Raw genomic sequence first — 268043 nt, forward strand, 5'->3', positions numbered from 1 at the left:
GCTCGAACAGCCAGTCTTGAGAAGTCTCCTGAAGGTAAGGAGGTCTTTGGTCTGACGCAGGTGGGTGGGAAAAGTGTTCCACGTCTTGGCGGGTAGGTGCGAGAATGTGAGATGTATTTCGTATTTTACTAACTCTCAACAATGATTAACTAATGATTTTATGAAATGAAAATGTTTTAGTTTAGAGCTTATGAAATGTTCACACTGCACATTTTAAATGCGTATTTTCTTTCAGTTGAAAGCCACGTAGGGTTCAGTTAGTTGTACAGCGAGCTTTAAAATTTATGACGTGAAAAGAAGTTATCTCAATATTTCCCAGAGCTTCATACAGCACATGAGAAATATTCCTCAATCTGCAACACATTTGTAACTTTCGTAGGTGACAGTGTTCCGGGGAAGAACGATGGCGTACAGTCTGCATTTTGCGAACACCGTGAGAGGCAGTTGGTGAAAATCTCTGCGTGTGAACAGGAGCCTGAAAGATGCCACACAAGAAAGCTGTTACATTATGAAACTTATTTGACTTTTAATTGGTCCTTTTCTAATCACCTTAGCAATTGTCCAATGGCAGACAATTTAGATATTTTCTGAGACTTTAATAAAAAACCTTCAGTGATGAGACAATTCAGTCAGCAGATCAGTCTCTCTCAGCCTCACTAGCTCATGCTCAGCTTTCTATTCAGTTGCTCTTTAGATTCCTTTCTGTTCTTTTATATTTCAGTTGCTTTGCAATTCTCTTGCAGACTTTTCTGTTCTTGATGCGTAACCTTCGCTTACTGCCATTGATGGTTCAGGTACCTTAAGCCCACTTTTTACTGAACCTTTTTCCTTATGTCACTGCCCATCCGAAGCTGACCATAAAGATGTTCTGCTGAAGAAAATCCTCACTGCCTGCTGAAGCCGAATAAGGACAAGTACATTAACAATGGTGCATCTGTTTTTCTTGCAGGTTTTAATGTTTTCCCATCTAGAAGCAAACCGCTGATTTTTGTAAGTGCCACATGTAGATGTTTTCCAAATTTTATTTTGGCCTGACTTTATCTTTTGCATGAAGCCCAAACATGCGCAATCTGATTAGGGTAATAGATTAGGGTGCCACATGCCCCAAATTTGTCTGTTAAAGGAATTGATTGCCATATAATCACCTGCCATAACTCAATGTATTCTGTTTCAATTATTCTTTTAATATTGTTGCTATTCTGTATGATTATTCTTGTGTGCTTAATAATTTTAGCTTTGCAGAAGCTTAATTTCTTTAGGAGATTTGGACAGCCAGTGTTATTTGTGTATTTTTAACATATTGTTCTGCGCTTGATTTACATGATCTTAGCATTGTTAATCTAGAGAAATAAATGTTTAAACTTTACTAAACTGGTGTGGTGATTCGTGGCCACATAGGTCATGGTGCGTTCAAGTTACTGACTCCCTATCTGAATTTGTGATATTATTGATTTGAAATGTTTATTGATGAGTTGTTTTGAGACAATACCCTTTCTCACTGTCAAAGTCCAAAGGTCCATGTGACCTCCCCCAACGTGTCCCCTTCTAAATTAAATATAAAAAAATAAATAAAGTCTAAAGCGACGTTACTCAAAGTACGGCCCGCGGGCCGCCAGCGGCCCCACGGACCTACCTTGGCGGCCCGCGGAGATGCACAACAAACACCATATGATAATGGCCGCAGTATGTAAACATAGAAGAGGGCCGCGGGAGCATGCGCAACAGTGGCTTCTTTGCGCATGCTCCCGCGGCCCTCCTCTATGTTTACGTACTGCGGCCATTGTTTATGGCGTTTCCGTGACGATTCTGGAAGCCAAAGCCCCATAAAAGTCAGCGCTTGCAGCTAACTTTTACGGGGCTTTGTCGTCTGCTTCCTGTCACCAGCTCCACGTCTGCTGCCCGCCTGCCGTTCTACATTTGTGGCATCTTTACAGTGCTTTGAGTCAGGTAAGGCTCTTTGGTTATTTATTTATTTGTTTTTAATGTAGTGTGTGTTACTGGGTTAGGGGTGAGAGCAGATGGCGCTGTGTGTGTACTGGGGAAAGGGTGAGAGCAGATGGCGCAGTGTGTGTTACTGGGGTAGGGGTGAGAGCAGATGGCGCTGTGTGTGTTACTGGGGTGGGGTGAGAGCAGATGACGCTGTGTGTGTGCGCTGTGTGTGTGTTACTGGGGTAGGGGTGAGAGCAGATGGCGCTGTGTGCAGATGGCGCTGTGTGTGTTACTGGGGTAGGGGTGAGAGCAGATGGCGCTGTGTGTGTTACTGGGGTAGGGGTGAGAGCAGATGGCGCTGTGTGTGTTACTGGGGTAGGGGTGGGAGCAGATGGCGCTGTGTGTGTTACTGGGGTAGGGGTCAGAGCAGATGGCGCTGTGTGTGTTACTGGGGTAGGGGTCAGAGCAGATGGCGCTGTGTGTGTTACTGGGGTAGGGGTCAGAGCAGATGGCGCTGTGTGCAGATGGCGCTGTGTGTGTTACTGGGGTAGGGGTGAGAGCAGATGGCGCTGTGTGCAGATGTCGCAGTGTGTGTTACTGGGGTAGGGGTGAGAGCAGATGGCACTGTGTGTGTTACTGGGGTAGGGGTGGGAGCAGATGGCGCTGTGTGTGTTACTGGGGTAGGGGTGAGAGCAGATGGCGCTGTGTGTGTTACTGGGATAGGGGTGAGAGCAGATGGCACTGTGTGTGTTACTGGGGTAGGGCTGAGAGCAGATGGCGCTGTGTGTGTTACTGGGGTAGGGGTGAGAGCAGATGGCGCTGTGTGCAGATGGCGCTGTGTGTGTTACTTGGGTAGGGGTGAGAGCAGATGGCGCTGTGTGCAGATGGCGCTGTGTGTGTTAATGGGGTAGGGGTGAGCAGATGGCTCTGTGTGCAGATGGCGCAGTGTGTGTTACTGGGGTAGGGGTGAGAGCAGATGGCGCTGTGTGTGTTACTGGGGTAGGGGTGAGAGCAGATGGCGCTGTGTGTGTTACTGGGGTAGGGGTGAGTGCAGATGGCGCTGTGTGTTACTGGGGTAGGGGTGGGAGCAGATGGCGCTGTGTGTGTTACTGGGGTAGGGGTGAGAGCAGATGGCGCTGTGTGTGTAAATGGGGTAGGGGTGAGAGCTGATGGCGCTGTGTGTGTTACTGGGGTAGGGGTGAGAGCTGATGGCGCTGTGTGTGTTACTGGGGTAGGGGTGAGAGCAGATGGTGCTGTGTGCAGATGGCGCTGTGTGTGTTACTGGGGTAGGGGTGAGAGCAGATGGCGCTGTGTGTGTTACTGGGGTAGGGGTGAGAGCAGATGGCGCTGTGTGCAGATGGCGCTGTGTGTGTTACTGGGGTAGGGGTGAGAGCAGATGGCGCTGTGTGTGTTAATGGGGTAGGGGTGAGCAGATGGCGCTGTGTGCAGATGGCGCAGTGTGTGTTACTGGGGTAGGGGTGAGAGCAGATGGCGCTGTGTGTGTTACTGGGGTAGGGGTGGGAGCAGATGGCGCTGTGTGTGTTACTGGGGTAGGGGTGGGAGCAGATGGCGCTGTGTGTGTTACTGGGGTAGGGGTGAGAGCAGATGGCGCTGTGTGCAGATGGCGCTGTGTGTGTTACTGGGGTAGGGGTGAGAGCAGATGGCGCTGTGTGTGTTACTGGGGTAGGGGTGAGAGCAGATGGCGCTGTGTGTGTTACTGGGGTAGGGGTGGGCGCAGATGGCGCTGTGTGTTACTGGGGTAGGGGTGAGAGCAGATGGCGCTGTGTGTAGATGGCGCTGTGTGTGATAGACCGGACCCTGCAAGGGTAAGAACTGTGCTGCTGTATCCTTGTCTTGTAATGCTTAGGCACCAAGTTTGTGCAACCTCCAAACAATAATGCTTACTTTTATAACCCATACCCACCAACCCAGTACAGCCAGAGAGAAACCACCCACCCATGAAAACTACCAAAAATCAGATGACAATCCCAATATAAATCAAACCATTTGTGAAGTGTCCAGTGGGGTACACTTTGTGTGATGGGCAAACACCTTCAGCTTACTCCTCCTCCCAGGGGTGCGGTTGATAAATGGCTGCTGCATCTAATTAAATGTCGCTTGTGATTAGGATAGGGATATACTCTGGAACATTCCCATTTGGCTCTTGTGATTAGTGTAGGAATATACTACTAGAGCCAGGGCTGTTGAAAATGTCTTACAATAATACACTTTTTTTTATCTGGCCCCTGGCATTTCATGCACAGTTGATTTCTATTGCTGTGTGACCCAGCATGCTGAAAAACAACAGTCTCTAAAAAGGGGCCCGTATACCATTCATTGGCTCATTATCACCCTAGTATGCCTAGCAGGTTGCAAGCATAATTGCAAAAAATACTTTTTATAACATGGTTCTCTGGGAATCGGCAAAGGCCAGCATGTGTGTTACCAATTGTTAGATCACGGTATGCTTTGTTCCCTTTTACACATCACTTTATATTACTTTGGTGTTGTGCACAGAGGTCTGTAACGAGACGCAGTGTTGGTCCATTGGACGTGAGGCGGTGTCGGTCCATCGGTCGCTCGTGAAGTGTTGTCGGTCGTGAAGTGGTGTCGGTCCTTTGGCTGTGAGGGGAAAATCTGATTCCTGACCCTTGAAAATCATTGCACAAACTCGCTGAGACCAATGGCCTGCAGTCCAGTTACAAAGCCTTGCAAACGACCCAGATCCATACAGAGTGAACACAGATATCCAGGCAGCATGGGAAGAAGAGTACTTGTTTGTTGAATGGCCAAAGGAGAAAGCTACCTGTTTGCTTTGCAAAGAGAAAGTAAATGTTCTTAAGAGATATAACCTGGAACGGCACTACAAAACTCGACACGCAAGTTATAGTGAGAACTTCCCATTGCACTCACAACTGCGTTCAGCAAAAGTGGCATCGTTAAAGCAAACACTTCTTTCCCAGCAGAAGCTCTTCCTTTGCCAAATGAAGGAATCTGAAGCTGTTACAGAAGCATCATTCAAAATATGCTACCTGCTTGCCAAACATAAGAAGCCATTCACGGAGGCAGAGCTGGTGAAGAAATGTTTCCTTTCAGCAGCTGAAATTTTGTTTGAAAACTATAGCAACAAATCCAGCATTTTAAAAGAAATTGGTGCATTACAGCTATCGGATTCCACTTGTGCACGCAGAATAGAGGCAATGGGTGAAAATATCCAGGAGCAGGTGATCAAAGCTGTCAGAGAGTCACCGTTCTTCAGCATTGCCATGGATGAGTCCACAGATATAGGCGATGTGGCCCAGTTATTAGTTTTGGTGAGGTATTTGGACCAATCGCTTCATCCCAAAGAAGAGCTCCTGTGCCTTCTACCACTGCACGGGCACACAAGAGGAGAAGATATTCTGGACAGTATCTGCAACTACTTCGAAACACATCACATACCACTGGACAGTCTTGTTAGCATCACAACAGATGGCGCGCCTGCTATGGTAGGCCATGACAGAGGCTTTGTATCTTTGCTTAAAAAGAAGCTCACTGGACAGCCTGTAATAGACTACCACTGCATTATTCATCAGGAAGTTCTGTGTGCAAAATTAAAGCATGGAAAACTGAATAACGTCCTAAAACCTGCAGTGAAAATTGTTAATTTTATTCGTGCCAGAGCCCTTAACCATAGACTTTTTAAGGCTATGCTGCAGGGTTCTGAAGCTGAATATACAGACCTCTTGATGCACACTGAAGTGCGATGGCTAAGCAAAGGGAAAGTTCTGGAGCGGTTCATTGCTTTGCTTCCTGAAATTGAACACTTTACAAACAGCAGAGGTCAAACATTCCCAGAACTAAAGGATGTGAAATGGCTTTTAATGCTCCATTTTCTTTCAGATCTATTTGCACACTTCAATGCTCTTAATTTGATGCTGCAAGGCAAACAACAGCTTGTGTGGTCCATGATGAATGGTATTTACTCATTTGAAAGTAAGCTTGTGCTATTCAAAGAACAACTGGATGTTGCTGACTTCATCCACTTTCCAAAACTGTTGGCTGTGACTCAGAGGTTTCCAAATGCACAAGAAATGCTGCCAACGCTAAATCTTGGTGCATGTCTTGAGGACATTTCTGGGGAGATCAAAAGGTGATTTTCTCAATTTAGAACCCTCACCCCCCTGTTCAGGCTGGTTGAAAACCCCTGGATGGTGAGTGCACGAAATCTTGATGCTGTTGAACTTATTGGCGTGAAAAGACCGCAAGCACAAATGGAGCTGATAGACATGCAGCACAACTCAGCTCTCGAAGCATCTTTTTTGGGGCAGGCACAAGAAGAATTCTGGAACACTGTGCCTTCTGACAAATTTCTTGTTCTTTTTACAGTGGCCCAGAAAATAATTTGTATGTTTGGGTCAACATATGTTTGCGAAAGTTCGTTTTCCACAATGGGACTTTTGAAGAGTAAATTCAGAAATAAGCTAACAGACTTGCATCTCGATCAGCTCTTAAGGCTTGCCGTTTCAGACATAATACCAGATTACAGAACACTAATAAGAGACATGAAGTGCAAAATAAGTTCTTAGTATGTCTTCCTTTGACATACCTATTTTCCAGACTCAGAGAAAACTGTGCTGCATTGGGCCTGTGCTGAATATCCTGTTCACAAGGATTACCATGCCATGCCTTTTAAGATTACTATTGTCTGATAATAAAAATGTTTTTCAAAATGTCCTCTTTGTAGGTTTGTAGTTATACCTGGATTCAAAATGCAGCATTGTTTAGCAATGTTTTGAAAAAGGGGGCGGGGTGGTTGTTCCCCCTCTAAGCCCCGCCCCCCCCTCTGTCACTTCAGTGCAGCCCTCAGCCGCAAACCATACTGCAATTTTGGCCCCCAAGAAAAAGTTTGTGAGTACCCATGGTCTAAAGGATACACCAGCAGGTTCCATGCCAGATCTGTCCATCTGTCCTTTCTGTGCCCTCTGCCAACTCTGACACCCTCCACCACTCGCTCAGAGTTTGGGTGCCAGGGCATCTCTGTCCTTTCTACCACTGGCAGTGGGTGTTGGCAGCTGGCGATTGAGCCCCAGTGCCCCTTGTGTGGAGGACAAACAAGGTCACCATGTCTGTTCCTGCCTGGCTGCGCATGATACCCACATAATCCTTCCTACTTTACACATCCATTATTGACTCTCCTCGCCCAGTTGTACTTTCTCACCACAGGCCTTGACATCTTCCTGTGTGCTCCCAGACTATCTACCCTTCCTTTGCCTCTCCACCTAGAGGCAGACTTCAGAAGCTACTGCAGACTCTTGACAACCCACCTCTCCCCTCAAGCATGCCGACTTGAACTCACCAGAAGTCTGTTGTCAGTTCTTCCTGTGTTCCTTAAAGCAGTATGTAGTGATGCACCATATGGATACATAAATCTAAAAGAGAAGTAACTTTCTCGCATAGATGAGGTTGGGTCCCATTCCATGGTGGTTCATGAACAAAGAGGTCCCATCAGCATGACCACTGATTCGCACCGCTGGTGGGCAGATGTGCCTGAGTTGTAGCGTCATTTCCCGCTAAGAATGACGACGCGGAGACAGCAATAAGACTCAACAGCTTTTTAATATCTAGTACTCCCTTAACTCCACAAATTGCCATATTCGTCTACTAGCCCCGCTCCCGAGTTTTTCCCCTTTTATATCTCTTTCCTTATGTCACCCCGCCTCCACCATTAGTCCTTCATGGGGAGGGGTGTGACTCTAGTTTCCCCTGTCCAGGAGCCGCAAAAGTAGGTTCGCCCGATCATCAGCGAACACTACCTTCCTCCCTAAAACAGGATGAGGATAAAAGGAGGAAAAAAACCACATATGATAACACGGAAGCAGTGTAACTTCGGTACACATGGAAAACTGCAGTTTAAACGGGGTCTGGCTCAGTCTGTCATGAAGTCAGCATACCTCCTGGATGGGTCCAGGTTGGACCTTGGATGGTATTGCCCAGCTCCTGACCTCCCGGACAGCATCGGGTTATACCACTCTCGACCAACTCATCCCATGTGGGATGCACGCCATCCCAGTCTGTTGAGGATGTGGGCCCTGACGGCATCGCCATCCCAGTGCCAAGCTGTCCCTCAGCATGCACCTGCCCAGGATTGAGAACTCCCATGAGAAAACAGCATCTTCAGGGTCGCTTTGGAAACCCTCGCTCAGAGGGCCATCTCCCCCACAGCTGGACGAGGAAAAAGGAGAGAATCTCTTAAACTGGGACACATTCCTTGTAACTTGATCTTCCCCTCTCCTCGCTGTTATCATGGTCCCGTTAATAGCGGTCACTGTCCATGGCTCAGCTTCGAAGAGTAGTCGGAATGTTCCTCCTGGGTGGTGGTCTCTGACAAGTACCATGTCTTCCACACGGATTGAGCTATTCCGGGCCCTTCACCTCCGAGATGCATAGTTGTTGTTACGTGATCTCCGTTCCATTGACTGGTTCGGGGGAGTCAACTGGGCAGTCCACAAAGGGTGGTGTGGGATGGCATCCGTTACTGCTCTCCTAAAACACAGCTGGCTTGGGGCAACTCTGGTGGAGGCTTGGGGCGTAACTCTGTACTTGCGAAGAAAAAATGTATAAGGCGCTCTCAATATTCTGTGACTCTGCAGTGGCAATGCTGATTGTCTTTGACAGTGTCTTTACAAACCTCTCTACTTCCCCATTCACTTGAGGCCACCTGGGCGTGATCAGGCGGTGCTTGGTGTTTCTGGACACTAAGAAATCGGACCACTCACGGATGTTGAAAAGGGGCCTGTTGTTTGTGAGGATCTCCCCACAGAGGTCGTGGGTGGCCATCATCTTCTCAATCTTTGGGATGACCACGGTCGCTGACGTAGTTGGCACGAGCTCCACCTCGGGGTACCGGGAGTAGTCATCCACCACAATTAGCATGTGCGACCCGTCAGGCAGGCTCCAAAAGTAGGCGCTGACACTCTGCCAGGGGGCAGTGGGACCTTTTTCAGGGATAACTGGTGCGCCACTAGCCTGACAGGTGATACACCCCTTCTCTACATCTTCCACTTGTTGGTCCAGCCCAGGGAACCAGGCCTTGCTCCGGAGTCGGTTCTTGGACTTCACAATGCCCTGGTGGGCGCCATGCTCTAGCAGGACAGCCCTTCACCTCAGGCAGGCATCACCATGCGGGTGCCTTGCAACAGGCACTATTCCTTGCTCACTGAAAGCTCATGCTGGACGTCAAAAAGGGCTTGTAGGGTGGCTTTGGCTTCTGTGGTACGGAATATTGCAGGATTTTGCAAAGGGTGCCAGTTGCCGGATCGACCGGCTTCCACAGCCATCTGTTAGCAGCCATCTTGGCTTGTGGCCTCCAATACTTCAGCAAGAGTTATGGGTAGCGGTCTAGCCTGGTCCACTACCAGCCTGTCGTATTCTTATGTCTTGCGAGCCTCTTAAGCTTCCTTGGAGGTGGTGGGCCGTACATGGTGAGAGAGGGAGTCTGCCAGATTCCGGGTTCCCGCCTGATATTCCACGTTGAAATCAAATTCTTGTAGCTTCAGTATCCACTTTTCGATCTGTGGTGGTGGCTTGGATGACGACCCTTTGAAGAGAGGAAGGAGTGGTTTGTGGTCTGTCACTACTGTGAATGCCTTACCATACAAATATATGTGAAAGGGCAGACACCCCGATTGGATAGCAATGGCCTCCCGTTCAATCTGGGAATATCGCTGCTCGGTGGGCATCAGCGTCCTGCTGGTGAACGCGATGGGAGCACATTCTCCGCAGTCCTGTTTCTGGGCTAGGACTGCACCCAGGCCAGTGGGACTGGCATCGACGGCTAGCTGGGATTCACGCTAGTGGTCGAAGGACGCCAGGGTGGTGTCAGCTGAGAGCGCGTTCTTGGTGTCTTTGAAAGAGGATTCTTGCTTACTGCCCCACACCCAGGGGTGGTCGGTTCTGATCAGGTTTCTCAGTGGGCCGGTCACATCTTATAAGTTCCTCATGAAACGCCCACAGTAGGTGACCATACCTAGAATGCTTCTGACCCCCAAGATGGAGGTTGGTGCTGGAGCCTAGTGGATGTCTCATTTTAGCACGGTCGTAGCCGATGCCTTGTTCTGAGAACTTGTACACAAAGAAACAAATGTCACTTTTCAAGAACTCACACTTCTCGCTGTGCAAGGTCAGCCCGTGTTCACGCAGCCTCACAAACATGGCCAATAGTCATGCTATGTGGTTCTCTAACGTGGGGACATGCACTAAAATGTCGTTGCTCAGGATCAGGACCCCTGGGAGCCCCTGCAATACCTCCTTGATGGAACACCTTGGTGCATTGGACATGCCGAAGTTCAAGTGTACCTTCAGAGGCCCTTGTGTGTGGAGAAGGTGGTTATGAGCCAGGAGTAGGGGTGCAACACCAGATGGTGATAGCCAGACAGAAGGTCCATCTTCGACCCCAAGAGCTCCCCAGTGATGTTGTCTATTGTTGGGGTTAGGTGTCTATCCCGCTTGATGGCCTGATTGAGCAGATGCATGTCCACACAGATGCAGACTGTGCCTGGCTGCTTGAGCTTCTTCGCAATGACTATTGAGAATAACCAGGAGGTAGGCCCCAACACTTTCTCGATGAGCCCCCGCTTGTTCTAGGAGCTGTAGTTCCTGCTCTACCTGCGGCCGAAGGTAAATGCTACCCACCTGTGCCTGAGGGCGACTGGGCTCACGGATTCGTCAATGTGGTGCTTGAGGAAGGGGCTTTTAGGTGTCCTATGCCACTGAAGAGCGCTTGAAAGTCTCGAGTGAGATCTCCCAGACCACTGGCATGGACACTGAAAGCAAATTGCACCATCCCTAGGTTTTGTGCGGCTTGGCAATTGAGCAGGAATCATGACCCTTCCTGCGACACGTAGATCTTGGCTGTAAGCTTTGTGTCTTTGTGTGCAATGTCTGCCATGAAGACACCCTCGTAGTGCATAGTGGTTGGGTGATTCCGAAGGAATACACTTGCATTTTTGTGGGTTTGAGTAGCGGAGGGTCGGGTAGGCTATGGTACACTTCGGTGGCCATGAGATTGATTGAGGTTCCGGTGTCAATCAATGCAGAAATGGGATTTCCTGTGACTACTACTTGGCATGTGGGCAGCCGTCGGTTGTTGACTGCGCCGTTGTCCACTGCTCTCACCTTGTGGACTGTTTCTGGGTCGTCATTCATGTTGGTGTCCGAGGTGGTGGGTGGGGCTGCCACAGCTTTTATTTGTATTCTTGGGCGTGGTTGGGGTAACTCTGGGTGAGGAGTGGCAGACTTTTGAGAAGTGGTTTAGTTTGCCACATGCACTGCAGATCTTCCCCTTGGCCATGCAGCTGCTGGGGTGTGGCAGGGTGCCCCCACACCACCTGCAGGTTTTGTCTCTTGGTTTTGACCGGATGCGTTCGGTATTGGTTCTGGTGGTTTCCGTAAGCACCACGTAGACAGGTTCTGACTTTATCTGGGAGGTTGGTGTCTGTTCCATGTGCGCAGCCCTCGCTTTAGAGAGTTCCTTAGATGGCATGCGGTAAAGGATGTCCCTCATGCACATATTGGGTTCCTGTAGAATGTGTTCACATAGTTTTGATGACATGCACCCTTGGATAAACTGAGCCCTGACCTAGTCCTCTTCGTCTGGCAGGCTGCAGGTGCTTGCCAAATCTCTTAGGCATGCATAAAAAACATCCACCAATTCGACCGGTCCCCTGGTTGCAGCAGAAAGCACTTGTAATCTGGGTTCGCTAAGGGCTCATATGTGCAGTGATGGTGCCTTTCCGAGTGTCGTAGGTGTACGGCGTTGCTTATGCCACTGACTTGGAGATTCTGTGGATGTCAGCCCCACCCAGATGTAGCAGTAGTGGTTGTTTCCACTCATCTTTCACCTGCAAGGCCTCGAAGTAGGTTTCGAGGCCTCCACCCATGTCTTCCAGCGTGCGGCCTGTGTGGGGGGGGGGGGGGTTTCCAGTTCCCGTGAATGGTTCCAGTGTTGGGATGCTGGCCATGTCGGGCGGAGGCCTGTGGGCCGTTGGTCACCAGGAGGTGACGCGCCACGTTGGGTGGCAGGGGCTTCCCTTACTGGGTGCTGGCAGGCTATGTGGCAACCTGTCCCTTTAATCTTCGTATGTGCAAGGAATCCTGGACCTCGGACTCACTCTCTGGGCTCTGTGTGCTGCAGTGGCTTGTTGGTACAGGAAGGCTAGAGGATGGGGTTTCCCAAGGCTGAGGGAGAAAATCCACGAGAAAACAAGAGATCCTAGTAACTTTGGAAGATGCCAGGGTTGGGCAGCAGGCATGGCGGTGGGCACGTCATGGGCTGTTGTTTAGAGCAGGTTGGAGCAGTGGGCTTGTGGCTGTGTAGCGGTGAGGTCCCGGCGTGTGGTGGAGTTGCATGCGTGTTCTGCAGCAGTCCGAGCACACAGGTCGCAACCGGGGTGGGTGCCGGGCCGGGCGCACCTTTCCCAGCGTCTGCACGTGATTGGGATGACAGCCGCAGGAAGTGAGTAGACTTGGGCCTGACGGCAGCCTTACGCGGGTCCGAGGCCGTGCGCTTAGCCGATGTTGATGCTGGTTTGCTCAAGGGTGACGGAGTTGAAAGGGCCCCCTCCTTGCCAGTATAGCGTAGTCTGCCAGTAACAATGATGATGCGGAGACACCAATAAGGCTCAACAGCTTTTTATTATCTTGTACTCCGTTAATTCCACAAATTGCTATATTCGTCTACTAACGCCGCTCCCGCGTTTTTCCCCTCTTATATCTCTTTTCTTACGTCACCCCGCCTCCACCATTAGTCCTTCATGGGGAGGAGTGTGACTCTAGTTTCCCCTGTCCAAGAGGTGCAAAGTAGGTTCGCTCGATCATCGGCGAACACTACATGCGTGACGAACACCGCCCAGGAAGGCTAACGTTAGAGGAAGTAACTTGTCTATTTCCTAATGCAAAGACTCCTGCCATCTAGATTTGATCCCGAAGTAGTAACCAAGGCGGTGTGTAGACTGAGCTGCTCAATTAACCGAGCACCATGCTTAGTGTCAGAATATATTTAAGAACTGTAGCTGTGCAGTAGGTCATTCCAAAGAATATCGACTACAAAATATCATGGGGCCAAAATAAGGAGAAGATAAGAATATGTGGATAAGTAAAGGTTTACTATTTCTACATTCTCATCTATGTACCTTGACAATATACATCCATCTACAAGGTACATAGATGTGGAGTTATGAATTGAAAATTTGTACTTACATATATACCTTCGCAATAGCTTGATCTCAGTATTTTGGCCCTGCAAAGTTTTTGTCCTCGCATACAACTGTGTAGTAGTATTTAAAAACAAGGTAAGGAAAAGAACAAGCAGGAAGCTTGAAGCGGTCCTACCTAACCTAAGATGCCCCCTATAAAGTTCTCTTTAATTTCCTATCTATAATACTGTGTCAGCCTGTTTGCTGGTAAATCTTTCATCAATTTCAGACCAGTACCTCCCTCGCTGATTCTCCCCTTACTATCCAAGATGAGCACCTACTGAGTTGCTGCTCTCATTAATGGCTTTGTAGTCCTTGCCTTGAATTATTAGACGTTATGTCACTAATATAGCCTTATAGCCCTTTTTTCTCAGGCTATACGGTTGCTAAAGGTTCTGAAACAGAGTTATAGGCCTGAGCCGCAGTCAAGGGCGTGTAATAAGGGAGAGGCCCCATGACAAGCAGTATATCCTGAGGCAAAAGGGGTATAAGACTATAGAGTGTTCTAAATTAAAAAGGGAGAAACATGAAGATCTATATTGCAATGTTGGAGCTCTGAGCTTCTACCAGCCATTATAGGCCCGGAGCCACTCCATTGTCTTTAATGGAGCTCTCACCATTCCAGTGTTCTAATAACTATTATGGCGGTGATATGATGTGTTTCTGAAGTACATTTCAACGTTGCAGCACACTAGCTCTCTCCTGCTTTGAAGCCCCAGCTAAATTCTCACCCCTTGTGCTGCTGCCAGACTCCTTCACAGGACAATTGTTTTATTTCTAGTAAAGGTTCCCATGGTTTCTAGTATTACACTGCAGAAAGTGTCTGCTACAATCAGGCCCCCTCTGTGTACGTTATATTCCCCTCCTGCTTCCTTCTTCCCCCTGGTCTTGCTCACCTTGAAACACTACGGTTATGAATGTTATTTAAATCTGTGAGTGCATGTTTTTCTCTTGGAGGAGCATGTAAGGCCTATGTTATGGCACCTGAAGGCAATCCTGGGTATGATATGAGGAAGAGAGGGTTAGGTTGGATAAATCTTGCAAACCTACTATAAATAGAACATTAGAGAGAAACCATTTCTACACCAGTAACAACTTGTAACTTTGGAGCCACTGCAAACGAGATGTTGAGTGACCAGTTTGTGGTGAATAGCAAAAGGACCCAAGAGCGACCATGAGTAATAAGTGGCCCCTCTCTTCAAGAAGTAGTCACGTCTGCTAAAACCATCAAGCAGTCTGTGACATGGGTGACGCGAGTTAATCAGAGCAAGCATGAAAGAAGAGGAAACATCATTTGCTATGTGAGCTGCAAGCAGTGTAGAAATGGGCACCCCACAAGGAATAGCAGTGACTCTAAGACTATGTGCTAAAGATGTAGGAGTCCATTTCTCATGACAGTTGTTGAAAATCGGGTTACTGGTTGAGACGGGTTACTAGTTGAGACGGGTTACACTCTACTCAAGCAGCAACCACAATCTCTTGTCAGGGTGAAACAAGCAATCCCTAAATTATCCTGTGCTTAATCCTCTGTTAGCTTGTCAGAAAGCAGTCAGGCTTAACTTAGAGGTAATGTGTACATTATTTGTGCAGCACTTCAAACAGTGATAAAGTGAACACACAACACAGGGAAAATTCCACACTAATTGAGAAAAATGGAGTAACATCTGATAAATTATTTGCGACCAAAACAACAACAATTCAATCAGTATAACCAGAGAAATGCAATTTTAACTTTTTAGGTGAAAATAATCTCTAGAAGCACAAAGCGCCACCTGTGGGTATTTGTTTAAGTCGGACTGGGATAAAGTCACAAGTTGAGGTTGACCGCGATGGAGCGTGGGCCGGATACAGAGACATAGTTAGGCCTGCTGAACAAAGTACCTTGAATCTTGGTTGCAGAGCGATGCGAGATTCCGCATTGAGGATGCGTGCACAGCAGTGGTTCCAAAAAAGCTGCGGTGCGGAGTCCTGCATTGTCATCAAGGATGCTGTTGGTGAGGGGCTTGTGATGCCTAGACCTCTGTCGAGTATGTGTCCCACAGTTGCGGAGACTGTGGCTGCAATGCGATGCTCAGCGTCGGAGATGCATCGCTCAGCGGTAGTTTGAAGCAACAGCTAAGAGAGGCACCTTGCTGCATCGGTTCTGCTCAAAGGACCACAGCTGGGCTGGCAGACCACTTTCAGGTCCACTTCCTAGGACTGGGGTGGCACCAGTTTGTGGGGGGTCAGGACGCACAGCAGACAGAGTCCAGTTACTAGGTTGAAAGTGGTTGAGGGCAGGCAGGATGACTGGAGACTTCAAAGGGAAACTTCTAAAAACTTCTCCTACACTTCAAAGGCACAACTGGATATAAATACTGGACCTCAGACACCAACTCTTCCGTACACTTCTGGACCTGTGGATACCCAGCCAGGAAGAAGGACTGCTGTGCTGCTGAAAGACTGTGTCAGAGCTCACCTTGGATTTTCTGCAGGATCAACAGGAAGTTGATGAAGTATGTCTGAAGTCCCCTCCTCACCGAGACAGCCCAACAAGGTCAAAGCCGATCTGGGCACATGGGGGGGAGGGGATGGAAGAGAAAGAGACACAGGCCCAGCAAAGTCAGTGTAGGTATGTACGTGCTACCCAATCGAGTTCTGTATGGCTTCCTGGGCAAGAAAGAATCAGTGGATCTGCCATATATAGAAAAGAAACGTGTATCTATTAATTTGCTATTAGAATACCTGAGTAAATCCTCCTTCCATTTAGCAAATATGTATTTGATTGATAGATGATGATTGGGATCTATAGAAATACAACAGAACATAGTTATAGGAGAGATAATGTATGTATCCTAAGCATGACTTATATACTTCTGTAATTATTAAATATACCTTATTTAGTTTGGCTCAAAGCACACAAATGAGCTCTAAGTGTATTATCAAGTAACAAGTCTATAAGAGTTCTTTGTACTTATGTCCTTACCGTTTAAGAATAAGTACTAATTTATCCTGCTAAATAATCACAGGATTTCCTCTTTGGTGGCAGAAGTAAAGAATCCCAACAGAGTGACAATAGCAGGTAAGTACATGTATTCAATAACCTCAAATGCGTAGTGCACTTATCTCACGATGTATTGAAAATATAAGGGCTCAAAAATATTCTCACAGTTCCTTTCCTTTAGGTGCAGGATAAAAGGTAGAACAGAGAAGCATGAAGAACTAATTACAAAATCCCAGGGGAGAGACACCGCATTAGATAAGTATATGCATGTGTAAATCACACAAGCAGCGCAGCATGCGTTACCGCTATGTAGATTGTAGTATGATACTTTAAAGTTCTTGTTTTGTGTCCAAACACTTTTCTCAGGTACAAAGTCAGGAGATTAGCAGAAGCGGCCTCAAAGGATTTCCAATATCCCTGGATGAAAAAGGAAAGCCAATGAAGAGATGATGGAGACACCGAAGGCAGCGTGTGACCCGGAAGCAGGAATGTGAGAGAAGCCGACAGCAGGAAACTGCAGGCGCGAAACTCTAGAACCCCAAGCAGTTCCCTGTTAGCCGGCTACTGCTTTATGGCTGCTGTGCTCTGTCCCTGCTGCATCTGGCAGCCAGATCGCGGCAGGCACAACAGTATACCCCTCAATAGTACCCCCTACAGTGTTCGGCTTGCGGGGGAATCTCTTTTGGAACTGCCCCAGTAAACGAGGAATATGAAGGTGTCCAGCAGGCTTCCATGCACGGTTCTTCTGGACCATAATTTTTCCAATCAACCAGGTATTGGAGTCTCTGACACACCCTTCTTGGGTCCAAAATTGCTTCTACTTCAAACTCTGGTTTGTCATCCACCATATTAGGAAAAGGTTAAGTGGGATATTGAGTATCGGATGCTACATGATTCAATAAAGATACATGAAAGAAAGGGTGTATTCATAAAGTGGCAGGCTACTCCAACTTCATAACGACGGGATTGATCTTCTTTATGACTTTATATGGGCCAATGAAACAAGGTTTGAATTTCTGTGAGCCGTTCAAAGCAAACTTGCGAGTGGATAACCATATCATGTCTCAGATAGAGTAGTCAGGACTGGGGCAGCAATGGAGATCCGCATTATGTTTGTAATCGGCTTTAGCTTTGTCAAGGTTGGTTTGAGTGGTTTGCTGTATGTGATCAACTAACTCTTGAGCAGCAAGAATAGCAGTGTAATAGCAAGAATCAAGGGTGAAAGCCATAATTACTATAAAAAGGGGAGACTTCATTAGACTAATGCATGCCACTGTTAAAAGAAAATTCAGCAGCCTATAGATCTGTATCCCAAGCAGAAGAAGAATGCAATAACTGGCACCTCAGATATTGCTCAAGGCAGTGGTTCACGCTCTTGGTTTGACCATCCGTTTGTGGATGATGGCTCAGGGACAACCTGCAAGATATTACCCAACTCCTTCCAGAACTTTGAAACAAATTAGGACTCTCGATCTGAAACAATGACGGATGGTAGACCATGTAAATGTACTACGTACTATAAAAGGACATTGGTCAGGTCTTTAAAGGCAGGTACGCCTTTCATGGGTATAAAATGGGACATTTTGGTCAACTCGTCAACCACCACAAAAATGGTAGTAAACCCCTGTTCTGTCTTTGGCAGTTCTATGATAAAATCCATAGAAATTGTGTGCCATTGGGCAGGAGGAGAGGGGAGAGGAATTAGTAGCCCTGCAGGTGCTTGATGTGAACTGTTGGTTTGTGCACATATGTGACATTTTTGTATGTATTGATTTGTATCTGTAGACAGTGTGAACCATCAGAAATATCTTTTTTTTAAAATATATTTTTATTAACATTTCACTGTTTCACATATACAGTACAGTTTGTAACATCAACAGGTTCCCGTTAAATTCACATTATTCATCGTTAATAGTACAGCGGATTCCAGCCTCCTCTAGGCCTCCCAACACATTGCCTTTTTTCTGAGAGTAACTTGGGGAGTTAAAGTTCCGGGGTGCCTAGTTCGTTTCAGTTTCTTAGGTACTCATTCTTTCTGTGTGTGTGCCGTGAACCCAGTTTGCCCGTGTGTCTACATAACAGTCTTAACTAATATTGCCTATTATTTTAACGTGATGGCGCTATTGCGAAAAGGTGACCTCCATTGCTGGGATGGGTCCTTTTCCTTCTCCACTGAGGTCGGGCCATTACCTCCCCGGATTCCTCGTCTCTGCCCACTCAGTCGTGAGTAGGTGGGCCTCTGGAGCAAGTCTATTTACGCCCTATCGCGCACAGTTTGGTCCCACTGCCTCCTCTCTTTCATCCCGTGTGGTCCCTGGCCTCCTTCCCTGACCTCTCCACCACTGATGTTACTTCTAACCCGCCCTGCTGCCCCGTTCCCCATACCACTGGTCACTCTGGCCCTTCCCCCATTGCCCCCTCTTCCCTTGTCATGCTGTCCCATCCCGTCAGTATTTCTTCCCACACCGGGGCAATAGGGGTTTGGGGTAGGCCCCTCGCCTCCTCACTCCTCAGCACTTGTAGTTCGGCTCTAGCCCACTTCATCACATCACGCCTCCACTCACCCGTTGAAGGGCATTTGGGGGACTTGCAGCCCATCGTGATCCATCTCCTATAGAGAACCAGTGCTAGGTCCAGAAAGCGCCCCCTCACCCTCCCGAGTGGGATACCCGTTTTTAGACCCAATAAGCATGTAGCTGGGGACAGGGACAGCTCTACCTCCAACACTCGTGCCAAATCAGCTAGCGCCGCGACCCAGCCTTGCTGGAGTTCTGGGCAGCTCCACACCATGTTGTCAAAGTCTGCGCTCACGTCCTCGCACCTGGGGCATGTCTTAGGAGCTCCTCTGTAAATTAGTGTCAATCGGTGTGGGGTGAGGTACGTTTTATGAATATAATTGTACTGTATATACCTCAGCCGGAGTGTTTCGGGAAACCGTCCGGGGATATGCTAGTGCCCTGCCCCACTCCGCGTCCGTTAATTCCCTGCTCACTGTCCTTTGCCATCTCTCTCTCTGGGGCTGCAGTGCATCCAATGCTTCCTCATTTTGGGCCCTACAGATTTTAGGAATCAAGTGGGAGTCCCCTCCAGATGTCAATAGGAGATGTAACACCCTGTGGGTGGCAGGTTCTGCATTAATCGTTCCCCAGTGTTCTGTAAGGGTGTGAATTAGCTTCCGATGTAAGAGAAACTGTCCCCTTGGGACTCCCCCGTCTGTTAGTTCAGAGAAGGACTTCAGCACACCTTCCCGGAACAGCTCCCCAACTGTCTCCACACCTGCTTTCTTCCAGGGTCCCAGCCCCATGCCCACCAAGCTCATACCATCTGCGTCCTCCCTCAGCGCCGAAAGCGGTAACGCTGGGGAGTATGGCGGTCCTACCCCCATTCTTCTCGTACTTCTCTTCCAGCATGCTGCGGCTACTCGCGTCATCAGACTGTCTGCCTGCATGGTCATCTTCATACTTATCATGCGTGCAATAATCTGCTCCATTCCAACCTCTCCGTGGGCGGTGCACCTATCCAGTTGTCCCTTTCCACCTAGCCACCCGGAAACCAACTGCAATTGGAATGCTAAGTAATAGAACTCAAAGTCTGGGACTCCCAGGCCCCCCGAGTGTGTCGGCCTACAGAGGGTCAAGAGTGCTGTGCGTCTGTGGCCGTCGTCCCATTTAAGTTTCCTGAGCAGTGTGTTTAGTTCGCGGAACCACGCCGATGGGACCAGCAGCGGTAAATTCGCGAAGTAACAAAGTAGACGGGCAATATTATCATTTTAGACAATGATACTCTGGCCATTATGGTTAGCCTCAAAGAGCGCCAGAACCTCACAGAGGCGCGCATGGAGCAAAGTGCCCTGCCAAGATTGCCGTCACGTAGGTCCCCCACCTCATGAAACACTTGTATTCCCAGGTACTTAAAGGTCCTCGGAGCCCAGCCTACGTCCCTCGGGCACGAAATGGGGCGGTCGCTGCTCGGCAGTATGGGAAAGACGTATGTTTTGTCTCTGTTTAGGTGCAGTCCCGACAGGGTCCCGAAGTGCTCCAAAGCGCCCAGAGCCCAAGGGAGTCCGTCCTTAAGGTAGATAAGTATATCGTTTGGGTATAGGGAGATGATATGCTCTTTTTGTCCCCACTGTATCCCTTTACCCATGCCGTCCCCTCGCAACTGGGCCGCCAGCGGGTCAATGACCAGGGCGAATAGTAGTGGCGACAGGGGGCATCCCTGTCTGGTGCCCCTATGTATTGGGTTTGGTGTCAGATACCGTCCTGCCCGTCCTTACCCTAGCCAGCGGGGCGCATATAACAAGTCCACCCATTTTACCCAACCCCAGTCGCCTCATCACTGCTCTCAGATAGTCCCACCTGACCGAGTCGAAGGCTTTTTCGAAGTCTACAGCAAGTAACACTCCCGCGGCGGGTTTCACTTCCCTGGGCAGATGCAGGGCAGCGAAGAATCGCCTTAGATTAAGGGATGTACTTCGATTCGGGACAAACCCGTTCTGGTCCTCATGCACCATCATGGGTATGTGGATAAGCAACCGGTTGGCCATGATTTTACTGAGTATTTTAAAATCATTGTTCAGCATTGACAGGGGGCGAAAGTCGGCAACCGACGCCTCCTTAGATTTTGATTTGGGTAGGGGGACCACCAATGCCTCCCTCAGTGTGACCGGAAGCTCACCTCAACGCCTCTGAGTACATTTCCACCAGTCGGGGGGCCAATAAAGTTCCGTACTTCTTGTAAAAGACCATGGGTAGGCCGTCCGTCCCTGGGGTCTTCCCGGGCGCTAGTTGTGATATAGCGTCACGCACCTCCTCCACTGTCACCGAGGCTCCTAGCCCCTCTCGCTCCTCATTCGTCAGCGTTGACAAAAGGAGTCGTTGCAAAAAAATATCAAGGGCGGGAGCGTTAAGTTCACTGGGTTTCCTATATAAGTGAGTATAGTATTCTTTGAAGGCGTCATTTATAGAGCCCGGGCTGTGTATTCTCTCCCCGTCCTTGTCTATCACCCTCATGATAGGCTCTCCTTCCCCTCCTGGCCTCGCCAGCCACGCCAGCATTCTGCCTGATCTACCCTCCTCTGAATGTAGTGAAGCCAGGTATTTTTGCATATTGTGGCACCTGAGTTGTTCTTCAGCCTGGGAGTGGGCTCTCCATGCCTGGGCATATCTATCCCTCTCCTGTTCGTCTGTTCCCTGTCTCCGCTCCCCTTCATGTATTTCCTTCTCTAGCCTAGTCAGTTCCCGTTCAAGTGTACGTCTCACCCCAGCGTCGGACCCATACAGTACCCCCTGGTCGCTACTTTAAGAGTCTCCCACTCTATGGATCTAGAATCATCGGTGGATCCCTTATTGATTTTAATATGGTCAGCCAAGTAGAGGTGGAGGTCGTCCCTGTATGCCTGGTCTTCTAGGGCTGCAGGAGCCAATCTCTACATCGGGATGGGGGGGCCTATCCTCCGTCACTCTCCAGGTCAATAGTAAGGGGTTGTGATCGGACAGCGTACGTCCCAAATATTCAGAGAGGACCATTCCTTGCATTAGCGATGCTGTGCAGACCACTCTATCTATTCTGGTGTGCACTCGGTGGAGGCCTGAATAGTATGAATAATCTTTGTCAACAGGGTGCTGTTCACGCCATATGTCTATCAGTCCCCATGTGTCTAACCACTCTCTTAGTTTTTGGGTTACTTTACATGTCATTGCCCCTGGTAGTGGTGGGGTGGATCGATCCAGGTCTATATCCAGCATGCTGTTGAAATCCCCCCCAATCAATAGGCCTCCCACCTGCTGACGCGTGAGTTGACCTGATAGCCGTGTCATGAAAGGGACCTGATCCTGATTGGGGGCGTAAATGCAGCTCAGGACAATCAGTGTACCGTGTAATCTTCCTTCTACAACCACAAACCTGCCTTCGTGATCAATGTTTGTGGATTCTACTTCAAAGGGGACCCCGGCACGTACCCAGATCAGCACCCCTCTGGCAAACGCTGAGTATTCCATGGCGTACACCTGTCCTGTCCATCTGCGCCTTAGCTTTTCCACTTCCCCTTTTGCCAAATGGGTCTCTTGCAGCATCGCCACCTGAATGCCCCTTCTCTTTAAGTAGGACAGTATTCTATGTCTTTTGTTTGGCGTTCCCATCCCCCGCACATTCCATGTTAGCAGGTTATAATCTGCCATATCGGAGAGACAGTCGCATTACAGCCTTCCCGGCCCGCCCCAGTGGTCGGCATCCCCCTGGATCTAACTGGATGTCTAACCCTGTCGAGCCACATCCCGCAAAGCACCATCAAAACTAACAATTGTATAACCCAACTCCCCTTCCCCAGGGTGCCTTTCAAACACAAGGCTGTCCAAAAGATTGTGCAACCGTGCAACTTATTCAAACATTCAATTCTAGTTCTCGCCAGTCTGTCGGAATGGACGAGATTCCGGTTGGGGGGGCCGTGCCCGGAGGGGCCTCATAATCGCGTTCCTCCTACACCTCTGGGCCAAGTTATGTACTCAGCTATCCAAGTTCATCCGCCATCTGCGGGGTCACCCTCGGGCCCGTACCGAGCAGCCCGATCCCTCAGCCGAGGACACCACTGTGTCGTCCGACTCCGCCCGAGTCCTCCGGGAGTGATTCCTCTCTGCTGATGGAGGCAGCTGCCTCTAGTGCTGCCTTTTTCCCCATTTCCTTCTGCAACTGAGTTGGCACCAAGTGGGGACGGTTCCTGCTTCGCCGTCTTCCCGAGCCACAGCGGACCCCAACCCCACTCAGGCCCTCACTCACGTGCCGTCCCACCTGGGTCCCACGAGCCTCCAGCCATTCCCACGCTTCTTCGGGGGTCTGGAAGAATGTAGTCCTACCGTCCAGGACCACTTTCAGTTTGGCCGTGAAGAGAAGCGAGTTTTGGATTCCCTCATCCCTTAAGGCCCTCTTAACTGCCAGGAATGAGGCTCGCTTGGTCTGGACGTCCAATGTGAAGTCCGGGAACAGTGTCACCTCCCCGTTCGCCACTTTAAAGGGGCCCGCCTCTCTAGCTGTCTGTAGGAGAATGTCTTTGTCTCTGTAGTGCAGCAGCCTTGCGATCACCACGCGGGGAGGCCGGCCCGGAACAAGAGGTCTCGAGGGTACCCGGTGCGCTCGTTCCAGAGTGTAGAAGGGGGTTAGGCAGCCCGGCGCAACAGCTGTGCGCAACCACTCCTCCAGAAATTTCATCATATTCGCACCCTCAGCCCCCTCCGGCAGTCCAACCACTTGCACATTGTTCCTACGGCTTCTCCGTTCCGCATCCTCTGCTCTCTGCTCCAGGCGCGCGACCCTGTCCGTGAGATACGTCACCTCGGCCCTTAGATCTTTTTGTTTCGGTGCAATTTCGGCCAGAGTGTTCTCTGTTTCCTTTACTCTGTCCACCAGCTTGTGGTGGTCCGCCCTTAGTAGGCCAACTTCAACTGTGACCTGGTTGATGTTGCGTTGCAGCGTTGTCTTTGTATCTTCAATTGCACCCAAGATCCTATCTAAGGTGTCCTGTACCTTGGGTTGTGGAGGGTCCTGTGATTTCCCCCCCTTTGCGTTCGGCGAGTGTTATACTGTCCATGGCTTTACTTTTGTGTCGGTTCTTGGGGGACATCGGGATTCAGGGGGGTGCGCCGCCGGGGCGATAGGTCGACTATTATTTCGGTCTCTCCTCCGCTCGGGTCCTTCCCTCTTAGTCCAACCCAGATTGGGTTGTGGTCTCTGGCCTACGTCTTCACGGGCAGCAGAAAGGTCGCTCGCTCCGTCACTTGCATCCAGGAGGCCCCCTGCGTGCTCGGAAAGGGCCGTTCCTGTTTACCAGGGTTTGATGAAGATTCAGTGCCCCTGTGTTCCCCCTCGCTCTGTGCCGGTGGGCGCTCCTGCCCGGGGTCCTCTGTGACTCACCGGGGTTCTTCTCCTGCCTTCTCTTGGGGGTCCCACCAGGGTCGCTGCTCAACTTTAACTGCGGCGAAAGGGGTGGCTACGTGTTTCGCCGACTGTTCTGTGTTGGTGCTGTCTCGCTGAGTTCCCACTCAGATCGGGTGAGCCCCACCTGGGTCCTGCCCAGGGTCTTCTTTTCTTTTGGGACGCTGGTGCGACCCAATGGGCCCCGCCGACCCCCTTTCTTGTGGCTTACTTCAGCGCTCCCGACTGTTGCGCTATTTGGGCACCCCGGGCCCCTCTCCCTATGTCAGATGTCTGGCCCACCGCTCGGCTGATGGTCGAGGGTCCTCTCCCGCTATTCCAAGTCAGGGGAGCAGTGCGCTGCACTTACCCTGCTTAGGGGTACCGAATCCGGGTGTCTGCCGTCGCTCCCAGTCCTTCAGCGTTGCCTCCGGCATTTCCGGTATGCCCAGGGGCTTATTTCCGCACTCCTCAGGCACCAGTCCGCGGTGTGGACACCAGCCTCCCCTTCGAGCAGGGCCCGCCGGGGTCCTCTCAGCAGAGTCCAAGCCGGGCTCCGCAGCTCCCGGTTTCAACGCAGTCGCTCTGCAGGGGAGTAACTAACTTCCCCAGCCTGCCTTCGTCGTTTGTGCCAGGCTAGTGCCACCTCCGGAATCTCCGGCGCCTCCGGCAGTGCAGGCCCATTCCCCGCAGGCCGCGTGCCTGCACGCTGATCCCCGGCTTCTCGGGGAGGGTCAGGTCGCTGGTTCCCGGGGTCTCCAGCTCTCTCGGGACCCACCCGTCAGCGCCCAGAGCGGGCTCCGCGGCTCTCCCCTTCGCTCTCTCAGGCTCCCCGTGCTGTAATTGGGGGATGCCCCAGGGCTAGGCTCTGTGTTCGTGGAGAAATTGAAGGCCCCTCCGGAGCGACAGAATCAAGTGTGCGCCATCTTCAGTCACGCGGCCACGCCCCCAACCACCAGAAATATCTTCTGAGGAAATCTGTGGTCTTTTTTCCCCCGGATGACCCGTGAGCAAATGGGAGTGGCACCACTCTATAGCCTGTTGTTTCAATGATACACTGGGAATAAACCACCCTGTATGGTAAACAAATCTTGTATCTTGTGGGCATTATGTTTTTGTGCCATGTGTTTTGCCTCTTGGACTTGTTGAGCCCACAACACCTCCTTAGTGAATTGTTCTTCAGTATACAAGACCCCCAAAATAAGCTGTTTGGAAATTATGTGTGGATGTTCAGTATGTGTTTCGGGCATGTTATACCCCTGACCTCACGTCAGAGCATCCGCCATACCATGTTGCCTACCCGCTTGGAACTGGATGACAAAATCAAAGTCACTAAAAATGGGGGTCCAGTGCACTTGTCTCATGGGCAAAGCCTGAGCGGACTTCAAGAACTACAAATTCCTGTGATCTGTGAGGACTGTAACAGTATGCAAGGCTCCCAATAGATAATGCAGCCCCTCCTCAAAAGTGTTTTTTATGGACAGAAGCTCCTTATCCCCAACTGAATAATTTGGTTCTGCAGGGCTCAGTTTGTGGGAAAAGAATGTGACAGAGTGTAATAATCCAGACTCCTTTTCCCTTTGTGGCAACACTTCCCCCACCGCTACCTGGGATGCATCTGCCTCTACAATGAAAGGTTGGGAAGGGTCTTGGTGTTTGAGTATGGGGGCACTGGTAAAAACAGACTTAAGTTGTTGAAAAGCTTGTTCTGCTTCTGTGGTCCACCTAAACTTCACTCCCTTACACAGAAGCTTGGTAATGGGAGAGGCCATAGTAGAAAAGTTGTCAATAAACTTCCTATAAAAATTAGCAAAACCAAGGAAGCTTTGCACCTCTTTGATTGAGTTAGAGCCTTTCACTGGGTGATAACAGATGCTTTATGTGGATCCATGCTTACCTCCTCTGTGGTCAACACAAACCCTAGGAAAGAGACAGAAGATACATGGAATTCGCATTTCTCTAACTTTACATGGAGTTTGTTATCCTTAAATTTCTCTAAAACAGCCCTGGCGTGTCTTGTATGTTCTGCTACAGAAGAGGAGTAGATAAGTATGTCATTCCATATAAGCAATGACACAGACATACAGGCATTCCCTTAGAACTTAATGAAGTACTAGAAGGTGACTGGCACATTGCAAAGACTGAAGAGCATAACCAATTACTCATACAATCCAAACTTGGTACTAAATGCTGTCTTCCATTCGTCCCCTTCTTGTACTCATACCAAATGGTATGTGACTCGTAAATCAAGTTTGGTAAAGATTCTGGCATTTTTCACTTGATCAAGTAATGTATGTATTATGGGCATAGGGTACCAATTGTCACCTCATTGAGAGCCCTATAATCTATACAGTTACGAAGGCCTCCTTCTTTTTTGGGTACGAAGAACAGCGGTGAAGAGGTTGACAAAAGAGAAGGCCTAATAATCCCAATACTAAGCATTTCATCAAGATATTCCCTCGGATAGATGTTTTCTTTTTCCATCAAAACATATACCCTACTACACCGAATGTGGGCCCCAGATACTAAGTCAATTCGACAATCGTAGGGTCGATGAGGGGGGAGGTCTTTACCTTATTGAATACCTCCGCTAAGTTATGGTAACAGGATGGCAACACAGGCATCGGATCTTCAGTAGCAACCATTATTTCTTTTTGGCTTACATTCAACTGCCTACAACATGTATCACAAAAGGCAGATTGAAAAGTGACAGTATGTTTTGTCCAATCAATATCTGGGTTGTGTTGTGTGAGACAAGGGATACCTAGCATTGCTTGGAACAGAGGAGCATGAATGAGATCAAACTTAACAAATTCCACATGATATTTCTGCATAATACATAAGTTTGTAGTAGAAGCTGACTCAATGGTACTACCATCAATGGTTTTAACTTCATCTGTGCCTTCTTTTTTACAGAGAGGAATACCCAAACGCTTAGCTAGCTGCTCATCCATAAAATTCCTAGTAGCACTAGAGTCTATCATGAAATGTATGTCTGTATAATTATCTTCCCATAGGAGGTGAGTATACACAAAGAGATGACGGGGAGGTGGCAGAGAAGAAATCAAAGCTAGGTTTTGTGAGACTATGAGATCTGAACTACCCAAAGTGCTTGTCTCAGCAGACTTCAAGTGCACTCGTTTCCCAGATCCACTCTTTTCTTTGGTTTCAAAGGACAATCTCACAAGAAATTACCAGCTTTTTCGCAATATAAACAGAGTTTTTTTATCACAGCGCCTTTGTCACTCCTTGTCACTTAAAGGTCCTCGAACACTACCTATTTGCATCTCTTCTGGTTCCCTTTGTTGGTTTTTCATGTTTAGGCTTTCTTTCTTTATACTATAATACTTAGCTGTTTGAACAACCTTTCTCTCTGTTTTTTCAATTAATCTGTGGTGTAATTTTACCACTAAGTCAATAAGATTGCTACAAGATTCAGGAGGATCCATAATTTGGGCCAGTAAGTCTTTTATGTCATCTCTCAGTCCTCTATGAAATAAGGCACTATGTTTAACTTCTGACCATCCTGCTTCTGCCACTAGTCTATTAAAGTGAAAGATGTACGTCATGAGATCCTTATCACCTTGCTTTAGATTTAACAACTCAATATCCACTGACTGCATGAATGTCTGCCAAATAGTCTCCTTAATTCAGTTTTAAAGGCAGTATAATTATACAGCAAAGGATTGTTATGTTCCACTAATGGGATAGACCACTTGGCTGCAGTACCCCCTAGATATGACAATACAAAAACTAGTTTTGATTGTTCAGTAATGAAACAAGAAGGCTTTCACAAAAAGTGTAGATGGCACTGATTAAGGAATGTAGCAAATTTTGTTGGATGCCCTGTGAACTGTTTGGGTGGTGCCAAAGGAATGGGGGTAGGCGTAGTTACATGAACTACAGGAGTCTTGGACCCAGAAGGAGTGACTGAAGGAAAATAATTTCCAGAGGCTCCCTGACTAGTCCCAGGAATAGGGTTAGGGGTTCCTCCATGTTGTAACTCCTCTACCCTAAGAGTAAGTGCTTGTGTTTACTTTTGCAAGTTGCCAATCATGTGTGCCAGGTCAGCTAAAGTGATTTTGTGTTCTTCCATATTGCTTGGGCAGAAATTTGAGGTGGGATTGGCGTTCTGTCAGATCTCACTTTGGATTTTCTGCAGGAGCGATAGGAAGTTCATGAAGTATGTTCCCAACTTCTCTCCTCACCAAAACAGCCCAACAATCTCAAAGCCAATCTGGGTAAATGGGGGAAGAGAGGATGGAAGAGAGAGAGAGACAAAGGTCCTGCGAAGTCAGTGCAGGTATATACGTGCTACCTAATCTAGTTCTGCATGGCTACATAGTGAGAAAGAAAGGAAAGAATCAGTGAATCTGCCATATTTACAAAAGAAAATATGTATCTATTCATTTGCTATTAGAATACCTGAGTAAATCCCCCCCTTCCTTTTAGCAAATATGTATTTGATTGATAGATGATGAGTGGGATCTATGGGAGTACAACAGTACATAGAATTATAGGAGAGTTAATGTTTGCATCCTAAGCGTGCCTTATATACTTCTGTAGCAATTAAACATACATTATTTAGTTTGGTTCAAAGCACACAAATGAGCTCTAAGTGTACTATCAGATAACACGCCTATAGGAGACCTTTGTACTTATGTCTTCACAGTTTCAGAATAAGTACTAATTTATCCTGTTAAATACTCACAGAATGTTCTCTTTAGTGGCAAAAGTAAAAGGTCCCAATAACAGGGTGACAATAGCAGGTAAGTACATGTATTCAATAACCACAAATGCGCAGCGCGCTTATTTCACTAAGTATTGACAATATCAGGGCTCAATAGGATTCTCAAGGTTCCTTTACTTTAAGTGCAGGATAAAAGGTCGAACAGAGAAGCAGGAAGAACTGATTAGGAAGTTCCAGTGGAGAGACACCGCATTAGATAAGTATATGCATATGTAAATCACACAAGCGGCGCAGGTGCGTTACTGCTATGTAGATTGTAGCATGATACTTTAAAGTTCTTGTTTTGTGTCCAAACACTTTTCTCAGGTACAAAGTTAGGAGATTAGCAGGAGCGTCCTCAAAGGAATTCTAATAGTTGGTCTCAGACCGCTGTTGTTTTGGAGGAGAATCATGGCAACTCCTGAACTTTCCTCCTATGCCACCACGTTTAGGGACGTTTGTTCCTTGGATACCTCCAATAAGATACAGTGGATCCATTCAGTTAAGGAAGCATTGATTGCCATTGAGATGGGAAACTCATGGAACTCTTCATACACAGGGCCACCAACCAAAGAAAGAGTGAAGTCCTGCTACTGGGAGTGGGTAACCCAGTCCATATCTCACTCGCTCTCATTAGGGCGACTATCGAGTTTCTGGACTTCAAGTCTACCTGGTTGCTAGAACCTTACCTGGACAGCATTCTTGAGCCAACTGATAGAAAGCTCTATATGCAATTCAGATTCGGTTCCCTCCCTCTCAAAACCTTTACCAGCTGGTGGCAGAATAAGGCCCCTACTAACAAGTTATGCCCCTGCTGCAATCTGTACCAGGAGTCAACGGCCCATGTCCTCTTTGCATGCCCATTCTATGCTCCCCTATGAAGGAAATGGCTCACGCCAACCTGCAAACAGCTTGGGACCAGAGATCATGCTGCAGCCATGAGAAATTTAAAATCAGACTCCAGTCTGCCCATTGCAGTTGCCAAATTTCTGGGGGGGAATGTGGCGCATCAGAAGGAAATTGACTAAGACTGCCTAACCCCAGGTCCCTACTGTCTTACATGTTAATTTCTACACCATTACTGTATCCCAGAACTGTGTTTTGCCACACTCCGCTTTTATTGTACTGCATTTTGTGCATTATCATGTTTTATTTATTTTTAGCCAAGTTTAATTTCATGTTATTATTTATTGTGGTGCGATGTGACTTTTATGGCACTGGATGCCGAAATAAAGTTTATGATGATGAATTCTAATATCCCTGGATGAAAAAGAAAAGCTGATGAAACGACAGAGATGCTGAAGGTGGTGTTGAACCAGAAGCAGAAATGTGAAAGAAACCAATGGCAGGAAACTGCAGGTGCAAAACACTAGCACACCAAGCAGCTTCCCGTTAGCTGGCTGCTGCTTTATGGCTGCCACGCTCCGCCCCCACTGCAGCCGGCAGCCAGATCGCAGCAGGTGCGACAGACTGCCACTCTGCTGGACTCCTCCTTTGCTGTACTGACCTGATGTCCTTCTGCCAGGTTGAGAAAGTCTGGACCTGCATTTCTTGAACCCAGAATGACTCCAAGGGCTAATTAGATGTCCTCCTGACCAGAGCCTCAGGGACAGAAGGTTCCAACAACCTTGCACCTGGACTTTGCCATCTGTGAATCTGTGCAGCCAAATGGTGCCACCCCACAGGAAGGGGGCTTAAGATGCTTTACCAGTCCCTTTGGATCCAGCGGAACAAACGCACCTGCTCTGCTGGGTGGCACAACCCTGTGCAGAACAAACTCATCATAGCTGCTGCGTGCATAAGACCTGCATCGTTACCGCAGTCCACATCGCCTTCCGAACCGCTGCTGTGCATTACATCCTCGGGGCAAGCCCTCACATCAGCAGCCTCGACAACAACGTCAGACTTCACGTTGTAGCTCCTTGGAACCAATGCATCGCCCCGACTGTGCAACACATCCCCGACTTCACATCGCAAGCTCTTGTCAACAGCATCTTCAATGATGACGCAACAGGACTCCACATCACAGCCCCGATGCATCTCAGAACAGACCCATAGCTTCGGCTGTGCGACACATCTTAGATGTGGAACCTCGCAATGTTCTCCAAACTAGGATTGAAGGTACTTTATTCAGCGGGCCTAACTGGGTCCCTGTACCCAGCCCGCACTCCATCGCTAGGCCTGAACTTGTGTCTTTGCCCTGTTCAGTACAACCAGACATCCACAGTTGACGCTTTACACCTTTTGGTGCTATGTTTACTACAACTTTTTTAATTAATTATCTCCAGTTCTATTGAATGGATGTTTGTTGTTTTGGTCTTGTTTTATTTATAACCATCTACTCTACTGTTCAAACTTTATTTTGGGCTACTTTTGTGGTGTGTTTTTTACTGTTTTACTGTTTAAAGTGTTGCACAAATACTTTACACATTGTCTCCGAGTTTAGCCTGAAAGTACTGTGCCAAGCTACCCTAGGGCTGAGCACAGGTTAACTTAGGATCTGCTTGTGACTTCACCCTGAGAAGAATTATGGTTGCTGCTTCACCCCATTAACCAGTAACCCCATTTCTTGCACGCCTTAAAGGCTCTGACAGACCCATGATCATGTCTTTGAGGGTCTTGTTGAATCTCTCAACAAGCCCATTGGTTTCGGGATGATAGGGTGTGGAGAACTTGCATGTTACCCCATACTTCTCCCACATGGACTTCATGTACACCGACATGAAGTTGGTACCACGGTCTGATGCTACCTCCTTGGGGAACCCCACACTGTTAAATATCCCCATCAATGCCCTGGCCACTGCTGCCGCAGTCACTGTCCTCAGAGGAATAGCCTCCGGGTACCAGGTGGCATAGTCCACCAATACCAGGATGAAGCTGTTCCCCAGGGCTGTCTTGGGGTCCAGAGGCCAAACAATGTTGATGTCCACCCTTTCAAAGTGGGTGCCAATGACTGGAAGGGGAAGCAGGGGAACCTTGTGCTCCCCTCCTAGCTTCCTACTGGCCCGGTAAGTGGGATATGATCTGCAGAACACATCTGAGGCCACCTTCATCCAGGGTTAGTAAAAGTAGGCAACAAGCCTGCCAAATGTTTTGTCTTGTCCCAGATGACCTGCCAGGGGAACATCATGAGCCAGCTCCAGTGGAAAGGCCCTGTAGCATACTGGGAGACCACAACACATAGGTTGCACCAGGGTCAGGACCCTTAGGCTCACTGTATAGGAGACCATTCTCCCAGTAAATCAGGTGATCATAGGAGGTGTCACCAGCTGTCGGTGCCTTGGTCTGCCACTGTACACCCACTAGGGCACTCCTTCTGCTCTTTACAGAACTCCTTCCTGGTAGGACCTCCTTCTTTCTGCCAATTGCTCAGTTCAGTAGATCTCCCAAGGCAGCATTGTCCTCCCCTGTAGGTTCTAGGGTGTCACAGTCAGGATCAGTCTCCTCCCGGACCATGGGAGTTTCCTGTGCCCCTTGCGCTTTCTCTTTTTGGCAGGTATCTAAGCCATTCTTCCAGGCTTTTCTGACTACCCTGTCAGACGGCCATGGACCGTGTAGTCAGGCACACCCACTCAGGGAACCTCAACATCTCCAGGGGGGACTGGAGTTCCATCTCTTTCCAGATGATATGCTCCATGTCACTGAGCAGACAATCCTCAGGCATGTATGAAGTCACAGCTATCCTCAAGGCACCCGAGACACCCTCATTCAAAGGGAACCAGAGCCACTGCATAGTGGCTCTCATGATTTTCAGCTAGTACAACCTGGTGGAATTCATTAGGCACTTAAGTTGTCATGCTGGCTCCTGTGTCTCTCAGAGCCTCCACTCTGTGCCCATTGATGATGACCCACTGTCTGTACTGCTTAGTATTACTTGGCGCCAGATGTCCTTCACCCAGAGACACTAGGGTAATGTCTGCAGTACCCTTCATACTAACTGGAGCAATCTCCTCCCCAAGGGTTGCACTAGCAAGCCCTGGTGTCTTCTCACCGGTGAGGGCTATGCCTACTAGGGACACTTGAGATCACCCTTGAAGTGCCCAACCTGGTGGCACTTATAGCATCTAGGGATGAACTTTCCTGAGGACCTATGGTCAGGGAACCCATTCTTTTTTCTCAGGTGGGGTTGGGAATACTGCACTGTGGAACTACTTTGGGGACCTTTAGAAAACCTTGCTTTTATTTTCATCCTCCTGTCTTTCTTCTAGTGGAGACCCTGCATACCCATGTGGCAATCCCCCACTCAGATACATTATTCTGGACCCTAGTGAGCCAGCGGTCCCTCCCCTTAGCAAACTCTGTGGGGTCAGTGAGATCGCTCTCAATCAGGTGTTAGCATAGCTCTGCTACACATTGACTGAACATGTGCTCTCTTGCCATTAAATTCTACAGCCCCTGGTAATCCTTTCTTCCTTCACTGCCTTTCACCCAACCTTCCAGTGCCTTGCAAAAGGAATCTACATATTTCACCCAGGACTGATGGGGCAACGTCTGGCTGTCCTTAACCTTTTGCCTGTACTTCTCTTGGGTGAGGCCATACTTTCTGACAAGCGTGTCCCTCATGGGGGGGATACCTCAGCCTGTCCCCCCTTCTGTAGGGCGAGTAGGGTGCCCGTCCCTTCACTAGATATATGCCTCCAGAGAGTGGCTCCCCAATCCTCCTCAGTGACACTTTACATCTCCAGAGCAACTTCATAGGCTTCAGACCACTTGTCAATATCATCTCCCACTGAAACGTTATGCACCAGATCCTTCGGCATGTGGACCATCTTGTCTCCAGAGGGCACTGCAGGTATGCTGCCACCATTAGTGGTTGGCTCCACCTGTTAAGCTCTGATGTCTAGCTCTCTTATGCCACGGCCAGTCTCTTATCCTCCAAGGCTCATTCAGCCTCAGCCTTCCTCTCCTCTGCTTCCAACTTGAGCTTGTCCATTTGCAACTTAAAGTCCCTCTCCTCCTTCCTGTCACCAGCTCCTCTGGGGGCAGGCCTTGTGAAGATACACTGCTCACTGCTCTGGCAGAGAGTTCCAGTGCAGGAGATAAGTGATCCCCCTCCCCTGAATACTGCATCTCATGACTGGTATTCAGGTCCTGCTCCTCCACATCATCCTCCTCATCCTGGTCATCTGTTGTTGTTAGCCACTAGAGAACTCTGCCCAAGCCCTGGGAGCTTTCTGAAGTTCTAGCTTTTTGGTACCTTTCCTGGTTGGAAGCCCCCTTTCTTTACAGAACTACTTAAGCTCAACCACAGTGTAGCTCTCCAGGTTCTATTCCTGCAGATGTAGTCTCAGACAGTCCGGTAGCAAGAGAGTAAATTAGGAAAAAGCAAAACAGCCGATCAAGGGGAATTTTAAAAAATAACCTCAAATTGGTATCAAATTATTTATCCGGGATTTTAGTGTAGCAGAAAATCACTGTATGCCACTGTACAAACACAAGTCCTAATTTCACCCCTGAAAATCAGTGTTGGAAATGGGTTACTTGTCGAGTGAGTGAAACCCTACTCAGGCAGCAACCACAGTCCCTGTCGGGGAGAAACACAAACAAACCCCAGATTAACCTGCCTTAACCCTCTGGTAACTTGGCATCAAGCAGTCAGGCTTCATTTAGAGGCAATGTGTAGGGTACTTATGCAGCACTTCAAACAGTAACAAAGTGAAAACTCAACACAAGAAAAAATCCCACACCAATTTAGAAAAATAGAATAAAATGAATAAATGACATGAGACCAAAATGACAAAAATCCAATCAGTAAAACCAGAGAGATGCAAATTAAAGTTTTAAGTGAAAATAGTATCTAGAAGCACAAATCGCCAATTGTGGTTATCTGGTTGTGCTGGACCAGAACAAAGTCATGAGTTCTGGCTGACTGCGATGGAGCTCGGGCTGGATACAGGGCCTAAGGTTGGCTGTCTGAACTAAGGCCCATATTTATACTTTTTGACGCAAACCAGCACCGGCTTGCATCAAACAATTTACCGCCGGCTAACGCCATTCCAATGCACCAGGCAGGCGCCTTATTTATGGATTGACATTAGCCGGCGCTGCGGCCTGGTTAGAGTAAAAAAAAAATTACTCTTACCGGGCAACGCAGGCGTAGGGAAGAATGGGGGTTGTGCATCAAAAAATGGTGCGTCATGTTAGAGTAAAAAATCATGGCTCTAACCGGACTTGCGCCATTTTTTGACGCACAACCCCCATTGAAATTACTCCTGTCTTAGGAAAGACAGGAGTCATACCCCCCTGCCCAATGGCCATGCCCTGGGGACTTCTGTTCCCTGGGCATGGTCATTGGGCACAGTGGCATGTAGGGGGGCACAAGTTAGCCCCCCCCCCATGCCACTTAAAAAAACAAAAAAATACTTACCTCTAATTATCTGTATTTACCTGGGATGGGTTCCCCCATCCATGGGTGTCCTCCAGGGGTGGGCGAGGGTGGCAGGGGGTGTCCCTGGGGACAGGGAAGGGCACCTGTAGACTGCTTCCATGGTCAGCGACCATGGATATGATCCCACAGGTCCCTCAACGCCTGCCCTCACCCAGGCGTTAAAAAACGGCACAAATCAGGCTGTGCGCCATTTTTTGAGGTCCGCCCCCTCCTGTGCGTCAAAATGACGCGGGAGCATAAATAAGGTGCACAGTCCTTAAAGTCATTTTTTGGACAGGAATGCCTACCTTGCATGTCATTAACGCAAGGTGGTTTCATGGATCCAGAAAATTACGCACACTGCTGAATTTTGACGTTCGCGGGGTCGGGCGTCAAAGTATAAATATTGGTTAGGTTTGCACGGAATTTGCGTCCAAAAATTTTGACGCAAATTCGGCGCAAACAGAGTATAAATATGAGCCTAAGTACCTAAATCAGGGGGGGCTATTTCGCATTGGAGAAGGAGCGTTGCCCCCCCCGGCTAAGCCAGGAGCTGAAAGATAAAATTATTTTTAATTATAATTTTATCTTTCAGCTGCTGGCTCAGCCAGCAGCATGTTCAGGGAGGGGAAGGGCTGGGCCACAGGAGGTGGGAGGGGGAGGAAGAGAGAGTGCACCTAACTGCACATGTGAGTTTGGTCAGCTTGAGAAAGCTGGCCAAACACATATGCGCACTTAGGTTTCTCCAACCTGGCTGGACAAACTGCACAGACCCCAGGGTTGTGCCTGAGCAGCAGTCCAAGCCACTCAGACCAATCCTGACTCTGCTTTCATGCTAGTTTTAGCATGAAAGCAGAGCCAGGATTACTGGCGAGCCTGTGCTGGTGTCACACTGAATGCTGGGATAAAACATCGAAGGAAGAGGAGCAAGACAGCAGGAGGCGGCAGCAACGGCAAAAGGTACGTTTTTTGTTTGTTTGTTTTTAATGTGATTTCCACCTCCCATCCATCCCACGCCCCTCCCCTTGAGATTTGCAGCAGCCGCCGCTGAACTAAATCCTGGTTGCGGAGAATTCATCACAGAGACTATGGGGCAGCGATGCGGAGTCCTGTGTCGTCAACAATTGGCTTGCGATATGTAAGCCTGCATAGAGAATGCATCACACAGCAGCGGTTCAGAGGAGACTGCGGGCTGCGTTGCAATGATGGGTTGCACAGCGGCGCTTCAATGCGTCTTGCTGCATCGGTTCTGTTCACAGGGCAGCAGAGCGTCTTGCGGTCCACTTCCAGGGGTCGAGGACTTGGATGGCACCACTTCTGGGGGTAGGACTCATGGTAGACCCTAAGGCTCCAATATGGAGACCAGCCAACTAGCCTTGGAGCCACTTTGGTGGTCCTGGGTTCAAGATGCAGGTCCAATCCTTTCACTCAGGCAGCAGGGTAACTGTGTAGCAGTCTTTCTTGCACAGGAGCACAGCAGTCTTTCTGAGTCTTACACGGGTCCAGAGGTGTACTGAAGAGTTGGTTTAGAGGGTCAAGTATTTATGCCTGGTGCCTACTTTGAAGTATAAGAAGGTTCTGGAGGTTTCCACCCTCCAGAAGTGTCTGGAATTCCCTGCCTTGGCCCAAGCATGTCTGGAGTCACACAAGACTAGTATTAAACTCTTTGTGAGTGTGATCAGACAGAGCCTTTGTGATGTGCAAGTGTGGTAGATGGCAGCTCCTTCCCCTCATCGAGTCAGACATGTTCCTTCCTGCCAACACCTACTGCCCTTTGTCTCACTGTCTGGGAGCAATACACAAAAGACCAACTGCCAGCTACACCTGGTTATATGACCCAGGGCACAGGCTGCAGGCACCATAAGGTTAAGACAAGAAAATTCCAGCTTTCTAAAAGTGCCATTTTAAGAATTGGGGCTTGAAATGCTACTTTACCATTAAAGAGAATTTTAAATTACTTTTTTTAGACACCAAACTCAAAATTTCAATCTGCTCCCAATTTAAAATTATCACTTATTAAATGTGTAAGGTAACACAATGAGAGAGTTAGGCCTAGCAGTACTGAAAAACCAAGTTAAGACTTTTTCACTACCAGAATATGTATAACTTAAATGCACATAGCCATCTTTTTAAATACACTGCGCCCTGCCCTATGGGTTGTTGAGGGCCTACCCTAGGGGTGGCTTATGTGTATTAAAAAAGTAGATTTGGGCCTGGCAAAAGGTTTATTTTGCCAGGTTGAAATAGCAGTTTTAAACTTCACATACAGGCTGCAATGGCAGGCCTGAGACATGTTTAAAGGGCTACTTATGTGGGTGGCACGTGAGTGCTACAGGCCCACTAGTAGCATTTAATTTACCGGCCCTGGATACAAGTGATACAACCTTACTAGGACTTACAACTACATTAAATAGGGCAAATGGATGTGAACCAAGGTTACCATGTTTAAAGGAGAGAGCACAATCACTTTAGCACTGGCTAGCAGTGGTAAAATGTGCAGAGTCCTATGGAACAACACACATGTAGTCAGCAGAAATAAGAGGCGCAAAGGCAAAAGGTTGGGGGAAAATCTTGCCAAAAATGTCAGATCTAACAACAATGTACAAGGGGGTGGGCTGTCTGCTCCCAGAGTCAGGCCATACAAGGGCTGGGCTTGTGCCTTGGAGAAGGGATATTGCAATATTGCATGTTTTACGCCTTAAGTTCAGTTTGTGGTAGGGTGGCCCTTTCCACCCAGTTGTATGAAAATCAATAAAGAGATTTGAAAAACAATGCACAAGAAGTGTTCCGCAATTAACAAAGCCCAGACCCTTTGTTAAGGTCTACCAAGATGGGAAACAAACAGTCAACACCAGGGGGGCACAAGTGACAAAGGAGCATCCTCTAAACAAAGAGCTAGAGAAGAACGATGTAGAACCGAGGAACATTGCCCTTTTGGTTTGGAGTGTAAAAGTGTTGACAATGAGGATATCAGTCAACCCACATATGCACGTCTGGTGTTTGAAACAGCTCTAGTGGTCATGGCAGATTCCGGTTCACCCTACTCAGTTATCACCAAGACTGCTTTCAATTCTATACTCGCTCAAAGTCGAGCATCTCATTGAACCAGATGGGAAGGCCGTGATGTTTAGAGGATGCTGGTTAGTCTTTATAGGGTGTTTTGCCACTGCTGTTGAGTTCAATGGAAGAACACTGTGGATTGAAATATATGTGGCACTCAAGCGATGTATGTCCTGGGATGAAGAGACTAAAGACTGTTGAAATCAACTTTCCACACTTGCTTATGAAGGCTTAGTAAAATAACAAGGATTTGTGCATCGTATAGGGTTGAGAAATGGCTTCATCCTGTGCGGCAGCTGAGTGGTGTGCTCATCTGTGTGCATAAGGAGTTACAGATGTATTGGACAGATTGCAAAAAGTTGGAACTATCAAGGAGACAGATTCTTCTGCTTGGCTCTCACCTGAGATCCTGGTGAGAAAAAGCTATCAAGACCTGCAAGTATGTGAAATGTTCTCAAGATCACATTTTGGTATTTGCAAAAGGCATTAAAAAGCATCACAGTGTCCTATAGAAAGTTTGTTGCAGGCCATCAATCAAGGGCATTGTTCTTGTTCTGTGTGCAGAATAATGTAGATTGTTCAAAAACTAAACAGAGTATTTCCGCCACAGAATCTTCCTGAATATAGAGTGGTTCCCAACGAGTCCTTAGTAAGCGCTATCAAGGATCCCCTCAATGCAAGAAAATAAGGAGAAGTTGATGTCCTTTGCTGGGTTGTTTGTGTACTATGGACAATTTGTGAAGAATTGTGCCACTGTATTGAAACATTGCAGAAATTCCTACGTAAGGAAGAAGACTTCAAGTGAAGACAAGAACAGGAGGCATTTGACAGTATAATTGAAGCCCCTAGCCTACCACCTTTCTGAATAAGGAAGCAATGAGTGATCACAGTCGAGGTCAGTGCCTATGGGTTTAGGGATGTTTTGTGGCAGAGATCAGGAAAGGAGGAGAGGGTGGTGGCATGCACATCAAGAACTTGAATGTGAGTTACTAGACTGTGTGTGGGCCACTTACAAAGGCTGTAAGCCGTTAGTGCGGATTCTGTCTCTTGGGGAGGTTTAACCTTCTCTGCATGCATTGCTAGGCTCTGCAAAAGCTCCAAGAGTTCTGTTTTCAAGTATCATATGTGCCAGGGAGAAGGAGCCAACCTGCGGATTTCTTGTCCCATTTACAATGTCCAAGCAATGATGTGAGTACGCTGGACGAAGGAACGACGGAGGTCGTTGCATGCATCAGTGATGTTTCTTCCGTACAAGGGCAGGAGTTTACTGAAGGACAGTGGTTGTTGAACGTGCAAGGGATGGGGTGCTCAACCTTGTAAAACAAGATACACTTGCAACGGCTGACTCCCTAAAAAAACATGAAGTGGCCAATTCATTATTTTGCCCAAGTTTCTTCGACACTAAAGCAGGAGACTGCTTTCTACAATGACAAGTGTTCCTCCATAAGGAATGCATAATGTCTAATGGTTTGCTAAAAGGAGCAATTAGGGATGTACACCCTAACATCTTACTGAGAAGTACATTTTGATGGCAGGCGCGGATGCCGACGCGGATCATTTAGTCAGGTAGTGTGAGGAGTGTGCAGCACCCAACAAAACTGCAAAAGCTGCATCCTACCTACGCAACAAGTACAATGGCAAGATTTTGCTTGGGTATACATTGGGCTTTGATATATCTGGATCATTTAAGTGATCACCCGCTCACATGCAGAATGCCCTTGTCCTTAGAGATACATTTGCAAATTGCACAAGTTTGTTGAGAGGGTGTCCACATTTTCTGGAACTTTACTTAATCCTTTTAAGCGTAGTGAGGGCTACATCAAAACCATTGTCACCGGCAACGGTTCGCTATTGACTTTAAAGGAAATGTCAAAGTTACTTCTACCCCATAACATTAGGCACATCAAGACTGCACGTAAGGACTTACAATGCAGTGACCAGATGGATTGTTTCAACCAGCACCTTAAAGAAAGTGTGCTCCTTGCCTTTAAGGACATATCTCAGTGTCGCTGGCCATCAGCGGTTGGGATCAAATGTAAAGCACGATGCAAGTGGTAGCAAAGTAAGAGAGAGAGAAAGATTGCAATACAACAGGATCCTGGATCCAGCTCATGAAACCACTAAGCACTGGAAGAGAATAGCATTCGGGCCACTCTTGCTCCGGTTACTTGATACAGTGCTAGTGTTCGAATACAGACCAAAGGCCTCGACTGCAAGGCCGGACTGGCCGTACCAGGCATTGGGCGTTTTCCTGGGAGGCTGGAGAGAAATTTAGTTTTTTTTTTAGAGGCAGTTTTGATTCATCTAACATAGCAAAGATGGTTAATGTGCCTGCTGCAAAAGACGTTTACTATGCAGATCACAGAACAGTATTTTATGTGCAGTGCTCAGTGGGATACTGGTTTAGTCACAGAGATCCTTTGGTTACTGGCAGTTCATAACTTACAATCATAATCGGGTACATTAAGCTATGAACTGCCATCAGAGAGCTGCATGCAAACTGCACAGTACAGGTTAGAAAGTTATGTGTTTTCCTAGTCTTCGATTATCTTAATTTTGGTAAAAAGGGTTTGCTTGAATAGTAATAAATTGTTATTAGCCAGGTCAACCCTAACCACTGTGTTAAGTTCCGAATCCTAAGGTTATGATTCCCCAGGACCAGGCGTTCGCAAGAAATGGCCACCGGTATAAATGACACGAATCCCACACCTTGTAGCCCCCTTTGTCTTATGTAACATTTTCTTTGCGCGGATTTACACACGTATGATTCATTGTCTTTGTGTGTGTGATGTAAAGTGCTCCAGCTCCCTACGCTGGTAAGAGAGGCGCTATAAAACTAATAGAATACATGTGAGAGAGGCGCTATGGAGAGATGAGAGGCACTGTCAGAGCGTGATGGTGAGGGAATCATTAAAGAGCCCAAACAAAGATTGCTGTATCCTCGGGCACTATAAGATCATCATTTACTATGCTTTAAAAACTAACACAATTGAACATAAAAATGAACAAGCATCTAGAATGCAATAGGTCTCACATTTGCGAGAGTTTGAGCTATTGGCGTTGTAAATGATAATGTATCTCACCAATGTGTTTTTGTTTGGAGTGTTGTGGATGCATGTGGTGTGGAGTGGAATTATGTGGGTTCGATTGGAATTGTTAGGCATTATGATAAACACTGGGAAGGCTTGATTGACGCCTGATGTATTCCTCAGACAATCTGAAACCCACGTGAAAGCTTGTTCTAAAATTGTCCAGAGCCCATTTGACCTTAAGGATGTTAATAGATCTATACCACTAGCGTGACCAAATAACATGATAATACACAGCTCTGCTCGATTGTCAAAGCTTCAAGAGTAATGTTTACTGGGATCATCCCTACAAACTGGGGAGAGCAAATAAAGTTGAAGAAAACAATGGCTTTCTGTCAAACTGCTGTGATGAGTGACTAGTTTCTAATTTTGAAACAATAGGATATTTGAAACAAATGCACACATGCATAATGCACAATCAGTAACTTCTCAGATTTGTTGCAGTCAGCTGATCACGTGAAACTTCCAGCCAACACCACTTTGCATTTTGGGACTAGTAGTTAGAGGTGAAAACGCACTCCCTCCTCTGCAAGAGTCAGGCTCTTAAGACTGCCTACTTCTAATAGGTTATACACTTCTATGGCGCATGCACACGATATAAATGGTCACACACAAATATTTTATATAACAGAGAATCCCCTTTTAGAGTAAACATACAGATAAAAAAAATAAAAGTCCAATCATTTACATGTTGACTTATTAAATACTGAGAGAAACTGTGTGTTTTTCAACTAAAAATGTTGTGTCTGGGTGCACCACAGAGATCTGCACAAACTTGTTCAGTATCCGATGGGAGGCAGCAGTCATTAGGTCACTGCACGGTGTCAATGTCACCAGCAGAAAGAGAGAGAGACCAGAATTACAGCCGTTTTGAAGTCGGAGCGACTAAAAATGGAACGTCCAAGGTATTCGCGCAGACACAAAGGGCCAGATCTACGAGAAAGTAGTGCATCGGTCCCGATTGACCACTTTTCTTGCGACGCCCCTGCCTCAGCTAACGACATCATGGTTGTCCCGTATTTACAATATGGCACATCATGATGTGCGTTTCCACAATAACGTCATAATTTATGATGCTATTGTGGCGCTTTGCTAGATTAGCGCCAGAAATTATGGCAGTAGTGCAGCAAAGCACTAGGGAGGTCCGTAGGTTACTATGTGCCTGTCACTTTAATGCCCTGAGCAGGCATTAAAAATGACTTAAAAAATGTTGCGTTGAAATCTTGAAGCTTTCACTGCGCCATTTTTTGCAGTCTCCCTGTGTTGGAACGCCCCCTTGCATACTTTATACCTGGCGCAGGTATAATGTGGCGCAAGAGGTTACAAAGTGGCGCAATGCATGCATCGCACCACTTTGTAAATATGACGCGGGAAAATAGCCTCCTTAACACCACATTAGCGTAAAGAAAAGACGCTAGTGTGGCGCGAGGGACTTGCAAATCTGGCCCAAAGTGCTTGAAGCACTTGTTATTTCACCTCTTAGAAAGGGACCCCTTGAGCTGGTGAGGTAGGGAGCTAACATCCGCTGCAAAGCTGGGTGAAATCTCAAAACCCATGCTTTAGGAGTGGAGAAATAGTACATTTTACCTGCAATGTACCTTGCAGTTTGTGCAGGCTGGGAAAAACCCAAAGTGTAATAGTGCGAACATTAGAGAGTTGATGCTAAAATCGATGAGGCCAGCCCGTGACTCCATGTGTTCATAACTTGTTTAGAGATAACAGTGCCGGAACAAACCCGGTGGAGGCCTCTAGGCAATCGAAATTTCAGGGGCCCCCTCGCAAATTATCTCCTAACACTTTTTTAATTTTACCAACCAGCAATTTTAATGAACCAATTTTATTACACAAAATTAAACATTACACATATGTTGTTTGCAATGCATTTTTTTTCTTCACAAACTGACAGAAGATAAGCTTTTAAGAGGTAAACTGTTATGTGAATCTGATGTCTGTGGTTTATGTACTTTAAGTTGTTAATGGGTACATTACGTTAATACATTTTCGTTACTTTGAGTTGATTCATTTTTTTCTATCTTTTGAAAACAATTTAAGAAAGCTTGATTGTAATTATCTTTCAAGATCAAATCAATATTATTTCGATCCATTGCTGCGGGGCCCCTAAATGGAGTGGGACCCTTAGGCCAGGCCTATTTGGTAATTCGGCTCCGAGAGCTAAGTGCTGAAGTAAAGTTTACACAGCTTCAATGCAGTGTACTGAACTGATACCTCTGTTACTCATGTTGGTGCGTGCAGATCGCTCAGTATGGACATGACATTACCTTGTTAAATGCACAGCATGTGGATGTTGTGAGAGTTGGCAGGTAGGGGGCCTAGATGAGCCTCAGAATCTGAAGCTCTGTAAATTGAAAATGAAAGCGCTTGTTCTGTTGCTGGCGCTGATGCCTTTGCAACGCGACTGGATTTACTAGACTCAGGGATTATATTAAACGAAGCAGTAGTTATGAATTTAGTACCTTACTGATACGCTCTGTATTTAAGGCAGCGCTCTCCTCTATGGGACCTTGACATGGACTAAAACACTATCCACATCGCCAGGGCCCACCTTCTAACAGCACACTTCTGTGTAATCAAGGGAACGCCCTTCCCATGCGCTCACAGGGGTGCTCAGGGAAACAAAATGGCTAAAGGGGTTAAGGATGGGTGCATGGCGGGAGGGTGTCTCAGTGAAACAAGCACAACCCCCTCTGAAAAGAAGCCAAATCATCATCTGAAGGGAATACTAAGTGAAGCCCAAAAGAAGACCAATCCCGACAATCTCAAAAAGGGTTTAAAAGGATATGCGATGTATAGCATAAAAAACATATAACAAAATACACATTAAGTTATAGGCAGCACATCCTCCTCCACTCTGGCAGACTCAGGCAGGTTCAGACAGGTGTGGCGGAGGGGGCGTGATGCCCATAAGAAGCCTCGCACACATAAAGAGGTGCTGTGTGTGAATAAATCAAAAATGAAAAAAGAGGAAGCTGCTTGCAAGCTGAGACTTTGTCACTGCACATCACTCGTGCACAAAGTAAGCATCGAGGGAGGGGATGGGGCGGGTCAAGCTGCAAATCGAGAGGGGGTTGGGCAACAGCACGCAACACCAGAAAGCACAGAAATTTTATTAGCCAGCAATACTCGCTGACTTCTGCAGAGCGGTGCGGGGGCTCAGATGGAGCACTGCGCTCACTGGGGAAAAATGAAAGGCTCACTTCGGCAGAGCTGCAGGGCCGGGATAAAGCACTGGGCTCGGTCCTCAGACGTGCCAGTGGAAACCCATGTCCCAAGAGGAAACAAAGGAAAAAATAGTCCCAGACACAGAGCCATAAGCACCAAAGAGGAAGGATAGCAGTAACTCAGTGCTGATCTCTGGATGTTAACATACAATGAAAAGGCGGGGCAAAGAAGAAGAATTACCCACTAGAAACCAAGCCTTTGTGAAGGACAGTCGAAGTTACCAATAATAAGCAAATGGGTGGGCTGTAAGTCCACAGACTGAATACAGCATGTCTTAAGAGACAGTGCACACACTGCCTAGGCTCGACCTAAAAATGTGTTATAGAATGCACCGTTTTTGCCATTTTCCCCCAATCCTCCCCGTCCCAAAAGCCTCATCGTAGGGGTCAGTGTCGCTCGCTATGCAACCTATTGGAGCTGGTCTGACGAAATTTGTCAGGTTTGCGTTGGGTTACCAGTTCTACCCTGCTGAAATAGACTCATCCTGGAGTTTCAAAATGACCTACCACGTCTAGCTGCCTTGCTCCCGGCTGTCCAAGGAAGGCCCTCCATTCGTAAAGCCCCTGCACGAATGACCACCACGCCGAAGATTGTTTGTGAAGAACTGAGTTAATATATATGCAGTTCATAACTTTGAGTCAGGTAATCGAAATATCCACAGGTGTGCTCTGAACTCTGTTGAGGGCTATTGACAACCCCACACCACTCTCGCATTACAGTTATTTTTAATTTAAATGTTGCACACTTACTGTGCTCAAAACAGGATTTTGTTACACGTTTTTCTCAAACGTCCATCATGTCCAATCCTCCAGTAAATGTCTTTTATTTCCATAATATTGTACATACAGTTAACGACGAATGTTCTAAAATCCATCAAAATCCATTGTATGCTTTAAAACTTTTATATATTGTACCATTTTTCCCACAAATTTCAGGGAAGAAAGCCACTCTGTGCCTTTCTAATTATACGTGGGCGTGAACGCGGGACATTGCCCCAAGTCTTGAAACTATTCCCGATCGATCCACTAGATGGCAGGCACAGGCAAACAATGTGAATTCTATAAATCTAACTTTGTCAAAGATTGGGGCGCGGCCTAATACCTGCGCACTGCAATCGAGTACCTGCTGAATTCATAAATGGAGCCTTCCGCTGCAGGATAACTGGAATAAACAAACAATGATATTTATAATGTGTCCTGTATAGCGCTGGCTTGTGACCGGTCCACTTTGTAGCGCTATTATAAGGCGGTTGTGTGTCATGGTAACTGTCTTCCCGGTTTTCGTGACACAAAGCAGGTAATTGACGTGCCGCCCTGCCAAATTTCCCAGTTCCATGCGTGATGTGCTGCTCCAGCCCAAGTTTTACTTTTAATTCTGTGACTTATAGTTTTGTTTGTACCATTGTAAAGCAGGACCACAAGTCCCAGAATTCAAAGGAAAAAAAACCTGAACTGGAGCAGCACATCAGGCCTGGATCTGGGAAACTTGGCAGACATGGCAGGTCGTTTTGTTCTTTTTAAGAGTAAGCACAGGCGAGACTTGTTACAGGAAATTCCAAAAATGGTTCTATTACTCCATATCGTGTGAGTAGGAATCCTTTGCTGCAAATGTTTAGCTCATGCGCCGCGTTTGAGAGGGGCAGGTGGAGCTGTTCCTTGGCCTAGGAGTTACCTCCAGCTCACTCACAAAGAACTTAACACCAGTCTTTTGTCATCCTAGACTTCTTGGAGCCTGGGCAGAGAATGGGGGAACCCTTTCAACACCAGATGTAGTTGGGCCTAGACGTTTCTTCCACTTCAAATGCTGGTGCAAGGTATAAATATTGGACCCTCAGACCAACTTTTCACTTTGCTCCTGGCCCTGTGGAGGACTCCCAGAAGGACTGCTCTGCTACTTGAGGCCCACTTTATACCTCAGAGACGTGGTTCCCAACCTTTTGACTTCTGTGGACCCCCACTTTATTATTACTGGAGCCCTGGGGCCCCCACTGAATCATTATTGGAATCCAGGGTCCCCCCACTGAGTCATTACTCAAAGCTGGGGACCTTATCTGCAAATTTCTTTGATTTTCTAAGCTGTCGCGGACCCCCGGAGACAGCTTTGAGGACCCCTAGGGGTCACGGACCACAGGTTGGGAACCACTGCCTCAGAGGATTAGCCTGCTACCAGTGGACAGTCCTGATGCTTGAGCCCTGACTTGGTGCTTGATGCCAGGACTACCAGTGACTCCAAGGGCTAGTTGGCTGGTGTAGGAATCTGGGATTCTTTGCAGACACCCCCCAATTTGCCCCATTTTAGAACCACTAGATGCTGATTTTTGGCTCCGACAGTGCAATGAGGCCTGCTAATCAGACCTCAGTGCCAGTGCTCTTTCCTTAAAACCAAGTGTGTCTGAATGTTTACAATTGGCACAGGACTTTAGCACCCATATAAGTCCCTAGTAAATGGTCCCCTTAAGACCTAGGGCATAGGTACTAAAGAGGGTCCCTAAGGGCTGCAGCATATTTTATGCCACCCTACGTGACCCTCAGACAAATTGCACACAGCTTGGCATCGCAGACGGCGTGTCAGGGTGCAGGCCCTGAGTGAAAAAACAACATGGTCCCAGTGGCGGCAGCCACAAATTCTGAATGGGAACAATAAAATAAAATATAACTAATATTTTTTTTAAAACCAAAAACGTACCTGTCCGCTGACGGCGTCCACCTCGCTCCTCTATCGATGGTGTGGGTGCCTCAGCAGTCCCTGTGACACTAGCACAGGCTCCCCCCCATGCAATCCTAGTACTGTTCTCATGCTATACATAGCATGAGAGCAACGTCAGGATTGGTCTGCGCCTCAGACAGTGCACTGGAGTTTGTGCTGTTTCTCCAAACCGACTGCGCAACACAGCAGGGTTGCAGAAACCTAAGTGTGCATATCAGTTTGGCCGGCCTAAGACGGCTAGCCAACCTGAAATGCGCTCCTAGATGCACTCACTCCACTCCTCCTCCCATGGCCCAGCCCAGCCTGTCCCTCTCTGCACATGCTGTTCCAGAGCGCTGACGCCCTTCGCCATTGCAGGGGAGCCGCCCTTGCATGGCACACTCATTGTGTGCCATGCGAAAGTCACTGCATGCATTATATGTTAGTCACCCCTACAGCAGGCCTTAAGAGCCCTAAGGCGAGGTGCATTGTAATGCAGCTGAGGATATATCTGCATGAGCAGATATGCCCCTGTGATGTCTGGTTCTATTCCTAGACATTGCAAGTGAACGGGCAGCCATCTTAAAGCATGTACTGAACACTGGTCAGCACGAGTGACCCAGCTACATGATGGCTGCACGGAAAATAGTGGTGTTTGGTATCAAACACCTCATCTTAATAAATCCATACTGATGGCAGTATTGTATTTATTAGGACATGCACCCAGAGGACACCTTAGAGGTACTCCCTGAAACCTACTAGTACTCTGGTGTGCTGGTGGACTGGTATCGACCAGCCTGACACCACAGATGAGTTTCTGACTCCACGGGAGGTGACAGCCTCTGCTCTCCGAAGTTAGAAACAATGCCTCCTCTGGCAGGAGTTGTCATCACCTACACCAACAGAACAACTAGTAAAAATCTATACAAGGCCAGGGACTTCAAAGCCGCTGCTGCCTTTGGTATGCAACACCCCTTACCCCAGGCCCATTTGGCACAAGGACAGGCAAGAAAATTTGCTATGCAGAAGGCATGCTGCACTGCCAGGCTGGACACAGCTCTAGGGTGACCACCCTGAAGTGAGCACAGCATTAGGAATTCCACCATCTTGTCGGTGGTGGAATTAGGAATTCTGGGACAGGGTGATGTCCACTCCCCCAAAGGAAGTGGTCATCTAGAGGGTGTAAGGACCTCAGGGTTAAGTAGTCCATTGACCACTACCCTTCACTCCCCTTAACAACCCCAAATTAAGTATTTCTGGGACCCCCTAATACCAGGACTTCAGATTTGTTGGACTAAAGCAAGAGGACCTGAAGAGCGGCAAAAAGCAAGAACTGAGGAGTAGCAACTGATTTGTCCCCAACCCCTCCAGGCTGCCTGCTGTCCTCGACAATTGCACCAAAGACGACTCATCCTGCAGCTGTTCAGCCAATACCTGACATCGGACATCACCACTCCGCCCGAGCCCCCTAGCCTGAGTTGAAACGGGTCAACGGTCCCAGTGCGGTCCCCAGACCCCCCAGAGCCAAAGGCCACCTTAGGTTTGACAACTTTGGACTTACTGCCGCGGCCTGAAGCCCCTTAGTGCAGGCCCTCTCTACCGCAAGTGCCCTGGTGATAGAAACTCAACGCCTCAGAAAACCCCTACATCCGGCCCAAGAAGAGGACCAACCCTGCGGATTCCCCTTTCCAATGAAGTGAACAGGAATGGGACACCCCACGCTGGAATACACCTCTGCAGCCGGACGCCTCAGAACCCCAAGGTGACCTGTCGGTGTGGCCTCAGACCCTGCCCCATACTCACCTGAAGTCCAGAAGAACAGCCCTTTAAGTCATTGCCAAGTACCTGTATTCAGTGCCTGTTTCTTTCCCATAGGATAACATTAGGGGACCTAAGTCTGAAAAGCACTTCTGCACCGAGACGCCTCTGTGCCTACTAAAGTGACTTGTTGGTGCTGCTTTGGACCTTGCCCCATTCTTACCTTAACTCCAGAAGAACAGTCCTGTAAGTCGTTAAGTGCCTGAATGCAGTATATGTCTTTTCCCCATAGGGTAACATTACCGTCAACTAGCAGTGTCCACTTTTGATATATATAAAAATTAATATCTAAAAAAAATACTTACCTGATTTTAATGATCTTGGTATCTAAATTCATATAAAATAAGTGTTATTTTTATAAATTGGTGTCAGATTTCTTTATTGAGTGTACCTCGCTTACTTGCTCTGTGTGTGCAATAAATGCTCAACACTGTCCTCTAATAAGCCTAACTGTTCACCCATATTACCACAAAAGAGTTTCCAGGGTTATTATTTTAACCTGTCAGCCAATAAGGGTCCCCAGGCCTATCTGCATAGTACACCCTCACATTGGTACACTACAAAGATAGCCAGCTTCCTACAGCTCATCTGTGGTGTCAGGCTGGTCGATGAGCTACAGGGACAAAAAAAAGCTGCAACAACCTTGAACCTGCACCTGGACCACACCTGAAGCAAGTCCTGCCCTCCAAGTTGTGCCCCACCAGTCCTGGACCCTTGGATGTGGTGCTCAAAGTGCCTAGACAGCCAAAAACTGAAACTTGGGACTTGGAAAAATTTTCACCAAAAAGAGGCCTGAGAACCAACAGGAGACTGGGACCTACCTGCTGGCCAATCTGCTCATGGTGAATCGCTGGTCGGCCTGATTTTGCAGTAGCTCCCGCTAAGTTCTTATCCATAGCAGTAAATCCTGTTCAGCAGCTCCTCTCTGTAGGACTATATGGCCTTGTAGAGCCCTCATCAGCAACAACAAGCAGCTTGGTACCACTGGAGATGTTTGACTTCCAAAAAAGTGACAGTCTGAACACAGAAATCTTCACTGCGACTTCACCCAGCGGCTCCCTGACAACAATACATCCCCTCAGAGCCTCCTGGCTGCCTTGCCATGCTGAACCTTACTTTCTGAGCAACTTTTTCTTCAGATTTTTTCTATGTTCTAAGCAATGTCAAGATCGGGCCTAATCCAACCTTATGTATCCGAACAGCAGTCCATCGCGGTCGGCCCTAATTGTTGACTTCGCCCGGGTCTCACGCAACTAGATGCCTATGGTTAGTGCTTTCATCTTTATTATTTTCCTCTAAAACTTTCGATTTAGTTTGCTTTGGTGTCATTTTATTAAATTTGACTCTATATTTCTTTATTGGTGAGGGATTTTTCTTGTGTTTTCCTGAATGTTTGTGTGCTGCATAAATACCTTGGACATTGCCTCTAAGGTAAACCGGACTTCTTATGTGCCAAGCTTCCAGAATTTTAAGCACAAGTTAATTTAGTGACTTTTCTGATTAACCCGGACAAAGGTTGTGGTTGTTGCTTGAGGAGTGATAAAACACCCCCTCAACCAAAACTCCAATTTCTTACAGATGCCCATGTGACCTGTTAGTGCTTTGGAGTCACTGGGTGTGGAAGTGAAGCTGCTACTGGCACTGTAGGGAGCTGCGAAAACACAGGTGGTACCAATAGGAGGTCCTGAGGCATGAAGGGGAAGAACGGTGCAGAAGGAAACCTTTCCGATTGAAGTCAATACATTGCTCCCAATAGTCCCATAAAGCACCCCAGTGGAGACCAACAATCTCCCGAAAACCTCAGCCACAGAGTACGAGAACATCAGATCCATCCCTGCTGCCAGGTTATAATGATAGGAAACCTCCATCAGTTCTGGCTCCAACGAAGACACCGTTGGTTTCAGAGATAGTTATGTTACAGAGACTTCTAAAGTGCCTAGCTTCCCCGGAACAGGGCTTCCCAGTGCTAGACTTCTAACACAGCGGTACAACACAGAATCCACATAGAAAGGGCTTATGCTGCAAACAGCCAGGTCTTCAGCTACTTTCTAAAACACAGATGGCTTTGAGTCTTCCATAGCTGTAAAGGCAGGTTATTCCATAAAGCCGGAGTCCTCGCTCCGAAGGAGCAAGCTCCCAGTCTAACTCTAGGTATGAGGTATAAGAGCCAAGTTCAGAGGGCCCTTGTCTGTATGTACTGCAGTACCAGTGAAGCCAAACGAGGTGCGCCCTGCTTGTTCATAGCCCGATGAGCAGCTTAGAGGCAGAGCAGAATTTAGGCAGATGGCAAAGTAATTAGAACATTGGAACGTTGGCAGCTCCATTGAAAACAATGGAGTGCTGCGGGCTTTTACTGGCCGGTAAAAGCCCGCAGCGCCAACATTCTAATGCTCGCTTTGTTCACAGCAACAGCTGTGAACAAAGCCTCACGGAGCCCGAGGGGATTTTAATCCCCTCAGGCTCTGTTTTATTTAATAGAACATTCTTGCCTTCGGCTCGGGCATTTAACGCGGGAGCGGGCCTTTAATAGCCGGTAGAGCCCGCTACGGTGGGTTCTAAGGCTATATTAGCAGCCGCATTCTGAACAATCTGCAGCCTGTTTGTTACGGACCTGGTGGTGCCCAGATAAAGAATGTTGCAATAGCCAAGTTGCGAGATGATTAAAACCTGTGCAATCATTTGCTGAACCTGGGGATGGAAACAGCCAATTATCAATTTAAGGCTTCTAAGAATACCAAAACAAGTTCCTGATAATGCCTTCACTGGTAGCTCAAACAAAAGTGTTTAGCCAGACAACCAAGTTCTTTGAAGCAGATTTCACCTTGGGAGGAGACTAACACCCTCGGCCATCAGTGATCTCCCCAGACCTGAGAGTGCCTCCCCAGCAGGAGAATCTCTATTTTATTAGGATTCAACCTTCAGTTAGAATGCATTCCATTCAGCACCGACAGTGATACACTTCTGAAAGTTGAGAACCCTCCGTAGACCTTGCCGACAGAGACAAGCTGAGTGTCATCAGCATAAGATACCAAAGACAACCCAAAAGATTTCAACACATCCACCAGCGGCCTAACATAGATGTTAAAGAGGGTGGGACATGGGGCCAAGCCTTGTGGGATGCTCATGCTCTAAAGCTCTTTGGGGAGATGAGAAGGGGGGGATATCACTTGAAAAGATCTATCACTTAAAAATGAGTCGAACCAGGCCCAAGCCTAGCACCCCCAATCTCTGGAAGTCACTGTAGAAGCACTTCGTGAGACACCATATGAAAGGTTGCACTTATGTCTAGCCAACTTTATCTGCTGCTAGATGCAAAGTACATAAGGAGAGCAGACTCTGTACTGTGGAAGGACCTAAACCTATTCTGCGTAGAGTCTAATGATTGATTCTTCTCGAAGAAGGATGTCAGAAGATTGTTCAGATGTTTTTCCACTACCCTTTTTCAGAAACGGTAGGAGAGATATTGGTTGAAAGTTTTCTGGCTGGAATACGTCAAGCAAGGTTTTTTTTTCAATGGCTTTGGTGTGTTTCTACACTGTAGGCGCCAGCGCAGAGGACAGAGAAAGATTGGCTAGCCTTAGGAAAGTGGGCATAACAAACTCCTGCAATTTAACTATAAGCTCTGGTTGAATTTGGTCATCAAGAGGACACAAATTAACTTTGCTCATCAGGGAGACGAATGAGGTATTGTCCAGCTAGTCTAACTCCTTCAGCTTATCCCCCATGTAGGAAGCTGGCTATTTATGTAGTGCACCGGGCTCACAGGTACACTATGCAGACAGTACAGGCAACCCTTATTGGTTTACACTGGTAAAAATAATAATCCAAAGAGCTCTCTTTTGTAGTAGTGTGGACGAGCAGTTAGGCTTATCAGAGGGTAGTGCTAAGCAAGGGGGGTCCTTACAGACAGAACTCGGGGGTTTCCTGAAGATAGTAGACTGCTAGGGGAGCATGGTCACCAAAATCACCAACAGTACAATTTTACCAGCAGTGGGGCGTCCTGGGTACAACGGGTCTGGTCAAGTCGGTGACATGCGCACTGCACAGTTGGCAACGAGGGGGGCTATCTAAAAAAAAAAAAAAAGTCCGGTAGCTCCTAATGGGGGATGGGGTAGGTCGGTGCGGGTCCTGGGAGCAGAGGAACACCGTTGGATATCATGGACTCAGGCCGGGGGATTGGGTGCAGTGGGTCTCTGTCATAGTTGCTTCTACATCATGGTGTCCACAGTTCTTAGGTGGATCTGCAAAAGAGGGGCAGAGTGGACCAACTGGGTCACTCTAGATGTTATCCTCTGTGTTGCTGACGTCCCGCGATGGCTGGTCCTTGGTTATGGCGTTGGAGTCTGGAATGGACTTCAAACAAGCTTTGGTTCCTGCAAAGGGTTCAGTACCTCAGGTATTAGTACAGAATAACTCCGATGGGTCCTGGTGTCTTCACACTTGGTGGGCAGCGGGGTGACTTCTTGGAGCATGTCAACCTCTTCCTGGACTGCTGCTGCGTCAGTGGGCACGGTGGTCAGCAGAACAGTGAAGCGGCGCATTACAGTTGGGATCTTCAGAATGCAGAGAAGTGGTTCTTATGCCCCAAGAGAGATGCTGACGGGTTGGAAAAGTGCTTTATAATCTTTGAGGCTTTTGGCATCCCCACAGCTGCACAAGTCGGGTTGTTGTGATTGCCGGGACAAGAGCAGGCAGGCAGGTAGGGTTTTGCGCTAAAAGTCCACCAGCAGCTCACAGTACTCGCTTCTTCAGCTCTTCTTTGTCCTCGTCTTCTTGGGTCAGGCGAATCTGAGTTCCTGGTGTCAGGGTGCCACCTAAATGCCCTATTTAGGGGTGTTTAGGGGAGGACAGTAGCAAATGGGCTACCTACCCCCAGGGTGATCACATCCCCTATATGACCACTTCCTGTAGGAAGTGGGCATAAACCTGCCCCAGAATTCCTAATTCCACCAAAAACAAGATGGTTGAAGCCTTCCTCGAGTGTCCACTTAGGATAGCCCACCTTACGGGTGTGACTAGCGTAGAGGGGGCATGCCTACTGGATGATTCATTTTCCACCTGTCCTGGTGCCAAATGGGCCTAAGGGCAGGGGGTGGAAACTCTCAGCTCTGGGGGAAGCCAGGGTTGCATACCAAAGGCAGCAGGGTCTTTGAAGTCTTTGGCCTAGGTATGCACATTCACTAGCCATCCTGCTGGGGGAGGCAATAACACCTTCCTCATGAGCCGGTCTTGTTTCTGGCCTTTGAGAGCACCGGCTCTCACCTCCAGGAGGTTTGTGGTGGAAGGCTGGTCGATACCAGCCACCCTGCACATTAGAGGAATAGAGGGTTTCAGGGGTCAACTCTAAGGTGCCCTCTGGGTGCATTTCATAATAAATCCAAGACTGGCATAAGTATGGATTTATTAAGATGAGGTATTTGATTCCAAACACCATTATTTTCCGTGTAGCCATCATGTAGCTGGGTTCAGTGAAGCCATTATGTAGCTGGAGAACTCGTGATGACGAGTGTCCAGTACATACCTTAAGATGGCTTCCTTCTTCACTTGCAACATCTAGTAATCAGAATAGATATTACAGGGACATACCTGCTCATGCAGATATGTCCTGACATCACATATAATATACCCTGCCTTAGAGCTCTAAGGCCTATTGTAGGGGTTTGACTTACATATTTCTAGATGCAGTGAGTGGGGCATGTCACACAATGTGTGTGCTGTCATTTTTCTGGCTTGCACCATGGCACGCAGTCTGCGATGGCAGGCTGTGTGATTTTCTAGGGGGGGGTCCCGGAGGGTGGCACAATACATGCTGCAGCCCTTAGGGACCCTTTCTAGTACACAGGCCCTAGGTAACAGGGGTACCATTTACTAGGGACTTACAGAGGTACAAGAGTTGTGTCAACTGTACATAATTTACCTTGTTTTAACCCGTTCTGTGCCCAGGACGCAATGGTTACGTCCTGAGGCACAGTGCTGCTGTGCCCAGGACGTAACCATTACGTCCTGGGCACACAGCCCAGAGGGATGGAAGCCCTTCCCCTTCCACCCCTGCATCCCCCGTGACGTCAGCGCGCGAGCTGATTGTCACAGAGCCTCCCCCATCAAGCTCAGCTTCCAGCACGATTGGAAGAGAAATGCTTTGCATTTCTCTTCCGATCACGTGGGGGAGGTCGAGAGAGGCTTCAAAGGGAAGGAAAGTTATTTCCTTCCCTTTGAAGTCTCTCTCTGCGTTTTGGCAGCCGGATTGAAAGCAATCCGGCTGTCAGAACGCCCATTAGACTCCAGGGATTTAGTAAAAAAAAATAAAATGAAATTGACATAAAGGGAGCGACCCCTTGAGCAAGGGTCGTTCCCAGGGGGGGCATTTTTTTAAAGGCTTTTTCTGCCCCCCCTGGGGGCAAATCGGCCTATTATTAGGCCGATCTGCCCCACCAGGGATACATTTTTTTTGTTTTGTTTCTGTTTCGTTTTTTGTTTTTGAGGTGGGGAGCGACCCCTTAGGCAAGGGTTGCTCCCTTAGGGGGCAAATTATATTTAGGCCATTTCTGCCCCCCTTGGGGGCAGATTGGTCTATTTTTATGAGGCCAATCTGCCCCCAAGGCGGACAGAAACCACCAGACACCAGGGAGTTTTTTTTTTTTCGTGTTTCACGTAAGGGGAGCGACCCCTTAGGCAAGGGTCGTTCCCCTGCGGGGCAAATTTATTTTAGGTCATTTCTGCCCTCCCGGGGGCAGATCGGCCTATTGTTATTAGGCCAATCTGCCCCTAGGGGGGGGCAGAAACCTCTAGGCGCCAGGGCAATTTTTTTTTTTTTGTTTTGTTTTTTTAGAGATGGGGAGCGACCCCTTAGGCAAGGGTCGCTCCCCTGGAGGGGCAAATTGTATTTAGGCCATTTCTGCCTGCTTTGGGGGCATTTCGGCCGATTTTAGGTCAATCTGCCCCCTAGGGGGGGCAGAAACCACTAGGCACCAAGGACCTTTTTTTTGCGCCGTCACGCATGGAGAGCGACCTTGTAGGCAAGGGTCGCTCCCCAGGGGGAGTGGGGGGCAAATTTATTTTAGGCCATTTCTGCCCCCGCTGGGGGCAGATCGGCCTATTGTTATTAGGCGATCTGCCACCCGAGGGGGACAGAAACCTCTACGGGCCAGGGCAAATTTTTTGTTTGTTTGTTTTTTTAGAGATGGGGAGCGACCCCTTAGACAAGGGTCGCTCCCCTGGAGGGGCAAATTGTATTTAGACCATTTCTGCCCCCCTTGGGGGCAAATCGGCCGATTTTAGGTGAATCTGCCCCAAGGGGGGCAGAAACCACTAGGCACTGGGGATCTTTTATTTTATTGTTATTAGGCCGATCTGCCCCCAGGGGGGGCAGAAACCTCTAGGCGCCAGGGCAAATTCTTTTTTTTTTTTTGAGATGGGGAGCGACCCCTTAGGCAAGGGTCACTCCCCTGGAGGGGCAAATTGTATTTAGGCCATTTCTGCCCGCTTTGGCAAGTGAGGTACCATTTTTATTGGGCGACTTGGGTGAACGCTGGGTGGAAGGACATTTGTGGCTCCTCTCAGATTCCAGAACTTTCTGTCACCGAAATGAGAGGAAAAAGTGTTTTTTTGGCCAAATTTTGAGGTTTGCAAAGGATTCTGGGTAACAGAACCTGGTCAGAGCCCCACAAGTCACCCCATCTTGGATTCCCCTAGGTGTCTAGTTTTCAGAAATGTGCTGGTTTGCTAGGTTTCCCCAGGTGCCGGCTGAGCTAGAGGCCAAAATTCACAGGTAGGCACTGTTCTCTGTGAAAAAATGTGATGTGTCCATGTTGTGTTTTGGGCCATTTCCTTTCGTGGGCGATAGGCCTACCCACACAAGTGAGGTACCATTTTTATCGGGAGACTTGGGGGAACGCTGGGTGGAAGGAAATTTGTGGCTCCTCTCAGATTCCAGAACTTTCTGTCACCGAAATGTGAGGAAAATGTGTTTTTTTAAGCCAAATTTTGAGGTTTGCAAAGGATTCCGGGTAACAGAACCTGGCCAGAGCCCCACAAGTCACCCCATTTTGGATTCCCCTAGGTCTTTAGTTTTCAAAAATGCACAGGTTTGGTAGGTGTCCCTAGGTGCCGGCTGAGCTAGGGGCCAGAATCTACAGGTAGGCACTTTGCAAAAAAAACCTCTGTTTTCTGTAAAAAAAAAATGGGATGTGTCCACGTTGTGTTTTGGGGCACTTCCTGTCGCGGGCGCTAGGCCTACCCACACAAGTGAGGTATCATTTTTAGCGGGAGACTTGGGGGAACATAGAATAGCAAAACAAGTGGTATTGTCCCTTGTCTTTCTCTAAATTTTTTCCTTCCAAATATAAGAGAGTGTGTAAAAAAGACGTCGATTTGAGAAATGCCCTGTAATTCACATGCTAGTATGGGCACCCCGGAATTCAGAGATGTGCAAATAACCACTGTTCCTCAACACCTTATCTTGTGCCCATTTTGGAAATACAAAGGTTTTCTTGATAGCTATTTTTTACTCTTTATATTTCAGCAAATGAATTGCTGTATACCCGGTATAGAATGAAAACCCACTGCAGGGTGCAGGTCATTTATTGGCTCTGGGTACCTAGAGTTCTTGATGAACCTACAAGCCCTATATATCCCCGCAACCAGAAGAGTCCAGCAGACGTAACGGTATATTGCTTTCAAAAATCTGACATTGCAGGAAAAAGTTACAGAGTAAAACGTAGAGACAAATTGCTGTTTTTTTCACCTTAATTTCAATAATAGTTTTTTTCAGTTGTTATTTTCTGTAGGAAACCCTAGTAGGATCTACACCTGCTGAATTCAGAATGGTGTCTACTTTTCAGAAATGTTGCGGTTTCTGGGATCCAGCATTGATTTCATGCCCATTTCTGTCACTGACTGGAAGGAGGCTGAAAGCACAAAAAAATCGTAAAAATGGGGTATGTCCCAGTAAAATGCCAAAATTGTGTTGAAAAATTAGGTTTTCTGGTTCAAGTCTGCCTGTTCCTGAAAGCTGGGAAGCTGGTGATTTTAGCACCGCAAATCCTTTGTTGATGACATTTTCAGGGGAAAAAACCACAAGCCTTCTTCTGCAGCCCCTTTTTCCCATTTGTTTGAAAAAAAAACAAAGTTTTCACTGTATTTTGGCTAATTTCTTGGCCTCCTTCAGGGGAACACACAAAGTCTGGGTACCTCTAGAATCCCTAGGATGTTGGAAAAAAAGGACACAAATTTGGCGTGGGTAGCTTATGTGAACAAAAAGTTATGAGGGCCTTAGCGCGAACTGCCCCAAATAGCCAAAAAAAGGCTCGGCACAGGAGGGGGAAAAGGCCTGGCAGCGAAGGGGTTAAGAGCACTGGCACTGGGGACATGTTCAGCAGACACCCAGTGCACCTCAGTCAAAAAACCTCAGTACCAGTGAGCAAAGTGAGGGTGACCATGTCCAAAAGGGGCACTTTCCAACACCTGTTTCATGCAGCCCATCTTTGAAGCAGGGCCATTAGTCTCCGACCTACAAGTATCAGCAAATTGCATGTAAATATTGTTGCTCTTTTTTTTGTTGTTTTTTACAAAATAGTCCGCAAGTTTGTCACAATTTTTGTTGGATGACTCAGGCAGCCACAGGTGGTCTGTCGGTTTAATCAGGCTGTTGCCAACTGTGTAGGTTTCTTTCGAGGCATTGCTGTTTTTTTTAATTCAATCTGCAAATAAATCAGCATGGGCTTTTTAAAATAATTGTATGGCAAAGTTTGATGGCACTCATAGATTTTTTTTAAGCTAAAGCGTCATATGCTTTCCTCCAAGTACTTTACAGCGCTTTTTCTCAGCAATCAATTTATTTTTGAACCAGGAGGCCGAAGGTCTCTTCTTTAGCTGGCCTGGACGAAGAGGTATAAAAACAGCTATGGCTGAGGCCATCCGACCTTTATCTTCAACACAGCTGTCTCAAAGTTTAAATCCTATTGGGGAGTGTTAGCCTGAATGTGGTTGCAGAATGTTGTGATGCCCAGTTTATGCCATTCCCTTTCCATTACAAGAATGCCAGCAGCAGCACCGGACGCACTTAGGATGTTCAGACCAAATGAACCCACACAGGAATCCGACCACACCACCGGAATAGGGGTGGATGCTCAGAGGCTGGACAAATTGTAAAAAAACAGGGTTCAAAAGATACCCTGCAGCATGTGTATGGCGCATCACTAGTTGTATCATCTGAATGGCTTCCAAGTCACTGGTAAAGTTCTGTACATAGCTGTTGCCAGTCTGCTGGAAGTGCAAATTAAGGTCGCCTATAATATTAAAATTTGCCAATTTCAGAACAATAGGGAAGATATAATCTACTAACGGCTCCCTAAATCATTTTACTGATCCTGGGGGTCTATAAATCAAGAGGTCTGAGAAAAAGATGTTTTTATTAAACTGAACCTAAAACAGCGCACTTTCACAAACCTGTATATTGCAGGGGACAAACCTACACATAAAATAACTGCTATGAATGATTTCAGTGCTCCCCGGCATCAGATCTGATGCAGTAGCCAGGAAGAAGAGTGTTTCAGCATGAGTCGACTGGTTAAGCCAGATTTCTAAAAGTCCAAAATTTCCGCATGGTAGCACACCAGAGAAAGACAACTAATGCTATACATCTTAACTCTGGGGGCACAAATTCTGCCCCTCGAAATCGCACAAATGGGGCTGGCGTGCTTAAGAAAGAAACCAGTGTTTACACCTGGCACCCATGGATCCGAAGAATAGGTGCACTCCCTGCGGGCTCAGGGTGGTGCAACATCCGCTGGGGGGCAGAGTAAACAACCCTTTGACTATTGGTTTCCGGCCCCCCGCTGCTCTCTGGGCGTGGACGGGCTTGCGTTTGTACATGGTATTTAAAAAGAGGACATGTAAAACTATGATGCAACGCTGCAAGCAATGACTAGCACCCAAGAGCTATTTCTCACTGTGGCGGGCCTGGCTGTCCTATGAAGAAAACCAAACCAGACCGCAGAATACAAATCCTAATGCTCAATCTCAGGACTGGGACTAGCAGGAAACATAATTAAACAACTATTCCAAAAAAAAAATCCAAATTCAATAATGAAGTGGGACTATTAATAAATATTAAGGAAAAATAACTTTTAGAAAGTTGCCTTTTACTGCCTGAAGTTCATTGCGGCCTCATTTGTATTTGTTGTTTCACTTCTTCCAGACAGTAATTAGCATTTGAAGAAGTGTGAAAACTACACCCAGAGCAAAGGGTGTGGGGAGATAGTGCTGGTCTCTTGACAGGGCGACTACTGGGTTGGGCCCAAGAACTAGATTAGCTTCAAAGAGGCCTCCCCAGTCACAGGTAAATGTTAGCTGACTCCTGAACTGGGACCTTTCTTGTCCCACCTGACTTCTGTCTCTGGGGATGCACTTGAAAGGAAAGGAATCATGATGGCAAACAATTCTTGGGCATCCACTGTCTGTTTGCTTGAAAACCTTGCTTTGCTCGACCAGACTTTGGTCTCTAGGTTTACTGTGGGTACAGTGACTGCATCATAATGGATTTTAGTGTTAGATGTGGGAGGAAATCTAGGATTACCATAGCACGCTCCCATAAACACATACACCTAGCTCTCTGAGCCCAAGTTTAGTGTGGCAGAAGACTTCCCCCACTTTGAAAATGTCCAAGTGGGTAGGGATGGCTCCAGGAACTTTTACCCTATTGGTTAGGATGAGCCCAGGAGTCATCTCCACTCATTAGCTTGTGCCAGGCATAAGTGTGCATCTCCAGGCAGCCATTTCAGAACAGTTGTAGGCCCGAGGAACAATAGAACTGACTAAACGTCTTGTGACCTGAGGGACTGGATTGGTGAGCTTTTGTACCTAGGATAAAGAAGTGGACTCCAAGGGTCATATGGCTGGCCTCCTATTAACGCTGCAGGGACACAACAAGCTGCAAGGGGCCTTTACCTACAACTACACAGCTGACCAGTGTCAGCTAGCCTTAATTCGGGCCAGCTGTTTTCCTCTGCCTGACACCATATGAGTCTCTAGCTGCCTCCCTTATGGTCAGTGAGGGTTGGGGAGGGGATTTTGAAGTTTACTCCTTTGGTAGATTGGGTTTTAAAGGATTCTAGTCAGAAGGTAAAATCTTTGACAAGGATGAACCTGGTTGTTATACACATCCTGAGCTCCATTTGGGGTCAGTGTCTAATTGCACCTAGGTCCTGACCACTGACCATCATTGGCACTATGCGCTTCTTGGCACTATTGCTACTTAAAATGTAAAAAAATAATAATAATTCATATCTCCAGTTCTCCTTGTTGGATTTTCATCATTTTGGTGTCCTTCTGTTTAATACATTTTACTCTAGTTCTCAAATTCAGCTTGGGATTTTTATTGTGTTGCATTTCAACTTTATTCCTGTTTTGGTACTGCATAAGTACTTTGCACATTGTCCAATGCTAAATAGGTCTGCTCTGTGTCATAGATAACAGGGGCTTGAGCTCAGGATAAGTTACTGAGGGTTCACCCTACCAACAGCTGTGATTATTCTTTGAGGTGAGTAGTCACCCCCAAATAATCCAATTTCTAACAGATTCTTCATGTAAATAGGTGTAAGGGATCTGTGTGATCCTGGACAAAACAATAAGACTGTATTAATGGACGTTTTAAAGTGAATTCCACATTCTGAGAATATCATTCATTTGGCCTACTGAGGAAGTAGATTAGCAGAGAAAGATTCCCCAGAACAGGTTACCTTAGATATGCTTTTTCTTCAGAAGCACATACAACATAGCCAACAGGTCCTCGAAAAACCAGCAAAGGAGTACCTCAGCAAAGGACGTGATAGCACACTGTTCAGGGTCCTGTATCTCGATGAACAGTTCATCACCACTGAGGTGATGATGGTTTCTGCTTCTGCTAGATCTTTGCAAACCAAACTTGAAGAGTGCTCTGTATTCCAAATGGTAAACACAGTAACTTTGTAACATGCATGAAGGTCCTTCTGCATGGACAAGTTTTAGGTCTTCAATATAGTGATGGAAATGGAAATGCAACATTTAATGAACAAGAGATGCTAAAGTTATTATTAAAGGCACCTCATATGTTTAATACCTTATTCATAAATATTGTATTGCATTACAAACAAGTACAATGAAAAACACGCTGCGAGTGTGAATTATTAAATATACAAAAGAGATGGTGCTGAAGAACAGCTATGTACAAAGCAACGCTACGTTAAGGTGCATGCGAAGACGTACTACAAGGCGCAGCGAAGGTGCCAGAAGTCTTCAGAGACAGGACAGTGAAAGGTGCATTCCATTAGCCTGATGCTGAAACCAAGTCTGTATGTCCCAATGCCTTCGTATGGTTCTCTGGTGGACCACTGGTGCTCGCTTTAAGGACTCCGGCATTGACACTTTGTTCCATAGCTAATGAGGAAACAAACTTTATGATCATATCACATCACTTCTCTTCCAGGTGCAGACTTTCTTGCATTACTTTTTTATATTTTTCAGCCATCTCCCTGAAGTCTCTCCAAACATCGTCTCTCTGCACCTCTTCCAGGTCTTTGGCAGCCTTTGCATTCTGGTCATCCAAATATTTCTAAAGGGCAAAAAGAGACACTTTGAAAATGCGCAAAGCTTTCCAGCTAACTACTGTATCAAAACGTACAGATCCAAGGAACACTGCTGCCTAGTATGGTACAAGCAGGAGTAATACACCTGGTTTTATTCTAGCCATGAGCTGTTCACTGATTGGAGTTACTATGAAACTGGCATCAAAGACAAAAAGTCTGGCTCTTTTTTTTAATTACTGATAACAAATATATACTGCTTCTCAAGCACTGGCCCACATCACCATTCTAACGCTCCCACACACAGCACTATGAAACACACAATGCTGTTATACACACACACAAAAATACAATTACATTGTGTCTGTGAAGGTAGCAGTGGGGTTGATGTGGTCATGGATGGTGGTCATCATGCTGGTCTTAGGTGTAGTAATGCAGGTGATGGAGGCAGCGGGGGTGATGTTGGTGATAGTGATACTGCTGGTGATGGCGGTGGTGATGGAAATAGTGGTAGAGAAGCACTACACTGTCAAGATCTCAAAAGGATATGAAGATCACCGTCACCATTTCATAAACATTTTCCAGCAGGGTGGCTGCCGGGTTCCCAGCACTGAAAGACATGAGTGGCTCTGTGGCACAGGCATGGCAGAGAATGACCAGCGACAGCCATGGTAAAAGGGAAGGTGGGGCACAGCGGAGCTGGCATCACTGTGAGCAGCAGTGAAGCACTAGCCGGGACGGCGGGGTAGAAAAAAGGCAAGGATAGCTGTGGGCGTGAGAGGACCTCTGAAATGCTACTTAGAATGACGCACTGCAAGACAACTACACAGAACAGTGGCATTTCTAGTTCTGATCCTCAGTTCTGTTCTATGCGAGACCTCAATGGGTTTGATGTACCAGGCCCCACATCTACTGACATTATGGCACAATGGTGTGATGCTTGTCAGCATGAACTTACCTGGTAAGAATTTATAGCAGGAGTATCTCCAGTTTTAGTGATTATGCTCTTCCCACTCTGACTCCTCCTATTGCACATGTTAAGCCGAACAGTTTTTCTATCATTGTTATGGTACGCAAGGATTGGTTTTGAGTTGCATGCTGCTTATCCAGTTGCTCAGTAGAAGTGTTGGTCCTTTGTCCCAGTTTAGAGTCTGGATTCTGTGTACCTTCTCACCATCCTTCATCTGGAGGGGCCTCTCAGATTTGTCACCACTTTTTAGGGTCTGGGGTTTGAGAATCCTACTGGCTTCTTCCTTGAATGTTTTGGCGTTGCTGTTGCTCCCCAGCTACTTTGGAATACCAGTCACTCCCGAAAGCATTCTCTGTGCAGTAATGAGGCATAAACTCTGGGCTGCAGAAAGAGGCTGTCAGCACAGTCTGAGGTCTGGGGCACAGCACTGCCCGGCTGCACACGTTTATCGGAACCTGGACAGGTTGTGAAGGACGACTACTAGACATTAGCACTACTGAACTGCAGGAGTTTCTCCTCCTATAAGGATGTGTGCAATGGTGACATCTCTATGCTGGTACTGATGGTCTACTCGACCTCCGCGGCATTTGAAGGTCTTTCTCTTGGACTAAACCTTGGATTCTGGGAGGTGCTGGGCTCGGTATTCATTCCCAGTGGGTTTTGAGCCTGGAGGCTGCCCTTGACAGTTGTCTATCCCTCAATGCTCTTTTCCTCCTGGCTGCTGTGACATGTCAGTGACTCACGTGGCCCTAGTTTCAGCGGCAGTTCATTCACCTGCCTGCAGAGCTGCAGCATTCTCCGGGAGGAGGACAGGGGAGGCTTCCTTGGCTGTAGCTGCGTGGTTCAGGAATTCCAGGACAAGCGTACGAAGCCTTCTGACTGAATGCATGAATGAATACATTTATAGAGCACACTGTTATGCAGAGGTGCTTGCACCGGGATTAACGCCGGATGGTTTAATAAAAAAAAAAGTTTGAGTTCACTCAATTATTTTAGCGGAGGATTACGCTGGCCTGGGAGGCAGCAGCCTAAATGTAATGGGGGGAATAATTTAAGGAGAGATTGTTTGGAGCTGGAGAGACAAATTAGAGGACAAAGGGGCCCAGACCCCAACAGAAGAGTTGAGTCTACAGTTGGTAGGAAACGGGAGGAAGATAGAATAGCGATGACCGATGAACTGAAACAGATGTGCTTAGCCTGAGAGACACTTGCATTAAGCAGGCGCGCTCTTGGCATGGCCAGCAGCAGGAGACTTGGAAGATTACAAATGAATGAGTTAGTAGGTCCAGCAGGAGCCAGTGATAATATTGCGGGGGGCATGGCAGGATATTTTAGAGACTTTTATACGGGAAACCCCACGTCAGGAATTGGAGACATGGGAATTTGTCAGAGACTGTCCCTGTAGAAAACTGCACAGAGGGCAGGCACTGGAATTGGGGGATGAATTGACTGCAGGCAAGGTGTGCATGGCGCTTTTGGAGTTACAGACCGGGAAAGCACCAGGGCCACATGGCCCCCCATTGAAGCTCCTCCACCGGCTGTCTGCAAGCATTGTACCCCCTGCTGCACAAGATGCATGCTGAAGGGTGAACTCTCGCAAGACTTGAGGATGGCAACAGTGGTTCCTGTCCTGTAAGTGGGGAAACCTCTGGATAGATGGGATTCCAACAGGACCACCTCCCCCCAGAATGTGGATGCGAAAATGCTAGCAAATGCCTTGGCAACTAGATTGAGGGGGGCATTCTAGACTTGGTCCACCTGGACCAGAATGGATTTCTGCCCCAGAGGTCCACTACACTTAAGCTTAGGAGACTTCGGAACTATACGGTGGCAGCTAGTGGGGTGGAAGTACCACTTGCGGTGCCCTCTCTTGATGCCCACAAAGCATCTGACTCAGTGGAAAGGCCTTATTTGTGTGTAGTTTTGAAGAAAAGGAGATTCGGGCCGAAATTTTTGGCCTGGATCTGTTTTCTTTACACAAAACCTAGTGCATGGCTTAAAGCGAACGGGGTCCTCTCACTGGATTTCCTGATCAGGAAGAAAACGTAACAGGGCTGCCCACTATTGACGATGCAGTTTGCATTGGCACTAGAACCCATTAGCTGAGTGGATGTGCAGACTGAAGATTAGAGGTGGCACCCCCTGTTGGAGGATCATATCTCAGATGATGCGTTACTATACTTAGCCAACCCTGATAGGACCTTGGAAAGGGTGGGCAAAATGTTTGCATTTTATGGGAAATATCCTAGGTTACAAATTGACTGGGAAAAATCCCTGATGTTCCCAATGGGTATGTGGAGAGCAGAAGACAGCCTCCCTATGCCGCTCAGGAATGAAAGAGGATGCTTTAAATATTTACGGTTATGGATTTCCAGAGGGGAGGCCTCCCACCACGAGGGCAACCTTGCTCCGCTGCTGCGGAGCCTAAAGGTGGATGTTCAACACCAGCGAGCGCTGCCTCTATCCCTGATGGGTCAAGCGGTGCAGTTTAAAATGGTGGCTTTTCCCCGCTTTGCATATATACTACAGAATAGCCTATATCGAGTTCCCAAGATATTTTTTTAAATAAATGAAGCACTACTGAGAAAGTTATTGTGGCAAGGGGCGCCCTTAGAGTTCCGCTCATGAGGGAGGCACAGCACGACCTAATGTTAAGCGCTATTACGAGGCGGCACAGCAAAGTGTGGTCAATGGGTGGGGGCATGCATAAGAAGAGGACCTGGCATTTCGTATGGACAAAGAGATGTTGGGGGAGAAAGGCTACTTACATGATCTCTGTGGTGGGGGGGGGGGGGGCCGCTGCCCCCCAGTGATGAAGACGGTTGTGGAAATATGGCATAGGCTCAATACAGGAATATGATGGCTGGGTGTCTTACCCCGAGGACACTGTAGAGGCTGGGCACGACAGAGAGGCATCTATTCTCCAGGGCTTCCGACAGGGGGCGCAATAGAGCTAAGTACACTGGCAGCCGTGTGGGACGCTAGAGGGGTGGTACCTTTTGATTATCTTAGAGAAGAATATGAGATGCCGCCCTCCCAAGTACCTCCATTCGCAACATGCGCTGAAGCCCAGGGCCGCACCAGATGAGGCTGTTGAGGAGGCCTCGCATCTGGAAAACAGACTGTTAAATGGGCCAATGCTTACTCAAGCAATCTCTTTCACCTACCAGACCCTGGTGAGAAATACGCAAGGGGACCTGGAGCCTCTGAGGGCGAGATGGCCGACGGAAGTGGGAGACCTAGAGGAAGAGGACTGGGGAGAGGCGCTACAGTTCCTAAGACAGGTAGCGACTAAGGCCCGATACAGACTGATACAGCACAAGATCCTACCTAGGGTGTATTATACCAGAGTCCTTCTAGATAAATTGAGTAGAGTGTCGGATGAACCATGTTTGCGAGGAAGTGAGCAGAGGGGTACATTCCTTCATGCATTTTGGGATTGTCTGATTTTTCGTGAGTACTGGGGGGGGGTGACTCATAGGTTGGAGGGTGCTATTAACATTAATATAATTCTGTAGGCCCAATTGACACTGCTGGGGCTACTGAGTGGATCTCATGCATCTTCCTATCAGCGGATGTTATTTAACCTGGGGTTTCTCCTGGCCAAGGGAGAAGTGGCACGTAAATGTGGTTCCTCAGTGGCTCCAACGGAGAGAGACTGAGAAATGGAAATCAATGTTAGCTACGGGCAGGAAAAGGTGATGTATGAGGGGAGAGCATGGCTGAAAAAATGTGAGAGGTTGTGTGAGTGATGTTCAGAGTAATTTTAACTGGTGACCTTAGCAGGGGTCCGGGAAGTGTTGGGGATTGGTTGTTTTCAGGCTGCACACATTTGCTGTTTTGTTTGGAAAATTAATATAATATTTTATCTAAACAATGTGTTTTATCTAAGAAGAGGGAAGGCAACTGGGAGAAAAGTTAGCTAAAGCCCATGGATCCGCAGAATGTTTTTCTTAAAAAAATGGGACAAGAACCTGTTTTTGGCTGACAGCGTCTGTGGCAGAGACAAGGATAGGTGATAGCAAATGACGAGAAAGTGCGATGTATGCCATGTATAAAGAATTGTTTGCGAAAAACAAGACCAGGTTACTTTGGCAGAAAATGAGACAAATCTTTCCACAGGCAAAGCGAATGTAATACCTCGTCCTACCACAAGGCAAACGTCTGTGTTGGAAATACCAATTACCTCTTTAACAACATTTTGGAGGGTGCAAACCTGGTTTGCAACCATTTTGCCCTAAACTGCTATGCAGCAGCATTCAATCCCTTCTGGGTTGCATGTTTCATGTGTGCACTGCAATGTGATGTCATTTATGCATGCGCTGCGATATATTTGGACACAAGTTGGTTGTTGCATGGGCAGATATTTCTCTACGCTATTCGGGGAATTCCTAACAGGTGAAGGCATTGAAGCATTTATACCAGACTCATAACTCTATTGTACTCTTTTGTTGTTACATGTTACTGTTTTACTTATTACTATCTTAGAATCTGCACTTTTGCACAAACAAATGGCTACTTTTACTGCCACGCAATGAAGCGGCAGGGTGATCAGACAAACAGTAATATGTATGTGGACATGAAAGACTATCCATCCACTATGCAAACCGCTGGCATCGCAGCCTCTATAGACATTAATAGATACAAGCTATGATACACACCTCCGGGTAACCGACGCGCCAACCCTACGTGTCGGTGGCCAGCGAGAGTGTCCTTGCTGACAAGATATAAGGGCTCACAAAAAGTACAACTGTTGCAATATTCTGTTATGTCACACACGAGAATTGTATTGATTTGTCATGTTAATAACAATAACAATAAACAATAAAAGAAGATTAAAAAAAAAATTATGCATGCGCTGCTTCAAACTCCTTCTGTCGTATTTTTGCTATGATGCACTGCTGGCTGTCATGTCCTGTATGGCTAATGTGGCTTATATGTTTTCTCTGATGCGATTTGTTCCTGCTCAGTATTCGTGTTTCATTGGCTGAATCGCTGACCAGGCTTCGCCTGTGCGGATGTGCCCTGGAGGCTCACTTTTCCAACTGATGCATCTGCTTTTGTTTGTGTTGTATGGTTGTCTACTTGACAGTTTTTGCTTTGCAAGGCGCCCACTAAATCTTATGGTTGCCAGCAGTGGCTTATCTTCCTAAGTGGTGTTCTGAAACCAGCTCTCGCGCAAAGGTCGTGAGTGGGACTTAACTCATGATTGATGGATGAGGGCTAAATCCTCATAATGTATTGACTCTGAGGAGGAGGACCGGAGGACAAAGTAGAAAAGCTGGTATTCCTAGTCACACTTGTTGGGTCCCACCCTCGCCCCCACCTGTGAGGTACTGGTCTGGTATTACAAACAGGACTTCCAGGAGGAAGGGCAGGAGATTACACCTTCAGTGCAAGGGATGGGGTTAAACATCTTGGTTACAATTAATAGGGATAAAGTTGTTGCATCTTTCCATACGTGACTCTCTCCTCATAATTGAAGGATTGTGATGAGGAAGAATACAACTTGAGGTAATTAGGATTACCAGTAAGTATGTACAGACCTTCTGGTACCCAGATACATAACCTGGGAGTTATCAGTTACACATTAACCCTTGGCCACATCTGAAGGCCTGTTTCTGATTTTGAGAGCATTATGAAGTTTTGGAGGGGGGCGGTCTGAGGACAGCAATAAATAATTTCTTAGAATGTTAGTTACAGCATTGCATACTTATTAGATATAAACCGGTCATGAGGCATACCTAACATGTCGCGTCTCTTATTCGGTAAATGTGCTCTGCCGCCAGGTGAACAAGCAGAACCTTTTAGCTTAATGAATACGTGAATTTAAGTTACAGTGCGGCTGAGTTTGCTATAGTACATCATTTATTGTCACTGCATTTTATTTCGCGCAAGCCCCAACGTTGAGAAATTAACTGACTGCAACAAACCCAAATATAAACATCAGAAACAAACAAACAAAATGTAACCATCTCCTGCACCATTTTTGTTGGTTTAACCAAACATGAAAAGGTTATACCTCAATTGTCTGCAAGTGGATGGCGATGGCTTCTGTCACTCTATTTAATTTGTTCCACAAATGTCTTCCCACGTCAGTCGTCTGTTGATCAACCAGCTGGAGCCTGAGAAATGGAAAGAGATACCTGAATCAACCATTCCTTGGGAATTTCAAGCCACAAATTGTTTGCATATTTGTGGACTTTTTATTGAAACAAATCCTATTACGAGCATTAAGCAGTAACGTATAGAGCTGTGATGCTTATATAGACTCTGAGTGAACCACAATATGAAACATGAAAATAACCAAGTGCCCTCTTCTGTGAACCTCGTTCTTCCCAACCCTAGATCCATCCCTTTAAAATCTCGATCCTCCAGCTGCATGTCCTATAACCTTGTCTAGAAAAAACCCAGAGCCGTACTGCCCATGCCATTCCAAGCACAAAAGTCTACTTCATACAGCGAGTTAGTCATGCACTGGTTTTATATTTTTCAATCCCAGCTACCAGATTAATCATCCCCGAAACCCACAGGGATTACATTTAATTAATCTGGAAATCAGTACTGTGCTCAACACAAAATGAATCTGGTGCAAGTGCAGTGAGAACTGCTTTGTGGTATTGTTCCCATGGTAGGATGTATTTTTGAGGGATTTGCTCCAGCAAAGGTGGTTCCCCGTCTTGGGAGAATGTTTCCAGGGATGGGGTTCTAGAGTTTGACGTCTATCATGGGGTGATATTGTGCAACTGACTGCTGACAAAGTCAGTGATGGAAGTGGAAGGTACTGAAGAGGAGGCTGCCTCTTCTGTGTAGAGTGTTCTATAGAACTATGACAGAGTGCTCGGATTTAAATCCTTCGCTCTATGTAGAGTTACTCAGGTGCACCGCGTGCCCCTCACAGATTGCCGTGTTTCTCAAGTGACGGGCGTTTTGGGAGTTTTCTGATGTACCCTGGGCTCAGAGACTACCAAGTCCCACATATTGGTGGATTATAACTTTTGAGAACAGGCAGTGGAAGGAATGGAAGCAGGTGTTTTGGAATGTGGGGTGCTCTTGACTAACGTCATCAATGATACTAGTGATAGGTGTCACTCCAGACAAAAATGAATAGGCTTTGATTGTTTGCAATATGCTAAGAGAAGTAAATAAGACAAACTGATTGGGAATTACCTGCACCACAGGAAGGAGTGGGGACAGATTTGTATATGCGGGCATTTCAAAAGTTTAGGATGAATGATGCAAGAGCATCCCTGCTTCTCATACAAGACCTTCTCCCAATCAATGAGTAAGCCACTGCTCCTGCTTTGTTCCTAGTTCTTTGGTGACCACATGATAGATCCGAGCAGAGCATGCTTCCCCGTGGGTAGCTGGGTGCTGAAGGAGGAAGGCAACAATTAAAGACTATTTGAATCTGAAATTGCCAAAAAGGTACGTTTTCCTTCAAAATTGGTGGAAAGCCTCATGCCACAGCCCAAAAATGTAGGAAGGGGGAGACACCAAATTGTTAACAGCACGCAGTACAAGATGTTATGCATAATTTCTTGGGCATAAGTTGAATGTTGGTAAAAAGATTCCAACAGAGTATAATTTAAAAATTACATGCTCATGGTTGCTGCCCTGTAAATGTCTACAATTAGTTCACACCTCTGAAAAGCGGTCAGTGCAGTCTTTAATCCGGTGGAATGAACGTGAGGAGTGTGTACTTCTCTACCACTATAAAATGTACAGACTGAAGAGTCTATTCCGTGTGGCGATTGCAGTTTCTGTAGTTGTGTTGCCTGGAGCGAGTGTCTGCTAGTGAGTATGAGGTATTTAATCTAACGCGAACCTTGCCAAAAGGCAGTGAAGTGCTACACAGGGTCAAAGACTAGCGTGAGTCCACTTGTGTGTCAAAAAAATTGCTCAGTCGTGAGGAAGCTTGCCACTTTCCTAACAGAGCTTTAATTCCGCACATAAATCGAGGCTGTCTAGGGTGTACTCCGTAGAGGAAGGATGAGTCCACAATCTGCAGGAACCCTCCAGAGTTAGGTGAAAGATCATCAAATCATCTGAACGAAAGAGGGGACTGTTCTGAAGACAACTTTGATGCTACAGAGTATGAGCTACCGGGCTTTACAAGTACAAGAAAGTGCTGGACTTGCTCCCATCCTCGACAACAAAGTAATAGAAAATGGATAGGCGGTCTCCTAGATTACCAGATGGAGGTAACAAGGGACCCAAAGACTACAGTCACCACACAGCAGGCCTGTAGGAACAACAAATATACTTTATACTATGGTGCTTATTAAAGCAAACAAAATGCCAAGACCCTATCAAACAAAGACACAATATGTACTATTAATATGTCTGAGGTACCTTGCCCTAATGGCATCTCCAAACACACACCCACTCTTCTCCACCGACGACACTAAACCAGGAACACTTGTGTGTCAAATGTCTTAATTGTAATCAAAGACAACCCCGCACCTCATGGCCAGAGACTCCGCATCTCAAGGCATAAGAGTGAACTGCCGACCACTCTACAAATGTCAGTCTTAACTACTTCTGCCTAGATAGTTCAAACTAACAAACCAACGGTGTGGCTTTCTTGTCTCAAGCGTGAGCACAGAGCTCTTTAAATCATACTTTTCATCCTGTATTCCTCCATATGGTGAATAATTATACACCAGAGGCCCCAGTGGGGTTTTCTATCCCTGTGAGTGGTCACACCTGTTAGATGAGGCTGCACATCAACTCGAGAGGCCCTGACCTTCCAGTATACATAAATTATTTTATTATTAGCTTTGGATCGTGTTCATTTTGATTTCTAATTGTAACTATATAATGCACTGATAATACACTGCACATATTTTTCCGATTAACTGTGATTTTAAACGTTTTTAGCGCTATGTGATGTATGTTTTCTTTCAGATGAACTCACCCCTAAGAGCCCACTCTACAAGGGCCACCCAGAAATTAACTAGGGATATCTATTAATGTTATTGGGATAACAGTCATCGCTAGATTACAACTTAACATAGTTAACATCATTCTGGGTATAAATTGAGATGATCTGGGCTCTAAAGCCAAATCTCCCCATAGGGAAGAAAATTCATGTTTTGCATTGGATGCATGTCTATTCATATTCCCGGCATCCCCTCACAACTAGCATAACTCCTTTACAACTATTCCAAGCTACTACTACTAAACTGCAAATCAGCAACGGCTAAAGCCCCATCTATTGAGGATCTGTGGGCACAATATGACATTTACATAGTCTTCCTAGTGGAAACTTGGCTCTGCCACTCAGCTCATCCAATCATGGATATTCAACCAACAAAAACTTTGAATTGTGCATAGAGAACCCGGGCAAAACAATCAAACAGGGGGTGGAGTGGCCAGAATACAGTCACTGTATTAAATACACCTGATATAATCCCTCCAATAGAAGCTCATTTGAGTGCCTCAAATCTACTAATTCAGAAACAACAGTCATTATATCAATACCAACCACTAGGTAACGACATTTCACTCACTACAGAACCAACTGACCTATCTCCTAACTCAGTTCTACACTTCAAAGATCACCAAGTGCAAGGAGACTAATGTACACTGGAACAATAAAAAATACTTTATTAACCGAAATTGCAGACAAAGATTATTTAATAATCATGAAAAAACAAATATCAAGAGTGCCCCCCCCGAACTGCAGGCCAGATTCTGCCTGAACCAGAACACAAGCAACTCAGGACTGGCTCATCAGCCAGGTATAGCTCGGTTCCAGTGACACCAGCCCACTTAGCCACTGGTTACCTTCAGTGGGAGTGATAACAAACTACCCTTTCACGTGCAGCACATTTGCGCACACAGTAGTTACCTCAAATAGCAAGAACTAATATGGCAATATGTGCTATTTGATACCTAAAATATTTATGATTTGAGCTTTTTTTTTTTTTTTTTTTTAAAGACAGAAGAGAGCCAGGCTGCTTCTCAATCAAAGTAATGAACGTTTACAAAAGCTTGACAAAACAAAACAGAGACTGACAAATTCAAAAGACTGGCGACCAACACTAGACCTTTTGGCTTTGCCAGTGCTTGTTTTTTTTCTTCAGTTACCACTCTATGGAGCATATGGGTTGCTTTGCTCTCTCTCCCCCCTCTTGTTTCTGTGGCCTTCTTCCCTGCATGCGCTAAATTAACTCCCTAGCCCCTCTTTACATTTTTTTAATGTATTTTTCTTTTACAAGGGTAAGTACAGTGCTGCAAAGTGCTGCCAGGGCACTTTTTTTTTTTTATTAGGGTGAGCGTAGGTGTACTTTTAAGTATACTTCTTCTGTGGGCTTCCAGCTATTTCATTCATTAGTTTCAGTGTCATTTAAAAATCCTTGCTTGCTAGTGGTCAGTCATGCCTCTTTGTCCCTCCTTCTCCTGTGTGGGAGCAGGGACCAACTACTGTATAATTATGCTTTGTCCTGTTTATTTGGTCTGTAGGGGACTTTTTTTTTTTTTACTTTGTTTCCTGCTCCTGTCCAGGGGAAGCGTCCCTTTTCAATTGCAGAGCATTCTTTCTCTGAGCTTAGCAGTAAACAAGGCTGTAAATCAGGCTGTTATCTTGGTCACATTTCATCTTTGTAGGCTCTCTGCACACTCTCTCAGCTGCCTGGCTCCTGCCCTTCCTTGGCTTGGAATTTCTTTACCAAGTGTGCCTGCCTGTGTGACAACAGCAAGGGCGGAGGATCACTTGTAATTGCTTATAGCCTAGGCACCCAGCTCTACCAGGGCTCTGCAATCCTTAGAGGCAGTGCCCACTTCTGCTCCATACTGAGATCCCACTTGCAGCTATATCAGTCCACCCCAGTTCACATACTCCAAGCCCTCAGCCGAGCCAGGAACCCCACACATGCTGTCTACCAGAGCACCTCAGTTCTCACAGTCAGTACACTCGGCTGCTCCAATACTGGGGCCTCTGGCGCAGCTCCATGAGTGTAACGCAGTTCACACACTCCAAGCTCCTCAGCCATGTCCGGGCCAGAACCCCACACACACGGTCTGCAGGAGCACCTCAGTTCTCTCAGTCAGTACACTGCTGCTCCAGTACTGGGACCTCAGACGCAGCTCCTTCAGTGTACCTCAGTTCACACACTTCAAGCCACTCAGCTGTGCCCGTGCCAGAACCCCACACACACTGTCTACCAGAGCACCTCTGTTCTTACAGTCAGTACACATTGCTGTTCCAGTACTGGGACCTCGGACGCAGCTCTGTCAGTGCACCTCAGTTCTACCCCAGCAAGGTCACTTTTCCTATACTGGGACCCGCTCACATACAGTTCCATTACAGCAGCTCAATTCGCCCTCATGTTGGGAGCAAGGAGTAAATGTTTTGATTGAGCAGAAGTTGAGTGTTTCCACAAAAAAGTGCTTGCCCTCCACGCAGCTGTGATTATTTTATTTATTTATCCAGCTGCCTAAGCTTGAATTTTCAGGGGCAGACAAATGACACTGGAATGCTATTAAATTGTCTTAGATAACTAGATAATGTAACTTATTTTTCTGTGGCAGCAGCACAGATGGGAAGTGGGCAGTCATTACGGTACATGGATTTTTAGGTCTGGCTCAACACTGGAACTATTAACTGACATTGTAACCTGCACTTTATTCTGCAGGTCTTTGCGTCGACGCAAATACATATCTATTCCCATGCTATTCACTTGTAATATTTCACATTACCATGCAAAATTCCTTTAAAGCCAGACCTTTTGGCATTACCAGTGCTTGTTGTGATAGCAGACACTATTCTTTACTCTTTCTTTTAATTTATTGGTCTAACATGGCCCTCTCTCATGTTAGATTGTGAATTTTAAAACGGTCTTCATGCCTCACTACGCTACATAACGCATGCACACACATAAACGACTATCTTGCAATGCAATGGATTCTCTCTAATAAAAAATACACATTGAAAAATGGCAGCCAATGCGTGTGCATGCCTTAGGGCACATTCTTTGCAAACAACCAATAAAAAAGCGACGGCACAGCCAGTCTCTTGGTCTTTTACAGAAGAGATCGATGGTCTTTGTACTTGCATTTTAATGTTCTACCTCGATGAGAAAACATTTTAAGAAGAGTTCAAGTTGAAGTATGATTTAGTTGAAGGTCGTTTGGACGTATCGGAAGGTGGTACATATTGAGTGATTTATTAAGTAGGCAAAGGAAAATTAACTGTGAGATTAGATGAGGCAATCAGAAGTCATTACAGATGTATTCTGGTGCAGATGATGACGCTGAAGTCAGGCAAATGAAAAGAAAGCCGGGTTTTAATGGACTTACAGAACTGTCCACCATGCAGGTGGTTTTGAGAGACATATTAATAGAATCCCACGCTCTGGTAGTGTTAAAGGATTAACAACAGGGGTGTTGAGCCGAGACCTAACAAGCATTGTAAAAGCCAAATAAGTCTTGCCTTTCAGTCTGTTGACTCTGCCATTGCCTTTTGTTCAAGCTGTACAGTATGGGCATTGCCAACTTTAGCAATGATTTCTAGCCATGCTGTAGAGCAGCATAGCTAGACATAATTTTAAAATAAGACTACAGTACCTAATGCGCTAAAAATAAGGAGAAGAGCCATGGCTGTGGAATAGCACTTTCTTAAAATAGTGTTAGCTACACTGCATAGCAGTACACGTTGCTGTACTGCATAGCTACAAAACATTGCCAAAGTCAACAGCTGTTGTAGGTATGACCTATTGGTTTTTGCCAATGCTCGTCTATAACTGACATCCAATGCAAAATATATTTAGGTAAACCTAAGGATAATTTGTTGCCGCAGGTGTTGATGATATTAACACCTTTTTAACAAAAAGTGGGAAGTGGAGGAAGATGGATGCAGGGTCCATGATAACTGGTCAATCTGCCCATCAAAGATAATGCCCAAATGATAGCCCTGGGGTTCTGGGGTAGGCTCAAAGATGGGCAACAAAAATGAGACCACAAGAAGATACATTCCCAAAATAGAAAGCCGCCTGGCTTGATGGTGTTCAACATGAGGTGTTTGTAATGCACCAGGTACACATCTTTCAGACAGTGTTGGAAAGCTGCTTGCAGATGAGCAGCTCAACTAGCATGGTTAAATCTGGTGGAGAGTTATCAACAGCAGAAGAATAAAAAATACAGAGCATGCTTCCTGATCAGGTGGGCCGAAGGAGCCATGTACATGTGGAAAGGGCAGGGCTCAAAGATTTTTTAGTTTTCCACCTTTTACTGGCCCAGAAAATAAGATAAGTGGACAAAGAGACAGTCTGATCTCTGTCCCTGATGATAAAACTACCCAGTAAGAGCAGCCAAGAGTTTGCAGAGCTTTCCAAAAGAACCAAAATGTCTGGCCACCAAATCTAAAGAAATAAGTTCATCTAGAGAAACAATGAGTTAATATTCTGTTGCATTCTTATGACCAAACATGGCCTAGGACGAGCAAGCAGGGGAGGAAGCTCCAGGAAAAGAAGAGAATGAGCAATTTTTGAGAACAGAGGCAAAAGTGAAGTGGGGCTGACTGGTTGCGTGCAATGTAAAGGTTGATTCACAAAGGTTTTTTGTCAGCAGCTGTGTCTTACTCCAGAGTTAGACGTTTAGCCATGAAGTTTCGGGAGTAAGATTACAGAGGCCTTATCCACAAACAATTTTTCTATGAGTATGGATAACATAGCCCTGGTCACACCAGAGTCTGGAGTAAAACAACTACTCACTGAAAATGTCTGGGAAACAAGTTTGGAATTTCACAAGCGATTCACACTGAAGAAATGACTAAGATGCAATTCTGAATCAAGCTATCGGTGGTTTAGGCCATCTCAAGTATGCCAATCAGAGCCATGAAAAGAAATGGTGCGAGGCAGCAAGGCAGAGGAAAGCAGGCCAGAAGAGAGGAAGAAAAGGGGGGTTCGGGGTGGTGCACGTGCAGGCAATGGAGGAGTTTGGCAGACTTGAAGAGCAGTGCTAGAATGAAGAATCTGAAAGGGAGCCAGAGGGGAAACCGGCTGCTTTAGGAGGTAGAAGTGAGTGAAAAGACAGGGAGGTCTGGACGGCAAAGTTCAGGAAACCATAGCGGGATGTGTTTGGCAGCAGGAGGGTCCAAATGGCAGTTCTCTACAGAGCTGTTGCTCGCATGCTGTAGGGCAGTGACGGCTGTCACTTCCTATGTGAGCCCTCACACTGGCTCGATCTGATAGGCAATGAACAGCTTTTACTGCTCATACTAGTGAGCAGTCACAACTAAGAATATTCGGCATACGTATAGAAGAATAGAAATAATACATGTTCAATGGAAATGTAGGAAACCAATCAGAACTTTTGAGAAGGGGTTCCTTGGCTTCTCCTCCCTTGTCCCGTGTACAGAACACTTACTGCTGCTGGGCCTCCTGCAAGGTCTTTTGTGTCTCCTCCAGTCCTGTACTGAGGCCAGACTCCAGAATCTGTCTGTGTTTCTCAAGAGATTCCATCTCCAGCGCAAATTTCTTCTGCTCCTCTTCAGATTCCTGCAAAAATTATAGATCATAGAAAGAATAAGTTGCTGATCAAACGGTTTCCACTGACGGAAGAGTGTGTGTCTTACAAGTAAACCCCCCCCCCTTTTCTGCTATGTTCTGTCAACCATTAAAACCTGCTTTGCATCCCGTTTGGTCCACACTGATAAGTGCGGGTTCATGCCCAATAGGGGCACACATATGAATCTCAGGAGGCTCTGCGTCCTACACTCTACCAGTACTGCGAAGGTTGATGCTGCGTTGGTGGCTTTAAACATACAAAAAGCATTCAACACCCTTTCACGGCCGTACTATGGGAGGTGCCTGGCCTGGATTCGCCTGTTATTTTTGCACCAAGGGCACAGGTGCAGCCCGGCCGGGTGATGTCAGAGGCCTTCAATATCGAGAGGGGCACACAACAGGGATGTCCCTTGTCCCCGCTCGTCATTGGCTTTGCCATGGAACCCTTGGCAAACTATTTGAGACAAACTTGGCAACAAGGGAATAAGGGTGGGAGATATTATCCACGCAGTATCGATGTATGATACTTAGGGCTTTAAGTGTCGCTTGACAAACACATGCAATACAGTTTGAATATGAGCTGGATCTCACCCGATTTGTGGCGTTCTGCAAGACACTGCATCTGCGCTCATGGGGCAGGTGGTTTTTTAGCAAAATGGTACTGTTAACCAAGATACCTCTATGTAATGCAGAACTCCTTGTGTACTTTACCAACGGCACTGTTTTGGTGCTTTGATGGACTGCTTGTCTCCCTGATATGGGCTGACAACTGCAGCAGGGTCAAACCTGAGAGTCTGAAACTGGACCTAGAGGATGGAGGTCTAGGTCTCCCCGATCTCCAACTTTATTACCTAGCGAGATTGCTTCAATATGCGGCCTTATGGTGTGAGGAAGAACCTAAATGGGAAAAGATGCTGTTGGCAGGACTGGTGCTTTGGACCGACCTACCAAGGTTTCTAATGGGACTCCAAAGCGTACACCGCACATAGTATCCCAGGTTGCACAGGCATGGGAGAAGACGGTGACATATGTACTGAAATGGGTGCTGTATGCAAGACTGCTCCCACTCTATTGGCTCATGGCCTTTTTGCATCGGAGGGAATCCATGAATGTAACCCATGGATAGAGGGAAACTGTCAGAACGTGGCTAATCTCTACCTGAACAAAATATTTATAATGCTTGCCGAGGACAGGTCCCACAACATGTTGGCATATATCACACGGCCTGTGATATATGGACCAGCTTCCCTGACGTACTGGAGGAATCCCAGGTATTGAGGATTCTCCTGGACCTGGGTTCGCACAGCGGCCTTATCTCTTGAATCTATGCTGCACCGAAGGGCGAGGCAGACAGATCAATATAACTAAGGCACACCTTCTGTGGGATGGGGACCTCAATACTCCCCACACAGATGGAGAGTGGCGGCGAGCTAGGGCACAGGTGCAGGAGACAGACAGTAATGCCAGATTCAAACAAACACAATTCTATTACCTCTATAGAGCGCAGCTGTCTCCTTACCTACCCCCGAAAACCCCCCATAAGAGACTAAGCAGGATCTGCCCAGCGCGCACAGCTGACTGTTTGAATTGTGGCGCGTCCCCAACCGGATTTAACCAATTTACACAGAGTTGCAGGGGTCTACACCAGTACTAGGGTCCATCTGGCCCGGACAATTTGACACTGCCTCCTGGGCCTCCTATCACTTCCTAAGGAAGGTTAGAAAATGAATTATAGGTTCACACTCCTGGGCCTCGTACTCGCCAGACGCCCTATAACTATTCATTGGGCTTGGGCAGCACCTCCAACTCATGACAGGTGGCAAATGGACGTAGTAGAGTGGGTCTTGGCGGAAGAAGTATGCTTCAGAGGCGTCCGCACAGATGAACATGCGAAGAGGGACCTTGTAAAATGGAAGAAGATGGTAGACGTTGTGGTGGTTGAACAGGAGGGAGGGACAGGGGCTTAGTCTGGAGGCTCCCCTGAGCATGCACAGACCCCGCCATGTGTGGAGGAACTGTGGACGGACTAGATCAACAATTAGGCTGCAGCCTCCGGAGGCATGCAAGTCGCTAGAAGCACACATGTGTTGTGTCTGTCAGCAAGAGGACTGAAGGTGTTTTGCCTTTACCTTTATGACCCCCCCCTCACATATGATGTACATGTTTATCCTGATTGCACACCTCGAGGTGCGTCTACTCTTCTTCCCACACTCCCATCGCCCAGTGATAAAACACTCAAAAATATGTATTAGGTGAAAAAATATCACTGTACATGAAGCATACAAGCTACTGAATGACACTGCAACATGTTTCTTTTGTCTTATGTCTAAAAATGTTAATAAAAATATACTTTAAAAAACTGCTTTGCAAATGTCTTTTGTAAGTGGACAGTTCATATACACTATTGCCAGTACAGACATCGTGTGTCTATTGGAACACAGTAAATACAGGTAACTTTTCTGCACCTGCAGACCTTCTAAAACGTGTAAGTGGTACTGTACAGTATTCCATCGGTGGCAGACTGACACTCCAGCCTCAGCACTCACGGATGTGGACTGGGATAAGAACGGGGGCCACAGCTGAAGCAAGCCAATGAGGAGATATTGTACTTGGGTGGTTAAAGGTGCAACAGTGATTAAGGTCCTAGACTCAGTGGAAATGAAACACAGAATCCTCGGGGAAGCCGAGCAAGTTAAAAATGGTGTGCAGTCACCTCCTTTTATCCTATAATGATCAAAGAGAGGAGGGTTTATCGGGGAGAAACATCAAGGCATACAAGACACCCAAATAGCTTTTCACAATGAAAATCACCAGGTGTGATTGAGCAAAGGAAAAGGGCTAAGTGCAGAAAATTGGATACAAAAGACTCCAAGGGGTTAAACTATAAACCCACACAGACCAACTTGGTGCCAATGTTTTTAACAGTCAAGGTGGCATCTGTCACCTCTAGTGGTACAAATATTTGACTGGCCAAAGTGTCTGAGAACTAAGGTGGAGGATCTGATCATCTTGCTGCAAAAGCATATTTATCCTGTTTGAAAGAGGAAGAGGGGACTGAGTTCCAAAGAAATTGGATTACCAAATCCTCCTCTCTCAACCTGGGACAATCAGGATCAATTGAGCTTCATACCCTTGCACCTTCTGCAGAACCCTTGGAAGAAGTGGGATTGGCACGACTGCTTAGAGAAGCCCTGTGACCAATTGAACCTGAAGGCATCACCCTGGTAATTAATCCAGGTGAGGAAGTGTGTGGCACTAACCAAGGATATTTCCAGTTCTGGGCTGTGGTGAAAATGTCCCAACATGGACATCACAATCTAGAGCAGTGGTTTTCAAACTTTAGTGCCGCGCCCCCAGCAGGAAAAAAAAAAAAAAAAAAACGAATCATCGGGCCCCCCTCAATATTTTTCACAATTATTCTATTAAGTTGGCAATGTTTAATTATGCCTAGACTTATTTAAACATTGCAGTTAAGCTTGGTTACCTTTTAAAAAATGTAATAGATTTGTTTCTACTTAAAACAAAGCAGTGTTATCTGCATAATGCTTCTTTTGGCCAGAGCCTGGCGGCCCCCGCCCCTCAGGATTCAGTGAGGCCCCTCTAGGGGGCCCGCCCCCAGTTTGAAGACCCCTGATCTAGAGACAGACTGAAGGCTTTGCTGCTAACTACACCTCCTCTAGGAAACTGCCTGGCCGATGGACCAATGGTATCACGTATACAGAGTTCAAGACTCCATACCACCGAGTCTGTTAACAAAATGTATGGTGGTTGTGCTGTCTGACAGAACTTGAATAGGAAAAACAGTAATGCCTTCAGAGGACTCCAGCATATTTACGTGCAGCTGTTGTTTCGACGTAGACCAAAGAGAGTGTATCATCATCATCATCATCTCGCCCATAGAAGCACTCCAACCCAAGGAGGAGGTGCTGTAATGACGGTCGCCTGCAACTCTGGAGGGCTGAAGGTGCAACCCACCATGAAATAGGAAGAGCAACTCCATCAATCGTGATCTGGGAAAATTGAGTTGAAAATCTGCTTCCAAGCTGTAAGGCTCACGTGAAGCTGGAGCAGCTGCCCTCACATGTATTAATAAAGGGCCCAAGGACATCTGGTGTTTGGAACAAGCAAGATGCACGAGGCCCAGTAGCTAAGGGGAACTGAGATTGGAGCACAACTGAGAAACAGTGGAATCATACTTAAGTATTTGAAATCTTCTGGAGAGGTCAAAAAGCCTGCATGCAGATCATGTCTAAGCTCGAAACCCGCAGAAGTGTCATGGTGCACTGAAGATTTCTGTGACCACAGTAGGAGACCCGCGCTCACAGTGTAGATGTACATGCACATGAACACATGGACTCCCGATCTCAACAGTGAATCTGCCACCATGTGCAACATTTTGGAGGGGAAAAAACTCCCAGAATTGGACGCAAGAACTGTGAGAATGGAGGATCAGCAGATGGAAACAAGAATCTCAGAGATAAAGGGATACCAACCGATCTCCTGTATTTAGGAGGAGCAGAACCTGGAACAAATGTAAGGTGTTAAGGGATATGGATCAGCTGTGAAGGTTAGCATTGTCATGATAGTTGCCCATTGGAGAAGTCCTTTAGCAACTGTACTGCTGTTGGAACTGCTTTGCTGGGGGTGCCAGACCCAGCAAGCTTGTAATGGTATGACTTTTTAAAAAGTTCAGGGTTTGAGTTGGCCTTCTCAACAAAGAGCTGCTCACCACCGTACAGCACATCCATCGATGCTGCCTGGATATCGCTTGAGAAACCTGTGGTGCACATCCTGGTGTGACTGTGCAGAATGACCACAGTGGCCATGGAGCTCACCACTGTGTTAGCAGAAACCAGACTGGATTTCAGGATCAGCTTGAAAGCGTCTAAAACATTTCTCATCTAGTCTAAGAAGAGTTTCTCCATGCTCACGATTACTGCCATTTTAGCCAGTTGCCACAAGGTATGGGCATACCAGCCAAAAGTTAAGCTGTCTGATGCACAAACATTTCTGCCTACGCAGTTACGTCTTTTAGATTCACAATTCAGAGAAGCTGTGGGAAATGCATTTGGATTCAGGTTTGGCTGAACTCTCTGGTGAAGGATTGTCACAAAGAACTTGGAATCTGAAGGTGCAAGCTGATAAGAGTTGTGCAAACTGTTTATGAACTATAGGCACAGAGAAAGGCTTCTCCCAAGCAGCCACAGCAGGGTCCAAGAACACATTACTGAATAGCAGCAAAGGTTGCGGAGCAGCTGAGGATGGCTCCAGGACTTCTGTCAAGACATTACACTTCACCTCAGCAGTCAGTAAAGGCAATTCCACTGCCTACAATGCTTTTCGTACCATAGATGCAGAAGAACAAACATTCTTTGGAGGAGCAGACGGATAAGGAAAGTGTAGCTCTGAGGATGTGTCAAGGGCAGAAGCATTTTGTAGATGGCTATAAAGCCCAGCATTTCTGTGACAAGGAGGGAGGAGGTTATCAGACTCCGAACTATCGTCCTCCGTGCTTACATAATCTCTGTTGGTAGGTAATGGCTTTCCAGCAGCAGCACCAAGGCTGGAACCTGTGGGTGGTGGACAGTGTGGTGGTAAAGGTTAGACCCACTGAATTTGCTGAACCTGCAGTAATAGCACGGGCCTCTGGGAGTGGCCCAGAGGTCTGTTAGTCATCCCGAAAACGTCAAACATTGCATATAGAAGGCCTTAACCTGGACATGTCGGCGGACGGGACTGGAAAATTTGGTTTCATTGTGGAGTCTCTGGGTGGTTCTGGGATTGTTTCCTTGGGGAAGAAGTGGTCTTACCCTGGCATTTTTTTTTCCTCAAAGGATCTATTTGGCTATTAGGGAACTTATGTGAGTGCAGTGAGTGACCCTGATTCAAAGTATCCTTACAAAGCCTTGCCAGGACATGCACACAAAGAACTGTGGACCTGTATCATTGAGGTATGGAAAAACAAGAGCTGATGACAGGGTGCAAGAAGCTGCCATATATAGCTGCATATTTCACAAATAACATAGCCCCTATCCCTGAACTACCAGACTTTGCACCTTCTCAGATACCACTGTAGCATCAATAAAAACACAATGACTGATTTAAACTACAGATGGCACCTTCCTGGGCTGCAATGAGTGCCCGCTGAGGAGCTCGATTTGTCACTTCACAAAAGACAAATGTGACTATGCACTAAAACTGTGTGGGAGAAGGGGTGCCAGCAGTCTTCACACACTAAAGTGCAACTTAAAACTCGATAAGGAGGATTTTGGACCACTACTACATTAATAAATACACAGAAATGTTGCATGGTCATTTCAGGGATGAATGGTGGAAAGCTCATAACGTGACATTAAACAGAAACCCAATTATTAGAAATCACTCACTTATGGATACGACATAAAATGAGCGTTTATTAAAAGGTAGACAAAAGTTTATACAACAACTCTTACCTCTGTTCTCTGCTGATACATCTCCTCCAGCTTCTGACATTCATCGGTGAGCAGCTTTACATCATGTCTCTTCTCCGCTACCATTGTATTCACCTTTGAAAAATATTCTGATTAAAAATATACACAAAGCAAATCTTCAAAAAGACAATCTCTTGTGTTACTCTAAACATAACTAAAGGGGGCAACACTAAAGTAAGAACAAATATTTATGTGTAAGTATTCATTGTTGATTTCGGGTCAACTAACACCCCAAAGTTTTAATATGAGATATGTAACTAAGCCATGACTTGTAGTGACCCTCTTTGTAATGACAACATCATATTAATTCCATTCTCAGAATTGCATGTCTCCATTCAAGAGTCTCAGGTATATATAAGTCACACATAACACGAGCTGGAACGAGTTGGTTACAAAAGCTGCACAGGGACAGATGGCGGGCTTTGAAAAGAAAATACCAAAATGCAAAGTCCAGAACAGCAATATGAGTTGAAATTACTATTGTGATTTGAAAGGCACACAGTGAGTCCTGAGGGTGGTGGCAACGGGGTGTTCCAATTTTACGTGCAATCGAACGAAGACGTATCAATGTTTTGTGGCCGCTCGCATGGTTGCAGAGCAATAAATGGTTACCAACTGCCCTAGTAAGTAACTATGAAGTGGTTACTGACTGTTCATGTCGTTACCCATTCATTATGTGGTAGCTGCACAATGTGCAAGTCTCATCGGAAGGCATTAGGGCACCAGACTGTTGTCCCAGTCTGCTACATGACTCTCTACCAATATGTCCCATTCATAGCTGGTATTTTGGGGTGCACTGCAACTCCTGTTCCTTTAAACGTTAGGGGCTGGCATGTCACAATAGTGAATAGAGAGATGGAGATCTACTGCCTTTTGGAAACCTCATCTTTGCACTTGCTGAGGGTCACAAGGGAACAGAGAAGTAATCCTGCCTCATGAATACTGATGAGGCAGGATTTCTGCAAAGTCTTGTAAACGGTCTCCTTGAGTTGTGACAGAGTGCAAAGAATTTGCTGGGTTGCACTGCAGACAATGCACACCCACAGTGGTGCAATGCAACGTGGGATATAGCATATCTGCTCCAGTATCTCAAAGCTCCTCTGGACAAAGGTTATGATTGGATGACCCTGATCTGCTTGCACCCGAAGTCTCAGAGATAAATATTATTATAACAGTAACTTGTTAGAGGGCACCCCTTGAATGTATTCTATCAGCAGACATCACAATTACCCCACCGGAGGACTGTGCTCGGTCAATAAATAAATAAATGTAATTTTCAGGGCACTGCAAGTGCCTCGGATATGCGTGTCCCCATGCTGACACTTTTTATGTTAATTTATTATTGTTTTTCAGAACATGGGGACGAGCACCTGAGACCTGTACTAAATGCTGCAACATTTTCCTGAGATGCTCCAGCTGCCCAATCATAGTGTGAGGCCCTGTAGTACCCCAATGATCAATAGGAGAAAAGACTCCCCCAGCCAGTAGGATTGGGGTGTTTTATGAATTTTCAGTTCTGCAGGACCCAACAGTCCATTTATCACTAACATTTCTAGGATATTATATCTTCATGAAAATCCCAAGCAACTCTTTAAATGCTAATTTCTTGACTTCTGAATGGAGTTACACCCCTCGCCCTAACCCTTGCGCTTGATGGATAAGCAGGAAACTTTCCAGGAAGGAGCCGCATTAAGTGAACCTTTATTTTGGAAAGTTTTGTGTAGATTCGAACAGTTCCAAATTTATTAAATTAACAGAAAATGGCTTTCCTTTGGAAAGCCATAATGAACGATTACAACACTGGCTTTATTACTCACAGGCACCCATTTATTTCTACAACATAGAAAGGCAGCTAAGTTCTAACAACCATCACTTTTCATATTGTTTCATTCAAGTCAAATGGTGCGAAAGACATTAGCATCCTAATATTTTACCTACAGTATGTGTGGAGCATTGTTATGGCTTCTCAACTGTATTAACATTATAGAAAACAGGGTCAGGGAGTTCCAGAAATGGTCTGAATCTGTGAATATGCACCTGAATCATTCACTGAAGCAACTCCTTGAAAATAAGCCCCTCTTCACTACTGATCTGATCAGAGCTAGCCAGGTGGTGAAAAAGATACAGCTTCCTTAATTGTATATAACATTGATTGTAAACCTATGTAGTCTTTTCATTAGAGCTCAACTAAACTCATGATTGATTATATTACTTTGAGTATTTTCATATTTAGAATTTTGGATCAAAGAATATATTTCTGAAAGGCCAATACCTAATTAAAAAGTATAACACTTTAGGCATGTAAGCCACAGTACTTCTGTGTGAACACCAACAAATTAAACTAAGTTTTTTTTTGTTTTTTTTTAAACAAAACCATGATCTTTTAAGAATACATCACTTCTTATTGCAAGAGCAAGTGGTGTATACACCCTCTTGTCCTGAGTGCAAGCATTGCAAAGACAAGAGAAACATCTCTTGGCTTGTCCACATATTTTCTAGAAAACAACTATTGCACATCCAATTCAATACAGCAGTCTGAAACACCCTGTGGTGATATGTGGAACAATTTAATTTCTGTAATTTTGGACGTTTGCCAATACAACCAGCCTGTTTTGGCCAGTCAGACAATAGACTTTTTACAGGTGCAAGCACACTGTGCAACCCAAAGAGCTCACACTTTCCAGATCCAGAATTTATACCCAGAACATAGACATACTAAATGGAAGCGCCCTAATCTTTTAGGAAGTTATAGCTTCAGAAGACGTGTTGCTCTACTCTTTCCAACCAGTTGCAAGAATATCATGCCACGGCATGAGTAGGAAAGACCATGGTCTGAGTTCTGGTATGAGTAAATAAGACAGTCTGATTTACTGTATGAGTAAATAGGATCCTATTTCGTGAATATAAAAAAAGCATATGTGGCCTCACAAAGTCAAACCGATGTGCGGAATCAAGTACTAGCATAGTAGTCGGTCAGCTATATCCTGGAAGCATCTTCTTGGGAATCAACTCCTCTTCAATAGGGATCCAATCAGTGCTAGGTATGTGTTGACAAGGATTCAATTTCCTACGTCTATAATACTGATGTAGGACTTTTGTATTTTTTTCCTTGGAGATCAACTCAACTACAAAACCAAGTTTATCGGTTAGTGAATTTTTGTATTTTTAGATGACAATTCTTTTATGATTGGCAGTTATCAAATTAAAAGTCATCGAAACAGAGTGAATTTTACACTACACCGCAATACTCCAATAACATTTAAAACTAAACACAGAACGGGTTGGAGGACATTGGAGCCCAAGCTTAAAACCCACCTGTTCAAACATGTCTTCTATACTGATTTTGCGGTTGTTGGCGGCTGTGATTTCCCCTTCAATACGGTTCATCAGCTTCATCAACGGAGCCTGCAATTTACAAATGTATGGTTTGCATTTTCACTTTCTTTGCAATGTACCAATGTACTGCATACAAAACATGGAAATATTGTATGCACTGTGAAAGACACCATGGAATAAACAGAAAACAGTTCACATTATTCACTGTTACTCTAGCACCTTCAGCCATACCGGCTGCACCTTTGTATACATAGGAATTGCTTTCCCTATGACAGATAAAGACGCATGAGCCTCAGCAATAAAACAGGAGACCCAGGGGCAAAAATGGCCCAACCCACATCCTGCCTTTATATAACTAATGCCCATTTTGTCTCACAGCCTAAGTTTGCTTTTAGTACTGAGCTACATTGAAATTGCATACGTGAAGGCACTCAATCAGAACGCTGGTAGACCAGATGAAGGACTAAGGAAAACAGTATTCTCAGAAGTTATTACACCTGTAGTAACTAGCACTCGTTTCACTTACATTCGAGCCCCCTCTTCTTCTAGAGTATGAAAGACTAATATTAGCAGAAAGTATCCCTGAGAGGGTGCACTGCAGAAGCGTCACAGAAAGGCCACTAACACCGCTTTGGACACAATAGTGCAGGCACTGGTCCATGGAAGTATATGAATAGTATACAATTTAAAGCATCCTAGAGTGTATAAGAGGTCGAGGAATGCTATGGTCCAAGTAACTCTAGTATGCAAGATACAGCCCAGGTGCAAAAGTTGTCTAAGAATGTTTTCTGATTATACTCTTGAAGGAACAAAGCAGTCTAATATTTGGGTTAAAATGAGCTCCTTTAGCAAACACAAAAGGGTAGTGAAAACACGGACATGCCTAATAAAGCCAGTGAGTGGTATCCACAGGAAGGACAAGTTACTTGCCTTTGGTAATGCTCTTTCTGGTAGAGGCACTTTAGCTGCAGATTTCTAAATGACTCTCCCACCCTCACTGTTCTGTGATTGGACTCACCAGGCGGTTACGTTGGCTTCCCTCCCTACGTTCACAAAGCACTACTGTCTCGACAGTCACCGAGAGGGGCATTTTGCCCAATAGGTCCTGCAGGACTTTCTGGTTGAGTGAACTCACAGACTCACCATCTTATAGATGATGCTTTGGTATCTACTCAAACGTTGAGGAATCCGTGGCTGAAGTATAAGAAGAACAACTTATTTACTGTTGGTAATGCTCTTTCTGGTAGACACTCAATGTAGCCGCAGATTCCTCATCGACCCTTCCCATTCTGTGACAGGACACTATCTATTAGTAAGATCAAAAGTCTAGGAATTAGCACACTGCTCACAACTGATATGCTAGTAGGGTTCTGCATCTACGGACGCAGACAGCCTTAGGAGCGGCACTTATTTAGGCTCTGCACGTCACTTCTGGAGCGGAACAGCATCAGTGCAGAATCACAGGGTGCCGCCTACCGACACGCAGAGGTACTGCTCAAAAGTGTTCGGATCCAGACTGATGCCTGGGGAATATTCATAAGGTAAGGAATCTGTGGCTAGAAGTCTCTATCAGAAATTAGCTGATTTCATATGTGATCACCTAAGTTGGTTCTGTACAAAAAGTGCTCTGGGTACTTTACAATCTAGCATGGGCAATCCATTAATCTGAGAGAAGGGGTCTATGCATAGGAATATTGATATTTCATCCCCAGGATGCAATCTTGCATTCACTTCGGCATATGCTGGTGGTTACATAATGTTTTGACTAAAACATGAGACTTTAGTGTAGGACAATTTGCCTTTTCGCAAATTCTTCTGGACTGTTTTTCTTTCATGGATCCAACCTGCTGGCACATTTGGGCCTGTGGACACTGTGAAACACCACCTAGGGCATGTGCTATGATCTCTAAAACACGGTGAGTATTTAGTTAACCTCAGCTGAAAAATAGCTCTTTGCAGTAAGGCCATGGTGGAGCAGCACAGGAATTGCACGAGTGGCCAAAAGGTCAGATGTCACATGAGCTGCAGCAAGTTTACACCATGTGGGTGAAATTAAAAACATGGTATAAGTTCTGTCATTGCTACCTGGCCTGCTGCGGGTCACGTTTGCAGGAAGTACATCTGAAAAGAAATCTTTTTGAAACGTTTAACATCCAAGTCACCTTCTAAATAATGCCTTGGAGCAAAAATGGTGTGTATATATAGAATACATAGAAATGAGACGTGACAAGTGAATAGCTGGGATGTTTACTGCAATAGATTTAAGAAATGCAATTTACTGCACATGCGGACGGAGACTTTACCATTTGAATTGGCCTAGTCTATGTATAGAATACATACCCCTACAACCTGGCTTTGATATAGGCTAAATATTACGAAATGGATTTAAAATTGTCATGAATATGACGTTTAGACACTTATTTCATATCTACATAATTCATGGCAGCCACATAAATCCGATCTTTAAGGCTCTCTCCTGCTTCAGTGACAACAAATAAGCTTTGCAGATGACTGGACTAGAAGAAAACAATTCTCATCAAAGGTTCATTTGAGGCAACTGTTCTGCTGGAAGACCCTGTCAAGACGACAGGATTGTTTAACTACACAAACATTAAATGGCACTTATGTGAAAAATGTAAGTGAAGCACAAGAGGAGGGGAGCAATACGTCACAACAAAACCAGACAGGTGCGGTAAGTTTTCTTGGTTATGTGAAAGCAAAGCTGTAGTTTGGGCCTGCCACTGAAACCAAAGTAAAATTCACATCAGTTTGAGTAGTTTTTTCCACTGGTGGAGAGAGGTATACACCTCATTTTAAAAGACAACCCAGAGGTTGTGCTGTAACACCACCAACCTGGTACACTGCTAATTTCTGGGGTTGTTTTTTCCATAGGTCAGATGAATGCTGAAACACTGTAAGGACCAAGGTGGGGAACTTAGTGAGTAGAGAAGAAAGGCCTTCAACCTACTACTTTTGACTTAAAGGACACACTAAGAAGAAGAAGGAAAATAAATATGGTTGTTGTCTGTCTGGTAGAGAACTGAGGCCATGGATCCCTCTCTTCCTTGGATCCAAGCTCTCAATCAATCAATCAGAATTTGTAGAACGCACTACTCACCCGTAAGGGTCTTAAGGCCCTGGGGTGGGGGTTGGTCCTCTGGGCTTCAGTTGAAGAGCCAGGCCTTAAGGTCCTTCCTGAATTGAGGTAGCGATGGTGACTGCCTGAGGTGAAGAGGCAAGGTGTTCCAGCTCTTTGCCGTGAGGTAGGCAAAGGATCTTCCTCCAGCCGAGGTCTTCAGTATGCAGGGTACAGTGGCTAGTGCATGTTGAGCGGAGCGGAGGTCTGGCGGGGGAGTAGAAGGTGATGCGGTGGTTGAGGTAGGTGGGTCCTAGGTCATGGAGAGCTTTGTATGTGTGAACGAGGAGTTTGAAGTTGAGCCTTTTCTCAACAGGGAGCCAGTGGAGGTCTCTTAGGTATCTGGTGATGTGTTTGCGGCGGGGGACAGCATGGATGAGTCTGGCAGAGGCGTTATGAATGTGCTGTAGTTTCTTCAGGTTCTTCTGGGTGGTGACAGCGTACAGGGCGTTGCCATAGTCGAGTCTGCCAGTGACCAACATATGGGTTACCGTCTTGCGGCAGTCGTTTGGGATCGATTTGAAGAACTTCTGAAGAAGTGGGAGTGGGTCAACCAAGGAGGATGCAACAGAGTTGACTTAGGGGGGGGGGTTATGGTGAGCAATGAATCCAGGATAAAGCCAAGGTTGAATGCGTGGTTTGTTGGGGCAGGGCTGGGCTTGGGGTGCCGAGATTTGCAGGCCACCAGGAGTCACCCTCGGCTCATGTGGAGGGTCCCAGGATGAGGATCTTGGTCTTGTTAGAGTTCAGCTTGGGGCAGCTCTCCTTCATCTAGGCAGCGACGGCTTCCATCCTGTTGTGGAAATTCTTCTTGGCGGTTGTAGGGTTTTCGGCATAGGAAATGATGTTCAATCCATGCTTCCTGGCGATGCACATGAACAGGGTCATGTAAATGTTGAAGAGTGTGGGGCTCTAGCAGGAGCCCTGGGGTACTCCGCAGCTGATCTCGTAGGTTATGACAGGTATGGAGGAAGTCTGACTCTCTGTGTTCTGCCGGCCTTTACGGAGATGCCAGCTACATGGAGCCTGGAGCAGAGGATGTGATGGGAAACCGTGTTGAAGGCGGTCGATAGGTCCAGTAGGATGAGGGCTGCTGTTTGGCCACAGTCAAGGAGCGAGTGGCTGTCATCTGTAGCAGCGAGGAGGGTGGTCTCCGTGGTGTGGATGCTCCTGAAGCATTATTAGGAGATGTCCAGGAAGTTGTTATCCTCAATGTGTTTGCGGAGCTGTGCGTTAATAGCCTTTTTGATGAACCTGGCTGGGAAAGGCAGCAGAGGGATGGGGTTGTGGTTCTTGAGGTCCAGGGGGTCGTCGTAGGTTTATTAAGGAGCAGATGGATCTCAGCGTGCTTCCAGTCCTCGGGGAAGGTAGCTATCTCCATGGAGCAGTTAAGAGGGTGGCAGAGCTCGGGTGTGATGGAGGTGTTGGCTTTGTTGAAAATGTGGTAAGGACAGGGATCAGCAGGGGATCCGGAGTGGATGGTGCTCATGATGGAGCAGGTCTCGTCCATAGTGAGGGTAGTCCAGCAGTGCAGGATCTGTGAAGGTTCGGAGGATCCGAACTGGAGGGTTGTTGGTGAGGCTGGAGGGTCTTGGGGTCCGAAGTGATCATAGATGTCCTTGATTTTTCGATGGAAGACGGTGGCTACTCCGTCCCAGAGGTCCTGAGATGGAGGGATGTTTGCCAATTCTGACTGGGGTTTGAAGAACTCTTTCACCACAGCAAAAAGCTCTTTGGTGTTGTGTGTGGTGGCGCCAATACGGTCCTGCAGTGTGGCTTTCCTAGTTCATCTGATGAGGTGCTGTTGGGATTTGACATCGGATTTGAAGGCCACGAGGACTTCCAGGGAGACTTACTGTTTCTGCATCTTTTTTCTAGCCGTCTTCAGGTGCACCTGGATTCCTGGAGTGCGGGGAGAACCAGCTGGGTTTCCTGGGGTTGTGTGTCTGAGGTCGTTCGAAGCGGCGCTAGGCTGTTGGCGCATTCAGAGATCCATAGGTGGAAGTTCCGTGCTGAGATGTTTGCATCTGTGGCGAGGTGAACAGGTGTTTTGCTGATGGTGTTGGTGAGCTGTTCCTTAGTGATCTGGTTCCATTTCCTATGTGGTGAGCGGAGGGTGTGGAGGTGGATGGTAGGTGTAGTGATGGAGAAATGGATGCAGTGGTGGTCAGTCCTGTGTAGCGGGGAGGTGTGGTTGACAGGGATGTTGTAGCTGGCAGAGAAAATGGGGTGAGTGTGTGTCCAGCGATATGAGTTGGCGATGTGACTAGTTGCTTGAGGCCTACTGTGGCAAGGTTCTCGAGCAGGGAAAAGGTGTTGTGGTCATTGCAGTTGTCGATATGGTAGTTGAGGTCGTCGACGAGAAAGTAGTTTGGCGAGACGAGTGCGTGGGGAGATATGATGTGACGATGGAGTTGCTGAAGGTTGGGTGGGGGCTGGGCGGCCTGTAGATGAGGGTGCCACGGAAAGTGGACTTAGGGGTGACAATGATCTGGAAATGGAGGTGCTTCATGAGTGGAGAGTGTTCTGCGATGCTCTGACGGTGGGTTCAGTCTAAAAACTGAACTGTTTTTCAGATCGTTTTCTGGAGGGTTTTAACGATTAGAAATAAAAGCACTGCTTCCCATAGTGGCAGCTTTGAAAAACATTCTCCTAGAATAACTAACTTTTGAATATCCCAGTTGCTTTTTATGGACAGTTTGTTGCCTTCTGCCCTTACTCCTTTAACAATTTAATTGCTTTGCTTTCACTTTACACATTACATTTTTTCCATTTCGAAAATTGTTGTGGTAATCAGAATGATTGTTTTTTTTTTACTTTAATGTTGTTTTGGTGATGCTAAAATACTCTACAAGCATCTCCTCTGAAAGAAGCTTGTCACTTTAAGCTTGGGCTACTAGGTTTAAGGCTAGGATTCTTTCTTGGAAACCTGCTTTTCTTAAAAGAAACTAGATCACTGTGTTTTGGGGAGTTCAAACCCTGCTCTCCCACAAGTTACTAATTCAATTCCTGGCTTACACTCAGAAAAAAAACATGCAGAACAAAAGCAAGACTCTTAAGTAGACGATCTCACAAGAAACAGTTACAACATTTACATCTTATGTAGACCTTTATATATTACATACTGCAGCAAGATGGGACATATATGGACAAACAGCAGATGCAGGGACAGCCTCTCCCACTGATGTATCTATCAGAGGCTGGTGACCCGATATCTCAGATATGAAACAGTTTAAATGACTTTCCTGGTTTTATTTGAAACTCATGTCAAACAGATTGCAGCATTCCCAGGTGCTCTATAAATTCCTAATGAAAATGTTGGGGCTGCCTATCGACTAAGAAATTATTGACATTCCAGTACATTTTAGAGGGTACACTACCAGAGCCATCACTTTAGTACATATAAACACTCAGATAAGGGGCAGAACCTAATACAGCAAATGCACTACCCAAACCGAAAATTGGAAATTGGAAAAGCTTTCAATGACTGAAAACCAGTCCCTCAACAGGAAAGAATATGTACCAAACCAGATTCCTTGCCCAAGTCTTCTATTCTCTTGACAACAATGAAGAGCATGGATTAGAACCCGGAACAAGCTACAGTGCCCTGGGAGTCAGGATGGTCTGTAACTCCAGAACAGAACTATAGAGACTGCATGTTAGCTACAGGATGCATGAGGAGATGCCAGACAAACAACTGGTACAACACAAGCATCAGCCACAGCGGTGGGCAAAATGTTTAAAGGGCTATGTTAAGCCCCACTATTGGCCTAATAGTTATGCCTCTTAGTTCTGTACCACAAAAGGATGATGGATGAAGTGCTGAACAATGCAAACACTCACCCCCAGTCACAGATCTGGGTTTAATCCATAGTCTTTTGCTCAGCATGCCACCCCAGTTTGGATCCAGCCATATGCAAATCAGTCTTGACCCTGTTCCTTATGTGAACAGTCCAGCCCGAACTGCCAGGCCAGGTCCTCCCTGGACCGGAAACAAGCATCCTGGGACCCTTTATTAGGTTATCACCCTTCATCAGCCAGCCTAGTTTGAATCCAGTGGCACAGTGAGCATGGGACCCACGTCTGGGCATACCTTTCCCACTTAGGGCAACTTTAGCAGTACAAAAGGATGATGGCTGGAGTGCTGAACAATGCACACACCCGCCCCCAATCCAGATCTGGGTTTAATCCATCGTTCTTTTGCTCACCATGCCACCCCAGTTTGAACCCAGCCATATGCAAATCAGTCTTGACCCTGTTCCTCATGGGAACAGTCCAGCCCGAACTGCCAGGCCAGGTCATCCCTGGACCGGAAACAGGCATCCTGGGACCGGTTTCATGGTATCACCCTTCATCAGCCAGGCTAGTTTGAATTCAGTGGCACAGGGAGCATGGGACCCACGTCTGGGCATACCTTTCCCACTTAGGGCAACTTTAGCAGTACAAAAGGATGATGGGTGGAGTGCTGAACAATGCAAACACTCACCCCCAGTCACAGATCTGGGTTTAATCCATCGTTCTTTTGCTCACCATGCCACCCCAGTTTGGACCCAGCCATATGCAAATCAGCCTTCATAAAGCAAAGCCAAACTGGTTAATTTACAGGTATAAAGCGTCTGCCTTGGATCCTTATGGGCAGGATGTATAGATTTCAAGATAAGCATCATGTATGTCAATGGAGGGGACTGTGTACTGGAGGAGTAGGGCTAAACTTCAGAACCAAATCATAGCGGGTGTATGGATGGATGTTGGTACCTTGTTGAGTCTGACAAAGTCTAGCCAAAAGCACGAGTCACCCCAACAACATCACTAAATGGATTCCCAAAATGTCCTAATATATTGAAGTGTGAGTGTTTGTAGAAGGAAAGATCAGATTTCAAAAGGTACCATTCCATAACCTCATTGTCTTCAAAAAGCAAACCTATCTGTTACCTGTCACCAACGCCAGTCAGAACTCAGTGGTGACGTCTAAAGACAACGAAAGGTAAATAACTAATGGGTGGCTGGTGTAGCCGAGGGTTTAGAAAAAAAATCCTGATACATAAGGCCAACATGAATGTGGTGTGCATGCTAAAAATGTCCAATTCAATTTAAATGTAATTACAATTAAGACAAAAGAGAAATGGCATGATCCAATAACAGGAGGAAGGAAGATAATTAGAAGGAGGAATGGAAATCGTTTCCAGGTTATGCTATTCAGACCCTCATTGGCACCAATTACCCCTTATCAAAGACTCTTTGGGGATCGGACGGGTTCTTCAGGCGGTTGCAAATGGAGGCTTGAGACTATTCAGCTATCACAAACCAGACAGGAGGTGATTTTGTGAAAGTTACCCATCACCGTCCCAACGTGAAGGCAATCCACATCAGCATGCCTGGGAGGAAACAACCTACTACATCTTTTTGCAGCCAAACTCAGAAGGTGTAATCCAGATGACTAACCACAATCTGCAAAAGAAGCACACAGCAGAAAAATCAAGGGAAACCTCCTATCAGAAGCACCCTCCTCTCCTACTTGAAATTATTTATATATGTAGAATTGTGTTTTTTTTTTTTTTTTTTTAGAGATGCTCAAGATATTTTCTGCTTTCGAAAGTTCCACTGTAAGATGCAACTGTCAGGAACTAAACATTATTATAATAATATAGATCACCAAATATAATTAAATATTTTAATTGTGAACATTTCATCTTTTTCATTTCACACTCAGATTTACATTGAGACAAACTCGATAATACTTACAATGATGCTAGTTCGGTACTGAGTGAGACAAGTTGCGTCACTGTTTGGATGAAATTCAATCTGGAAATTGTGACCACTTGCATTTTCTGCTGATGAAGGGATTAACTTTAGCTTGCGAGCCACTTTATGATATTCTATTAGCTGGGCTTCAATCTGCAGTGGAAAGAAATCATTATAATGGGAAAGAATTGCAATTAAATCTCATAACTTTTGAATCAAACTCAAAACATCAGTGAAACACCTTTCTCAATTGATTTCTTCTATTTCATTCCTTCGGGCCATTCTGTACCAAAGGCCCGTCATTCACCCATGCTGCATGTCCCGCTTAGCTCTACAATAGTGATCTGAAGTGTTCCGAAGACAATCAAGAGCCATATGCAATGGACAGGCTTGTCACAAGGACAGACTAGAAATCTGACATCAGTCTTTTGGCTCAAAGTCTTTTCCTCCACAGCTTAACTCTCTTTCCCCTTTTCCCGATGTGCAAGTGGGATTCACTGAGAGATCGGAATTGGCCCAAATTACGGATATCCTCTTGTGACACCAGGAAAAGATAGGAGAATGTGTACTTTACAAACCATATCAAAACTCTAGCATTTATGGTCACATTGAGAAGGAAACTTCAGGTTTTCACCAGATTTTCGCTCCAACACAGGGAAGTAGCCACTAAAAATCAGATGGAAGGTGGAGGGCACTTTTTGACAGTGCTCCAGCATGAGGGTACTGTGTTCAAGAGACTGAGGTCAAGGCCCAACTTTGCAAAAATAGTGCATATTTTGTTTCTTTTGTGCAGACCCCACAAGTGCTCTTGTCCCTTTTGTATTTTCATGTGTTATCCCCAACAACATGGGCTTGGTCTCATACTTTAGGATTATGCCCCACTAAGAAAATTTGACGTAACCACAATGAGCCTGCCTCAGTAGATGTAGCAGATCAGCCGATGGCCATCACTGCTGTCTTGGGCCACAAGCCAGAGGGCCCCGAGTGCAGGTTGTTCTCTTGGGTGCGCCAATCCAATACATCCCCAATATCGCACCATCCAACACTACCCTAACTGTTGACCATGTCGGCAAATTAAATTGACTGCTCTGTGGGTGGAATCTCCAGATGGGCTTACTGGGTTTAGTGGGCTACTGGCTTTCAGTTTCTTATTTTAGAGACTCACTTCTGAAAAAGGCATGAATTTAGTAGTATTTGTATAATTTTATAAATGTTTTATATTTGTTTTAATTTGGCCAGGACTGTAACTATCTTCTTTTTAAATTTCTGTATTTAGGACCGTTCATGGGCCATAATGAATTGCCTTGAGGTTTCTTGTAAAAGGCAAACTAAGCTGAAGAGCACTGAATCACTTAACAGTGAGCATTGGCCCTGAAACATTATGTATGATCGTTTACAAGATACGATTATTTGCGCGAGGTAGGATACTATCACGTAGAATGGGAGGGTTCTTTCTAGAGGGAAGCCTGTCGCTGCAAGGGTGGGCACCTGAGATAGTGGGTACTCCAGATGGCTTGCACTCTGGACCTCACTATCAGAACAGGTATTCAGGACCAATCTCAACTGTTTCTGAGCCATGTGACGTCAGAATCATTTTAGAAAATTAAGGAGGTGCACATTCACCTTTTATTTTACTAGGCCTTTAAAGAACATCAGATGCAAACTTGATCACTATGATAACCGCATGTTCCTGACAATGACCAATCCAGTGCACTATGTTCTTTCTGACAATCTTTGCCAGAACGGATACTGGAGGAAGCAGGTAATGGAGCAGGAAACCCATTCAAACCTGAAAGCGTCCAAACGTACCCTTTATGGAGAAATTCTCTGAAGCAAAAGAAGCCACATTTATGCTTGTTCCAGGTGGTACGGAGGTTTGTATGACATGTTCGTATATGAAAAGTACTTTGACCACAAACTCCAGATGCAGCTCCTCTATTGGGTGGATGATATCAACCTGCTGAGTTCATCAGCAAAGTGCCCTCCCTCCACCCCCACCATTCGCTATTTCTGCTTTGGTGATAATGGGCATTGTTAGCAAACCCTAAAACAAGTTCTCATCAGCTCGCTTCAGAATTTGAAGACACTCAAATCCCACCTCATTTTGATGCAATACAAAGGTTTATGTTCTTCAAGAGACTATCACAGCCCAACTAGTGAAAGCTACTCTGATGTCAAAGGTGTGTGGTAGAAGCATCAAATGGCAGCAATGAGTCACATTATGCACTGCCAGGGTCAGAATCGCCAGGTCTATTAGTTGTCACTTCAATGGAAACCACCTTAATTTGAAGCCTTGCAGCAAACTTTCTAATAAATGAAGCAAATGAAGAACACCTCTCCATGGCACTACAAAATAGGCAGTGCTTAATTTGATCCGGTGGTCTCTGGTGCTTGGCACCGGAACTTAATTGTCAACACTGGCACTTATGACAACTGCCACATGGTGGTGCTGCTTGTGTAATTTATAGATGAGCAGATCAACAATTGTTTATTAATTCAATATACAATAAAAATAACTAATACCTGCCGCCCAATCCATTCTTTTATCTTTGGGGACCTCGAACAGCCTGAATTGTCACACTTGCAGCAGAGTGATGGTTAATAGTTGTGTAGGTGCTGTCACTGGCAACCCTGGAAAAGGCACTGGGCAGTGCAAGCTGCGGTGGCCTCCTGACCAGGGCCCTGGCACTTTTTTCCTTTTTTTTTACAAATTAAGAACTAAAAACAAGTAGGAAAATCCACTTTCAGCAAATTAAATGACCTCAGGAATGGCCTCGGAGAAAGTGCTGTGGCAGAAATGGTCACAGTCTTGGTGTGAGCTGTGTCGAGTTATCACAGTGCACAAAGCTCACAGGAAAAGTAGTTACAATGACTGTAATATTGGAGCACCTATGAAGGCATGACCATTGCAAAATGTATATATGTTATAGATGTTACAGCAATCGGTTTGAGTTTGATGTAAAATACTTATTGATATTTCACAATGACGAGCGAGGGATTCCTGACCAAGCTAGGGTTTAAGCATGTTTTACTTTAAATAGTTGTTGGGCGATTTGAGCTCAAATATATGATCTCAGACGAGGAATGTTTGGGACAAATCTAATGTTTTTTAAAGATGCTAAATTGACAAGCCTATAATGAGCTGTGGGACTGAGACCATTTAGTCAGTGATATCCCAAAGTTCAGCACATCATTTGAAAGATGAGCAAACAAAACACAGGAATTGGCTGACAGCTGGGCAAATACAGTAGGCAGTGATTGTAGAGTTATATGTGCTCTTAACCTGATTTATGCTACTTCATTAAAGCTGATATTCTGTACCAGGTAGAAGGGGTTAGAAAGTGTTACAGCGAAAAAGGAGAAAAATGAATGCAAGAACAAGACACACAAGAGTATGAAATGTTGATCCATCCTCTTATAAAGAAAAAAACAGGAATTGAAGCATCACAGATCCTTTGTGTGGGGGGGTGGCACACACAAGACTAGTGAGGCTTTCTCCAGGTCCATCTGTAATCTGGAAGGATGTCATAGAAATAGGAACAAACAGCAGTGGCACGTTGGAGTAATTCACTGCAGCAAAGACATGAGTAAGATGCAAAGTCCATAGATAGTAAATCACCAGTTAAGATAAAACCATCAGCTGACAAGATCGCTTAGAGTTGAGCTTTTTTATGAAACAAGGACTGGTATTTGAGTAAAGGGGTACAAAAACATCCCTGTACCCGGTGCATGGGGCTACTATTTTGTGCAAATTATGTAACCACAGAGAATGGGTTTACTTACGCTTTCTCTGATTTTGGCAAATCGCAGCTCCTCATTCCACAAATGTTTTCTGTCGTCATCCAGCTGCTTAGTGTGATTGTTGATAGTTTGCTGCAGCTCATTCTGCTCATACTTGATCCGCTCAATGTCTGCCACTGAATATTTCTGATTTTCCAGAATGTTCTTAAGGCGCGCGTCCTCTCCTTTCATTGCTTCAAACTCCAATTCTGTATAAAACAAAGACAGGCATTCTTCTAAGTCATCTCACCTGAGTGATGGCTTGGTCAGGCCAAGTCCTTCCTTTTCAGTAATGTGACGTCTACAACTATTTCTGTATGTTTTGTATATTGTGTTCCCCATCCCCTGTGTTTTCCGATCTACTCCGTCACAGTACACAACATATGCACCATTAACTGGTCCTCAGATTTGTTTTGCATGCCCCACCTTGTAACTGGTGTCTTGCACCCCTGTTTCTTGTAAATGGGGGCCTTACTTTGTTATGGTCTGCACTGTCCCCCAAGTAAAGCATTGTTACCTACTGTGTCTTTTCTGTGTTATATGAAGCCACAATAAATACATTTTGCTGTATATGGTCTCTAGGACACACCAGTGGGTTTAGCACTGCATCAATCCTTTATCTTCACCAATCCCAGCTATAAGTATTCTAGTATGGTAGTGTTAGAAATTGGGTTTTTGTTTGGCAGTCAGGTTGCCCTCTGTCCAAGCAAGAACCCTCACTCTAGTCAGGGTAGGTCACACACAATCCAAAATCAGCCTGTGCCCACCCTCTGGTAGCTTGGCACGAGCAGTCAGGCTTAACTTAGAAGGCAATGTGTAAAGCATTTGTGCAATAAATCATACAATACCATAATATAACACCACAAAAATACACCACACAGTGTTTAGAAAAATATATAATATTTATCTGGGTATTTGCAGGTCAAAACGATTAAAGATGCAACATGAATTTGTAAAGATATCACTGGAAAGTGATATAAGAATGTCTTAAGTCTTTAAAAAGCAAAAAAAGTATCTTTCAGCACAAAGTACCTGGTTTGGAGCGGAAAATCTCCTCAGAGGGCCACAGAAGAAGAGAGGCGTGGAAAAAGGGTGTGTGCGTCGATTTCTCCCCAGCACACACGGACTTGCGTCGTTATTTTTCACGCGGGGAGTCGGGCGTCGTTTTCCGGCACGCGGACAGTCTCTTTCTGTGGATCGCGGGGATTACCAGATGTCCCGGGTCTGTGCGTGGATTTTCCAGCTTGTTTTCCGGCTGCGCGTCGGTCTGCGCGTCGAAATTACGATCTCACGGCAGGCGTCGCGTCGATTTCTCCTCTAGAGGTCGGGCGGCGTTGTCCTTGCGAGGCCGTGCGTCAAAGTTTCGATCTCACAGCAGGCGTCGCGTCGATTTCTCCTTGGAAGTTGGGCGGCGTTGTCCTTGCGAGGCCGTGCGTCAAAGTTTCGATCGTCCCAAAGGAGTCGCGTCGATCAGCGTCGGTGTGCGGCGTGTTTCTTGCCGCGGAACAAGCTGTGCGTCGAAAATTTCGGCACACGGAGCGTCCAAGTGAAAAAGAGAAGTCTTTTTGGTCCTGAGAATTCAAGGAACAGGAGGCAAGCTCTATCCAAGCCTTTGGAGAGCACTTTCACAACCAGACAAGAGTTCAGAAAGGCAGCAGGCCAACAGCAAGGCAGCAGTCCTTTGTAGAAAAGCAGACAGGTGAGTCCTTTGAGCAGCCAGGCAGTTCTTCTTGGCAGGATGTAGTTTCTGGTTCAGGTTTCTTCTCCAGCAAGTGTCTGATGAGGTAGGGCTGATGCCCTGTTTTATACTAAGTTGCGCCTTTGAAGTGGGGGGGACTTCAAAGGGTGTCTAAGAAATGCACCAAGTCCCCTTTCAGTTCAATCCTGTCTGCCAGAGTCCCAGTAGGGGGTGTGGCAGTCCTTTGTGTGAGGGCAGGCCCTCCACCCTCCCAGCCCAGGAAGACCCATTCAAAATGCAGATGTATTCAAGTGAGGCTGAGTACCCTGTGTTTGGGGTGTGTCTGAGTGAATGCACAAGGAGCTGTCAACTAAACCTAGCCAGACGTGGATTGAAGGGCACAACAAGATTTTAGTGCAAAGAAATGCTCACTTTCTAAAAGTGGCATTTCTAGAATAGTAATATTAAATCCGACTTCACCAGTCAGCAGGATTTTGTATTACCATTCTGGCCATACTAAATATGACCTTCCTGCTCCTTTCAGATCAGCAGCTGCCACTTCAACAGTGTATGAGGGCAGCCCCAATGTTAGCCTATGAAGGGAGCAGGCCTCACAGTAGTGTAAAAACGAATTTAGGAGTTTTACACTACCAGGACATATAACTACACAGGTACATGTCCTGCCTTTTACTTACACAGCACCCTGCTCTAGGGGTTACCTAGGGCACACATTAGGGATGACTTATATGTAGAAAAAGGGGAGTTCTAGGCTTGGCAAGTATTTGTAAATGCCAAGTCGAAGTGGCAGTGAAACTGGCAGGCCTGAGACAAGGTTAAGGGGCTACTGAAGTGGGTGGCACAACTAGTGCTGCGGGCCCACTAGCAGCATTTAATCTACAGACCCTAGGCACATATAGTGCACTCTACTAGGGACTTATCAGTAAATTAAATAGCCAATCATGGATAAACCAATCAATAGTACCATTTACACAGAGAGCATATGCACTTTAGCACTGGTTAGCAGTGGTAAAGTGCCCAGAGGTCAAAAGCCAACAACAACAGGTCAGAAAAATAGGAGGAAGGAGGCAAAAAGTTTGGGGATGACCCTGTCAAAAAGCCAGGTCCAACAGGTAGTACCATTGGTTGTACTACTATTAAAATACTTGTACTAATCTCAAGGCTGGTCACAATAGAAGTGGTGTCTGAGCTAGAAATAGATTTAGTACCACTAGTTTTAGGAACATTTATATTACTACAGCTAAAACAAGAAACAACTTTATTAAACAACTCAAACGTGATACACTGCAAATCAAATCTTTTCATAGCAGTGTCCAGGGGTGTAAACAATTCATGATGATGATTAAGATGTGTATGTTTTCTTATGAGCTCACTTGAAATCATCAGAACAACCCCCTTGAGAATGGCATACAAGTATATTTTCCAATGACCATAAAAAGAGAACCGAGCCTTGAGTAAAACGTTACATAAAAGAGACTATGGAGCAGGAGATTAATTTACCATCAGCCGTCTTGAGGGGTGAACTCACCAATGGAGGATCCACTGGAGTACTTGTATGGATTTTCTAGAACCAGCAGGGTACGGGTAAGGAGGCAATCCTTCCCACAGCCTGATTTAATACCCTAGCTCTGCTCAAACACCCTACAAAGAGCTCCGGCTGGAAGAGCATGTCAAGTGGTGTAACAATCAATTTGGCCAATATCTGAATCCACACCTTAAAAAAGGCTCTTATGCCATGATGCGGTTTGGGAGGATCAACATAGCACTTTTGCAAAAAAAAGAAGAAAATAAATAAGATGTGATAAATGATATGTACAAAAGAATTATAGTTGAAGGCAAGCAATTCTTCACCATTCGCGTTTCTGTGTGTTGTACTAGCTGAGCCTATTCTTCAAGCCACAAAGATATAAATTGAGGATTTGGGCTGGCAAGGACTGAACAGAAACTCCCACCTGACCTCAGACACAAAAATCAACTTCTAACCACTATGGCTACTTTACTGTGCATATAACAGACAACCATCAAATAGGTATGTACACTAATTTTGGGCAAATAAGTTGTTGATTTGCAGCATTTTGTAATCTCCTCTTTCCAAACCTCAATCAGCTCTCTGACCCTATAATCATTAGTCCACCTGTAGAAGAGTTAGTGAGTGTGTCTTCATTGAAGTGGTCACTTCAGCCAAACACGTTGTCAGTGAATCAAAGTCTGCATTTGGGCTGCACTGAAATGGTAATGGCATCCTGGCAGACCTGCCCCTAAATGAGGTTAATCTAGACTTCTGCACAAACCATTAAAAAGGCATGACTTTAAGTGACACATGGAAAGTCAATAGCGACCTATTGCAGAGGAGAGGAGACTACACTGCTTGGTTTAATTAACAGAATCATCTAGCCACATATTAAAAAGTCCTGCCACCTACGAACAATCACATAGGAAAGTCAAGTAAAAGAGAAAGAACAAGTTCAGCGGTTGAGACCCAGACAAAATACAGCAATTCCAGCTAGCGTATTCACAAAAGTGATGTACAGTCTGTTTCTGCAACCTGGTACAGCCAAAGGTCACAGTCAATTATGGAACAGATCATGTATGACTGAAATATCCCTCTTTTCCAACCTGCTCTTACCTCTTGCAGCATGAAGACCATGACAGGGTGTGGGTGGGCCAAAAGTAGCTCGTACGAGAAATCTGACACATTAATTCAATGTACCAAAGGGGAAAATACCATTCATTGGCATGACACAGAGTGGCATTTTCACACCTCCTGTTCTTCTCACTCTACCCAGAGAATTGTCCTGGTGATGAACCTTTGTCAGGCTCATGCTGGAACGCACTAAGGTTTGGATGCATCAGACCCTTCAGACATGATGTCAGCTCATCTTTTTATCCATTTTTTAAGATGGTGGTCACATCTTGCCGTGGCTTCAACCCCATGCCTGCTAATGTTTTCAGTATCCTACTTGCAACCAATGAGGCTGACCTAATGAGGATCTTCTTGGACCTGGTCTGTGTCTGAAACCTCTTGGGTGGAGCCCAGGTTAACAGGCAGACCATGTCACTGAACAGCCTCTGATCCCATACTGCTCGAAGAAGACCTGTGCTGGACTGGGGGTGCACTATGGCCCATTTTGCAGAGTTGCGTGGCGTCGCACAAGATAGCAGGATACCGATGACCCTGCAGCACAGCAGATAAATAACCTGACTTCTGGGAATAAACTGGAGTGGGTAAGGCGACTAAGACCCTGTGCTGTTCTGAGGATGTTGGGGTCTCTGGATTAACTCGGGGTCTGCTGGGGCTGCCCTCTGGCCACCTTGCATCTTAAAACTTCACAAACTGGTTTTGACACACAGACAGCAGAAGAGAGGGGAGGGATGCAGGTGTTTCCTGCCACTGTTGCACTTAACAAAACTGGCACACACCTGGCAGTAATTGCCTTCATTGGCTGGGACAGCACTCAAATACAGAACGCATATCGGTACACTCGTGTCAGAGTTTTCCAAAACTTGTCTCAGTGACAAATAAGAGGTGGGTGTTCCCTGGGAACTACTGCAAATTTAAAGGGAAAATACCTATTCCGATGTACTGCTTGATCTGGTAAACTCGTCACTCCTTGATTCCCTATGTTGTATAAAAGCCAGTCTGGAGTCTGAATCGCAGGGTAACAACGTGAAACTATAGAGACATACTACACCGGTTAGCACTTCAACCTGAACATTTTTGACAAATAGACATAATGTGAAGGGCCAATTTGGAAACATGACTAACCGGGACAAACTTGATGGATTTATGAGGTTGTGTTAGCTGGTGGCCCCGTGGAAGCAGGCATGGGGCCTTTTCCTGGAAGTTGCGGAAAGGGCTCTTCCTCCTCCATGGAGGTCATCCTATAGGCTATCCAGGGCTCTTGTTCTGCCCCGAAGGACAAAATTGGATAGGTGGAAGCATATGCGCTACTGCATCGGGATTTGCACAACACAGACAGACTAACGGAGACAAAGTCCTGCTTGAAGGCTCCCCATCTGCAGACTTGCAGGCTGCCACTATAGCAGGCATATTGATGTTGCAACGGCTCCCAGATGTGTGTCCAGTAATTGTCCAATTTCTGTACATTGAGACCAAAGTCACCACTAAAGAGTTGGTAAATAGGCTGTTGTAAAATGGCTTTATGATGGAACAAGGCAGGAAAAGGCTGCATTATGGGATAGTAGGTGGCCTTAGGGAGTGTGTAAAAGTTATAAGGTCCCATTACCTTTATTTTAGCAGAGTTTGGGAAAGAATCGGACTTCAGCTATGAGTAAAACACGCATAGAGTTCAAAGTATTCCCACATATGGGTCTCAGGCTTTCTTCTGAAAACTAGGTCTTGGAGCAAATCCAGTATAAGATTTTATTTTCTCACGTTGTCTTTTCTAGAAGTATGTGCTTGGCAGAAAACATACCAGTCCTCCAGTCAGACTTGAGGACATGGACGTTCCTTTGAAAGAAAAAAGTTGTCCAGTTATGCTTAGAGAGTACATAGGATGAATACAACAGGCTACACAATTTGTGTCACAGGCACGGCTCATTGGTACAAGAGAGAGATTAGCTTCTTGGATATCTTGGACATTGGCTTTTGTATCTCCCAGATAACTGCAAATCTGTATCCTTTTATCTGGGATATGAAAACCTTTCAAGTTAAAAGAATCTACCTTGCCCGTATCATTCTTCTCTACATAACATGTAGCACTTTTATCCTTGGAGTATATTGGTGCTAAATAACAGCTGTTTATTGGTACCTAACTCAATGGTACTCACTAGCAACAATGAGGAAGGAGACTCTTGAGTGGACCTGTTGGGATATGAACAGATGAACCTGAAATCAAACACAGATTCCTGGAGTCGAGGCTTAGGCAAAGGAAGAAATATGTTCCCTTCTGCAGGTTGGTTGATAGACAGCGTCCTGCATGGGCTGAATGAGAGCGGTATTTGCTGGTTACTTACAAGCTGCCCATCCAATAAGCTACCACAAGGTAAAGCAAATATCTTTGTCCCGCAATTTCCTATTAGTATGTTTGACGGCTTCCACAAATTGAAATCCAACTCAACTGTACTATGCTTCTCAGAGGTTCCTCTGTTCTGTACTTTGCGGCTCTCTCTTAGCTCATCATCCAGCCAGGCTAGGACAACATGTTATGGCCCTCTCGAAATGGTGACTTTCCTGACAGAGGGCAATGTATAGGCAAGTGCAGCATTTTTACAAACCATGTCACAGCATTTGCCATAATAGTTTTCCTTAGCAACTTACACAACTGCTGAAGATATTGAATTGTATGATGTATGGAAACACAAAATTGTGCTCATCTCCCCTCACAAAATAATGGGATATTCACAACTCAACTGTAATATTTAAAGTTCAGGCCATCTGCTGACCTATCCAACCTTTTCAACTATAGACTCATCTCCCTCCTACCAGACCCCACAAAAGGCCTTAGAGAAACTAATCAATTAACGACTCACCGACCACTTCAGCAACCAACAGCTCCTTGATGCCATGAGGTCCAGATTCAGGCCCAACCACAGTACAGAAACTGCACTTATCACCGTCAATGATGGCATCCGTGTGATCCTTGACAGAGGAGACATGGAAGCCCTCATTCTCCTGGACCTCTCTGCATCATTTGACGTACTCACACCACCATCCTCATCAGGCTTTGGTACGAGACTGGCATCAATGAAGCTGTCAGCATGGCACCTTATTCCTCGGAAGCCCCCCAAACTCATCTATGGAGTGCCCCAAGGTTCATCACTTGGCTCCACCTTCTTCAACGCATACATGATCCTTCTGGTCAATGTCATCCCCGCACCAAACATCAGCATTGTCTCCTACGCCAACGCGCAACTCATACTCTCTCTCATACAAGATCTCCAACACAAGAATTAAGTTTATCACTTGCATGACCAAAGTTGCTAACTGGATGAAAGTCAAATTTAACTATCCGCAGCTGCACTGAGCCTGCAAAATACAACCTTTTGCTTTTATGAGTTTATATGAGCAAAGCTCTCAGCTGCCTGATAAATGTCAGCATGGAGATGCAAGGGCCCTTTTTGGTAGTAACTTTCTAACCGAGCTCTGGCTGCAGTTCATCCGAATAAAGATTTTTTTTTTATTTGACTACTGGGAGTATCAACAAGGCACAATATTAAAGCATCACAAGCACCACGAATGTCACTTGATAACACCACTATAAAACACAGAGCTCTACCAGAACATAGGGAGAATATAGCAACCAAGCATGATTTTTGTTTTACAAATCTGACGTCCACTGTCTGGTTTCTTTACATGGGTGTTATGTTTGTAATTTAGGAATTGTTAGTGTGTGCGCAGTGCAACAAAAGTCACATACCTTCAAGACTGTTCTGTGTACACACTGAGACCGTTATCGTACAATGAGCAGTCTCAGTGCGCTGCGTGTGGCAAGAAATCATACATTTAGGATTCCGATTAATTTAAGCATGCTAATTAGCGAAAGCGCCCTGTTTGGTAGGGCAGGCACCGCTAATGTGTGTAGAGCACCAGCGCGATTTCATTGATTTAGAGTACATACACTTAGAGCGCTAGTTTCAATGTAAATGGTGGTTTGCTATGGAGGGAGGTCATGAAACATGCAGCACTCACAGTGCTTGACGAATGAGCGGCCAGAGCAGTACATAAATCTCATCTGATTACACGCAAAATGAGCAGTTGCGAAGGATGGATGCTGCCTCCTTGTATGCTAATATCAATGTACTTATCATTATAGCAGTGGACAATGAGCTATGAGCCAAGGAACAGTTAATGAATCAGCTTTAGCTCTGAGGGTAAAGCAGCTTGACTATATACACACATCTTCAAATACACATAGCAATAAAAGCAAAGTCCCGATTTTAACCAAGCATGATAAAGAGAAATGACCAATACTTCGGGAAATCTGCTGCCTGCGCCCGTTTTGCTGTGAAGGTCAGAAGCCTCCTTCAATGTCGAACACTAATTCAATCACCAGTGCTAATTAGAATCTAGTATTGCATTTTTCTTCAAGTTGTGGCCTCTGTAGCACTTTGAATGTGCTGTTGTCATGTAGTTTGTGTTGCAGGGTTTGAAATGCTTGAGCATTACTAAAGCATGAGTGGGGAACAAGCTATTCACGGTGTCCAGGTTCCTTTACCTGATGGTTCAGGCGATGGTCTGGGTGGTAGATATTTTACATGCAAAAGTGCTTTTACCCCTTACGTAAAGGAGGTCGTGGAGGGGTTTCTTCGCATCTCAAGTGGAAGAGTTCCATACTCTTAAGTAGCATTCTGTGAATGAGGGTGCATGGGATTTTTCCTTATTGTGCAGCTCGAGTACTACAGGTTCTGATCTTCGTAGACAGAGTTGCCTTGCTCTGGAGAGTTTTCGGGTCATATACTGTGGAGCACCAGTGGGGTGACTACTAGTTAAGTTTATTTATGAGGTGATTTGCTAACTAAAACCATTACACAAACAAAACCAAGGAAGGTATTAATAACTGAGAAAGAGAAAACGAGCAAGTTAACTGTTATCAATTACATAGTAATTTCTTATTCATTTATGTTAAAAGACATTGGAATACAAATAAAGTGCAACGTGTTATCATTAAATCATTAATAATTACATAATAATTTCTTACTCATTTCTATTCATACACCTTGAAATAAGAGTAAAGTCCACAGTTTTCATTAAGGTACAAAGCTAAGCTCGGCTGTGCAGATGCGCTTAGATATCAGTGCTGGCCCAGTTATCTCTGTGCAGTTTTAACAAAGTGTCAGTTTTCATGTGATGGCAAGGTCCATCCGCAGCCATCTGTGTCAGACTTAGTTCAACTGTAGCTCTCCTTTATTTTGAGACTCAACTTGAGGCGGAGTTGTAATTAAATTCCTGTCGCTAGTCTAACGTTGGTTGACTAACAGCAAGTAGTCATAGAAGGCAGGTGAACTCCGTACCCGTTTGTTGTGTCTTACGCTGTCCAAAAATGCAATAAAGTGACCGAGCTCTTCTATCTGCCAGTGCGAAGTGAGATTAGGTCTCCTGTCTTTTTATTTTTCATTCTTTCAAGTTAGGGCTGGCAGCCAATGGGCTTGGTCTGAGAGGAATATAGGCGCGTCTCAGTTGCAGGGGTAGGGTTTTCAGTTGCAGTTCAGTTGACGGACCCCAGGTGCAAAACACGCCAGCACGTTAATAGGCCTCTATCATTGAACTTGTTCTTTAGTAAAACGTTTCTTTCAGACGCAAGATGTTCACATGAGCAGAGGACGTGTGGAAGATCTTCTATGCCTTCTCAGCATACCAGGTAAGGAAGTACCACCCTGTGGGAATCAGCTGTCAAACATTGCTATTCTTTTGAATAGATTATTTCATCTCATTACACTAAAGACATTATTTGGTGCCAATTCACTTCTAATGAAATGATGGACATAGCCATAAGTGCCATTTCTGAGCGAAATGTTATTACTGCTAGGAAGGAAAGAAATAAACAATGGCATGGAAGGCATGCTCTCTTTTTCAGTCAAATCTAAGTAAATTATAAATATGTGCAGCCTGGCCTTCATTTGCACATTCAGTGTGGCAGGTTTCACAGATATTGGGACAGCTAATTTACTATTTTAGTGCTAACATACCATCAGCACCCTCGCACCCACTGAAACTGTAACAGGCTCGTCTCAGAGGGAGCGGTTGATGGCTGATGAGTCCTTGGGATGTACCTGATCTGAGGAAATGAAAGCAGCATGTTAAGCACCGACCCACCAAACAAAGGGCAGCTCTCTGCTGAAGAATGCCAACCAGCATGAAACATGCCCAGAGGTGGGCAGTATGGACTGTAAATACTCATGATTCTACAGGGAAGTGTGTGTACCACAATACATTTGGAAGGATTGTTCTCTGCCTCTGTAATCTACTACTCTGCTCTGGTAATATTTGGGGAAAGGATTTTTTTTCAGGAAAATAGGGGGTTCATTTAACTTTCAAACACCAGTCCAGGACTATTTGGAGGACAAAGAAAAAAACATCTATAAATATTGTAAAAGATGGTTTAATTGTAATGTGGCATATTAACACAATCCCGGCAGCTGCTGTCCTGAAGCCTAGCTGCAGGCAAGTGACTAGGAGTATCAAACTATACCTCATCCAGGTAGAAAAAAACTGAAAACTAAAATCAGACATCAAACAAGAGGAAGCAGCTGAAAGAAACAAATTTGTGTATCCTCAGGACAGGTGGAAACCCCAAGACCGAAATGGGATTAGTAGACGAGGCAAGGAGAGGGACACTTGTACTGAGCTCCTTTAAAATACTTTAAGATTAAACTTTTTAAAGTCTCCACATGTTTAAAGATTTGCAAACGTGCCTCTAGCAGACAATTTTTCTATGTTCAACTGGCAGACAGTTGCATAAAGATGAAGTCAAGACCAAATGGGTACTACCCCCTCTGACAGGATCATACTGCAGGGAAAAGCAGCCGATTGGGGATGAGTGTAAGGCATCTATACAGGGAGGAGGGTGCATAAACAAAGATGGATTTTTATACTATATATATATATATATATATATATATATATACATATATATCATGAATGTCACCCTGTAACTTGGTAATAACCTCACCACATAAAGCAGGTCTCGATAGACCACAATTACATCCCCAGAAGCAAAAAAAAAGAAGCAAGAAAAAGCGAACGGCCGATATCTTCAAAGAAGCCACATCTCCTGGCCTTAAAAGACCCGCTCACCTTACTGAACTCAGCAGTGCCTATCTCCCCTGGGGTTGTTCTAAAGATGAGGAATCTTTAGGTAGAAATCTCCATCAGAAATGGAAAGTTCTGAGCAGAGAATGGAAATGGCTTGGAGTATAGAACCCTGGATTATAATGTACTTAGATTATGCTGATGGAATGGGGTGTAAGGGCTCTAGGGATGAAACATTGTGTGGATTACTACTAGAGGTTTTGTATGACTGAATCTAGCACATCCACTGATCAGTCTTACCGAGTTGTTGAGATGACTTGCATATAATCTTTGGAGGGAGGAGATTTGCAGGCTCAGGCAGTGAACCTAAATAAGCAGATCTATCCAGATTATGCCTGTTAGGGGTAAGAAAGGCAATTTTGTATAGCTTTTTGAGATGGAATGTGCGGGTGGATGCCTGAGTTAGCTTGGTGTCCAATTTGACAGATTTACCCACCTTTAGACCTAGATTCTGCATCAATTTAACACGGATGTGTCAAGGGTCAATCTCCTTAGACCAGATTGCAGGGTTCAGAGGTCTGCTACACCGCCAATCACAAAGTTATGAGGTTTGTCACTAATGAAGTCTAATCAGCTAATTTCCATCCACTTCCCGACCAACATTATACAGTCCCTATCACTAACACCAGCTTATTCAGTTTTTAATGTGGTACAATATACTTTTATGAGAGTATCATGTTAACTGCAATAGCTTTGCCATAACTTTGGGGGGATTCAAAAAATTATTTTACAAATCCATGTGTTATTTAGGTCTTTGAAACGCTGGAACAAAAACTTGACATATCACATGCCCAGTTTATTATTTATCAGCAAATTAAAGCACAAATAATGGAATTTATACGAGAATGTATACGGAGCTGAACCATTTTGATACTACAGACCACACACATGATGGGAGGCACCAGGTACTTGAATGGATCAACCACGCCTTTGCACAGCACCTACTAGACTATCGGACCAATGAGAATGTGATTTAGCTAGACCACTGCACAAAACAGAATAGGCAAGAATTCTTTCACATCCTAATAAAATATCGAGCAATGCTTTATTCAAATAGATTCAGTACTGCATACTGAATATAGCCTGCCTTCCACCTAAAGGCTCCCCAGGAGCTCCCCTGAAGTGGCTTCTAACTACAAGCGTTGTAAAGCACCCCAGGCGGACTTCCCTCACATGATGCGTCCTGCTCTACCCTGCAGGCTTACTGGGATGAGTTCTTTCTGACTTTACCCAGACCACAAGACACATTGTCCAAAACACACTCCTGGCTTGTAGGCTGGCCCAAGCGTGATAAAGCTTTGGGAAAGTTCATGGACTTAGCCTTACGAATAGCTTGTCGCACTATCGTTACTAACTGGAAGAATACCTATCCAACCTTTATTGAAGGACAGCACTGTGTGGAGATCAAATGACTAGACGCTTAGAGTGGGCATCTACAGAGGTAGGAACGTGCTGGTCTGCGTAAGAACTACATAGGTCAAAGCTGGGCTACCATGCTTGAGTCACATTTCACAATAAGAATGAGGATTGACCCCTCTGAACTACCAAGTATACAATACATAATATATTCTTTGCTGTGTTCATGAAGATGTAAATGCTTTCCCAAATCCTTACGGCTCTGGACAGGAGTTGGTGCATTTCGTCTCTCTGCTATCGGGATGCAGCAAAGTACGCAAATGGATTGCTGAGGCTACTACTAACAAAATCACAAGTAAAGCCATCTTGAAATGTGACATTGTGCAATGTGCAGCATAAGGGATAGGGAAGAAGGTTGTTTTTGTACAGATCACTAAGTCAGAAGAAAAGTAAAACATGTCTATTTTTAATACTTTGCTGTGGGGCATACAAATTGGAGCATGCAAGGATGTTTGCCAATCCATACTATTTCTGAAACGCCCTGCAGCATATTACCACATGTATACCAGTATTAGACCAATAAAACTATATTTAAAAAAATATATGTTCTTTCAGGTCTCTCTTAAAGTTACTAAGTAGTGCTGACACAATCCCAGAAATCACTATACGACATCATGTCTTCAAACAAAATAAACATACACTGTTTTAAATTACATATTTAACTGAAATAAATTAATTTCACTCATTTATATGTTGTGCCACTGTGGTTTAAAATGTCTGTTAGTTATAGAGCATGAGAGTAAGTCCTACTTACCAGCAGCCTCTACATCTTTAGCGATGCACTCCGCTTTCTGCTCCAAATTAGACAAACGGGACCGCAATTCTGCCAAGTAAGTCTCATATGTGTGGATGTCTTTTTCAAGAGAAGCTTTCTGCTTTTTCATGGCAGCCAAACGATCCTGTAATGGACAAAGATACATTTACTTTTATGGGTGACCCTGTTACTCCCAGTGCGTCTGCTCTCCCCTATTAAACATGTAGGTGCCATGCCAAATACTGTCAGGAATAGACACTTCTCCATCAGCTGTTAATAGAGAGTGCCCACCAGATTCTCACATCTCCCTTCCCTCATGCTGGATGCCACAAAAACCACTCTCTTCTGTTAAAATGAGACAAATGGGCGTTTCATTTTTGAGGGTGGAAGAGTGCTGGCAATGGTGAAGCCACACTAGGAGAAGGAGTTATCATAAAGGTAACTTTATTCTACTCCTATGTTATGGCACAATCTCATTTTCAACTAAATGGAGCAATAAGATTAAGACTAAGGAAACGTGTGCTGTCAAACCTACACGCTAATTGTGCATTGCTTAAGCAGGAAGGCCAAGAGACCAAAAAATAATTGTGGGGTAGGCAGTGGAAATAACCCTACAAGCACTTCAGCAAACAACTGTTGTGCAAAAAGCACTGACGTGACCTAAGCTCTGATGGAGCGCCCTCTAAAATGCTGCAAATGTTTATTATCATTTCATCTATTGCATTTATTCTATTCACCATAATTTTCATATCTGCAACTACATTTATCTACTCTACACTAGACTAGAAGTAAATAGGTAAAGTCCGGTGTGGATTTCACTTGTGTGTTTATTTTTAGGGAAAGGTGCTTCAGTAACTCACTTTAAAGAAATTGATAGCTGCAGCTGGTCAGGAGCGATCGTGACCCAATAGGTCACGAACAACAGTGTTTCCAGGTAAGATGTAGGAGGAGCGTATTTAGAGTGGACCTGTCAAAAGTACCTGAACTAAAATATATGCAAACCTAGCAGTTATTTGATAAGGACAAAATAATATTTCGTAAGTGTCTCTACTTTAGTGAGTTGAATGAAAGACTACGGAGATGTATAAACGATGGGGTAAAACAAAATCTGCCCTCTTTGCTAGAAAATTGAGGGTGGTGGCGAATAACTAATTTTAGATGCATTTGGTGTGACTGGTGGACTGATGCATACACTACAAGAAATTGTGTGATCTGAAAGCCACGGGTTCATATTTCTATGGGTGCAGTTCAGCATCTCCTCTTCAGGACAATGAAAGTAGTGCTAATGAGTAGGATGCTAAAGCCCCTTGCTAGCCAGAAGCCAGTACTTTCGTAGTAATTTTATTATCTTCCGAACACCAGAAAAATGTTTTAAAACACTTCACTTACTGGTTCATTGTCTTTTTCTCTTTCAAGCCTTTCCAGTTCTTCTAGTAAAGATTTGTGTTCCTCATGCAGTGCTTCCAACTGGGATTCACTCACTTTATAAATATCCTCTGCAAAAAAACAGCAAAAGTATAATTAAAGCATTGTGAGCACTCGTACTTTTCTAGTTCCCAGAACAATGTATCCACGTCTGACCAAAAGCTCTTCATAAACCACTGCTGGTTGTAGGAGGCTACTTTATGTAGCCAACTACAGGCAATGTGTTTGTCAGTTATGCTGCGTTAAACAGGAACTCTGTAGAGCTTTTGGTACAAGCAGTAAAAATAGACTGATCTATTTACCCATTAGTTCAATCAACACAGAATTATGATGCTGAGATTTGAGGAATATTGCAACCAATTACAACATATTCTGAGCAAGTGCCATGTAACTAAAGAAGGTGGCTCTGAAGGAAAATGATAGATGCACAGGTTACTTCCCGAAAACCCTGGTTCTACAACAAAGAACATCTGTGTCAGACATCTGGATACATTTTCTGGAACCTCTCCAGTGTGCAGCCTGTAACTTGGATTCTTTAGCCCCCCCCCCCCCGAGCACAGCAGATTTATTCAATATACCATTGTGAGACAAAGAACCTAAATGGGTTGTAATCCACACAATCCACTGATCATTACATGAGAAAAGTGTGTATTAGTCCTGTGACACCGCAGTGTATTTCTTATTAGTAACTCCCATGTCCAGCTCTCCCCGTGCTGCTGCATTGGTCTTGCTCCTGTCTTCTTCTTGCTTTTCCCTGAGTTTTTGAGTGCCAGCGCCTTGCTTTTCCCTCATTCTCACTGTTTTCTTCTTGCTTTCGCCCTCATTATCTTGTGCACTCACTCCTTGTTTTCCCCTAATTTTCACTTCTTTCTCCTTGCTTTTCCCATTTTTGTGTGCCTCCCCTTGCTTGCTTTTCCCTCGTTCTCACTGCTCTCTCCTTACTTTATCCCTCGTTTTCACTGCCTTCTCATTGCTTATTCTCTTGTTTTCACGGCTTTCTCCTTGCTTTTTCCTCAGTTTTTTTGTGCACCCTCTCCTTGCTTTTCCATAGTCTTTACAGCTTTTCGTTGCTTTATCTCCTGGTTTTTGTGTTACTTTATTCTTTTCCTTTGTTCTCACTGCTTTCTCCTTGCTTTCCCCCCTGTTTTGTGTGTACCTTCTCCTTGCTTTCCCTAGTTTCCTTACTTCCCCCACCCCCTTTGTGTGTGTGCCTTCTTCCTTGCTGTTCCCTCATTTTCACTTTCTCCTTGCTTTTCCCCACGTTTTTGTGCGTCTTTCCCTCATTTTCACTGCTTTCTCCAGGACTTGCAAGCGGCTTGATAACCTGTCAGGTGAGTAGTCGCGCTTTACAAATCCTGATTGGTTGACTGATTAACCTTCTTTTTGCTATGAATAGACAAACCCAAGCATTCACACTGGGGATACTCTTACAACTTTACTAAAATAAAAAAAAATGACCCTCGTGTATACAATATGTACCATGGATAATATGAAAACAAACAAGGTATTAGAAATAATATTTGCTAATAGAAAAGTAAGTAAATATTCCAACCTGATACAAGTAATTCAGAGTTTTTCTGCTTCAGTTCTTCAAACCTTCCCTAAGCTAATCTTATACTGAAAAGGAGCCTGTGCAAGTTTCTTAGATGGCTTTGTTCTCAGCCACATAACTTAATGGAACAACAAATGGATTGTTCTATGAGAAGATAGCCGTGACCTCTGTCTCTGCTCTCCGTAATCATGGTGTCTCCAAGCAGACTGATAAGCCCATCTACAGCCAGATGTGCCATAGCTTAGCCTTCAGAAAGGAGAAAGAGTTTACAGCTTTTGACTATGCGGCCCTCAGCATTCTGTCCTTTGGAAGCGAAGAACCCTCACTCTAATAACATTCCAATTTAGCCTATATACTCTACTTCAGACTTTCTTGAATATTATTGAAAAAATAAAATCAATATAAAACCTCTAGTAGCCTTTCATCTATTGTGTTCCTGTGAAACCTTCTTTTACTGTTTAGAAAAAATAACTATAAAAATCAAGATTTCATATTATACTGAAACAAACACTAAACAATATATTTGAGCAAACTGAACTGCAATAAAACAGTTAGGTTATTCTACATTTAATTAATATATGAAATGCAATGGGGAGTACCTATATAGGACAAATATGAAGATTATGTCAATGCTTGCATAACATTATGCCAGAATTGGGTACATGATCACACCACTCAGGTTAAAGTCATTTATTCAGTGAGTCATGCATTTGGTGTGGGCCCAAAGGTAAGAAGTTACTTACCTGTAACTCCTGCTCTCCAGCATTGGTATATTTCATAGATTCATATGCTTGAATTATTCCCCATTGTCAGACTGGGAACCTCATGTAACAATCAGAGTGCATGACCTAACCATTGAAGGCATCCTTGCTGCTTTGTTACATGGGAACCCCATGTAACAATGTTAATAAAGTAGAGTAACCCTTATACTCAGTAACATTGAAATTTCAAAGACTATCTGCAACCTATCCATGATTATAAATGGTCTAAACTACAGCCAATGCAAGACCAGCCCCCCATACCATAATAAATTATATACTATAATATACACAACTCAATCAGTGAACTCTGTTAATAACTCCTCTAATTTGAAGTACCAACAGCTTTGGCTTCTACTGCTGTAGATTGTTAAAGTGCACAGTGCATACAACTAGTTATATTAAATAGGGTCAAAGATAGATAGTCAAGTAGGTGGCACAAACTGTATTGAAACCACTCATGGAGTCTGCAACAATTAAAAACCATATAATACAATACATATCGATATAATCTAATATTTAAAATCGAATTAAATTTTCATTAAAATAAAAGGAGGAGATAATAAAAAGTTAATGAAGACTGAAACTTCAAACTTGTAAAAACCCTTCATGCTTTAGGCTAGACCAATAGTCATGTGCAGAACATCACAACAGAAAGGCTCTTACTCTAAACTTTCTCATCCAAGCGTTTTAAGGGCTCTGCAACAGGCAGACCAGGCAGACGACAAATATTTTGCAATGGCACTTACTACCAATGTTGATGTGTCACTTTTTCAAATTCTATAAGCATTTGCAGTATTGTAAAGCGACAAAATTGTGCAAAGTGGAATAATCCATTTTTTCCTTGGAACTATATATTTGGGACAAAAGAAAAGGAAATGTTCAATAGATTCCTCACCAGATTGACACAATTTACATTTGTTATCATCAGGGCTATTCGACAACCATCGAGCGGTATACGCGTTTACAGGTAGGGTACTGTTAGACCTGACAGCCTTAGGGTGCTCCCTCCACTATTTGACACTGTTTTTTGCTGGTTTTAGGACTAACCAGTGCTAAAGTGCATATGCTCTCTTCCTTTAAAACATGATACATTGGCTCATACCCAATTGGCATATTTAATTTATTTGTAAGTCCCTAGTAAAGTGGACTGCAGGTGCCCAGGGCCTGTAAATTAAAGGCTATTAGTGGGCCTGCAGCACTGATTGTGCCACCCAAGTAAGTAGCCCCTTACCCATGTCTCAGGCCTGCCATTGCAAGGCCTTTGTGTGCAGTTTCACTGCCTCTTCGACTTTGCATTTAAAAGTACTTGCCAAACCTGAAACTCCCCTTTTTCTACACACACACATCATCCCTAAGGCAGACCCTGGATAACCCACAGGGCAGGGTGTTATGTAGGTAAAAGGCAGGACATATACCTGTGTGTTTTATATGTCTTGGTAGTGGAAAGCTCCTTAATTAGTTTTTCACTGCTGTGAGGCCTGCTCCTTTCATATGCTAACATTAGGGCCACCCTCATATACTGTTTGGGCGGTAGGTTCTGATCAGAAAGGGGTAGACAGGTCATATTTAGTATGGCCAGAATGGTAATACAAAATCCTGCTGACTGGTGAGGCTGGATTTTATATATCACTATTTTAGAAATACCACTTTTAAAAAGTGAGCATTTCTCTGCACTTAAAATCCATCTGTGCCATCTGTCTCCATTCCACGTCTGGCTGGGCTGGTTGACAGCTCCCTTGTGCATTTCAGCCAGACAACCACAAACACAGGATGCTCTGTCACACCTACACACATCTGCATGCCGAATGGGTCTTCCTGGGCTGGAAGGGTGGAGGGCCTGACACTTACATTTCAAAGTACAGTGGTCTGCCCTCACACAATGGACTGCCAAACCCCCTACTGGGACACTGGCAGACAGGGTTGTACCGAAAGGGGATATTGGGCACTTCAAGACCACTCTTTGAAGTCTCCCCATTTCAAAGGCACTTTTGGATATATAAACTGGGTCCCTAACCCTACCAAATTAGACACTTCTTGGGACAGACACTTTGCACCAGAACCTGCAACCTGCCAAGAGAAGCTGCCTGGCTGCCCAAAGGACTCACCTGGACTGCTTTGCTGTAAAGGACTGCTGTCTTGCTGTTGCCCTCTTGCCTTGCTGTTGCCCTGCTGGCCTATGGCTCTGCTGAGAAGTGCTCTCCAAGGGCTTGGAGTGAGCTTGCCTCCTGTTCATGACGTCTAAGGGCTGAAAAGCCTTAATCTCTGCAAAGAAACTCCTTGTGCAGCGAAAGTCGACGCACAGCCCACCGGAATCAACGCACAGCCTGTCCAGCGGTGAGCAAATCACTGCATCGCTGAAGCGGAACGATGCAGCCCGGCTCCCCAAGTGGAGATCGACGCAGCACCAACGTTGCGAACAGAACTTCCACACAGCCCACTGGATCAACGCATCCGCATCACCCACTGGATCGACGCGACAGCTGTGGCTTCGTCCCGCACGCCCAGGATTTCCACACATCGTCCTTGGGCATCAAAAGACCCTGCATCGCAAAAAGGATTCAAGCCTGCGTGCCCCAATTCGACGCAAAGCCCTTGCCTCATGGAAAAGAATCAACGCATCGTCTGTGTGTGCCCGGAAAACCGACGCACACATCTCCTCCTCTGCAGTCTTCGTAAGTGTAATTTTGACGCAAACCAGGTACTTTGTGCTTGCAAGAGACAATTGTTGCTTTTAAGAACTAAAGACCCTTCTTATCATTACCAAAGTGATATTTCAACCTGTGATTATTAAACCTTGATTGTTTTGACCTTAATTTAATCAGATAAATATCTTATATTTTTCTAAACCTGTGTGGTGTCTTTCTGTAGTGTTCTTACTGTGTTATTGCATGATTTATTGCACAAATACTTTACACAATGCCTTTTAAGTTAAGTGTGACTTCTCAGTGCCAAATTACCAGATGGTGGGCAAAGGATTATTTGGATTGTGTGTGACTTGCCCAGATTACGATTGTGATCCCTATTCGGAAAAAGGTATATACCTCTGCCAACTAGAGACCCCATTTCTAACAGGTACCATATCTAAACTGGAGTAACAGGGAACGAGCATAGGCTGGCTTAGGCAAATCGAAAAAAGGTTCAACCAGTAGCTCCTGCTTGACAAGCAGAAATTCAGTTGTTAAATGACCCCATCTACTCCTAAGGGAGATTTGATCATTGATCCTCTCCCAATATCTCTGCTTAACATATGTGGCTGCATCAGCCGGGATCGTCTCGGGGTTCTTCCAAAACTGGGGGAAGCCCAGATCAACCCAAAATGATTTCATTTCCCGCAGCCATCTGACCTTATCCAGATAGTTTGTGTGTCCTAACAACTCTCTGATTTCCTCCCTAAAAGGTTCCAATTCCACCGTCTTCCAGAGACTAATCCAATATAGGGGGTTTCAAAGATACAGGATCCAAGCCAGTGGTTCCCAACCTGTGGTCCGGGAACCCCTATGGGTCCACGTAGCCTCCTCAGGGGGTCCGCGACGGCTAAGAAAATAAAATCATATTAACAGATTAGGTCCCCAGCTTTCAGTAATGACTCACTGGGGGGTCCCCGGATTCCAATAATGATTCAGTGGGGGTCCCCAGATTCCAGTAATGATAAAGTGGGGGTCCACAGAAGTCGAAAGGTTGGGAACCTCTGATCTAAGATGTTATTCAGCCCAAGATCCAATCTTAAAGGTATTAATGGGGTGCCCTTCCACAGCCTCGAGATATTTCTGATAAAATTATTTTCTTTAACTTGCAAGATATTCTGCTGGTTACTGAAACTCCACAATTCTGCTCCGTATAGGTAGTTACAAGTGACTTTTCTCCTTCTCCAGCATTGGATCTTTCACAGATTCATATGCTTGAATTAAGGCTATCACAGTGGTATCCAACAAAGTGGTTGAAGGCCATGAGGCTTACCTTATGTTAATAGGTGTCTGAGTGCTGCCATTCCTACAGCTATATTCTTGTTGGTATCAACACCAATGCAGTAATGCTTAGCGAAAACATGTGTTGTCTTCCCTGTCGCTGTTTCACAAATGTCTTTTAAAGAAAGCCCAGTAAAATAGACTGTTGTCGGTGCCACAACCCTTGTGGAATGTGCTTTAACTTTGCTTGTCAAAGGTTTGTATATCAAAGCACTTATGATACATGACACAATTCATCTTGCCATTGCCTGCTTGGTTAATGAATTGCCCTTGTTCATGGAGCCCAAAGTCACGGATAACAGAATTGGTTATTAAAGTTACTTTATCCTTTACCAATTGTAAAAGAAAAGAAAAAAAGGTTCTTTACATGATAACGCTTGTAATTCGCTCCGTCTCCTAGCCGAAGTGATGGCTAGAAAGAAAGCTGTCTTCCATGCACACAGCACTCGCAGGCCACGTCAATGCCAGCACAAACAGCAGCAAGGAAATCTTTGCCATCAAAGACTTCACCGAGCCTCCTGCTGCCTCCAGCAACATCACCCCTCACATGACCAATTCGTCTGGATCTTAATGTAAGATCTATTGCTGATATTGCTGCCCTAAAGCCCTTGCAGTATTGGTTAAAAGTATGGTTAACAGGCTAATTAGCAGCTTAATGGGAATGGCTTTGAGGTCTGTTGGAGGGCTCATATGCAGATAACATCGCTTGGGGCCTTATATATTAAAAACTGGCTATTCAAATTAGGTCTAGGGGGTCTATTGGACCAAACCTTATGAAAACCCGAGAAACGCCATTGAAATGCTTAAACATTCCTATTGGAATTTTGCCCTAGGAGGGAAAATTTCAAACGTACCCTCTGGCATTCTAACAGATACTTTTTTTTATCATTCAAATGTGTGTTTGAATTTGAGATATATTTAGACTTTGTATTGAAGCCACATGCACAAGTACTTTTTTTAGGTTTAGATTAGGGTCTCTTCCATTATTTGCTTTCACAAGTACATGTAAAGAGAAGCAAAAAGCATTAAACAACTGTCCTCTGGGATGCATGAATCCTGAGACTATTGAGCACGTCCTATGTTTCTGCACAGGTTATAAAAAAGCAACAAGCAACTACTTTGCAAATTGATGAGTATCAGAGATCGCCAAACTGCGCTTAGAGTTTGCAGAACAAGTACCAGAGGTCCAGTTATGTTCTCAATAGCTACATATTTATCACCTATGTGATACGTCAGGTACAAGACGATTCTTGGTTAAGAGAGAATTGTGTGTTCAATATGGAGCCATATTTTCTAATATTGCACGGCAATGATTGCATAATGTTTTAAGAAACTTCTATTTTTTTATGATTTTATGTCCAATTAAATTTTATGTGATTTTATTCATGTATTTTACACATTTCTATTGTCTGATGTGAATATATGTATGTACCTTTAATGGTTCATATGAACCAAAATAAAGGAAACAAAGTGAATGAAGATAGGTAGGAAATGTCATGAAGCAAAGGGAGTAGGAGAGCAAGTAAAAATGAGGAAACTTGGAATTGAGTGGTGTGTGAAAAATAAGTTATACAGTGGAAATAATCACATAAAGGTAAGAGAAGTGGGAGTATTTAACAGACGTAACAAAAGGGAAATAATTAGAGGGGCACGGAGGAAGATGGGGAATAATAAAGATAGTTCAGTGTGTGTGTGTGTGTGTGTGTGTGTGTGTGTGGAATGGTCAGACAGAAATAGTTACTTTAAGTGTCACTGGCCCCACCCCTAGCTGCAAACACGAGCTAGGAAGACAGCACTTCGTTTGATTATGAGACCTAATGTAATTTCAAAGGGGATTGTCTGCCTTAAAGCAGCATACAACACCTTCCCTTATTTATTTAGACACTTCAATCCAAATTTCAAATGCAACACCCATTAAGACTAATTATCTAGCCTACACATACTTTACAAAATGTCAAATAGCATTAACCGTCTTCGAGGGCCAGCAGCAATAAAGTGAATAATGTTAGAAAGTATTTCTAGTCAAAGCTTACTTGATCTTAAAAAAAATGGTCAACACTAGTCTTTGGGGCACACTCATCCAACTGTACCTGTAAAAAAGTAATGTAAATTAAAGCAGTTTCAGAATGATGCAGTTTGGAAACTAGATCCTGGAAATCAGAAGGGCTGCTAAATATTTAATGTTAAGAGCCTTCAAAGACATTTGAGCTGTACAGGACTTTAAGGGCATATTTATTTTAACAAAAACAAATCCCTCCCTAAAATTAAGATGCATAGGAAGGTTCACAATCACAAACTAGGTCAACCTAAAATGACACATCACTTACTTAGTTTTGAGCACACCTCGCTATCAAGTTCTTCATACGAGTCACGACCCTCCATAAACAGTGTGTAGCACTTTGTAGTATAGTCCATGAACAGCTGTAACAGATTATCAGAAACATTGGTTTCTTGATGCACAAATATACACTAGATACTGGCAGAACAAACAGTATTTTAATTAACAGAATTCTGTTATGTAAATTTCTGATTTACTGGAGTGAGAATATCAAAGCAAATCTAGATGTCAGTAACTTCAAAAAACACTATCAAAAAACAAAAACATTGTTATCCAGGGGTAAAATAATTCCATAAAATGGTGGAATGCAGAGAAGGAGCGACAGTCTGAACAATAACCAATGATAAAATGAACTATTTTGTATAGTGGAAATGTTTTCAATACTCTAGAGAACAAACAGCCCAAGGGTCGCCACAATGCAAGCTCCAATTACACATAAAAAATGCATGAAATAAGAAACAGCAGTCCAAGCTTCCCTCACAAGTAAGGTAAATACTACATGAGGACAAGCAGTGCAAGCCTCCCTCACACATAGGGCATATACTGTAGAAGGGCGACCAGTGCAAGCCTCCCTCACACATAGGGCATGTACTACAGAAGAACAAGCAGTGCAAGCCTCCCTCACACAAAGGGCATATACTATAGAAGAACAAGCAGTGCAAGCCTCCCTCACACATAGGGCATATACTACAGAAGAACAAGCAGTGCAAGCCTCCCTCACACATAGGGCATGTACTACAGAAGAACAAGCAGTGCAAGCCTCCCTCACACATAGGGCATGTACTACAGAAGAACAAGCAGTGCAAGCCTCCCTCACACATAGGACATATACTGTAGAAGGGCAACCAGTGCAAGCCTCCCTCACACATAGGGCATGTACTACAGAAGAACAAGCAGTGCAAGCCTCCCTCACACATAGGGCATATACTGTAGAAGGGCAACCAGTGCAAGCCTCCCTCACACATAGGGCATGTACTACAGAAGAACAAGCAGTGCAAGCTTCCCTCACACATAGGGCATATACTGTAGAAGGGCAAGCCTCCCTCACACATAGGGCATATACTGTAGAAGGGCGACCAGTGCAAGCCTCCCTCACACATAGGGCATGTACTAAAGAAGAACAAGCAGTGCAAGCCTCCCTCACACATAGGGCATGTACTACAGAAGAACAAGCAGTGCAAGCCTCCCTCACACATAGGGCATGTACTACAGAAGAACAAGCAGTGCAAGCCTCCCTCACACATAGGGCATATACTGTAGAAGGGCAACCAGTGCAAGCCTCCCTCACACATAGGGCATGTACTACAGAAGAACAAGCAGTGCAAGCCTCCCTCACACATAGGGCATATACTGTAGAAGGGCAACCAGTGCAAGCCTCCCTCACACATAGGGCATGTACTACAGAAGAACAAGCAGTGCAAGCTTCCCTCACACATAGGGCATATACTGTAGAAGGGCAAGCCTCCCTCACACATAGGGCATATACTGTAGAAGAACAACCAGTGCAAGCCTCCCTCACACATAGGGCATATACTACAGAAGAACAAGCAGTGCAAGCCTCCCTCACACATAGGGCATATACTATAGAAGAACAAGCAGTGCAAGCCTCCCTCACACATAGGGCATATACTGTAGAAGGGCGACCAGTGCAAGCCTCCCTCACACATAGGGCATGTACTACAGAAGAACAAGCAGTGCAAGCCTCCCTCACACATAGGGCATGTACTACAGAAGAAAAAGCAGTGCAAGCCTCCCTCACACATAGGGCATATACTGTAGAAGGGCAACCAGTGCAAGCCTCCCTCACACATAGGGCATATACTACAGAAGAACAAGCAGTGCAAGCCTCCCTCACACATAGGGCATGTACTACAGAAGAACAAGCAGTGCAAGCCTCCCTCACACATAGGGCATACACTACAGAAGAACAAGCAGTGCAAGCCTCCCTCACACATAGGGCATACACTACAGAAGAACAAGCAGTGCAAGCTTCCCTCACAAACAGGACAGCCACAGCACAGAGTCATTGTACAAGCTGCATTCACACTAAACAAGTACAGAACATTCACCCATATATTTGATACTATAACAGAATATGTTGTAAACAAAACCCCAGTTATGGCCTCTATGAGACAGCTTGCTTTGCTGCAGTTAAACAAAAGCATTGGCAAATCCAATAGGTCTGGCCTTTGCAAGCTATGTGTTTTTTTTTTATTGCAAGCATACACCACATGCTTGCATCAAATGCTTTAATTTTAATTTGAGAAGGAGACAGGAATATATCACCACATAACCAAGCACTCAAGTCACAGGAAGCAACAATGTTAAACACTTTAGAACTTCACAAAGGAAACAGAAAATAAGCCATCATCTCAACTAAAGCATAGGCAAAATAAATAGTTGGTGATTAAAGTGAATATACCAAAAAAGCACACTTTAAATCAGAATGATTCAGAGATTGCATTAAACAATCATGCTTGGTGGCCAGTTACGGGAACCTGTAGCTATCCTACAAACAGACTTCAAAACAGTCTCTCATGGTACTATCTAATTTAGCTACTGGAATATTCGGGCTTTGGATCTTTATATCTCTTATATGCCAAAACACTGTATAAATCACCAGAAGCCTGGGTCAAGGTGGACTGGGCCTAGTCTTGCTTTTTCTCCTTACAGAGGGATATGCAGCAAGGATGTCCACTGCCATCCTTATTATTCGCACCTGCGGTGGAACCCATAGCAACACATTCACAGGACATACACCCGAATTGAAGGCTTTGCGTGGTCAGACACGAGTACAGATAGGGTCTCCCTATGTGCAGAGGATCTTGTTATGCACTTGGGCCAGCTGGAACAATCTGATCCAGTAATAATGGACATTTTGGAAACTTTCTGTAGCTACTCAGGATTGAGGTCAACTTGAGAAACATATCACCTTTTCCTGTGGGACAGGAAGGCTCTACCCTCTATTGGGCAGCTCAAGATGGCGTGACTGTTACTCCTTCTGGCTTTCGCTACTTAGGGATAAATGTATCTGACAATGTCACAGGTGCCAGACTGACTAACACTGTACCCAACTCTCAAATGTCCACAGAGGTACGCCAAGGTGGGCTGTGTTCCCACTTTCCTTACTAGGATGGGTAACATTACTTAAGATTATTATCCTTCAGAAAATCCTTTACAAAGTAACAAAGTATCCTGTCTACATTTCTGAAGCAACCACAGCATCATTCCTTACCCTACTTAAAACATTCATATGGGGAGGTGACCTTCATTGAGTGACCCATATTAAATGCTGTAAATCACCCTATGGTGGTGGAATGGCAATGATCGACACATCCTCATATTACAGGAAACCTTCCAGCTATCACGACTGGCTACATGGTCCCCAAGATGACCCTGCACATAGACTAGAGCGCTGGCTTACAGTCTACCAAGTCCCACCAAACCATGGGCTTTTACTTTCCTCTACATCCTGGTGACAATGTATAACATGTGTCATGTGTGTAGCATATATTTTGTTTGTGTGCTTTCCAGATGGCACCTTTCCCCATGGACACAAAATGAACCAGAGGGTCAATGTCCCCCTCAATGTGGCCTTGTGGATTTAAAACTCACCAAGTAATTTTATTTTGAAACACTCTTTAGCATGCTTAGGAAGTGCTAGCCGCCTTACTGGAGAACAGAGATATCACCAGTATTTATGCTTTGGGGCCACCACCTGCAGAACTACGCAGCAACAAGATACACTTATACGTGGTGTCACACAAGTCACCTCCTGTGGCCAGGTAAGATCTCAACCGCTAATCCTATGTTATGAGTGGTCTATTTGGTGCTCAGTGCGACATCTCCAGTTTGGAACAAACTCAAGAAGTTGTGCCCTAGTCCGGATGAAACGAATTATAGATTCTGAAATAACAGATCCACTAATATTCCCAGTTTGGTCACCAATGCCACTGGACGTGTACCAGTCTCTTTTAATTAACAGACAGGGATGTCAGAGTAGGACCACAACTCTAGAAGCTCCTGTTGTCGTGCCACCAGAGTCTGGCGTTCCTGACATCCTATATGAGGACACGTGGCATGGCAGTTAGGATTAGAATGCTCCTTCCGAGGTCAGCACTGATTTGCATAAGGCAACTTCCTGTATGTAATAACACAGTGAGCACAAAACAATGAGGCGGAATACTACATTTGCATAAAACATTCTATCTGGATATGATTAAATACAAGTAGTCCATCCATCAAATGATTTTACTTGGTCACTTCAGCAGACTGTAGTCCTCATAGCAAGGAACAATCATCTGTTAATGCACCTGAGCTTTTCAGAGACTCTACTCATACCTCGTACAACCACACAGCATACACCCATGCAAGTTTCAGTTATAAAGTAACCATGTCCACTGCACACGTATACTCACACTTTAAACGTATGCGCTCACAAACGACGTGGGAGTGAATTGTCCAAATACAGGCACTGTATTCATTTTACACTGATTGGGGTGGCAGACTGACCTTTGTCCAGGGGACACAGCAAAAAGATTGCACCCCAAAAGACATTTGTAACTGCCATCCCCACAACAATCATCAGAGAGCCACAATAGGAAGGAGGGTCCCACTTCACACTGAGAAGGAGGTACAGGTAGCACCCCCCAAAATCAGACAACTCGACCACTGTTAGGGGAGTAAATATCCAGCTTGTAAGGAAATGCCTCCTTGGCATGGTTGCCCCCTGACTTTTTGCCTTTGCTGATGCTATGTTTACAATTGAAAGTGTGCTGAGGCCTGCTAACCAGGCCCCAGCACCAGTGTTCTTTCCCTAACCTGTACTTTTGTATCCACAATTGGCAGACCCTGGCATCCAGATAAGTCCCTTGTAACTGGTACTTCTAGTACCAAGGGCCCTGATGCCAAGGAAGGTCTCTAAGGGCTGCAGCATGTCTTATGCCACCCTGGAGACCTCTCACTCAGCACAGACACACTGCTTGCCAGCTTGTGTGTGCTAGTGAGGACAAAACGAGTAAGTCGACATGGCACTCCCCTCAGGGTGCCATGCCAGCCTCTCACTGCCTATGCAGTATAGGTAAGACACCCCTCTAGCAGGCCTTACAGCCCTAAGGCAGGGTGCACTATACCATAGGTGAGGGTACCAGTGCATGAGCATGGTACCCCTACAGTGTCTAAATAAAACCTTAGACATTGTAAGTGCAGGGTAGCCATAAGAGTATATGGTCTGGGAGTCTGTCAAACACGAACTCCACAGCACCATAATGGCTACACTGAAAACTGGGAAGTTTGGTATCAAACTTCTCAGCACAATAAATGCACACTGATGCCAGTGTACATTTTATTGTAAAATACACCACAGAGGGCACCTTAGAGGTGCCCCCTGAAACTTAACCGACTATCTGTGTAGGCTGACTAGTTTTAGCAGCCTGCCACAAACCGAGACATGTTGCTGGCCCCATGGGGAGAGGGCCTTTGTCACTCTGAGGCCAGTAACAAAGCCTGCACTGGGTGGAGATGCTAACACCTCTCCCAGGCAGGAATTGTCACACCTGGCGGTGAGCCTCAAAGGCTCACCTCCTTTGTGCCAACCCAGCAGGACACTCCAGCTAGTGGAGTTGCCCGCCCCCTCCGGCCAGGCCCCACTTTTGGCGGCAAGGCCGGAGAAAATAATGAGAATAACAAGGAGGAGTCACTGGCCAGTCAGGACAGCCCCTAAGGTGTCCTGAGCTGAGGTGACTCTAACTTTTAGAAATCCTCCATCTTGCAGATGGAGGATTCCCCCAATAGGGTTAGGATTGTGACCCCCTCCCCTTGGGAGGAGGCACAAAGAGGGTGTACCCACCCTCAGGGCTAGTAGCCATTGGCTACTAACCCCCCAGACCTAAACACGCCCTTAAATTTAGTATTTAAGGGCTACCCTGAACCCTAGAAAATTAGATTCCTGCAACTACAAGAAGAAGGACTGCCTAGCTGAAAACCCCTGCCGAGGAAGACCAGAAGACGACAACTGCCTTGGCTCCAGAAACTCACCGGCCTGTCTCCTGCCTTCCAAAGATCCTGCTCCAGCGACGCCTTCCAAAGGGACCAGCGACCTCGACATCCTCTGAGGACTGCCCCTGCTTCGAAAAGACAAGAAACTCCCGAGGACAGCGGACCTGCTCCAAGAAAAGCTGCAACTTTGTTTCCAGCGGCTTTAAAGAACCCTGCAAGCTCCCCGCAAAAGGCGTGAGACTTGCAACACTGCACCCGGCGACCCCGACTCGGCTGGTGGCGATCCAACACCTCAGGAGGGACCCCAGGACTGCTAGGGCCTTGTGTTAGATCCTGTTTAGCATTTCTTTTAGAGTTTAAAAGTTTGTTAAAAGTTTGAATTAGATTCTAGAATCAGTTTTAGTCTCTTAAAAAGTATTCCAACTTTTAGAAGCATAATGTCTAGCACAGATGTGAATGTGGTGGAACTCGACACCACACCTTACCTCCATCTACAGATGAGAGAGCTAAGGTCACTCTGTAAACTAAAGAAAATAACAATGGGCCCCAAACCTACCAAAATACAGCTCCAGGAGCTTTTGGCAGAGTTTGAAAAGGCCAACCCCTCTGAGGGTGGCAACTCAGAGGAAGAGGATAGTGACTTGGAGGACAATTCCCCCCTACCCGTCCTATCTAGGGAGAACAGGGTCCCTCAAACCCTGACTCCTAAAATAATAGTCAGAGATGCTGGTTCCCTCACAGGAGAGACCAACACCTCTGAAATCACTGAGGATAGCCCCAGTGAAGAGGACATCCAGTTAGCCAGGATGGCCAAAAGATTGGCTTTGGAAAGACAGATCCTAGCCATAGAGAGGGAAAGACAAGAGATGGGCCTAGGACCCATCAATGGTGGCAGCAACATAAATAGGGTCAGAGATTCTCCTGACATGTTGAAAATCCCCAAAGGGATTGTAACTAAATATGAAGATGGTGATGACATCACCAAATGGTTCACAGCTTTTGAGAGGGCTTGTGTAACCAGAAAAGTGAACAGATCTCACTGGGGTGCTCTCCTTTGGGAAATGTTCACAGGAAAGTGTAGGGATAGACTCCTCACACTCTCTGGGCAAGATGCAGAATCTTATGACCTCATGAAGGGTACCCTGATTGAGGGCTTTGGATTCTCCACTGAGGAGTACAGGATTAGGTTCAGGGGGGCTCAAAAATCCTCGAGCCAGACCTGGGTTGACTTTGTTGACTACTCAGTGAAAACACTAGATGGTTGGATTCAAGGCAGTGGTGTAAGTAATTATGATGGGCTGTACAATTTATTTGTGAAAGAACACCTGTTAAGTAATTGTTTCAATGATAAACTGCATCAGCATCTGGTAGACCTAGGACCAATTTCTCCCCAAGAATTGGGAAAGAAGGCGGACCATTGGGTCAAGACAAGGGTGTCCAAGACTTCAACAGGGGGTGACCAAAAGAAAGGGGTCACAAAGACTCCCCGGCAGAAGGGTGATGAGACAACCAAAACTAAAAATAGTAAAGAGTCTTCTACAGGCCCCCAAAAACCTGCACAGGAGGGTGGGCCCAGAGCCTCTTCACAAAACAATGGGTACAAGGGTAAAAACTTTGATCCCAAAAAGGCCTGGTGTCATAGCTGTAAACAGCATGGACACCAAACTGGAGACAAGGCCTGTCCCAAGAAAGGTTCCACTCCAAACTCCCATCCAGGTAACACTGGTATGGCTAGTCTCCAAGTGGGATCAACAGTGTGCCCAGAGCAAATCAGGGTCCACACTGAAGCTACTCTAGTTTCTGAGGGTGGGGTGGATTTAGCCACACTAGCTGTCTGGCCGCCTAACATGCAAAAATACAGACAGCAACTCTTAATTAATGGGACTAGAATAGAGGGCCTGAGGGATACAGGTGCCAGTGTCACCATGGTGACAGAGAAACTGGTTTCCCCTGGCCAATACCTGACTGGAAAAACTTACACAGTCACCAACGCTGACAATCAGAGAAAAGTACATCCCATGGCAATGGTTACTTTAGAATGGGGAGGGGTCAATGGCCTGAAACAGGTGGTGGTCTCCTCAAATATCCCAGTGGACTGTCTGCTTGGAAATGACCTGGAGTCCTCAGCATGGGCTGAGGTAGAACTAAAAACCCATGCAGCAATGCTGGGTATCCCTGAACTGGTGTGTGTGAAAACAAGAGCACAGTGCAAGGCACAGGGTGAACAAGTAGAGCTGGAGTCTGGAAGAATGGCCCAGCCTACCAAGAGGAAAGGAAAGTCAGTTGGGAAACCAACTGCAACACAGCAAAAGAAAGGGAACCTCTCTTCTCAGGAAGATGTTCTGCCCTCTGAGGGAACTGAGCCTTTGGAGCTTGAACCTTACCAGGTTGAGCTCTTAGGCCCAGGGGGACCCTCAAGGGAAGAGCTGTGTAAGGGACAAGAAACCTGTCCCTCTCTTGAAGGCCTTAGGCAGCAAGCTGCTGAAGAGTCCAAAGGCAAGAAAAATGGAACACATAGGGTCTATTGGGAAGATGGGCTCCTGTACACTGAGGCCAGAGACCCCAAACCTGGTGCCACTAGGAGAGTGGTAGTGCCTCAGCTGTTCAGAGAGTTCATCCTAACATTGGCCCATGACATTCCCCTTGCTGGACATTTGGGACAAACCAAGACGTGGGAGAGGTTAGTCAACCACTTCTACTGGCCCAATATGTCCAACATGGTTAAGGAGTTTTGCCTCTCCTGCCCCACCTGTCAAGCCAGTGGTAAGACAGGTGGGCATCCAAAGGCCCCCCTCATTCCACTTCCAGTGGTGGGGGTGCCCTTTGAAAGAGTGGGTGTGGACATAGTTGGTCCACTGGAACCTCCCACAGCCTCAGGAAATATGTATATCCTGGTAGTAGTGGATCATGCTACCAGGTATCCTGAAGCTATTCCCCTTAGGTCGACTACTGCCCCTGCAGTAGCCAAGGCCCTCATTGGTATCTTTACCAGAGTGGGTTTCCCTAAGGAGGTGGTGTCTGACAGAGGTACCAACTTCATGTCAGCATACCTAAAGCACATGTGGAATGAGTGTGGAGTGACTTATAAATTCACTACACCATACCATCCACAAACTAATGGCTTGGTTGAGAGATTCAACAAGACATTAAAAGGCATGATCATGGGGCTCCCAGAAAAACTCAAAAGGAGATGGGATGTCCTCCTGCCATGTCTGCTTTTCGCCTACAGGGAGGTACCACAGAAGGGAGTAGGGTTCTCACCCTTTGAACTTCTGTTTGGTCATCCTGTAAGGGGACCACTTGCCCTTGTTAAAGAAGGCTGGGAGAGACCTCTCCATGAGCCTAAACAGGACATAGTGGACTATGTACTTGGCCTTCGCTCTAGAATGGCAGAGTACATGGAAAAGGCAACCAAAAACCTTGAGGCCAGCCAACAGCTCCAGAAGTTTTGGTATGACCAAAAGGCTGCACTGGTTGAGTTCCAACCAGGGCAGAAAGTCTGGGTTCTGGAGCCTGTGGCTCCCAGGGCACTCCAGGACAAATGGAGTGGCCCTTACCCAGTACTAGAGAGGAAGAGTCAGGTCACCTACTTGGTGGACCTGGGCACAAGCAGGAGCCCCAAGAGGGTGATCCATGTAAACCGCCTTAAGCTCTTCCACGACAGGGCTGATGTCAATCTGTTGATGGTAACAGATGAGGATCAGGAGGCAGAGAGTGAACCTCTCCCTGATCTTCTGTCATCAGACCCAAAAGATGGTACAGTAGATGGAGTGATCTACTCAGACACCCTCTCTGGCCAACAGCAAGCTGATTGTAGGAGAGTCCTACAACAGTTTCCTGAACTCTTCTCCTTAACCCCTGGTCAGACACACCTGTGTACCCATGATGTGGACACAGGAGACAGCATGCCTGTCAAGAACAAAATCTTTAGACAGTCTGACCATGTTAAGGAAAGCATCAAGGTGGAAGTCCACAAGATGCTGGAATTGGGAGTAATTGAGCGCTCTGACAGCCCCTGGGCTAGCCCAGTCGTCTTAGTCCCCAAACCTCACACCAAAGATGGAAAGAAAGAGATGAGGTTTTGTGTGGACTACAGAGGGCTCAATTCTGTCACCAAGACAGATGCCCATCCAATTCCAAGAGCTGATGAGCTCATTGATAAATTAGGTGCTGCCAAATTTCTAAGTACCTTTGACTTGACAGCAGGGTACTGGCAAATAAAAATGGCACCTGGAGCAAAAGAAAAGACAGCATTCTCCACACCTGATGGGCATTATCAGTTTACTGTTATGCCCTTTGGTTTAAAGAATGCCCCTGCCACCTTCCAAAGGTTGGTGAATCAAGTCCTTGCTGGCTTGGAGTCCTTTAGCACAGCTTATCTTGATGATATTGCTGTCTTTAGCTCCACCTGGCAGGATCACCTGGTCCACCTGAGGAAGGTTTTGAAGGCTCTGCAATCTGCAGGCCTCTCTATCAAGGCATCCAAATGCCAGATAGGGCAGGGAACTGTGGTTTACTTGGGACACCTTGTAGGTGGAGGCCAAGTTCAGCCACTCCAACCCAAGATCCAGACTATTCTGGACTGGGTAGCTCCAAAAACCCAGACTCAAGTCAGGGCATTCCTTGGCTTGACTGGGTATTACAGGAGGTTTGTGAAGGGATATGGATCCATTGTGACAGCCCTCACTGAACTCACCTCCAAGAAAATGCCCAAGAAAGTAAACTGGACTGTGGAATGCCAACAGGCCTTTGACACCCTGAAACAGGCAATGTGCTCAGCACCAGTTCTCAAAGCTCCAGATTATTCTAAGCAGTTCATTGTGCAGACTGATGCCTCTGAACATGGGATAGGGGCAGTTTTGTCCCAAACCAATGATGATGGCCTTGACCAACCTGTTGCTTTCATTAGCAGGAGGTTACTCCCCAGGGAGCAGCGTTGGAGTGCCATTGAGAGGGAGGCCTTTGCTGTGGTTTGGTCCCTGAAGAAGCTGAGACCATACCTCTTTGGGACTCACTTCCTAGTTCAAACTGACCACAGACCTCTCAAATGGCTGATGCAAATGAAAGGTGAAAATCCTAAACTGTTGAGGTGGTCCATCTCCCTACAGGGAATGGACTTTATAGTGGAACACAGACCTGGGACTGCCCATGCCAATGCAGATGGCCTTTCCAGGTTCTTCCACTTAGAAAATGAAGACTCTCTTGGGAAAGGTTAGTCTCATCCTCTTTCGTTTGGGGGGGGGTTGTGTAAGGAAATGCCTCCTTGGCATGGTTGCCCCCTGACTTTTTGCCTTTGCTGATGCTATGTTTACAATTGAAAGTGTGCTGAGGCCTGCTAACCAGGCCCCAGCACCAGTGTTCTTTCCCTAACCTGTACTTTTGTATCCACAATTGGCAGACCCTGGCATCCAGATAAGTCCCTTGTAACTGGTACTTCTAGTACCAAGGGCCCTGATGCCAAGGAAGGTCTCTAAGGGCTGCAGCATGTCTTATGCCACCCTGGAGACCTCTCACTCAGCACAGACACACTGCTTGCCAGCTTGTGTGTGCTAGTGAGGACAAAACGAGTAAGTCGACATGGCACTCCCCTCAGGGTGCCATGCCAGCCTCTCACTGCCTATGCAGTATAGGTAAGACACCCCTCTAGCAGGCCTTACAGCCCTAAGGCAGGGTGCACTATACCATAGGTGAGGGTACCAGTGCATGAGCATGGTACCCCTACAGTGTCTAAATAAAACCTTAGACATTGTAAGTGCAGGGTAGCCATAAGAGTATATGGTCTGGGAGTCTGTCAAACACGAACTCCACAGCACCATAATGGCTACACTGAAAACTGGGAAGTTTGGTATCAAACTTCTCAGCACAATAAATGCACACTGATGCCAGTGTACATTTTATTGTAAAATACACCACAGAGGGCACCTTAGAGGTGCCCCCTGAAACTTAACCGACTATCTGTGTAGGCTGACTAGTTTTAGCAGCCTGCCACAAACCGAGACATGTTGCTGGCCCCATGGGGAGAGGGCCTTTGTCACTCTGAGGCCAGTAACAAAGCCTGCACTGGGTGGAGATGCTAACACCTCTCCCAGGCAGGAATTGTCACACCTGGCGGTGAGCCTCAAAGGCTCACCTCCTTTGTGCCAACCCAGCAGGACACTCCAGCTAGTGGAGTTGCCCGCCCCCTCCGGCCAGGCCCCACTTTTGGCGGCAAGGCCGGAGAAAATAATGAGAATAACAAGGAGGAGTCACTGGCCAGTCAGGACAGCCCCTAAGGTGTCCTGAGCTGAGGTGACTCTAACTTTTAGAAATCCTCCATCTTGCAGATGGAGGATTCCCCCAATAGGGTTAGGATTGTGACCCCCTCCCCTTGGGAGGAGGCACAAAGAGGGTGTACCCACCCTCAGGGCTAGTAGCCATTGGCTACTAACCCCCCAGACCTAAACACGCCCTTAAATTTAGTATTTAAGGGCTACCCTGAACCCTAGAAAATTAGATTCCTGCAACTACAAGAAGAAGGACTGCCTAGCTGAAAACCCCTGCCGAGGAAGACCAGAAGACGACAACTGCCTTGGCTCCAGAAACTCACCGGCCTGTCTCCTGCCTTCCAAAGATCCTGCTCCAGCGACGCCTTCCAAAGGGACCAGCGACCTCGACATCCTCTGAGGACTGCCCCTGCTTCGAAAAGACAAGAAACTCCCGAGGACAGCGGACCTGCTCCAAGAAAAGCTGCAACTTTGTTTCCAGCGGCTTTAAAGAACCCTGCAAGCTCCCCGCAAAAGGCGTGAGACTTGCAACACTGCACCCGGCGACCCCGACTCGGCTGGTGGCGATCCAACACCTCAGGAGGGACCCCAGGACTACTCTAAGACTGTGAGTACAAAAACCTGTCCCCCCTGAGCCCCCACAGCGCCGCCTGCAGAGGGAATCCCGAGGCTTCCCCTGACCGCGACTCTTTGAACCTAAAGTCCCGACACCTGGGAGAGACCCTGCACCCGCAGCCCCCAGGACCTGAAGGACCGGACTTTCACTGGAGGAGTGACCCCCAGGAGTCCCTCACCCTTGCCCAAGTGGAGGTTTCCCCGAGGAATCCCCCCCTTGCCTGCCTGCAGCGCTGAAGAGATCCCTAGATCTCCCATTGACTTCCATTACAAACCCGACGCTTGTTTCGACACTGCACCCGGCCGCCCCCGCGCTGCTGAGGGTGAAATTTCTGTGTGGACTTGTGTCCCCCCCGGTGCCCTACAAAACCCCCCTGGTCTGCCCTCCGAAGACGCGGGTACTTACCTGCAAGCAGACCGGAACCGGGGCACCCCCTTCTCTCCATTCTAGCCTATGTGTTTTGGGCACCACTTGGAACTCTGCACCTGACCGGCCCTGAGCTGCTGGTGTGGTGACTTTGGGGTTGCTCTGAACCCCCAACGGTGGGCTACCTTGGACCAAGAACTGAACCCTGTAAGTGCCCTACTTACCTGGTAAAACTAACAAAAACTTACCTCCCCCAGGAACTGTGAAAATTGCACTAAGTGTCCACTTTTAAAACAGCTATTTGTCAATAACTTGAAAAGTATACATGCAATTTTGATGATTTGAAGTTCCTAAAGTACTTACCTGCAATACCTTTCGAATGAGCTATTACATGTAGAATTGGAACCTGTGGTTCTTAAAATAAACTAAGAAAAGATATTTTTCTATATAAAAACCTATTGGCTGGATTTGTCTCTGAGTGTGTGTACCTCATTTATTGTCTATGTGTATGTACAACAAATGCTTAACACTACTCCTTGGATAAGCCTACTGCTCGACCACACTACCACAAAATAGAGCATTAGTATTATCTATTTTTACCACTATTTTACCTCTAAGGGGAACCCTTGGACTCTGTGCATGCTATTCCTTACTTTGAAATAGCACATACAGAGCCAACTTCCTACACAGCTCACTTGCAGAACTTAAAGGAAGACCTTGTTGGGCAGTGGATAAAAAAAAATAGAATATTACGGCTCACTACATAAGACACAGACTTTGCCCTACATGTTGCAGTAACCTTGGTTGATGTATTTAAAAAAAAAACACAAAGAATAATTGAGACGGTTAAATGGGCATCCCAAAATCTGGCATGGATCTGTCCCTTCTGGTCTTATGTTGGACACTCCTTCTCCAAGATAAGGTAAAGTAAAATTTAGTGTATGATTATTAAAAATCTGTACTATACTTTTTTGTTACAATTACTATTTAAAGAGAGGCCAAAGCAGTATTGTCAGTGCTAATAAAAATGTAAAAACATAATTATTGACCTTATTATCACTGCAGTCTATAGAATTGTGGATGGGGGCACTTCAGACTTGAATAGAAAAGGTAAGAGGCAGCACATCAGTCATTTTCTTTAGTCTTCGGGGTGCTGTGTCATTAATTTCTCTATTTTCACCGAGTGCCTTTACATGACAGATAGGTCGTGCAGATATATCTGGCCCAATGTTGGTGCAAGACCTCCACCCGCTGGTGATCAAGACTAAGCAGGTTTTTGGTTTCAAGACACATGTACATCAAAACTTCACCATAAGCACCAGTCCACAGCTTTTTGATAAGTGTGGATTTTCAGTTTTAGCAGAATTGGGCGAAAAAATAATTTCTGGAGTGGGCGTAAGTATCTGCAGATACGGAGAAATTCTGTGGCAGCTCTAGGTGGTCTGCATGTGCAATACGAGTTGAGGAGGAGTCTGCCATGCCAAAAGTCCCTCAACAGAATCAGTCCAAATCTTCCACATACTAGCTCTTTTTTCGGTTTTAAGGCCAGTGAGAGGGTCAGATATTTTTGAGAGATTGGTGGGTCGTAGAACTTGGACACCAACCATGCAGGAGCTTTTTTTGTCAAAATTATCCATGTCCTCTTTTAGAAACAGGAGTTACACTTGCTTTTTTTTTTATAACTTTAGTTAGTTGCTTTATGGGGAGTGTAATTTCCCAGATTTCCATGAAGTGGATGTGATTTAGGGCTGACACTAGATAGTCGCTCTATGAGGTATTTTTCCTAGTGATCTTGCTTGCCACAATAGGCCTTTAGCAATGCGCATCTCAATTCCACGCAGTAGCTCATGTAGTTTGCAAGAAGCATAAGTTTTTGTTTTACAAGATTAAACTCCATGCACAACTGTGATTGTGCAGTACTGTTGGATAGATGAAACAGTAGTCTGAAGGTTCAACACTGGGTTATGCCCAGCCATTTTGCTAGTTTATTGCGATATGTCATCATCACCCAGATTAAGGTAAATGTTGGTATTAATTTGCAAGACACTATCGTGAGGATGGCACTAATGTTTAGGACTGAGAGGCAGTTCAATAAAGGGCAAAGAAACTATTTAATGCTCGGGCCACATTTTTCAAGCAGCAGGTTTTGCTGTTGAGCCCCTCCGCGTGTCTAGCCAGACTCCAAGGTATTCATAACTTTTTGCGTGTTCAATTTTAGGGTCAGTGAATTACCAGCGGCCATTTTGTGGGTCTTTTGCCCAAATATAACACTTTTTGTTTTCTCTTTATTTATTATAAGATTGTGGTATTGCAATAATTGTTCAGTGCCTTTGAAGCCCGTTGTAAACCAACCCAGGTGTGACCCAATATGACGGTATTATTGGCATACTGTAGAATATTGAGACTCTAATTTCAGTGGAAATCTACTTGCGGTTGGCATTGCCCTATCCATGTCTGCTCGACTGAACAGAAGGGGAGCTAGGACATAGCTTTGTTTTAATCCCTTGTTAGTATGGACTTTCTGTGGCATGACCCATTGTGGTGCTAACTTTACTTTAACCCAGGTGTCGGTATACAGACTAGTGACTGCCGTTCGCAGGGTTAGGTTGATGCCCCATCATAAGTTTGCCCCATAGCCTATCTCGTCAGTATTAGCAAAGACAGTATTGAAGTCAATAAATACTTAAAATAGGCTTTTAAAGTACCTTCTCTGTTAGGTGGTGAAAATAAAAATTTGGGATATTTTGCAGCAGTCAAAAGAGGTAGACAGGAAATACAAACAACCCAGCTACTTGGATGAATATACTCCATTGAAGTACCTACACTGATTAGCAATATCAGCATTTCACTTCAGTCTTAAATCTCAAAATTGGAATAATGAATGCCTTTGCACAAAATCCCTCCAATATTTTCAGGCAGAACAAGAGAAGGAACGTAATCACATTACATAAAATAGAAATGCGTGTTTCAGCAGGTAATTCAAGCTTCTGCCAGTGCAGAAGTTGTTTTTTAAAAATCCAGGCTCCCAAGAATGTTTTAGAAGACCCATATTTCTCTGTCTCGTTCTGAAAGAGGCCTTTCCCGTGTTAGCTTTACTGCTGTGTAAGCAGTCAATCCGCAACTAAATCTGTGCAGCTCTGAAACATGCCAGTATGTACATTACACTGCATTGCACATTGAGCACAATGTTGAGCGCAAGCATCTCTGAGTCCAGGTGCTACACAATGAGTTCAGAAGCTAAGCCCTGCCACAAATTAAGCAATGGATTTTGCAGGTGAGAGTTCAAAACAAAACTGAAGTAGCTAACATTAAAACTTGTTTTCACCTTATTGTGCTCAATCCCATCTTCGGTCACTTCTTCCTCCCAGGACTCCTGGTCCAGTTTAGTCTCCCTGAGATGGTACGCCAACTGAGAAGGCAAAGAGATTATAATCAAATGAGACAGACAGGTGAGGGCGACTCCTTAAACTAACATATGCATATTTCGTTCAAGCCAGACACAACTACCACTGTCCAAGGGCGAACGATGAAATTAAGCATTGCAGGTCATTATTAACGTACAACTTCAAGGTGAAGTAACCAAGTTAGATACCAGATTTCCTTTATATATTTGGCCTGCTCCTAACACTGTATCTTACCACATGAAGCACAATTTGACAAAGTTCTTACTGTAACGTGTATCCATTTATAGACATGCTTGCAAGTGTAAATGCACCAATAAGCATACATGTACACATATATTTTACATACATTTTGGAAAGAATTTCAAACGAATACCGATGTACACAGATCCCCATTACAAATGAAAGGGGGTCTTAATGTCGGATATAATTTTTGACAGGAAATAAAAATACAAAATTTCACAGAGCCCTTGCACCTCTCACACAAAGCACCTCAATAGCCTGCTTCTGCAACTGATCTTGGCTCCTGTTTGGCGTTTCCTTCCTTCCATCTACTTTTTCTCCTCCCATATATATGCTACGGAGGGCCTGGAGGTCAGAGGTGGGACCACCTGTCCCAAAAGCCACAGTGTTTGACTAGGAGAGGCTCCTGCTGTTACCCGTGCTGATGCGCTTAAAGCGTCTTGACTGTCCCCGTAGCGCAGTCTTCTGCTGCTTCTACCGTGCGCCTGGAGGCCAGAGAGGGGGACTACCTGTCCCAAGAGCCCTGTTTGGTGAGGAGGGGCTCCTGCTGTCACTTGTGCTGGAGTGATTAAAGCGCCTGGACTGCCCCTGCAACGTGGGTTCCTTGCTCACTGTGCCACTGGATTCAAGCTAGCCTGGCTGAGGTGAGGGCAAAACCCCAAAACTTGTCCCAAGATGCTTGTTTCCAGTCCAGGGAGGACATGGCTTGGCCTTTCGGGCTGGACTGTTCCCATGGGGGGCAGAGTCAAGACTGATTTGCACATGGCTGGGTCCAAACTGAGGTGGCATGGAGACCAAAAGAACGATGGATTTAACCCAGATCTGTGACAGGGGGTGAGTGTTTGAAAAGTTTCAGCAATTCATCCGTCATCCTTTTGTGCTACCTTTACCAAAGGGCAAAATGAATCTTACGATGAACTAGTTAACAAGACTTTGGACTGGTTGGTGAGGCACAAAGGGTTATCAATATTTCATGATAAAGATGTTCTACTACTGCAGAGGTGTGTGTTGATTGGGCCAGGCCCCGTTGAAACCAGGGGTGACTGTTTAATTATGAACTTTAGGTTTCTTTGGCTGGAATCTGTTGTTTGGTGTTAATTGTCGAAGTGTTCTGAGGGGTATCATTGCCCTGGTTCCATGAGGGTATTTTTTTAAAAAACCGCCTGGCCCCACTCCCAGAGACCCCAAGTTCTTACGCAAGTTATCCTCCCGATCTCCCTCATACACTTATCACAATTGCCCGAGGCTCCTCATCCCAGCTCAACAGCTAGGGAGCACACACTATGTGTAACGGTCCTCAGAGATATGATGCCCTTTAGGCCTTGGATTAACTTCCAGTGGTGGCAAATCAATCCCCTGCCCAGGAAACTTCTAAGAAACTCACTCCAGTTAAAGCTGAGTTTCCAGGTTTGACACAAGGTCGTCAGTTTTCAATATTTAGCTGGAATGTTGCAGGCTTGAAGGGGAAAATTGATAACCCTGTTCGAGAGTCTTTGCAGAAAAGTATGATATTACAGGAAACCTGGGCCACTACCCCTACATCTTATGATGGTTATACTTGTTATTCTAATGTAGCTGTTCCATCAGTCTGAGGAAGAGTCATGGGAGGTCTCTCGATCTGGGTTAGCCAGAGTCTCCTTGTAGAAGCCACAGCAACGGAATCTGGGTCCCCAGCTTTCTATGTTTTGAAGATTAGAGATAACTCATCCTCTTTGTCTTATTTAATACATTTTTATAACAACGATTTTACTAACGTAGTTTGTACCCATTTTACCCATTTCTTTAATTTTCTTTCAAAATTACAAATCGCAGGAGACAATTCAAAACTGCAACCATACTGTTTGCTGTGTGGCGACTTCAACGCCAAGTTAGCAGGCTGTAACTGGGAATCAGGAGTGTTAACAGTGGGCTGTGGAATTAGCAGTTAGAGGGGTACAGTTGTCTGGCTATTTAGCAGCATCTGATCAAGTGGATTTACTTAACATTCTTAAGGGGGTGGCGTATCTTTGCCATCTTTCAGCGGAATTGGCCGCCCCTCAACCATCAACTATGTATTTGTCTCTGGAAATTTCCTACCCTGGGGAGGTGGTCCAGACTGGGTGAAGAGATCGAAACGCCCTTCTCGCCCTAGGCCAATTGCCCCTGAGTAGGCATAAATGTACTCCCAATTCAGTTCCCATCACTCAACACTCCACAGATGGCACCTCAAAAATACAACCATCACCCTGGCCTTTATTAAAGGCGCAGCAGGGGTCATTCCTTAACTGTTTATCCGAAGTTAGTGGAGCTGCCAAGCTTGCTCATTATAACAATCTAATGCAGTGCATCAAACAGTCCCCGCTCAATCCAATAAGGACGAACCCCATTGGTTTGACAAGCATTGCTCGGCGGCCAATTGTAGACTGAGGAAGGCCTTGGCCGCCACCCCGAGAGACCGGTCCTTCGTTCGGGCCAGTCATCTGGGTTATAAATCCACCCTTGAGGCTAGGGACGAGGCTCTGTACAGGAGAGACTGGTAGTTGTTAGAATGTGCCGCAAAAGAAAACTATAGCAAGACTTTTTGGGACGTGGTACAGAAGATCAGCTCCAGGAACGGCCCAGCAAATTCTCTATTCCAATGTAACATAATGGGATCCAACTGCACCTCGAACTTCAGCAACATTTATCACATTGAGGTGGGCACAGACTTGGGTAATACTCTCTAGAGCAGATTGCAGCACTTGCCGCCCCTTCATGTATCCCTGAAATGGAGTCGGCGACACAGCAGTGCTCGAGAGGGAAACGCCAGGCCCAGATGGCGTCCGAATAGACCTCAAAGTGTGGAACAGACTTATCGGGACCATAGACCACTAACAATTTCAATGGTTCCCTCAATACAAACATCCCACATTCATGGACAATATCTACCATTGTCCCATTATTCAAAAAGGGCTCCTGCATGTCCCTGAAATGTTATCGACCTATATCACTCATTGACAGTACAGTTACAATAACAGGGAGAGTGGTTTACAACCGCCTGTCACCTGGGCCAAAGAGAATGACATCCTCTCCCCTTTCCAATTCGGGCTACGTTCAGGCTTGGGTACTGTGGAGCAATGTTTGAATCTGAGCCTAATAGTTAACAAATGCACTTATGTCAAGCGTTGGCCGCTGTATGTGGCATTAATGGACCTGTCCACAGTTTTTCGATTTGGTAACAGGACCAAGCTGTGGCATGGACTAAGGGGTGGTTTTATCCATAGTGAATTTCCTGCACTCAGAGCATATAAATCTAGCTGCATGAGTACCTTTGGGTGTCAAAGGGGAAATTTTGTCTGAATTTGCCCTAAAGCGAGGAGTACATCAAGGATGCATTTTAGACCACCCCACCCACTTTTTATCATTTACATTAACAGCATAGGTTCTTCTTTTTTTTTTTTAACCTGCAAATCCAGTGCACACCCCAAAGACTGCCGGCACACAGGTGCTAGCTTTTCTATACACAGTGTGGTGGTCCTAGCTGGCACCCCTAAAGCCTTGCGGCTGTTGGTGGACTGCTTCGTCTCCTTATGTCGAGTCTTGATTTAGCGACCAACTATGCGAAGTCACATATTATGGCTTACGGGCCTGGTAAGATCAATCTACCCAAACATACCCTCAGAAGACATTCACTAGCTAGTGTTACTGATTTCAGTTACCTAGGAGTATTTTTTTGCTTGTCAGGGTGGTGGCATTCCCAATTAAACAGCACACATCTCATGCTTAGTAGGGCAGAAGGAGCAATTTGCAGCCTTATGAGACCCAGTGGAAAGGACCATTACTCCCCTCTTGTAATGCGTTACTGCCGCCACTTATGGGGCAGAGTTTTAGGGTCTTGGCAATACTTCTCTCCTCCAAACCGAGGAAAACCATATTTGTCGGAGGATCTTGTATCTCCCGTCGATTGTTTCTAGTTTTATTATTCACTCCAAGCAAAACCAAGATTACATTGCAGCCAAAGTTTACCTAGCCCCTTTATTGCATTTGGGCACTTCATGTTGTTCTGCAATTTCTTTTAGCTTTTCACTCCAACATTTCCTCAAGCCATTGCTAAAGAGCATGGGGCATCGCAGATGTAGAGAAGACTTTTTGCAACTTCAACTATTGAATTCCTCCGTCATTTGTTTTTGGGTTAGCCTCTTTCCTAAGTCTGCAGTAAGAACTAGCAATTCCCTTCGGTTGCAATCATGCTTATCACATTCTCCAAACAATCACTGGCTTGAAAAATGTGCAGCTTCTTTTTAGAAATGTTAATTTACTACGGTTTTTATGTGAATCTTAAACTTTTGTAACCCTAGGCCAACAGACTCCTAACATAATTACATTAATTATTTGGCGTTTGCAGTTCCCCAACTTCTGTGTATCCTGGTTGTTTCCGATTTTTTTTTCTGAGAATGTATTTTATGACAATCCGCAGGAAATGTAAATACAGATAAACAGGGTGCACTGTTTTTACTAGGTGTAGTGCTCCTTCTGTTTTATAGGCGTGAACAGGGCTGCATAAAGATTTATGAACTGAACTGCACTGTAGGAAGCTATCCCTTTATGTGGTAGGTGTTAGAAATTGGGTTTTTGGTTGGGTAGGATATGCACCTCAGACAGGCACAACCAACCGAGTGGGGGAGTTATACACCCAAGCTAACCCCTGCTCACCCAGTTGGTAACTTGGCACGAGCAGTCAGGCTTATCCCAGGGGCAATGTGTAAAGCGTTTGCACAACACACCCCACCCCACCCCACACGTGACACGTGACACGTGACACCATAAATACACAAAAATGGAAACACAACATTATATAAAAATAAACTGTATTGCACATAAATCATTAGACCAAACACAACATGTATTAGTAATACCCTGCTACACAAGCAGTTGTCAGAACATCACATAGGTACAAGTACCATGCGAAAGCAAGCAGTAGTCAGGTAAAACACATAGGTTACTATTATTCGGCCCCACCAGCAGTAGTCGGGTTGTCATTATCACCAAAAATGCACATGGCGTATTAAACACATCATCAGAAGTGCCCAGACACCACCATGAATGCACACAGATTGAAACATTCCTATACTGCATACATCATACAACACACCCTCCCATTGCATGAAAAGATGTAGGTCACCCAACATAGCAAGCCCAACATAGAACATAATCAGGTCCCCTTAGGGGAAAGAATGCAGCGTACATGATGAGGGCAAGAGTATCATGATGGAATATAAATTATCACAGGAATCACCCACAAACACCTTCTATACGTGGGGCATCATGCACCTGCAAGGCATCTACCCGGTGGGTGGTAACACGACACACCCTACCAGCTTGGGAGCTCCTGCACTCCTATTATGGGAAGGACAGTAATCCGGATGGGAGGCGTCCTGGCGCCTCCTACGGTGGTTTACTTAAAAACTGTAGGCCGCAGGAGAACACGCGTGCCTACTACACCCTGCACGGTACTTTGGGTCAGGAACCCCTAGCGCACCTCCCTTGTTGCAGCACCAGCGAGGGTTCCAGATTATAAGTGACCGGCCCCCTCCTCTAAGGTACGCCCCATTAGGGGGAAGGCGTCCTACTTTAGATGCCGGTGTGGAAGACCATCTTCGGTGCCCCCGCCCTCGATTCCCCCTCCCCGGCAAGGACTGAAGAAACTAAACTGCCCCTGAGTGCACAGTGCAGCTGTGACAGAGATGCACTGTACAGCCAAGTGCAGCAGGGGAAGATCGCCTTTGGGTCTCCCTGGTGGCTCGTACTTTCCGGGGCTGGCTGCTGTCCTGGAGGCTGCAGTCTTCTTCCTGAGACTGCCGACGCAGGCCCAGAGGAATCCTCCGTCAATGGCCAACATGCCAGTCAGAGGCACGATACGGGTCGAGCTAACCCCCTTTGGCATTGTTGTGGCAGTATTTCTGAGCCCAGGCATCCGGTCCTGAAGGGAGAGCCATGGCCTTAGTACTCCTCAGGGTGCGTGGGGCATCTGGCAGGTGGGGTAACAGCTTTCCCCGCACAAGGCTCAATAGGCAGCGAGCAGTCCTCTGCACGCACCTCTGCACAGTGCTCACTGTGGTACACACGCTGCTCCTTGGAGAACTATGCAGTGCTCTACACATGTTGAAATGCAACAGCAGCGTCCACCATGCGCCGGGGGCTGATAAGTAAGAAGTGAGGCGCTGTCCATGCGCCAGAGGCACAGACAGGGAGCCAGGGCAGCACTTCCTGGAGAACACTTAAGGTAGTAGGCAGGCAAGCACATAGTGTCACTGGTTAGACTGGCAGTACCTTTAGCAATACACTCACCAGCCAGTCAGCACAACCAAGCAAGTTTTCCAAGATGGCCCTTCCTCCTGTTAGCCCCCATAGGACCTAGGGACCCCACACTCAGGGAGCAGCTGGACAGCAGGCAACAAGCAGAAAAGCAATCCAGATGAGTCCTTTGGTGCCGCCCAGCAGTCCTTGTGGCCGAGGTTGAGTTCCAAAAAGTGCTCTCTAAATGTGGGGTAAAAACCCCTGTACTTGTACTAATTTTGCGCAGCTTCCACAAAAGGGAAAGAAGGGGTTCCAACCAGCACCAACCAGTTCCAGGAATGTCCCCTTTCTCATCCAGCACTGGCTCCAGACATCAGCAGGGGGTAAACAAGCCCGTTGTGTTAGGCCAGGGCACAGCCTTTACAGATGCAGGTGCGCCCCGCCTTCACCTCTCCCAGCGCAAGAAGACCATTCAGCATGCAGATGCACTTCTTGTGACACCTCCACTCTCCCTGTGTACAGGGTGTCTGAAAAGTATGCACAAAGCCCAGCTGTCACTCTGCACCAGATGTGGATTGGAGTCAAGCTGCAAAACACCAGTCACAAGCACTAAGAAATGCTCACTTTCTAGAAGTGGCATTTCTATAATGGTTGTAAAATGTTTAAAACAAATCCACCTACACCAGTAAACAGCATTCCTCACTACCATTACAACCAAACCAAACATGCCTGTGCCACCCCTCATAGATTAGACAATACCACTTAGACATATGTCAGGGAATTTCCAATGCAGTCCTATGAGAGAGGCAGCACCCACAGTAGTAAGAAACCAAATAGGCTGTTTGTCACTACTAGGACATGAAGTAAATAAAGACATATATCCTACCTTTTACATACACAGCACCCTGCCCATAGGGCTAGCTAGGGCCTATCTTAGGGGTGACATAAGTAGTAAAAGAGGAGTTCCAGGCCTGGCAAGTAAATTTAGATGTCAGGTCCCGGTGGCAGTAAACTGCACAAGCAGGCCTGAGTCAGGTTTGAAAGGCTGCTTCTGTGGGTGGCACAAGCTGCGCTGCAGGCCCACTAGTAGCATTTAATTAACAGGCCCTGGGTATAAGGGATACCACTATACAAGGGATTTATAGGTAAATTAAATAAGCCAAATCATACCAAGTTTAGAAGGGTGAGCACATGCACATTAGCAATGATCAGCAGTAATAAAGTGCTCAGAGTCCTAAAGCCAACAAAAAGAGGTCAGCAAAATAGGAGGAGGAAGGCAAAAAGATTGGGGATGGCCCTGTAAACACGGCCAGGTCCAACAGTAGGTTAATACCCTGTAAAGTGAGTGGACAGGGCTTGCTATGCAATCCCAAAGTGCTCTATTTAGGAGTAATGCAATCGAGCAGCCTTAGGCTTAATACAGACAAGTTCAAGACATCTACAAATATCCACAATAGTCAATAAATTAAACACACGACGCAAGTAGGAGATCCACACCAATTCATAAAAATAGCAAGTATCTATGTACTTGTTTATGCATCAGAGGAAAATCGTTCAGGTATGTTTTGAAATAGGATTTCTTTTCACTTTAAAAAGTGGATACTGCATTTTCTGAGTTCTGCAATGTTATCCTATAGGAGGAAAAACAAGTTCTGCAAACTGGTACTTAGCAGCAATTTACAAGACCAATCTTCTGGAGTTAAGGTAAGTATGGGGAAAGGTCCGAGGCAGCACCAACAGGTCACTTCAGGAGGCACTGAGGCATCCGAGTACAGAGGTGCTTTTCAGCATTGGGTGCCCAATGCGTATAAATAAAGATTGGTCACCGCAAAAAAAGGCTGCAGGCTCTGGCTAGGAAGCTAGTCGGGCTGAACCAGCAAGAGGGCTTAGGCCTCACGATGCTCTGAGACAGGGGGACACTTTTCTCCAAGGCCCAGGGGTGACAGATGCAGGTAAGTCCTTAGGGTCGGGTATTTCCTTAGTGGAGCAGTTGCGGCTGAGGGGGCCTGCGTGCAGAGGCTGCAGGCAATGTTGGGGAATCCAGGAGGGGTGAAACCACAATGGACTTGAGGTCTGGAGGGCTGGGGAATCTTGTTGACACCAGTGGCTCACTTCAACTCGGCCCTAAGGCGACAGGGGAAGTGGTGACTTCAGGCGTCGTCTTTTTTCGGTTCCCAGGGCCTCAGAGCCTTCTCTTTTAGAGATTCTTTAGAACAGTTCCGCTGTTCACAGGAGGTCTTAAGTCTTTTTCAAAGGCAGTCAGTCCTCCCAGGTTTCTGAAGTCAACAGTTGCAGGATGAGTCGATTTTGGTACAGTTTGACGAGAGATGCAGACAGGCCAGCGGGGCTGGTACCAGGTCAGCTGCTTCTTGTTTCCTCTTCTGCTTGTGTGTCCTCTCCCTTCTTAGGTCGTCAGGATCTGCTTCTCTGGTGCTAGGGGCTCCCCTAGATACTGAGTTTAGGTGTATTAGGGGTGTGTAGGGTAGTAGCCAATGAGGATCACTACGCCCACTATATACCCTGTCCCAGAATCCCTAAGTATGCCATTACAAACATATCTACTTCTGAAAAATAATGTCCACCTCGCAGTAGCCCACCTTAGGGTAGTACTACCCTTGGGGTGGCACGCCTACCCGACTAGCTAATTATCCCGCCTGTCCAGGTGCCTTGGGGGCTCTGGATGGGGGGGTAGTGATCCTCTCCTCTGAGGGAAGCCAGATTTGCATTCCAAAGGCAGTAGCTTCTTTGAAGCTCGCCGGCCCAACCAGGCTAATCAGCAGGTCATCCTGTGTAAGGGGGTGTCACACCCTCTTGCCAGACAGGCTTTTGTTCTGGGCCTCCTGAAAGCAAAGGGTTCTCACCCCAGGAGGCCAGACTCTTGTCTGGTGGTGGCAGGCTGGCTGGAACTGGTCGGCAAGCACACCAGAGGCTGGTAGGTTTTCAGGGGGCACCTCTAAGGTGCTCTCTGAATGCATGTATTGATACATCCATCACTGGCATCATTGTGGGTTTATCAATACGAGATATTTGATACCAAAAATCCCCATCTTCAGAAAAAACATCCTGCAGCTGGGAAACTCGAATTGACCAGCACATGTATTTAAAGTGGCTTCCCTGCACACTTACTATGTCTAAGAATCGACAAAGACATAGTAGGAGCATTTTTGCTCATGCATATATGCCCTCATTTGTAATGTAATGCACCCTGCCTTAGGGTTTAAATCCTACTGTAGGGTGACTTACAGATAATACAAGCAGTGTTTTAGGAGACATGGCACACAAGTGTGTGGCATGTTGTGTTTTAAATTTTGGGGCACCTTGTCATGAGGCCTGCAATGGCACACTGCATAATGTTAGTGCTGGGTCCCTCAGAGTGGCACAAGTTGTGCCGCAGCTCTGAGGGGCTCTCTTCAGTACCCATGCCGTAGGTACCAGGGCTACCAGTTACTAGAGACTTATAGAGGTGCTAAAGGGCCTGGTCACTTGGTGATCAAGCAACCAGGTGTCTCGTTTTGGGGAAGGGACACTGGCACTGGGGACCTGGTTAGCAGGAACCCAGTGCACTTCAGTCAAAGTTGCATCTAAAAACCAGGCAAAAGTATGTTGGGGGTACTGCAACCAGATCCCACCTCCCTCCATGTCCCAAATGATCTACAATTTGTTATGTGCATAATGGAAACTGCAATGGTTGCAACTCGTATCTCTACAGCTTTTTTAGCTTCCGGGGCATCAGTACAATAGCTTTTCCAGTCACACCACTGTACACCCTTGATGGAATCCTTCCTATCATCAGTACTGTATGGCTTCTCACTACCTTAGTGCCACTATGGGAGTGCCCTCTAGTTGCTGTTGGCACAGTGGCTTCTACTTTAGGGGTATGGTCATGTCTACAGTGTACTGGTCAGGTCTTCTCCACCAACTAGAAGAGCTGGAATAATGCCTCAGAATGGTAGCCCAAGAGTAAACTTGGGGAGCACTGCCCCAGGTCTGCAGAGCCAGCTTCCTTTACTTTAAGTATGAATGTCCAGAATAATGACTCTTTTAGCATCTACATATTAATATACTATGACCTCTGGCATAGCCGACACATGGGGTCATACAATTCATGAAACTTGAATCTTTTTTAGGGCACTCGAATGTGCAGCAAGTTTGTTTGAAAAAGAAAATCTATTCTTCTTTCACTAGAACTATGTGATCATATGCGGTTATAAGTTGTTCTGCTAGCAGTTTGGCACATATTGAGATGTGATTTGTGCAAAAACATGCCATTATACAATCAACAAATTAAAACGGTACCTTAACACATTCCGTTAACCAGACCAGGGCTGCTACAATTTGGGGCCAGGTGTGTGGTGCTCCTACAGTGTACATGGAGCTTTTCGAAAGTGGGAATGGATACCTGAAAAAGGAAAAGGAACATAGCTGGATCACTCACAAAGAACATTTTAAGTCATACCTTTGAGAGCTTGTAATGCATGCACTCTGAACCCCCACAGTTGAGTCATGTCCTGATGTTTTCAGGCTTTCTAGGTACATCATTTGGAGAAAAGGTGGGCTTTTACAGGTAAAATTACTCTAAGGTTAATAGAGGGCTTCTGAGACAGCCTTCAGGAGTTAAGTACAATGAAAAGGAGACAATATTAGCCTTTGTTTGTGCAGTTATTCTCTAGATAGCTCTGGACCCCAGAGCTAGTGCTTCTGATGGAGGACGCAGATGTACCCTGTATGTTTCAGTGGCATCAAGCAAGTAGGCCCCTAGATTTACCTATGGTTTAATGACTTAAATTCGATGTTAGTAAAGTTGATTGTGTAGTCTTGTCAGTAAGAAATGGGGAAACTTACGTAAGCCCAGGCTGGACATAAAGTCTATTACTGCAATACTCAACAGGAATTCCCAGAGGTTAAAGTCTGCCCGATAAGCATATTCTTGCTGTTTAATGACCAGAATCTTCTGTCTCCTATACTATTCATAAATATATTTTTGTGACCTGCACCACAAAATGCTTTAGAAAAGACTATTAGAAGGTGTGTGCTGAGTAAATGTGGTTCCTTTCAACTGATGCGTTATTGGCAATGCCTGGGGCTCTGCTCAGGTGGCAATATTCAGACTTCAGAGACTCATAATTTTTTTGGCTGTCGGAAACACAAAGGCATTAATGAAAATGTCAGATACTTTTAGAAATAACAAATTTGTAACACAGTAGCAAGATTGGGTAATCTAATTTCAGTTTGATGCTTGTTGGAATGGGAATTCTGTGCAGGCACTGAACTGGTGGATAGCCGAGGCGGTGTTAAACAGATGCATTGTTTCAAAGACTATAGGAAGTCCGTGCTAGAGCACTGTGGTGAGACTAGAAGTATGGTCCAGATCCTCGATAAAGAACTGATGTTCAAGCAGTGCTAATAAGCCTGGCTATTTGTTTTTACCTATTTTTATCATTCTAGATGTCGATTCAGTCAACTATTGGCATACAAAGTAGTAAGCTTCATCCAGTGATTTCCAAGTAACGAGAACAGCCATTGAGTGTTAACCGTTGACTGTGGAGCAAAGAGAACAGAGTGCTACCCCAAAGACCCATTTAATTAACTAGTGCAATTTTGGAAGAATCACTAGCTTTCTGTGCCCCATATCCAACAACCACCATTTTGAGAGCACCCAGAATAATAATCTTTAACTATGTGCCATATGAACATCTTGAGCTGAACACTTATCAGCATGAGCAGAGTGTACCACTTCAGGTCAATGGTATAATCCATATCTTTGGTAATGAGTGGTTAGTAAGCTTAGTAATTCTTTGTGTATACCAAACATTCAGTGCTGAAAACTGGGTAGGAATAAGCAAATTAGTACTGCTGGCTAAATAGCAATTAAATAGCAGTTAAGATAACCTTTTTATCTGAGACCGAAGTCTGAACTTGGTTATTAATTTCATTAATGCATACTACAGGATATTATCAGTCACTATCAAAACATATGATATTATTAGGGATAGACTAATGGCTATGGCCACAGGCCTGGAGCACTTGAATAATTAATCTTGATTAAGCAGAAGTATTATAAATGACATGAAAACAAGGTTTATATAGCTCAAACAAATGTCCAAATGCATCAAGTATTGTAAAGCCAATAATATTTTAAGTCACAGTTCCGATACTGAGCTTTTGTTTATTTAAATGATAGCATGACAGTGAAATCTGACAGGGAAAAATATAGTTTTAAAAAAAAAACAACAACAAAAAAAAGTGCCTTTATAAAAATCGCAAATTTAAGAGTTCTCATTTGTAAATAAATCGGGAACAAGAGTAGACAGAGACCTTTGCAGCTCCTTTACATTTTTGCCAAACTTGTAAACTGAACTACTCCTCAATAATCGTTTTATCCTCTAGGAGTGTGCAGGTGGATCTTTTGATTTCTTTTCACAATGAGCTTGATGACAAATTACCCCCAAAAAATAAATACATGAATAAATAACAATCTTGAATTTCCACAATGCTAAAAAATCCTAAATTGGTCAGTAGGTAAATGCCAACTGCTACACTTAACAGACATAGAATAGATTTGTAACTATATTCCATACCCAAGATCTTTAAATATCCGCGGAATCTCTTCTTCAAACTTGGCCAGAGGTGCCTCATATCCTGGGGAAAGGCAGTTATAGATGAATGAGAAGATCTTTACAAAGTCCTTCGAAGAAGGTGCTTGGAGAGACTTCACAGATATGTTTTGGGAGTAGCCATTTTCTACAAGAAACTAAAGACAATATGCAAGTTACTTTGGTGTAGCTGGTCTGCCTACATACTTTCTATAAGACCTCACTTTGACACAAGCAATACATCTCCATTGATTTAATTATTTAGGAAGATATTTAACTTGTCAACTCATAGCCTCTTTAAAATGTTTTGCACTACATGAAAATGCAAAGCATGAAGAAATGACTAACTACTTGTGGAAAGGGAAATGCTTTATCACAGGAAGTTCAGTTTATATTTCACATATTTCTATAAAGCCTCAGTCACAAGGATGTCAATGCTACTCAGGCACTAGTTGAATATACACATACACAACGAGACGGTACAACACTACAACAGGAGGTGAACGAATAATGTCCAAAGGTGGTAAGGCTGTTTTTTTTCTTCTCTGTTATCTGTCACCTAAAAAGTATGGCCAACTGTGTTGAGACAGAAACAACTATGATGGACAAGCATAAATGAAGTACAAAGTGTTTTTCTTGGAAGCTTCTTGGGGGGAGAAGTGAGGGGTGGTGGATAAGACTTCAGTGAAAACAGCACCAAAAAGAACAAAGTGGCAACTGTGGTTATCTGGTTGTGCCGGACCGGGACAGTCAAGCTGACTACAAGGGTCCAGTTAGGCCCAATGAACAAGAGTACCTTAAATCCTGGTTGTGGAGTGTTCCAAGGTCCCCCGTCAAAGATGTGTTCACACAGCTGAAGCGATGCAAAGTCTGGGACGGAGATGCGTTGCGCAGCATCAGTTCGGGGGAGCTGCGAGGCTCAACGCGAAGGCCTGCATCATCGTCAAGGAGGAAGTCGAATGAATAGGAAGGTTGTGATGTGTAGTCCTGATTTGAGGATGCTTTGCACACAGGCTGGTTCTGAAGAAGCAACGGGGCTTGTGATGAGGGGTCCTGCATCTTTGTTTTGGATATAATGGTGAGGGGCTAGCGATGTGAGGGCCTGCGTCGGGTGCATTGTGCAGCAACGGCTCCAATGAGGCTGCAACAGAAATGCAAAGTCCTTGCGGCTGGAAAGTTCATGCAGCTGAAGCGATGCATTGGTTCTGCTTGGGATTGGGCAGCGCTGGTCCTGCTGGGTACACAGATGGGCTAGCAGACCACCTTCCGGCCCACATCCAAGGGTCCCCAGGGCTGGAGTGGCACAAGCTGGCAGGGGAACTTACAGTTGCAGAGTCCAGGTGCTTGTTACAAGAGACTAGCCTTTGGAGTCACCCTGGTGGTCCAGGGTACAGGTTGCTGGTCAAGTTCTTCTCAGCCAGGCAAGAGGGCAGTAGGGCAGTAGTGCAGCAGTCCAGGAGAGTGGCAGTCCTTTCAGCAGCACAGCAGCCGTTCTTCCTAGCAGATTCTTCCACAGATCCCTAAGGGTACTGAAGAGTTGGAGTCTGAGGTCCAATATTTATACCTTGTGCCTTCTTTGAAGTGGGAGAAACTTCTAAAGAAAGGATTCCCGTTGAGGTGCTCAGTTTCCTGCCTCCCATACTATGGCTCCAGTCTAATTACATCCTGCAACAAAAGCATGCTAGACATATCCAAAGGGGCTTGAACTTAGGGCACACATGCTGAGAACAAAACCATGACCAGGGCACTGAGGGGTTGTAGGAAGTTGGCTCTGTATGTGCTATTTCAAAGTAAGGAATAGCATGCACAGAGTCCAAGGGTTCCCCTTAGAGGTAAGATAGTGGCAAAAAGAGATAATACTAATGCTCTATTTTGTGGTAGTGTGGTCGAGCAGTAGGCTTATCAAAGGAGTAGTGTTAAGCATTTGTTGTACATACACACAGGCAATAAATGAGGAACACACACTCAGAGACAAATCCAGCCAATAGGTTTTGTTATTGAAAAATATATTTTCTTAGTTTATTTTAAGAACCACAGGTTCAAAATCTACATGTAATATCTCATTTGAAAGGTATTGCAGGTAAGTACTTTAGGAACTTTGAATCATTACATTAGCATGTATACTTTTCACATAAAACACAATAAGCTGTTTTAAAAGTGGACACTTAGTGCAATTTTCACAGTTCCTGGGGGAGGTAAAGTAATGTTAGTTTTAACAGGTAAGTAAGTCACTTACAGGTTTCAGTTTTGGGTCCAAGGTAGCCCACCGTTGGGGGTTCAGAGCAACCCCAAAGTTATCACATCAGCAGCTCAGGGCCGGCCATGTGCAAAGGTCAAAGAGGTGCCCAAACCACATAGGCTTCAATGGAGAAAAGGGGGTGCCCCGGTTCCAGTCTGCCAGCAGGTAAGTACCCACGTCTTCGGAGGGCAGACCAGGGGGGTTTTGTAGGGCACCGGGGGGGACCCAAGTTCACACAAAAAGTACACCCTCAGCGGCACTGGGGCGGCCGGGTGCAGTGTAGAAACAAGCGTCGGGTTTTCAATGTAAATCAAAGAGAGACCAAGGGATCTCTTCAGCGTTGCAGGCAGGCAAGGGGGGGGCTCCTCGGGGTAGCCACCACCTGGACAAGGGAGAGGGCTTCCTGGGGGTCACTCCTGCACAGGAGTTCCGTTCCTTTAGGTGCTGGGGGCTGCGGGTGCAGGGTCTTTTCCAGCCGTCGGGAAATGGAGTTCAGGCAGTCGCGGTCAAGGGGAGCCTCGGGATTCCCTCTGCAGGCGTCGCTGTGGGGGCTCAGGGGGGCCAACTTTGGTTACTCACAGTCTCGGAGTCGCCGGAGGGTCCTCCCTGAGGTGTTGGTTCTCCACCAGTCGAGTCGGGGTCGCCGGGTGCAGTGTTGCAAGTCTCACGCTTCTTGCGGGGTGTTGCAGGGGTCTTAAAATCTGCTCCTTGAAACAAAGTTGCAGTTCTTTTGGAGCAGTGCCGCTGTCCTCGGGAGTTTCTTGTCTTTCTTGAAGCAGGGCAGTCCTCAGAGGATTCAGAGGTCGCTGGTCCCTTGGAAAGCGTCGCTGGAGCAGGTTTCTTTGGAAGGCAGGAGACAGGCCGGTAGGACTGGGGCCAAAGCAGTTGGTGTCTTCTGTTCTTCCTCTGCAGGGTTTTTTCAGCTCAGCAGTCTTCTTCTTCTTGTAGTTTCAGGAATCTAAATTCTTAGGTTCAGGGAAGCCCTTAAATACTAAATTTAAGGGCGTGTTTAGGTCTGGGGGGTTAGTAGCCAATGGCTACTAGCCCTGAGGGTGGGTACACCCTCTTTGTGCCTCCTCCCAAGGGGAGGGGGTCACATCCCTAATCCTATTGGGGAATCCTCCATCTGCAAGATGGAGGATTTCTAAAAGTTAGAGTCACTTCAGCTCAGGACACCTTAGGGGCTGTCCTGACTGGCCAGTGACTCCTCCTTGTTATTCTCATTATTTTCTCCGGCCTTGCCGCCAAAAGTGGGGGCCGTGGCCGGAGGGGGCGGGCAACTCCACTAGCTGGAGTGTCCTGCGGTGCTGGCACAAAGGGGTGAGCCTTTGAGGCTCACCGCCAGGTGTGACAGCTCCTGCCTGGGGGAGGTGTTAGCATCTCCACCCAGTGCAGGCTTTGTTACTGGCCTCAGAGTGACAAAGGCACTCTCCCCATGGGGCCAGCAACATGTCTCGGTTGTGGCAGGCTGCTGGAACCAGTCAGCCTACACAGATAGTCGGTTAAGAATTCAGGGGGCACCTCTAAGGTGCCCTCTGGGGTGTATTTTACAATAAAATGTACACTGGCATCAGTGTGCATTTATTGTGCTGAGAAGTTTGATACCAAACTTCCCAGTTTTCAGTGTAGCCATTATAGCAGGCCTCAGCACACTTTCAATTCAAAACATAGCATCAGCAAAGGCAAAAAGTCAGGGGGTAACCATGCCAAGGAGGCATTTCCTTACAGGGGTTCTGTCCCAATGTATTTTGGGAAAAGTTGAAGTTCATGCCCAACAAACTCTGAGATGCAATGTCTAGCCAAGGATAGGACCTGTGCCCAGATCGTATTGAGTCTGACAATGCCATATGCAGTTTGCTCTGAGGAAAGTGGTGTTCACCACAAGGCATGGCTAAAGGTCAGGCTTAACATTCTGAGATTATCAAGCACAGCAAAATGTTGGACCCAGTGGCGGCTTACCAAAGTGGTTCATGTAAGACTCTAATCCTTTGTGTAAAGACAGAACAAAGCCTACTCTGGTATATGTGGGGCTGTGTCTAGCTCCGCCCCTGTGGCCCTCCATCCTGCCATTGATGGCTCATCTAGGCACACCTAAGTTATCTCTTGTGTGTCACTGTCTGTGAGGACTATACACTGACAGCGTCACCTAATCATGTGACCCAGGGACAAGCTACAGGCACTAAATGGCTTAGGCAGGAAAATGTCAACTTTCTAAAAGTGGTGTTTTCAAAAATTTAATTTAAAATCTGACTTTACCATAAAAGAGGTTTTCTCATTACAATTCCAAAGATACCAAACAGGAACTGTTCACATATTCCCATTCTAAAACTGCACAACAGGTTGCAATGGCAGGCCTGACATGTTTGCAGGGTTACTTAAGTGGGTGGCACAGAAGGTGCTGCAGGTGCATTAGTACCATTTTAATTTGCAGGCCCCAGGTACATGTAGTACTACTTTACTAGGGGTAATCTTGGTGCAGATTTCGATGAGGGATGCAGACAGGCCAGTGGACTTCGTACCAGGTCAACTGCTTCTTTTCTACTCTTCTGCTGTTGCGGCTCCCCGGTGTCCTTGGTCTTCTTAGGTTGCCAAAATCTGATTCTCTGGTCCCAGGGGCTCCCCTAAATACTGAATTTAGGGGCATTAGGGGTGTGGAGGGTAGTAGCCAATGGGCTACTGACCCTTGGGGTCACTACACCCCCTATATAACCACTTTCTGTGTGAAATGGGCTGTCCCTGAATTCCTAGGCATGCCATCTCAAAGGAAAACTATGTCCACCTCGCAGTTGCCCACCTTAGGGGTGGTACTAGCATGGAAGTGGTATGCCTACCGGACTAGCTAATTTTCCCGCCTGTCCAAATGCCAAATTCATGCTAGACGGGGTTGGATGGGTTGCCTCCTCTCCTGTGAGAGGAGCCAGATTCTCATTTCAAAGGCAGCATTCTATGGGAGGGGGTGTCATACCCTCTTCTAGACAGGCTTTTGTTCTGGGCCTCCTGAGAGCAAAAGGCTCTCACCCTAGAGGGCCAGTACCCTGTCTTGGTTGACAGGCTGGCAGAAGCTGGTCAGCGAGCACACCAGAGGCCGGTAGGGCTTCAGGGGCACCTCTAAAGTGCCCTCTGGGTGCATGTATTGGTAAATTGAACACTGGCATCAGTATGGGTTCAACAATACCAGATGATACCAAACATCCCTATCTTCAGTGAAGCCATAATGTAGCTGGGGAACTCGTATTGACCAGTGTCCAGCACATGCATTTAAAATGGCTTCCCTGGTCACTTACTATGTCTGAGGATTGATAAACACATAGCGGGGCATATCTGCTCGTGCAGCCATGCTCTCATATGTAATATAATGCACCCTGCCTTAGAGCTGTAAGGACTGCTAGAGGGGTGACATATATTGCATGTAGTGTTAGGGGACATGGCACTTGTGTGTTCACTTTTGTCTGCACCAAGACTTGCAGCCTGTGATGTGCTTGGTGAGGTATCCCTTGGGGTGGCACAATTCATGCTGCAGCCCTTAGGGACCCTCATTAGCACCTCGGGCCCTAGATACCAGGGGTACCATTTACTAGGGACTTACAGAGGGTGCTAAAGGATTTGTCAATTGGGGAAACAATTGTACAGTTTAGGGGAAGAGATCTGGCACTGGAGACCTGGTTAGCAGGAACTCACTGCACATTCAGTCAAAATCATATCAGACACCAGGCAAAATGTGGAGGGTAACCATGTCAAAAAGAGGCACTTTCCTACAGCAAATTACAAAGTCATACCTTAAAGGTAAGATCAGTTGGGTAAAAATGTAATATGCCCCGGTATCTGAGTGCACAGTCCCAATACCAGATACCCACTAGTATTCAAAGTTAACAAATTTATTGATAAGAGGAGCACCCTACTTTATAGCGATATAACATACTTGTAGAACAATTTTCATATGAATGAGAACAACATTTATTAGACTTTTACATTCTTAGAGAGTCAGGGCATTATGTCAATATGGTATAACAATAAATCCAATTGACTAGGATTCTCATAATGTCCCAGATCACAATCTGTTGCAGATGCTCCTTATCCAATGCCCAAAAGTGATCATATAATGATGTTTGTCTAAAGACAGAAAAAAATATCTTGTGAGTTTTTAAAATCGAAATTCCTGAAACTATTGTAATTCTTTAGTACTGATAAAATATAAAGTCACAGGCAAACCTTAAAGATACCCGTTTTCCCCTAGCAATTTTGGGATTCACCAACCTCTAATCAGGCTTGCAAATGCAATAAAAGTGATTGTCTGTCACTATGTGCAATTGTTTTTCCACTATTATGTAATGGAGGCTGTGCAATTCGTTTATCGATATAAACAATCTCAGGGTAGCATCTATGTGTAGGAACACACCCCATTACCTCTGTGATGGTCAAGGGAAAAACCAGAGGATTGAGAAATAACTTCCTTAAAGAATAAAATTGCTATGCTGTCATAGGTGGATGGTCTATGAAACCCTGTGTATGAGGTTCACAGAGCAATGGAGACGCTAAGCATATGGACAATGATCACATGTTCGTTTGTGAATTCAACTACACAAAAAAAGGGAATGGTTGCAATCAGTGGTGGTTTGTGAGCCACGCTATGCACATAAAAATAAATAAACAAGTAAGTAAAACAAAATCAGTATCCAGATCATGAGCACTGAGGTTACGGAGAAGGGACTTAGACTAGAGTGTTGTCTGAACTTGGGGCCCACTGGGTATGTCCAATATTGTGTGCAGCAAGCTCTGTGAGCAGAACTGAGTAATGAGTGCAGCCAGCAGCCACGCTCACTTGCCTCTGTGGGCTTACAAGGGTATAGGGTGTGACCAAAGCCTGCTAGACATAATCAAAAGGGACAATAAGTGTCCATGCTGAGAACAAAGCAAGGCAAGGGTACTGAGTGTGTTTCCACCCAATGCATTTTGGGAAAGGTTGAAGTTCATGTTCAGCAAACCCCGAGATGCAATGTCTGGCCAAGCCCAGGCCCTGTGCCCAGATCTTACTGAGTCCGACTGGATGATGTATCCCTTACACTCTGAGGAAAGTAGTTGTTTGACGCAAGACATGATCAGACTGGACACTCTGGGATTATCAAGGTGTAGGAGCCTGGCCTGGTGTGTGGTGGGTACCTATGGAACTTACACCTTATACCAGGTCCAGGTATCCCTTATTAGTGTAGTGCAGTCAGTGTCTAGAAGCCAGGCTCTCTAGAGGGAGCTGTGGATGAGCAGCCAAGGCTCATCTAAGAGACATGCAAAGCTCATGCAATATCACTGTAGTCACACAGTACTCGCACACATGAAAGAAAAACACCCAGTGTTACAAAAATAAAGGTACTTTATTTCGTTGACACAAATACTAAAAATACCATAAAGGTTATACTTCCTTAGGAGGTAAGTAATGCACACATTATATACGCTAGTAGGTATAAAAACTGTTAGAAAACAGTGCAATTACTGAAAATCACAATAGAGAGAAATAGGCCTAGGGGGAACACAAACCATATACTAAAAAAATTGAATGGTAAAGTCGGTCCCCCACCTAGGCAAGTATAGTGTGTAGAGGGGAGTACTAGAAAAGCCCAAAAGGTAAGTACCACAACCCACCCCAGCGACCAGGAAAGCAGGAGTAAATCACAGTAAGTTTCCTAAAACACACACAGAGAAGAAAAGAAGAATTATGGGTTTTATCCTTTCATCTGTTTAAGCCATAAGAGAGGTTTGGGGTCTATCTGAATAACAAAGTGAGAACCAAAGAGGTATGGCTTCAGTTTCTTCAAGGCGCAGACCACAGCAAAGGACTTACTCTATGGCTGACCAACTCTTTTCTCTGGGGGTCAACCTTCTGCTAATGAAAGCTACTGGTTGATCCTGGCCCTCTGTATTAAGTTGAGAGATAACTGCCCAACTCCTACCTCTGAAGCATCAGTCTGAACTATGAACTTCTTGTAGTAGTTAGGACTTTTTAGAACAGGAGCACGGCACATGGCCTGTTTGAGTTCCTCAAAAGCTTTCTGACACGTAGCATTTTCTTGGAGGTGAGGTCATTAAGAGGGGCAACAATGGAGCCATAGGTTCTTAATGAACCTCCTGTAATACCCAGTGAGGCCCAAGAAGGCTCTGACCTGGGTTTGAATAATGGGGAGAGGGGTCCAATGCAAGATTGTTTGGATCTTCCCCTGTAGTGGCTGAATCTGTTCTCCACTTACTACGTGTCCCAGATAAACCACATTTCCCCTGCCCTATCTGGCACTTTGAAGCCTTAATAGTGAGTCCTTCCTTTTGCAGAGCCTCTAAAACCTTCCAAAGGTGGACCAGGTAATCATCCCAGGTGGAGCTAAAGGCAGTTATATAATCTAGATATGCTGCAATAAAAGCTGCCAGACCTTGGAGGGCTGTGTTCACCAGCCTCTAAAAAGTGTCAGGTGCATTCTTCAAACTAAATGGCATTCCTGTAAATTGGTAGTGCCCTCCAATGATAGAGAATGCAGTGTTTGGTTTAGCATCTTCTGACAACCTAATTTGCCAATAGCCTGCAATAAGATCAAAAGTGCTAAGATACTTAGCTGATGTCAGTGTATCTATGAGCTAATCTGCCCTGGGGATAGGATGAGCATCAGTTTTGGTTACTGTATTGAGCACTCTATAGTCAATACAAAACCTCATCTCTCTTTTCCCATTCTGAGAGTGTGATTTTTGGGACCAGAACCACTGGGCTAGCCCAGGGTATATCAGAGTGCCCAATGACTCCCAGGGCCAGCATCTTTTGCACTTCTCCTTTGATGCAGTCCCTTACATGGTCAGGCTGCTTGAAGATTTTACTTTTGACAGGTAGGCTGTCCCCTGTATCAATGGTGTGTTCACACTATATGGTTTGTCCAGGTATAAGGGAAAACAGTTCTGAGAACTGCCCTAAGAGATTTCTGCAGTCTTCTTTTTGGGACTCGGAAAGGCAATCTGCTAAGACTACCCCCTCAACTGAGCCATCAGCTGCAGAATTGGAGAAGAGGGTCACTCTCTTCTTCCTGTCCCTCATCAGTGGCCATGAGCAGGGTTAAGTCAGCCCTGTCATAGTAGGGCTTTATGCGGTTCACATGAAGTACCCTCAGGGGACTTCTTGGAGTGCCAAGGTCTACTAAATAAGTGACCTCACCCTTTTTCTCCACTATGATGTGTGGCCCACTCCACTTGTCTTTGAGTGCTCGGGGTGCCACAGGCTCCAAGACCCACACTTTCTGCCTTGGTTGGTACAGTCAGGACAGCCTTCTGGTCATGCCATTGCTTTTGCAATTCTTGGCTTGCCTGAAGGTGCTTACTGGCCTTCTTCATGTATTCAGCTATCCTGGATCTAAGGCCAAGTACATCATTCACCATATCTTGTTTAAGAGGTTTCAGAGGTTGTTCCCAACCCTCTTTCAAAAGAGCAAGTGGACCCTTAACAGGGTGACCAAGGAGGAGTTCAAAGGGGCTGTAGCCCACTCCTTTCTAGGGTACCTCCCTGTAGGCAAAGAGAAGACATGGTAACAGGACACCCCATCTCTTCCTGAGTTTTTCCAGAGAGTCCCATAATCATGCCTGAGTGTTTTGTTAAAACGTTCAACCAATCCATTTGTTTGGAGATGGTAAGGAGTGGTGAATTGATAAGTTACCCCACACATTTTCCACATAGCTTTTAATAATGCAGACATGAAGTTACTACCTGGGTCTGATACAACCTCTTTTGGAAAACCCACCCTGGAAAAGATTCCCAGGAGGGCCTTGGCCACTTCACGAGCTGTAGTAGTTGTAAGAGGTATGGCTTCTGGATACCTGGTGGCATAGTCCAACACCACCTGAATACATCTATTCCCAGAAGCTGTGGGAGGGTCACGGGGGCCAACAAGGTCAACCCCCACTCTTTCAAAGGGTACCCCAAGCACTGGAAGTGGAATTAAGGGGGCCTTTGGGGTGACACCCATCTTGCCACTGGATTGACAGGTGACACAGGAGCGACAAAACTCCTTTGTGTCTTCTGACATATGGGGCCAGCGAAAGTGAGGGACCAGTCTGTCCCAAGTTTTGCTTTGCCCCTGGTGATCATCAAGTGGAATGTCATGGACGAAGGTCAACAAAAACTCTGTGTATTGCAGGGGGATTACCAAACTTCTGGTGGCACCAGGTTTGGGTTCCCTAGGTTCTGAATACAGAACTTTGTTTTCCCAGTCCATCTGGTGGGTGCCACTGACATCCCCAGCTTCCTGTTTGACAGCCTGGTGCCTCAAACCTCCAAATGTGAGACAAGTCTGAAGAGCCACACTTAACTCCTCCCTGGCAGGCCCCCCTGGACCTAAGAGATGAGCTGTGTCAGCTTGAAGTTCTTCAGGTGTAGGTTCTGTCCAAGGAGTAGATTCCTCCTCTTCAAAGGGGGAATCATCAGTGGAGGGAAGGATTGGGGATAATTTCTTACCCTTTCTACCCATCCTTTTGGGAAGCACTTGGTCCGCAGTTTCAGGATCCAAGTTTCTCTGTTCTCTTTGCTTCTTGGCCTGAGCCCTTGTTAAAGCAAAGATATGCCAAGGAATGCCCAGCATGGCTGCATGGGCCTCCAACTCTACTTCAGCCCAAGCTGAAGTCTCCAAGTCATTCCCTAGTAGACACTCTACAGGTAGGTCTGTGGACACTACAACTTTTTAGGACCAGTAAAGCCCCCCAGCTGAGATCAACAAGAGCCACGGGGTGGCTCACAGTACTGCTGTGGGCGTCAGTCACTTGTTACTGCTGACCAAGTAGGTGTTGTTCAGGGGACACCAGTTTTTCAGTCGCCACTGTGACACTGGCACCTGTGTCCCTGTAGGCTTCAACCAGAACACCATTTATTAGTAGTTGTTGCTTGTGCTTATCCATATTAAGGGGACAAGCAACAAGGGTGGCAAGGTCAATGCCACCATCAGAGATTAAAACAGCCTCAGTAGTTTCCCTAACTAAACCAGCACCCGCTACACTTCCCAGAGTTAGCCCTGCTACACCCTTGGATGGACTTTTGGTAGTATTAGTCTTTCCACCACTACTGCTATTGCTATGGGCACTAGTTGTAGGAGTGGGGGGTAGTAGTGGTGGGAGGTTTGGCGCTTTTCGTAGGACAGGAGCTGTCTCCTGCCCTTTGTTTCTACAAATATAGCACCAAGGCATTTTGTTCTGATTATTTTGGGAAGAGGATAAAGACCCACCCCAGAAGAATTTTGTGCGCCTGATGAAGACTCTTTCTCATCTTTGTCATGTGACTTACCACCTTCCTTCTTATCTTTGTCACCCGTATATAAATCAAATCAAATCATTAACATTTATAAAGCGCGCTACTCACCCGTGCGGGTCTCAAGGCGCTAGGGGAAAGGGGGGGGGTTACTGCTGCTCGAAAAGCCAGGTTTTTAGGAGTCTCCGGAATGCGGAGTGGTCCTGGGTGGTCCTGAGGCTGGTGGGGAGGGAGTTCCAGGTCTTGGCTGCCAGGAAGGAGAAAGACCTCCCACCCGCCGTGGAGCGGCGGATGCGTGGGACGGCAGCGAGCGCGAGGCCAGAGGAACGGATGAGGCGGGTGGGGACGTAGAAGCTGAGGCGTCGGTTGAGGTATTCCGGTCCCTTGTTGTGGAGGGCTTTGTGTGCGTGGGTGAGAAGTCGAAAGGTGATCCTTTTGCTGACTGGGAGCCAATGCAGGTGTCTCAGGTGTGCGGAGATGTGGCTGTTGCGGGGTACGTCGAGGATGAGGCGGGCCGAGGCGTTTTGAATGTGTTGCAGGCGATTTTGGAGTTTGGCGGTGGTCCCAGCGTAGAGGGTGTTGCCGTAGTCCAGGCGGCTCGTGACGAGGGCGTGGGTCACGGTTTTTCTAGTGTCGGTGGGGATCCAGCGGAAGATCTTGCGGAGCATGCGGAGGGTGAGGAAGCAGGCGGAGGACACAGCGTTGACTTGCTTGGTCATGGTGAGAAGGGAGTCCAAGATGAAGCCGAGGTTGCGGGCGTGATCTGTGGGGGTCGGTGCGGTGCCGAGGGCCACCAGGAGTCGTCCCAGGCGGACGGGGTGTTGCCGAGGATGAGGACTTCCGTTTTGTCAGAGTTCAGCTTTAGGCGGCTGAGCCTCATCCAATCTGCGACGTCCTTCATCCCCTCTTGTAGGTTGGTCTTGGCGCTGGCGGGGTCCTTGGTGAGGGAGAGTATAAGTTGGGTGTCGTCGGCGTAGGAGGTGATGATGATGTCGTGCTTGCGTACGATGTTGGCGAGGGGGCCCATGTAGACATTGAAGAGTGTCGGGCTGAGCGATGAGCCTTGAGGTACGCCGCAGATGATCTTGGTGGGGTCTGAGCAAAACGGTGGGAGGTAAACTCTTTGGGAATGGTTTGAGAGGAAGGAGGCGATCCAGTCCAGGGCCTGGCCTTGGATCCCGGTGGAGCGGAGGCGGGTGATTAGGGTGCGGTGACAGACGGTGTCGAAGGCAGCCGAGAGGTCGAGGAGGATGAGGGCGACTGTTTCACCGTTGTCCATCAGGGTTCTGATGTCGTCTGTGACTGAGATGAGGGCTGTTTCCGTGCTGTGGTTGGTTCGGAATCCGGTTTGTGAAGGGTCGAGCAGGTTGTTGTTTTCCAGGAAGGTGGTCAGCTGTTTGTTGACGGTCTTCTCTATTACCTTGGCTGGGAAAGGCAGGAGAGAGATGGGGCGGAAGTTTTTCAGGTCGCTCGGGTCAGCTGTAGGTTTCTTTAGGAGGGCGTTGTCTTCGGCGTGTTTCCAACATTCGCGGAAGGTAGCAGGAGAAAAAGAAGAGTTGATGACGGCCTGGAGGTGCGGGGCGATGATGTCGTCGGCTTTATTAAAGATGAAGTGAGGGCAGGGGTCCGAAGGGGCGCCGGAGTGGATAGAGTTCATGATGGATTTGGTTTCTTCAGTGTTGATGTGGGTCCAGTTGTTGAGGGTGAAGGCCGGGGGTGCGGGTTCGGTGATGTTTGGTTGGGTCTGGTGTCCGAAGCGGTCGTGGAGGTCGCTGATCTTGCGATGGAAGAAGGTGGCGAGGGATTCGCACAAATCCTGTGAGGGCGTGACGGTGTTGGCGTTGGGGTTGGAGAACTCCTTGACGATGCTGAAAAGTTCTCTGCTGTTGTGGCTGTTTTTGTCCAGTCTGTCGGTGAAAAAGTTCCATTTGGCAGCGCGGATCAGGTGGTGGTGTTCGCGGGTAGCGTTCTTGAGGGCAGTCATGTTGTCAGCGGTGTGGTCCTTGCGCCAGGCCTTCTCGAGGGTGCGACAAGTTTTCTTTGATTCTTTGAGGGAGTCAGAGAGCCAGAGAGGTTTTTTGGTGTTGGTCTGTCGATGCGTGCGTTTGAGGGGAGCAAGGTTTTCTGCGCAGTTGGAGATCCAGTTTGTGAGGCTCAGGGCTGCGTCGTTGGGGTCGGTGGTGAGGGTGGGTTGGTTGGCGGCGAGTGCGGAGAAGAGTTGCTCTTCGGGGATCTTGTTCCACTGTCGACGAGGGATGGGTTGAGTGCGAAGGTGGCGGGTCTCGCGTCGGAATGTGAAGTGGACACAGATGTGGTCGGTCCAGTGTAGAGCAGAGGTGTGGCGGAAGAAGATGTGTTTGCTGGCGGAGAAGATAGGGTCGAGCGTGTGTCCGGCGATGTGGGTGGCGGTGTTTACCAGTTGCTTGAGGCCGAGGTTGGCGAGGTTGTCGAGCAGGGCGGTGGTGTTGGGGTCGTTGTTCTGTTCCAGATGGAAGTTGAGGTCGCCTAGGAGGATGTAGTCCGGCGAGGCGAGGGCGTGCGGGGAGATGAAGTCGGCGATGGCGTCGCTGAAAGGGGCGCGCGGTCCGGGGGGACGGTAGACAAGGGATCCTCTGAGGGTGGTCCTGGGGTCGGTGCAAATTTGAAAAATGCAGATGTTCAGCGGCGAGAGGGGTGTCTTCGGTGGAGGTGGTGACGCTGATGGAGTCTTTGAAGACGATGGCGATACCTCCTCCTACTTGGTTGGTGCGGTCTTTTATGGAGATCTTGTAGCCTTCGGGGATGGCAGTGGCGATGTCTGGAGCTGATGAGGCGTTCATCCAGGTTTCCGTGATGAAGGCGACGTCCGGAGCTGTGGAGTCCAGGAGGTCCCAGAGTTCAACGGCGTGCTTGTGGACAGAGCGAGCGTTGACCATGATGCACTTGAGGTGGTTGATGGCGTGTGGGCTGGTGGTCGTGGTAGTTGCGTGGTGGAAGATGCGTTTGCAGGAGTTACAGGCGAAGAGTCCATGGGTGCGCTTGGAAGCAAGTGTTGGAGCGCCCGGGGTTGAGGGCGTGGAGGGTGGTGGGGTCGTAGCGGGTCAGTGGGGTAGGGGAGGGCTGGGGACCAGGGGTCGTGGCGCTGGGCGCGGGCCAGGCGCAGACGGGCACAGACGGACTTGCCTCTGGCGTGCCAGTGGCGCACTCGCGCAGCGGCTGCCATAAGAGGGAGGGGTCAGCTGGGGGCGAATGGGAGCTGGGGGGCGGGGGCGTGCAGGAGGTCGCGGCGGGAAAGCGCGAGGGAGGGGGCGACAGGTAGAGTGAGAAGAGCTGGGGGAGGGGGGTTTAAGGGTGGAGGGGGGGTGAGTGTTAGAGTTTTAGGAGAATAGGGAGCTAGATAGGAGTAGGGTTGAAAAGATAGGGGAAGGGGGGTGGTAGAGGTGGGTGAGGGTGAGAGGTAGAGTGAGAGGATAGGGAGATAGGTAACAGAGGGGGTGTCGGGACGGGGGAGAGATAGGGAAATAGATAGGTGGAGAGATAGAAAAATAGGTAGATAGGAGGAGGGGGTGAGTGAGGGAGTTAGGTGGAGAGATAGGTAGAGGAGTGAGGGAGGCAGGTAGCGAAAGGGTAGATGTGGGCGATAGTGAGAGATAGGTGGAGAGATAGAGGGGGGTGAGGCAGGAGCAGGAGGGCAGAGACAGGGGCGGGAAGAGACAGGAGTCGGAGAGGACCGAAGAACAGAAGAAGCGAAGAACACAGAAGAAGCGAAGAACACAGAAGAAGCGAAGAACAGAAGAAGCGAAGAACACAGAAGAACAGAAGAGAAGAACACAGAAGACCGTAAGAACACAGAAGAACCGAAGAACACAGAAGAACAGAAGGGAAGAACACAGAAGACCGGAAGAACACAGAAGAACCGAAAAACACAGAAGAACAGAAGAGAAGAACACAGAAGACCGGAAGAACACAGAAGAACCGAAGAACACAGAAGAACCGAAGAACACAGAAGAACCGAAGAACACAGAGGAAGATGCAGGGGACGAAGAAGCAGAAGAGCAGACGAACAGAAGATCAACAAAGAAGATACAGAAGACGAAGAGCAGAAGGCAGAAGACCACAGAGCAAGATGAGGAAGAAGAGAGGCGACAGGAGAGGCTGAGGAGCACACAGAAGAAGAGAGAAGACGGGGAGGAGAAGAGTACAGAAGAAGATTGCAGAGGAGGAGCGAGGAGGAAGAGACAGAGAGGAGGAAAAGAAGCAGGAGCAGGAGAGAGGGTGAGTAGCGCGGGGCAGGGCGAGGGGCTGGGAGGTACTTACTGTGAGGTGGGTCTCAGGAACTCAGGAACCTGGAGGAGCGGCAGGGGGAGCGACCTACCCTTGGGTCAAGGGTCGCTACCACTGTCGCGCAGCGGCCGCCATAGGAGGGGGGGAGGGGTCAGCTGGGGGTGAATGGGAGCTGGGGGGCGGGGGCGTGCAGGAGGTCGCGGCGGGAAAACACGAGGGAGGGGGGGGACAGGTAGTGAGAAGAGCTGGGGGAGGGGGGTTTAAGGGTGGAGGGGGGGTGAGTGTTAGAGTTTTAGGAGAATAGGGAGATAGATAGGAGTAGGGTTGAAAAGATAGGGGAGGGGGTGGTAGAGGTGGGTGAGGGTGAAAGGTAGAGTGAGAGGATAGGGAGATAGGTAACAGAGGGGGTGTCAGGACGGGGGGAGAGATAGGGAAATAGATAGGTGGAGAGATAGAAAAATAGGTAGATAGGAGGAGGGGGTGAGTGAGGGAGTTAGGTGGAGAGATAGGTAGAGGAGTGAGGGAGGCAGGTAGAGAAAGGGTAGATGTGGGTGATAGTGAGAGATAGGTGGAGAGATAGAGGGGGGTGAGGCAGGAGCAGGAGGGCAGAGACAGGGGCGGGAAGAGACAGGAGTCGGAGAGGACCGAAGAACAGAAGAAGCGAAGAACACAGAAGAACACAGAAGAACAGAAGAGAAGAACACAGAAGAAGCGAAGAACACAGAAGAACAGAAGAGAAGAACACAGAAGACCGGAAGAACACAGAAGAACAGAAGAGAAGAACACAGAAGAACAGAAGAACATAGAGGAAGATGCAGGGGACGAAGAAGCAGAAGAGCAGACGAACAGAAGATCAACAAAGAAGATACAGAAGACGAAGAGCAGAAGGCAGAAGACCACAGAGCAAGATGCGGAAGAAGAGAGGCGACAGGAGAGGCTGAGGAGCACACAGAAGAAGAGAGAAGATGGGGAGGAGAAGAGTACAGAAGAAGATTGCAGAGGAGGAGCGAGGAGGAAGAGACAGAGAGGAGGAAAAGAAGCAGGGGAGAGGGTGAGTAGCGCGGGGCAGGGCGAGGGGCTGGGAGGTGGGGGGTACTTACTGTGAGGTGGGTCTCAGGAACTCAGGAACCTGGAGGAGCTGGAGGAGCTGCAGCGGCAGGGGGAGCGACCTACCCTTGGGTATAAGCTTTTCTGCTCAGCCTTGTTCTGACCCATTTGTCTGCCTTCTTTCCCAATTCTTGGGGAGAGATCAGATCAAGTATCGGTGCAGCAAATTAGACAGAGTTAGTATTCTCTCAATAGCAAATTATACAAGCCTTCATAGTCAGACACTTTGCTGCCATGCAACAAGCCTTCTAAAGCTTTGACAGAACAGTCCACAAAGTAAACCCAATCTTGTGAGGCCTCTTTTCTGATCTCTCTGAACTTAATTCTGCATTTCTCAGTTGCGAGACCAAAACCATCTAAGAGTACAGTTTTGAGAATTGTGTAATTGTCTGCATCTTCTTCTCTGACAGTGAGAAGTCTACCCCCACACCTTTGTCAGAGAAGGACAACCAGAGGATAGCAGCCCACTGCCCTTGAGGGTCCCTCTGAACTTTACAGGCCCTCTCAAGTGCAGTAAACAATATCATCCCCCACCTTGTATGGGGGAATAATCTTGTGTAATTTTCTGGAATCCAGGGAGTCCTCCCTGACTCTTAAATCCCTGAAACTGGAGTTGCTGCTGCCCCCATGGGGTGCTAACCCAAACCCCTGTCTTTCTCTCTCCAATGCCAAGGCTTCCCTATCTAGGGCTAGCTGTTGCTACTGCAGCCTCAGCCTGGCCTCCTCTAGACTCAGTTTCCTGAGTTCTCTATCTAAAGAGTCATCCCCTGGAGTTATGCAGCGTGATCCCTCAGACACTGAAGTGATGTGAGAGTGAGCTGAGGTGGATCTATCCCTAGTCTTAGTGACCCTTTCCACCTGTCCTCTGGGCATGAAAGGATCCCTACCAGTGTGACCTCCCTTCCCACTACCAGCTATGTTAGTTGGTCTGTTGAGGATGTGGTGATCCTTTGAGAAATACACCCCCATGTCTATAAGGTCATTCTCTACCTCAGTGGGGTTAGGGTCTACTACTTCCTCCTCCTCCTCCTGGCTACCAGCTTGATTTGGTCATCCTGGAGGAGAAGGCCTAAGAGCAGACTCTTGTTAGGGTTCCTCTCCATGCCCAGCTTCCTCTCTGCACATAGCTCATTCGATTCCTTGAAGGTCAGGTTCTCATAGGGAGAATCCATGACCTCAGAACTATGTCCAGCTGCAGACATGGTGTGTGTTAGGATAGTGTAGGATGTACCTAAACTACCTACCTCCTAGTCTCTCAAAAAGAGGTTTAGAGCAAGGGCTATGCCTATACCCTAGTTTGCCTAAACTTTAGAGACTAGATCTCTCCACTAGGTACTATGTATACCTCTAGGTAAGAAGTGGTCTTTCCTGTAGAAAGCACCAGGTGACAGAGTGATAAGACAATTGCCAGTACTTATCCCACTGCTGCACCACAAATGTAGGTGGCTGGCCTGGTGTGTGGCGGGTACCTATGGTACTTACACCTTATAACAGGTCCAGGTATCCCTTATTAGTGTAGTGTAGTCAGTGTGTAGAAGCCAGGCTCTCGAGAGGTAGCTGTGGATGAGCAGCCAAGACGTATCTAGGAGACATGCACAGCTCATGCAATATCACTGCAGCCACACAGTACTAACACACATGAAAGAAAACACCCAGTTACAAAAATACCATAGAGGCTATACTCCCTTAGGAGGCAAGTAATACACAAATTATATACACTAGCATGCAGAAATAGGCATAAAAACAGTTAGAAAGTGCAAGTACTGAAAATCACAATAGAGAGAAATAGGCCTAGGAGGTAGCACAAACCATATACTAAAAAAATGAAATGCGAAAGTCGGTCCTCCACCTAGGTAAGTGTAGTGTGTAGAGGGGAGCAGGGAGTACTAGAAAAGCCCAAAGGTAAGTACCACAACCCACCCCAGTGACCAGGAAAGCAGTAGTAAATCACAGTAAGTTTCCTAGAACACACAGAGAGAAAACAAATAAGAATTATGCAAGAGACTGCAGGACATCAACAGTGGATTCCTGGACCAGGGGACCTGTGGAAGAAGGGGACCAAGTGCAAGAAGCACAGAGGAGTCCAGGAAATGCAGGAGCCCCTACCCACCAGAGTGAAGGTGCAAGAAGTGAGTCTACGTCGCAGAAGAAGAGTCAGCACTGCACCCAAGAAGAGGAAGTTGAGTTCCTGGAGGATGCAAGTGATGTCCCACACCGAAAGGAGTATTGCAGTCGGGTTTGCATCTTCGGATTCCACCAACAAGCCTTGACACACACAAAAATCACTGTTGCCAGAAAGTAGAGCTGCTGGGGACCAGGGAGGACCAGGTTGACTCTACCAAGGGGAGGGCTGGGGGAGGGGGGCAGAGAGATGGATTCAGAGGGGGCCCTCAGCAACACAGAGAGCCCACAGAAGCCCAGCCTTCCCACAAGACGGGGACACGAAGGTCGCGGCAGAGGCCCACGTAGAACTACGACAAAGGCTCCCACGCCGCCGGGGAACCACTCAGGAATCTATGCATCACAGGATGGAGTGCTGGCGGCTGGCGCTTCAAGATGCCTGAAGATCTGGTGAAGAAGTTGCCAATAAGCCTTGGCAGCTGTAAAGGACGCAGTGCACGGGGGTACCGTCCTGCGTGGGCAGGCAAGGGCTTACCTCCACCCAAGTCGGACAAATGGAAGAGAGGACCATCAGGACTACTTCAGATCACCACCCATGATGCAGGATCCACGCAACTCGGCAGGAGAGGGGATGAACGCAGCCAGAAATTGATGCAGTTGGTGCCTGCAGAAGCAGGGGAGTGATTCCTTCGCCCCAAGGGAAATTCCTTCTTCCTTCTGATGCAGGCTGAAGACGGGCTGTCCTCCGAGGATGCACGACCGGGGAAATGTTGCTGGAAAGAGCCGCAGATACAATGTTGCAGAAGGCGTCTGGCTTCTTTGTTGCAGCTTGACGGGTCCTAGTGCGTCCAGATGCAGTTTCTTCAGTCAGATGTCGAAGTGGAGGGTGCAGAGAATTCCTGCTGGAGTCTTGCAATCCGAATCTGAGGAACCACCCATGAGAAAGGCTCTAAATAGCCCTGAAAGGGGGACTGAACACCTTGCTGGGTGACCACCTACAAGGAGTGGGCTCTGGCTTCACCTCCTGGCACTGGCCACTCAGATGCTCCTAGATTTCCCTGCCAACCTGGGATCCAAGATGGCAAAACCTAGGGACCCTCTGGAGGAGCTCTGAGCACCACCTCAGGGTGGTGTTGGACAGGGGAGTGGTCCAGGGGAAGGTCCCGTTTCGCGCCAGAACAGGGACTGGGGGTCCCTGAAATGGTATAGACTGGTTTATGCAAGTAGAGCACCAAATGTGCCCTGCAAAGCATTGCCAGTGGCATAGGGAGGCTACACCTTCCCAGCCTGTAAAACCTATTTCCAAAGGGAGAGGGTGTAACACTTCTCTCCCAAAGAAAATCCTTTGGTCTGCCTTCCTGAGCTTAAGCTTCTCAAGCAACAGGAGGGCAGAAACCTGTCTGAGAGGTGGCAGAAGCTTGGCCTGCCTGGAAACACTCAGAAAGCTGTAATGGCAGTACTGGGAGTCCTCTAAGGAGCCCCAGCGTGCATGGGATCATACAACCAATGCTTGCAAAAGTACTGGGGTATGATTCCAACATGTTCGAACATAGGCATGTTTGGTATCAGAGTTACCATTATGCAGCTGGACATAGGTATTAACCTATGTCCAGTACATGCATAAAATGGCGTCCTCGCACTCATGAAGTGCGGGAAAATGAGCCTGGAGTTTGTGGGGGCACATCTACTAGTGCAGGGGTGCCCTCACACACAGGTACTTTGCACCCTGCCCTCTGGGCTGGAAGGCCTGCCATAGGGGTGACTTATAAGTTACCTGGTGCAGTGAAAATTGGCAGCGGAAAAGGTGCTTGCACCTTTTCACACAGGCTGCAATAGCAGTCCTGCAGAACCCTTTGCTTGGGCTCACTATGGGTGGCAAAATATATGCTGCAGCCCATAAGGATCCCCTGGAACTCCAATGCCCTGGGTACCTAGGTACCATATACTAGGGACTTATAATGGGACACCAATGTGCCAATTGCGGATGAAATACAGAGTTTTGGGAGAAAGAGCATAATCGCTGGGGTCCTTGTTAGCAGGATCCCAGGGAACACAGTCAACAATACTGACATCAGGCAGAAAAAGGGGGTAACCATGCCAAGAAAGAGGTTACTTTCCTACACATGGTGGCTTACCAAAGTGCTTCACTTAAGACACTGATGCCAACGGCAATATGGTATGAAGTTGCGAGTGATTTCAGTGTCATCTGCCATAGTGGGGTCATGAAAAGTGTGTGATACGGGGCATTTAAGGTAATCGCTTGTCAAGTAGGCGGGCGCGTGGTACTCTGGTTGTGAGATGGTACAATGGGTGCTGTAAGCCCCTATGAAATCATGGTGCCATATACCGAAGGGTGATTGCTTACCACCTGAACATACAATTAGAAAATAATGCATTAAGTGCTGCAATACCCTCACTGCACAGGATGTTGATAACGTGACATCTCACACACATACTAGGCATAAAATAGGTATTGTCCACAGGACAATTGTGTCTTCCGTTATTGTATTACGTGGGGGATGAGATAACGGGGTGGTTCTTCCTCTTTTTAAGTTTCTTTATATTTGGATGTTACACATTGCATTGTTAGTCACTGCCGGGGAACTCGGGTCTCCTCTTGATGGTGGCCCTCCATGTTGTACTTTTGCTAAATGAAAGAGGATATGCTCCTGGTGGCTCAAATCAGATGTCGGTTTTGAGTGTTGCATATGAAAAACGAATAAAGAGATTTACACAAAAAAAAGGTAATCACTTATCATAACTGTAGAATGATGGTGGTTATTACGTTTTTAATTGTAACCATAACATCACTTGAAATTTAAGTTTTTAAAGGAGGCTTTTATTTTGTGGACTGCACACTACTTAAAATGCAACAAAAGAACCTTAACATCCATTTACCAAAGTTTTAAGTGAAATAATTACCTTTTTTGACAATTTAGGAAGACCCTATCTTTGCCCTCTTTCCCCCACAGCCAATTTACGAACTGCTAAAAGGATTAGAATCTTCTCTTCAAAATAAATATAATGGCGGTTAATAATTCAACCGTAGCCCACTTTGTGTGCGTCTCTATGACCACCAGGCCCAGATTCCCTCCTATTCATCCACAAGCACCAGCCCTTCAGTTACAATAGTTTTTACACTATGTTGCCTATGTAAGCCCAGCATATACTTCTGGATGGTAGCCAGGCAGGAGTGGAGAAGGGGTGAGATGAAGCACTCCAGTACTTAAATGAAGATGGGGAGGCTTTCTTTACTCTTTTGTCCTGCTTTCTCACGGTTGATATAATCTACTGACTGTGCCACTGAGCTACATTTTTTTGTGAGATGGAAGTAATTCAACAACATAAAATGAAGACAATCTTTTCAAAGCCATTAGCAAACAATCAATATTGCTTTTACTACTATGCAATTGAGCTTACATATGTGTCACCTGAGCTGCATTTAGTGGATGTCACCCTCTTTTAAGTTGCATTCACCCAACTAAGAAACAAATACCCTCTTAGATCATATTCTAAGTTAAACTTACAGCCAACCTCCCTGGGCGACCTGTGCTCAACCCAGTGGGCGAACAGCACCCAACACTATGTAAGTGGCCAACTTCCCCACTAAGCACGACTTTGCCTGTGCGCAGCGGTGGACTAGCTGCAGGGCATGGCTTAACGCCCACCCATCCACAAGCAGCCAATGCCCTCTGTGCACATCCTATAGTCTGCACAATAGAGGTTGGCCACAGGGGGCATGTGGATACAAAACATGTGCTGAGCAACATGAAAACACCATCCCAAGAACCACCTCCATCATTTCCCATGTGGCTTCAAACCTTCTTTTGGACCCAGAGAGAGACAGCCGAACTCCATACTGACACTGGATAGTCTCCATTTCGCTTTTGTCGCCTCACTGTGGCATATCTTCCTTTATGTTAGGAGGTGGTGCTGGAGGTAATGCTTACCCCTTAGCATGGTCCAGGAACATGGAGGAGATACTTCAAATGTGCTCGTGCTAGCTGGCTTTTAGCAAAGGAAAGGCTGCAAGTAATCATAGAGCTCTGGCACATTCTAAACTGAAGGTGTTTGCCAAGGACATACTGTGTAGCACAGGGCTGATAATGAACTATGATTCCACCTAGCCATGAACGCTTGCATGTCCCGGAGAGATGGCAGCCATCTTTGATTATTGGGTATAATACTGCTTGTGGTTCAACAAGTAATTTGGTAGGCAATCGTGCTACAATATTGCTGCAGCCAGGACATTCCTACATGGATTGCTAATTTTCCCACAAAGACCCCCTGCTTTCTAAAGGATTGTTTTGAATGGGCAATTGGGTTACTGAAAAGTATCCTGGAGTCGTATTATTGAGTAGGATGAACTCTGAACTTCTCTCGCAAACATTTCTCTTAACCGTTTAGACTAGGATTATATTCTAATAGGGTTACCATTCGAAGAAACCGGGAGAACTCTTAAAAGTGGATTATTGCACATGTATTTACAAATTTCATCTACGTGGTATTGAAGTTTTAATAAGCATTTACAATTGCTACAATCAGGGAACAACAGGATATTAACAGTATTACTCGGCAGTACTACTGTCATCAAGTAGAAACTATACCTCATCTTCCGCAAGAGTGTGTGGTGACAAATCTGGATGAAGATATTTAAAGCAAAGCGATAAATATTAACCAGCATGTATATCTGACATACATATTTTTGTTAGCTCTAGTTTTCAGGATTTAGCAGTCTCATATTTAAGTACAGAGTTGGTTACGTAGAGATTATGCTCCAGGTATACCGATTCACAATTGATGTTACATTTAGTTATTTAAAAGACAAGTCACCTAAGATATCTCTTTATCTTGTAGGATTCACTACATACAGCAGACCTTATTGGCCAGCTGAAGGCGGAAGTGGTAGAGTCCTTGGTCTCCATTATCTCTATTATGCCATTCTTCTCACCCCAATTCCACCACTGGATCTCATATTCTTGCATATGCGGTCATTGATGGGGGTTGTCAAGAAAAAAACAGTGCTGCTCCTGTTCGAGCCTGCACACAAGGTTAATGTAAAATTACATTTTATACAGATGACCAGCTGCAACCCAACAGTAGACATGTCCACTAAAACCAACTTCGGGATGTTGAAAAGTCGACAACCCACATTCTGCGGGTGCAATAATATGTAGGCCCTTGTCTCCACCTCCAAAAAGACTTTACGGTCTTAGAGAAAACAGCTTCTGCTGCTCTGGGTATGGAGGATTATTACCTTACAACACCTTGAGCTGGGGAGCTGTAAAGGCTCGAGGCGTGCTTTGAAATATCACTTCTCTTTATTTCTTGTATGCCTTTTCTTGGACAAAAGTTAGCAAGACATTTACTGTTAGGCAAAACTTTAAACCATACTTCTGCAATGTCCAAGCACAAAATGTCCCCAAAAGGTTGCAAGGCAGAGTAGGTCCTACCAGGCTTTAAACCTATAATCTACAGATCAGAACAGGCATCAGTAACAAGTGTTTACTTTGCCAAGTAATTTTATCGGCTACTTGGAATCAGAAATCGGTTTCTCAAGAATTTAAGCACGCTCTCGGGCCTTAAAGAACTGTCACTGGTCTCTGCTGGAGTTTGGGGTGCTAGAGGGAAATCAGATGACTGAATGACTTTCTCAGTGAGCTTAGGGGTGACCTGAGTCAGGTGGTACATAGGAACAAGAACGATGGTAAGTACCATCTAGAAACCTTGCAAACTATTCTCCACCATAGTAACAGAATTGTAAAGGGTGAATTTGTCGGACCCCTGTAATGAGACCTCTGCAGTACAAAATGGAACAGGGGTTGTAGTACATGTGGCAGAGTGCTCCGAGAGGTCTTGGCAACAACGTACCACACATCACAACATACACTTTACACCATAAAAATTGCATGCCTAACAAACACAAATTTAAAGTTATTTTTACCTAGTTGGCAGAAGAAAAACATCTTAGCATGAACAAACATTCAATATTCAATAAATGTGCTCATTGTCACAGTGGGGGCTAAAGTGATCAGCTCCACCCTGAAGAGGGCACAGGTGGAGCACCTACTGACAGAGACAGTTCCTAGAGCTCAGCAAAACTGTAAGGTCAGAAATCCCTTTGCAATGGTTTCAGATGCTGGCAAGGCAATCTATGCAGAAACCAGTGAGAAATGGCAACCAGACATGAAGAAATGGTAAGCTTGCAACTTATTAAGGAGTGCGAATTAGCAGAGTCACAGTGGAGGACATGTTGCATCACTAAATGTTGTATAACTATAGCTTGTACGTGTATGGGTGGTGTACATAAGACAGCCCTCTTCACACACAATTTAAGCAGTAACAATTTGCGTTTCAACAAAACACTGCAAAGATATGCTTGCGCAAACTGTAAAAAAAAAAAAAAAACAATCTCAATGCATGTGTATGTTTTTTGTGAGGGAGAGGAAAAATACAATACCTCACAGAGCTGTCGGATGCATTGTTGGATGTAGGATTTGTCATGGAGTGGTCTTGGCTCCTTGATCTTCTCACTGCCTCCGTAAGCACCATACTGACTAGTTCGGACAGTGCCAGTACTTGATCTGATGTAGGTTTCAAGTGAGAAAAAGAAATAATCATTATATTTTTTGTATAATAGTACAGTCATCTAGAGATTTAAAGCCATGTTATGCAATTTAAGCCTAGGGTGGAGCGATGACATCAAAGACTGGCAGAGCTATATTTATTACATTTTCAAAAACAACTGAGTAAAGATTACGTTTTAAACGTCACTCTGTTGTAACCTCTTTGGAGCAGTGTTACTAAAAAAGGTGTGCGACAAAACCCAGGCAGCTGCTTTGCCGATCACATCAATTGTAGTTGCGATAGCTGGTAAACACTTTATTGGTAACTGGGACTAACAGAACGTTGTACATTATCCTTAAAAGCAAAATAACTGGGTTTGTCCCACAGTAGAGCACATTGTGGCTTCATAGCAAATGTGTAAAGGACACCAGGGCCTGCTATTTCATATTAATGCTCGTAGATTTCATTTTGAGATACACCTGTGAATGAGCGTTGGTAGGTAAACCATCAGAACAGCTTATTTTCGATTAAATTAAATATCAGTGACCGCTGTGAAACTCTACAGTGGGATTGTGAAAACCTCCAGAGTGGTAGACTCTGGAAATGTTAAAAGACTGATAAAGATCAAATTTCAGCATCATATGTACATTTAGGGTTGGACAACATACTTCAACAAAAAACGTAAAAGACATTTCTCAAAGTAATTGATACTCCAAATACAGTTTGATTCTTCTCTGGATGAAACTAATTTTACTTTCATTGTGATTAACAGAGACCATTAGTAAATTAGACACTTAAATCCTCACCAGATAAACAACTGGCAGATGAAAATCCCAGAACGAAAAACTTGCCCAGATCAAAACTGCACTTAGGCAGAAAGCCCTATACAGACTATATATTACCATGTTGCAGTCTCCCTGGATACTTATAGTTAGGACCACTTTTCCATAGGAAAGGGATTCAGTACTTGTAGTTTGTGAACCTTGCCAAAAGAAAGCATAAAGCTGTACAGGGTCAAAGGTAAAGATGCAGTCAACGCGCCATTGGAAGCGGACTGCAGCATGTTGTGGTGTTCCTTCAAGAGGCACGTCTTCAACTCCTTTCTAAAGTGGAGCACAGTTGGGACAGTCATGATGGATGTACAAAGTGATCCAGGATGCACAGATGGAGAAGATCGGTTGCCTTGTTTTATTTTTTTTTATTACTTTTTCGGAATTTTTCTTTTCATATCCGATGGTGACTTGGCTGCAGGTGTACCGAGAGTGACCAAAGAAGATCAGCTTGTCAACCAGATAGGCTAAGGGTTCTGATGCTTTTGAAGTTGGTGCAGATGGCTTTTGAAGATAGTGCGGACTGACAAGAGACAACAGGGGAATTCCAACAGTGTGTAGGTGGTCACCAACTTCCTTGCTAATGTTATAGGGGAGTTCAAACCTTATTGGTCAAATGTTATTGGGAAACAATCAATATCTATTGGTTGTTTCCCAATAACATTTGGCCAATAAGATTTGAACTCAGAAGGCATGGAATTCCTCATCATTATGCGTTCGCTGTGGAAGATCAAGCATCCGAGATAAACAGCTCACAAGAGTATTAATTACCCTACAGAGCAAAATATTATTCCTTGCTATTCATTGCACAGAGCTGTGGTAACTTTCACCTTACTCTATGGGACATACTGTATATCAGCTCATAACTTGCAAGGCTTGGTGCTTTTAGGAACAGCAAAGCATCCTTGCTCATGGGAGTCAATTTGTTCTTCATTCGAAATTGCGAACGAACAGCCTCACACACTCACGTAGGGATGGGGCTTGACTGGGACTCAGCAAGACAAGCGTACAATGGGGAGACACTCATTCTTTGTGCACTTTTGCCTTTACACGTGATGGCTCCTTTCTGGTTCAATATGTATAAAAGAGCAGTCACCAACTGCAACAACATTTGAGCTAATTGGATTCCTCCAGATCCAACAGCAGAGAAAAACATTTTAAACCGTCACTTCCACGCATCTTAAATTGGAACTGCTGGTGCTTCTTTTTTATTTAATAAACGATAAGAACCTCAGACATTTAGAATAGTTGCCAACTAGACTAATATTTTGAAGTATTATTGAAAAAAATCAACTGAAAGCATTTTGGGCTGTGAATTAGTCCATTCTGTAACGTTCATTTTATTAGTTCAGTCAGCTTACAATAAATCTAGTACCGTCAGACTGAAAACCCAAAGCAAAAGAGAGTTATAAATTTTTATTTGAGAGAGATACTGTGCCAATATGGCAACATGAGGAGAGACAGTGGAGTTATGAGTCAGATTCACTGTACCACTCACCAGAACATTGGAATGTTGGGAGCTCCATTGAAGACAATGAAGTAGCTGAGGGTTTTACTCCAATGTTTATCAGGTTTGTCATGCTTAAAGATACACTTCGGGATGAAGTACAGCGGAAAGTGGCTGCAAATGTCATCAGGATTGTACCAGTGGTTGCAATGCCGTACTTTTGGTTTTGTGCATTATGAAATTTGCCAATTGTGTGAAGTTGCTGAATTTTTATGATACAGGTTGGGGCTGGCTGATTTTAGGGCCTCAATCCAGGATGGGTGATGGTGGAGTAGAGTCTGGATTGTAAAACCTGAAAGCTGATTCCATTTTGTTTGCTGGTAGGAGGAAGGTTGTTGCTGTGCAACGGCCAAGGTCGGACTGGCCTACAAGGTAGTCAGGCAGTGCCAGATGGAATGGTGTGACAGGTCAGTGTGCGGCCTGGATTTCTAGCTGTTTGTGGGCATGTTTTTTTGCCATATGGGCTGGTTTTTACTGAGGATTGCCCCGATAGTACCAGAAACATTGCCTACAGCAAACACAAGTGCATGCAGTCTCTCGTACCTTGCAAAATACCCATGGAGTGTGTCTTTACAAGTTTAAAACTGGCATAATTTAAAATGTGGACTACCCTTTTCAGATATCTGGATCACTAATGAGGGCTACTTTCATTTTGCTGCAAGATGCCCTCAAAGGGTGCCAGAGCAGGGAATCTGGGAGGTCATGGAGAAGGGTGTTACCATTGTCTAGATGCGAGAATACAACTGTTTGAACATCAGTTCTGAAGCCGCTTTCTGGATGAAAAATTCACTTTCTTTACAATAGAGAGCTGGCACGGCTATCCATGGTTTTAAGGTAGTGCGCTCCTTGAGGGTGAGGTTGGTGTCCAGGGAGAAATCAAGTGACTTGGCATTCGGTTCAACAACACTGAATTTCCAAACATTATTGTCCTAACATTAATGTAAACATGTTTAAAAGATGGGTATCAGACATCAATCACGTATAGATTTCCCACATCATATTAATGAGCCTCATGTAAACATATTGAGCAAGGCCATAGTGAACAATGGAAAAACACAGACATTAAAGCAAAGTATGGATTAAAAACAGGCACTCTGTCTGTACCTTTTTCCAAAGAGGTTAGAACTTCTCTCTGACTTGATCGAGCTGGGTCGGGTTAAGCTCAGTTTTCCAAAACCAGGGCGTTCTTTACTGACAGAGGGGAATAAAGTAGGTAATAATAAAAAGAAATATAACAGAAGCTTGTTTTACTGCAGCTTTCCGGACCATACGTTTACCATTTCTAATTGCTGTAAACAAACACTGTTACTACTACCCAATTTATGATAATGACTTTTCCAAGAGGAACAAAAGGTGGAGATTTGGCCTTGCTGGCCATGTAGATCACAAGAGATTTCAGCAAAAAGGATTTTATTCACTGACACACCTTCCTGGTATTTACGGGAGTCTGACATATTCCAGAACAAATAAGTAGCTGCCCCAACCCAGTCCTATCACTCTAATACAATCACCCCAAAATGATCTAACTCACCCCAATCCAATCCACTTCTCCCCATCATAAGCCACGCCAATCCAACCCTCCCCATCCAATCCACCCATCCCACTCCACCTCAATTCAATCAACCCCAATCAACTCTACTACCTCAATCCATTCCAACCCATTAAATGACACTGACTTTAAGACACTCTGCCACTGAACTCTATTCCGGTCTATGACACTCTACTCCCTACTCCACTCAACTCCAACAAGCTTTTGTCAGAAACAGGTAAGGCTTACCCCAGAAGAGAACTTGAATATGAGGAGTAAAAGTTTAAAGATGCCCCGTTTTTTGATGGGAAACCAGTGGAGAGACCTTAGAGTGGGTTCGTATGAGGTACGGTGGGGTTTGGGGGTGAGGGAGATTGCAGACCAGGTTCTGCACTTCCTGCAGTTTGGATAAAGACGACTCGTTTGCAGCTACCAGGAGGAAGCTACCATAATCCAGGCGACTGACTACCAGTGCCTGTATAAGGGTCTTTCTTAAATGTAGTGGTAACCACTGAAACACCTTGTTCAACATTCGCAAAAGACCAACACAGGAACTGCAGGTAGAGGCCACCCGCTCTTTTATAGATAGGCGGTCATCAATAAGAATGCAGAGGTTCTTAACCACTGTTTTAGGTTGAGGAGGGACACCCAATTCTAGAGGCCACCAGTCTTCTGACCAGCAGTCCAGGGCTTTCCCAAAAAGCACTATCTCTGTCTTCTCACCATTGAGCTATAAGCTCCACCCAAAATGCTATTTTCCACTATCTTCCTGGATTAGGACCCATAGAAATTATCAATTTAGTATCGTCTGCATACAATATCAAGTCTAAGCCACAGGATCTGACAACCTGAGCCAAAGGTGCAACATAGATATTAAACAGGGTGGGGCTAAATGACGAGCCCTGAGGTACTCCTTTGTCTACAGAGATGCTTAGCGATTTGTAAGGGCTGAGGTTGACGGTTTGCGTCTGGTTCCTTAAAAATCTTTGGAACCAGTCCTGGGCTTTACCCTTGACACCAATCTCTCCGAGTCTTTCAATCATGATGGAATGAGAGATGGTGCTGAAGGCAGCCGACAGAGCTAAAAGAACTAGCATAGATGGATGACCGTCATCTAGGGAAAGTCGAATGCTGTCTAGTACTGCCAGTAAAGCGGTCTCAGTGCTACGCGCGGCTCTAAAACCAGGATTGAGATGGGTCTAATATGCTGTTACTTTCTAGATAACAAGAAAGTTGTTGTTTGACTAAACGTTCCAACATTTTACTCAGAAAAGGAAGGAGAGATATCAGCCGATAGTTAGCAGGATTTGAAGAATTTAAGTGAGATTTTTTCAAAATGGCCAGGACTGATGCTTGCTTTCCAAATTTGTGGAACTTTCCCCCTTACTTAAGGAAAGATTAAACAGAGCCGTAATCTCTGCAAGCAAAGAGTCTGCAAGTACTGCCATAATATGAGGGAGGGCAGGGTCAAGAGGAGACCCCGATTTGACTTTGATCATGACCTCAGATGCCATTTCCAAGGTGATTAGTCTGAAGCCGTCCAAAGAAACAGCCAGCCTATGCCAGGAAGAAAGGTCATCAGAAATCTGTCCGTTTGCTGGAAAAAGAGCTAAGCTGTTAAAAATCGACTCTATTTTATCCTTAAAGAAATTTGCCAGAGTCACACCGATGTTGAGGTGCTAGGATGGGCGGAGAGCAGGTGGTAGGCTTCGATTCATGAGGTGGATTTTCCGGGCACACTTAAGACTTTTATGGTATTTATTTAAGGCTAGCTAGTTGTTTATTTTATCTGATGCCAGTTTAGAATTACGTCAACTTCTTTCTAATTTCCTGCAGGCTTGTTTCTCTTGCTCGGTTCAGCTGTAAACCAGGGAGCCTGATAGAGGGGCCTGATAGAGGTGGCACATACAGAATTTAAAAGTGCTATAATGTCTAAAGTAGAAGTTCCAAGTCATGGAAATTAGACAGCGCACTATTAACATCAGAGAGGTTTTTAGTATAATGAGTTTAGAACAAGTGATGCACAGAGAAAGCAAAAGTAACGCACAACAAACACCGCTAATGTCTACCCAACTGAGCTAAGGTAGTGCACTTGGATGTTAGGAGGAAATGCATGAAGTCAGCTTTCCAGTAGGCATGTACATTTCACTGTCAATCACACAACCTGCAGCATACATTTCTACAAAGCCATAATTATGCTGAAAGTAAAACACTTCCTCGATTCCAAATCCAACAGGGTGCTGTACGGTCTTCAAGTGCATAGTGCCCTTGGCAAGTGTCTGATTGCCATTACTTACTTCTGAGGTGTGGCCAGGCCTGTTCTGTGTGACTCCTGCACTCTTAGGGGCAGGAGAGACTGTCTGCCAGCACCACTTGAGCTGCGACTCATTCTTCAGCTGGAGGAGAAAAGAATTATATGATTACCATAGAGCATGTTAAAAAAAGCCTTGACTGTCCCCACCACTGCGTAAAATATCCCTCTCATAATACTTCTCCACCTGAACCCTATGTGCATGATCTGTAATGAGTGGACCAAATCACCAAACACTGACCACAAACAATGGCAAATCAAATCACAATGAAGGGTCTTGCAGTTCAAGCTCAAACGATGAGCGCCATGTGAAAAGATGTTAGAATGTTGTCCGTAGCTGATAAGAAACTGGGCGGAAAAGTGACTCTTGCAGAGTAGTGATATTGTACATATGCATCTCCTTCGTATATCTTGATACCAATTCTTAACGTGTACATAGTGTGGGTTTTGGCTCTGCTGTGTGGACTATTTGTCTCCTGCTACATGCTATTTGTTGTTTGGTGTGCCATTCAACCTCCTAAGAAGTACTCGCATTACAGTGAATGAGGGACTATTTTACATCCTAAACGTATGTCAATTTGTCACACATTAAATTCTTTATCACACAGATTCATTTTTATAAAGGTAGGCAATTGTTTTTCCACTGCAGCAGACTTTGTATGTCTTGGCCAGGATTTAAAATGTACACTGGAAATATTAGCTTTGCCAATGTCTGTATTAAACTTCGACAGAGAAGGTAAAAGATTGATCTATAATTGTCCAGGTCCAAATTACTTTTTTATTTATTAATAAATAGGGTGTTTTTTCCAGGGCTCCAGACTGCCACTGTTTCAGAAGCCAATATTACCTAGAAGAAACACAAAACTTTGGCACATCTTGTTTTTAGGTCGAAGCATACCAAACAGCTGCTGTGTGGTTGTTAAAGACTTCTTGTGAACATTCTGAAAACTTCCCTGAGAATGTATTCTGCCCATTGCTTACAATTGTTTTTCTGTTTTGTAAGTAACAGTTGCTTGCTTTCGATTTGCTGGCTTATTTGTTTTAGGCTGTCCAGTATGTCTTGGTCCCTCCCGTAGAGCAAAGCCTGTTTATCTGGCTCCATGTATTCTTCCACAAGCGCTTGCTTTCTGCAACAGGTCTTTACATTTTTTTCTTTTCCTGTCAAGAATCCACCAGCTTAGCCAGGGGGTCCATATAAACACTGAAAAACGTGGGGCTCAGGGAAGAACCCTGAGGCCCCCCCCCATACTTGAAAGGCAGAGGGCCTGAAGAAAAAGGAGCTAGAAGCACCACCTGGGATCTATCTTCCAAATACGATTTGAGCCAGACCATCATGTTCCCTCAAATTTCAATCTTCCCTAAGCTGTTCAACAGGATGAGGTGTGAGACAGTGTTGAATGATGATGACAAGTCTAAAAGAACAACCATTGCTGACGCACCCTGATCAAGGTTGGGCGTGACAAATTCAAATATCTCCAGTAAGGCAGACTCAATGCTGCAGCGTGGCCAAAGATCAGTCTGAGTATCATGGAGGAGGGCGTTAGGTTCCAAAAACAAGCTGTTCTGTTTATTGACCGCCTTCTCCAATATCGTAGCTGCTGCAGGAAGGAGGGAGATTGATCTAAAATTACTGAGGACCTTAGGATCTGCATTTGTTTGTTTTTTCCAAGCAGAAGAAGTAGGAGGGCCTGTTTCCACCTCTTCAGAACAGCAGTTGACTCCAAGGAGGTGTTCAGTAATTTGTTGAGAATGAGATAGACAACTGGTAATACTGACCTCAGTATGCCGGGGCAACAGTTTGTAGGCGAGCCAGACTTACAATTAGCCAGAAGCATGGCCGATTCCTCCTTTGAGATGGGCTGGAAAACCCTCAACACCAGGCCTGTAAGAGGCACCATCACTAGGGTAACTTCCAATATACCCTGGTTAGGAAACTGATCATAATTTGTTCCCAATGAAATCAGCAAGCACCTCACAGAGGATCGCAGAGGGAGTTAGAGAGTTTTGTATAGCTAACACTTGGGGAGAGAAAAGAGTTCATGATCCTAAAGAGGACCCGAGGTTTATTAGCTGCAATATCAATGGAAGACGCAATGAACTCTTTGAGCTGTACCGGAGGATTTTAGAAAGATGGCTAAGGCCTATTTAGATCATGATTTTGCGTCCCTGTCATAAGCAGAACATCACACGGATCCAGCCGATTTCAGAGTGGCTTCTAGTTACATAAGGCTTCTGTAAACCATGGGGCAGAAGGCCTTAAACGACTCTGGGACATAGATTTCACAGGGGCAACAAGATCTAGAATGGGGGGCACCTGCTCCCAGGGCTGATTAATAGCAAGCATATAGGGAAGTAGGAAGTGGTCAGACCAGGGTGATTCAATGGCCAACCTCACACGGATACTCAAAGAGTGTGAGAAAATCAGGCCCAATGTGTCACCTGCCGAGTGAGTGGGACAGTTTAGGTATTGTTCTAAATTTAAACCCTCCAGTTTGTTGACAAGCTGTGACGCACTTGAACCGTTGGAATGTCAATGTGTACATTAAAATCTCCCAAGACTAGAAAGGTGGATTGTAAAACAGAACGTTGGCCTAAAATTTAACAAAGCCGAGCAAGAGACTCAATGGAGCCGTTCAAAGGTCTATAAATTTTAACTCCGGTGTAAGCAGAGGCTGGATTTAACAAGACAGAAAAGGTAAGACCTAAAATGGGATCATAATCAGTCAACTTAGCGGTAGCGCAAACCATAGTGTACCCTACACAAAAATACATTTCCTCCAACCTTCCAGACAGCTCTATTACTAAACTGAATAGAGAAGCCCTGTGGGATAGCTAAACCAATATCATACAAAGAGGAATCAGAAAGGCATGCCTTTGTCAAAAACAAAAAGGTCAAGCTTGTTCTCCGTAAGAAGACAGTGTATATCAAACAAATGTTTTAGAAGCAACCTACAATTTAGCAGGGCTGCCGAGACAGTACGGTCCTGATCCAGAAGTGATTGATCACTTCTATGCAGTGAAGAGAGAATTACGTCCAAATGGGGCAAGCTGCCCAAATTAGGCAGGCCAAAGCCACATGCAGCGCATTTAAAGAGGTGCCGGCAGTAGTCCTTATCAATAGCGCGGGAATAAATCTCACAAGAGAAAGAGAGGAAACATTTCAGATTAAGCAGCTCATCTCTAGAATGAGCCAGGCGATGTGTAGATTCGCTCTACAAACTATCAGCATGGCTGGCGCCGGCCATAATCCAGGCGTGGACGGGCTTGACTTAGGTGCATCTGCTGAACATCCATAGGATAGGCTCTTTAAGTAGGGCATGAAAGCGTGTGAAACCAACCACAAGAGCACGTCCTGAACAAAATGGGGGCTCTGTGGTGGAAACCAGGAAGTGATCAAACCACAAATTCAAAATCACCAATTCATGAAAATGTTTGTTTTAAAAGCATAAAAAAGAATATTAGGAAGAAATCATCCCTGAAAGGTAAGTAGCTGATAAGACCCCCTCCACTAAAGTGCCCTAAGTGCAGAAAAGGTGGAAGTCTTACCATGATACTATAACATTACTAACACATTACTCTCAACAAAGAAATTGAAGAAATCACACCCTTTTTAAAAATGTAGTGTCTTTTAGTTTAACACAAGAAATGGATGATGTGTTTTGATTAGGGACAAGTATGGACGATTGAGGATCATTTAGGAATTCACATTGTGATAAATAATATTGGTGTCCAGTTTCTGTGGCTAAAGAATTAGATTAATGTATAATGTAAATTAATGAGAATGAATGGTAAAGTGAGGAAACGCCATCTGTGGTCTCTTCCCCACAAAAGAAGCAGTGCATTAAACCTTACCAAATGTAATACTGCAGAGAAGGACTAAGGACAGGTTGAGATGCTATCATAGCCAGTAACATTTCAGGTAGAGGTCGGCATTTGAAAGACTCTGTCCGACCAGCACTTCAGAGGCACCAGTCAGCTGCAAGATGTCTCCACAGGCTTACCTGGTATTACAGTCTAATGAGACACTCCTTGTACTTGGAAGTAGCCAATAAGGCAGTGCAAAGCGCAATACAAATCTAATTAAAAACATTCCAATAAAGTAAAAGATAAAGACTGTTCCAAGCATGAAGCAAAGATTGGGGTTCTAACTTCTCATTTAGTGCTATGCACACAGTTATTTTTGTTTTAACTGTTGAAAAATTGCAATTCCTATTTTTCATATTACAAACAGTGAGAGCAAGAAGAGGGGAGAGCGGTGTGAATGAGAGATAATGATAATGGATGGGGATGAGCAGAGCAAATGACGCAAGACTGGACAGAGGTAAATGCAAGGAGGCGGGTATTACAGGAATGAAGTGATAAATGGACAGGGAGCAAGAGGAAGATGGAGAAGATGGACACAGCTGGATTTGTTCAACACAGAGGGAGTCATCCACACTGTTCAAAAGTCTGCAATAAATGTGATTTACAGGCTTTGTATGTAAGTCTTTAGCTTTTACTTCAACAGTTATTTTTAATTTCTACTCTTCAAAAATTGACACTAAAATAAATCATTTGTCAACTATAATATCTGCAACAAGGCGATGGATGGAATGCTCGAGTTCACCTCAGCCACTGGCAATCGCTCATGGTCGCGTTCTGGTCTTTTGTTAGAATGCGAAAGCTACACTAAAGGCTAATCGCATGAGATGTGAGAAAAATACTCCTCTGGGTGAAGACACTCAAGGTAATGTTTAAATAACTGGTAGCAAAGGACTCACAAACAGCTGCACTCGCAAGCCAAATTTGCATTTGTTGTACTGCCATCTTACAAGGAGCTCCAGTCTCACAATAAAGTTGTATGTGTTTTTTCTGCACTTTTATGCGTTGTAATTAGAGTTATTTGTCACACCTGTGGGCAATAATGGCTGTTAATTACCCTCCCTTCAGTTTTGGGCCCAAATCACAGGCAAGAGTGGATAACAAGGGTCAGGGTGTGCAGAGGCATTAACAGCTGTTTAGGCCATGGTCAGGGAGAACTAAGAAATTGTGAACAGCCTCTCATCTCAATGTCTGAATGATAAATACACCTCTATGCTCCTTCAAACTATTCTAAAAAAGCTGCCGGTACACAGATGGCTGTCTGGGCTCCTCCCCTTGCTTTTGGTGAAATGAAGCCTCAACAGCCAAACAAAACATAGAAAACATTTGTTTTTATTTCTTTTTTCTTCAACTCTTCAGGTTTCCCATCACCAAAAGCAGTAGGTGGAGCCTGGATAGTCATCAGTGTACAGACATGTGAAAAGAGGAAGAGGGAGTGGCTTGGGAGAATTGAGTTGTGTTTTTTCACCCACTCATTCAGACGAGTGGCTGCTCATGCTCCAACAGACCTCCCTCTCTGCATACAATATCAATTTCTGGAGGTGGCCAGCTACAGAATGCTCCCCTTGTGAGCCTGAAAATTTTGGAACATTAAGATCTTCATTGAAGACAATGGAGCAGCACTGAGCTATAAACACTGAAAAAAGGCCAACTACGTGACCCTTTTTAATAGCCAAGTCAAATGCACAAACATTTCCAAATATATTTCAGTAGTTGTAAAAGCCCATTCTTTGTACTTCTGTGTGATGAAAATAAAATATTTTAAAACAGGGGTGGGAAATGTAATAAAATATCTACTTGTCCATGGGACAGGTTGCTTCTGAAATGTATTCGTCCTGTAACAAAAATTTACTTTGTCCCTTTGGTGTCATGTAGTGCGCCAACAAATTATGGCAGCAATCTCATTATGTAAGAGCTCTGATAGTAACTTCTCTGATTATGTCAGGGGTACTACTATAGGAGGGCTTGAATGCTTGCAATTTCAATCCCTACTATAGTAATTTACTTATTTTGTCACCTTTCCGCAGATCTACATGCTGGAGGAAGCTGTAAGCAATAGTTCCAGGGCTGGAATGCCTTTAAGTCTGCACACCTAACAAATAAAAACCAAATGTCTTAAACTTCTATTTTTCTCCTTCCATCGGCTGGCTTTACTATGAGTGGTCGCATTCTTCTCTTCCACAAGGAGCATATTGGCATGCAAAGTAGTTTCATTCAGTGCCAGGAACTATTGTGGTAATCAGTGGTATAACGAAATTGGAACCCCCCCCCCCCCTCCCTCCCTCGTGGTAGGTGCTGTGATGAGGGGGCCTTTGTTATGCCACTGGTGGCAATGTGTTTTTGAGACCAAAAAACGTTTTTTCTGTTTGCCAGCGTTTGTTACAATGGTGAGGGCCTGGCAGCTCCCACAATAAAGTGTTACAAAAGCTATGTCAAAACAAGACATACATCGGCAAAACCAAAAGACTCACAAAAAAATGTTGGCTTGGTTGGCTTTGTCAGTGCTTGTTTATTTACATGCTTCCCATAATCTTGTTGAAAGTGGTTACACTGATTTTACATTAGGAATATTTTTGGGGTCAATACTAGCATGCATCAACACATTTTACTAAATGACATTTCAAAGAAATAGCACCTAAACTTTCATAGTAGCAAAAAAATGTTTTCCTACTTGCATTTTTTTCTAACATTTTATTTTGAAAGCAAAGAATCACCACCCTTGCGTACAGCTTCTGCAAACATTTGCGTCTAATCAGAGAGCATTCTGAGAGCATTTACTCACGAATAGTCAAGCCTGAGCTGTTGTCAACAAGGCGTAAGGGAAGACATGAGGAGGAAGTCTGCCCCATGGAGAGGTGGGTGCGGTGGCTGGGACAGTATAGCCCATCGCATCAAAAAATTACACAAATGGAACTCCCGACATCACTGCAGTAACACTAGCTGCACTTACAACCCTCTTGGCAGCCTCTGTGGCGATACTGTCCCTTAGTTGGGTTGTAGAAGTAGAGGAGTCAGCCTGGAAACAGAAGTGGCACTCTGCAGTGATGGTGGTGGGCAGGACCTAGCTCGAAGCAGGGGTGCTCAGAATGAATATTTAATAAGGACGAGGTAGGGGGTGGCGCAAAGGGGACAGCACACAGAGAAACTATGTGGGAACTAAAAGCAGTAACACTGGTTGCAAACATCAGCTGCACACATACATCAGAACACGGGCCGAGGTAACCTAAAGAAAAAAAAAATAGAACCTAAATTGCGTCTGGAGCACCGGACGAGCACTGATTAGGTTTCATTAATTTGTGCTTGGCCAGTGCTCCACTGCAAGCACCGGAAGCAACGTTTCGGATGATTTAGCCAATTAGGGACGCTGGAATGAAGTGACGCTGCTGCAACACACAAATGCTAAGCATGGGAGGGCTCCAAGCCCTTTTCTGTATACAACATTGTCTCGCAAGTGATGTGCAGGCTCGACCCCAAAAAGACAGGACTCAATGAAGGAGTCACACATGGCCTGGGGTGCTTGTAAGAGATTAGGTGACTCCAGGAACTGCAGTTTCCCAGTCCTGATTTAATTAAATAAACAGGTGCACTGTAGATAGGCGAGGATTCGCTTGATTCCATCCAATCAATCGTTGGAACGCACCCCAGTGTATTTACTTGCAAAAGAAATGGTCAGAAGTTGAAAACTGAAGTTTCCTGGTCACCTCTGTCACCTTTAAATTATCCCTTCCACTCTCCCCACCTCACGGATCAGAGGGTGGGTGGCTGATCCTCCCCTGCAAGGCATGCCCAGCCCCTACCCTCTGAACCAGGAATGCACACTCCAACCACTTCTTCACCCGGTCTATCACAGGCATCTCCCCCAAGCCTTAGAAAGATCCTAAACCGGTGGGTACAGGTGGCGGCTCAAGAGATAGGTGCACACAGTGCAGAGGACCACAAGCAAAAATGTATTGAACACCAACTGTTTCAGAAAGACCTAGCATGCTTTAAGCAGTCGCGGACTGCTCGCCTTCTGCCGTCCACCGCCATCAACCGAACAACCCAGCCCAAAAATATGTCTGGGAAGTACTCACTGTATAAAGTCCTGTAGACGCCATACAAAATGCGCGCGCCACTACCAGCCAACCGCCGCCTGCTTCACTAGCACCCACCAATCCGAGCAGAGCGGTCCGCCAGGCTCCGCCAATCGGCTCTGTCTGGCGACATCGAAACCACGCCCAGTCCCATTACGCCTCTGGTTTCAAAACTGCCAGCTGTGAGAAAAAAACGGATAATGACGTAACGCACGAGTTAGCTCCGCCTCCCTGCGGGTCAAAGGCATCTGATCCAACCCAGGCTGTGGAAACAAAGAAGGGACTGAAACACCATTCCCCTTCCGGGAGTCTCTTTTATTGAAGCACCCATGGGGTCATATTCTATTTATACATCGGGTGAGGCGAAATCTTTGCTACGTGGTGTAAAATATATATAGAAAAAAACAACCCTTAGGGCAGTCAGGAGTTGGTGTGTATAGTAAATTACGAACTCAGTTAAAACAAGCTGTTGAGTTCTTTCCAGGTGATCTAGAGGGCACCCAATGAGCATTAGGAGCCCTCGATCAATCGGATGACGGCAGAGTACCTAATTGTCCAATGGAATAAACGCGTTTATTATCACTGAACCAATGGGATGAAGGCAAAAATCCTTTGTGTCCAATAAGAACAAAGAAAACACAAATGCACAGAGTAAACACGATGACAGTATAACTAGCGTCAAGACGCGCGGTGCTGCGTGTGTGTTATTTATGGTTATTCGTGGCAGGAGCATTATCGTTAATTTGCTGTCAGTGGTGCGGCAGTAAATGTTCTCTGCCGTCATAGCTCCCTAGGACAGGAATTGGTTGCAGTGACCAACGGTGGTTATTAAGTCGCGTAGCCCGCGTGTGTCTTTTTAAGGGCTGGGCTTGTTTGGACTTCTCTTTACACCGGAAGCGATTGTATTTGGCACAAAAAACTGGAAACCAAAAGATCTAATGGCTGATGAGGACGAGGATCAGACCGTGAGTGATTTTAATAGGCCTGTGTGGTTGATGAAGTGGGATCTTGTCCTGTGGGTGTCTCAGGCAGGGACAGACTGACCGTGTGGTCAGCGGGGTCGAACTGAGACAGAAGATAGCCCTGGGCACCAAAATAAAAGTTGCCCCTATTGGTGAACTAGAAAGCTAAAAAGAGGACCATGTCTGCAAATTGGAGCAGTTTGAACTTCTAAAACCCTGCAGTAAAAGTGTTTTGCAGGGGATAGAAGACTGCTTGAATTTGAGCTTGTGGTAGGGTCAGCCTGCTCTTAAATTGGAGGGTTTCTTATATCGTGTAAGCCTCCAAGAGGCTGCAGTGGTAGTGAATAAGGTAAGCGGTTGCGTGGCTCTAAAAGGGCCACATCAACTCTGTGCCTTTATCAGTGTGTATAGCTCAGTACTACTCCAATGCCTTAAATGAAGGTCTTGATGATCCAAAGTGTTCAGCCTCATTAGGGGAGCATTTTGTGGCTCGCCGCCTCCAGAAATTGATCCTACAAACAGATTGGGTGTTCTGTGGGAGCATGAGCAGCCACTCGCCTCAATTTGTGGATGTAAAAACAACTAAATTTTCCTCTTCCCTTTTTTTTTTTTTTTTTTTTTTTTTTTTTTTATATACACAGATGGCGTTACACTAGTGACTGCACAAGCAAGGTTTCTTTTGATATCACGGAAATCAACAGTATAAACTGGCCCTCCAGACCATCAACAGACCCACAAACAGCCAGAGTTCTGGCCCACACGCTAACCTGTCAGACCAGCCCATAGAGCACAGCATTATTGTCGTATAGGCCAGGCTGACCCTGTATAGTCAGTCAGGGTAACGCTGTCCATGTCAAGTACCAATAGAGGATTTACAGCAGGTTATTTGCCGGTCTCCTGGCTGTTTTACTGTAGGTGTTCATTTTCTTTTAGCTTCCAAGCTGCAGCTCTTTCCTCGTCTCAGTGACGTTGTAAAGAAATGTTTTACTCTCATAGGCACTTCTGTGCAGCTTATGCTCACAAAATGCACGGCTGCAAGAGAGACATCCCACAGGGCTGCTTAAAGCATCCCAGTCCACCTGCTTCTCCTGTTGCACATGGTGTGTGAGAAATGCGGTTAAATACTGTGAGAGGGGATGCAAGGGGTGTCTATAGGGCAGGGACAAGTAGAACGATTCAATAAGGAGAAGAAGGGCCCTGCCGCAAGGAAGATTCAGATGGGAGCCACAGACAAACATATTTGATGTCAAGGTGGGAATAGTTGTCACTGATTAGTTTTAGGTCATTGTTTATCGTGGGCAGGCACTGTTCTGCAGTGCAGTCTATAGGCCATAACGTGGTGCTGGGTAATGACCCTTGAACAACGCTACAATGTTTCATACTTTCCCACAAAGGAGAATAAGGGCTCTGTTTTTGCTTATGTTATGCACATTTGTAAAGCGCACTATCACTAGGTTGAGCATGTGGTAGTCTTGCCAATAAACACACAAAAGGTGATTGGAGTATGCTTTAATAAGTCTAAGCACTGGCAGTCGCTCAGAGTAGCATTCCAACCCATTGCCCTTTTGCCCACCAGGCCTCAGATTAGACCCAGCCATATGCAAATAAGACTTGATCCTGCTCCAGTAGGAACAGTCCAGCCTGAACTGCCAAGTTCTCTCTGAACCAGAACACAAGCAACCCAAACCGGCTTCACTCTGATTAGAGCTTTTGAGTCGCATGTAGTTTGTTTCCAGTAGCCAAATCCTGAGACTCCTCAAAAAGGCAGCTCTTCAGCTTCTTGTAGAAGACGTGAAGTGAGGCGGAGGCTCTTGTTAACATTGGAATAGGTTCTAATGCTATTTTTGGCTGCCAACCACTGTGATGCACGTGGCAGCCTTCAGGGACCTCTTAGAGTAGTATGAAATGGGCGGTGTGTGTCAGTTGCAGATAAGGATGGCATCTGTGGTAATGTAACAAGGAGGGGAGCGACAAGCGGGTGGTTCATGTGGGGCTGCTGGCACACTCATGTCTTTACTGAACCCACCGTTTCAATGAAGTTAGTTTTATTATTCATGTAACTCGTTTCTCAGTGATCAATCGGGCAATACTTGTGACCAGGGCCAGCAACAATGAAAACCCTGAGCAGTGCCAGTTTTGAAAATGAGCACCTGTTATAGGTCTCTAAAGTATTATGTTGCAAAGTTCTCCCACAGAGCACCAAGGAAACTTCAGAAAATAGCTTGCCTACGGTCCTTAAACTTATGTGCTTGCAATGCGTGTATTTGTTACTTTTGAATCCTTTTTTTATTTTTAAGGGAATGGACCGCATCCAAAGCTTGTTCCTAACACTGTACAATTAAAAACAAATGGTTATTACCTGCCAAAGAGGTTGAAATATTTATTTACATAACGTGCGTTCTGGTGTCCTTATTCCAATTTTTCTTATTTTTTTGAAATGTCACCCAATAATAAAAATGAAATATTGTCCATCTAATTTAGGGCAATGAAAGTTATATTATCGGAAAGTTGATGTTCCCTATTAGTTATAATGGGTAATACTTGTTTGAAAAATTGAACACCAAAAATCTTAGAGACTTTTCTAGTGATCTTTTTTAACTTTTTTCCTTTTACTAGCATATGCAATGCAAACCTAAAGCTTAAAAGTAAAAATGCTGCTGTCAATACGTTGAAAACATATGCTTGCAGTGAAAATAAAAAAAAAACTCAGCACTACTTTTCAGGCGCTATGCACGTATAATCTAAATAAATGCTATCACTCACACTGCTGAACAGCCAATTACTTCGGTAGACTGACATGCTTCTTTCTATAGAGGATGGTAGCAAATTATGAACGCAGTGAAACAGGCCAATCAGTAAAGAGGATTGACCGAAAACCTGTGTGTGTATTTATATTGTTTATTTTCTTGAAAACGTGAGGCTGACAAGAGAGCTAACGCTCGTGCCCTGCAGTAATGAGACAGTGTTGTGAACCTGCACTCTGTACCACAATCTGCACCATTACTAGCACTCCATTCCCAGTTGACTTGATGTAATGATTGTAGCCCAACTGCCCTCTGTCCTAACCGTGTATCATTATTCAAGCTTCATTCCCCATTATCATGCTGTGTAATGAGTGTAGCAAAACTACATCCGTCCCCCACACCATTACCAGAGCCTCATTGTGTAGTGCCCTGATGTAATAGGCACTTTCAAGAACCACCCATATGATGTACTTTCACTTATATGTTCCTGTGTTACGTGTAGAATGTTCAGTCTTTAATCTCAGTTTGCTTCTTTGCCTTGTGCTAGTTCGATGACGACAATGAAGACACAGGCGGAGGCGCTGATGGCGGTCAGGGGCGAAGGAAGAGACTCTTCTCCAAAGAATGTATGTTTCAGCAGTCCTGGCCACTGCATTTTCCTTTTTACTGGTATCCTATCTGCTTTCTCTGGCTCACGCCTTGCTGACCTTTCAAGGGTGTGATATTTGCAACTTTCCACGTGGCATTTTGTTTGCAGGTCATGTTTAACTGGATTACCTAAGTCGCTTTGTTTCTGTGCCTGCTGCCGGCAGGGATATGCAACTGTGCCTGATTTCTGGCTGCATTTCCCAATTTGTAATTGTAATATAAGTGCGGGCGCGTGAAGGGAGCTCGAGTAACGCTTAGGTCGAATAAACTACACTTTGTGAAGAAAGCTTCCGTGTTAATGTGGGTTATTTACCACAGTAATCCTAGCCAAGCTACAGCCTGCCAGTGCTAGAGTGAAGCATTAATGTATTGTACTTGTTAAAAAGGGAAGCAATAGGTACAAGTAATGGAGGTGAAATGCCGAGCCCTTGACAAGGAAACTGCAGAGCAGGTTTGCCTTTTCAAGTGCCTGCCACATATATTGCCCTCAGAGCACTCTCTGCTTGATAGACATAGATCGTTGGGTCAGTATGGTTCCTCCCATGAATGGTGCCTGGAAAGTTCGTTCTATTCAACATTTTGATCTATTCACAGTTTTATAAAGCATTCTGTTATCCAAATGGGCATCCTAGCACTGAAAAGAGCTCCTAAGGAGTAATTGCAAACTTAAAAGTGAGTGTCTCAATATTGTAGAATATCATGTTTTTAATCCTTTCCTAAAGGTACTAATGTCTTCCGTCAGACGTAAACACGGGTAGTGAGTTCAACCGTGTTGACGGTACCACAGAAAAGGCACAGTCGCAATTTCTGACTTTCTTTATTCTAGTAACCTCCAGGCGTCCTTCTGTACCAAATTGTAGTTTTTGGCTTTGTTTATACAAGCTGATAATCCTTTCTAAGAGCTTGAGGCGTGTCCCTTTTAACACTTTGTGGCAAATACAGAGTTTAGAATTTTCTCCTTCCTTCGATCGGTAGCCAATGTAGTTGTTTTAAGTGGTCTGACACTAGTGACCATCTAGGGAGTCCTATGACTAGTCAGGCTGCCAGATTTTGAATGAGTTATAGCTGTTGAAGCCTGTAAATGAATACAGTCAAGTACAGCACATTGCAATAACCTAGCTGTGAGCCAGTTGTATCCCATATAACAGAGAAATAGTAGTGTGATTATACTGGTGGTTAAGACTTGTAAATATAAAATAACAGGTCTTTGATAGATTTGCTATTTGGGAAGAAAAGCCCAGTTGGGTGCAACGTTGAGCATCAGGTCCTGGTCTCTGTGCCGCACAGCAACAAGAAAGGACACATTGAAGATTTAGGTTACCAACTCGCTCCACCAGGCTGGCTTCTTCAGTTGTTGTGGCCCTGTGCTGTGAACAGGAGGTCAGGCAACTGACCATTGGCGATTCTTGCTTCAACTGGGTTCTGGAGATGACTTTACCATGAGCAGGACACACCAGGCACAGTCCCTTCTCATCTCCTAGCTCCCAAGTTCAGTAGCTGCATTCCAGCCTCTGTTTGACTGTTCCTTGATGCAACAGGACAGTCCTTCTTTGGTGCTCTTCTCCAGTCCATCAAGATCTGAGTTCTGGTTCCAGGGATGCCCTTTCTATGCTCAGAAAATACCTGCACGGTGGGATGCGGTTGATGGCCAATGAGCTACTGGGTGCCCTCCCTCCTGATGACCACTTCCTGCAAAGTGCGGGTGAAGCAGGCCCTGCTTAAGTCCCACATATTTGAAGTATATAAGATAGATATTGAAGCGCTATTCTAGGGTGCCTGTGTCTGTAACAAAATCATGTTGAGCGTCCACCTAGTTATTTTTCTTGTAACCCAGATCTGTAAACGAATGATCCAGCCTTAGAGCTTTGCTTTCTATGAATATAGTACTATAGGAGGATGGACCCAGTTTGTGACAATGTTCCACGTAAATGCCCTGATCTTTTAGCCCTGTATAACAACATGGCTGCTGTTCAGCATACCTAAAAGTTGGAGGCGTGGTGTAGAGGGAGTGGAATGGCATAGAGTAGGGTGGTGTGAAGTGGAGTGCCCTAGAGCAGCATAGAGTGGCGTGGAGGTATGTGGAGTGGCCTAGACTGGAATGGAGGGGTGTAGATTAGTTTGGTTTAGAGTGGAGTGGCATAGAATACAGTGGCATAGTGTATAGCAGTGTACAGTGGATTGATGTGTAGTGGCATACAGTAGAATGGCGTGGAATGGCGTAGGCTAAAGTGAAATGGCACAGCGTGGCATTGTGTGTCATGGAGAGGCACACAGTGGGGTAGAGTGACAGAGTGGAGTGAAGTGGCGTAAAGTGTCATGTGGAGTGGCATAGAGTGGTGTGAAGTGGCAGAGTGGATTAGCGTAGAGTGGCACGGTTGTGGGTGTCTGCAACTCAAGTCTTAATCAAAACCGCAGATACGGTGAAATCAACATAAGAAGCATATGCCTCTGTTATAAGCTAACACCAGAAAGGAAGGGAAGCCTATGGGAGCTAAGCAATCGGAGGATCGCAAATGCGAGTGACAACAGTAGCAACTAATGGTATTCTTAGGGCGGGTTTTCTAATACAGCCCCCCCCCTCCTAAAGTGTGGGTTTCTCCCAGCCTCCACAGTGGGTGCTAACCTACACCTGGCCTCATTGAACAGGATAAAAACCACTCGGGATGCAAACTGGGGTAACTCGTTTTTGAAAGTCAGTTGGGTTGTTGTCTGCTTCCACTGCTTTTTAGAGCACAGCATGTTCAGTTCTTTAACGACATGAAATGTGCTGTTACATGTTTCCAATATGGCATCTTGGTTTTTGCAAAGGGTGTGGAGTGTGTAAAAAGCAAAAAAGTAATGGAACGTTGAATTTGAATATTACGTTTTATCACTGCGTTTAGCATCCTTACTTGTAAGCACTATGAGATTTGCTGACACGTGAGCTGGAGTGTAGGAAGACATATCTGCCTGGTATCACCAGAGTGTCTTTTAAGTTTCCTCTTGAGAAATAATAGTTTTCCGGTCACACAAACAGAAAACAAGCAACTACTTATTGCAGCTTTGGTGAAAGGTTTGCATTACAAGTGACATTTATTTTGTAGTTGTTCCTTTAAAATTATTTGGTGCTTGAGACTTGGGGAGGATGAAATACACAGTATATTGGCGTTCATTACCATCCTAAATCAATACTTGATTCTGCCTATAAGCAGTTACTTTTTAAAATGCCTTTCAGGATTGGAATCGCTTGCTAGAATTTATTAGAAGACCTACATTTTCCAATTTTTCTTGCACAGTTTTCAAGCATATTTTCAAAAATTTGTTTGTGGGCATCAATGTCTTTTCTGTGTGCTTTTTTTTAAATTTAGTTTTTTACCCTGAAATTTACCCCAGCAAGCTAGAATGTTATTTATGTACAGATCCTCTCCACTGGGACTTTGCCATTGCTCAGCAGATGCATATGTGTGGATGATAACTGATTATAGCAAGTACCACTTAATTGTACATTTGGACAGTGTTGAATGCATGTTTAAAGTTCTCAGTTGCTGTTTTGCCGAAGGGTAGTATGTGTGGTGTGTTTTGGTGTTCAGCAGTGTTGTGATTTCAGTACTGAGTGATGTGAAAGCTGCTTCATTATTGACATCCCTTATCGTCTTACTTTAGTGCGCTGTATGATGTATGGATTTGGGGATGACCAGAACCCCTACACAGAGTCTGTGGATATCTTAGAGGATCTGGTGATTGAGTTTATCACTGAAATGGTGAGTAGAGTATGTAGTTCTGACCGTGCCAATTGTCTGATATTTTCCCTTTGTTTCTGTGTTCTCTCTGATTCCATTATTGTTGTTTTGTAAAGAGCCAGCACTGAGCATGCCATCCTCTCTCCCTTTGACATGGAATTCATTTGTGTTTTTGCTAAACATTACCAGGTCAAACTTTCAATAGAAAGGGGGCCTCCGGTACTCTCAAAATAACTTTAATTGGAATACAGAGGCCATATTTCCTAAATGAACAGTTCAATCAATCACTTGTTAAGCGCGCTACTCACCCGTTAGGGTCTCAAGGCGCTGGGAAGGAGTGGGGGGGGGGTTGCTACTGCTTGAATAGCCAGGTCTTGAGTCGTTTCCTGAAGGTTAGGAGGTCCTGGGTGAGAGGTCCAGTTCAGGTGCTCTTTAAATTTCCTCACGTTTATCTTGGAAAAAACACAAAGATTACACCCTCATTGAGATTACAAGCAGTCATTCTTGGTTTGCATGCACTCATCACAGGGTGAACCGGAGATGCCCTTTGTTTATTCTGTGATCAATTGAACACAATCCTTCGGTCTCTGAATAGGCACTAGAAATCAGAATTTGTTCTGCCACAAGCAACTTTGATTGCTGCCAGATGGCACACTATTTTCTTAGTAAAAGGTGCAGCAGTACTTAATTGCTGTCCAAATGTTAGCAGAACCCTTTGGACACATAGGCTCTCAAGTCTTAAAATAGATTATTGCCCAGCAGTTCTTTGCCATGTAATGCCTGCCCTTGAGGAACATGGCTTGGTTTTTAAATTGGAAAACCTGTCTTCGCTGGGCCTAGATATTCTAGGAAATGTGTAACATACCTCCAGCAGCTACCTTTATTTATTTACTTTTTTGCTGGTGGGGAGTCTGGCCGCTTCAAGAGTTGGAGACCAGAACAGTAAATACGCTTGAAATATTGTAGGAAAGTCCTCCTTTTTGCCCTGGTCACCCTCAAACTGTTTGGATGGATACTGGTGGTTACTGACTCTTGACTGTGCCCTTGGTACTGTTAACCAGTCCCAGTGCTCTGTGTAAAATGGCTAATTATAATTGGCAGTACCAACCTACCTAAATGTTCCTAGTATATGGTAGGGCATGTAGGTTTGGGGACCCCAGCATAAGTAGTGCACCCATAGGTGCACTGCTGAGGTGTTCAGTGTCGTTTTAAAGGGAGGCCTGCATTGCTGGCTGTTTCAAACTAAAGTTATATGCAAATTCGACTTTGGAATTAAAAGTACTTCCAAAGTCTTAAACAACCTTATTTGTACATGTAAGTCACCCCTAAGGTTGGCCCTATGGCTGGGTGCTATGCAAGTATAAGCAGCGACCTTATACAATTTATTTTATAAACCCTGGTGAGGGAAAATAGCCAAATTTGTTTCTCCCCCTTCCTTCCCCGCTCCCCTCCCCCCCCCCTAATGTAGTGTAGGGGCTCCATACTCTAAAATGGGGAGACTTTATTTTAAATAATAGAGTTATAATAGGAGCCAGATATTTCAAGTCTGGTATTAAACTGATTGTTATAATAAATTACACAACTTGTCAGTGTTGGATTTAATAAAACTAGTTCAGGGAAAGATTTTTAGAAAACTTCAGCTCTGTAGTGCCCTTCTCTGATTGGCCAGCCTGCTTTGATGAGGTGTGAAGTTGCCTGGGCTGAAGACAAAGAATGTGCCTGGGGAGGAGATCTGCCTCAGCAGATGGAGTAAACAGGATGAGGGGGAGAGCAGCCAAACTGGACTTCAAAGGAGGGAATAACATTTGGAGCAGCTCAGGACCTCCTGCATTTAATGCAAACCCAGACAACCAGGTGTCCTCTTGATTAGGTTAAGAGAGTGCAGGAAAGTGGGGTGTTAATGATTTTTAGCCACACCAATGGGTGGACTCAGCCAGACCTAACCTCCAAAATGTAGTTTTCAACCTTTTGGATTTTTAAAGAGTGTTGCTCCCCGGGATTGATTTTTGTTTTTGTTTTTTGTTTTTTGTTTTTTTTTAACCACACTTTCCAGGAAGGGGTCATCCAAGAGGGTGGTGGCCTGTCTGTGATTAGACAGTTGCCCCCTCACCCCTGCTTTTCACCCCAGGAGCAATGATCAATTTGGCTGAGCTGCACTCACACCTCAGAACCCTACAAGGAACAACACCAGGAGAAAAAGGACTGCCCTTCTGGACGCCTGGCCTGCATTTGGAGACTGCACTCTGAAGGGTCTGCACCTGTTGCACATTGGGCTTTACCACAAAAAGGACTTTGCCTGACTTCAACTGCTTCAAGAAGGGACTCCCTGCTTGCTGCAGGTGAAATATAGCTAACCAGAGTCCCCTGCATCAAATCCTGAAGGAGCTGACCACTGTCCAGTGGTCATTTTGAAGTTTGAGCCAGGTGCATTCTGGGAGTTGGAGCTCTAGCTCTCAAGGAGCAACTCTGAGCTTTTGGAACCTTGGAGTGAGCAGTGGACTCCTAGTGGACCTTCTGGAGGAAGATCCAGAGGATTGGAAAATTTTGGTCAAAAGCTCCATAAAGGGACGACCCTCCAGGTGAGTCAAGCCGGTTTACCTCAACCATGACCCGGCCTGACATGCAGGTTTGTCCCGCTGAAAAGCTCCGGTCCACAGACTTCCAGGATTTCACCGGGGGCTCCTGGAAAGCTAATCTGACGACCTTGCATCGAATTGGCTCGCTGTGAAGGTTCGACCCCTGTTGGAAGGAAAAAACTCCAAAAAAGGGACAAAGGCTGAACGTAAGAAGGTGACTGGGACTTCCCACGCAGCATATCCAAGGAGGGCTCCAGGGACATCAGATCAAGATTCAGCTTCAGCCCAGACAAAGATTTCCGTCCTGTAAAGTCATCTCTGTCCAAAAGTATAATTCTTCTTCGAGGTCTCCTACGACGTGTATCCGAAGGGGGCTCCAGGGACGTCGGATTGGATTGGTGACTTCGTCCCGCTAAAGAAAATCTTCAAGAAAAAGACTAGGTCCGAAGGGAATCTTTTGACCGAGGCCCTCCGCTTGCTGTAGCCGGTGGGGGGGGAGGGGGGGGGGGGGCTCCATTGCTGTCAACCTTAAACTTTGATTTTGCCCCGGTTGAGGTGCGACCAGATAGCCGTTTAGTTTCTGTGTGCTAAAAAACATTAAGTCTTTAAAAATTCATATCTCCTGTTCCTTTTATCTGATTTTATTTGTTTTGGTGTCAAATTAAAAATAAAATACTCCTATTTTTATAAATTGGTTTTGCATTTGTAAACTGTTTTCTGTGGGGGTTTTTTTATTACTGTTTTGTGATACTTGAATGCTTTACACACTTTTTCTCCTAAGTTAAGCCTTGTTGCTCATTGCCAGGCTACCAAGGGTTGAACTGGGGTTAATTTATTGAGACCTGACTGGACCTAGTGGGGTTAGTGGACCTAGTGGGGCTAAGTGTAGGTACTTACCTGCCCATATCAATAATCCATTTTCCAACAGATATGTTCAAAATAGACATGTTATACAGATATGGATATAATAGAGTATGTGATTACACGTTTAGTTACTGGTAGAAGCAGTTATGGACTTGGCTTGCCATCTGTAAAAGGCATAATTTAAGAATGTTGTTTCATTTGGCAGGCAGTAACTATATTTCAATAGTGCTTATCATGGGATACATTTGTACATTTAAACAATCACTTCTGGACAGACGGTAACTAGAGGCTTATTTCCTAGATAGAAAAGTTGTTCAACTTACATTTTCCTAGCTGATGACCAAATAACTACTAATCCTTAAAGCTCCATTTCGTGTGCATGTTTCCAATGTTTTGCCTTGCATAACACATTTAAAAGTACTACGCTGCTGATATTAATAATATTCTACACCACCACAATGCAAAAAGTGATGCTGAAGGTGGCACACACTTTGCATAAAGGGGGCAGCTTGGCAGTGCTAAATCGTATAATGGGAAAGAAAGACTGATACAACTCCCACTAATTTCCTAGCTCTTCCTCCCACACCAGCCAACCTCCACACCGTTTCTCAGAGGCACTCCTTTCATTGGATAATGTCACACGCACCCCCACACCATCTCCCAAAGGCACTCCTTTCATCGGATAATGTCACACGCACCTGCACACCGTCTCTCAAAGGCACTCCTTTCATTGGATAATGTCACACGCACCCCCACACCATCTCCCAAAGGCCCTCCTTTCATTGGATAATGTCACACGCACCTGCACACTATCTCCCAAAGGCCCTCCTTTCATCGGATAATGTCACACGCACCTGCACACCGTCTCTCAAAGGCCCTCCTTTAATCGGATAATGTCACACGCACCTGCACACCATCTCCCAAAGGCACTCCTTTCATCGGATAATGTCACACGCACCTGCACACCATCTCCCAAGGGCACTCCTTTCATCGGATAATGTCACACGCACCTGCACACCATCTCCCAAAGGCACTCCTTTAATCGGATAATGTCACACGCACCTCCACACCATCTCCCAAAGGCACTCCTTTCATCGGATAATGTCACACGCACCTCCACACCATCTCCCAAAGGCACTCCTTTCATCGGATAATGTCACATCGCCCAAAGGCACTCCTTTCATCGGATAATGTCACACACACCTCCACACCATTTCCCAAAGGCACTCCTTTCATTGGATAATGTCACATCGCCCAAAGGCACTCCTTTCATTGGATAATGTGACACCAATCATAGAAAGGCTCATAAATCGCAAGTCAAACTCGTACACATTTACCTTTCTTGTGTCTTTTTTTTTGTTTCCAATTATTAGACCCACAAGGCGATGTCGATTGGGCGGCAGGGACGAGTGCAGGTGGAGGACATTGTGTTTTTGATCCGGAAGGACCCTCGCAAGTTTGCCAGAGTTAAAGACCTGTTAACGATGAATGAGGAACTGAAAAGAGCCAGGAAAGCTTTTGACGAGGCAAACTATGGCTCGTGATCGCCACTCCCTGCACCCCATCCTGCTGGGTGGCCTCGATGCGCTTCTTGGTTCTTGCAAAGGACACAACCGTTTTTAAAATCTTTAATGGGCAGTATAAATTAAGGTGCTTATGGTAAACCTCCATTGCAAAGGTGCTGGCCGATGCCTCATGTACTTTTTGTTTATTCTCATTCTGAGAACACATTTCAAGACAACGTGTCTTTGAGTACACATATTAGGAGAGATGTTTTATGTGTTGGTTCCTATATATTTTTTTTTTTTGTATTTCCTTAGTCCTTCATATCACCAGACATACCCACATACCTCTGTGTGTCCTAAACTCTCTAAACGTTTGAGGACCTGTTACCTGTAGAGTGATTGTTACAAACAGTACAAATATACACAATCAGTACTTGGTTTGGGCAAAACAACTGTCTTGTTTTCAGTCATGTCATAGTTTGAAGAATGTATTGCACGTGTATATTATCTCGAAAATGTTTGCCGTGTTGTTTATTTATGAATAACGAATAAACGTTACCCCCTTTTTAAAAGTAAGCGAAAATCATATTTGGTGTCAGGTACACAAAAGCATCCTGAAAGTGCATGTTTAAAAAAAAAATAATAATAATTCAGACGCTGCTTACTCAGAAAATACTATGTGAATTAAAGTTCTCCAAAACTACAAATGCTGACTCTTCTAGGTCACTTTCATGTTGTTGATCCCGCTCACTAGGCATCAGTGTGTTGATGATAACAGCTGGAGGTTTCCATAGTGACTCTAGTGGTCCGTGGCCCCATGTTCCACACTAATGTCTCTTTGAAGTCCGGACATTAAATCCCTTTTGCACACTACAGGTCTGTTATCCTAAAACACTGAAGGTTATGTGCAGCACGGTGGTGCCTATGCAGGGGCACCTAAGAGCAGACTTCTACTCCTGGCTCATGCCAGTGGATGAAAGCCCAGATAAATGAAGACCTGGTGGGTTATATAAAGGGGGTGCAGAAGATGAAATCCAGCAGGCATGAGTAGCTCTGAGTTTATTATACTTACTGGTGCACACAGTTCCACTTCAAGGGATACTACTTTTGAGTTTTAACACAAAGCTGAGAAGTAAATCCATTCCCCGAGAGTACGCTGAAGGTGGCCTCCAGAGAAGACAGCAGCAGATGCAGCTTGTCCACAGCGCTTGCAGGGCAGAGTCCTGCCAGAAGGAGGGAATGGGAGATTGGCAGAATAGACTACAGCTTTCCCACTGCAAACTCTGGTAGTGAAGGTGCAGCACAGCAGTGTACACAGAGACACCCCGAGCACCCTATTTAAATAGCACATCCAAGACCAGGTGTAAGGATGCTGTACATCAGGCAGGTGAAACTGAGGGTTACATCATGAGGGTGTCCCCGCTTTTCACCATTAAAAGGGCCAATAGGACGGATTGAATCCCTTAGGGTGAGGGCCACAGGGATTGAATTACAGGAAAACCCACACAGGAAAAATCCACTCAGGAAAATCCACACAGGACAAGGTCAGACGTACAAACTATGATGGTTTATTAAAAGAAAATAGAGAAACATTACAGAAGGCAAATGATAATTCAATTCGTAATCCATCAGTAGTGAAATTTCCTAATACAAAGTCCTATGGACTCTCTCCAGGGGTGGTTCCATGGCAATGGAGCGTCGCACCCCTGGCCCAGAGCGTCTCCGTCCCTTCCCCCCACCCGCCTCTCCCCTTGAGATTTGCATTTGCGGCAGCCGCCACTGACTGTCTCTTAAGAATAAGAAAAGGGCTCTGAAGTAATTCTAAGCATATTCTAAGTAAAAATCGGTAGCGAATATATCATGAAGCCTGCCTGCAGAAAGACCGGGGAAAGACTGGGTCACATCCCAAATACAGAGTCAGTGTTATATACCTTTCAGACAGATAAATCATAGTGTCAACGTGGTGTAAAACAAAAGTAACATCACAATATCTAATGATAAAACCGAAAAATACTATGAATGAATAATCTTGTCTTTTGTACGGAAGATAAAACAAAGGCACTTTTAAAACTAAATACACAACCTCTGTTAGGCCATTAGAAATGGCATTGTAAAGAATACAGTCAAGCTCTGCTCCTTCTGCCAGGAACATCACACACACAAAGAAGAGTACAATAAAAAGATGCAACACAGTAAAGCTGTAAGACTACTTGAATTAAGTGTTTTATGAAAGGGCACATTTTCAACTCTTGATTTACAGGCAGGGAAATGAGAGTGCGTGATTTAGAACTTGGTGGACGGTCTACTCCGTCACATTATATTCAATGGGATTTAGATTTCGGCAGATGGGACATGCATCACTGTTGTGACTGAGTAACCCTTCTGATAAGTTCTAAGTCAGGCCCAAAATGTGTTATTTTTAAAAGTGTGCAAAGTGCAACAAATGAGGGCAGATTTGAGGCCTAGTTATGGTAACTTAAAAAGCTTTGTAATTTTAAATACAGTCCATTTAAAATATTTGCAACCCATTCATTTTAATTAAACACACATAATTGGTCGATTTAAAACTCACTCCGTCTGTGTTGGGATGCACAATAGACTGCTATCTCACATGCTCAGTGTGCACCTGTGAGGCTACAGTGAGGGAAAAAGGCACTGCGATCGTGGTAATTTTTCTCAGACGTGGATCGAAAATAAATAATCCTCTCATCCTGAGCTCTAATGCTGTATCAGTGCACACTCTTTCATATTTGTAGGTGTCAGTTTAGTAGAGGCATGCATCCTTGATCCAGACGGTCACCTGGTGAGGAGCAGATATCACACGTTGGGGAGGATGAGCTGGAAACCATTGCAGAAGAGTGGATTTCCTACCTGCCTTTCGAGGCTTTGCTTAGCTGATGTCCATTATGTGGTGTGAAAACATCCCAGCACATCAGCAGCTTTTTTTTGATTTTCCAGAAGGGGATGGTGTGCCACTTAGGGACTTATCTAGGAGGCCCCACCATCTCTAAGGCCTCGACCCATCCACACAATGATTTTTCTGTTTTTAGTTAGCAGGCCTGTTACTTCATTGGCAGAGTCTTCAGAAGATCAGCCAAGGAAAGGATGCAGCAGAATCTGGGAGTGATAAAGCTGATATGTCATTCCTGGTTGCAGGTGTTACTGCCTTGGCAAATGCCTGCTTCCTGCTTTCACTGGCCCGTTCCCTGCAGCCATCAGCCCATTCTGTGCAACTGTCTAGACCAATACTTGCTCCAGGAGCAGAGAGCAGTTGGCTGAAGCTCCCTGTCTGCTGCAGCCTGGGGAGGCCCAACTCCACATGGCATGAGACAGTGGCCGCAGATCACTCACACTGCCACCCTCCCCAGCGGATCAGACGGAACCAGAAGGGAAGTATCGCTGGTCTGATAGGTAAGGAGGGGGGGGGGGGATCCAGACAGAGACTTCTGGGTACTGCTGAAAGCATTGGGCAGGAGCCTAACTAGCTCTGGGGAAGTAGGCTCTGAAAACAGGCAGCTATGCACAGTACATTACCCACTGCTCACAGAGCTCCTTGGGCATGATCACAGGCTATGCCCAGTGGACAGTTTGTCCAGGCCGTACAGTATATCGCAACACAAAAAACGTGCTTGACAATTATGGATATTTATCCAGAAGACAAAATAATGTGTGTACTCAAATAAAAAAAAAGTACTCAATTTGAAGGGACCGCATTGACGTGATCCATAATCAGCAAACCAACAAAATCGCTAATTATTGATAGCTGTGCAGCCATAATCCCCCCCGTGCACTGACACTAATCTCACACCTGATGACACATAAGACAACAAAAATATAACGCAAAAACAACAAGTGCATCACTTGTTTTTGCTTTGTCGCCCCCAGACGTGGGTCCCGTGCTTCCCATGCCACTGGATTCAAGCTAGCCTGGCTGAAGAGGGGTGAAACCCCGAAACCGGTCCCAGGATGCTTGTTTCCGGTCCAGTGAGGACCTGGCTTGCAGTTCGGGCTGGACTGTTCCCATGAGGAACAGGGTCAAGACTGATTTGCATATGGCTGGGTCCAAACTGGGGTGGCATGGTGAGCAAAAGAACGATGGATTAAACCCAGATCTGTGACTGGGGGTGAGTGTTTGACAATGTTCAGCATTCCGTCCATCACTTGTTGTTTTTGCCCTAACAAAAATATAACAACTGTTCTCTTAAATGTTCTTAATGCGGCAGTTACCGTGGGAATTTCTGCCTCTTGGAGAAGGGCTTGTATTAGCCCAGTTCTTAAAAAGGGGGATCAGAATGACCCTCACTCTTATCGCCCCATTTCCCTACTTGACTCTTCTGGGAAGATTTTGGGACGGATCATCTTAAGGCGTCTTGAGGATTGGATGGCAGAAAAGGAACTTTTGAGCCGGGACCAGTACGGTTTTAGGGAAGGTCTTGGCACACATGTGAACAGTGCCTTAATCTTCTGATGATGATTGGGAAATATACGCAAGCCAGGAAGGGCACCCTTTATCTTGCCTTTATGGACCTTAGTTGTGCCTTTGATAAGGTAAATCGGTCCATATTGTGGGAAAGGATAAGTCAGTTAGGGATGGATCCTAATATTGTAGAGCTGCTCCGGTACCTCCCCTCAGGATCGGTTGCTAATGTGAGGGTGGGGACAAATGGGGAATGTTCAGAGGCTTTTAAGCTCACAAAGGGCGTTCGCCAGGGGTGTGTGTTTGCTTCTACTCTGTTCCTTTTATATACTAATGGATTGTCAGATTTCTTGGTGGAACACTGTAGGGATGTCCCTAAGTTGAATGACACTAATGTCCCTGTGTTGACGTACGCAGATGATGCAGTCCTTATGGCCCGCACCATGAATGGCCTCCGTAAAATAGTTAGAGCCTATGCCTCTTACATGGCAGGCTTGGGTCTAGAGATCAATTATAAGAAATCGCATTTCATGGTATGTGTTAGACCCTTGAGTAGGGTTGGGGAGCTAAAGGTTGGTGATCAAATTATTAGCTGGGTCAATGAATTCCCATATTTAGGGGTGATCTTTAATGATAAAGGTTCATGGAAACACTCTATTGCCAGAAGGAGTATGCTCTTCCATGCCTCAGTTGGTGCCACTTTTGATTTTGCTGTAAGAGTAGGAAGTAAACCTATTAAGCCTCTGCTTGAAATCTACAGGCGAAAATGTCTCCCTGTCCTGTTGTATGGTGCAGCACTCTGGGGGTATATGGACACCCAAGCGCCCATTGTTGAGAAAATCGTTTCTGTAGAAGGCTATTGGGTGTTGGCCAAAATACCTCTGGTTTTTGTCTGCATCTAGAACTAGATCTTGAGTGTGTGCAAGACACTATTCAGTTGGCTTCCCTCTTGTTATGGATTTCGATTTGGAGTAATGAATTTGTCATTTTTAATAGAGAGATCTTAAGGGACTGTTTGGCCTGTGATAATGTAAAATATATTCCCTGGCTAATGTATATAAGAAAGGTAGCACAAGATTTGGGGCGGCCGGACTTGTTTGACACTCCTGAGGGTCTGGCTAGCAGGTATAAAAATTGGGTGAAGGAGAATTTTGTAAGAATCCGGGGGGCTGAAAGAGAGGCGAAGGAACTAGGGAAACAATCGGTCAGGGATTTTGTTATGTTAAAGATGGGGGCGGGTCCTGAGCCCTATCTCTTAGTGATAAATGATCTGAGGGAAGGGACTCTCATCACTCGATTTCACTTGGGGATCATTAGAAGTAATCTCTGTTTTCCGTTAGGTCAGTATGGTGAAAAATGTATCAGACCTTGTCCTTGTGACGGGGTGTCCCTGCAGACCTTGTCCCATTTTACATTATTCTGTGTTTTTTTATGAGCCTTTTAGAAGACGTTTTTTATTACCCGTGCCGAGGCCAAGGGGTTTTGTGCAATATCGTCCTGCGTTTATGTGGCTGCAAATGGCCTCAGATGCATTGGTATGGAGGGGGTTGGGATTGTTTTTGAGGGGAGCCATTACTTGGCGTAGTAATGTAGGGTTTTTCAAAGGGATTTTATAGACTATTATCCTTGGTAACAAGGTTTTATTTGTTTTTAAAAATATGATTAATGTTATTCTACTGTTTTATTGATATTATGGTCTATATTTATTGTTGTTTATGTAATCTAAGGGTTGAATTATTTCATACCGAATAAAGTCTATCTCACTAACAACTGATTACATATCCCGGGGACTGAATCGACCGGACAATGGTGCCCACATACAATGTTATCAGAACTTACCAGGAGTGCGGGGACTGGACAACTTACCAACGAGACAATGTTTTCCTCCTGGTGGGCAGTAATGGGTGCAGCAGATAAAATGTATTACCGCAGTATCCGCTACTGTCTGACCCACGCACAATTCAATCCGACCTTCATAGACCTGCAGTGCCTTCTGTTTCCTCTCTGTGATCCTCCTGGCTGGGATCTGCAGGTACAGTCAGCAGTCAGCGTCCTGTACCCAGACAATGGTCGGGAGTGGAGGCAGCGGCAGTGAAAGAGGCCATCTTTGTTTCTGCCTGTCCTGGGGAACCATCTTGGAATGGGATTGTTACACCTATTCCCACATGTGCGGGGCCTGTTCTGTACGTTAGCTCAATGTCTTGCCCTATTCTGTTCTGAGGATCCTATCGACATTTGGCTATCCCAGTGATCCATCTGTGTGCTTACCATTTCCTTTGGCACCTTTTTATGCACATGCCCTGCGATCAGCTTATCTCTCCCGATAGCTTACTCGGGAAAAGGCTGGGCCTGGATATTTGGAATGCTGTGTAGCCACAGCCCCTTTCTCATTAGGCCTCACCTAGGCAGCGAATACGCGGACTCTTTGAGACATGCTGTATCTACAATGTGGGCTTCAGGCACTGACCATCTTTTTTTCATTGGTTCCTGGTACTGCCTTTTGTAAATCTCTTCTTTTATTTGGTGAATAAATGTATTAGTCCCTCCTTTTGGGGTTTTGGAACCTTTCAGGGAGACTAGAGTAACATGTGTTCTTACTCTTTTTGGTATTTTTGTTACTTTGTGTGCACTATTTTATTTTTGTTTTGCCTCTGCTTGTTTTGGATTGTAGTTATTTTGGGATTCAATCCAGCGCAAGTGCTTCTTTTATCAGCATGGTGCCTGCTTCACAGCTGCTGCTCTTCATGTGTAGTTAAGTGCAGCGCCCGTGAAGCGAGCGACGTGTGGCTAAAATAAAGACGCATGGCTACTTCATTCGGCGCGCCTCATCTTTTAGCATTAAAGCGGTATTTGGGTTCACTTTGAAATATCGCCTTCTGCTACAGACAGCTATTTTTAATTGCTCTATCTGCAATCCAGGGCACGTTGGATTTGAAAGTTCTGTAACATGCTTCCCATTTCACATCGAACATCTATCACAATGAGACCGCGTTTTATAGGCTCAATTGTGCTGTGACGTCATCCCGTTCTAAGGTAAAAGGCTGGTTGTTACTCACATCAAGCACTTCTTAGAAGTGCCTACGCCTTTAAATGTTGGCTTCCGTCCACTTTCCACGCAGCCCCTTTAATTTACCACCTATCCGAACGGAGCTGCGCGGAGCAGGGATGATTCTTCGGAGAGTGCCCTTGCTGCTCATGTTGACTTTAACAGTGCCTGTTTTCTATTATTTCTGTTTTAAAGAACTGCTATCTTTATTTGCTTGATTTGCTTAATTTGATAAATATTTATTTCCTCTTTTTCTTTCACTGTATGAATGGTCATTCTTACTGAGTCCACTGACAACATGGGTTCCTGCTGTATTTCAGTGACTTACGCGCGCACGTGTGTGTGGAGTGAATAATCCCTGAGGCTGCGGGTTTAGCCACTTGCTGCAGTAGGGCATGGAATAAGGGGAGGTCATGCTCTGCCCATCGCTAGTGGAAAACACGCCTGTTGTGGAAGCAGCAATGTTGCACTGTCACTGAAAGCTGCCACTTTGGTGGGAAAGTGGTACATGTGGGCTGGTTTCTGGGCAACTCCACATTTGTTGCAGTGCTTGTCGAAATGCCTGTTGCAGCGGGACTGACCTTTTATTGTGGCAGCCAGTTCGTGACACTGCATTGCTCTTGACACTTTAGTGCCTACTAGGCACTTGTCTATTTTGTTTTTATTTTATTTTTCGTAGGGCTGTTGTTCATATGCAGCTTTGGATCTTCTCCATACAGGGCCACACTGGTTTTACATCTCGTTTCGCAGCAACATAGCAGAGTGGTTCCTGCATCTGCTGGTGATCATGAGGCACATTCCCAGCAGGTCCAACACACAACCTTCTGTCCATCTGGAGGCCATACAGAATGGATTATAGGATTCAGGCGTATTAGCAGGTGCTATTTGCAGTGCTACGAAGCAGCCAGACTGACAGCAAGCGTTACGTACAAAGCAAACTATTCACTCCTCCTGATGCATTCAGTCACTGTCCTGTCATTTATGTGAATAGAGGTTGCAGCAAGTGGTGGCCATTGACTGTGAGACCTGGGAAGTGGGATCGGGAATGGGGTGGTTTAGTCGGCAGGAATGACACATCTTAGAGCTGTGTTCTAAGACATCAGTCTTTTCTCACTTGTCTGTTACAAATGGTGTGTATGTGGGCGAGGGGCTTTTTTGAGTTCTGTTGTTAGTCTTGTCATGTTTTGGTGTGCTTACCATTGGGACATATAGTTTGTTTTCCTTTGTGTACCTCATGGTTACTAGTCTAGTATTGTAATACAAAAAAATTGACGCACGCACGAGATTTAATTCAAAAAGTCGTTAGAAAGCCCAGTAGAAAATCTGTTTAAAGCTTATGATTGGGTCCGGTAATACCATTTATTATTCTTGAAGAGATGCCTCAGTTTTTACTAATTTTATTCAACATGTTGGTTAGGTGTGGTCATTTTAGCCTACTTCATGTGAAGTATGAGTAGATGTTGTACCATCCAGGATGTGTTTCTTGGCTAAACACTTATAAGGTCCCAAAGGTGAGACCTATTGGCTATGCCAATGCTTGTTTTGTAAGTGTTGTCGAAGATACAGCACCGTATCACTCAGCAAATCTTTTGAGTTCTGGTTCCTGCAACTTGCAAGCAATGACTACTTTCAGACACCATCAAAAGACCCCGCTGCTTCTGGTCCGTTAGCCTACCTCTGCGGATATTGTGGACAACTCTATTACGCTGGGATCTTGGGGCTGCTGGTTTGATGAATGATGGTTCCCATTAAGACATATTACACATTTTGTTTTGATGTTGACATAATTGTCAACATCACTGAATTAGCAAATGATTGCTGGTTTACACATCTGTTATGTGGCAGAGTTGAAAGACCACATCAAAAGGCCATACTTGGCTGTATATTTTATCTGGACCACTGAGTGCAGAAACTGACTAAGGACCAGGCCTGATATCCAGAGGCTGCTAGCATAGTCAGAGGCCAGTCTTCGCTCTGGAGAGAAAGAGATACCGAGAACTTGCTGTTTAATACAGTATTTATGGTATGGCCAAGCCCATGTTCAGCCGATTCCTTGTGTCACGTTTAGCAAGGGAAGGCCAAATGCCGGACTGTACACACAGAGCATGACCAAAGGCTGTACCTTGTGGTGAGAGCACAGTGGCACCCATTAGGGGAATCCTGCAAGCAGCAGCATGTCACGTCCAGGGCCTGCTTAAATATGATCACTTCACCCCTACCCTGATGGGACTCCAGTGGCTCCCTTTGCCGGCCCACACCATCTTAAACAACAACACCCCACTTACTTTGTAGACAAGCTCGCCATCTCTGGTAGTTTTCTCGTCACACCTGCAGCAAGGACACCATCAGATTGCAGACTAACAAATGTAAATAATTCTCTCCTATCACTTGCCAACTTTAAGCTTGCCTTTGACTACGTACAGCTCTCTGCTACCTTTTGGCTGAGTTTGCACTACAGAAATACCAGATATACACAAAGCATTGACCGTGTGGTGATGTACACGGCCCACCGTTCCATGGAGGCAGGGGCGTGGGTTCTAAGTTCTGGGCGAAAACCAGCCTATAGAATGATAGCAGTGAATATGTCAATTATGGTGTCATGTGTGGCTTAATAATTGTGATAACGATCAGTTAATATAATAATAGAAATTATGGATTCTTACCTACAGCTTCCAATTTCAATGATTTCTAGGTTTGAGACTTTACCCATGGCATCTGGTAGCATCTTGGGGTTTGTGTGCCATTTGGGCCTCATCCTCTAACTGCGGTGCAGCAGAAATGTACTATGATTACTGCTGTCTGGAAAGCTGTAATCCTGCTGCCTTGTTTCTATAGTCATAAATCGCAAGACCAACAAAAAAGGAAATAGATTAACCAAAGAAACAATTTCCTAATTACAGAAGTCAAGGAGGAGAGTGGTCCCTAGGTTTCTTGTGTGGAGTCTACCCTGGAGGACACCCTCAGAAACAACATTGATTGCAACAGGATGAGAGAACGTGCTGAACATTCCATTGTGAGAGTTGGGTCACGGTTTCCAACAGCATCTGTTAGTCGTGTAAAAAGACTGTTATTTCTGCTTTGCTCAGTCACCTTGTTAAGATGGGCTTCCTGGGGCATAAACCAGCCACAGTTTACTAGGCTTCAGGTGCATGAATTGGAGTCATTCATCACTGATGTCTTGGGAGCCACAGTATTAATGGACCCCACACTGGATAACCAAGTACTCCTCTCCAGGACTTGACACTCCCAGGGTAGTGAGAAAAGGCTTACTCAAGGAGGTGAGGTGGGTGAAACATTCAGAACACAGTTTACACAGTAATACCAGCTAATAAGCTCAATGTCCAGTCAGTTCTTTACTTTATAAAATAAATGTACTTTAATACACACAACAAAAATATACTGCACATAAAACTAAGATACACAGCGAAAATCCAGAAGCTTGTACAGCATGTTGGGCCAGAGTTCTGAGCCCAAACATTATTTTAGCACATATGGCACTATAAAGCAATTAGTATTCTACAGACCACTTTGCTCTGGGTTACTCTTCAAAGCTAGAGCAATGGTGCCAATACTAGTATTGTAGTGATTTGCCTTCAGCAGTTGATGTGAAGTCAAATGTTCCTGATTCACCCACTGTCCCACCATCCAAAATAACAAGTGCCTTCTCTCCCTTAGAAAGGACACACTCTGGTGGTGTCAGGGATGCCTGTTCTCTTGAAGCAGTTACTAGAGTACCATTTATCCAGTAGCCACTGCAATAGTTGTATGAAGGTAGTGGTTGGCCAGGGTGCCAGTACACCCTGATGCCCTCCGATGGCACAAACAGGATTGGGGGTTTGTACCCCAGAGCCCACTAGATGGTTCTAATGGTGCTGCTTGCTACTAGTGCAGGACAAGCACGGACAAAGCTAGAAACTTTGCAAGCCTGCGGGGATCCAAAGGTTCAAATTGTGCGTTCCTCAGCAAGGCACTCCTCCCCAGCTAGAGAGGGTAACTGGAAGCACACACCGGCTCCCATACGATAGGAAAAAGGGTCTGGGGCACAGCAGCTCCACCTTCAAAAACAGTAAGGAGCTTCCCTTGTGTTGCATGAAGTGCAGCAATTTTCTTTATCTTGAGCAGCTGCCTGGAGTCTCCTTGTGCTCCAAAGCGCCAACCCACCACAGCCTTCACAGATACCTCGATCCCTGCCGGGATGCCACCTAATGAGTTGATCCCTGCTCCTTCCGACAGACTGGCAAATTCCTTTTATGGTTAATCCATCACAGAGACACCACCTCAAGTCCACACGCTGTCCCGGGTCTGGTAGGGGGAATAGCAATCCAACTGCTGTATTCCACTCCTGAATCTCTACTTACTATCCCATCCTACCCGTGGCTGGTCTGAAAACAAGTGCAACGTTGAACACACCACTGGCCGAGGAGGCCAGTCTTTTCATTCCCTGATGGACAGGCTCATCCAATCAGGGATTTTACTATTTTTGAATCCTGGGTGCCCGGGCAATTCCAGGGCATATTTCCTGCATGTGTTCTCCGTGATCATGGCATGAAGAAGATGCACTTCCGCCTCTGACTCTTGGTCAGAGGAGAAGTGCATCTGGGCAGTCCAGAGGTAGGTCCTGACCATCACCTTGCAGAAAAGGAGGCAGTTGGCACAGTAAAGGGACACTTAGCTAAACACAGATATGAATTGGTGCTTTCCCCAACCACCGAGCTCCTACAACGACTAGGGACGGGCACGGGGGAGCTGAATGTCAAATAGAACAAATACCAGCTTGATGTACATTAAACACAAAGGCTTTTCATCCTTACCCAGTGATCCACTGGCTCTCCAAATACACACCCCAGACATGACAGAGGCGATAGAACCCAGGTAAAGGAGACTGCACAGACGTTAACAGGAGGGAACTGGTAAACACCACTTCCTAAGGAGTACAAGGGTAACACTGGATATTGATGATTGCTGCCACCAGTGTAAGGTTACCACCGCCTGGGTAGCTTGGGGAATAACTACTGTCAGAAAAGAGGGAGACACTATCTATTTCCTCTCAGCCTCATAGATAAGCTCTAGGGTCTCAACATACGTAAACAGGGATACCCTCAGTGGATAATGCATGACTGCCATATTTATTGAGGTAGAAGTCAAGAAAACCTACAGTGATCTTCCAGGAGGTCAACATAGGGCAGGTAATCACCAGAGCCAAGCAAAAGACGTCCCATCTCAACACACCTTCTGGAGGTGATTGTTAAGATGCTGCTAAAATTGGGATATACATGGAGATGGCATAACATAATGGTTTTACCAAGAGCAGCCCATCCATGTCCTGCCCAAACAGTAGCTGGCTCCAACTGCTAACCCTACAACATGACCACTCCATCCCAGGTTCCCTCACAGTTGACATCAGCCAGCTGTTCTGATTCCTAAACTATTGTCTTGTTGGTGCTTGTATGTTGTGCATTTCTATAAGTACCATCTCTTTCCAACAATTTGCTAGAATTCTTTCATCCACAATGAGTCTTTATTCTACCCACCAGGGATTTCCTCCAGACAGTACTTTTTCAGTTCAACCAAACTCATCTAATCCTCTACTCACTACCATAACCTATTTTGCCTCAATGTACGGGCTGTGAAGATTTTCATTCCTTTTGTAAGCTTCCTGAATTTTCATAAACAGCAAGTCTGGTGGTATTCTGATTCACACTCTCAGGCCCAGCTCTTCCTAAACACACCAGTGAAATCTTAGTAGAAGGATCCCTCCTCTTCCAAGATCGAATGTGAGACTAGTTTGTTATACTCTAGGTTATTTGCAGTTGCACTTAACTTTTCTACCAACATATTCCTCCATGCTTTACCATAGTGAACTCTAACCATTCGTTTACCTTCCTTTTTTATTCTCTCTATTAATTCTTTGGTCTACGTGCAATATGGCGCAGTACTTTCACGCAATATTACATCTGTCTGCAGATGCATGGTTGTTCGAACAGTAACCCCCCTCACCCTTCCCCTCCCACAAGCGCCTTGAGACCCTCACGGGTGAGTAGCGCGCTCTATAAATCTTTTTGATTGATTGATTGATTGATTGATTCTTTGTCTCTTGAATCTCCTCCGTGTGCCACACAGAATTCACAAAAGCTGCAATAGCTGTCTTGTGTGGCTTTAAGTGGCATTGTGTCTCGCACATGAATCTGATGCCTCCTTGTATGTGACATCACAACTGTACTTTGGACCATGCCAATGCTCTGCTATCACCCCATTTTGTATGCCACTTTCTCCAAGACTGATCCAGAGATCGCCTTTTCTTTCTATGTGCAATGCTTGGGGTCAGTGCCACCGAAGAACATTTCAGGTTGACAGAGGTGCTGTTCTTGGGACTCATTTTTGGGTTAATGTGAAATCTGTGTGTGGAGTTTGAATTCAACCTGTGCCTCTGGGCCTTCCCTTGACAACGCCTGCTTGCCTTTAATAGTGGGATGCACAGGACGTTTTAGTGCATCTATACCTTATCCTGGGCATTAGAACATTGGAATGTTGAGAGCTCCATTGAAGATTGGCTTATGATGGGTGGTATAAGCCTGGAGCTCCAATATTCCAATTTCATGTTTGTATTCATGTTTCTCCCTTTTTAACTTAGAACATTCTACCTTAGTGGATGGAATTTCTAATAGCTTTATGGCCCTTCTACCTTGGGCTATACCAGTTGTAAAAGGCCGTCTCCCTCGTTATAGACACTCACCTGCAGCATAGGCCTATAACTTGGGTTTAGTGCCTTTAACAATGGTATAGCCCTCAGCAATGGGCTATAATGCTATATTAGAACACTGAAATGTTGAGAACTTCAATGAAGACTATGGAGTAGCTCTGGGCTTATAATGGCTGGTATAAGCCCAAAGCTCCAACATTCCAATGTTTGGCTTCATGTTTTGCCCTTTTTAGGGTCGAGCGCACAAACGCTCCATCCCAGTTGTAATCTCTCTTTGGGCTTTTAACCACGCCCATGTCACGCCTGTCACTTTCATTGGTTTGTGGGCTTGCCTCTTAGAATCCGCTTGCTTTCATTAGTTAAAGGCATGCATACGTCATGCCTTTTCTGGTGTTTAGCCCTCCTCGAGCGCACCGGCCAACTACTGAAAACATAGGAGGCTCCATGTTTTCAGCCTGGTTTCTGCATTACTTTAACTTTTTATTTTCCATGCAGCGCAATTGTGCTGGGTTTTACATAGCGCGTTTGTGCTCGTTCTTTTTTTCCTTCAATTTATGTGGCAAGAAAAGTCTGGTTAGGAGTTTACAACGCTAATAGCTCTAACTCGAGCAAATGCGAGACCTGTTGCATTGCAAATGCTTGTTAATTTAGAGCATTCTACCCTAAGTGGACTTAATGTTATAATAGCCTTTAACCCTTCTGTCTCAGGCTATACCTGTTACTAACAGGCTTCTCCCTCTTATAACTCTGGTTCAGGGCCTTTAATAGCCGGTAAGGCCCTCAGAAGCGGACTTTAAGGCTATATTGGTGTCTGTGCCTCTTCAGCTCCTGCTCCCAGGTTAGGAAACACTCTCCAGGGGAAGTCTTCATGCTCAAAGTACTGAAGTTATAGTGTGGAGGACATGTCCTCATCTAGATGTTAGTCTCAATCATGGGACAGGTGTTCGAGTCAGTGGATTTGCTACCCTATTTCAACCTTAATGTTATCTGCAGAGGAGTCATTCACATTGGTGGGCACAAGCTGGATGTGGGTGCACAACCTGCTGCAGTTTTGCGTTCTGCACCATCGGCCCACTCCTGGCCTTTTTAACACCTACTGCCCACCCAACTGAGGTAGCAGCTTTCATCCAACCGTTGCTAACTATGCTCCACCCTCCTCTAGCAGCCTCTAGTGGGCCTTTGTACCCTAAGGTACTTATGGCTTTCATTATGCATCTTCTGACATCTCCTACACCAGTGCCACTTGACTCCCCTACAGAGCCTTACTCTGCTTTGGTGCCAGTGGCTATTTTTGCCATCAAAGGCCTTGCTACCCATTTGCCATGCATATCCCAGTTTCTGGCTGATATCAGGTTCTACGGTGCTTGCTCTTTTAAAGCCTCCGTCAGTTCTTGCACATGCCCGAATGAGAATTTTGCTAATCAAAAGGTAGAAGTGGAGGTGGATTTGCTGAGTTCTCACACGGGCTCTGAAGAGACTCCTATGTTTGTATCCCATGACCTACATGCTCTCAGCACATCTGGTTCAGTTACTCCTAATTATCTCCCAAGAATCCTTTCTGAGGTCTTCATATATTTTAATGAAGTGTTGAGGGAGACAGCCGAGGTCCTTCAATTGTCTCTATTTTTGGCATAAATTAAAACCAACATTTTGGCAGAAATTTTGCAGACTGGTCAGTTTGTGTCAGAATCCTTGTTGCCTTTTAATGAGACTATGAATTTGGTTATGCATTTTGGAGCTGGTCAGCTTCTAGGCAAGTTATCCACTATGAGGGTGCTAGTTGTCACTAACAGGCCCTGAGTGAGCCAACATTTCTATCTTCTTTCCGGGCTACAGAGGGGCTGTGCGTATCTGTCCCTGATTTTACAGGTGTTGGTGCTGCTTCTTCCTTGTCCAATATCCTCCCAGCTGATGGAACGTTTTTGTGAATGGAATTAATGGGTAGTCTGGCTCTTTGCTCCTATAGCACCATATGTTTGCTGGTATGTTACTTCTACATTGTTGTGGATGGCGGTTTCTCTTGCCAGATAATTAAGTGGCTCATGATGGTTTTGGGGCTGCTAGATAACTTGTGGCCAGATTATGGATTCCTGTGTGGTCCCTTTGTAAACATGCTTGGATGAGCTCCTTGGCCCTTCACGGAGAGGCTTAAGCAACTGTGACCTTTGATGGTCCTCACGTCATTTAGTAGATGACGCTGCCAGAGGATGTACTTAGGGTCGATCAATTGTCAGAGATCCTGTGGACGTTATGAGAGACAAGGACATTTTACAAGACTGCAACCTTACAGGTGTTGCCAGTACTCCTTTTCTGATCACCAACTGCTGCCCTCCTGTCGCTGCGAGGAGAACGGTGCCTTTGTCGACTATTTGTTGTCATCCCCAGCTTCCCAGGTCAGACTATGTTGAATGCCTCCATCGAGAGTTGGTAGGAATGGGTGATTGCGTTTGCGAGGACAGTGCTGTTTAGGCTGAGTCTGAACAGAGGTTTTGCTCATCGGCCTTCACTGTTTGAACTAGCTGATCTTCCCTGATCTTCTCTTCTCAGTTTAAGTGTTCTGCCTGCTGTGTTGAATGGAAGTAACCACATTCTTTGGTTCCCCATGGTGGACTTGTGTTTGGGTTATTGATGCTTGTTTGCCTCTCATCTTTAGGGGGCACTTTGTTTTAGCGGTCTTAGATAGAGTATGATTTCCTTGGTGCTCCTTCAGATGAAGATTGGGTTGGATTGGTTGGCATGCAGAGAACCTACCTTTTGAAGTTCAGTTGAATCTTGCTCACCTTGCATGCTTTCTTTCACATATGGCCAACAAGGTTATCTATGGTAGGTAATACTAGCTGTTGTGTTGAGGCAGTCATCCTTTCATCTTTGCTGTATTAGTATTGTTCATGTCTGTCCTGAAGTTATCTCAGAAGAGAGTGCAACGTGATAGCGACAAATAGTTTATTTTGTAGCATTATTTCTGTCTGCTTCCGCTTGAACTGTTCTTCCACCTAGGAGTAATTTCCATGGGAGGCCTAGCCTCTATCTCCTGGTTCTGTTGCCTTGTTCTGCAACCCGGTAGGTGTGCTGGTGCTAAAGGATCCTGGGTCCCTTTAAGTACAAAAGTTCTTTTTAGGTAGCATATGTTCTTCTGAGTTTTACTTGTCAGCCTCCTAGGCGGACATGTCTACTGTGTGATGGTATACTGTTTTTGCCCTTTTTCAGGCTAACCCCTATCAGTATGGCTAGGAGCTGATATTCCATTCAGTTTCCTCATCTTAATCGGGGCCTTGGTAGGGCCTTTTGGACCCTACTTGTGGATCATGGGACCTCACTGCGCAGCATTTGTTTCTTCTTTTTGGCCTGGTTTGTGTTCCACCAATTTACACCTGACGCTGTTGTTGAGAAGATCTGTTTCTTGCGTGTTAGTGAGGTAGTGTACGGGCCGGAGGTATAGGTCAGTTGCCACTCCCCAGTGTTATGCCAAACATAGCTTAACATGTGGTGTTTTGAGTGATATTGGATGTTCAACTTGTATGGGCTGGTGACCCTTCTCGGATCCCCTTTTTCTCCTAAAAACAACAAAAACAAGGGATAAAATACAGACTAGATGTTCCTTACAGTTGGATGTTGAATTAAGAATCTTCTTATAGTAGTTATGTTATAGCTTTGGACCCCGTAGAATGAGTTTATCTTGATGCTTTGTGAAATATCCTAATTTCACCTGGTCCTTTTCCAGGAAAGAATCAGTACTTCATGTCATCGTACGTTGTTAGCAAGAACATGCCCTGGATGGCGTGCTGGTGTTATTCGGTCTCTTGTTACTTTTGGAACTTGCTATTGCAGGGATGATCGCCTTCATGGGTCTGAATGGTGTTATTCTTGTGTGTCCACTGATCCTCCCATAGGGGTATGCTTTGGTACTGGTTCAAGAGGTGAGGAATCTGCATGTAGAAGTATCCATCAGTAGATTAAGTTACTTATCTTTGATAATGTTGTTTCTGCTGGGTACTGTCTACATGCAAATTCCTCACTGAACTCCCCCTCATTCTGAAGAGGTTGCTGTATACTAAGTTCCAGGTTTGTGCACTCAAGTTATTAACTTTGTCAATATTGTTATAGTCTCTTAGGATGTGGAAAAAGGATGGGATCTGCAGTCAGAGGGCTGGGGCGACACCATACTACTGCTCCATCATATTACACCTGGGGTGTGGTTTGACCAAGTCATGTTGGAGCTATAGCACTACTTGTCACTGTCTGCACATCTCTTACCACCGTAGGCTGAAGAATTTGGAGGAACGCCCGGTTGCTTACTGGTTCTAGACTGGATTGGATAGAGGCAACCCTTTCTAGTAGCCATGGTGCTGCTGACTGGCAAAGACGCCAAGGCAGACTGTGCCCTCCAGAAGGAGTCCCAGTGGAAAACCCCCCAAAATGGGAAAAAAACATCTACCACAGGAACTCCTGAAAGGAGGAAAAAACTATGAAAAAAGGGAAAAACTAGATTAAAATTCTGCAGGAAGAAGCAGGAGCATGGAGAAAACTGGAAACAGGACGAGGATCACCACCAAGACGGAAGTGTTTGCAGCACAAGGAAGAAAGGAACTGCAGTACTTATATACCATGAAGCAGGAAGTGACACATCAGGAAGAAAGTACAACACCATCTTGGATTGGGAAAAACCACATAGAAATGAATGAGGAAAAAGACCACGTAGAAAAATGGGCGGCGGCGGTTCCGGCGTCCTTAAATGTGGACTGCCGGGCCGACTACGGTCCGAAAGACAGACCCCACGGTAGTCCGCAGCATCACAGTAGGTCCCTTCCCAAGGCCCCAGGCTTGTCAGGAAAAGGAGAGAAACAATTGCGAACCAAGCGGGGTGCATGAAGTGAGGAAGCATCTTCCCAGGAACAGTCACTGAGGGGATAACCTTTCCAGTGAATCAGGAATTGTAGCTTGTTCCGAAAGATACGTGAATCACAGATCACCTGTACCTCATATTCAGGATGGCTATCCACAGAAAGAGGAGGAGGACATTGAAAACGCCTATGGTAAGGATCAGGAACAAAAGGCTTGAGCGGTGAGACATGAAAAACTGGATGAACTTTCCAAGTCTGGGGTAAACATAGCCAAACAAGAACAGGATTCAATAACTTAAGTATTCGATAAGGACCATAGAAGCGGGGTTTGAACTTGTTTTGAGAAAAATGAAAAAGCTGAAATTTAGAAGAAAACCACACTTTGTCACCCGGTTGGTAAGATGGTGCCGCCCGACATTGGCTATCAGCCTTTCTTTTCATAGTTTGTTTAGAAGCTGAAAAAGTGGTACGGATCAGGTCCTGAATATGGCGGAGTCGTCGTGGAAATGATATAACCGCAGGAACAGTAGGTAGCACACGAGGTATAGTGGGAAAAGTCTTGGGATGGAAGCCATAGGTGCTAAAAAAAAAGGTATTGATCCTGTTACACTGTGCACCATATTATTATATAAAAACTCAGCTAAAGAAAGGAAATCCGTCCATTTACTTTGAGTGGCATTGCAGGAACAACGTAAATACCGTTTGAGTTCCTGTTTCAAGCGTTCAGTTTGACCGTTAGTTTGTGGATGAAATCCTGATGAAGATGAGACATCAATATGTAATGAAGTACAAAAAGCCTTCCAAAAACGTGACACATATTGGGGTCCCGATCTGAAATGATTACTTGTGGAAGGCCATGTAGGCGAAAGATATCTTGCATGAATATATGAATCATTTCTTTGGCTGTAGGCAATTTCTTTAAGGCTGTGAAATGCGCAATCCTGGTAAATGAATCAACAGTTACCATAATGACATGATTGCCTGAAGGAGATGGTAATTAACATATATGAAATCTGTAGACAGGGTGTGCCATGGAGCACAGGGAACAGGCAGGGGCATCAATAATCCTGCTGGCTTGGTCCAAGGTGTCTTGGTTTGGGCGCATACAGGGCATGATGTTACGTAGGATTCGGCATCAGTCTTAAGTGTAGGCTACCAAAAAGAACATAGGAGCAATTCCTGTGTCTTTTTAATTCCATGATGTCCAGCTACGGGAGAATCATGGCACATCTGTAAAGCCTCGGTCTGTACTTTCTTAGTTGGCAAAAATAGTGAGTTTTGATTATAGAAGTAGTCCTGATTCTTGTATAATTGAGGACTCAAAATATTCCATTCTTCTAGTGGAAGATACTGGTATTCTGACTTAACACAATCAAGAAAGGACTGGGCAGCTCTTATCATTCGACTGGGTTCGATTATTATTGGAGAGGAAGTGTTAGTGCTTTCTGGATAGTGACGAGATTATGCATCAGCTACTAAGTTGTGAGATCCAGGAATGTAGGTCACAAAAAAGTCATATTGGCTGAAAAAGAAAGCCCATCTTGCCTGCCGACTATTTCGACATTGGAAATTTCAGAGACATTTTAGATTACGGTGATCAGTTTTTGCTTTGAACGGTTCTTTGGTACCCATTAAGAAATGTCTCCATTCTTTACAGGCAGCCTTGAGAGCAAGTAATTTCCGTTCTAAACACAGAATAATTGCGTTTGGCTTCTGTCAGTATGTGGGATAAGTAAAAGATAGGATGTTCCAAGCCATCGTCTTCTTGTTTCTGAAGTAAGACAGCACCAATAGCTCTCTCAGAGGCGTCAGTGACTACTATAAACTTTTAAGTAGTATCCAGGTGTCGTAAGATAGGAGCTTGGGTAAAGGCCCGTTTCAGATTTTGAAAGGCCATCTCTGCACTGTCAGTCCAAACAGATCCCTTCTTCAGATTTTCTCCTTTGATGGTCTGAGTGATAAAACTTTGTTGATGAGCAAAGTCTTCTATAAATTGTCGATAGAAGTTGGAGATACCTAGGAAGCATTGGGTTTCCTTAACAGAAGAGGAAGAGGGCCAATCCAAAATGGCTTGTACCTTTTCTGGGTCCATAGCTATTCCAGTCTGATTGATGCAGAACCCAAGATACTGTACTTCAGTCTTAATTTTTTAGGTTTAAATTATTAGCTGATGTTTGAGTTCTTCCAAAACCAGAAGTACTTGCTCAGTGTGCTGCTCAGGTACTGATACTGTAAGCGAGTCTTTCGCCTTTCCATCTTATGTTCCCGCAACCTGTACTCTATATTCAATGCTTGATCCATCAGTTCTTTCAGAGATCTTTTATTTCTTCTCGAAGTCCTCGGTGAAAGAAGGTTACTAAAGTGCATTCCACCCAAGTGGGTCAGCTGCTAACTGTTTAAATTGGGTTATGTATTGAAATAAATCCTGATTGCCTTGCTGTATATCACATAATGCTTCTTCAGCAGCAACTTCCAACCTGGGTCATTCAAACATATGCTTAAAGAGTTTAAGAAAGGCAGGATGATTAGATAACACAGGATCCTCAGCAGATTCCAAGGGGGTCGCCCAAGCTAGTACAGGGCCAGGCAAGGCACTGATCAGATAACCCACCTTGGCTTTGTCAGATGAAAATTGGAAGGGTCGAAAGGCAAAGAAGACTGTCAAAGAATCCAGAAATTCCTTTACTTTATGCGGATCTCTGGAATATCAAGATGTCGAGGTGGACACAGGAGGTATATCCACAGGTCGAGAAGACAGGACTTGCCGTAGTGCGGTATTCTCTGCCTGCAGTTGTAATTCTTGTGCTTCTTGTTGCACAGCATTGAGCATGGATTGTGCATTTTCTACAACATCATCCTGTGGTTCCTCTATGGTCTTCATGCAACACTGATTCTTTTGGCGTTGCAATCTGTCACGGTCTGCACGACTCTTACCAATGTAGGCTGAAGACCTTGAAGGAATGCCCGGTTGCTTACTGGTTCTGGACTGGCCAAGATAGGGGCAACCCTTTCTAGTAGCCACGGTGCTGCTGACTGGAAAAGACGCCAAGGCAGACCGTACCCTCCAGAAGGAGTTCCAGAGGAAAAACCCCCAAAATGGGAAAAAACTTCTAACACAGGAAGAAGAGGAAAAAAACTATGAAAAAAGGGAAAAAATAGAATATAATTCTGCAGGAAGAAGCAGGAGTACGGAGAAAACTGCAAACAGGAGCGAAGATCACCACCAAGATGGAAGTGTTTGAAACGCAAGGAAGAAAGGAACTACAGTGCTTATGTACCATGGAACGGGAAGCGACACAACAGGAAGAAAGTACAACACCATCTTGAATGGGACAAGACCACATAGAAATGAATGAGAAAAAAGACCACGTAGAAAAGGAGGAGGAAAAAAGGCATGCTGGGAAGAAAAACACCAAGGAAGAAGACAATATGGAAGACCAAGAAGAAAGAAGAAACGAAGAGAGAAGAAAAATAAAAAGGAGGAAAGCAGAGGAAAGACCCAAGGAGGTACGTAAAAGGAAAATCAGGGAGGCTGTCAGGGGCTGCGGCGCGACCCAGAGCACGAAATGTGTCTCGTGGGCCGCACCGCAGCAAAACAAGGACAAAAAAACAGGCGGTGGCGGTTCCGGCGTACTGAAATGCGGACTGCTGGCCCGACCGCGGTCCGAAAAAGGGACGCCATGGCACTCCGCGGCATCACAGTACTTGTTGGCCTGTAAGAGCCAGCTGAACTTTTGCAGTTTTAGTCTGGCGCCTGGAGGAGATATAACAGAGTATGCAGCTAGAATGTTACAGAAGGTTAGTAGCTTATTCTTCTGCAAACATTGACACATTTCCTTATCTCCCTGTTATCTCTAACCAGCAGTAGGCCAAACATCCCTGCATGTGTGTCTACGTGTTCTACATTCCATCATTCTGGCAGACCCAGTGAGTATTCCTTTCTCTTCAGGCGACTCATGTCACAAGTCCCCTGGCAACATCAGAAACGTCTGTAATGTTTTAAGTGTGCTGTGGAGGACTAAAGTATCTTGAGGAAAGAGACATGATCAAAGAGGTAGAATAATTATAACAACAACATGGCAATACTAATGTGCATGTTTCAGCAGTTTGAATTTCAGTCAGTATGAGACAAAATTAACTTTAAGGAGCATTGTTGACAATTGGCAAATTCCAGGAAGTGGAGGTGTGACTGCTGCTCGCAGTATGATTGAACGCACAAATCGCTAACTCACTGAGTCTTTTTTCCTTTCTTTTCTTTTCGTTAATTTGTATTTCAAACTGAGAAAATCCTGATCAACATCTTTTAGTGAAATGTTCATAACGCTAAATGTTAAGTGGTTTATAGGTTAAAAAAATACACACATTTTATCAAATTAACTTAAAACAGTTTAATGAACTATTTATAGAATTACTTCTGAAGAAGAAACAACATTCCCAAATGCAAAGAATGGTGATCATATTCATTGTCCCACTCAAAATAAACAGAGCAGAAACTTAACAACAACCAAACACAATAGAATCTAGACACTGAAGGACACAAATATGGCTGAGAAAGAGCATTTGAGCAATTAACAGCTCTTTGGGACAGTTATAACAGAACCCATTACCCTGTTGCTAAAAAACATGTTTCATAAGAACAAAGTATTGACTTTCCAACAAATGAAATAGACTAGAAAGTACCTATATGTCTTGGGAAATGTTTATAGAACATGAGAGATCATCACTATAGTAGGATAAATGCAATCAATGGGCCACAGAGATGCGGTGTCATCATATTTAGTTATAGCAGTATGGCACATTTACTGATTATTGCTATTGCATTTATATTCCTTAAACTGATTACTAATGTGTTTCACCTTCTATGTATCATAATTCATAATTATATGGCTGCTGAATACAGATGTACACATATATTTCTTACTTATCTGTACTTCTTTTGACATATCGTTCTGATATGGTGCGAATGCTATGCTTTTATCAAAATTATTTTTTATCATACAACGCAATGTCACCCTTCAACTTTTAAAAGCGCTATATCAAGGACTGTTAAATAAATAAAGCAGTGGTTCAAGTACACCCGTAGCTGCCAAGTGCCCATATGCTGCATGGGACACCTTCAGCCTTTACCAGCTATCTGTTCTATTGCTTTTAAATTTTATATAAAATTGCATGCACTTCTGCTGTTTCTTAGCACTGCAACTAACTGGGGATACTACAATATACTGATATTCCGTTTTTTTAAACAGAATAAGGATAGATGGCCGTAGTATTGTGATGAAGTCTGACTTCTGCTCGCATCACTGCCCAGTGTAATGATGACTTCTGAGTTCGAGGAGCTAGAACCCGGCATTTCTGGGTGGGAACCAGGCAAGCAAAAAATCAGAGAGTTTGTGAACTGCACTGGAGCCCAGACCTGATGCATGTGGGCCTTATGTTAATTTGTATGACTAGTATTCACACTGCTGATTGTGTTTGATACATGCAGCAATTGTCACCTCTCAATAAATTGAGATTTTCTTAGTATTGGTGTCTGAAAGACTAGATTTTATTAAATACCCAAAGCCAACTATTATGATTTATTTAATTGCTTTAATAAATATAGTAGCCAAAAGAAAAATCTCATTACCCAGAAAACCATGGGAAAGAATTATATTATGTCACAATGGTGTAACCAATAGGACATTGAGTAAAACAATAACTATATTAACTGAGCACAAAAAGCCGTCTTTTTTTTGCGAGAGTCAGTCAATATGAGATTCTGAAAACATTATAACTGAACATAAAGTTAATATCATAGTCACAAAATCCTTAAAGATGTCCATAAGGAAAAAAGTAGCGATGTCCGGAAGTGTTGAAGTAGTTAGAGAAATCCGTAAGCAGGAATCCAGAGGAGGAGATGCTCCATGCAAGTTAACTGGATGCAGTCACACTTGTTGAAGGCACTGGAACTGAAGACAAAAGAAACCAGGGAGGGTTAATGAAACTCTGGTAGGATAATACTTGCTTCTGTGTCTTGAATAAGATCTAGCCTTTCAGGCACCAAGGCTGGGAAAATCTAAATTTTATTAAAAAACCAGCAGCTCATATTATGCTTGTTCTAAGCAATGATATAACAGAGTCAGACAGATGAGCAATTGGGTTACAATAAAACGTTCTAAACGTATTAACCTTTGACCAATCTGCAGATCTGAGAATATCATATAAACATGCCCCCACCCAGAAAGCCACTCTGGCTGAATGGGCACCAATGGAATCAGTAGAAATGCCAGCCAAGCACATGACCCACCTAACCCAACATGCCCAAGTAGGAGCAGAGACGGACTTATGGGGTTTCCGAAAGGTAATAAGGAGTTGGGAAGAGAAGGAACTTCTGAGATTTGCAGTTTGTGAAACATACATTTTTAAACAATTACCAATACATGATTTAGGTTGAGAGGGGAAAAAAGAATAATGAACTGACAATAATGTAGTTTTGTTACATCTGCTGACATGAAAATAAACTCCTAAGGAAGAATAATGGAAAGAGGAAACATCCAGTGCTTTAACATCACAGACATGTTTGATAAATACCAAACACAAAAGCATGGTCAACTTTGCATATAAATGTTTAAGAGATGTCAGCATTGTCTGGCCATAAAAAAAAAAACGTAATACCAAATTAACATTCCTCATGATATTATACTTGGGAAAAGGAGGTTTATCAAAACATACTCCCTTTAACAGGCAACAAACCAGCAAGTGTTCACCGATAGGTCTTCTATTCACTCTGACATGTTCTGCAGATATTGCCGATCTGTAAGTATCAATGGTGCAATAAGCTTTCCCTTGTGAAGCCAAAGAAGTTAGAAAATTAACTAACAAAGTTACATTTGCTGAAAGGGGATCTGAATCCCTGTCCAAACACCAGCTACACCAGACCAACCAGGCTGACTTGTATACTTTTGCTGTACCTGGAGCCTAGGATTGTTGGATGAATTGGACAGCCTATTCCGAAATTTGTGTGGTTCTCCAGGAAGCCCCAAGATCCTCCATGCTATGAAGGGTAGGGAACCCTCTAGAATGAGATTGTGACAGTGACCCTGAGGGTTCCGAACCAAATCGGGAAATGGAGGAGTTCTCACTGGAAGCTCTGGCGACAGTTCCAATAATGTTGGGTTCCAAGGTTGTGATTGCCAGCTGGGGGTGACCAGAACAAGGGACGACTGTTATCTGCGGACTTGAGAAAGGACTCAGGCAATGAAAAAGAATGGAGGGAAGGCATAAAGGAGGGACTGAGGTCATGACTGAAGGAACACCGCTGTAGCGAGAGCTACAGGATCTGGTCTGCAACTGAAAAAGGAAGAGAGTTGAGAATTGATATGGGAAGCAAAGAGGTCTTTTGACATAGCCCCGAAGATCAAAGAAAGACGATTGAACACTGAAGGATGAAGTCTCAAGTCGCTTGAATCGTAAAGATGTCTGGAAAACCAGTCAGCTACAACTTTCAGTTTGCCTGGAAGGTATTCTGCGGGGGACAGATATTAAATCCACTTTTTTTTAGGAAGTTAGAGGATTGACTGAGAAGTGTCTAGGATGAAGCCTAGGAATTGCAGACTTTGTGACAGATTCAGAGAAGACTCTTGAACATTTATTAGGAACCCTAGTCTTGATAAAATATCTTGACAGAGATTTAATTGGCTGGAAGACAAGACTTGTCCTGAGCCATTGTCCTGATTTTTTAATCATATAAATAGACAATGCGTCTTACACCTTGACTTCCTAGGAAAGCTACAAATGGTTTGAGAATCTTCTTGAAACACCAAGGGGCTATAGAGAGACCGAAAGGTAGAGTTTTGAAATGGAAAAAGGACTGTCCCCATTCAAAATGAAGAAACTTCCTGTAGGAAGGATGAACAGGAACTGTCAAATAAGCGTCTTGGATATCTAGATGGACTAACCAATCGTCTTGAAGAAGTAGATCTCTGAGATGAAAGATGGTTTTCATCTTGAAATGATGGTATATCACGAAGTTGGTGAACAGTAGATTGATGACTGAATGATAATTCTTGTTCTTTTTGAGAACTAGAAAAATTATGCTGAGGAAACCTGATGGGTCGAAACTAGTCTTTTGTATAGCCTGTTTTGAAAGAAGTGAATGCACTTCCTCTTGAGCAAGGAGAAACTTTGAGAAATGTAGAGGTTGGGGTAGATGACTCTGTGTTGGAGTATGATATAGCTCTATGCAATAACCCTGAATAGCCTGAATCACCCAAGGATCTGACGTTAGAGGCAACTAAGCATCTAGACAATATGCCAACCTGCTTCTTATGGGAGGAAGGCCAAAATTGGAAGTTCCTACCTGAGAAATGATCTCCTTTGTTTTGTATCCCCTGTTCCGGAATCCATGGGAACAGTGGGGGTAGAAATGCGGCTTGTACTCCTGATAATATTCTTGTTGAAAGCCTTGGTTATAGGAGCCTCTGTTGAGGGATTGACCCCTTGAGGAATAAAGGCCAGCAAAGCAACCCCTACCTTTGCCAGCCCTGCCAAAAACACAAGATCCTTTGCATAGAAAACTGGGCTTTATCTATGGTCGCGAAAGTGGAGACATATTTGCCCATTTCCTTTATAAAGGAATCCCCAAACAAAAGACCATTAGCCTGAGGTCCATCCTGTTTAGTTGCCAGGCTACTCAACTTTGTGTCTATATAATATTTTCAAAATTTCTTGTGAAATGTAGGCATTTGTATTGTCGACTATACGTATAGCACACTGTGTCCAATTAGAAAGTGTATCAGGTATCAGGGTCTACTTGTTCCCCATCTTTGCCTCCTCCGCCAAATCCGGGATCCTGGTCAATGGACCCAGCAGGTCCAAAATCTTGTCCTGGCAAGTAGACCAGGCTCTATAGACTCCTTTCTTGTGGTCCTTCCTAAATTTAGTAAAAATAATAACATATTTGGGTCAATAATGGGGGTATAATCCATTTATTGGGAAGGGACGGGCAAGGACATTCTGACTTTAATTTATTTCTAGAGGACTTATCCAATGAGTGTCTTAAAAGAAAAGGAAACATAATCTGACACGTGATCAGAAGGGAACCATTCTGTAGAATTTGGGTGGTGTATTAACATGGGGTCAAACACAGGTTCCCCTAAATTATCTACAAGATCATTGGACACTGGATGGGACATACCATCTGAAGGAGAACTTTTATGCCTTTCCTCCGGAGGCCCATTATCCGAGATTTGATCCTTGACATTAAAATTTAGCCCTGTCGTCATCTAAGATGCCATCGGTATCAGAAAGCCCCGAAAAATCAACCTCTTGGATAAGAGGACCAAATTGAAAGGAAGCACCTTTTGAAAGCACACTCTAAGGTGCCACACATTTCTTTCTTTTTTTAGAAAGAACCTCATTATGGTCTTGTAACATTTTAGAAATAGAAGCCTTCAAATTTTTAGAAACATTCAACATGGATACGGAAACAGCATATTGTACCAAGTCTTTAATGAAGGACTTCAAATTTTCCTTCATGGTCTGAGATTCTTCATCTTCAAACATTATATATATATATATATATATATATATATATATTTATATATATATATATATATATATATATATATATATATATTGGAGAAACAATAATTTAAAATAATCTAAAAAGACAGAACAAATGGTCAAAAAATTCTAAAAAACGAAGCCCCAAGGATTAATTATAACAACAGGTAGTTGAAGGTATTAAAACTGTTCACAGCTTGAAGGGAGGTCCTTCCAGAGGCAGGGCATGTAAGAAAGGCATGTCAGTGGGCAAGCCCTAAGCTGGGATGCCTCCCCAGAGAAGCAGTCAGAAAAACAGGGAGCAAGACACTCTGCAGCGGTCGCTCAAAGGAAATCCCCAAGTCTTAATCAGAGATGCGCGCAGAGCACAGCGCTCCTACAGGGAAATCCTCTGGGAACACGGAGCAGCCTCCCATGTTGAAGGTGAAAGGGTGTATGGCCCAAAGAAATCAAACGAACATTAACGAACATTCTAAATGTGTGCCAGAAGGACAACTGAACCAATGTAAGGCTTAACCAATATCAAAATATAACTGAACAATGCAATAATGGTAATATGTGCACACAATAATTATAACGTATGGCAGCAGAGTACTTATCTTGACTGCGAGCAGCAAGAAAATAGGGCTTGTTGCTCTCAGGCAAGATAGTTATTGTTGTACACGATGTCCTATTGGTTACACTATTGTGACATAATGTTGTAGTTCTTTCCCAGGGTTTTCTGGCTGATGAGGTTTTTCTTTTGGCTACTATGTTTCTTAAAGCAAGAAAAGAAAGCATAATATGAGCATTTAGCCTTGTAATAAACTCAAGATGTTTAGCATTGTCACTGCTTGTCTGCCTGGTAAATATGTTTGGTGACTCATATTTAGTTACATCAGTATGGGCACATTCACTGATTCTTGCCACTATATTTACATTCCTTAATTACAACTGATTAGTAATGCATTTCAGCTTCTGTGTGTCATAATGCATAATTATATGCTTGTTAAATATAGAGGTATACATATCTTTCTTGCTCGTCTGTACTTCTTTTGACATGTAGTTCTAATGTGCAGCAAATGGTATGCTCTATTCTAAATGTACTTTTATCGTACAAAGCTATATTGCCCCTGGCCCTGCAAGACTGACACATCGACTACACAGCTCGCAGCATGGTCACATGATAGTCTAAGCCAATCATCACTGCAGGAAAAAAGTTTAGCTTCACCTTCTGCCACCACCGAACCTGAGTCGTTGTCCCTAAGAGTGCCAGAGCTGTTCACCTGAGTCGTTGTCCCTAAGAGTGCCGCAGCTTTTCACCTGAGTCGTTGTCCCTAAGAGTGCCACAGCTTTTCACCTGAGTCGTTGTCCCTAAGAGTGCCACAACGTTTTAGTCTAACTGTGACCAACAATCTTGTCTCCAGGTAGTACTGATTTGTAAGGGACTTTGACATTTACACAGAGGTTCTTGGCCTATACATAGAAAGGTGTTTTATTTGTTTGCTAGTGGTCTGAGTGGGCCCTGATAGTTTATGATAATGAATAACATAATAAAATGCTGAAAAAATAGCTTGATTATGTACTTTAAGCCCAAGAGAAATATTGATTATGTTTCATTTGATGGTGCAGGAGTGGGGTGAGGCCACTGACTTTTTTCAAACGCACAAAAGGTGATGGGGTAATACCTGCAGTAAGTTTACCCACTGGCAATCAGAGTAGCATTCCAACTCATTGCTCTTTTGCCCACAATGCCACCTCAGTTTGGGCCCCGCCATTTCCAAATCAGCCTTGACCTTGCTCTTCATGGGACCAGTCCTGTCTGAACTGCCAAGCCAGGTCCTCTTTGAACCGGAAACACAAGCACGTGGGCCCCATGCTCACTAGCCACTAGAACCAAACTACTCCAGAATGAAGGGCCCCCCTCAGGGCAAAACCGGCCTTGGATTGATTGTGTTCCAGTTCAGAGAAGACCGGAGTTTCAAAAGAAAGTTGGCTATCAGCAAGGTGGGAGTCTCAGAATACAGAGCCCAAAAACAAGATCTTGGCTGGTGAACTGATGAAAGAATAGTGTCTTGCTAACCATTTAATTTCCAAAATGATAGGGTAAGGAGGAGAAAAAATTACTTCAAAAGTGAAGGTTTCATAACTGGAATGTAGTGGTGTGAGGCCCATTGAACGTCCATGTAGATGTTGGAAGAATCCCATTCAGGCTGGATCATTAATTCCCCTTGAAAGAGTATGAAGCTGGAAGATTTCAGAGGCATGGCAGGGATGTCTGCTTACCACTTTTCTCTATTCTCTCCACTTGGGGTAAGCTCCTTAGTTTCCCTGAAGGTCATGTGACACATAATAGTTGATACCTTATCTGCCCCACATATTGACATATTAGAGATGCTAACTGACATGTTCCTGGGCATTGCCAATCTGAAAGTTCATTAGATTCAACAACTCATTGATGAAAATGTAAAACCAGTGGCTAGGCACTTTGCTGCTTTCCATTCTGCATAGACATGATGAGCAAGAGATCTTTGGATGCTTTTAGATCAAGCAATGGAATCAGTGTAGGGACCAAGGCTCTTGGTGTTTCTCGTTGTAGGGGGTTTCGCCTTACTTTTCTGCCATGTACGGGCTATGCCACCGCAGTCTTCCATCCACAGTCTCAGGGCACACATCACTTCTCAGCCAGTGAGAATGCAAAAGAGTCCTCGCTTAGTGCCATCATCCCCAGAATGGAAACAAGGATCCTGGGACTGGATTCTTCAGCCAGGCTAGTTTGAATCCAGTGGTACAGTGAGCGTGGGACCCATGTCTGACCATACCCTTCCCTCTTAAGGTGACAAAAGTAAAAAGAACAGATGATGAACAGAATGCTGAACAAATTAAACATTCACCACCAGTCACAGATCTGAGTTTAATTCATCATTCTTTTACTCACCATGCCATCCCTGTTTGGACCCAGCCACATGCAAATCAGTCTTAACCATGGTCCCGCGTGGACAGCGAAATCCTCTGGGAACATGGAGCGGCCTCCCACCTTGAAGGAGAAAGCGTGTATGGCTCCAGAGAAATTAAACAAACATTAACGAACATTCTAAATGGGTGCTGGGAGGACAACTGAACCAATGTAAGGCTTAACCAATATCAAAATATAACTGAATAATACAATAATGTTAATACAATAATAATATTTGTACGTAATAATTACAAAATATGCAAGCAGGGTACTTATCTTGACTGTGGGCAGCAAGAAAATAGGGATTAGGAATTATGTTAAGTGCGCTTTTGTACATCTGCATAACATTTTTCTGCAATAATTGTTTTCCCAATCTAAGATAGCCCGACCCTGTTTGGAAAGATGTCATGTCTTGCTCTCCACTATAAAATAAACCACCTTTGTAAGTCCAGTTGTGTTCCAATTGTTCCTTAATCACTGCTCGCTGATTGGAATTTGTGGACTCCACCTTCTCTCTAGTTCCTTTTGTTATTCCTCAGCTTGTCGCTGTGCTGCTTGGCCTGGTTAGCTAAAAGTTTTTTTTCTGGTTTGTAGTTTTTTTCTCCTTATTAGTGGATTATTTTCTAGTGCATTACAGTACTTCCTGTGTAAATTTGGATTCTGGTACTGCCTCTGAAGATGAAAGACCTTTCCTTCGAACCAGGAAGTCATTCCAAGCAGGAGACCCATTCTTGAACATTGCGCCTGTACCTAAATGACCCGCAGGTGGAAAGATAAGCATCAGCGCCAGCGGACATGCACCAGTCAAATCAAGCAGTACAATGTGACGACATTTCGCACCCCAAATTCAAAATATGATAGAGCTGAATGGTGCCTCCATGGTCTCCAACCTGGATCTCAATAAAGGGTGTCTTTAGTTGAAACGGATAAAAAGGTTCAAGGTATATCACGGCATTTTCCACTCATCATGGATGATACTGCTATTAAGGCTTCCCTTTTGGCATTCCCTCAGTAGCTGAGATGTCTCAAAAAGAGGAATGGAAAGTCATCCAAGGTATACCTAGCTGTCTGAATTATAGCAATGATATCCTAATGTGGAAAATCACAAGACATGCAAAAGGCAAAATCAAAGACTTCAAGGCATTCTGACATGGTCAGGGTGAACTTGCCTGTCATGCCATTGGGATGATGCTCGGCGGAGGCTTGTCTAATTGTCCATTATGCCCTGAAAAGTCACATAACCACCTTGCTCAAGAATGACACAGTGGCATAGTAGCCGTAGACATGCAAGTGAAAAACAAAGTAAGTGTCATGTCTTCCATACTATGAGCAAGGACCTCCCTCATAAACTACTTCAAATGTCATGATTGCCCACGCAAGTGTAGAATGAAGTCCCAGTTATTTTATTTTTTTGGCCCATCACAAATTGATGGGTGCTCATGATTACCAGAAGTTATGGCTGTCTTAGTACTGACACAGAGGTAACCATAATGGCCCTTAACAATTTTTTGTTCCAAAGATGGCTTTCTAAAAATATTAATATCAGAAATTGATCCACCTTTCTTAGAGGAAAAAGTTCAAAAGTTCAATGACTTTGCTACCCAATCGAGCTATACAAGTTGGAAAATAACACCACCGTGTCCCCTTCCCAATGGAATTGTGAAGCTATTTTTGAACACTCGGAAAAAGACATTCCAGAGTACATCACCAGCAGTTTCCTCTCAGAGAGTTGTGCCTAAATGTACTAGAGAATCAGGACACCCCCTCTCATCAAAAGGTGTGTCCCAGCGGAACTCATGTTCAGAAGAAGAATCAAGACCACCATTCCACATCTTGTTGACAAACCCTAATCTTTCATAGGGCAAGACGTACAGTATTGTGATGCCACCGCCAAAGAGAAATTGAAGACCTATGCCAATCAGCAGTGGAGAGCTCATTCCTCACACCTGTCACAAGGGAGTATTGTTCTTGTCAAATCATTAAGTAATTGTAACTGCTCTAACTATGACCCCATGCCATACATGGGCACGGGTATTGCTGGATTCATGTTAACTGCATAGAAAGATGGACACTACATTATACGAAACACTTCATGCTTTCGGACATTACACGGAATGAGTTGCAAACTCTTTTCTGAAGGAGAATCACTTCTCTCAGGTGATAACTATGCAGAAGAGGAAAAGGGCTGAAATTACAGATGAACTGTCAACACTCTTGCATAGTCAAGGACCTGACACTTACGTCCATTCCTTTCTCCCCAGATTGTCACACTACTTCTCCCTCTGTCTAGAGCCTCTGGTTTTTCACAATTTTTTGATTTGCTGAAGAACTGCAAAATCAGCGAAGGACTGTGATGCTCATAGTATTTATTATGCAGGCCACAGCAAAAATAAAGTCTCATAGCAGCAAAAGAAAAACATGATTGTGATGGTGCTTTCCTCAAGAATATGTGAGGCAATGTGTCCCTGCAAATATTAGATAGTCAGCAAAAATCAAAGAAGTTACTCAATTACTTAAGCCTCATGTCTCAAGAAAGCTAAAGTCCAGTAAAAATTACAAACTATGAAGGTTTATTATATGAATAAAGTGCAATAAAGAAGGCAAAAGTAAGGTTAGGCAAAATGTATGGTAAATCATTACAGGGAATGATCATAAGGCTCAGTCACATGCAGCAAGGAGAATGGCATAACGTAAAGTCTTCAAGTAAAATATTCTAGGAGACAGACAGATGCAGGTCTGATTCCTAATGTCTTGGCAAGCGAGACTCACGTCACTTCCCGAATGGAGTTCTTTTCATTACAAAAAACACACAGTGAAAAGCACAGTCTCAGCAAGATGATCCATTTGTTACACAGATTGACAAATCAGAATACAGAATGTAATGCAGCATCACCCAGCACCATCCTTATACCATCCTTTAGGTTAATACTAATACAACCCCTTTAGACATAATGTCACCAGATAATACAGAACACATTGGTTACCCTCAAAACAATGAAAAATTGCCAATAGGCCTACAATGACACAGGCAGGAAGAACATTGAACTGTTGCCAAGAAAGGAAAACTTCCACTTTCGAATTCTTCAAGAGCATAATGTCAATAGAGCTACATGTGAAAAGAGGAGAAAAGAAAACACGCACATACCATGACGGCGTTGTGACTCAAGAAGGAGCCTAGGGCGAGTTTGGGCCTAGCTTAGTCAAGAACCAGAAAATCCAGTTTTGCTGAGTGCAATGTTTTTGTTTTTAGTGCAAAACGTTCACACAGTTCGGCACTCGTGATTTATAAAATCAGAACTATTGTATGGCTGGGATAGCTGCTTCTTGTTTGCAGCGCAGTTTACCCGCCCACGGAGAGTCAGACAGAGGCCCATGGATGAAAAGGATGAATGTCAGCGCAGACCTGGAACCGGTGACCAACTCCATCAGCCACCGTTCCTGCCAGTATACAACTCTGGGCAAAAATGACACAAGCTGTTATAGAAAGAGCCCATTTGAAACCGCCTGGTCCATCTCATCCATGATAATGAGATAGAATATACAAATGTGCCTGGTCAAAGTTGGCGAAGAGTTCCCCAGGGTCAGGCAGCTCTCAGTCTCCAGTTCTCATCAGCACAGCACCTCTGCTCTGAGGACAGTGCTGTGGAGCAGGAAGACCCACTTCTGTCTTCTGCACAGCATCCACACAGCTCTATTCATGATAATGCTACCCAACTTGATGCCCCTTTTCACCCAAACAGCACAAATTGCTGGAAGTACTGGCAAAGCAAGACACCCTGCAGATGTCCATCTGAGACCATGCTTCAGAGTGCGTTGGTCTGATGGGTGACCTCCAGTGGCTTTGGGGATTGACAAGGAAGCTTGAAAACACTGCTACTATTTAACAGCAGTCCAGGCACCTCATCTAAATCAGTGCATGGCGAACTCAAGGTAACCAGCATTGGACCCTCAAATGCACACCTCTTTCAAAATTTGTATTCGTTCTAGGGGTCTGCAGCTTGCTAAAAATGTAGAGGGTCACATTACTAGTGATTACACGCCCAGAAAGGCAAGAAAGGATGATGGGAGGAAAAAGTAAAATATGTGATCACCGGAATATCTTGAATTATGGATTCACAGGACTGCCATTTCAAATGATTGAAATTGGCTCCTACATAACTGCTCATCCCTCAGACTTATTTTTGGCATCTTTTAAAACCTTACAAATATGCCCGCAGCCATCCACCTGGAAGTACTTCACCTTAAATACAGCGCCATGAGACCACACAGAGGGGTCCTTGACACAGAGAGGAGCTCCCAAGAGGAGGCACTCCAGAGCCATGGAGAGCCAAGGCTTAGAGGGCCAGTTGTTCAAAGCTTTTTAGCGGTCGCAAATGGCAAGGTTTCTGTTATGTTCCATTGCACAATTGCGATTCGGTAACCTGTTACCGAATCCCAGTTTGGCACTGCAATTTGGTATTAAGGAAGGGGCATGTTTAGGGCGTCCCTTCCTAAAACCGAATCACACTGGTATGTTTGAATGCGCGAAACATTTGCAGGTTACCACCAATTTCAAATAGGTGTTAACCCGTTCACAAAGGGGAAGGAGCCCCTTCCCATTTGTGAATGTCTGTAAACCTATTTTTTAAGAGCAGGCAGTTGTCCCCTACTGTTAAAAAATTAAAAGAAAACTTTTTTTTAAACGCCCCCCCATTTTACTTACAGGAAAACGGACTCCATTTAAAAAAACAACAAAAAAAAGATTGCTTTACTTAGAAGCAATCACAGATATGGTGGTCTGCTGAGCCCAGCAGGCCTCCATCCCTGTGATTTTGGTGATTTCCAATGGGTCTCAAAAGAAGACATACCTCATTAATATTCACGAGTTAGGTCTATTTGCGATACACTGGGAATCACAAATGAAAGTCAAAAGAGTTTCATACGTTTGAAATGACGATTTTCTAATTGCAGTTCTCAGGAAATGTAGGAACTCGCTATTTCAAACTTTTGTACATGTAGCCCAAAATCATGTTGATTAAAGCTTAGCTCCACACAAGATGTCACTCTGAACCTCCTTCATTTAACTTCAGCAATATTCGCATCAAACACAGATACCCACTGTAGGAAAGTAACATCTTGCCTGGCATGTTACCCCCATTTTCACTGTATGTATGTTTGTTTTTGCCCTTGTGCCACTGGGATCCTGATAGGCAGGCTACCCTGTATGTGTTCCCTGTGTAGTGCCTAACTGTACCACTGAGGCTCTGCTAACCAAAACCTCAGTGTTTATGCTCTCTCTGCTTTCTAAATTTGTCACTGCAGGCTAGTGATTAAATTTACCAATTCTCATTGGCACACGGGTACACCCATATAATTCCCTTGTATATGGTACTTAGGTACCCACGGTATTGGGGTTCCAGGAGATCCCTATGGGCTGCAGCATTTCTTTTGCCACCCATAGGGAGCTCAGACAATTCTTACACAGGCCTGCCACTGCAGCCTGAGTGAAATAACGTCCACGTTATTTCACAGCCATTTTTCACTGCACATAAGTAACTTATAAGTCACTTAGTGAAGGTTGGGTGCCAAGTTACTTAGTGTGTGGGCAGCCTGGCACTAGCTAAGGTGCCCGACATTTTTCAGGGCAATTTCCCCTAAATTTGTGAGTGCGGGGACACCATTACACGCGTGCACTGCACATAGGTCACTACCTATGTGTAGCGTCACCATGGTAACTCCGAACATGGCCATGTAACATGTCTAAGATCATGGAATTGTCACCCCAATACCATTTTAGTATTGGGGGGGACAATTCCATGATCCCCCAGGTCTCTAGCACAGAACCTGGGTTCTGCCAAACTGCCTTTCCGGGGTTTCCACTGCAGCTGCTGCTGCTGCCAACCCCTCAGACAGGATTCTGCCCTCCTGGGGTCTGGGCAGCCCTGGCTCAGGAAAGCAGAACAAAGGATTTCCTCTGAGAGAGGGTGTTACACCCTCTCCCTTTAGAAATAGGTGTGAAGGGCTGGGGAGGAGTAGCCTCCCCCAGCCTCTGGAAATGCCTTGACGGGCACAGATGGTGCCCATCTCTGCATAAGCCAGTCTACACCGGTTTAGGGATCCCCCAGCCCTGCTCTGGCGCAAAACTGGACAAAGGAAAGGGGAGTGACAACTCCCCTGACCAGTACCTTCCAGGGGAGGTGCCCAGAGCTCTTCCAGTGTGTCCCAGACCTCTGCCATCTTGGATTCAGAGGTGTTGGGGGCACACTGGACTGCTCTGATTGGCAAGTGCCAGCAGGTGACGTCAGAGACCCCGTCTGATAGGCTCTTACCTCTCTTGGTAGCCAATCCTCCTTTCTTGGTAGCCAAACCTCCTTTTCTGGCTATTTAGGGTTTCTCCTCTGGGGTATTCTTCAGATAACGAATGCAAGAGCTCACCAGAGTTCATCTGCACTTCTCTCTTCGACTTCTGCCAAGGATCGACCGTTGACTGCTCCAGGACGCCTGCAAAATTGCAACAAAGTAGCAAGACGACTACCAGCAACATTGTAGCGCCTCATCCTTCCGGCTTTCTTGACTGATTCCTGGTGGTGCATGCTTTGAGGGCTGTCTGCCTTCACCCTGCACCGGAAGCCAAGAAGGAATCTCTCGTGGGTCAACGGAATCTTCTCCCTGCTAACGCAGGCACGAAAAGACTGCATCACCGGTCCTCTGGGTCCCCTCTCATCCTGATGAGCGTGGTCCCTGGAACACAGGAGCTAGATCCAAGTGACCCCACAGTCCAGTGATCCTTCAGTCCAAGTTTGGTGGAGGTAAGTCCTTCCCTCCCCACGATAGACTGCAAACCTGCGTACTGCGTGATTTGCAGCTGCTCCGGCTTCTGTGCACTTCTCCAAGGATTCCTTCATGCACATACTAGCCTGGGTCCCCAGCACTCCGTCCTGCAGTGCTCAACCCTATGAGTTGGACTCTGACATCGTGGGACCCTCCTTTTGTGACTCCAGTTACACCAATCTTCTAAGTGCCTGCTCCGGTACTTCTGCGGGTGCTTCCTGCTTCTGTGGGGGCTCTCTGAGTTGCTGAGCGCCCCCTCTGTCTTCTCCTCCAAGGGGCGACAACCTGGTCCTTCCTGGTCCCCAGGAGTACCCAAAAACCTTTACTGCGACCCCTGCAGCTAGCAAGGCTTGTTTGTGGTATTTCTGCATGGAAATACTTCTGCAACACCCAGCACGTCGTGGGACATCTTCCATCCAAAGGAGAAGTTCATAGCCCTTTTCGTTGTTGCAGAATCTTTGGCTTCTTCCACCCAGAGGCAGCCCTTTTGCACCTTCATCCGGGGTTTCCTGGGCTCCTGCCCCCCCCCCGGACACTATTGCGACTCTTGGACTTGGTCCCCTTGCCTTGCATGTCCTCACCTCCAGGAATCCGTCTTCAGTGTTTTGCTGGTGCTTTGGTTCTTGCAGAATCCCCCTATCACGACTATTGTGTCTTTCTGGGGTAGTAGGGTAATTTTACTCCTACTTTCTAGGGTCTTGGGGTGGGGTATCTTGGACACCCTGACTGCTTTCTTACAGTCCCAGCAACCCTCTACAAGCTCCCATAGGTCTGGGATCCATTCGTGAATCACATTCCACTTTTGGAGTATATGGTTTGTGTTGCCCCTAGACCTATGTTCACCTATTGCATCCTATTGTGATTCTACATTGTTTGCATTACTTTTCTTACTGTTACTTACCTGTTTTGGGTTTCTGTACATATAACTTGTGTATATTACTTACCTTCTAACTGAGGATACTCACTGAGATACTTTTGGCATATTGTCATAAAAATAAAGTACCTTTATTTTTAGTAACTCTGAGTATTGTGTTTTCTTATGATATTGTGCTATATGATATAAGTGGTATAGTAGGAGCTTTGCATGTCTCCTAGTTCAGCCTAAGCTGCTTTGCCATAGCTACCTTCTATCAGCCTAAGCTGCTAGAAACACCTCTATTCTACTAATAAGGGATAACTGGACCTGGCACAGGGTGTAAGTACCACAAGGTATCCACTATAAGCCAGGCCAGCCTCCTACATTGGTGGTGCAGCGGTGGGATAAGTACTTGCAACTGCTTTACCACTTTGTCATTTGGTGCTTTTCATAAGAACATCTTATACCAAATAGTTAAGTATATGTACACTTAACCAAAAAAGTTTACTTTTCTATTCTAAAACTTTAAACAAAGTTTCTGAAAAGTTTTGAAAACTTCTAAAAGTTTTTCAAAAGTTTGAAAAAGTTTTTTCTCTGTGCTTTCTAAAGTTCTAAAACGTGTTCTCTCACTATCCTTAAACCTATACTATCATGTCTGTTGTAGAGCCTACTCCCAAAACTGTTAATGCAACATATGAAAGTTTGAAATATAAAAGTTTGGGGGGTCTCTGCCTGGATAGAGGTTTGAGTATAGGTAAGAATCCTACAAAAGAGTTTCTCTATAACATGCTCATTGTAGATGACCCGAACCAGTCTGGCCCATCTCAGGAGAGGTTAGAAAAATGGGGAAGCTTCCCAGTCAGACTCAGAGGAGTTCCATGAGGAAGCTGGGGAGGGTTCTTACAAAGTCTTGCCCCCAGGCAGGGCACCAAGTAACACTGGTAGTGTTAGAGGGTCCCACACAAGTAGGGCATCTTTCACCCCTAGAGGCCAGGTTACTAGGGTCCAGACAGTTAGGGACAGGTCTCCCTCTGAAACCTCGCACATTTCCTCTGTGTCTAAACATTCCCAACCCAGCCACCCTGAGGATAACTTGTTAGAAAGGGAACTCAAAAAGTTGAGGGTAGAAGAGACCAGACTGAAGCTTAAACAGCAGCAGCTGGCCTGGAAAGACAGAGGTTGGGGTTAGTTCCCTATGGTGGCAGCAGCAGTATTTCTGACAGCAATCCTGTTAAAGAGCAAGATCCCAGGAATCTGCACAAAATAGTCCCCCCTTACAAGGAGGGGGATGACATTAAAAAGTGGTTTGCTGCACTTGAGAGGGCCTGTGGTACAGTTGGTCCCTCAAAGGCAGTGGGCTGCTATTTTGTGTCTATCTTTCAATGGAAAGGGTAGGGATAGGCTACTTACTGTCAGAGAAAGTGATGCCAATAATTACAAAGTTTTGAAAGATGCACTCTTGGATGGATTTGGCTTAACCACTGAACAATACAGGATTAAGTTGAGAGACACCAGAAAAGAGTCTTCTCAAGACTGGACAGATTTTGTGGACTGTTCAGTGAAGGCCTCGGAAGGGTGGTTGCATTGCAGTAACGTTTCTGACTATGAAAGCCTGTATAATCTTATTCTGAGAGAGCATATTCTTAACAATTGTGTGTCTGACTTGTGGACCAATATCTAGTGGACTCTGATCAGACCTCTCCCCAAGAATTGGGAAAGAAGGCAGACAAATAGGTCAGAACAAGGGTGAACAGAAAAGTTCATACATGGGGTGACAAGGATGGCAAGAAGGATGGTAAGTCTTCTGAGAAGTGTGGGGACAAAAGTAAACATTCTGAGTCTTCATCAGGCCCACAAAAATCCTCTGGGGGTGGTGGGTCCAAATCCTCTTCTAACAATAATTAGAAAAAGCCTTGGTGTTATTTGTGTAAAGTCAAAGGCCATTGGGCAAGTGATTCCACTTGTCCAAAGAAAAACACCAAACCTCCCACCATCACAACCCCTGCTGCAAATTCTAGTGCCCATAGTAATATCAGTGGTGGTGGGAAATCTACTACTAATAGCCAATCCAAGGGTGTAGCTGGGCTCACTATTGGCAATGTAGTTGGGGTTGGTCTAGTTAGGGAGACCACAGAGGCTGTTTTAGTCTCTGATGGTGGCATTGATTTTGCCACCTTGGTTGCTTGTCCCCTTAATATGGGTAAGTACAAGCAACTTCCCTAATCAATGGTGTTGAGGTTGAGGCCTACAGGGACACAGGAGCCAGTGTAACTATGATGATAGAAAAACTGGTCCACCCTGATCAACACCTACTTGGTCAGCAGTACCAAGTGACAGACGCTCATAACAACACTCTTGGCCACCCCATGGCTGTTGTGAATCTCAACTTGGGGGGGTTACTGGTCCAAAGAAAGTTGTGGTAGCCACTGATTTACCTGTAGATTGTCTACTTGGAAACGATTTGGAGACATCAGCTTGGGCAGAAGTGGAGTTGGAGGCTCATGCAGCAATGCTGGCCATTCCTGGGCATATTTTTGCTTTGACAAGGGCTCAGGCCAAGAAGCAAAAATTACAGGGTAACTTGGATCCTGGAACAATGGACCAAGTGCTCCCTAAAGCTAGGGGTGGAAAGGGTAAATCCCTGCCCACTATCCCTCCCTCTACATATGATTCCCCTTTTGAGGAAGAAGAATCCTCTCCCTGTGCAGAACCTACTCCAGAGGAGCTGGCAGCAGACACTGCTGAGCTTTTGGGTGCAGGGGGGCCTGCCAGGGAAGAGCTGAGTGTGGCACAGCAAACCTGTCCCACATTAGAGGGTCTGAGACAGCAAGCTGTCAAACAGCAGAATGGGGATGTCAGTGACAGTCATAGGGTGTACTGGGAAGACAACCTCTTGTACACAGAGTCAAGGGACCCAAAACCTGCCAGGAGATTGGTCATTCCCCTGCAGTACAGAGAGTTTCTTCTCGCCCTAGCACATGACATTCCGTTTGCTGGGCATTTGAGCCAGACGAAAACTTGGGAAAGACTTGTCCCCTTGTTTCAATGGCCTCATATGTCAGAGGACACAAAAGACTTTTGTAAATCTTATGTGACCTGCCAAGACCAGTGGCAAGACTGTAGGCACTCCAAATGCCCCTCTAATTCCACTTCCAGTGGTTGGGGTGCCATTTGAAAGAGTAGGGGTTGACATAGTTGGCCCCCTTGACCCTCCAACTGCTTCAGGCAATAGATTTGTCTTGGTGGTAGTGGACCATGCCACAAGATATCCTGAAGCCATAACCTTAAGGACCACTACAGCTCATGCAGTGGCAAAGGCCCTCCTGGGAATCTTTTCCAGGGTGGGTTTTCCTAACGAGGTGGTGTCAGACAGAGGTAGCAACTTCATGTCTGCATACCTAAAAGCAATGTGGAAGGAGTGTTGTGTTACCTACACGTTCACCACCCCTTACCATCCACAAACAAATGGTCTGTTTGAGAGGTTTAATAAAACTCTCAAAGGTATGATAATGGGACTCCCTGAAAAACTCAGGAGGAGATGGGATGTCCTGTTACCTTGCCTCCTTTTTGCTTACAGGGAGCTACCCCAGAAAGGAGTGGGCTTCAGCCCCTTTGAACTCCTCTTTGGGCACCTTGTAAGAGGTCCACTTGCTCTTGTGAAGGAGGGTTGGGAACAACCTTTAAAAGCTCCTAAACAGGACATAGTAGACTATGTACTTAGCCTAAGATCCAGAATGGCTGAGTATATGAAAAAGGCCAGTAAAAACCTTCAGGCCAGCCAGGAGCTACAAAAGCAATGGCATGACCAGAAGGCTGTCCTGACTCAGTACCAACCAGGCCAGAAGGTGTGGGTATTGGAGCCTGTGGCCCCAAAAGCACACCAGGACAAATGGACATCTAATTGTCGAGAAGAAGGGTAAGGCTACCTATTTGGTACTGGGCACTGCCAAGAGTCCCCTTAGGGTGATTCATGTCAACCGCCTAAATCCCTGCTATGACAGGGCTGATCTCACCCTACTCATGGCAACAGATGAGGGACTGGAAGAAGAGAGTGATCCTCTCCCTGATCTCTTCTCCACCACTGAAGCAGACGCCTTAGTGGAGGGAGTAGTCTTAGCAAATTGACTGCCGAAAAGAAAGACAACTGCATCAATCTCTTAAGCCAGTTTTCAGACCTCTTTTCACTTGTACCAGGTACAGCATCCTAGTGTGAACATACAATTGACACTGGAGACAGCCTGCCTGTCAAAGTACAATTTATAGGCAGCCTGACCATGTCAGAGACTGCATTAAACAAGAGGTGCAGAAAATGTAGGACTTAGGGGTGATTGAACCTTCTGAAAGCCCCTGGGCTAGCCCAGTTGTGCTTGTACCAAAACCCCACACCAAAGATGGAAAAAGAGAGATGAGGTTGTGTGTAGAATACAGAGGGCTCAATCAGGTAACCAAAACTGACGCTCACCCTATACATAGGGCAGATGAGGTCATTGATACACTGGCTTCTGCCAAGTATCTTAGCACTTTTGATCTAACTGCAGGGTATTGGCAAATTAGATTGGCAGAAGATGCTAAACCCAAGACTGCATTTTCTACCATTGGAGGGCACTACCAATTCACAGTAATGCCCTTTGGTTTGAAAAATGCACCTGCCACTTTTCAGAGGTTGGTGAATAAAGTCCTGCAAGGGTTGGAGGTTTTTAGTGCAGCATATCTAGATGATATTGCTGTCTTTGGCTCAACCTGGGATGATCACCTGGTCCACCTATGGAAAGTTTTGGAGGCCCTGCAAAATGCAGGCCTCACTATCAAGGCCTCAAAGTGCCAGATAGGGCAGGGGAAAGTGGTTTATCTGGGCAACCTGGTTGGTGGAGAACAGATTGCACCACTACAGGGGAAAATCCAAACTATTAAAGATTGGGTTCCCCCTACAACTCAGACCCAGGGACACCAAACTGACTGCAGAGTGAGAGTACAAGTACCTGAGTGGTGCAGCATGGACTGGGAGTCCCAGGTAGTGCTGATGCATAGCATGAACAAACTAAAAACAATGAACTTGAGTGGCACAAAGTGCCTCAATGTGACAGACCACTGCGATTAAACATGGGTCTGCTCACTTTCCTGTCTTTGATATTGTCACCCCCATTGTCGTCAAAGTGTGCCTGACTCTCTATATATGACATTTTTCACAGGAAATAGAATTTCCACAGTTCTCCACGCCATAACTGAAAGATCAGTAACACAGACACCTACCTGTCTTTCAATGGTTGGTTTGTAATAACTCAATTACAGGTACTTGAGACCTTTCAGTAATAGCTGCATCACCTGTCAAAGATGACAGGTTGGTCTCACGTCGCAGAAGCTTCAATATAAGAAGCAGAAGGGGGATGTTGGGACATCGTAAATGTTTCCTCGCCCTGAGTGCCGGACTACACATCAAATTGGTGTACCGATTAATATTTTCACTCTGGTGTCACCCTACTCGCATGTTTGTAGAGGCGTAGGCCTGACGCTGGTGATGTGAGGTCCAGAAACTGGTCTGTGATATGGAGGGGCTCACCAAGCGTGCCATCATATAACCCATTGAGTTACTGTCCGTTCCCTGGGGGCATCACATAAAACAGTGGTGGCAACACACTATGGGGGTCATTTTGACCCTGGCGGTACGATACCGCCAGAGCTAAAATGACAGAAGCACCGCCAACGGGGCCGGAGGTTTTCCGCCAAAATGGCCCCAGAGGTAGTAATCCGCCAGGGCAGCGCTGCCCAGGGGATTACGAGTCCCCGACCACCACCGCCAGGAAAAGGATGGCGGTACGGGGAGTCGTGGGCCCCTGGGGGCCCCTGCACTGCCCATGCTACTGGCATGGGCAGTGCAGGGGCCCCCTGACAGGGCCCCATGCGGCTTTTCACAAAGCCCGACGGGTGCAGTTGTTGCGGCCCACATCCCCGCTGGGCCGGCGAGCGGAACCTCGGTTTCCACCCAGCGGGGATGTCAAAATGGGCACCGCGTGAGTGTGGCTGCATTGGCGGCCGCCCGGCGGTTACAACTTGGAGGGCGGCGCTTGCCGCCCACCAATGTTGTAATGACCCCCTATGTTTTGTGAATTTTAAGTGTGACCAGACCTTTTTCTCTGTGTCACAGCGCTGAAACCTTACTGCTTTCTTTTGTGAAACCCAGAACCTTGCACTGATTTTCTGCATTCGTCTATGTGTGCCAGGATTCACCCAACCCTCACTTGCACTGTGTACGGGCCTTGGGCGTAAATCTGAATGAAGGCTTACCTGTGTAGTCCTTCTGGGGTGGATGCTGATGTACCCACATCCAGTTTTCCCCTTTTACCTGTACTTATCTAGAATCTCTTCCCTCCTTAGTTGGCCCCACACCTCTGTTAATTTAGACTTGACATACTTACCTGGAGGTACCTAACCATTTATTGGGCTCCGCTCTTCATTGCTGGTATTTCTTCAACCGCCAGCAATCACCTGCAGTCTCTTACCACTTCCAGCTCATGGCTGGATTCGCACCTTGCATCCAGCACCTTCTCAAAAACTCAGCTCTCAACTGGAGTCTCTTACCTTCTTGTAGTTCATAGTTAGCTCTACTCCTCGCTCTGCATTGATTGTGGGGGTCTCCTTGTCGCTGGCGTACTCTCTCTTGACTTGGCAGCATCTACGACATGGGGAACAACAATATTAATCATCAACTAGGTCAGTGTACTGAGCCTGCGGCTCCAATGAACTACATATCATGAATTGCACAACTGTATAGAGACTATTAAAAATGGGCACAACAAGCTGGTGATTCCACCCTTTGGTTTTATACAGCTCAGTACAGATTTGTTATGTCAGGATTGTGATTCCCTGGATTACCATAACCGCTTTTGTTGGAGTGTGTCTTTTAAAAGCAATATTAACATGAAAAGCTTGTAATATATTGTGTAATGAAGCTACATAGAAAATGTGTTAACATAGAAAATAATGCACACGTTTGAAATGTGCCCACGGGGAGTGGCTACCAATGTATACGAAAACTAATGAAAAGCTTGTTAATTCTGAATTAATTATGTAACAATGTTTTGAATTTGTATTAGCGTATCATGATTAGAGTTATATATTAAGAAGTTGTTTATTAAGTAGAAGACCTTTGGTTTGTGGAAAATTCTGGCAGGATGCGTGAAGAATTATTGGACAGAGATAAAGATGCACCAAATTATGAGGAATTATGGCTAATTAATTTAGTTTTGATTTAACGGAGGGACTCAAGAAGAAACGCACTCTCTCAGAGACCTCACTTCGCCTGCTCACAGAGACTTTTCACTCCTTTTGCTTTGTCCTGATACTTTTAAACCATCCTCTACCCAATCTTAACTGATACTTATTTCTCCTCCACATGGGTCCTATTCCTTGCTATGCTATATCGAGACTTTGCCCCGTCCTATCTCTGCTGATGGTACATCGACTGATGTCCTGAGGACGAAGACTGACGCTGTTTGCTGATTTCTTGGATTGGTAACTATCTGATGCAAAATTGTAATTGTCTGTTTGCCTTTTCTTTCTAGGAACCAACTGCTATTTTGATAGAGTCCTTAGTTTAGATGTTTTCCAAATTTGTGTTTGCTAAAATGTTTTGCACGAAGCCCAACGTGTTAATGCTAATTTGAGGTTAGTTGAGGGGTTCACACATATCTGATGCAAATAGACAAATGACTGAGTTCTTGCCTTGTTGAATCATGTATTAATGGGACTTTGCTAAGTTGCTTCATATTAATGATGTGTTCAAAAACTGACTGACTATTCTCTATGCAATGATTAACTGCGTTCTAATTGCTAATTAGAGGAGTTTCTAATCAAGTTTATCGCAATTGAGATTAACGGAAATGATATTAGATTGTAACCAATAGGGACATAAAATATCCTAACACTCAACTAAATTGGTGTGGTTATTCATGACTGAAAGGTCATGGTGTGTTCAACTTATTGATTTTATTAAACGATATTGATTGACTTGTTGATTAATTATGGAAAATATTGATTGGGTTATTGAACTATTGACTTGTGATGCCAAAAAGATATCTCGTACTGGGAAGTCCCCGAACGTGGTCCAAAGGTTCATCGACCTAGGCGTGTCTCCTTGTAGGTTTACTTATCAAGGCTCTGATGCGCTATCACTTTACCTACTGCAGTAGGAAGCTGGCCTGATGTGTGGTGAGTATATATGGTACTTACACCTTATACCAGGTCCAGGTATCCCCTATTAGTGAGGTGTAGTCAGTGTCTAGAAGCCAGGCTCTCTAGAGGTAGCAGTGGATGAGCAAAGCTCATGCAATACCACTGTAGTCACACTTTGTACTTACACGCATGAAAGAAAACACTCAGTGTTACAAAAATAAAGGTAGTTAATTTTGGTGACACTAATACCAAAATTAGAATAGAGGCTATACTCTCTTAGGAGTTAAGTAATACACAATTGATATACAGTAGTATGCAGAAATAGGCATAAAAGTCAGAAAACAGTGCAAATAGTGAAAATCACAACAGAGAGAAATAGCCCTAGGGGGAGCACAAACCATATACTAAAAAAGTGGAATATGAGAGTCGGTCCCCCACCTAGGTAAGTGGAGTGTGTAGAGGGGAGCTGGGAGTACCAGGAAAGCCCAAAGGTAAGTACCACAGCCCACCCCAGCTACGAGGAAAGCAGGAATAGATACACTGTAAATGCCCCAGAACACCCACTTGGAAGAAAAGAAGAATGCAAAGCCCAGAAGAGACTGCAAAACACCAACAGTGGATTCCTGGACCAGAGGACCTGTGGAATAAGGGAACCAAGTCCAAGAAGCACAGCAGAGTCCAGGAAGGGCAGGAGCCCCTACCCACCAGACTGAAGGTGCAAGAGGTGAGTCAACAGTGAAGAAGGAGAGTCAGCACTGCACCCAAGAAGACGAAGTCGAGCTCCTGGAGGATACAGGTGGTTTCCACGCCGGACGCATGGGACATCACCGGGTTAGGTTTGCGTCTTCGGATTCCTCCAACAATCCTTGGCACATGCAAAACTCGCAGTTAGCGGAAAGTGGAGCTGCTGAGGACCAGGGAGGATCAGGTAGACTCTACCCAGGAGAGAGAGCCAGAGGGGGCCCTCGGCAACACAGAGAGCCCACAGAAGCCCAGGCAGCACCCACAGGAGTCCCACAAGACGGGGACACGAAAGTCGAGGAAGTGCCTCGTGCAGCACTATAAAAAAGGCTCCCACGCTGCCGGAGAACCACTCAGGGAATTGTGCTTCGAAGGATGGAATGCTGAGGGCTGAAGGTTTAGGATGCTTGAAGATTTCGTGGAAAAGATGCCAACAAGTCTTGGCAGCTGCAAAGGATGCTGTGCACAGAGGTACCGTACTGTGTGGACATGCAAGGGCTTACTTCCACCCAAGTTGGACAACTGGAAGAGAGGACCATCGGGATCACTTGAGTCCACCACCAGTGATGCGGTATCCACGCAGCTCAGCAGGAGAGGGGATCCACGCAGCCGATTGTCATTGCAGTTGGTGCCTGCAGAAGCAGGCTCCTTCACCCCAAGGGAGATTCCTTCTTCCTTCTGATGCAGGCTGAAGACAGGCTGTCCTCAGAGGATGCACGATCGGGGAAATGTTGCAGTTGATGGAAGGAGCCATGGATACAATGTTGCAGAAGACGTCTTGCTTCTGTGTTGAGCGTGTCAGGTCCTGGAGCGTCCAGATGCAGTGTCTTCGGTCAGTAGTTGAAGAGGAGGTTGCAGAGGAATCCTGCTAGAGTCATGCATTCTGAATCTGAAGTACCACCCTAGATAGAGACCATAAATACCCCTAAAAGGGGGATTTGTTACCTAGCTGGATGACCACCTATCAGGAGGGGGCTTTGACATCACCTGCTGGCACTGGCCACTCAGATGCTCCCAGAGTGCCCTGCCAACCTTGAATCCAGTATGGCAAAACCCAGGGACCCTTTGGAGGAGCTCTGAGCCCCACCCCAGGGGTGGTGATGGACAGGGGAGTGGTCACTCCCCTTTCCTTTGTCCAGTTTTGCACCTTAGCAGGGATTGGGGGTCCCTGAACCAGTGTAGACTGGTTTATGTAAGGAGGGCACCAAATGTGCCCTGCAAAGCATTGCCAGTGGCCTGGGAAGGCTACTCCTCCCAACCCTGTAACACCTATTTCCAAAGGGAGCGGGTGTAACACTCCTCTCCAAAAGGAAATCCTTTGTTCTACCTTCCTGGGCTTGAGCTTCTCAAGCAACAGGAGGGCAGAAACCTGTCTGGGAGGTGGCAGCAGCTTGGGATGCCTGGAAACCACCAGAAGGCTGTAATGGCAATACTGGGGGTCCTCAAAGGAGCCCCAGAGTGCATAAAATCATACAACCAGTGCTTGCAAAAGCTTTGGGGTATGAGTCCAACATGTTTGATACCAAACATGCCTATGTTCTGAGTTACCATTATATAGCTGGACATAGTTATTGACCTATGTCCAGTACACGCGTAAAATGGCCCTGTGGGGGCCTGGAGTTAATGGGGGCACCTCTGCTAGTGCAGGGGTGCCCTCACACACAGGTACTTTGCACCCTGCCCTCTGGGCTAGAAGGCCTGCCATAGGGGTGACTTATAAGTGACCTGGTGCTGTGAAAGTGGCAGTTAAAGGGTGCTTGCACCTTTTCACGCAGGCTTCAATGGCAGTCCTGCAGAACCCTTTACTTGGGCTCCCTAAGGGTGGCAAAATATATACTGCAGCCCATAGGGATCCAGTGGAACCCCAATGCCCTGAGTACCTAGGTACCATATACTAGGGACTTATAATGGGGAACCAGTGTGCCAATTGTGGGATGAAATACAGTTCCAGAAACCAAGTTTAAAGGAGAGAGCATAATCACTGGGGTCCTGGTTAGCAGGATCCCAGTGAACACAGTCAAACACACTGACGAACAGGCCAAATGTTGGGGTAACCAAGCTAGAAAGAGGCTACTTTCCTATAACTGCACCCCCTCCCTTTGGAAAGCGTAAAGACATTTGTTTATGCGGCTTTCAATTTATGGTTGAGTGATTGCTGAAGGGGGGGACTCAAGTTCATACAATTTGGATTTGTGAATTTCTATTGGTTCTGATTGTGTTTCTGTATTTTCATATGAATCACAGAGGCAGGGAGATTGCATGTTCACTGAGGTGCCAAATCCAAGAGTTTTATCTTCCTCCCTACCTTCTCCATTCCCTACCCCCTGTTACCCTTCAGCATAATCCATGGACACCTATTTCTAATTTGGGTGTTGTGCTTTGGAGGTAATGGGAGAGCTGTCTTCGCTACTGCAGATCCCAGGTCTCAGGTGAATGGAGACTTGACAATGTGCAATGAATATGTAGTGCATTTTTAGTAGTATGACTCAGTATGTTGTCCAGTCTATGGACTGGTGTCAGTGGGACCCATTTTGGATGCCACAGGTTTAGCATGGCACAAGATGACACAAGATGGAAGATGAGTGCCATTTCCCCAAGAAAATGACATTTGAAGAAGAACCACCCCAAACCTGTTCTGAGACTGTAGACAGTAGATCCACATCCCCTGTTTAGAAAATCATTATAAAAGTATGATCTAATCCATCCCTCTTTGTTCCATTTCCAAGTTGCAAAAAAGGGAGTGCTTTTGCAGAGTACTTGAAACACTGCTCTGTGACCTTTGCTGGTGGCTGCATGACAGTCGGTCACCCAGATGTAAGGGTCTGTCTAGCATCTAGCCACTTATCTTCATATCCTAACTTCCCTTTAACATAGTGGTGTGGAGGTGTAGTGTTCTGAAGATACCTGGCTTCCAGTCTTATCACTTCCCAGCGAGATGACACCTTCCTAGTTCTGGGCTTGGAAGTTACGCCTGCAGGAACTAAGCGAGCAACAATCGCTGAGCAGGATGTCAGAGCAAATGCTCTCTCTCCAGGCAGGATGCAAAAGGGCATTTTATTAATCTGTATGAGTGTGCTACAGTGCTGATTCAAATTGATAGATGCAGTGATTGTCACCTCTCTGTAAATCCACTGTTTAAGCATCATCATTGCTTATCTTACTGATAAGAACATTTGATGATTCTCAGCCATAAATGCTAAAAGCTGATAGATTTTGCAAAGGTGGTGTTGACCCGACCAGCTGGATTGGGACCCGTTGTTCACAGCATGTTAGTAGAGAGTGAATGACTATGAGTTGCGGATATAGAGACTAGATCAACTCTTCCTGTTGGAAATCTCAGGGATACCAAAGTCTTCAGTTTCATCTGCCTACAGCACAGGGAACCGTGTGTTTGTGTTGTCCAAAAAGAAAAACCACCACCACCACACCGTCAACGCCGCTGACTGCAGCGTGACCTGCCTACGCTGCACGGAGCCGCACTGCCCCGCTTCGCACTGCAACCCTGGTCTCACCGACGCTGCCCCCCTGCGACACCGCAGCCTGCCTGGACTGTTGATTTTGTTGCTCACGACGGCGTGATAGCCCCAGGTAGAGCTATCGACTTTAAAGAACTGTATTTTTAAGTTAAATTGTGCAAAATGCATATCTTTATTACAGTATGTCGGATTGTTATCGTTTTGGTCTTGTTTTACACAGATAAATATTGGCTATTTTTCTAAAGCTGATGTGGTGTCCTTTTGAAGTGTTTTAACTTACTACTGCGAGTCATGTGCAAATGCTTTACACGTTGCTTCTGAGATAAGCCTGACTGCTTGTGCCAAACTACCAAGGGGGTGAGCAAGGGCTATCTGATTCGGTAGCTCCCTTAACCTGACTAGAGTGAGGGTCCCTAACTGGACAGGGTGTAAACCGACTGCCAACTAGAGACCCCATTTCTAACACCTCTCAACAAATTGAGGGACCATCCTAGATGACAAAGCACAACATGACGGTCCAAGTCAACGCAGTGTGTACCTTATGCTTCCACATCTTAAGAATGCTGCAAACAATCTTCAAATGGTTGCCTCAGAACACCAGACGGACAGTCACACAAGCACTCATCACCAGCATTCTGGACTACAGCGACACTCTCTACGGCAGAATCTCTAAACTCCTACACTGACTCCAGATCATCCAGAACACTGCTGCAAGACTCATATTTGACCTCCCACGCTGCACCCACATCACACTGCACCTTAGGAATCTTCACTGGCTCCACATTCACAAGTCAATTTAAACTTCTAATGCACACATACAGCCCTGCCAAGTTTCCCAGATCCATGTGTGATGTGCTGCTCCAGTCCATGGTTTTTCTTTGAATTCTGGAACTTGTGTTCTTGGTTATTACATTATAAATAAAGACTACAAGTCCCAAAATTCAAAGGGAAAGCCTGGACTGGAGCAGCACATCATGCATGAACCTGGGAAAGTTGACAGCTATGCACATACAAACCCCACACAACAGTAGACCAGTATTCCTGAACAGCCGCATACACTTTCACCAACCCACTAAACACTAGGTTCTCCCTCACTCTCATGTGCAAGCACTCTCCACATCCACAAAAGCAAAACTGGTGATCGCTCATGCTCCTACATCGCACCCAAGACAGGGAACGACCTGACCTCCTTGAACACATCAGAGCCTCCTTCTCACTTCTTCAGTTCCACAAGAAGCTGAAGACCTGGCTCTTCCTATAAACACCTTGGGGACCATACATCTACACACCTGTTCAAGTGCCTGGATACCATCTTGGGTGGCTAGTGCACTATGCAAATCAACACAGCATAACCTGGGAAATGTGCCTGCTATGCCAACCTCATGGGGCACAACTGGGAAATTTCACATGCTGCTCGTATGGTAGAACCGTTTCTTTGGCTTTTTATGGTTCGCTTCCTTTGTTTTTTCCTGGGCTTTAAACTGAATTAAAACTTCAGATGCCAAAGCTGTAAAATTGTATACGTTTCGGCCACAACTCTGTGTTTTTATATTCACTCTTGTTTTGTTTAAGAACATACTTTTTAAAACTGAAACTTTCAATAATTTAAGAACCGGCACAGGTCCAAAAATAAAATTCTGTGTCAGGACCTGAGGCTCCGATTACGTTTCTCAGTCTTTACTACTCATAAACAGCAGCCAATAAAAAAAAAAGTAAAAACAGTAAACACACTATAAACCATAAGGCGTTGAACCACACCTCTATCATAAGCTATCAATGGTAATCCAGTAAAGCATACAAAATAGATAGGCACCATTTTGACCTCCTCTTTCTTTGCTGCTCCGCAGTCAAGATAACTGCCTCTATATTTATTAATAAAAAATTATCTTACTGTAGTTTTATGATTACTGCTATTGTTTAATTCACAGGTTTCACAGCACCGCTCAGCACCACTTGTATTACGCGACTGCTTCAGTCCGGATATTCATCACATTTGGGCGCGTGTTGCACCTACTTTTAATATTTTACTTTTCTTTCTCATGACACCTTGCTTGGTGATTTTGTTACCGCTCTTTCCCCAGCGGCCTTGCTCTGCTTCTCCCTCTCTGCTCCATCCGATGAGTGCTCTGTGCGCAGCAGCCTTAAGGCCCGTCCCACCTAGGAGCAAAGCCGTGCCATGTGGGCCAATTGAGCTACGCACGCAGGTTTCAGAGAGGGCCAGCTGAGACGCTCTCTCGCACTCTGCTGACCTCTGTATAGCAAGCTGGAGCTGGAGATGCCTCTCGCCGAGCTGCCATAAAGACTATGCAAGCATGAATATTTGGCATTGTGAACATTCCACCATTCATTCTTTTTGGGGTATATTTTTGTGATTTTTTTTTAACATTGTCAGCTGACAGTGTAATTTTTGGGAACTTTCTCAGTTTTGCCTGATACCAGCTTTACCTCCCACCAACGCCCTAGGCCTATCAAAGGCTAGAGCTGCAATAATTCACAATGAGTCCCTGGATTTTAACCCTTAAGTTCCCTTTTCCTCAGAATTTACATCCCAGTGACCCTTGCTTCCTTCCCTCTGGGGACATAAGGACTGTGGTAAAATACCATTGATAATGTCTGACTACGAGACATATGAGCAGGGCCTAAAGATGTATGGCTCTTATGAAGATGAGGACTACTATTATGACCCTTGCATGGAACAAGTCATTGACTCCTCTGTCCAGAAAACCATGGATAAGGCTCTTTCCTCTGCTCTGCAACCCTTATACGAGTGCTTGGAGGAACTGTCCCGGTCTCTAGCCTCCCCTTCAGGTGACCTTTTCCTCATTCCCTCCCTACCCTCCTCTGACCAGGCCTGCCTCATTCCAGCACCTTGCCACTCTGACCCAAGCGATTCTACCTGAGCATACTTCTGCAGCGGCTGCTGCCCATAAGTCATCTATTCCCCCTTCCACCTCCCCCACAACAGGCTCTGATTCTGACACCTCCTTTTCATCACATAAATCTCGTAAAGCTTGAAAGCGTTCTAAAAAATGCAAACGTTGTCTCTCCCCGTCCACCCCTTCCCCCACTACCATTGAGCCCTTTGAGATCGTCAACCCCCGGTGAGAAAGAGGTATGGTCCAGTTTAAAATCTGAATGTCCTCGGCTGGATCTACCTCTTAAGATGGCTGTCACTCCTGAAATGTATGCAACTATGTTTTTTAAGAAAAGGATCCAAAGAAAGATATAGACAGAGCCCTTCGGGCATGCCAAGATAAGCTCCTTGATGTATCTGGTGCGTTAGCTAACATTCTTGAATTGGCCCTCCACGCCAAAGAAATGGGAGCTCCTGCTCTCCCAGAAGTCCTCGCCGGATGGACCCAACTGCTTTTTGGGCAATGCAAACTGCGCTCTGGCTTCTGTGCGGCAGAAGTCCATTTTGTTAAGGATGGACCTCAACTTGTAGACTTGGCCTCAGTTGAGGCGGGTCCCCTTTCCGAAGGCCAATTGTCTGGTGACCGTTTTGTGAAAGACATTGCAAAATTCGTAAGCACCTTCACTTACTTGGATAAGTCACAATCCTCTCGGAAAAGAATGTTCAACCCCCTTGAGAGTTGAAAGCGACACTGTGTCATGATTTACTCGTCGCTTACGGCTCAGGCCAACTGGAACTGCAGGATGGTCTCGTTCCTTGTAGGTCCTGCCTTGACCAAGGTAAAGGTGGCCCTTTCTGGTTGTCACGGTGCTACTGACAATGGGACTTCAAAAGGTAGTCTGTGCCCAACAGAAGGAGTTCCAGAGGAAAAATACTGAAAGAAACTGGAACAGGCGAGGAAAAAGGCTGGAGGAAAAAACAACCGGAGTGTGATCACCACCAAAAGAAGTGTTGCAGCCCAAGGAGAGCAAGAATCCCACACCTTATATACCCTAAAACAGGAAGTGACATACAGGAAGATAAAAGACGCCAAGTTGGATTGGGAAAGGACCATAGGAGAACATAGATGAAGACGCCATTTTAGAAAAGGAACCTAATGCATGCAGGGAAAGAGGTAGAAGAATGGCATGCTGGAAGAAAGAAGAACATGGCCCCTATTTGGAAAAATGAAGTAAAGAAGAAAAGGAGAAAGAAGAGAAAAGAAGACAAGGGAAAAGAACAGGTAACAACAGGTAAGTGAGGGGAAAGGGGGGCACCCACTTCTAATTTCGAGAGCGCGCCGTGCCCTGAACTTGCGGAGGCCCAATGCCCAATCTAGGGCCTAGTGCAAGATAAGGTCGGAAAAAAGGGCCGCTGCAATCCCCGTGGCTGGGAAAATGAACTGTGGCCCCAGCCGTGTCCCGAGCCGATCTCCCTGCTCTGGCCACGGCGGTCCACGGCCTAACACACTGTCGAAACAGATTGTTTCTTTGAGATCCCTGGCCCGGATTGTGGGTTTGCTTGCTTCCTCAATTCAAGCGGTATTTCCAGGACCGTTTCACTACAGAGCTCTCGAAAGATTGAAGATTCACTATCTTCAAAAGGGACTCTCTTACAATCATCTGATCCCCTTATCTGTCGAAGCCCAAGAGGAGCTCCACTGGTGGCTCCTGCACTTGGTACCCTGGAATGGCAGGGCCATCTTCAGAGCCATTCCAGAAGTGGTGATAGAATACAATGCCAGCTGATGAGGCTGGGGAGAGAGATGTGGGGAGTTCTCGACGGGAGATCTTTGGTCAGCCGTTGAGTTACATTTCCACATAAACTGTCTAGAACTGTTGGTGGGCTCTTTTGCCATCAAGTCCCTCTCCCCCATCAAAAGCAACTGTTGCATTCTGCTGAAGATGGACAATGTGTCGGCGGTTCATTACATCAACCGCCTGGGAGGGACCAGGTCCTGTCTGTTGGTGAACATTGCCATAGAGTTTTGGAATTTTTGCCTCTCGTAGAAGATCATGGCAGAATTCCTTCCAGGGAAGGACAATCTGGTAGCAGGCTGTAACTCTCGCTTCCTCTTAGATTCCAGTGACTGGAAGCACCACCTGTCTGTCTTTCAGCAGATCATGTTGGTTCTGGACCCCTTTAACCTAGACCTTTTTGCGTCTCGGCTCAACTGCCAACACCCCAGGTTTTACAGTTGGAGACCGGACCCGATGACCCTAGCAATAGATGCTTTCCTGCAGGATTAGTCGGGTCAGATGAATTACGCCTTTCCCCACTTTGCCATGATCCCGAGGGTGGCTGCACAGACCAGACGTCAATCTCCGTCTTTGGTTTTGATTACTCCAATGTGTAAGAGTCAACTGTGGTTTCCTTCCCTTCTGGAGCTGTCCATAGCCCTTACTATCCTTCTCCCAGTATTTCCACATCTCCTCCTGGACCCAGTGGGCTTGCCTCACCCTCTGCTGTTGCAGGGACACTGACCCTTATGGCTTGGAAAATATCGGGAGACACAACGAAATGGAAGGCGTTTCATCTTCAGCTGCAGCGTTTATACGCCAAGCTTGGGCTCCATCCACCCGTAAACAATATTCTTTGGCATGGAGGAAATGGGTAGGTTGGTGCCTTCGAAGGGAGGTGAATCCCATGGGATCCGAGCTGAAGGACGTTTTGAATTTTCTTTCAGAATGCGCTGAATCTGGATTGTGTTACAGGTTGGTAAAAAGTTTCAGGTCATAGAAGCGATCCCTTTGGACCTCTCCTCATTGCGACTCAAAACCTATCCGTCCTGTTTCAGCAGCGACCTTGGCCTGTTGGGTCCATTGGGTCATGTCTGAAGCCGGTATTGATGTTTCAATATGTAGGACACATTCCTCTAGGGGAGCAATGGCTTCAAAAACTTTTACATTGGGTTCTAGGTTGGAAGATATTCTTCATGCGGCTGATTGGTCGAGTGATTGGATGTTCAAAATGTTGCATATTTCTTCTTTGGTTGTTGATCAGCATTGAACCAGCATAATAGGAGCCTCCGGTCCTGACACAGTATACAACATTTTCTAGCTTTGCAACAAGAATTTTAGGGTCTATTAAGGAGGGGGACATGGCTAGGATGCCACCTAAGATGGATGCCTGACTGTGGAGCTCTTTTCCTGAATTTTGCCAATTCAATGGATCGCCCCAAGACATGATCATTGGATGAAATGATGCCTGCAATCACTTTTGTTGTTTTCAAAGTGCGTTCAAGATATTTCTGACCTTAAAAATCACAGTTTTGTTGCCTGAGTGATGCCAGCTGCCACACTCTGACATTCATGGTCCTTCATAATTTCTTTACGTTTTTTATGTTTATAATGGATATTTAAAGGATGGATACTTATTTCTCAGATTTTTCTTGGATTTACACTATGCATTTTTGGTTGAATGATTATTTTTGGTGAACTTTGGTCTTTTCTCTTAGAACTGAGTCGGGGGGTCTTGTTGGTTTGTCTTTTATGTCATTTGCTTTGGATTTTTCTTCAAGATTTGACATTTATGGGAAAAAGCAAGAAATTGTTGCAACATACTAACGCTCCCTCAAATTTTGTCTTGGGTTTGGATCACCCTTATATGATTCCTTTGATGGAGGCTTCAATTTTTCCTGCTGACATAGCACAAGCAAATTCTCCTTGTCCATCGACTTCTACGCTTCTACCCTTGAAGTCATCTTTATCGTCTTTGGCAAATAAAAGACGTAAACATGATCCTCCCTTCCCCTCCGAAGTCTACATCTCCGGTTTCACTTGACAATTTACTGGAGGAAATCAGGGCCTTACGGCCATTTATTGAGGAAACTAATGCTCAAATTCAACATTTGGACGATAAATGGTCCTCTATGGAGTCTAGGTTGAGTTTGGTGGAACAAAATGTCAGCTCTTTGCAGGAATCCTCTTCTCGAATTGCATCTCTAGAGAAAGATGTCTCAGAGTTGAAGAAACATGCTGAAGATCTTGAGAATAGAAATAGACGCAATAATCTACCTTTATATGGTCTTCCAGAAAACATTGAAGGTGGAGATCCAGTTTCTTTCTTCATTTCTTTTCTACCAAAACTGTTGGATCTACCTTCAACTTCTACTTTGAATATTCAGCGAGCCCATCAGTTGGGCCACCGACTCACTTCTTCCTCAGCCCCACCAAAACCTCGGGTGTGATCATTTTATTTTTGAAGTTCACGGATCTTTTACAAATTTTAAATGCTGCCAAAATTAAAAAGCAACTTATATGGTCTGGAGCAAAATTATTTTTGACCCAAGATGTGTCTTCTGCTACTGCTAAACGTAGAAAGGTATTTCTTGAACTTCATCCTGCATTGCGGTCTTGAGGTGCAAGATATGGTTTGTTTCATCCTTGCACTTTCAAAGTTACTTTTCAAAATAACACATCCTCTTTTGAAGATCCTGCAGATCTCAGAAAATGTATTCATTCTCATTCAACAGACTTGATGGACAGTGCAGGCCCCTCAACTTCAAGATGATTTGATTGTTGATTCTAATTGTCTTTATTCTTGATCCATATGTTTTGGATTTATACGTATTAATGTTCATTGCTGATTCAACCATATTTCTTTATTCTCTTTACAGAAGATCGTGGTCTCTCATGTCTTCGTGTCCCATATGCTCCCATGTGAAGTTCCAGTGTGGCCCGTTCTTCGTGTTGGTCGTGCTGTCTCCTGTGTGGTACCACTCCCCATTTCCTTCTTCTTTCCTATAAGGTACGTTGTTCAGTCGTCGTTGACTTGAACTGTCATCTCTCGTATTTAATTCCCTTGTCTTCCCTTCTTCTTTTTCCTTTTTCTTATTTCCTGTATTCTTCTCTTTTTCTTTTCCTCTTTTTCCTATTCCTGAAAGTTTTTTTGTCTTCATTTACAATTTTTGCATTTTTGAAGGTCGTGTAGTTTTCACTTTATTCCCTGTCGGTTACATTCAGAGTAATATCCTGGAATGTGAAAGGATTTGTTAATCTTGTGAAAAGACAGAGAATCTTATCTCACCTTGCCTCTTATATTCCAGATTTAGTGCTTTTGCAAGAGACTCATCTTACAGAAAAGGAGGCATTAAAACTCAAGCAAAATTAGGTGGGATCAGTTTTTGTTTCTCCCACCTCTACTAAGAAAAATTGAGTAGTTGTTCTATGTCACAGAAAGTTGAATTGTATTGTTCTGTCTCAAGAAAATGATTCTGAAGGTAGATGGTTGTGTGTAAAATTACTTATGAATGATATTCCGCTAACTGTTCTCAATGTATTTGGCCCAATTCAACCAGATCTTTTGTTCTGGCCTAATATGGCTAAGAAATGTCTTCAACATAAAGATTTGTTTTTTTATTTTAGGTGGTGATTGTAATCAGATTATGGACCCTCTTAAGGAACGAAGGTCTCAAATTCGCTTTCCTCCAAATAAGCCTCATAAGCACTTCCACTCCACCATTTCCCTGAATTCTTTAGCTGATGCGTGGAGATTATGTAATCCCACTGTTCAAGAGCATTCATTTTTCTGTCCCCCCACATGGTTCTTTTTTTTGCCTAGATTATATTTTTTTTAACAACTCACTAACACAGAACCTCATCTCCGCATCTATTGAACCTATAGTCATATCTGACCATGCCCCTGTTGTTGCCGATTTAGATCTGGTTCAATCACATCCCAAGTCTCCTAGATGGAGATTCAATAATTCTCTTTTGTTGGATTCAAACGTTTCCGCTTCTTTTGTCTCTTTCACTATTGAGTTATTTTGATTTAATACCACTTCTGACACGTCTCCCCAATTGATTTGGGACTCCTTTAAGCCTCAGCTCGTGGTTTTATCATAGATTTTGTCTCAAAGGAAAATAATGTTTTTGCTCAACAGAAAACACTCTTATTATCTAATATTAAATATTTAGAACGTACATTGTATTCTTCAGCTTCAGATTCTTCGTTACATGAACTAATTCAGGCCAAATTCGCTTTTAATAAAAAATCAACTGATGAAGCTTCCTCTGTATTTTTACATAGTTGTGCCCGTTAATATGGTGGTCGTAATAGATCAGGAAATTTTTAGCCAATTATTTGAAAATATGTAAGGAGCACTCTTTTATTGAATCTATTCAATCATCCGATGGAAGACTTTTATTTAAAGAGGGTGACATTTTAACTGAATTCACAAAATTCTACAAAAATGTATATACTTTGGAACATCCCATTCATTCTACTTCTATTGATTCCTATCTTAACTCTGTTTCTCCTCCTTCCCAGCCTTTTTTGAATTTTTATCTTCTTGAAGTTGATTTATTAATTACAGAATTACTCAAAGCCCTTAACTTGATGAAAAGAGGGAAGTCACCTGGCCAGATGGGTTTACTGTAGAATTTTATCTACATTTTTCCAATCTTTTGATGCCTAAACCTTTACAACTCTTTCAATGTTTTTTCTTTACTGGCAGGGCTGGTGGTACTTTTCAAGAAGCTACTATTTGCCTTATACATAAAGATGGACGAGATCCCACACAATGTAAGAACTATCGCCCTATATCTCTTGTTAATGTAGATTATACATTTTTTGCCAAATTACTAGCCATTCGTATTGAATCCTTTTTGCTCAAATTAATTGGTAAAGAACAGTGGGGTTTTGTTAAAGGTAGATTAATTTCAGATAATTCTTGTTTATTTTTTAATGTATTAAATAAAGCACCTTCTCTTTCATATTCTCTTGCAGCTATTTTTTATAGATGCTGAAAAAGCCTTCGACATAGTAAGCTAGTCTTTTTTACTCAAAGTTTTGAAATGGCATGGCTTTGGACCCAAAATGATATCTCTTATTTCCTTGCTTTACACAGATCCTCAGGCCACAGTATTAATTAACGGTCATGTATCTCACTATTTGTTCTTGCAACGAGGGGTTCGTCAAGGGTGTCCTTTATTGCCTCTTTTATTTGTTCTAGCCCTTGAAACTTTCCTCTCTCA

General features: G+C 45.3%; 2 protein-coding genes across 4 annotated transcripts; one reads left to right on the forward strand and one right to left on the reverse strand.

Annotated features, from left to right (window-relative positions):
* Positions 1-62106: 62106 nt before the first annotated feature.
* On the reverse strand, positions 62107-193745 carry NDC80 (NDC80 kinetochore complex component). 3 transcript variants are annotated; one of them, XM_069202714.1, is made up of 17 exons: positions 193622-193745; positions 185674-185772; positions 182953-183039; positions 179405-179528; positions 153944-154116; positions 151662-151764; positions 140792-140875; positions 124214-124307; positions 115573-115679; positions 114184-114328; positions 100549-100754; positions 96766-96918; positions 87867-87956; positions 84534-84626; positions 77942-78072; positions 69591-69693; positions 62107-62627 (listed from the first exon to the last, which is right to left on the reverse strand). In XM_069202714.1, exons 2-17 carry the CDS (start codon positions 185763-185765, stop codon positions 62487-62489), a joined length of 1926 nt encoding a protein of 641 aa, XP_069058815.1. In that variant the 5' UTR covers positions 185766-185772; positions 193622-193745; the 3' UTR covers positions 62107-62486. The 3 variants fall into 3 exon arrangements, with proteins under 3 accessions (XP_069058815.1, XP_069058816.1, XP_069058817.1); XM_069202715.1 differs by lacking the exon at positions 193622-193745 and adding an exon at positions 193525-193600 and having other exon boundaries at positions 62349-62627; XM_069202716.1 differs by lacking the exon at positions 193622-193745 and adding an exon at positions 193511-193586 and having other exon boundaries at positions 62349-62627.
* Positions 193746-194277: 532 nt separating this feature from the next.
* TAF13 (TATA-box binding protein associated factor 13) lies at positions 194278-207211 on the forward strand. Its single transcript, XM_069202717.1, has 4 exons — positions 194278-194586; positions 197875-197953; positions 201618-201715; positions 206508-207211. The coding sequence occupies exons 1-4, from the start codon at positions 194560-194562 to the stop codon at positions 206676-206678; spliced, it is 375 nt and encodes a 124-aa protein (XP_069058818.1). The 5' UTR covers positions 194278-194559; the 3' UTR covers positions 206679-207211.
* Positions 207212-268043: the final 60832 nt, after the last annotated feature.

Source organism: Pleurodeles waltl, chromosome 8 (assembly GCF_031143425.1).
Source record: "Pleurodeles waltl isolate 20211129_DDA chromosome 8, aPleWal1.hap1.20221129, whole genome shotgun sequence".
NCBI lineage: Eukaryota > Metazoa > Chordata > Amphibia > Caudata > Salamandridae > Pleurodeles > Pleurodeles waltl.

Bases quoted from the DNA above. Each gene is read 5' to 3' on its own strand.
- TAF13 (XM_069202717.1), top strand. From the start codon at position 194,560: ATGGCTGATGAGGACGAGGATCAGACC. The intron at 197,954-201,617 runs GTATGTTTCAGC...GTCTTACTTTAG, and splicing joins GAGACTCTTCTCCAAAGAAT to TGCGCTGTATGATGTATGGA. The intron at 201,716-206,507 runs GTGAGTAGAGTA...TCCAATTATTAG, and splicing joins TTGAGTTTATCACTGAAATG to ACCCACAAGGCGATGTCGAT.
- NDC80 (XM_069202714.1), bottom strand. From the start codon at position 185,765: ATGAGTCGCAGCTCAAGTGGTGCTGGCAGACAGTCTCTCCTGCCCCTA. The intron at 151,765-153,943 runs GTATGGAATATA...TTCCTTTTTCAG, and splicing joins CGGATATTTAAAGATCTTGG to GTATCCATTCCCACTTTCGA. The intron at 115,680-124,213 runs GTAAGTGATGTG...GTTTTTTTGCAG, and splicing joins CGAGGTGTGCTCAAAACTAA to AGGATATTTATAAAGTGAGT.